General features: G+C 34.4%; 41 protein-coding genes, 2 long non-coding RNA genes, 1 other non-coding gene and 3 pseudogenes across 67 annotated transcripts in view; 35 read left to right on the top strand and 12 right to left on the bottom strand.

Moving 5' to 3' along the window:
• The window catches only part of LOC108223691 (probable protein phosphatase 2C 55), a 4836-nt gene extending 2405 nt beyond the window's left edge, over positions 1-2431 (top strand). For both annotated transcript variants that reach the window (XM_017398068.2, XM_017398069.2), the window contains exons 2-5: positions 1-279; positions 522-846; positions 967-1116; positions 1853-2431. The exon at positions 1-279 is cut by the window's left edge. In XM_017398068.2, coding sequence (XP_017253557.1) covers positions 1-279; positions 522-846; positions 967-1116; positions 1853-2149 — 1051 coding nt within the window. In that variant the 3' untranslated portion in view covers positions 2150-2431. The remainder of the gene's footprint in view (positions 280-521; positions 847-966; positions 1117-1852) is intronic.
• A 2041-nt stretch (positions 2432-4472) lies between these two features.
• LOC108222915 (J domain-containing protein required for chloroplast accumulation response 1) lies at positions 4473-12445 on the top strand. 5 transcript variants are annotated; one of them, XM_064093223.1, is made up of 12 exons: positions 4473-4606; positions 4794-4964; positions 5216-6463; positions 6755-7251; positions 7327-7736; positions 7878-7986; positions 8150-8217; positions 8432-8497; positions 8571-8648; positions 8733-8909; positions 11591-11648; positions 12304-12445. In XM_064093223.1, exons 3-12 carry the CDS (start codon positions 6078-6080, stop codon positions 12309-12311), a joined length of 1857 nt encoding a protein of 618 aa, XP_063949293.1. In that variant the 5' UTR covers positions 4473-4606; positions 4794-4964; positions 5216-6077; the 3' UTR covers positions 12312-12445. The 5 variants fall into 5 exon arrangements, with proteins under 5 accessions (XP_063949293.1, XP_063949292.1, XP_063949291.1 ...); XM_064093222.1 differs by having other exon boundaries at positions 4540-4663; XM_064093221.1 differs by lacking the exon at positions 4473-4606 and having other exon boundaries at positions 4670-4964.
• LOC108222918 (deSI-like protein At4g17486) lies at positions 12413-13725 on the top strand. The gene is made up of 3 exons (XM_017396893.2): positions 12413-12587; positions 12673-12960; positions 13053-13725. The coding sequence occupies exons 1-3, from the start codon at positions 12413-12415 to the stop codon at positions 13292-13294; spliced, it is 705 nt and encodes a 234-aa protein (XP_017252382.1). The 3' UTR covers positions 13295-13725.
• Positions 13700-16851, bottom strand: LOC108222916 (lysophospholipid acyltransferase LPEAT1). Of its 2 annotated transcripts, XM_017396890.2 has the most exons (9): positions 16144-16851; positions 15519-15638; positions 15363-15400; positions 15191-15255; positions 14996-15064; positions 14761-14894; positions 14354-14494; positions 14205-14268; positions 13700-13897 (listed from the first exon to the last, which is right to left on the bottom strand). In XM_017396890.2, the coding sequence occupies exons 1-9, from the start codon at positions 16642-16644 to the stop codon at positions 13878-13880; spliced, it is 1152 nt and encodes a 383-aa protein (XP_017252379.1). In that variant the 5' UTR covers positions 16645-16851; the 3' UTR covers positions 13700-13877. The 2 variants fall into 2 exon arrangements, with proteins under 2 accessions (XP_017252379.1, XP_017252378.1); XM_017396889.2 differs by lacking the exon at positions 13700-13897 and having other exon boundaries at positions 13997-14268; positions 16144-16850.
• A 2079-nt stretch (positions 16852-18930) lies between these two features.
• Positions 18931-20936, bottom strand: LOC108222917 (peroxisomal membrane protein 11A). Of its 4 annotated transcripts, none has more exons than XM_017396892.2 (2): positions 19943-20936; positions 18931-19239 (listed from the first exon to the last, which is right to left on the bottom strand). In XM_017396892.2, the coding sequence occupies exon 1, from the start codon at positions 20706-20708 to the stop codon at positions 19965-19967; it is 744 nt and encodes a 247-aa protein (XP_017252381.1). In that variant the 5' UTR covers positions 20709-20936; the 3' UTR covers positions 18931-19239; positions 19943-19964. The 4 variants fall into 4 exon arrangements, with proteins under 4 accessions (XP_017252381.1, XP_063950500.1, XP_063950501.1 ...); XM_064094430.1 differs by having other exon boundaries at positions 18931-19219; XM_064094431.1 differs by having other exon boundaries at positions 18931-19182.
• A 1447-nt stretch (positions 20937-22383) lies between these two features.
• Positions 22384-24092, top strand: LOC108223870 (uncharacterized). The gene is made up of 3 exons (XM_017398322.2): positions 22384-22962; positions 23067-23208; positions 23388-24092. The coding sequence occupies exons 1-3, from the start codon at positions 22584-22586 to the stop codon at positions 23833-23835; spliced, it is 969 nt and encodes a 322-aa protein (XP_017253811.1). The 5' UTR covers positions 22384-22583; the 3' UTR covers positions 23836-24092.
• A 142-nt stretch (positions 24093-24234) lies between these two features.
• Positions 24235-26188, bottom strand: LOC108223871 (protein BRASSINAZOLE-RESISTANT 1). The gene is made up of 2 exons (XM_017398323.2): positions 25705-26188; positions 24235-25196 (listed from the first exon to the last, which is right to left on the bottom strand). The coding sequence occupies exons 1-2, from the start codon at positions 25942-25944 to the stop codon at positions 24498-24500; spliced, it is 939 nt and encodes a 312-aa protein (XP_017253812.1). The 5' UTR covers positions 25945-26188; the 3' UTR covers positions 24235-24497.
• Positions 26189-43191: 17003 nt separating this feature from the next.
• On the bottom strand, positions 43192-47037 carry LOC108222307 (NEDD8-conjugating enzyme Ubc12). 2 transcript variants are annotated; one of them, XM_017396227.2, is made up of 7 exons: positions 46994-47015; positions 45808-45870; positions 45316-45431; positions 44168-44276; positions 43945-44023; positions 43744-43860; positions 43192-43668 (listed from the first exon to the last, which is right to left on the bottom strand). In XM_017396227.2, exons 3-7 carry the CDS (start codon positions 45419-45421, stop codon positions 43531-43533), a joined length of 549 nt encoding a protein of 182 aa, XP_017251716.1. In that variant the 5' UTR covers positions 45422-45431; positions 45808-45870; positions 46994-47015; the 3' UTR covers positions 43192-43530. The 2 variants fall into 2 exon arrangements, with proteins under 2 accessions (XP_017251716.1, XP_017251715.1); XM_017396226.2 differs by lacking the exon at positions 45808-45870 and having other exon boundaries at positions 46994-47037.
• Positions 47038-50833: 3796 nt separating this feature from the next.
• Positions 50834-54387, top strand: LOC108220859 (uncharacterized). Its single transcript, XM_017394738.2, has 7 exons — positions 50834-51131; positions 52292-52427; positions 52822-52965; positions 53073-53224; positions 53360-53419; positions 53531-53599; positions 54017-54387. The coding sequence occupies exons 1-7, from the start codon at positions 50970-50972 to the stop codon at positions 54098-54100; spliced, it is 807 nt and encodes a 268-aa protein (XP_017250227.1). The 5' UTR covers positions 50834-50969; the 3' UTR covers positions 54101-54387.
• Positions 54388-56514: 2127 nt separating this feature from the next.
• LOC108222583 (calcium uniporter protein 4, mitochondrial) lies at positions 56515-58028 on the top strand. The gene is made up of 2 exons (XM_017396485.2): positions 56515-57019; positions 57393-58028. Exons 1-2 carry the CDS (start codon positions 56750-56752, stop codon positions 57825-57827), a joined length of 705 nt encoding a protein of 234 aa, XP_017251974.1. The 5' UTR covers positions 56515-56749; the 3' UTR covers positions 57828-58028.
• An 8312-nt stretch (positions 58029-66340) lies between these two features.
• LOC108223757 (uncharacterized) lies at positions 66341-75976 on the top strand. Its single transcript, XM_017398164.2, has 17 exons — positions 66341-66885; positions 67494-67850; positions 67946-68086; positions 68402-68534; positions 68702-68815; positions 68894-68967; positions 69053-69127; positions 70111-70203; positions 70588-70648; positions 70855-71187; positions 72005-72131; positions 72213-72312; positions 73074-73143; positions 73247-73399; positions 73501-73596; positions 74259-74578; positions 75331-75976. Exons 1-17 carry the CDS (start codon positions 66799-66801, stop codon positions 75520-75522), a joined length of 2526 nt encoding a protein of 841 aa, XP_017253653.2. The 5' UTR covers positions 66341-66798; the 3' UTR covers positions 75523-75976.
• A 474-nt stretch (positions 75977-76450) lies between these two features.
• Positions 76451-79907, bottom strand: LOC108220288 (probable 1-acyl-sn-glycerol-3-phosphate acyltransferase 4). 2 transcript variants are annotated; one of them, XM_017394018.2, is made up of 5 exons: positions 79694-79907; positions 78966-79012; positions 78259-78879; positions 78020-78150; positions 76451-77111 (listed from the first exon to the last, which is right to left on the bottom strand). In XM_017394018.2, exons 1-5 carry the CDS (start codon positions 79769-79771, stop codon positions 76669-76671), a joined length of 1320 nt encoding a protein of 439 aa, XP_017249507.1. In that variant the 5' UTR covers positions 79772-79907; the 3' UTR covers positions 76451-76668. The 2 variants fall into 2 exon arrangements, with proteins under 2 accessions (XP_017249507.1, XP_017249508.1); XM_017394019.2 differs by lacking the exon at positions 78966-79012 and having other exon boundaries at positions 79694-79893.
• A 1673-nt stretch (positions 79908-81580) lies between these two features.
• Positions 81581-89843, bottom strand: LOC108223818 (protein DA1). 3 transcript variants are annotated; one of them, XM_017398244.2, is made up of 13 exons: positions 89675-89843; positions 88806-88969; positions 87990-88139; positions 87750-87834; positions 87104-87434; positions 86066-86186; positions 85169-85252; positions 84149-84268; positions 83800-84012; positions 83616-83678; positions 83410-83528; positions 82210-82268; positions 81581-82032 (listed from the first exon to the last, which is right to left on the bottom strand). In XM_017398244.2, the coding sequence occupies exons 3-13, from the start codon at positions 88098-88100 to the stop codon at positions 81758-81760; spliced, it is 1581 nt and encodes a 526-aa protein (XP_017253733.1). In that variant the 5' UTR covers positions 88101-88139; positions 88806-88969; positions 89675-89843; the 3' UTR covers positions 81581-81757. The 3 variants fall into 3 exon arrangements, with proteins under 3 accessions (XP_017253733.1, XP_017253735.1, XP_017253734.1); XM_017398246.2 differs by having other exon boundaries at positions 87104-87431; positions 89675-89834; XM_017398245.2 differs by lacking the exon at positions 88806-88969 and having other exon boundaries at positions 89675-89832.
• A 2953-nt stretch (positions 89844-92796) lies between these two features.
• On the top strand, positions 92797-97287 carry LOC108219685 (F-box/FBD/LRR-repeat protein At1g13570). Its single transcript, XM_017393183.2, has 5 exons — positions 92797-92955; positions 93429-93518; positions 95276-96121; positions 96514-96669; positions 96807-97287. Exons 2-5 carry the CDS (start codon positions 93516-93518, stop codon positions 97086-97088), a joined length of 1287 nt encoding a protein of 428 aa, XP_017248672.1. The 5' UTR covers positions 92797-92955; positions 93429-93515; the 3' UTR covers positions 97089-97287.
• A 1578-nt stretch (positions 97288-98865) lies between these two features.
• On the top strand, positions 98866-102005 carry LOC108223661 (small ribosomal subunit protein uS9c). Its single transcript, XM_017398024.2, has 3 exons — positions 98866-99309; positions 100693-100981; positions 101787-102005. The coding sequence occupies exons 1-2, from the start codon at positions 98980-98982 to the stop codon at positions 100978-100980; spliced, it is 618 nt and encodes a 205-aa protein (XP_017253513.1). The 5' UTR covers positions 98866-98979; the 3' UTR covers position 100981; positions 101787-102005.
• A 426-nt stretch (positions 102006-102431) lies between these two features.
• LOC108223662 (exocyst complex component SEC3A) lies at positions 102432-107159 on the top strand. 2 transcript variants are annotated; one of them, XM_017398026.2, is made up of 7 exons: positions 102432-103194; positions 104100-104180; positions 104304-104371; positions 104480-104582; positions 105003-105157; positions 105867-105984; positions 106966-107159. In XM_017398026.2, exons 3-7 carry the CDS (start codon positions 104352-104354, stop codon positions 107119-107121), a joined length of 552 nt encoding a protein of 183 aa, XP_017253515.1. In that variant the 5' UTR covers positions 102432-103194; positions 104100-104180; positions 104304-104351; the 3' UTR covers positions 107122-107159. The 2 variants fall into 2 exon arrangements, with proteins under 2 accessions (XP_017253515.1, XP_017253516.1); XM_017398027.2 differs by lacking the exon at positions 106966-107159 and adding an exon at positions 106108-106305 and having other exon boundaries at positions 103054-103194.
• A 3859-nt stretch (positions 107160-111018) lies between these two features.
• On the top strand, positions 111019-116721 carry LOC108223397 (uncharacterized). 3 transcript variants are annotated; one of them, XM_017397641.2, is made up of 13 exons: positions 111019-111366; positions 111452-111532; positions 111627-111779; positions 111864-111944; positions 112512-112728; positions 112826-113028; positions 113116-113361; positions 113666-113764; positions 113865-113942; positions 114030-114251; positions 115485-115553; positions 115647-115839; positions 116266-116721. In XM_017397641.2, the coding sequence occupies exons 1-12, from the start codon at positions 111214-111216 to the stop codon at positions 115812-115814; spliced, it is 1770 nt and encodes a 589-aa protein (XP_017253130.1). In that variant the 5' UTR covers positions 111019-111213; the 3' UTR covers positions 115815-115839; positions 116266-116721. The 3 variants fall into 3 exon arrangements, with proteins under 3 accessions (XP_017253130.1, XP_017253132.1, XP_017253131.1); XM_017397643.2 differs by having other exon boundaries at positions 111061-111366; positions 112521-112728; XM_017397642.2 differs by having other exon boundaries at positions 111061-111366; positions 115647-115816.
• A 512-nt stretch (positions 116722-117233) lies between these two features.
• On the top strand, positions 117234-121202 carry LOC108221832 (U-box domain-containing protein 30-like; annotated as a pseudogene).
• Positions 121203-121379: 177 nt separating this feature from the next.
• On the bottom strand, positions 121380-129640 carry LOC108222210 (probable ATP-dependent DNA helicase CHR719). Of its 3 annotated transcripts, XM_064093206.1 has the most exons (8): positions 129320-129640; positions 129079-129209; positions 125640-126408; positions 122567-122826; positions 122267-122482; positions 121858-122065; positions 121572-121780; positions 121380-121517 (listed from the first exon to the last, which is right to left on the bottom strand). In XM_064093206.1, exons 3-8 carry the CDS (start codon positions 126399-126401, stop codon positions 121460-121462), a joined length of 1713 nt encoding a protein of 570 aa, XP_063949276.1. In that variant the 5' UTR covers positions 126402-126408; positions 129079-129209; positions 129320-129640; the 3' UTR covers positions 121380-121459. The 3 variants fall into 3 exon arrangements, with proteins under 3 accessions (XP_063949276.1, XP_063949275.1, XP_017251605.1); XM_064093205.1 differs by having other exon boundaries at positions 121380-121780; XM_017396116.2 differs by having other exon boundaries at positions 121380-121780; positions 129079-129640.
• A 3125-nt stretch (positions 129641-132765) lies between these two features.
• LOC108221831 (small ribosomal subunit protein uS9c) lies at positions 132766-133842 on the top strand. The gene is made up of 2 exons (XM_017395684.1): positions 132766-132894; positions 133555-133842. The coding sequence occupies exons 1-2, from the start codon at positions 132766-132768 to the stop codon at positions 133840-133842; spliced, it is 417 nt and encodes a 138-aa protein (XP_017251173.1).
• A 2961-nt stretch (positions 133843-136803) lies between these two features.
• Positions 136804-140300, top strand: LOC108222885 (probable hexosyltransferase MUCI70). Of its 4 annotated transcripts, none has more exons than XR_010292260.1 (7): positions 136804-137230; positions 137580-137779; positions 137988-138164; positions 138242-138397; positions 138669-138945; positions 139031-139447; positions 139926-140300. XR_010292260.1 is itself a non-coding variant. In XM_017396845.2 (6 exons), the coding sequence occupies exons 1-6, from the start codon at positions 136900-136902 to the stop codon at positions 139261-139263; spliced, it is 1374 nt and encodes a 457-aa protein (XP_017252334.1). In that variant the 5' UTR covers positions 136804-136899; the 3' UTR covers positions 139264-139786. The 4 variants fall into 4 exon arrangements, 1 of the variants encoding a protein (XP_017252334.1); XR_001807088.2 differs by having other exon boundaries at positions 139031-139705; XR_010292259.1 differs by lacking the exon at positions 139926-140300 and adding an exon at positions 139561-139786.
• Positions 140301-140814: 514 nt separating this feature from the next.
• LOC108222884 (exocyst complex component SEC3A) lies at positions 140815-156154 on the top strand. The gene is made up of 25 exons (XM_017396844.2): positions 140815-141093; positions 142194-142264; positions 143416-143496; positions 143620-143687; positions 143798-143900; positions 144306-144460; positions 145169-145286; positions 146267-146371; positions 146875-146976; positions 147074-147211; positions 148205-148333; positions 148425-148505; positions 148590-148664; positions 149456-149629; positions 149722-149869; positions 149941-150005; positions 150639-150809; positions 150898-150977; positions 151751-151832; positions 152466-152563; positions 152705-152813; positions 152907-152975; positions 153433-153498; positions 153668-153757; positions 155709-156154. The coding sequence occupies exons 1-25, from the start codon at positions 140910-140912 to the stop codon at positions 155817-155819; spliced, it is 2673 nt and encodes an 890-aa protein (XP_017252333.1). The 5' UTR covers positions 140815-140909; the 3' UTR covers positions 155820-156154.
• Positions 156155-156454: 300 nt separating this feature from the next.
• Positions 156455-158216, bottom strand: LOC108222886 (uncharacterized). Its single transcript, XM_017396846.2, has 5 exons — positions 157757-158216; positions 157524-157601; positions 157330-157438; positions 157104-157240; positions 156455-156931 (listed from the first exon to the last, which is right to left on the bottom strand). The coding sequence occupies exons 1-5, from the start codon at positions 158111-158113 to the stop codon at positions 156674-156676; spliced, it is 939 nt and encodes a 312-aa protein (XP_017252335.1). The 5' UTR covers positions 158114-158216; the 3' UTR covers positions 156455-156673.
• Positions 158217-159601: 1385 nt separating this feature from the next.
• Positions 159602-159696, bottom strand: LOC135146894 (small nucleolar RNA SNOR75). Its single transcript, XR_010283988.1, has one exon. It is a non-coding gene; the product is annotated as a small nucleolar RNA SNOR75 (small nucleolar RNA).
• A 114-nt stretch (positions 159697-159810) lies between these two features.
• LOC108220652 (octanoyltransferase LIP2p, chloroplastic) lies at positions 159811-163555 on the top strand. Its single transcript, XM_017394475.2, has 4 exons — positions 159811-160981; positions 161174-161423; positions 161752-161902; positions 162575-163555. Exons 1-4 carry the CDS (start codon positions 160839-160841, stop codon positions 162907-162909), a joined length of 879 nt encoding a protein of 292 aa, XP_017249964.1. The 5' UTR covers positions 159811-160838; the 3' UTR covers positions 162910-163555.
• A 1461-nt stretch (positions 163556-165016) lies between these two features.
• LOC108223756 (allene oxide synthase 1, chloroplastic) lies at positions 165017-167044 on the top strand. Its single transcript, XM_017398162.2, has one exon. The coding sequence runs from the start codon at positions 165231-165233 to the stop codon at positions 166788-166790; it is 1560 nt and encodes a 519-aa protein (XP_017253651.1). The 5' UTR covers positions 165017-165230; the 3' UTR covers positions 166791-167044.
• A 615-nt stretch (positions 167045-167659) lies between these two features.
• LOC108219806 (wall-associated receptor kinase-like 14) lies at positions 167660-173253 on the bottom strand. Of its 2 annotated transcripts, XM_064094372.1 has the most exons (3): positions 172232-173253; positions 168181-169337; positions 167660-168102 (listed from the first exon to the last, which is right to left on the bottom strand). In XM_064094372.1, the coding sequence occupies exons 1-3, from the start codon at positions 172965-172967 to the stop codon at positions 168037-168039; spliced, it is 1959 nt and encodes a 652-aa protein (XP_063950442.1). In that variant the 5' UTR covers positions 172968-173253; the 3' UTR covers positions 167660-168036. The 2 variants fall into 2 exon arrangements, with proteins under 2 accessions (XP_063950442.1, XP_063950441.1); XM_064094371.1 differs by having other exon boundaries at positions 167660-169337; positions 172232-173248.
• Positions 173254-178625: 5372 nt separating this feature from the next.
• On the top strand, positions 178626-180245 carry LOC108221829 (protein JINGUBANG-like). The gene has a single exon (XM_017395683.1). It carries the CDS (start codon positions 178860-178862, stop codon positions 180243-180245), a length of 1386 nt encoding a protein of 461 aa, XP_017251172.1. The 5' UTR covers positions 178626-178859.
• Positions 180246-180381: 136 nt separating this feature from the next.
• Positions 180382-185097, bottom strand: LOC108221828 (ent-copalyl diphosphate synthase 1-like; annotated as a pseudogene).
• Positions 185098-188643: 3546 nt separating this feature from the next.
• Positions 188644-191173, top strand: LOC108221827 (ent-kaurene oxidase). The gene is made up of 8 exons (XM_064094600.1): positions 188644-188885; positions 189076-189236; positions 189319-189480; positions 189583-189723; positions 189797-190051; positions 190137-190298; positions 190368-190562; positions 190655-191173. The coding sequence occupies exons 1-8, from the start codon at positions 188732-188734 to the stop codon at positions 190976-190978; spliced, it is 1554 nt and encodes a 517-aa protein (XP_063950670.1). The 5' UTR covers positions 188644-188731; the 3' UTR covers positions 190979-191173.
• A 5148-nt stretch (positions 191174-196321) lies between these two features.
• Positions 196322-199485, top strand: LOC108222415 (ent-kaurene oxidase). The gene is made up of 8 exons (XM_017396335.2): positions 196322-196572; positions 196803-196963; positions 197560-197721; positions 197826-197966; positions 198074-198328; positions 198416-198568; positions 198637-198831; positions 198917-199485. The coding sequence occupies exons 1-8, from the start codon at positions 196419-196421 to the stop codon at positions 199238-199240; spliced, it is 1545 nt and encodes a 514-aa protein (XP_017251824.1). The 5' UTR covers positions 196322-196418; the 3' UTR covers positions 199241-199485.
• Positions 199486-200114: 629 nt separating this feature from the next.
• LOC108223735 (ent-kaurene oxidase) lies at positions 200115-203909 on the top strand. Of its 2 annotated transcripts, XM_017398129.2 has the most exons (9): positions 200115-200341; positions 200563-200720; positions 200853-201013; positions 201893-202054; positions 202152-202292; positions 202382-202636; positions 202717-202878; positions 202947-203141; positions 203240-203909. In XM_017398129.2, exons 2-9 carry the CDS (start codon positions 200573-200575, stop codon positions 203549-203551), a joined length of 1536 nt encoding a protein of 511 aa, XP_017253618.1. In that variant the 5' UTR covers positions 200115-200341; positions 200563-200572; the 3' UTR covers positions 203552-203909. The 2 variants fall into 2 exon arrangements, with proteins under 2 accessions (XP_017253618.1, XP_017253619.1); XM_017398130.2 differs by lacking the exon at positions 200115-200341 and having other exon boundaries at positions 200382-200720.
• Positions 203910-208851: 4942 nt separating this feature from the next.
• LOC108222156 (dof zinc finger protein DOF3.4) lies at positions 208852-209481 on the top strand. The gene has a single exon (XM_017396062.2). The coding sequence runs from the start codon at positions 208852-208854 to the stop codon at positions 209479-209481; it is 630 nt and encodes a 209-aa protein (XP_017251551.2).
• Positions 209482-211120: 1639 nt separating this feature from the next.
• On the bottom strand, positions 211121-215374 carry LOC108224082 (lysine histidine transporter-like 8). Its single transcript, XM_017398632.2, has 5 exons — positions 214971-215374; positions 213049-213182; positions 212389-212816; positions 212133-212264; positions 211121-211735 (listed from the first exon to the last, which is right to left on the bottom strand). The coding sequence occupies exons 1-5, from the start codon at positions 215372-215374 to the stop codon at positions 211247-211249; spliced, it is 1587 nt and encodes a 528-aa protein (XP_017254121.1). The 3' UTR covers positions 211121-211246.
• On the top strand, positions 215276-215736 carry LOC135152930 (uncharacterized). Its single transcript, XR_010292268.1, has 2 exons — positions 215276-215413; positions 215666-215736. It is a non-coding gene; the product is annotated as an uncharacterized LOC135152930 (long non-coding RNA).
• A 4935-nt stretch (positions 215737-220671) lies between these two features.
• Positions 220672-224465, top strand: LOC108222586 (serpin-ZX-like). Its single transcript, XM_017396487.1, has 2 exons — positions 220672-221430; positions 223680-224465. The coding sequence occupies exons 1-2, from the start codon at positions 220993-220995 to the stop codon at positions 224457-224459; spliced, it is 1218 nt and encodes a 405-aa protein (XP_017251976.1). The 5' UTR covers positions 220672-220992; the 3' UTR covers positions 224460-224465.
• Positions 224466-225485: 1020 nt separating this feature from the next.
• Positions 225486-229075, top strand: LOC108221826 (serpin-ZX-like). The gene is made up of 2 exons (XM_017395681.1): positions 225486-225923; positions 228308-229075. Exons 1-2 carry the CDS (start codon positions 225486-225488, stop codon positions 229073-229075), a joined length of 1206 nt encoding a protein of 401 aa, XP_017251170.1.
• Positions 229076-231849: 2774 nt separating this feature from the next.
• Positions 231850-233592, top strand: LOC135146769 (serpin-ZX-like). Its single transcript, XM_064094538.1, has 2 exons — positions 231850-232264; positions 232519-233592. Exons 1-2 carry the CDS (start codon positions 231887-231889, stop codon positions 233296-233298), a joined length of 1158 nt encoding a protein of 385 aa, XP_063950608.1. The 5' UTR covers positions 231850-231886; the 3' UTR covers positions 233299-233592.
• A 2446-nt stretch (positions 233593-236038) lies between these two features.
• Positions 236039-237943, top strand: LOC108224023 (serpin-ZX). The gene is made up of 2 exons (XM_017398543.2): positions 236039-236446; positions 237010-237943. The coding sequence occupies exons 1-2, from the start codon at positions 236069-236071 to the stop codon at positions 237784-237786; spliced, it is 1155 nt and encodes a 384-aa protein (XP_017254032.2). The 5' UTR covers positions 236039-236068; the 3' UTR covers positions 237787-237943.
• Positions 237944-240467: 2524 nt separating this feature from the next.
• LOC108224022 (serpin-ZX-like) lies at positions 240468-243678 on the top strand (annotated as a pseudogene).
• A 5336-nt stretch (positions 243679-249014) lies between these two features.
• LOC108221824 (serpin-ZX-like) lies at positions 249015-251852 on the top strand. The gene is made up of 2 exons (XM_017395679.2): positions 249015-249452; positions 251079-251852. The coding sequence occupies exons 1-2, from the start codon at positions 249015-249017 to the stop codon at positions 251850-251852; spliced, it is 1212 nt and encodes a 403-aa protein (XP_017251168.1).
• Positions 251853-254339: 2487 nt separating this feature from the next.
• On the top strand, positions 254340-256081 carry LOC108222379 (serpin-ZX). The gene is made up of 2 exons (XM_017396296.2): positions 254340-254745; positions 254982-256081. Exons 1-2 carry the CDS (start codon positions 254362-254364, stop codon positions 255762-255764), a joined length of 1167 nt encoding a protein of 388 aa, XP_017251785.1. The 5' UTR covers positions 254340-254361; the 3' UTR covers positions 255765-256081.
• A 2765-nt stretch (positions 256082-258846) lies between these two features.
• LOC108221823 (serpin-Z10-like) lies at positions 258847-260617 on the top strand. Its single transcript, XM_064094072.1, has 5 exons — positions 258847-259182; positions 259227-259280; positions 259471-259570; positions 259659-259717; positions 259847-260617. The coding sequence occupies exons 1-5, from the start codon at positions 258847-258849 to the stop codon at positions 260615-260617; spliced, it is 1320 nt and encodes a 439-aa protein (XP_063950142.1).
• A 2493-nt stretch (positions 260618-263110) lies between these two features.
• On the top strand, positions 263111-264834 carry LOC108221979 (serpin-ZX). Its single transcript, XM_064094547.1, has 2 exons — positions 263111-263516; positions 263753-264834. Exons 1-2 carry the CDS (start codon positions 263133-263135, stop codon positions 264530-264532), a joined length of 1164 nt encoding a protein of 387 aa, XP_063950617.1. The 5' UTR covers positions 263111-263132; the 3' UTR covers positions 264533-264834.
• A 2818-nt stretch (positions 264835-267652) lies between these two features.
• LOC108221981 (uncharacterized) lies at positions 267653-269784 on the top strand. Its single transcript, XR_001806898.2, has 3 exons — positions 267653-268040; positions 268922-269075; positions 269537-269784. It is a non-coding gene; the product is annotated as an uncharacterized LOC108221981 (long non-coding RNA).
• Positions 269785-272828: 3044 nt separating this feature from the next.
• Positions 272829-275016, top strand: LOC108221980 (serpin-ZX). Its single transcript, XM_017395852.2, has 2 exons — positions 272829-273236; positions 274047-275016. The coding sequence occupies exons 1-2, from the start codon at positions 272859-272861 to the stop codon at positions 274812-274814; spliced, it is 1146 nt and encodes a 381-aa protein (XP_017251341.2). The 5' UTR covers positions 272829-272858; the 3' UTR covers positions 274815-275016.
• Positions 275017-276594: 1578 nt separating this feature from the next.
• The window catches only part of LOC108222997 (uncharacterized), a 3438-nt gene continuing 1465 nt past the window's right edge, over positions 276595-278567 (top strand). Inside the window, exon 1 of the mRNA XM_017397021.2 lies at positions 276595-278567. This exon is cut by the window's right edge and continues 1465 nt beyond it. Coding sequence (XP_017252510.2) covers positions 276619-278567 — 1949 coding nt within the window. The 5' untranslated portion in view covers positions 276595-276618.

Genomic DNA, 278567 nt, shown 5'->3' with positions numbered 1-278567 from the left:
CAGTTCTGCTTACAGGAATCTAAGTTTTGACAATTGCAGAAAAGCCTGCATGAAATTGAGCAATAATGAGCAACCTAATAATAATAGTTCTCTATACGGATTCTTCTCATATCATGTGGTGAAGAGCAGTGGAAATTCCTATCCAGCATTGGGGTTTGGCCTGAGAAGTTTCCACATCTCGGCACCTGCTTCGTTCTCTGCAGGGACTGCTCCAGATGTGTCCTTTGAGAACCCTGTTAGAGAGGAACAGGTTGCTAATGCTGCTGATTCTTCAGAACAGTATGTTTTCTTTCCTTGTCCAATTATTTCATCATTTTTTTTTTAATAATCCTTGATATTAAGAGCTTTTTGGATTGTGAATTGTAATTATAAGTGAATGATTTGGACTCCAGTGACCCTATTGGTGTACTGTATTATAGCCTTATAGGGAATTAGGGCTGATTATGCGATTAATATGTACAGCAGTTAATAATAAATAATAACAGAAGTAAGTTTATCTTGTTATCTGTGTTTGACTGCAGGAAAATCATAGCAGACAGATCTTTGAAACTAAATTCAGGATCATGTTATCTCCCCCATCCCGATAAAGAAGAAACTGGTGGGGAGGATGCTCACTTTATCTGCTCAGATGAACAAGCCATTGGCGTGGCGGATGGCGTTGGTGGCTGGGCTGATCTTGGTGTTAATGCAGGGCTTTATGCACGAGAACTTATGTCAAATTCGGTAGCTGCAATTCAGGATGAACCTAAGGGTTCTATTGACCCATCTCGGGTGCTGGAGAAAGCATACTCAAGCACCAAAGCCAGAGGGTCTTCAACTGCTTGCATCATTGCTCTCACAGAACAGGTACTCGGATCCTGTCATCTTTAAGTTTTGGACTTTTGCCTAAGTTAAGATTTCGACCAATTGCAAATAATAGATTTGAATTCTACCGGTAAATTTGGATTCACTTTGCTCTATGTGCAGGGTATCCATGCTATTAACTTAGGTGATAGTGGGTTTATGGTGGTAAGAGATGGATGCACCATTTTTCGGTCCACTGCGCAACAGCATGATTTTAATTTCACATATCAGCTGGAGAATGGTAGTGATGGTGATTTGCCTAGCTCTGGTGAGGTTAGTTGTTGCGAGCTCATGGTTGTCATGTCGATAAGTCGAGTCGAGTCGATAGAGGTCTAGCTTGTGGACTAGTAGACTAGTCAACTAGTCGCTAATTAGTCGAAAAAGTTAATTAATAATTAATTAAATAATATATGTTAATAACTATTATATATGTGGTTTCCTATAACTAATCATATGTATATCAATCACAAAACAGATGTGTCAATTACAAAATATATCTTTTTTCCTCTTTCATGTACACACATCAACACACTGATTGTATCAATATATAAACAGATTATATTACATGTATATTCAGTTTTCATCAACTTGTGCATACATACACACACACACACACAAAGATCTATAAACTTAGATTAACATGTTGATTATTGCTGTTTTTGAGCAAGTTCATAGAATTTATTTATTTTTCATTATAAGTTTTGATTGAATTTTGCACTTGTCGACCGACTAGTCGACCGACTAGTTGAGCAAGTCGACCGACTAGTGGAGCAAGTCGATCCATTAGTCGACCGACTAGTCGACAATTCGCAAGTCGACCTCTCCAGTCAATTTTCTCAACCCGACTAGTCGATTAGTCGTGACTAGTCGAGCGCTGTGACAACAATGCTAGAACTTGTATATGACGGAAGAATGTCTCATAATTTTGCAGTACTGCACATACCACACTCTTACTGATTTTATATCCTTCATGTATAACTCAACCTAACAGGAGTTACATTTGGTGCAGGTGATTACAGTCCCTGTAGCTGCCGGGGATGTAATAATTGCTGGGACAGATGGGCTATTTGATAACTTGTACAACAATGATATTACTGCTGTGGTAGTTCATGCTGTCAGAGCTGGTTTTGGCCCTCAAGTAACAGCTCAGAAGATAGCTGCCTTGGCACGCCAAAGGGCACAGGATAAAAATCGACAGACACCATTTTCCTCTGCAGCCCAAGAAGCCGGATTTCGCTACTATGGCGGAAAGCTTGATGACATTACTGTCGTTGTTTCATACATAACCAATGCTGATGCCAAGTAACGCGTGTCTGCTCATTCTTTCCTGTGCTCACACATTCACATACATGCCTATCCGAAAATGAGATTTGTACGATTAGCTTGAATAAACTTGTCAGCTATCTGATTTGCCGAAAACGTTTTGCGAACAATGTCATCGGCTACACATCCTCCTACAATGGAGATTAGCTCATAAAAAAGAGTTTGTTAGCTTTCTGTACAGTTTCATGGTAATATAGGTTGGACTCAATTATTTGATGGATTATTCTTTAGTGTTCATGGTAACGAAGGTTGTGGATTATTCTTCGCAGCAATTCACCAAAGAATCAGTTTTCTTTTTAGGTGGCTTGATAGGTATTTTGATTTGAAATTTAAGGTGTATATAAAATATAATTTTATAAATAAAAAAAATTAAATATTGTTCATTTGTTCAAACAAAAAATACATATTAATTTAATATATAAAACTATATTTTATAAGATTTTTAAAATGTGTTTCAAATATAAAAAATTATTGGGACAAAAGGAGTATATATTAATTTTCGACAAATAACTATTTTAAAAGCCTTGATTAGTAATCGTTTTCTTTTTGTTATGTTTAGAAAGGCTTGTTTATAATGAGTGATTGATTCAAAATATAAATGCAAAATGCTAGAAAAATGGGTGACATAAAATTTGTTGAATTGTTAAGTTTATTTATTGGAACAAATATTTAATCAAACTAGTCATTAAGGGGGTGGTATTGTATCACGATTTTTAATGACTTTTATTGACTTTTAAAATCTAGGTGTATTGAATTGAGATTTTTAAATACTCTTTAAAAGTAAGGAGGTATTGTATTAGGATTTTTAAAAAGTCTTTTAAAGTTTGAGGTATTGAATTATAACTTTTAAAGAGTTATCAAAAGTCGGTTGTTATTCGATATATCAATGACTTCGGTGGAAAAATATAATTGACAGACTTTTAATGACATTCTATGAAAAAGTGCATATATTTTTTCAGAAAATTGTCAGGCCAATATTGAAAAGATTTGACATGACTTTGCTCGACTTTGCTCATAAACATGGGGTTCTCACCGGGAACGAAACTGTAACCCTGCATCTCATGTGCTCAACTAATCCACACCTCAGGAAAACACCATGCACTTCTCCTTCTAGAACCTCACCAGCAGGGCCTGACCAAGTCCAACTCTCCCCTCCAACGCATGCATTTGTAAAGGGATCCGGCGCACGCTCTCCAACGCATCACTCGGGCTCGCGTTGGAGATGGTCTAACAAACAATAATAGTAATTAAAATAATATACAAGTAAAAGCATTTGGCAAGTTGACAGGAGAACCTAGATAGTAATGCCAACTAGATCCTTCACCGGACATTATTATATCATTTAGTACCAGCATGGAGGATTTACTGTAGAACCACTGTACGCCATACTAAGGGGAATTTTGTAGCCATCATATGATCACATTTGTGTGTAAAAGAATACAAAAAAATGCCCAACACTATATGATAACTCTAGTGCTTGCTTCGGCTTAGCGCTTACAATATAGCTGATGTTAACAATCACGAGCACAATCGAAAAGTGTTTAAAGTATTTGAAAGTCATGAATTTATAATAAAAAGTCTGTTAAAGTTTTTAAAAGTCATTGTCTTAAGAGTCATGAATACTTTTTTGAAATCATAAGAAGTCAACAAGAGTCATCAAAAGTCTATAAAATCTATTAAAATCATCTTCTCAAAATTTGTCATTAAAAATCATGATACAATACCACCCCCTAAATTCTTGTTTATGACTTTACAAACTTGATTGAATTGTAAATTCTCTTCATCAAAATAAACATGTAATTATACTTTAACTTCATCAAAAAGACGGCAACGAGTGCTTGATATATTCTATTTAGTTAAGATACTCCCTCCGTCCCTCTGATTTCTATACACTTTCCTTTTCGGGATGTCCCATTCAATTCTATGCATTTCAAAACTTTCCTAAAATAGTAAATTTTTATAATATAAAAATCCCACTCATCCACTAACTTCATCTACTTTTCTAAATCTATCACTTAAATATTAATGGGTCCCACCACTTTACCTACTTTTCTTTCTCTTTCTTATTACTTTACATTACTTTATACACTTTTCTTAGTCTCCGTGCCCGATACAAATGTATACTTCTAAATGGGACGGAGGGAGTATTGTTTATGAAAATTATGTACAAATCAAACGGAATCTGTCGACCGGTAGTTGTTTACTAGTCTTTTTGAAATTTTTATATTTTTTTAACATTAAAAATCGGGAAGAAAGGCCAAAAAAGTATTCCTTTTTTAATGTTTAAAATTATCTGGAGCGGCTAATACGGTATTAATTATTACCTCATATCCCTATATTTTCGCCAAATATAATTCTACCGTTAAGCTTCCAATTACTTGTCCCAGGGGAAACGAAACGCCAAATACGACACCGTTCGCCTCCCTTTTCCCACGAGTAGGTATTTGCAATTAGTATTTTACAGCTCCTCTGCTTGATCACACTGCTAAAAATTTCAGTAATTTTCTCGATTCCCGTGTTTTCGATTTAATTTTCCCGTTCTCGTTGTCGTTAAATCTCTCCGAGATTTATTCATCGACATTGCATTGTTAACCTAATTGTTTCATCGAATTTGTTTGTGTTTTTAGGAAAATTTGACGATGGCGACGAAAACGCCTGAAGCACCAGCTTCTGGTTCATGTTACAAGAAGAAACACGAAGCATCAAATATGCTCGAGAATTTTGTGGATTGTTTCGATGATTTTGTCCAAGCTTCGGTGGATCAACACAAGGCTCGCTTTATAAACACCATCCGAAAGGTGAGCGATCTCATAATATAGTATTAGAATCGAGAAGACGAGTATCTGCTAGACTAATCGAATAAATTATCATAATTGTTTATTTGTGATCGGAGATGTAATTATAAACCAAACTGAACGGATCCTCTTGTATTATTCCTGCCTGTAAAATTTATGGAAGCTTATTGCACTTTCTTATCTTACTTGTCCTGTTAACTGTTTGCGACTTTGCGTAGACATTTGGCTGACTCTAGATTTCGATGTCTGTGTAGGTTACCGAGATTCCAAAAGCGATTAAAGATAGATTTCTTCATCCCAAGGAGCTGTCCTGCAACCAGTGCAGTCTCTTCGGAAAATCCTAATTGAATTTTAATTACTAGTTTAGTACTTGATTATGGATATGCTTGTTTTGTTACTACTGCAATTGCGGGATTATAAAGCTTTTGTTTAGCGAATGATGATTTCAATTGACAAAGGTCGTTTTTGAAAATTTAAGTATCGTATTGTTATGCTGATGCGATAGTATTGTGCATGCTGTCGTTACCTGATTATACAACTTTATTCTGATAATATGTTCTGCAATTTGAATTTAAAACTAGATAGCATACTGATGAATTTTGCTTATCTGTTCTTTCTGATAGACATCAAGAAATATTCAGCTACTGAGTTTTGTTAAATAATGCAATCGATTCCAGGTGAGCACCTTTAAGAATCGATGAATTTTTCTGACATGACCTGAGTAGTTTTTAGAAATGACATAGACTATTATCACTAGGAATCAAAATAACTGGAGCCAAGAGAAAATAGAAATTAGTTGTTAGGACATGCTAATCTCAGTGACTCTTCTTTTGTTTTCTACTGGGAATAATAGTACTCTTATCCTAACTTCAGATTCTCCTGGTCCCTCCTACCATTATGTGGCTTCAAATTTTCCTCTCTAGCCCTTAATTTCTTTAATGAATCCATAATCCGATTAGCAAAATCTGCGAATATTGAGACTTCTGACATATTTTTAGTTCGTACAGACCAAGATTTTACTATTGATCATGGCACTCTGATGTATTTTCATGATTTGCCTAGAACTGCAATAACTTCCCGCCATATTTGTTTTTTGAACTCCTGGTAAATATCTCGATGAAAAAGGAGAATAGCAGAGACAATATACTGCTGAGCTACTCAGCGCGAAGGACAGTGGAAGGTCGTAGCGCTTTACCAGTTGTAAGCTCAGATGATATTGACTTTGAAGATGTCTTTGGAGGTCCTCCAAGGAGGTTTTCATATCATGAGACAACAAGATACAGTTCAGATGGAACAATGGATGGTATAGAAACTGCGAGGTCTCGTAGTTTGAGTAGCGGAACACCAGTGTTTGGGGAAAGAAGTGGTGTGAACAGGAGGACTCAGCAGAGCAATAAGTTTTTTGATGACATATTCCAGGGTGTCAAATCTAGGTCCGGCTCTGGCTCAGCCATTATGGGGCTGTCTGAGCCGTTTGGGACTTCACTTCCTGCCCAATTCAGGTACCTTTGATGGTGTAGGCCAGACTATTTATTTGCGCTGCTATCTAAGTTTGTTATGGTTTTTGCGCTGCTATCTAAGTTTGTTATGGTTTTCTAGTACAAGTAGCAAAATATATGCAGCTTTCGAGTCCACTTCCTTATATTATCTATGATCATATCGTTAATAATCCTCTCTGCTCTTGTTATTTGATAAAATCTTCTTATTTGCAGCATCAATACTGTATTCTCTTCTATTTGATGATATGCAGCTTTTTGTTCATATATACCTTGAACTGTTTTTGGCCTTTCCAGCCTTCCTTCTGCAACATTGAACAAAGATGTTGACAACACGACATTAGCATCGACTGGGAATTTTAGAAAGAAAGAAGATACTTCAAATGGAATCAGTTCCTCCAAATATTCTCTATCCAGATTCTCAAGCCAAGCTGAGCCAGGACATGATTTAACACAATCTAATCGTCCAAGACCAACTTCAGATTCTGTATCTCCAAGAAATAAGGAATCATCATATGTGACCAAGTCTGATGATGTAGGCTTAAAGAGGAGTGCAAAAAGAGATTCAGATATCACGGAAGCTCCAAATGGTATTGAACATTCTCACTTCTCCATATACAATTGGGCAGGTGGAGAAGCACCTCTAGTGAGGCCTTCTGCTGTTGGAATCGGTTTAGAAGTCGATGAGAATCCTAGCTATCTGCCTGAGATAAACATATCCGAGAAAATCAAAAAGGAGGTCCCTGTGGTCACTGATAAAACCCCCAAACCAGTACCTAAGACTTTAGCACAAGGTAATGCATGTCTTCAGCAGGAATTTTCATACTACTGAAGTATGTATATCACTTTTCTTCCCATTTATTGTGCAGATGATGAAGAAATCACTACGAAGACAGGAGGAAAAGTATATGAGGCGAAAGCAACCAAAAAGTCCGGTTCAAATGTTGGCACCAGTAATAATGTAAAGAAATATGACGAGAAAAAAATTGATTTAAACAGTACTGAAGTGAACAAGGGAAGCACTCAGAGATCATCAAAAATTCCCGAAGGAAATGTCAAGAGAAGCGGAGTTAGGGGAAAGGTGAAAAACTTTGTTAAAAAGTTCAATCAAGAAACTAGTTCAAAGCCAAAGAGTAACCTTGGTTCTGGAAGTCAGAGTTTTAGATCCGAGAGAAAAGCTAATTACATAGAAGTTGATAGCTCAAATCTTGGTACATCCAATATCGATGCAGTGATGCAATTATCCAACTTAAACGCAATGCTAGATGCTCTCTTTGAGGTAACCAGGCTACAGTTTAAATCCATCAGCCTGTTCCCCTAAAAAATTCAACATAAACTTGTCTTAATAATTTAATAAAATACTCTACTAAATTAATAATTTTTGATGATTCGGCTTGATCCAACTCTTCTGTATTTTTAGCTGGATGAAAATGTTGAACAGCCAGAAAAACATCATTCTCCAATGAAGTCCACAGTGTTTACAACTATCAAAACTTCTCTTCTTCAAAATGATACTTCACCAAGTTCTGGTAAGTCAATAGAAGAATTAATTTAAATACGTCAGTTTACTCATGATGACAAGATTTAAATTTATCCAACATTCATTTCTTTTCCGGTTGTCTGAGTGTTCTAGTAATGCCTATATACTGATGAAAAAGGTTTTATTTGTTTATCTTGGTGCTTTCTTATTAGAGTCGATCCCTGATGATTCAGAAGTTAGAAGTGACAAATTAGACGACCACTTCCAAGCGAAAAACATGGTATAACATCCTTTTACATAGTAGTTGTGCAGTTTTTGGTATGAGCATGTCTACACTCTACACTGCTTATACATAGCAATATGTGATTTCTGTCTACATACAGTATCTCACAGAGTCACAGACAATACTTGTACTAATTGTTCTGCATTTTCTTATTATGAAACCGAAGTGCACTCTTCCTCTTCTGATGAGCTAATCTATATATGATAATCAGGTGCAAGATTTATCTGATAATCAGGTCGAGTTTCAGCCAATTAGCAAGGATCAGGAGGCTAATAAGGTATTCCCTTCATTTTTCGAGTGCGTTCATAGCCCAACAATACACTTACAAATGCAAAATATTTATAATGCAGACTTTAGATGCTGAAATTCTCAAGTGGTCAACGGGAAAGGAAGGAAACATTCGTTCTTTAATCTCAACTCTACAATATGTAAGATTGTGATCTTCGATTTCTATTATTCCCCGGTGAAAGGATTATGTTAAATGCTAAATGGACATAACTTTTCGTACTCAGATTCTTTGGGCAGAGAGTGGATGGAAGCCGGTGTCTCTGGTGGATATAATTGAGTTAAATGCAGTAAAGAAATCGTATCAGAAAGTTTTACTCTGCCTACACCCTGATAAACTACAGCAGAAGGGAGCTGATCCTCATCAAAGATACATTGCAGAAAAAGTTTTCGATATTTTACAGGTATTTCAATTACATACCACACTAGCAAGTAACACGAAATCATTGTGTACAGCTTTCACAAATTGCCTTCTGGAGAACCGTATCATGCACACAGATTTCTACTCAAAATTGTCTTTTAACCAGGAGCGAATCTAGTAAGAGGCATGGCAGGGACACGTGTCCCCCCTAAAAATTTTTTTGACATTTTTTCTCCATTCTAAATCTTACAAAATTATAGAAGTGCCTCCACAAAATTTAAAAATATATAGGTGTTTTATGTAAATTTGCTTAGTGCCTCTTCAAGATTTGGATCCCAAATCCACCCCTGCTTTTAACCTTCATTGTGTTATCGACGGATCAGTGAACAACTGATTATCAGAGCTTATCGAATGGTAGCTGCACCCTTCTTGCTGTCATGTTAGTAAAAGATATTACACTGTACATACCGAAAACTTTTACGAAAACTATCGGTACAAGTTACTTATAAGCTAAGCCAAACACGTCCTGAAAACCTCCGTCATTTCATAACAAGAGATTGTTCTACTTTTTACAGGAGGCATGGGATCACTTCAACTCACTTGATCCACTGTGACTCCTCCCAGACTGGACACACACACACAAAAAAAAAGTTTCATTCTTAAACATGCATTTCAGCATGCAGCACATTTTGTTTATACATCACTTTACTTATGTATACTCCATAATAGTAATTGTTGCTGGTCTTCTGGTTGAGAAACAGCTCACTACATCTTGCATTTCTTTTTGTTGGTTTTACTTAATAATTTGATGAGGCATTAAATTTAAAGCTAAACAGTTGAGGCCTCATTTATTAAAGGCAATGCCGCCAGGTACAGCAGCAAGCTGTATCTCTCCATGGCACCCTGTCAATTCAACCAATCTGCACCTTTTTTCATTAAGTTAATGATTGAGATAATGAAGCTGCTTAGTTTTTTTTTTTTTTTTTGATAAGCATGAAGCTGTTTAGTTGTCTTGCGACTTATTTCGAGAATTTTTTATGTTTATATATTATATTTTTAAAATTAAAAATTTTAAGAATGATTTAGTATTGTTTTATGTTTTATTCTCAAAAATAACAACTTATTTTATAAAAAATAGGTAAGTTTTTTTTTATGACAAACAAGATATGATCCAAATTGCGTCAATATTGTTACGTTTCATATTAATTGTCTCCTAAATTTTTGATTTTCGAGACAGTAAATTAAAGATATATTTTAAGATTTTTAGTTAAACCTTTTTATAACAAATCATATATATTTTTGCCAAGTAATAAATTATATATTTATTTTTTTGAAAATAAATTATATATTTATTACTCATTTTTCTTGTAAGTTTTTTTTTCAGAATTACCTGATTTGGAAATATAGAGTACTTTTACATTTTACATTATAATTGAGATAATTATATATTATTCTCCTTTTATTCTGTTTCATTTAGTAGATCATCAACTAATTATGCATTAAGCATTGAAATATCGTGGGCTGCTAGAAAAATATTAATTTTCTTATGAGAAAACAAAAAAAAGCGTTTTTTTAATTATTCAGTTATTTAATATACAGGTGTTAATGGATAAGTCAAAATCAAAACCCTAAAGATTCAAGTTTCAATAATTGATTTCTCTCGACATCCTTGAAGGCCGCCATTAGCCAATTACAAACTCAGATCAGCAAGAAATTCTTTAGATAATGATATTTTTGTTCTGCTAATAAAAATTATTAATTTTTTTTACATAAATATTTATGTAAAATAATATTCAAGTACTCGATCGAAATTCAAAATAATTTATTTTTGATAAAACTGTTTCATTATTAAACGATTTATAAGATATAAAACGAGTGCTCGACCGATTCGAATGATCATTCACAATAATTAAAACTTTATTTCCATCCTTCTCAATTAGTTTAAGTATTTGTTGAGACTTTGTTAGACTGGTGTCTAGGAATATTATATTTGTTTATTTTCCATAGCTTTTTCTTCAAGGACAAATAAATTATTCTCTTTGTTTGCTTGCTTAACGTTTACGCTCCGCTGTCTATGCAACTAACTGCCAAAGGAACCCCGACCGCATCCAGATTTTCTAAAGACTAAAGCAATAGTTAAATTAAATCTTCATATGTTTCAAAAAAAATTATAAAAAAAGTCAGCAACTCAGTATCTGATTAATTTAAATCTTATCTTCAGACATAAAAATGCATAGTGTACATCGGAAGATAAAAATTATAAAGACATGTTAGACTGTTAGAAACTCAGGCAAATTGGTTTCCGAACTTGTGGGGCACCGGAGTTCGACTCTAACTCATCCCAAAATTATTATAACAGATACTCATTTTTAAAGCATTTCGTCTAAATTGTTAAAAAAAAGATATCGTTAATTAAAACAAATTCTAGATATGAATCGAAATCTGGACTAAAAACATGCAAAGAATAAAATTTAAAATTAAAGGGACCAGAGTGTTTATATATAAAGAAACAGGACACAAGGACAGATAGAGAGCTTCGGGGTGGTAGGGAACTGATGTCACTTCACCTTAATATAACTTCTACAATTTGCAGGGCCAGAGCCCCCTCCTTTCTTTACTCTCTTTCAAGCTCCTGATTTTATTTTCTGTGTTTCAAGAAAATTTATATTGGCCCGTTATACCTACACTAAACACGCTTTAGATTGCATGGTTTTGCTGTACCAGGTGTTTCTTTTCTTGCTGAGGGATCTGGGATTTTCTTACAATGCATCAAACTATATCTGTAAGTGTCTTGTTCTGTTTGTCTTTAGATTTTCATTTGTCTTGAGGCCTAGTGTTCTACTAGCTATAGTTGTTTCTATTTTTGTTTTTTCGAAAGAAAAAAAAACGAATTGTATGTATTTCTATATTTGGTTCATTTTAATCTGAAGGGTGCAGATTACTCGTCATGGATTTGCAATGCTACTACATTTGGTCTTGAATTTTGATGCTCAGGCTGTGTTCTTGATTGTACTTATTGAATTTGTTAAAAAATTGTGAAATTGTAGCTGATGTGTTTTGGTAAATCTCATAGTAGGTTCTGGCAGACTTATCATCACTTTCTTGTGCAGAGTCTCAAAATTTTTTCTGTCTGGTATGAGTGTAATCTATGAAAGTGGCATGAAACTCGTAAAAGGGAAGGGGTGGATGATCGAACCTAAGTTCATTTCAGCACACATTTAGGGCTTGAAATTACCACCTGAGTCAGTCTTGATGTGAAGCTTTGTAATATGATGTCATAGTTGTCTTGTTTCTGGTTTGATGTTACATGGCTACTAAAAGCCTTTGAGTCTTGCTAGTTCCTTCTTAATCTATAACACTCGAGGCCCGGCTTGCTTTTCTTGGGAGTTAATGAATTTTGTTAATTTTCTTCTTCTGATCTTCTTTAATTGGTGTAGACTTGTAGTTAAGGTCTTAAGGAAGGAGATCGCATCCTGGCATAGTTCTGCTGTGAGCAGACTGCAATGATTACAGACTGAATTCTTCTTGTTCATCGCTGAAAGCACCATGAGAATAATGAAAGGATGGAAGGTAGTAGTACCAATGTGTTTGAAAGGGAAAGTAAAGTTAACCAGTCATTGTTCAAGAAGTACACCAGTTTATCTCAATGTATATGACTTGACGCCCATGAATGGCTATGCATATTGGGCTGGCTTCGGTATCTTTCATTCTGGTGTGGAAGGTAGGCCGGGAACTCTATAGCTCTCTGAATCAGAATATTCATTTCTATTTTCCCTTGCAGTGTTAATCTTACATGCCTCTGACAGTTCATGGTGTAGAGTATGCATTTGGCGCGCATGACTATCCTACCAGCGGTGTCTTTGAGGTTCAGCCCCGGGAATGCCCAGGTTTCAGTTTCAGGAAGACGATCTTCATTGGGACTACATGTTTGAGTCCTGATCAGGTCAGGGAATTCACAGAGCATCACTCAGCAAGCTATAATGGCGATACATATCACCTGATTGCCAAGAACTGCAATCATTTCTGCGAAGATATCTGTTACAAGTTGACAGGAAAACATATTCCTAAATGGGTCAATCGACTTGCAAAAATAGGTAACCTCGCAAATTTCTTGGCACAATAGTAGTATTTAAGCCCTACTCAGCGTTCTTTAGTACTAGTTGTAATTGTAATTTTTTTTCCCCAGGTTCAATCTTTAACTGCGTACTACCTGAAGCCCTCAGAATATCTCCAGTGCAACACGACCCCGATTACCAAGTATATGACAGTGACAAGAAGAGGCTTAGAAGTAACTTCAGTAATTGCCTCACTTCTGTCTCTACAAGGCAGAAACAGTTATCATCGTCGTCGTTGTTTATACTGTCCCCTTCAAAAGGCTGCTTACCACCATCGGATTTAAGTAGGTCTGTTGAGAACCAGTCCATCTAAAAGCATAAGGTGTTAGAGGAAGCCCCCAAATGGATCTTATGCTATATTTCAACACTTCCCCTCACTCGAAATCTTGAGCTCTGTTGAGAACCAATTCATCTAAAACCTTAAAGTGTTAGAGGAAGGCCCAAAATGGATCTTATGTTATATTTCAACAAGGTACGATAAGGTTTTGCTGAAATAAAGGTAGAATTCTGCTGAAACAAAGGTAAGATGGATAGATGTTTGATCAAAGTCGTGTTTGACAAATGTCGTGCTACTAGAAATACAGAAATACTGGAATAGACATCAGGCCTTTAACATCGGTTAGAGTTGCCACTGATCGGTCCAAATAGGGTAACTGATTCGTTAGCCTTCAACTAGGGATATATTTGTAACATTTGAATTCTGTATAATGTTAAGAGGTTGAATGCTCAATTTTGCTTTCTTTATATTACAAAGAAAAATATTAACTTACATTACTTATCTACAAAAAAAGACCTAGAATTCAGGGATTACAGATTCAAAAACTAAGAGAATTACAGTGATTCTACTTCTTTAAACAACATAATCATACAAGGAATATACAGATGGCGTATCCGAATTAGCTTTGAGAATACGAACCTGCAGGAACACGAAACAGATGCTTCAGATCTACAAATCATGGTTCCTTTCATTATTTCCCCAGGACTCAAAGGGCATTAATCGACTGAGAGACAGATGGGAAGAAAAACAGCTCTGGGACTTTCATTGTCAACTATAAAATTTTATTTCATAAAAATATTACAATTCTATAGTCGCGCACAATGCTTATTACTGGTTGATAAAAGCTTAAACAATGTTTCCAGAGTCGATCCTAACAAGAACTAGGTAACCCAAGCCATAAAATATCATTCGTCTTTCTGATGCAATTCATTAGGCAGACTATTACCATTGAGAGCAGCATGATATTCGCGTTTCTCTGCCAGGCCGATATCTACCATTTTCAAGTTACCCTGCAAGAACAGCAAGAGAAAGTAGAATTAGTTGATGAAAAATTCTAATAATATACAATGTAGGGCAGGTAGAGAAATAATATACCTCATGAGCCATCAGCTTGCGAACATTATTAGCATATAGCTTTGGATCGTCCTTTTCTTGTTGTGAAGGGCAGTATACTGGAAGTCTAATCACTTCTAAATGATTTACAAACTGACATAAGAGAAGAATCACATGGCGTACCTGCAAATGAACTCTCTCAGAATAAATATAACTTGCTCGCTTATGTTACCCTGACGCTTTATATCACTGGGAGTATCCGTGTCAATCACTTGACACTGGGACATTTTTAACACTCCACACATTCATTTGGGCCATAAACATGAATATTCTGGAATATTGTTGAGCCCGTCACTTGAATATGTGTCTGTGTTGGATACTTCCAGCATGGTCCGGATAACATAGCTTGTTTGTACTGTTAACCATGGAAGTTACCAAATTAAACTCACTCCTGATATGGAGTCCCAAGCAGGACTAAACCTCTGGTGTGGATACTTTAAGATTACTGGAAGAACTGGAGCTTTTGGTAAAAAGGCGCCAGACTTAAATGGAAGTAGGTAGTCTCCGTTTGTAGTCGTGCCTTCTGAAAATACAGATAAACATGTTTATCTGTAAAAGACTTAAGACCAGTGTGCAGTACTTATGATCACAAGGATGTTAGATTTTAGCAAAACGAACTCTAACCTGGAAAAAGCATTATAATGGGAGCAGACTTGTTCTGATGAGCTTCCTGGACTCTTTCAAGAATGACGCCTACAAGTAACCAGGGATAGCAAATATCAGGAAATGCATCACCAAATGTAACTGTGTAGTTACGCCTATGATGTTTTGACAACTCATCTCTAAATACCATGATCTATATTTTACTGATCTATATACCTGAAACACCCTTAAAGTCTGATGATTTTGATTCCCGCTGGACATAGATACAACCAAGGCATTTGCTGTAAAAACAATAAAACAACAATCCAGTAGCATGAATGCCTGTTTCCCAATTCTCCTAACTAGCAATAAAAGAACGCGAAATATAAAGGGAGGGATTGCCAGCAACCTGATAAGACCGAGCAGAGGAAGTTTACCCACTGATCTCTTCATCAATAACATTCCAAAATATTAGAAGTACAATTAGTACAGATGTATGATGCTTTATGACCAAAATTTCATATAGAAACCTGAAAGAAAAATGATTGAGAGAAGGTTGCCAAACCTTGGCAACAAAGCTCGGATAAGAAGCAGACATATGGTATAAGATATCTACATAAGAGACATGATTAGATACGATCACCCCAGGTCTTTCAGGCTCAGAAGATTGATCATTGTGCTCTGCCTGATAAAAGTAGAACACACATGAGACAGGAACAGAATCACCAGAAACTAAAGCTCAAAGTATCATTTTAAAGTACTAATCTTTGGAAAGAAGCCTTCATAATTCTAGATCCCAAAAAATCCTTACAGAAGTATAATATACCTTCCAAATTAGTATATGTTCCAGAAATCCGGGGTCATGATCTGGGACGACAGGGGATAAGACACACTTCATTATCAATAAGCATTCAACCAAATTCATTTTCCTTTCGAGGAAAAACTCAAATTTATAATGCAGACCCCTTTACTAACTGCATTTGCATTCTAAACTCCTATTCTAATTCAAGGCAGATCTCAACAGTACCTAATTAAAATTTCACATTACTTACATTCAAGTTAGATGAGAACTTAATTACCCAAATATGCAATCATGTACTAAATAATCACAAATTATTCTTAATTATCCAAGTTAAAGATCATTAACAAATCAACAATTACTACTACATTTCATAATTCAGACAAGTTACCTCATCAGATTTCTCATCTTTCTCCTCACCACCGCTCCTCACCTCGTTAAAAGTCTCCCGAATCCAATAAAACCCGAAAAGAAACAACAAAACCCTGGCCAAAAAGCACCCACTCCTCACCACCACCGCCTGCCTCCACCCTCCCATATGCGCAAAATCCTGCTGCTCACAATCCTTCCCATTCGGCCTAGAAAACAACGTGCAAACCCGACACACAACGTAATAAAAAACCAATATGACCATCGAAAGCACCACCCTAAAAGGCAAAATTGTGATCATGGCCAACCCTAGCATGACCTTCTCTCCGAAAGGCACATGCTCACGTCCCAATGTGCCATACACATCGTGTCGAACGTAGGCCGCACATTTCTTTTCGATGTCCTTGAGGTTGATGAGCTGGTGGTCCTGAGATGCAGGGGAGTCTTCGTGTTTGAGGAGAGGCAGGGTGGTGATGGAGGGATCAGAGTCGTGGGAGTTTAGGGATTTGAGCTCTGACTCCATGCTTATTGTGTTGCATGCTCTTGAGGTTCAGGCAGTTTCGGAGGATTGGTGAAGATGGATCATGGAAATGAATGTGCAGAGATGTGTAAGAAATTTGGAGATTGTGTAAGAAACAGGGGAGACAGGGGAGTTGGATCTGGAATGTAAGATCGGAAATCAAAAGTGATGGTCTGTCCTGGTGGAAACTATTTTTTTATTTTGCTGGCATACAATCATTTTCTTCGTTTTTGACTTTTGTAAATACATTCATTTTAATTCGAATGGAATTGCGAACTCATTTTTGGTTCGAACTTTAACAAATTGTTTTATGAAGAATTTGAATCTAGGTATGACTGTGTATAAAGTTGTGATATTATAGTTTAGATTCTAATTAAAGTTATTTGAAAATTGAAAATTATATTTTAAATTATGTCATACATACCATGAATAAAAATCGAGAATCGAAACTAATAGGTCGACCTACCGATTCATTAGAGATTTTAAACTAAATTAGGGATTTTTGGGCAAATCAGCGTCTAATTAATAAATCGGTGAATCTTTTTTAAAAAATTAATCAGAAATTTTACTCTACTCCAGAATTTTTAGAACTATTTAATAATGTATTTTTCTAATTTTAATTATAACTTTAGCCAAAAATTAAATAATTCAACCAAAAACTTTGAATATGAGTACACAAACTAACATTTTTCACTTAAATGGATGATTTTTATTAGTAAAACTTTTGCACATAGGATCCATCATTATTAATCAGATTTGAGCCAAAAAAAAAAAAAATCATCATCTAGCCAGAAAAATGGTCGTTAGTGTGTCATAAACACACACTAAAATATCCGTTCCAAAAAGTATATAACTGGAAAACAGTTTCAAGAATATAAAAAAGTTAACATAGAAAATATTATTTCCTGAAAACAGAAAACAGGACTCAAAATCAAACCAAACAGTACCTAATACACAGTAATCAAATAGAGTCCTATACTGTGTCTTAATACTCCTGCACTAGTTCCTTTCTTCTTTTCCAAATTAAATTTTGCATCATTTTTTATTTCAAGACCAATTCCTATTGCCAGCAATTAGTTAAAGGACTAAATCCAGTTGATCTAGTAACAGGGTGTTCCACATTTAGGTCCTGGCAGGTAAGAACATGCCCAACAATCAAATGACACAAATCTAGGGGTGGCAGTTTCGGGTAACGGGTCGTGTTCGTGTCAGCAATCGGGTCAATTTCGAGTCGATTTCGGGTCAAGCTAAAATCACTTAAAATTGAATAAAACTGAAAATTGAAGTTATTAGAAACGAAATTAGAATTTCGGGTCATGTCGGGTCCATTTCGTGTCAAAACGGGTGATTTTCGGGTCACTTTCGGGTTTTGTCTCAGTAAATCGGGTTACGGGTTTGGGTCGGGTTCGGGTCGGGTTCGGGTCGGGTCTGATATTGCCAGCCCTACACAAATCATTTACCCAACAAACCAATCACAGCAAACATTTAGGTAGAGGCTTATGTAGAGGCTGGCCGCTAGTAAGAACTAAGAACATGCCAAACAATCAAATGACAGCATTCTTACAAGAGCCATATAAATTGTATAAGAAACTTTAACGCCCAAAAGTGAAGAATATATCTTCTACACATCTATAAACATCATTCAAGCACATTTCTGCTTCTAAACAAGTTAAAATGTCCTAGAAAAGACGACATGAATGGGTCATGGTAAGAGCCTCAGATGCAAGCATACTGCGACATAATGCTATGCATAAGCATCAAAGTGCAACGGGAAGATGGGTTACCAATCCCAATCATTGTTCTTGTTATCCATCCTCTTTGTGCCTTGCTAAATTCAATATCAAACTTTAATAATTATTGTATATGAACCAAATAGGAACTTTAATTCTTAACTTTCACATTAAGTTAGCCATGTAGAATCCAAAAGCAAAATTAACAAGCCATATGCTTCGTATATATTTGTATAAGAATTCACAAAGTTATAACAACGATTTCTATACAAGTGTTCATTATTAGAGTATATACCTATTAGCAAGCCGATATATGTACTGCAGGCTCGGAGTACTTAATTACATTTTCAAAGAGGATTGAATAAGAAAAAGTCATAAGCCAAGTACACATACTCTACTAGTTCATAAACTACTACCTTTTTCATCTATTTATATTGTTGAGCTTCCTATACTACTCGACCAGGTTATGAATAAATTTAAGTACTGAACAGACTGTTCACTGTTCTACTTTGTTTATATCCCCACATGGCATAAAAGAAAAAATCGGTCCAGGGAATACTGCAGAAAATTATAAGAATGTGGATTAGGGATTTAGATGGGGGCGGATCATATTCTTTGTTCATGCCCTTGAGGATCCCCGGAAGGTCTCGAAGAGTACTTCCTACAATATGCTAATATAGTAACTACAATACATGAGGGTTCTATTAAGCTGGGCTCTCATGGCAGACAGAGATGTTTCTTTTCAACAAAGCAGAAAACAATGAACAATTTGAGCAGGACATGAGAATCTGCAAACAGTCTGAGGCAGTGCCTGTTAGAAAGCTGGAGTCGGTTACAATCCACTGATCCTAGACATGAAGAGTACAATCTGAAAATTATCTACAAGTATATGAGAGTTTATTACTCGAGATCCCTAGATTATCAGGTTTTCTGAAATCCTGTCAACTAAACACAGGGGAATAAAGGGAGTAAAAAGATGAACGAAAGTAATTGTGAAATGTAGTTCTTGACACCAGTTATTGACAAATATGCTTTACTTTCTTGTAGAAGTGTAGAACAAAACTGCAATGTAATACTGTCAACAGGCACACATATATCATTGAGTTATATATTCCTAAACGAGTTTTTCGATGATGTATCTTACCCAATAGGCCAACAATATAAGAACCAGAAATTTCTATGCAGACAACAAGATTTTCACTAAACAGATTTCAATTGTCAAGTAAAGATCACTAGGCATATATTAGTTCCAACAACTGGAACTCTAACAATAATTACCTATCTGAAGGTGCGTTAAAAATCAACCAACTGTAGTTTTTTCCTTCTTATTTCCAGAGAGGATTGCGGCAGTTGAATAACTCCAATCCTTTAGAAAAAATTACATCATCGACTTAAAAGTTATTAAGACTTAAAACTTATTAAACCATAATCGTAAAACTATAACACCCCAAAGTTTCATGGGTTCTCATCAAAGTTTTGGGAAAATCTCTCCTTCACATTTTATGGCACAAATCATATCAAACTAATTCTACATTTCAAAAACAACAATGTAGCTACAAACGGTATCTGACCTGACCAAACATTCGACCTCCATCAGCAAGACAACCAATTCTTATGAGTACTAATAACAGCAGACAATAGCCCAGCAGACGACAACACCAACGGACCCGTAAACCTCCCTTTCCCATCTCTTATATCAGCCAATGCCATTAATCCATCAGCCAAATCTTGCACAACAGAAAGCCTCTTCAACAACTTCTTCTCCCTCAATTTCCTCAATCTCTCCCGATCATCAGCAACACTAATCTCTCTCAAATCCGCAATCCGAATACTTGAAACCAAACAACTCTCCTCATCCCTAATCCTCCTCAACTCCCTAATTTTCAGCCCAACACTCCCGAAATACCCAAGAAACTCAGCCCAAGCACTAATCTTTTGCAAGAAGATCAAATTTTTTCCATCAATTAGCCCTGATTTCACCAACCAAACATACTGCTCGATGAAATAATACACCCCTTCACCTCCATAAGCAAGAAGAGTCAAAAACAAGTCTTGGTTTGACTCGGGGACTGAGTTGCGCAGAGAGTTGACATCTTGGATGAATTTGCCGAGTCGGAAGGCTTTTCGACTCAGACCCACGCTGGATTCGAAGGATTTGAGGTGGGTTTTCTGGGTTGAGCTTAATGGGAGGGAAGACGAGGAGAGGATCACTTTGGTGGCGTATCGTGAGATTTTGAGGAGCTTGTCAACGCCGTCTCGTTTGGCGAGATACGCTTCCAGATGGGTCAAGAAATCTCGTTGAGTTGGTTTTGATGATGGAGGTTTCTTAGGTTCCATGGTCTCTCTCTTACTTCCCTCTCTCCCTCTCCCTCTCCCTCTCTATCTCTCTGTATATCTCTATCTCTCCTCTCCCTTTCCCCTCTCTCTATCTCTCTTCCCTTCCTCTCTTTCTCTATATCTCTCTCTCTCCCCCCTCTCCTCTCCGTATGGAAGAAGATGAATTGAAGAGTGTATGTAAGTATAGTTTGAGCGTAACGAATGTTTACACAATCTCCTTTGTTATGTGTGCCGGCTATCGATTTTAGACTTTGAGGTTCATCATTCTGCTACAAATTATTTAAATATTAATGGTTTTTTGGTACCACATAAAAAAAAATCTCTAATAATTTTTTGTCACGACAAAAATTACTAATATTAATTTTTATATTTTTCCTGAGCATGAAATTTAAACACTCGGCTCACAAAATTGATGCAAGTTACCCCTAATTTTTCCTTTTCATCAATTGTGTCTTCTTCTACCAAAAAAAACACAATTGATGTTATATTTGGGGTGTTCGGTAGTCAGACCCACATTCTACAAAAAAATTAATTATTTATAAGATCAAAAATAAGGAAGTATTTGTTGACATATTTTTTAGAGTAAAATAGATACTTAAAAGCAAACTTATCTTATTTAAAAATATATACTCCCTCCGTCCCTATTTACTTGTCACTTTGACTTTTTGCACGTAACTTAAGATGATTAAAAAACATAGTTCCGCTCATTATTTTTAAAATTTTCTTTTTATGAATAAAAATATAAACTATAAATTTCTGAAAAGGTTGGGACGTTGGGTCAGAGTCTGCGTATAGTTTGGACCTAGTCACTTGACTTTTGGGCCTGATTAAGTTCTATCAAGTTGCATATACAGAGCAGACGCCACAAAAGCCCGACATAAGATAAAAAGAAAAGAATTAAAAAGAATACACAAGGGCCCAATACTAAAAGTCCTTTGACCATTTAGCCCGAGACCGAAGAATTTTTTTTTTTCTTTTTGACAGAAGCCCAAGACCGAAGATTTTTTTTTTTTCTTTTTGACAGAAGCCCAAGACCGAAGTTGTAACGTAAACAATATCAAATGAGTCAGATAGAGCCGTTGGTTAGCCGGTATTGTGTAGTGGGGGCTTTGGATTCCTTGGGGCAACGGTAAGGTAAAGTGTGGTAAGGTAACACGTTTTTGTAATCTAACCACAACTGACTGCGACTCCTCGCCTAAAACAAGTTTCAAAACTCCTCATCCAACCCCTTTCCCGACTTGGTTGAACTCGGCTCGATTATTTTCGTGATTAAAATAATTATACGAAGTAAATAGATAACTAATTTAAATATAGTTTAGTTGTTAAAATTTTTACCGAACTCAACTCGTTTAATTTTACGAGACGAGTTGAGTCAAGCCGGCTTGTTTAACTGAACGAGTCGGTCGAATCGTCTCGTTTAATTTTATATTAATCGAATCTAAATTTAAATTTCTACCCGAACTTTACTTGTTTCACGAGTCAAGTCGAGTCAACTTATTAATTAAATGAATATGAAATTTTATTGGAGCTCGCAAGCTCGAGCCAGATCAGATCGTATTAAACGAGTTCGAGCTCGAGTTACTCCGGATTCGAATTACAGGCCTACTCCGGATCTAATGACCAAGGACAAAATCGAGATTTCCCATTAAAGTAAATTATCGTAACTGACACCTGGACAGTATCGCCGGCAAGAACAAGTCAAACACTTCATCCAGTCCTCCTTAAAAATCTTGTACCATGACATTGTTCTTTCAACTTAAAACCAGAACATTCTACTTCCTGTTATAAACCCACACACTTAGCAAAAACTACCTAGGTAGCCAAGGGTGTATTTACGTTTACTCCCTCCGTTTCAAAATAATAGTAATTCGTCAAATGTCTGCAGCTCACGAGCTCGCGGCTCCAGAAACACGGACAATACTTGGTCCTGCAGGGAACAGGGTCAGTGTTTCTGAACATGAGACTAATAACAAGAAGGAGAAGACACCGGAGAAGCCGAAGAAGCTGAGTTCTGTTAAGCCAGAGCCTGTTAGAGATCATGCTATTCGGAGTAAAAGTACTGTCAAAATTTCAAGTGCTGCTGGTGTTACTGTCCTGTCATCAGCCTCTTGTGTCAAGAAAAATGGGAAGAAAGATAAGAAGAGTGATTGCCAGAGTACTCTGTCGAATGTCAAGGCGAGATCGAAAACTGAGAAGCTACCATCAGTGCCTTCTGTGCCGTTGAAGCAGTGTGATTGGATCACTCCATTCTCTGGTACGTCGAACTGAGCTCTGATATCATGTTAAAGAAAGCTCGGAATATTTATACCTTAGTTTCATGTTCTAACTTGTTGTTGTCATTCTCTTGATTGCATGCAGACCCCATTTATGTATCTTTTCATGATCAAGAATGGGGAGTTCCGGTCCGCGATGATCGGAAACTCTTTGAATTATTTGTTCTGTCAATAGCTTTGGCAGAAATGACTTGGCCTGCAATTCTTTATAAGAGAGATTCATTCAGGTCTGTTTACTTATTTGATTAGTCTTTGCAATCTTGGAAGGCCTGATACATATATCATACTCTTTTTTGATAATTAAACACACTCACACACCCGTCTTATTTTTGAGAAGATTCGAATCTAACACCTTGTAAAGGGAGCGAGAGAGATAGCATCATAGTGAATACGTGCTTTTTTACAGGAAGCATTTTGATAATTTCGATCCATCCTCCGTGGCCAAATTCACAGAGGAGAAGTTGCTGTCGATGAAAGCCAACTGCAGTACTTTGTTATCTGAACCAAAAATTCGAGCAGTTGTTGAGAATGCTAACCAACTACTTAAGCTTCAAGAGGAATTTGGTTCATTTAGCAACTATTGTTGGAAATTTGTAAACCACAAGCCGATTCAGAATGGAATCCGCTATGCACGTACAATACCAGTGAAAACCCCGAAATCAGAAGCTATAAGCAAGGATTTGATGCGAAGGGGGTTTCGTTGTGTTGGACCTACTGTAGTGTACTCATTTATGCAAGTTTCTGGGATGACTAATGATCATCTTATTACCTGCTTCAGATACCAAGAGTGCAAAGATATCGCAGAGCTAGGTTTAAAGCCCGAGATTACAGAGAACAAGGTATCAGCTGGCTAAGCTTTACATGAATGATGCAAGTAGCTGAAATTCGACTCGTCTTCATACACTAATTAGAGCTGTGCACAAGTGTAGTGACTTGTCAGGAGTTCTTGTTAGAGCTGGTAGTTGTGTTCCTGGTATGGTGTTGTATCGTGTACTAACCGCATACTGTACAAAAATGTCGATAATTTGGATGATAGTGTGACTTTGTAATATGATCTGTGTGATTCTGATTTTATAGTAAAATTAATGTACTATTATGATCGGCTCAACAAGATCTATGCAGAATGGATTGATCAAGTCCAAATATAAAATAGTTACGGTTTGGATGTGCCCTTGAACCAAGATTATCAGAAACAAAGTGTTGTTCCGATTTGTGATCCTGGATCAACAATGAAGTCTGCAAACAATCCGTGATAGAACGAAAAAAACTCTTTTAAACACTGAGCAACTTTAAAATATTTAAGGCATAAATGCCATTACACATTTGAAGACATCGAAAAAGCACATAGTTGCATATATAGCATCACTTAATCGGCCACATTTGAGCATTTGAGAAAATGTGTGCCTGACTAGTGAAAAGCAGAACTTACTAGCTACAAATCACACTTGTGATAAGAGTAAGACTTATGAAGAAAACCTGCACTCTTGTTGTTCCCGACTTGAGATTTTAATTGAGTCTAAATCTTTGTACTTCCCAATCCCAGTGTGAGCTCCAAATCATCTAATCCGACTTCGTGAATCCTCTCTCCTTCCCATGCCTTCACTGATATGCTCTCAAACTCGAAATCTTTTCCTTTCCGTTTCTCCAAGATTGTATTTTTGAAAGAGACGTTCGGAGCCACAGGTTTCACAAGATTAAAAGTTGGAGAGGTTGGACCGATAGTAGGTGCATAAGCTTGGAAGTTGATCCATTGGCCTGAATCGATAGTCGAGTCAGACTCATCACATTCAGGGATAGTGACAGGAGTGAAGCGCTGGCCACGAGTAGGACTTGCTGGGCAAGATGCAGCTAAGAAGGGGAACTTCAAGGAAGCGGACTGTTTGGCTATCGATTCCCAGTTGAAATTCTGCATAGAAATATTGGTGATTGGTGGTGAGAGTGGTGGGGTTACAGGTGCACTGTTTGAGATCCTCAGAGGACGGAGAGATGAATTGTAAGACTGATGCATGAACGAAAAGGGGTTTGAAGATGTGTTGGCATCGAGTCTTGATGGACTGGGGTAGGAAGAGGACGATGGAGTAGGTTGATAGGAGGGAACAGGGCTAGGAAAGGATGAAGATGGGGGACTTGGCCTGCGAGAAGAGCATGGAGTCGTGTTGGTTGAATTGGCCTCAAGGTCAATTGCTCCGATATCAATGTGAAGTGGTCTTGATCCCTGAATCACACAAGTCAGTTAACATACTAATCAGGCATAAGTTCAGATACATAAACGGAAACTATACAACTACCAAAGAGCTATTGCACTACCAGCATTGTGCTCACTCTCTTCTCAAGGGTTCTCGAGAGTAAGAATTGTCGAAGACAAAATGAGTGCGCGAGTATATTCAATTAGAACCAAAATAAAAGGACATGAAAACTAGCAGATGTAAAGACCTTGTTGATAGTTAGGTTACTAAAATTCCCGGTTAATACTCTATTTCATCACTGCTCGACCACAACAATCCATTATACTCCTCCTCATTCCCCATTATTTAATTAAAAAAAAATTTCACTCGGTAAGCTATGGTCGAGTACAGTGATGAAATAAAGCATTAACCCCTTAAATTCTCCCATTGAGGCCAAAGATCATAAATTAAGTCCGCAATATACTCAAATGCACCAAGAATTATGTAACAAAATCATCTTAATTCAACAGAACTGACATAAGAGAAAAGAGATTAGACCTTGCGATAGGTGGTGCCATCAGGTTCAACAACCCAACCAGCTTGAGCACACAGAGCTTTCAGCACCTCATTGTTGTCACAATGTTTAGGCAGATCAAAATTGGCCTGAGCTCGTAACCCCCCGTATATCTTAGCAGCAATCGCTCTCCTTCGCCTCTCTCTCCTCCTATTGTTCTCCCTCTCTCTCCATGACGGCTTCCTCCTCCCTCCTCCACACGATGTTCCCTCTTCCCAGTTCATCTCTCTCTCTCTCTTCCTCTCTCTCTCTCTCTCTCTCTCCCCCTCTCCCTCTCCTCTCTCTTGCTCTCTCTCCCTCTCCAGGGCCTATCTCTCCCTGGGCTAATGAAGAATCTCTCAGTTGTTATACACTCTAAAAAGCTACGTAAACAGACATGATGCTGCACCGTTAAGAGCTGCTGCTTTAACAACTTATCAGCACCACCTCTTTTTCTTTACTTGTTTTCAACGGCACAGATTTAGTTCCAACTGTGTACTAAGACTGATCACACCACTTTTAATAAAAATACATGCGAGTACTATTACTATATTTGGCAGTGCATGAAAATGAACTCACAGTGTGAGGAATATAATGCAATTTACAAGCAACATCTCTGTACTTACTAGTCTCTTAATCACTTCTCATCAGGCACATAAGGAGGTTGTGACGGAATTATGGCGGAACTATTAATATTATCAAGTATCGGAAAATATTTCTCAAACATATAATTTTATTATTTTAAAAATTTCTGATTAATTCTCAAATTTATTTTACAAATTTATTATATTTCAATTTGACTAAAATTCTCGGGTTTATAAAGAATCTTTGATCAAGCCTGAGTGTATATATCTATCGATTAATTTCAATTTCCAATTTTTACAATTACACAGTACATTTTATTTTGTAAAAAGCTGAAAAACGAGGCACATATTTTCTGACATGTATTATTGAAATAGGAGAGGGGCTAAACTGTAATGAGGTTGCGTGTATGTAATAGACCAACTTTGACAGAGCCTGACGTACTACCACATCTTTCTTTTCCTCCTGTCTTTAACTTTTTCGCTATTTTTTTCTATATTTTTTTCTTTTTAATTATTTTTTGGTCAAAAAATTTCACTCTTTCTTTTCTTCGCAGATCCATGACCACCTCAAAGTGCTAAAGCCTAAAAAGACGGAAAGGGCCTCTCATATTTCCTTTTCCCATTCTCCAAAAGATTCCCGAGCAAATAAAATCAAAAATAATATTGCTGTTTTGAACATATTCCGGCAGTACTCTGACTACCTGAAAGGGGTGATTCGAACTGAGCTGACTCAAGCTCGACTCACTTAAAATCTATTAGACTCGTGTCATTCTAAATTGGGTCCTGGTTCCCGAAATGTTTATCCCACCTTTAGTTTTATAGTCGTTGGATAATGTATTCACTGATCGGGATTATAACAAATTATTATCATATCCGGTGTTTTTTTCTGCTATACAAGTAAAATAGTCAATTCGATCATCTACTTACAAAAACCAATGAACAAACAAATAACCATATTAGTCGTCCAACGAAAAAAAAAACGAACTTAACATAAATTTGTTATAATCCCAGTCATCTGATGATGAGCGGTTATAAAATTGTAGGTTGGATAAGTTTTCCCCAGCACATACCAGTATCCTTATAATTTTGAACTCTAATTTACTAGAAGTAAATAACTAAGAAGTAAATTCTTTAGAATTTAACAAATGAACTAAAAAATCCAACCAACACAAACTGAATGCACTACCTCTAGATCCCTCATTCATAATCTTTTTGCTAAGTAAACTCGCAGAATGGTGTAAACAAAGATAATAGCAATATGCAGAAACAATAACTTTAAACACAGAGAGGAGAAAGCTTGATATATTCCATAAACTGCCACAAACAATGTGTGCACTCAGTCTGCCTCATAACGGCAATACTACAACCCTTTTAATGACTCCAGTAACAACCCAACAAAAGACTAACAAAAGACTGCAGTGCCCTTAACAGGTCCTTAACATTAGCAGTAGTACTAGGGGACCAGCAGGGATAAGACTGACTTAAACAAAAAGAGACATAGACAAACAACTACTGCAGGTAAGACAATGAACTGAAAAGGAAAGAGACAAGAACTACAACTGTAAATTTTTGTGACACTGATATTCATTCTCCATTACTCCCCCTCAAGTGGAGAGGAGTGCTTTGCTGAGGCTCCAAACTTGCTGTGTAGATGATGATGCTGCTTGACTGATAGTTGTTTAGTGAGAAGATCTGCAATTTGTGCATGTGAAGGAACATACTGAGTGACAATTTCACCTGAAGCAATCTTATCCCGGACATAGTGGCAGTCGATCTCAATGTGTTTTGTCCTTTCATGGAGAACCGGATTTGCAGCAATAGATAAGGCTGCCTGATTGTCACACTTGAGTAGAGTAGGTGGTAGATCAGTAATTCCCATGTCTTTGAGTAATGTAGCCAGCCAGGTAATCTCACAAGAAGTCAGGGCCATAGCCCTATATTCAGCTTCAGCTGATGATCTGGACACCACAGACTGCTTCTTTGTTTTCCAGGAAATAGGCGAATTACCAAGAAAAATGCAAAAACCAGTGGTAGATTTTCGTGTGGTTGGGCAGCTTGCCCAATCACTATCACAGTAGGCTGTTAATTGAGCAGCAGAGGATGAAGCGAACAGAATGCCTTGATCAGAATTGCCTTTCAGATACCTCAAGATTCTCTTGGCAGCCTGCATGTGTACTGTGGTGGGAGAGTGCATGAATTGCGCCAAATTTTGTACTGGAAAGGCAAGGTCTGGCCTTGTGATTGTCAAATAAATAAGTTTCCCCATGAGCCTTTGAAAGATGTGAGGATTAGGTAGAAGATCTCCCTTATCCGCTGTGAGTTTAATATGAGTATCCATGGGCAACTTTAATGGTGCAGCCTTTGTCATGCCATAGCTCTTAAGCAAATCCTGAATATATTTCCTCTGAGAAACAAATAGCCCATCTGCAGTTTTAGCAATTTCTAATCCCAAGAAATAACTTGCAGGACCAATATCTTTCATGTGAAATTGTTCACATAAGAGTGATTTCAGTTGACCAATCTGAACTTCACAGCTCCCAGTTATCAACAAGTCATCGACATAGACGAGAATTAATGTGATAGAGTCTTTCACAGTAAGAGTGAAGAGGCTGTAGTCTGCCTTCGACTGCTGATACCCTCCATTTTTCAGAGCCAACTTGAGCTTATCAAACCACAATCGAGGGGCCTGTTTTAGACCATACAAAGCCTTCTTAAGTTTACATACCAAATTATGGCCATGTTGTTTCAATTCCCCCTCAGAAGCACTGATTCTGCTGCCAAAACCATGATACCCTGCAGGCAATTTCATGTAGACTTCATCTTCTAATTCTCCATGTAAGAATGCATTAGTTACATCCATTTGATAAGCATTCCACCCTTGCATTGCTGTCACTGCCAGAAGAGACCTCACTGTTGACATTTTTGCTACAGGAGCAAATGTCTCCAAGTAATCTATACCATATACTTGTCTGCAACCTAAAATCACCAGCCTGGCTTTGTGTCTTTCAACACTTCCATCCGGGTTGTATTTGGTTTTAAGCACCCACTTACACCCTATGGCCTTCTTGTCAGGTGGAAGTGTGGTGATTTCTGATAAGTGGTATTTATACACACTTATAGGCCTTCATTTCCACTTAAATTGGTTGATTGTACTTAAGTGTTTAGTGTCTTTTGATATGTTTTTATTGTTTTTCTGTGCAGGTCACGAGTTGAGGTGATGAAGTGATTTTCTATCATTTTAGGTTGGTTTTGGTGCATTATTTGCAAGAATAGAGAATTGTGGATTCCTCACGACTTGGGATTTTGTGGGTACATCTTCTACAAACCCTCACGAGAACACACTCGTCCACTAGAGCTATCTAGGGGTTTAAAGGGCTTGTTGCATGTGCTAAATGCAACCGTGATCACCTACGGAAGTGGTACTAGAAGCGAGGAAGGACATACACGCGAGAACGAGCGAGAAACGAAGAAACGGAGCTGCCAGTGCAGTCACTAGCGCGCCCGCGCTAAGTGATAGCGCGCCCGCGCTACTAACTGCATCTCTAGCGCGCCCGCGCTAGAGTAGCGCGGTGGCGCCCCACTGAAGCTTCCCGGGCCGATTTTTACAGCTTCTCTGATGGATTTTCGCAGCGGCCGAGGCCCGGTTGACTTAGTCAATGCATTTTATTTCTCGTGTGTAAAAAAACCCTAGCATAATAGTAGTTAGAATATCGGAACAATATCATAGCTAGTTTTCTTTTGTAATCAAGCACATTATCAGTTGTATTGGATCGTTCTTTGCGAGGAAGTGACAGTTTCGAGCAAGATCGTGAACATCAAATCTGTAACGTGTGATCCTTATTATTATTAATACAAGCATTTTTATTCCAATTACTTATTGTTTTTATCTATCATGTTTTCATTAGAACCCATGATGTCGATTAGTTCGATTATGAACTAACCGCCTTCATGGGATTCTAATGGATTTATCGATGTAGTCTAGTAACGATTATAATTACGTGATTTTGTGACATATGTTGATTGCTTTGCATGAGCCGTGCTTATTCTTCTTAGGAGCGTAGCTAACTTCTAAGTTGTTTGTTAATTCTTTCTGAAGCGAGAGTGGATGATTGAATTTAGAACTATGCCATGTAAACATAGGATTATGTGAATGAAACATAATTTGTGGTAGACTTGAACTATTTTTATCACCCTGTGTAATCACGATAGACGACTTGTTATTAAACCTCTCTGCTTACACTACCGCTATAGAGATATAGGGTCTGAGCTTTGTTGGTGTCCATGAGATTTCTATCTTAACTGTGGATTTTGATTGGTATGATATGTGTGCAACGAGAGTTGGCATGTATTACTTTCGTGTTGTCTGATTAGGGTCAACAGTCGCATGTTAATCAGTAGTTTCAATTCTAGATGAATTCGATAATGAAGTTAGAATCCCATGTGTTTTCCTATTCTGAATTTGATTAGTAAATTTTAGTTATTAGTATAAAAGAAACCAATCCTTGTTAATTGTCTTAGCAGTGATAATTGATCATACATTGTTGCATAGGTGCGTATTCTTAATTCACCAGTCTCTGTGGGAACGAACAAATATATTACTTATGATCACGTGCGCTTGCGTGTAGATTCAATCGAACAAGTTTTTGGCGCCGCTGCCGGGGACTCGGTGTTAATTAATTAGTTTACGTACTTGTCATCAGTGTGCATTAAAATTCACTGACTAGGATTCTATTCTCTTCTCACTTTTCTTCTTTTCTTTATCTCAGGTGCTTGGATCGCGTTTATGCAAACACATTCTCAAACCAGTAAGGAAGCAATGGATTCATCTTCTTTCTCTGATTCTGAAACAATGAATTATGCAAGGACAGCAGTTGGTGAGGCGTCACGTGAATTTTCTCGTTTGAACATCAATGATAATAAGGCTGACACAATTGAACCAGCAATATCAGCCAGTGGCATTCGCATCAAACCATCAATCATTCTCAAGCTGCAAGATACCATTCAATTTGGGGGTTCTGTTCTTGAGGACCCAAACCTACATCTAAAGAATTTCGAGAAATTCATTACTGCATTGGATTTCAATATCGGACCTAAAGATCTAGTGAAGCTGAGACTCTTTCCATTCACGCTACGTGATGTAGCACGATCGTGGTTTATCTCTCTCTCGGCAAGCACTACTAATAGCTGGAACAAGTTGGAGAAAATATTTTGTACAAGGTTTTATCCTCTAATCAAGGTATCAGCTATCAGAAACACTGAAGGCAAATTCTCTCAATTCTCGGGAGAATATCTTTGCCTAGCGTGGGACCGATTCAAGAAGATTCTCGAAAATCTCAAGGAAGATGACATGCCTCCGGGAATGGCAATTAATTACTTCTACAGGGGTCTTAACAGTCAATGTAGAGCAGAGTTAGACGTGGCAGCTGGAGGAAGTTTGTGGAACAAAAGCTTCGATGATGCTTACGAACTGATAGAGAACCTAGCCGCTGCTGAGCACAAAGATCTAAAGTGGAAGATTCCAAAAGAGGAAGAATCGGAGGAGGATGAAGCGGTCGAAGTCACTCAGGAAAATCAGATGAATAATTGGCACAGAATCAGAGCTCACTCAGACTCAAACTTCAATGCATGTGGAGACACTTGTCCTCTATTCTCTGCCAGTGCGAGTAACCAATCTACAATTCGATCACCTACAGATTCAACATTGAATGAAGCACAGTATCGAAGGATAATCAGGCGTATTGACGCGTTGGAAGAACGAATTGGTTGCTTTGCTGATATACTAACGGATTCTCTTGCTGAAGCATTCTTGGCACTAGACGTCAATGTTACTTGGGATTCGTTTGGTTATGGAACGAGGTATCCTCCACAGGATACTTCGTCGGAATCAGATTAACTCTGGACTTCACGTCGAGCTAACGACGTTAAAAAAGCGCTTCGTGGGAGGCAACCCACGCATTGGAACCACATTGTACCATTGTAAACCTCAAAAACACAAAAATCGAAAAATTTCAGCCTCCGGTGTCAGACACTAGCGCGCCCGCGCTAGTGTCAGGCGCGACCGCGCTAAGTTGCACGGCGCGCCCGCGCTATACTTAGCGCGGCCGCGCTACTTACTGCCGGACCAGCGGATTTTTCCCCAAAAATAGTTTTTTTTCGTTTTTAAAGCCCACAATCCTAATTTTGCATGCCTAGCCCGAAATACATCCCATAAAACCCTAACTCAACTCTCCAATCCTTATATAAACACAAAACCCATATCCAAATCCCATTATAATTCTCTAAACCCTAACTATATATACACATCCATACACACAACCTCTACCAAATCTCTCAAACCCATTACACATAAACCTCTTGCAACTCTAAATCTCTATCAATGGCACCCAAAAGAGCCCGTAGATCACAAGGAACTAGCTCACAAGCCCCCGCATCTAGCGATTCTTCCTCGATGGGTGAGGTGGAGTTCACCTCTGATGGTGCGCGTACCGAGTTTCAACGGCTTATGAATAAGTCATTAGTTAAGGAGAGGGGATTCTTACCCACGGCGGAGGATGGTGAGCTTTTGAACATGGTTCAAGAGCGGGGTTGGGAGTCTTTTTGCGAGGCTCCAGAGGCGGTTCCCTTGGCTATTATTCGGGAGTTTTATGCTAATGCCAAAGAGAATCGAGACGGATTCACTGTGGTACGGGGGATCCGAGTTGATTATAGCGCGGATGCGATCCGCCGAGTTATTGGGGGGCGTGCCAGGCGCCGTAATGAAGAAGATTGGGTGGTTGAGAGGATTGGGCGTGCCAAACGCCGTTTTGATGACGATCCGGTGGATCTTGAGAGGTTGGTTTATGACATGTGTGTACCGGACACGCATTGGAAGATGACTGCACCTCCTCTGCCTGCACATGTATCTTTTCCTGCAGCCGCATTGAACCGGTATGCGAAGGCGTGGAACGCCTTCATCTGTGCTAATATCATGCCATCTTCACATGGGCATGAGGTGACAGTAGAGAGAGCTATTCTGCTCTTTGGGATTGTCTCGGGCAAGTACATTGATCTGGGACATGTCATTCATCAGGGGATGCTGAGGTTCTTGAAGGGAGGAACCACTGGTGCCATTCCATATGGCACAATTGTGACAAAGCTCTGTCGATCGAGCGGTGTTCGTTGGCCATCCAACGAGCAATTGCAGTTGCCAGGGACACCTATTGATCATTCGGCGATCAGTCGGATGACGGAGTGGGATGGAGGAGTTCCCCACCCTCGAGGCCTCGGGTACATATATGATGAGGTGCCAGGGGGACGTCCAGAGTTTGTTAGGAGGGAGCAGCCTAGAGCTTCTGGAGCTGGTACTTCACAGACGGAGAGGAGCTCCGAACCGATGGGAGATGCTCATTATCGCCGCCTGGCTAGACGGATGGATACCATGCACGACATCCACCAGAGGTTTGCTTTTGATTTGACACAGGCTCTAGGCAGTGCTTTCCAGGCACAGGGGGTCACAGTTCAGTGGCCAGTATTCGGAGCAGGGATGCAGTATCCTCCGCCTGATTCACCTCCAGCAGAGGAAGGCGAGGACTCGGACTCCGAGTAGGTATGTGGGCGCTCTAGCCTTTTTATCACTTTCAATGGGGACATTGAAAATTTTAAGTTTGGGGGTGGTAATCTAAGGAAGAGCATATTATTAGATAGTTTTTTTTTTTTTTATTTGCATGTGTAGTTAGTTCATGTAGTTCACGTTTTTTTTTTTTATTTATTTTGCTTTGATTATTTCTCACGTTTTCTTTTTAAATTTTCTTTATTTTACATGTTTCGTGGTAATTGTAGTAGTTAGTATCACGAGCATGTGCATGAATTATGAAGTTAAGCCAAGTTAATTGCCTATGATGAGTTATGTGCGTAGTTCTTGATTAGTAGTTTCAATTGCAATGCTAGGTTAGTACTTGGAAATTGCTTGTGTTGGAAATTGTAATTCACATATGTTCTTGAGATAGGATTTAGACGAAATTCCATGAATTCTAGGATTGAATTGAGCATCCTTCAGCTTAGGTCTGTAAATCTTAAGTTTGGGGGAACTGAGGAGTAGATATGCCTTTCTAAAAAAAAAAAAAAAAAGAAAAAGAAAAAAGAAAGAAAAAAATAGTAGTAAATAAATTCACTAAAAAAATAAGTGGTAGAATTAACTAGGTTGAGCTCATTAGTACTCGAGTAATTAAGTCTGAGGGGACTTTGTGCCTAACAACCTAAAGCCCTTCGTGGTTTGGGATTGTTGACCCAACGCTCGCTACATGGGTACTAGTGCATAAATCTTTAGGGATCTCAACCATTGCACGGTTAAATAAACCACTAGAATAAAGTGAATAATTGGTGTGTGAAGTCTTGTGGTGTTCGTAACGCATTTACACTGCGAAGCGCTCTGACCTTAGACCGAGCAATTAATCACCAATAAAAAGAAAAAAAAAAAAAATAGTGAATAAAATAGAAGGGTGTGGACATTCTTTGGGACCTTGGCTTTTAGTGGGACTTGAGTGACGGGGTGTTAGTTCTAAACTTTTACGATTCTTGATTGGGATTCTGTGGGAGTAGTAGTTTTTGTCTTGTCTCAATAAAAGAGCATGCTTGCACACACTGGCACTCCACACTTGTAAATAGAAGAGTAATTGACTTGGTAGCGAGAGAATGAAATTCGAGAACATTAGCACAATCTGAGGTATTATAATTGGCAAGGCAATTACTTCATAGTTCACTCATTCATCACGTAGTTGCATTCATGCATTGCATTGTATTATTGTTAGTGTCGTTGACGCTTGAGGACAAGCATCAGTTTAAGTTTGGGGGTGTGATAAGTGGTATTTATACACACTTATAGGCCTTCATTTCCACTTAAATTGGTTGATTGTACTTAAGTGTTTAGTGTCTTTTGATATGTTTTTATTGTTTTTCTGTGCAGGTCACGAGTTGAGGTGATGAAGTGATTTTCTATCATTTTAGGTTGGTTTTGGTGCATTATTTGCAAGAATAGAGAATTGTGGATTCCTCACGACTTGGGATTTTGTGGGTACATCTTCTACAAACCCTCACGAGAACACACTCGTCCACTAGAGCTATCTAGGGGTTTAAAGGGCTTGTTGCATGTGCTAAATGCAACCGTGATCACCTACGGAAGTGGTACTAGAAGCGAGGAAGGACATACACGCGAGAACGAGCGAGAAACGAAGAAACGGAGCTGCCAGTGCAGTCACTAGCGCGCCCGCGCTAAGTGATAGCGCGCCCGCGCTACTAACTGCATCTCTAGCGCGCCCGCGCTAGAGTAGCGCGGTGGCGCCCCACTGAAGCTTCCCGGGCCGATTTTTACAGCTTCTCTGATGGATTTTCGCAGCGGCCGAGGCCCGGTTGACTTAGTCAATGCATTTTATTTCTCGTGTGTAAAAAAACCCTAGCATAATAGTAGTTAGAATATCGGAACAATATCATAGCTAGTTTTCTTTTGTAATCAAGCACATTATCAGTTGTATTGGATCGTTCTTTGCGAGGAAGTGACAGTTTCGAGCAAGATCGTGAACATCAAATCTGTAACGTGTGATCCTTATTATTATTAATACAAGCATTTTTATTCCAATTACTTATTGTTTTTATCTATCATGTTTTCATTAGAACCCATGATGTCGATTAGTTCGATTATGAACTAACCGCCTTCATGGGATTCTAATGGATTTATCGATGTAGTCTAGTAACGATTATAATTACGTGATTTTGTGACATATGTTGATTGCTTTGCATGAGCCGTGCTTATTCTTCTTAGGAGCGTAGCTAACTTCTAAGTTGTTTGTTAATTCTTTCTGAAGCGAGAGTGGATGATTGAATTTAGAACTATGCCATGTAAACATAGGATTATGTGAATGAAACATAATTTGTGGTAGACTTGAACTATTTTTATCACCCTGTGTAATCACGATAGACGACTTGTTATTAAACCTCTCTGCTTACACTACCGCTATAGAGATATAGGGTCTGAGCTTTGTTGGTGTCCATGAGATTTCTATCTTAACTGTGGATTTTGATTGGTATGATATGTGTGCAACGAGAGTTGGCATGTATTACTTTCGTGTTGTCTGATTAGGGTCAACAGTCGCATGTTAATCAGTAGTTTCAATTCTAGATGAATTCGATAATGAAGTTAGAATCCCATGTGTTTTCCTATTCTGAATTTGATTAGTAAATTTTAGTTATTAGTATAAAAGAAACCAATCCTTGTTAATTGTCTTAGCAGTGATAATTGATCATACATTGTTGCATAGGTGCGTATTCTTAATTCACCAGTCTCTGTGGGAACGAACAAATATATTACTTATGATCACGTGCGCTTGCGTGTAGATTCAATCGAACAATTTCCCAAGTATCATTCATCTCTAAGGCTGCCAGCTCCTTGTTCATGGCTGCAATCCAGTGGTCATGTTTGACTGCTTCAGAAAATGTGAGAGGATCAGTAGTACCAGTGAGTGCTGCTTGAAAGCAAGTGAATTCCTCTCCAATGGGTTGACACACAGTAGAGACTATAACAGCAGCATTACTAGAGGACTGGTGAACAAAGTCTTGTAACCAGCCTGGGGGTTTTGACTGTCTTGAAGATTTTCTGAGAACAGGTGCTGCAGGAGGACTTTCATGTTCTTCTTCATCCAAGTGCACATCTGAGTCATCAACTCTGTGTCCTTGATCTTCAGCCAAATCAGGATTGTTTTCAACCACGAACTCTTCATCAGCAGTGCAAGGTGAATTAGAAGGCATGGTGACTGGCAAAGGTGTGAGATATTTAGGAGAAGCAGTTTTGTTGAAGGGAAAAATTGATTCTTCAAAGACAACATCCCTGGACACAAAGGTTGACATGTTTGTAAGATTGAGAAGCCTGAAACCCTTTTGACTCGGTGGATGGCCAAGAAAAACACATGGGACTCCCCTTGCTTCAAACTTATCTGTAGAATGTGTCGGATTCGAGGCAAATGCAAGACATCCAAAAGTTTTCATTTCATCATAATCTGGGCATTCTTCAAATAACAGCTCAAAGGGAGTTTTGTACTGTAAAGCTACAGTTGGCAGCCTATTAATGATGTAGACTGCCATTAGGACGCAATCTCCCCAAAAACTCAGTGACAAACCTGCCTGAAATCTTAAACATCGGGCCTGTGGCGCCCTCCAAACCCGGGTCAGAAGTTTGGGGTCCACAACATAACATAACCCTGTAATTAATATAATATATGCAGTGACCCTTAGCTGTCCATGGATCGCAACAGGTTAAAGTATAAAACAAGCCACAGCATAACTTTAATTATTACAAACCCAGTCCCAAAATATAAACTTAAATCTTACAAGCTTACACATCATTTGTGTCTCGTTATTCAAACTAGTACATATATATAAAAAGCCAGTTGCCGCTGATAGCTCTCTTCCTCTCCTAGCCTGGAATCCTGGCCTTACCACTAGCCTGAGGGTCATCGTTACCAACTTTCTCTGCCTTCACTGGAAAGAACATAAAATACCGCAAGAGTGAGCTAACCAGCTCAGCAAGTATAACAATATCAATTTAAAATATTAATCATAAGCTGAAGGAAACCAGTGTCTAAGGGAATCAATCTCAATACCAAGATTTGTTTTTAAAGTACGATTAGAATTGGATATTAAATTTATTTTTAAAAATCAAAGGTTAGGCTGCTGATCAGTCAGACACTAACCCCGAGCAGGTCCCACCATGCTCGTTTACTGGATCCAAGGCACACATTGGCCTAAAGTGACCACTCATCTGGTCTGACCATTCATTTGGTCCAAGTTTAGAAAACTATCCAATTCTATCACAATCAAGATGATCAACAATATTATTCAATAAAATAGAAACATCAACATCATAAATAAAGTTTGAAGCAGAAGCAGACTACTATTCAAAGTGTCTCAGATGGATCTCAAAGGAGGAATGAGAAATAGCTTCATGGTTTAGACAAGAATTAAACATTGTCTCATAAGATAGCAAAGCATATCAAAGTGTAGCGTTTATATGAAGAAGGGTTCTAGGTTCACAAAAAGAATCCAAATATAAATGAATGCTGTTAAGATCAAGAAACTGGAGTTTATGGAAAGAATCAATCAACTGTAAGGTATATGTCATAACAGATGTTATTTGGGGTTGATCAACTGGTTACGGTCTGAAAGAAGAGTGATTGATAACTGGTTGAGGTATCGAGGGTATATTTTTGAAATGAAATTAGGTTCTTATGGTAATCATTTAGAAGTTTTAAAGATAGAAGGTTTACAATTGAAATAAGTTTCGTAGCAGGTATCAAAGAATCGGTCAAAGGTTCAAGAATCAATAAGGTAAGTAATCCATAATATAGTTTCAAGAAATCTGGTTGAAGGTTCAAGAATCAATAGGATAAATAGTCCATGCTATAATTCAATAGGTCACAGGACTTCATCAGAAAGTTCACTAAATAATCACAACAGATACAACATATAATTGAAGGAAAGTCTGAGGGAACTTGCCTTATATAGCTGATCTCAAGTTTCAATTACGCTTGCTCGCTATACTATTCTATTACCACTTGCTTTCCCTTTTTACGTCTCGCTTCTCTGCTAATCACAACAATCATCTATCAATATATGATTTCATACTATTCTTATTAGCACACCTTCGCAACGAGTTCCTAACTACCCTTCGTTTCATTTAAATCCGACTTACGGATCAAAAGATATGTCAAAACAATCCTATAATGTTCATGTAGACACGTAACACATCAATTAGATAGCACACAACACATATCATATAAGATATTCAATGAAATTTATCTTTCAAAGAAGGTTTGAAGTAAAAAGGAGTTTTCTGGCATTTAATATGGGTTTTAAAACATTTTTCGGAATTAAAACGGGTCAAAGAATCATTTTATAAATAAATAATCAATTCTGGATACTCGAAATCAAGTCCGAAATCATTTGAAATCAATTAACGAGCTTCAAACATATTTTAGAATAATATTTCAAAGCTCGAAACTATTTTTCGGAATTTTAAAATCATTTAAAATAATTAAATCTAATTAATAAATCAATTAAAATTAATTAATAATTAATTAAAACAATTAATCAATTAATATTTAAATTAATTGACTAATTATAATAATTAATTATTAATTAAAAATAATTAATAAATTAAATCAGATTTATTTTGTTAAATAAATAATAAAAAAAACCAATTTTGAAATTAAATAAATGATTTTCGAAATAAAAATTAAATAAATAAAACTTTTTAAAGATTTTAAAACGTCAAGGTTTAAACTGTAAAGTTGGGAAACTTCAGGGGTCTGTTTGTGTCGTTTCCAGTAGTTCAGGGGTCAAATTGTAATTTGACCCCTCCGGTCACCGTCCCCGGCGATCTTCACCGGATTTCCGCCGGAAAATCACTACGGAGCTCCAAACTCAACACCAAGGTGCAGATTTGAAGCTCCCTACACGAGAAACACGTTGGTGGCTTCAGTTTTTATGGTGGATGCGTGTGGTGGCCGGAAAATCCTTCCGAAGTTCGCCGGTGGCGAATACTTTGATTCTCCGATTAGCTCGATTTCGAGCTCCAACACACGTTTTAAAGACATGACTAGCTTCCTCTTCACATGCTCTTCCTAATGGTACTATCCACATCAACCCAGATTTAATGGATCGAAAAATCCGGCCAAAAATTCAAACTTTTCCGGCAACAATCTCAAGAACACCAAGAACACAATTTCAATAATTAAACTGACTTTTCTACATGTTATTGAACTCCAAATCAAGCATATGATATACCAAAATGATCAGGAGAACATTATCTACAACATACAATCATCAAAACACCTAAACAACTTCAAAATCAAAAATCTCTAATTTAAATTAAATGGCTTCGAATTTAAAACCTTAAATCTCTCCTCACCTGCGAATTTCTTGATGTTTTTGATGACAAAATCAGATTCTACTCCTCAAAACCTTCGATTTGAGTACTTGAACGCCAAAATCCGAGTCCAATAACACTTCCAAATCCTTGTTTGAATCTCAAGAACACGAAGAACACTCTCTCGATAAACTCGTGTTTAACTGAGATTATGATTTCCCCGATGAATTAAAGTGCGGTTAAGGTTATTTATAGTTATGAAAAATTAATACCCCTTTGGATCATATATGACACGAAAATACAATGTTTAATAGCTTTATATAATAAAACAGGTCCAATCGGTACCGGTTTTCGAGATAACTATCAAAACGAGGCTTTTTAATCAGTCATTAGTATGCGGGTCCCACCGCAATTATTACAAGATAAGGATGAGTTAAAAATATCTAGTTTCACGTTTATCGAGACAAACAGATAATTATCGAATACCGAAAAACTCCGCCGGACCGGCTCCGGAACAAACCGTACTCCGGATCGAAAAAGTCAAAACATGAAAAGTGTCCGGAATACTCAAATTAGGCTAAAGGTGAATTTTGTTGAAATTTTCGGGAAGAAAAATCTCGGTACCGTTACAGGTTGACGGTTTTCGAAAAATTAAAATAATTAATAATTAAATATAATATACGTAATTAAATCCATAAATCAAATATAAAATCATACGACAACACATAAATCGATATGAAAATATCTAAATAAACTATATTTCGTACTGAACATATAAAAATTGATGTTCCTCAAATTTAACCAAAAATGCATAACTAAATTAATAAAACAGGAACCAATTAATTCACAGAAATTTATATAATATTCATATAATATTCATTAATCATTCAAATAATTACACGGATAATCCCAGATGTTACAGGGCCATTTCAAGAATGTTTCTGTGCTTCCTCTCTACTCGGCCGTTTTGTTGAGGTCGATAAGCACAAGAAGTTTCATGATGAATTCCTTTTTCAGCAAAATATCTTTTGCACTCCATATCTTGGAACTCTAAAGCATTGTCCGACCTTATCCTGTCTACAGTTTTCTTGAACTGTTTGTAAGCATACGCAACAAAAAGCTTCAGAGTACACAGATAGTCATTCTTTTTCTTAATCAGATAAACCCATGTCATCCTGGTATGATCATCTACTATTGTTAGAAAATACCTGAATTTGCCTCTGGTTTCCACCTTGTAAGGTCCCCAGATGTCTGTGTGAATCAGTTGGAAAGGCAAAGTTGCATAAGATTTACTCGCAGAGAAGGGCTGATTTGTGAGTTTTCCCATAGGACATGTGATACAAACACTGTCTTGTGCTTTTACCACAGTCTTCAGAAATGGAATGTGTGACATAGTTGAGTTTGAGGTATGCCCCAACCTTCTATGCCAGAGATTGTACAGGCTTGACTCCACTTGCCCTTGAGAGCTTTGTCCAACAGTGAAACACACTGGTGCTTTTTCTTTGCCTTTACCAAGCTCACCAGATGTCTTCCTGTTTTCAACAAGATAGTACAACCCTTGTTGTACCAGCCCAACACCCTTCACCATCTTTGTTACTGAATCGACAATCTCACATTTGTTTGGATAAAACATAACATCACAATGGTTATCTTTGGCTAACTTGTGAATTGATAATAGGTTATGAGCAAACTGAGGTACATACAGTACATTAAGCATTTTTAAACCACCTTCCAATTCTATATCTCCTATGTGTGTGATTTGTGTTTTTTGTCCAGTCGGCAATTTAATAGTGAAGTTTGGAGGAGCTACCTTCACATTAGATAGGAGATTGATAGAAGCTGTCATATGATCGGAAGCTCCGGAGTCCATAATCCAAGTTGAATCTTTGACAGCAGAGGTTTCGCCAAGATTGGCCATTCCTGAGAATGCTACGTCCAGTTCTTCATCTGTTTCCGAACCTTTTACAGCTTGCAGTGTGCTTTCTGGGACTAGTTTCAACAATTCTTCCAGCTGTTGTGGAGAGAGTCCAGCACTATTTTCATATCCACCCTGAACAGCATTAGCCATCTTAGGATATTTTGGTTTGCCCCCTGTCGCTGCTTTGTTCGAATTCCACCTGTTGGGATTTGGTTTGACAAATGGTTTCTTGCCATATTTGTAGTGCCATTTTGGGAAGCCTTTGACACTCCAACAGTGTTCTTGAGTGTGCCCCTTACTTCCACAAGCAGTGCATTGGAAATCTCTTTCTGCTTGACCACTGGCTCCTTTACTGAACATAGCAGACATTTCCATTTCTTGACCAACATTAAGGACATCTCTTTGGTTTTCTTCCTGTTGTATGACTGAGCATGCTCTTTCTACTGAGGGCAAAGGTGAAAACATCAAGATTTGACTTCTTTGAGGAGCATAACAATCATCTAATCCATTTAGAAATTGGAAAAGCTTTGATTCCTCCCTCATAGACTCAATGGCCTTCAAAAACTTTGTCATCTCCTCAGTCACATTAGAGATAGTAGGAAGAGTATGCATTGACTCAATCTCTTCCCACAGTGCACTCAGTGCAGTGAAATACTCAGTGACAGTGGAACCATTTTGTTTCAAAGAGAACAAGTCCTTTGTAAGCTTGTACTTTCTTGAACCATCAATCAAAGAAAACCTTTTCTCTAGCTGTCTCCATATCTCAGCAGCATTATTGATAAACAGAACAGATTTCTTGATAGTATCTGAGATGTTGTTGTGTAACCAAGAGATCACCATATTGTTGCAAGTGTCCCATTGAGAGGCTTCAACCGCATCTTCAGTACTTCTTTTTATGGTGCCATCTACAAATCCCAACTTTCTTTTGGCACAAAGCTGAATCTCAATAGACCTCTTCCAAGATCTGAAATCTCCTGCTCCCTGAAGTTTTGTGCTCTGATACCATGTAAACAAAGATAATAGCAATATGCAGAAACAATAACTTTAAACACAGAGAGGAGAAAGCTTGATATATTCCATAAACTGTCACAAACAATGTGTGCACTCAGTCTGCCTCATAACGGCAATACTACAACCCTTTTAATGACTCCAGTAACAACCCAACAAAAGACTAACAAAAGACTGCAGTGCCCTTAACAGGTCCTTAACATTAGCAGTAGTACTAGGGGACCAGCAGGGATAAGACTGACTTAAACAAAAAGAGACATAGACAAACAACTACTGCAGGTAAGACAATGAACTGAAAAGGAAAGAGACAAGAACTACAACTGTAAATTTTTGTGACACTGATATTCATTCTCCATTAAATGGTATATAATGTCTTCCAGCTACAACTTCCCCAAACTATCTTAGCTAAACCCTATGCAGCAAAATATTTCTACAAGCATTTGCTAAAGTGAGTATTTCCCACATAACCGCCAGTCATTGCCTTTCTTACATTGGTCTCGAATAACTTCGGGTTATCCCTCAGAACTGCAGCAGCATCAGCATTGAGGGGATCCTCGTGGTTTGGTTCCTACGTAAACACGAACTTGTTTAGCAATGTGCAAGGCAGACCAACAAAAATTCATATTTGGTGACTAAAACTTACGGTGAACAGATGATACAGGCCATAGATGATGGTGTTTATGTTGAGAACAGGTTTCCAGTCTTCCCGAAGAATGTTAAGGCATACGTTTCCTTCCAAGTCGATATTCGGGTGGTAAACCTTTAAACATACTGTTTTGTTAGCGATACCTCCAAATTTTGTACTCAAATTGAAGGCCACATTAAGGACCAAATTTTGATTTACCTTTGTCCTGCATTTGACCTTCGGTGCTTCATGAGGATATATTGCAGATATTTGGAAAGTAAATGTAAATTTCCCACTTCTGAGATGAGACATTATCATGTATAAAATTCGCACAAAGTTACAGAATGACAAAAGGAGAAAACACATATGTACATAAATACAAGGCAACTCATATTACTATTAAAATAGTACTACTATCATATATATGAGAAGGAATATATACTTGTAGTATCCTTCATCAGGCTTAACTGTGACTTCAAAATTCATCAGATCATCCTTCCCGTTAGGAAATGACATTTTGCATGCCTTTGGAAGGTTTAGTTCACTGATATCTGCAGAAAAACGATACATAACTGAAATTGTGGCAGGCACAGATGTACATGAGCTAATATAGGAAACCAAATATCGCTGTGAGATATAGCAGGATGGCAATTCGTGACTAAGTTATCAAGAAACACAATTCAAAGAACAACGATAGTGAATTAACTATGGAGCAACCATTACTCTCAGGCTCTCTCATCATGTATAGCAGTACAAGAGATAATATCAATACTTGCAACCGATACAACTTATATCGAATAACAAATAGCCTAGTGTAAACAACAATAGACACCCACAAATGAGTGTAAACAAAAATTTGGACACCCCGTGAGTTTATGACAATGCATAGTCACTAACACAAAAGCTAACTAAGACGAACAATAAGAAAGTTCATGAATATACAGCAACAGTAATGAAATCTATCTTTGTTATGCGGTTAACAAGCAAATCTCCAATCTATCTTTTGACACTGTAAGAGATCGGATTCATCAAGTCCTGGTTTTTACTATACTTCATTGAACAAACGCATATCAACAACACACCCTGATGCTACAAATTAGACAAGATATCTACGCAAAACTCATCTACTGAACTCTTTTCTTCTTCTGGATCAAACACATATACACATAGCCTAGAAAATTGTGTTAAAGAACTTGATTGTGGCGTACACCCAATGATAATTCAAAATCATACACTTTTCCAAATCTTGAATATTAAAAAAATATCATGACAGCTCACTCTTTACCAAAAAATAGTAAAAAATTAAAATTAAAATTTACTGTGAAGGAATCTGAGACACTAATCGCCCAAACGCTTATAAAGAATAAAAGACTAGCACTTCCGGGGACTTGAGATATAATGTATTATTAGGGCTAGGTTCCGAATACTGTCTGACCTATCAAAGCTACAAGTCCACAAGGCAAAGGTCAGAAAAATATATTGTGGAATATTATACAGTGGCTTTGCCTTAATATAATGTTTTTTGTACATTTGAACTTCATAGAACTCGAAAAAAAATATCAAAAAGAAAATATTGTCACAATTAATTACCTTTGTGGAGTCGTAATTCCCCAGCACTTTGCTTCTTCACTGAAGGCTTACCATCAGAACCGGCAGCTTCTTTTTGTTGCTCCTTCACCTTGAACAGTCTAATCATGTTTTTTCTCCTGAAATAATAGTAAACACTAGTGCCTTTTCAAGATTATATACAAAAAAATTCAAAAAGAACAGTAACATAATAAAGCTATTTAAGGACACAACTCAGCATCCAAATATAATTGTGCAATTAACTCAGAAAAATATTGTCAAAATTCTTTGAAGAAATTCACGAGTAGACTTTAAAGATGCAGATACTCAAAAAATAAATTCTAATAATGATCTGGAAATTGCATTCTTTCTCTTCCTGTAACAGACCCTTCGGTGCTGAGATTGGTTCTTAAAAATAATTTAACACTATGCACAAAATTCTAATCAATACATCTTATTTCCAATTACATATACTAAACCAGAGTACTGATAGCACAAAGAAGGTATCGTAACGACCTCTTAATTCCTATCACAGAAAGGTTCCAGACTTCAGTCGCCCAAATTTCCCAAATCTAACATCTACACAGAAAAATATCAATTTTTATGCAACAAAATTTTACATATATGCTAGATTAGTTGAGCATATTGAACTGAATGAAAAAATAATATGCATTTTGCGTACTATATTTTATTTTTGTAATTCCCATGTAGATCAAACCTCTACAAGAATCAGAGTTCTGTTAATTTATTAACAAGATCACATATCTAATTATCTGGCTGCTAATTCTACAATGCTCAGATTATTATGGATAACAAGTTACTAATAAACTCCCATCTCCATTAGTGCATATGGATTAATACATATTATCCATAATGGATAGTAATGTGCATTTAAAATTCATCGATATCATAGTAGTAACTGGCACTATTCTTCCCTACATGGTCAAGGCTGTGGTCTATTATTAACTCATATCCTCCCATTAACAAGTTCGAGACATGTATGCGTGATTATTTAAATTTCTGTTCGTTTGAACCAAAAATCCTGACAACAAATAACTAGCTAGGGATAAAAACTCTCTCTTCACAACCCTAAAGCCGCCTCTGCCATTCATCCGAGGGGCTTCCATCGGCTTTCATCGGTGGAAAGCCCCAATCTTGCCTTCTTATATTATTATTATTAATTAATCTCTTGTTTTCTTGAATAAGTTCCCAATTTATTTGGGTTTTGTTTGGTCTCTCCTGGTGAGAGTTAGGTTTTTATTTGGATTTTGTGTGTTCATCATGTCCGGGATTACAGATCTGCAGGATTTTCATGGTGCTGATTTAGTGATAAAAGTTTGTATGGTGATACATTTATGGTCGATTGCTCAAAACAACATTGGGAGTATTACAGCATGTACATATCTCTTCAAAAAATCGCTTGGTTGCCTACCGAAGAAGGAAGGATTCAACAGCGATATGATTATGCGTTTGTTCAATTTCGATTATATCTGTAGATGCCGTATGGCTTTTCATTATTGAATTATTTTCCTTTTTCAAAAAAAAAAAAAAATCCTGACAACAGCTGCTTCACAAACACAAATTCACACAAAAATCCAAGACTATCTGGACACACAAAATATAAAGTACGCAAAATTATTAGATTAATTCGAAAACAGAAACAAAATAAATCAAAAATTGATCTGATTAAATTAAAGCGGACCTGTTAGGATTTCAGAGCAGAGGGGCTGACGGAATAATTAATCTCTTGCGTGTATAAAACCTGCTGACGCGGATATTTATACCTATTTTTTACAGTTGGGCCTTCTGAGTACTTGAGTCCAATGATAATTGGGCTTCTTTTACACTATCACTTGGTTCTTCCTTTATAAGCTCAGCAACTGTAGGCCCAAATCTTTTTCTTTCTTTATTGGTTAAAACTTAAAACAGGGACTTTTTTAACCCTCCTTTTTCTACGTGGTACTTAGCGACCCAATAAACTAGATTGAATGTTATCAGTGACACATTAAATGAGATTGACTGCTGATGAATAACGTACTCCGTATATTTGGATAAAAACACGTACTCCTCTGTACTCCCTCCGTCCCCTTTTATTTGTCCCTTTTGAAAAAATAACGCATCTTAAGAAAATGTTAGTCCCTAATAAATGTGATGAATTAGATAGAGTTGTGTGTATATATATGCTAGTCAAACATTGGAAGTTGTTACATTTTGAAAAAACATACAAAAAGTTGCTTTGAAAAGAGAAGTGGACAAGTAATTTGGGACAAATTTTTTTTTCAAAAGGGACATGTAAAAAGGGACGGAGGGAGTATAATTTATTTTCATGATTGCCATCTCTGTATATAAGGAGCTATAAATGCTTATTTATATTATTTATTTTACTTTTCATCAATAATTAAAAGTATATATTTATACAATCAAATTATTGACATACACAAGTTCATTTTTTTAATAAGCTTCTCTATTTTATTTTTTTATTTAATTCTTGGTTGATAATAATAACTAATTTTGTTTTGAATTAGTTATTAATTGTATGTATATCTACAATAAAAATACGAATCACTACGTAATCTTTTCTATATCTTATCTGTTACGCGATAAATATCTCTTTTCATACGTAGGAGGATATACGAAATACAGAAAATCTGATTTAAAATTAATTGAATAATAAATTATCACATATTAATAATAGAAAAATATTTATAAATAGATACTAAATTGTAAAAACTAAATTTTCGTGCGAAAATATAATCATTTGGTTAATATAATTTAATTCAAATTTAATTCATTAACATTAAAATACTAATAAATAATATTAAAATTTTAATTATAATATACCCGCCCCGTGCTTCGTTGGTGAATTTAATCTTTGTAAAATATATTGATGAAAACAAGATAAGAGTAATTTTGAGCATGTACGAGTATAAATAGTTTCAGTTCAATTTGATCTATGACGTAGTTACTTGACATTTTACGTATATTTATGATTCAATATTCGTATTATTAATTTTTAAAATTGTTTTAATAAACAAATATATTATTCTTTTCCTGGAAAATTGAAAATATTTTGTGTAACAACTGAGTCAATTTTCTTTTTTGCGTTAATGGAAAAGGCTAAAAAGTGAACCTGACCCGACTATATTCGCTATTCTGATATTAAAATTCGATAGAGGGAAAATTGGAACAAGTTAACTTGTTTTTTTGTTTTTTTTCCGTTTTTTGGAGCTCCGCAAGAATTTGTATAATTTACAGCAAGCAAGAACCCATATATTTGTTTCTTTTTTACTTTTTTTGACATTATTTTATATTAAATTTTCATGTCTCATGTATAAATAAACAAAATTAAGTTTCTAAATAAAAGTTTAAAGAATAGATGAGAATATAATATATATTATATACATATATATTTATAATTTTGTTAAGGACGAGTAAAAGTAAAAATGTTATGAATTTTATAAAATATATACAAAATTTATAATAAATTAAATATACATATCTATAAATTATTAGTAGAAAAATATTTTATCAATTGATTGAGATCTATAACTTATCAAATTATAAATTTTATACTTTTATTATGTTTATTAAGAAAATATTTTTCTTCGTTCAAAAAAAAAAAATATTTCTCAAACATTAATTTATAACAAATATTATTTTATCGATTATCAATACATTAAGTGATTATAGGATTTATCAGGTGGTGTGCTGCTGTGATTGGTCTGATGCTGAAAATCATCCGCAAGAAGCATTAACTAACATTAAACAGGAAGAGGAAAGTTACTGAACACAAAATACAAAGCTAAGGATATTACAGTAATTTGTGGTTACTGCACAAAGTAAATCTTTACTGCATTTAGCAATTATGTAACTTTTTCATAGTCCCATTTAAAATTAATCTTAAACCTTTTTACACTAATATATTCTGTAAACTAATAAAAATATTCTATCGAGTTTATTATTTAAGCAGTTGTAAACATATAATGACTCAAATACATAAGGACCATGAAAAATATTATTTTTGATAAAATTATTATTTCATCAATTATTAATTATCAGAGATTCGAATTGAAAACGAGGCATAACTGACTGATTGTCCCATTTTAATTTCTTGCAAATAATATTATTTTATTTATCTGGTTTTAATATAACATATTAAAACAAGTTAAAAGCAGATTTTCGCTCCTTCCGTTCTGGTTTTCATTTCCCTATTTTTTTCCCCCAAAAATTTTTTTCATATCAAGAAAACTGAATGTTGAATCTTAAAAAAATTTCATAGAATAATTTCGACTTTGATAACATATAACGATGAACTGAAATTCTGATCACTTACCCAATCACAAGTTAACGCCTATTTTAAAAAGTTAAATAGTTTCAAAAAAAAAGAGTTAAATATTATATTTTTTTATTCAGAAAAAAAGTTGACATAAAATTTTTGACAGACGTTACACAAGAATAATCTGTATACCGTAAAATTAGTAACGGACGAGTGATGTCAGATAAAGACAAAACGAGGGTGTGATCTCTTGTAAACTTGTACAGCTGTTTTCTCATGCTCACGCAGAAACTAGAAAGAAGACGTTTCGGTTTTGAACTTGTCAACAGTGAACACGTCTTTGGCACTACCTTGTCTGGGTATATCGGTATATTTTTGCAGGGCAATAGGGTTTGTCTGGTGCATACTAAGTGCGGAATTTGAAATGTTTGGGAGATTTTGATGAGTGTGGTTGTTGTATTTGCAGGCAGTCCATCTATGAGAGCCAATTAAAATCTCCCAAACTTCTAAAATTCCGAGCTTAGCATGTGTCCGCGGGCACACACAAGAAAAATCGTATTTTTTAACTCTAATATTATAAAGTAGGATTAATATTAAATATTTATAGTTTCAAAAAAAAATATTAAATATTTATAAAAATTGGTTGATAATCAATAAATCAGCCAATTTGATTTAAATTACAATATGTACAATATGAAATTTAATCATTTCTAATTAATGATATAATTTATACTTGTAATTAAGTTTTAATTATTGACTGGTCCCTCGATCATATGTTCAACCATTAACTTCTCCTTTTTCTTACACAAACTTTACAAGTAATTGTTATACTCCAGGAGAAGTTAAAATCAATAATATTACTCGTTAAAGAATTATTTTCGGAAAAATTAAAATATAATTCAAAAAATAGATTTAAAAACAATAATCACAATTTTCAAAGACACATCACAAAATTAAGCGACGATTATCATACGAAAATAGGTATTATAATATTCGAAAATAAAAAATATATTTCTCATATATTTGTAATAAAAATCACACTCAAGCGAGTCAAAGGATCGTCAAATTACTTGCACCACCCCATGTAATTAAGCCACTACAGTAACATAGAAAAAACACACACATCACAAACATCATTAACCGTAAACCAAGCTTAAAACGCATGATTAACCTCCCACTAATCCTACGTGTCATCAACTCATTGGCCCATTCCCTCTCCTCGGGATTCGTACAAAACCAAACACAAACAGTACACACACTGTCACTTGAAGAATGTGTGTTTTTTCTCTTCACTTTCTTACACTGGCCCCACTCAACTCTCACTTTCCTGACTCTCCTTTGATCATTCTTTCTTTTCTTCTTTGATTTTCTTTCTGTAATTCTTGAATTTTGCTTAGCAAAAATGCATGAAGCAGTGGAAAATTACAGCAGTGAAGAAGAGCTTTCTGTGCTGCCTCCTCATACTAAAGTTGTGGTTACTGGGAATAATCGAACGAAATCTGTTCTTGTTGGGCTTCATGGTGTGGTGAAAAAGCCTCTTGGGCTTGGTGGCTGGCACTGGCTGGTAAATCATGCCTCTTTTGCTTGAAAAAGCCCATTTCTTGGGTGATTTATCATGGGGTTTTGATTTTTTTTGGTTTGTTTTGTTTATGTAATGCAGCAGATATTATTTTTGGAATTGGATTGTTTTAAGTGGTTTTGTTTTTTAATTTTGATGCCTGATGTTTTTTAATGGGGGGTTTTAGTTTGGTTCTTGATTTTGTGTTAATTTGTTGTAAGGTGCATTACTGCATTGCATATAAAATTATTATTGTTGTTGATTATGAAGTTGCAGCAATTTCTTTTGATTGTTGTAAAATGGAAGATCATGGTTTTCTTTGGCAAATAAATGAGGAATCTTGAGTATTGATCTTGATTGTTATGGAAATTGGTTGTTCTGCATCTTAGTTTGAGTTTATGGAACTAGGGTCTTAAACTTTGGGGGAATTTGATTGAGATTGTTTAGTGTGTTAGAGGAATTGAGATAATTTGAAGCTTTTTCTGGTTCTAAGTAACTCCGCTTCGTTGTTGTTGGCATGCAAGTATGCAATGCGAAATTCACAGTTGTGAAATTTATATGTAGCACTATATATATGTTTGTTCAAAAGTCATTGTTAACATTAGTGCTGAGCATATATGGGTCACTGAAGTCCTCGATTGAACACCTTTGGTTGTGAGAGAGGCGATAACTTGGAATGGTATAGTATAATATTTACGAAAAAAGTAATGTGGGTATTGAGGTTAGTATTGCTCCGAAGGGTAGGCTCTTTGTGGTAAACTCAACTCTTCAATTCCAAATTCACTGCCAAAACATCACTAGTAGAGTAAATTTGACTTATGGCATTCTAGAAATCTTTGGGTGAGTGGAGCCTTCTTGCTTTTCTTCATATTAACTCAAACCCCATGGGTTGAATTTATAGATCACAGTTCCGCGAAAGCTCCTCGTTTTCTTTTCTGTACTTGTCAAAACTGGGATTTTAGGCTTCTGGTGTTATGATTTTGATTTAACATTTCATACTTGTTGATAACTCATAAGTGGACACTTTTGTGTTGGTTCGTGCGTTATGTTTCTGATTTAATACTATATCTGTGAATGTCAAAGTACCTGGGTATAGAATGTTACAATTTACATATTTCAGTTCAGTATTTTATAATGAGTCCCACTAATCATGTTCAGAAATTCAGGTGCTTACCAATGGTATAGATGTAAAGTTGCAGAGGAATGCTCTTAGCGTGGTTGAACCACCTTCTGGCAACGAGGAGGATGATGACCTTGAATTTGAAAATGTGCAATGGAATGGCTCAGATTTGGGTGAACTTGGTTAGTGTTCTCTTTGCTGCAACTTCTATGTGCTATTATAGTTCCTAAGAATTCTTTACCTGAACACCATGTGTTATGAAATAAGTCTGCTATTGTTCAACATATATTTGCTTAAAGACCCTGACCTTCTATTCTACAGAAAATGGACTGGCAATGCTTTTTATACCTTAGGAGCCTAATCCTAATGATTACAGTTATGAGATTGCTGTAATGTATTTGCTATAATCATTGTGAGGTGTTAGTATAACTGAATCTGGAGAGTAATTAGAGAGTTGGTAGAGGTGGTTGCATAGGATTCAGTATGTCGCGCAAAACTCTTCATCTCATGTGTGCTGCATATCTGTTTACGGCTCACCGTTGAATCTGACATGATTTGTTTTCTATAATTTTACAGCATCTGATGATACACAGAAGTCACATAGATCAAATCATCGCATACGTACATCAACTGGATCATCCCACAAGAACGAACATAAGAATGTGCACAAGTCTCTCTCATGTGATGCGCAGTCTAAAAGACTAACTACATCTCCATCAGGTATGTTCCGCAATACTCTTTCTCATGTGACATGTCTTCTGCCTATTCTTTTAGCCGGTTGGTCTCACCATCCAATATTGACTTACATGCTTACTCCAATTTTACAGCACACAATGACACACAAAAGTCACACAGGTCAAGTCATCAAGCACATAAATCAACTAGATCATCCCACAAGAATGGCTGTAAGAGTGCCAGCAAACCTCTCTCCCGTGATGTGCAGTCCAAGGTACTAAAAACTACCCCACCGCTGTCCATGGTGAGTATGCTCTATACATTATCTAATTCTGTAATTTGATTATTCTCTTTCACTTGCTCTGTTTATTTCATGGTATGATTTGTGATTATTGTCACATCTTCACTGTTTTTTGATTTGATATGTCATGTGTATCAGGTTGACCTCAGTAAGCTAGATAGAGCTGCTTTGTGGAAATATTATCGACACTTCAACCTTGTGAGTTGTTTAATATTCGAAAGTTTAAAGTATTACTATAGTAATACATTTCTAACCTATTGGTGTTCCAGCTATTCATAAAACATACACTTTTCATTTCGTCCTTTTCAGATGGATGTCATGCCTAACCCCTCTCAAGAGCAGCTACTTGATATAGTTGAGACACATTTTATGTCGCAGGTACTTTTGCAGTTTTTTGAAACTCTTTTAAGATTATAAGAGTCTCAAGTCTTTATTACTATAATACTAATATGTTCAAAAATATGAATGCATCGACTAGAACTTTTCTCAGACAAATATAATACTGTTTCAACACACTAATCACACAAACACAAACCTTGACCACACTTCAAATTCTGATAATATAATGTCACGCCTGGGGATTGGGAAATGTTTCATACTGCATAATGTTTTAAAGTACAAGGGGAGAGGGAAAAGAACCAGGATTGCACAAGTCTTGTCATCACACTATCAATGTATACTTGATCATGTCATTTCTTTTTTTTTTTTGAAATATTGATCATGTCATTTTTATAGCTGGTACGATGCACATAGTATATTTTTAATAACTAACTTCGTTGTATGCTGTTGGTGAAGAAATTGGATGAGGTGCAAGTCATTACTGGGTTTGTCAAGTCTGCTAAAAGGTTGAAGACTCAAACCATCGGCAGACGATACTGATGGGATCAGCATATCATGCAGTTCGCAGCATTACACCCATATGGTAACTAAAATTCCTAGTAAACGCAGCTTGGCTCTGTTTCAGTCAGGAATTTTTCCAGTAACTTGTATAGCTGCCTTTGATTTAGTTGTAGTTATGGAGATATAGTCGTATATGTATATTGGCAAATAGTCCTCGAAGGATTTTATCGAGGAAAATAACATAGTCGCAGATGCATTTCTTCGAATGACCTATAACAGTTTGTGCCCCGGAGATGTATAGCCTTCGTATGCAAATTATTTTCATATTTGTGCTCCTGGTTTGCATTACATACCAGGTTTTGGTGCTCGTTGTCATTTAGGTTACTTGAAAGAGGGGAAGGTGGCCACTGGCCAGTTTCTTTGAAAGTTCTGGAAGTTTAAATTTTTAAAGTTAATTTCTTGTGAGATTTTTTTATAGCATCTATGAATACTTCCGATTTCGGTGTACAAAATGGCCGAATCATTGCTACTAGACTTAACCTATTCTTTAGAATTCTAGATATTTTGAATTGTTTATTCACAATTTCACATCGATAAAATGAGGAAAATTTTCTGAAATTTACTCAATCATGGATTAATCAACGAAAGAGAAGATTAACCGAATTCGTTCTTACCCAACTAAACTGTATTTCCACGTCACATCATCTATGTTGTTTAAATGAATCTGCAAGAACGACATATAATGAAATTTGAACTATGTTATATTAGGTTCTTTATGTTATTTTTGGTACGTATTTTGAGTCTCTTATTTTATTTTAAATCCTGAATAAAAGTTTATTGTTTAACTTTTATTTAAAAAAATAAATTATTGAAACTATACTTGAATCTCAAAATGCGTGTAAATGGTCAACACAAATTATTTAGTGAGACAGAGGGAGTAGCGACACTATTAATTTTTTCATATTCCATTTCCTTCAAAATCTTATTATAACAATTTTTCACTATCAAAAACAATTGTTGCCTCTCCAAGAATGATGGATTCAACAGCGATATTCTTCAGCGTTTGTCCAATTTCGATTATATTTGTAGATGCCGTATGGCTTTTAATTAATGAATTGATTTTTTTTTATCAAAAAAAAAACATGATCATACTCGTTTTTATGATTTTACATTTTTAAAAATATGAGAATGAATCGATTTTACAATTTCTCATATCCCAAGTGAATTAAAATATATATATAATAACGATTATATGATCGCATCAATTTTTTTAAACGGAAATAACTCAAATGTATGTAACCTAATCGTTATTAGAATCATATCTGTCAGAGTCGGATCATATTTCTGGTCCTCATCCCACCGATATGAGTTAAACGTAATGCGGACCCCGATTCTTCGCGTCAATGCGGCCCCAATTCTTCAATTCAGCTTATATTCCTTTTGCTATTCTTATAAAAAAGATGATAAATACTCTGATCTCACCATTTTGACCCCAGTCTTTACTTATACAGGGTAAGGGTACTCTTGTCCATAAAAAAATGCATGGTGTTCAATGGCCGTGTGGCTCGGTGTGCCTGTGGCATTTCTAGTTGCTCCACAACCACAAGCTAGGACTGATACTGTGAATAGACAATTGTGCCCCTCCTGCGGTTCTTGTTCTAGACTAAAAAAGAGCCATTAAGCTTGAGTGTGTGCATGCAGGGGAGTGGCACGGAGGTTAAGAAAACGTGTAATTTAGTGTGGAATAGTAAAAAAAGTTGGTGACGTGTTGGGACTTATTAATATATAATGTGTAAAATTGGTGTACTGTGGGTAAAGTGGTGGGACTTATTAATATTTAATGCATAAAATGAGTGTAATGAAAAAAAAATAAGGAGTGTAATTAAGTTTTTATCTTATAAAAATTTATTAATTTTTAGTATATATACAATCAATGGGACGAGTCAAAAGAAAAATGTATACAAATGAATAGGAGGCGCCGAGTACAAAATTAAGCTATGTTTTGCACGAATTCTATGCTGGCTGTATTCAAGGTTCAAACCCCTCCATGTCCAACGTAAATTCTGAGCTGTAAAATCTATGTTGCGGAGAATGTACCATCTAAAATATAAAATATCTTTTTTTTTTGCCGAGAAAATATAAAATATCTTAGTCGGCCGAGATTTTTCAAATTATATTATTTGAATTTCAAAACTTAAAATAAAATGATGGCCAAGCATTTCTCAAAGAAAAATCTCAAAGAAGCCACATGTTCGACATGCAAAAATACATCACGAAAAAGGAAAAAATAAAGAAAAGAAACAAAGATTCATGATGAATATTACCAAATGTAGCCTCTATATGTTACCTTCACCACAGCCACCCTCCCCAAAAGCACCGGACTAACTAAAATACATACAAAACCTCCTACAAAAGCACATTAACTCCCCCTCCCTCCTCACACACTCCACAATGGCGTTCCGAAGAATCATCTCCAAGCGTTTTTTGTTCACCAAAAAACGAGACCTCATAACTCCCCCCGAGCCCGTCACCGAAGAAGGCTTCGTGACACGCTTCCTCACTCGAAAGTCCATTAATCAGTACTCAGTGCCCAAACCTCCCGAGTTTCTCTACGCGCCTGTCGGGGACAGGCTGCGAGAGAAACTCTGGCCGCTCAATAAATCATCTTCGGATCATTTACGTTTTGATATGGGTAGCGAAACTCTTCGGGCTGACAATCTTGACGGGGTGTCATTGTCAGTGCCTGACGTGAAAAAGATGTGGAAGTGCTGGCAGATGGAGAAACTGAAAGCGAAGCTGGGAGAAATGAATGCGAGCTCGATTTCGTATTCGGAATTTACGAAAATTTGCTGCGAGGTGTGTGAAAATCATGAGCGGGGCTTGGAGTGTGCCAAAATGTTGGATGATGCGGGAAATGTTCTTGTTGCAGGCCATGTCGTGTTTCTCCGTCCCGATCAGGTATAAATTCGAGTTTTAACAAATTAATATCTGTCCGAATAATATTTCTTGAGTGAGTCAGAGTCGGAGATAAATACAAGGACTTAAAAGTTACAACTATCCAATTACTTTCGTTCGTATATTCTTTAATTTTATCTTATTGGGTTATCATTTTCAATCTATCATGGCAAATTGAGATATTAATTTGTCAGTCATTTACGAAATTAAGAAAAATGTAATTTAGATATTTTTTGGCGCGAATGTTAAAATATTTCAAAAAAAAATTAAAAATTCGATAACTGTTAATAGTTAAATTTGGCTTGAACTCGAGAACTCGAATATGATCCAGTATGGTACGATTTGGTCCGACTAATATGTTATCTTGATGATACAGATTGCGAGATCAATGGAGAAGCTACTCTATGAATCCACAGCTCTCCCAAATGATCCAAGAAAACAAGAGCTTGACAAGCTAGAGAAAGAGAAGGCTGAGCTGGACGCCAAAGCTGAGTCACTCGTCCGACGTGAGCTCTATTGTGGGCTGGGCTTTTTGCTGGCCCAGACCATGGGCTTCATGAGGCTCACCTTTTGGGAGCTAAGTTGGGACGTTATGGAGCCCATTTGCTTCTTTGTCACCTCGCTTCACTTTGCGCTTGCGTATGGGTTTTTCATCAGGACTTCTAAAGAGCCCACTTTCGAAGGCTATTTCCGACGTCGTTTCGTGGTCAAACAGGCCAAGCTGATGAGGGATCACAACTTTGACGTCGAGAAATATGAACAGCTTCGCAAGGTGTTTTATCCCGGTTACGGAAAAAGCGAGATTATTTGATTTTCGGTTTTATTATCGTGATCGGGAATAATATTAGTATGGTTTAATTGGGCCTAAAATTAGAAATGTAAATGTATGTTGCGGAATTGTCTTGAATCGTTTAGTTCTATTTAGATGTATCGATCAGCAAATCCACACAGAGAGAACCTGCTGCTTATCTTTAATGCAATTTCTGAATTGTTAGATCTTTTCGTGGCGGATAATTTTAAATTTTTAATGCAGCAATAGTTTTTATCCTTTTTGCTGGGTTTGACTGGCTTTTTTGGTAAAAATAAGGACTCGTTTATTGGAGAAAACTATATCTATGTAAGAGGTTTTATTGTTAATTCACGTGTCAATCTATTTTTAAAAATTATTAGTTTTTGTTAAATAATAAACTATATTAATTTATTGAAACGTAAATAGATTATTTTATCACAGATATAAATATATTTGACTCTTTTGAAATAATATAATATTAAAAAAATAGAATATAAGATTAATCATCTGAATTTTCATTCTCTTTTTGAATTAAACCAAACGGATTAAACAATTCAGCATCAATATTTTCCTTTCCTCTCATTTCCTTCTTTGAGCTTCATTCCGTTTCCCAAGTCTAAACCAAATGCCCCTCATGTATTTTCTTATAAAATTAATTTAGAATTCAAAACCAATTCTATCACACTTACATAATTTTATTTAAGTAAAATCAAATATACATTTTGATAGAATTATTGAGAAAAACTAACTACACGATGGTACTATAAGAATATCCCTATCATTTTCCGTCGTTATTATTTGATTGAAACCTTACGCTCGATAAGTTCGTTTTGACAACTGACAAGAGTATAGTAAATCGATATTACACAAGTACATATTGAAAGCATTTTGGCCACAAGTCTCGAATTTGTCCACTAACAAAGATCCATCAATTCCCGACCGGCCGAACATATTTGCGATGGCGTCTATTAGTTCCAAAGAATAGCCGTCTCGTATATACACTTAGATATTGTAAAATGCGAATTAAATTTATTAATTGGGATTTTTTATTTATCAAAAAGACTGGTAGAATATTAATAAAACAAAATTATTAAAATATTGTTAGCTTGAATTTCACTTTTTATTAACTAAAAAGCCCATAGACTATCTTACCCATATTTTGAACCTCTAATTCCATGGTTCCATCATCCATGCAAGGGCCACCACATGTGGCTCGACACATGATGATTCTGTCCCAGACCACCATGTGCCGTGGTCCGAACTTTTCTATAGTATGGGGTTTGGGTCGATTACGAGATTAAAGCCGAATGAAATCATAAATAATAATTTTATAAATTTGTAACTATAAACAGATTTGGGATAGTGATTAACTACATCACTTTCAAATACTAAATAGCAATATTCATCTTATAATATCATATAATCAATATTGTAAATAAATATTCGTGTGTATAATTTATTTAATTATCTAGTATAAAAATTAGAATTTAGAAATATAAATTATTATATATATATATATATATATTATATTTGCTATATATGGTTGCATTTTGGATTTTATGCTTTTTAAATATTTAACTCATGTTTCTATATTTCCGTAAATGCAGTTCGAATACGAGTAGCCGAGTAGGGCCCTACTCACACTACATAAAGTAGAACAGCTTCCATCAATAGAATTCGGTTGTTGGGCCGACCCAACATTATGGCTCTAACTGGCATGGCCCACTTTATCATTAGTATTGCATATAAATATCAATTAATTAATGTGGATAACATATATAAAAATTATCTCTGCTTCTAATATAATGATATTCTTCATAGACATAATTTTTCTGAAAATACTTAGGTTTGTTTATTTGTGGTATATTTATGTGTGTTTCTAATAAACAGGGTGTGCGACAAAAAATATTATGCGGTCACGTACCAAATATCATCGATATGTTATCTATAAGCATTTTTCTAATAATTAATAATCATCAATTGATTTTATTTTTATGATTCGTCAAATTTATTAAATTTTTAATTATTCAATTAATTAATTGTATAATCTCATATTAATTTCATTAATCCTTATCGAGTAAGTCCGATTGCATGCACGAATATAAAATATCAGAGTAGCTTCAATAATAATGACTATAGATGACTAGTTAGGTAAAATTTGTTGGATTTTGTCTTATATGATTATCGATAATAATGATTAATTTTATTATAAAATAATATTTATTATCATTTTAAATTGTTTTAAATTGAATATCTCATTTATGACTGTAATAGACGCTCTGAACTTCCGTTACAAGTCTAAAAATTCGATAAAAATATCCGATATCTTAGTTAATTATTTTGTTTGCATTATCCGAGAACTTTTTTATGATACCTCTCATTTGATTATAGTGCAAGATTTTAAAGGATGGGAATGGTTATTGAATACGTTACTGATATGGTTGTTAATTCAGTTCGAAAAACTACGATGCAATAAATCAAAAATTGTTCAAAAAATCACAATATAAAAATTAAAACCTCTTTTAAATATGTGGGTAAGCACTTGTTTGGTTTCGTCACATACACATAACGTTTGATTAGATGTCTACCTGCATGGCATTATAAAACAGAGAAGAGTTAAAATAATTATCTGTCATCGAGCATAACTCGCTAATGAAAATATTATAATGAAATTAGGTTATACCTAATATCTGGAGACAGTGATATATTTTATTTGTTTAATCATTACCAGTGGCGGATCTGACTATAAAGTTAAAGGGGTCAATTTTTTTGTAAAATAAAAATAAAAGGGGTCACAAAAAAATTAAGGGGGGTCAATTTCAATTTTACAACCTAAAAATATGTATAATATAAAAAAAATAAAAATTAAGGGGGGTCAGTTGCCCCATCTTACCCCTTCTAAGATCCGCCTCTGATCATTCCGCAGAATATGTGCTCTCATCCAACGGCTCGGTTCGTTCAAACACATTTGTAATCTCCGTTTTCAAAATAATTTATATCACTTTTGGTGATTCTTTTAATTTTTCCAGAATTTTCATGAAATTTGTAAAAAAAATATTTTAACATATTTAGAGAGACCGTGAAGGGTTAGTATTTTTGAAGGAATTTCTTTTCAAGCAAAATTTTATTTTTTCCAATCAATTTTTTTAATATTGGAAAAGTTCTTTCTAGAAAAACCTAAACAAATTTCAGAAAAATATTGTGACGGGAAAAGTCTTATAACGAACAATCAATTTATTTTTTCTATATTTTATGAATATGCGTCGTTTTTTAATTAAAAGCAACCAATCCTTCGGCTTGATATTCTTTATTGTCCGAAAGTCTCATTACATACCAGAAATAATTGTCCTTTCTGAATAATTTAGGAGGGATTCCAAGTGATTTAGGAAAAGATGAACGGGGAGATTCTAAATATATATTGGCTTATATATATAACTTTTAATTCCTTCCAATACCATACGGTTATATTGGGGTAGTTCAGATATTTTACAAAGTGGAGATCGCAGAGTAATAGCCTATTTGTCTGGGGTTTTATAATTTAAGGTATTTTTTAGTCGTAAACTGAATTTTTTATTATCTAACAAACTAAAAATTGAATTGAAATTATAAATGAATCAGAAAATGACATAAAATTAAAATAAACTTTTATGAAGATTTTAAAGTTAAAAAATATATATTTTTTATATGATGTCCGGTTACTTTCAAATGTAAATGAATTAGAATATAATCTGTATATATATACCATTGATGTAATCTATAATTCTGAATATTGGACTACAGATGTCGATGCTTATGTGAAGATCAAGTGCGATATTATTATGTTCGAAGTTGATGTATGTTGAATTGCTCGAGATTTGATCATAATATTTTTCGGATTAATATTTTATGTGTTAAGCGGTCTGAAAACAAAGCAGCTATATGTTTAGCTCGTTTTTTGTTTATTAATTAGGTTGTAATTCATCGTTCGAAATTTTGTCTCAGCTGAGTTTCAGTTATTTATTAAATTTTTCGCTTTTCGTCAAAAAAATAAATAATCTGTATATGAGTTCGAATCAAATATGAATGATGAATTGATATTGAAGTAGAACCATATCAAGAAAAATAAATAATACGAGATCTAATTAGAACCAGTTATGAATGTTCATATCTGAAATCATATTTTATTCGAATTTAGCTTTTATTTGTAACAAATACATATTTTGAAGGCGACTATAAATCATGGGATACTCGGAATCGATTTACGTACGGGTCTAGGCAGAACTTGTTTAAAATTAAACCCTCCGGACGATCATGTAGCAGATTATCCATAGCACTTTATATATAAGATGCTGACTAGACAAGTCAGAACAATGACCAGCGGAAATGCATAGTGGGCGTTTGGGTTAACTTAAAATAAGTGTTTTTTGCTTAAAATAAATAAGTGGAGCAGAAGTTAGAAGTAAATTAAGATTTATAAGTGGTTAGAGTGTTTGGCAAATAAGCAGAAGTCCTGAAACAAAAGCTAGCATTCCTAGCTTTTTATAAGTGCTTCTTGACTTCTTACACAAACGGTACGAATAAGTGCTTATAACTTATAATCCAGAAGCTGGGCTTTTAAGCCCTCCCCAAACACCCCCATAGTCATACATAAATAACTAGGGAAAATTAATTTAAAGATCATTGAACTATTGGTGTTTTATTGTCTGAGTCCCTGAAATAAAGATTCCAATATCCGGGTCACTTACGTTTTCAGTTTTCTTGTTTGAGTCCTTCCGTTAACTGAGATTCTAACGGACGTTAGAATCTCGATGATGTGGCAGAATTGTTGACACATGTATATTAATTTTATTTTAAAGGTCCCTAAACTATTAGTAATTTTCTTATGTGAGTCCTTCCATTGATTTAAACAAAACTAAGCACTTTTTTTCTTTATCATTCGAAATTTATTATGTATTAAGATACTAAGATTTAATCGGTTTAGAAGGTATTCAATTTTTAGTACAACTTAAGTTTTTTAATTCGTAATTATTTTAAACGTCTAATAGATAATATTATGTGCAACACCAATTGGAATTCTTGCAAAATTAATATCGATAGTTATTTGACAAATTAATATTGAATTGTAACATGGCTTTAAAGTTAAATAAATTCAAAATTGATTTGTTATATTAGAGTTTTTGACAATGGCCCTGTTCGGGGATTAGCTGTTAGCGGATTGAATCGGATGTTTTGACTAGAGCTGTTTAACGAACCGAGCTGTTCGCGAACAAGCTCGAGCTCGGCTCGTTAAGAGCTCGTTCGGCTCGGCTCGTTAAGTTAACGAGCTCGAGCTCGAACACAAAAAATTGTTCGTTAAGAAAACGAGCTCGAGCCGAGCTTTTAGTATGTTCGGCTCGAGCTCGGCTCGAGCTCGGCTCGAACTCGTTCGGCTCGAGCTCGGCTCGTTAAAACTCGAAAAAAAAGAATATTTTCATAATAATTTCGTAATATATATATGTTATTGAACGCCGAATTCAACATATAATATATCAAATCGATCATGAGAATATCAACTATAATATGGTACCATCAAAACATACTAAAAATTTTATTTGGCTTGCTATTTTAAGAGTAAAGTAGCGGTTTGGCCTTATTTTTCTCTAGCTCGGCTCGGCTCGACTCGGCTCGTATTTGTTCGTGAACAAGCTCGTGTTCGGCTCGTTAGTTATCGAGCTCGAGCTCGAACACACTTTTTTGTTCGATAAGAAAGCTCGGCTCGGCTCGGTTCGATAAGAAAAAATTTAAAGCTCGGCTCGACTCGGTCAAAACTCGGCTCGGCTCGGTTCGTGAACAGCCCTAGTTTTGACTAGCGGATTGAAATAGATTTTTTGACTAGCGGATTGAATTAGCTGTTTCTCGTAAAACTGTTTGATTAATAGCGGATTGATTAGCTTTTTCTGACACAAACCAAAACCTCTAACCCAAAAAACTTCTCAAAGTAGCTTTTTCAAAATTAGCTTTTTGGGTTCAAACTTCTATTTAAATCCGCTAACTACCAAACACTTATATTAGTGGATTTTAGTGGTCAAACCTCTAAACCACCCTAAACCTCTAATTTTGGCCCAAACCTCTATATTCCAAACATGACCAATATCTTATGAGGTTTTTTTTTTTTTTTTTTACAATAGGACTATAACTTTTGTGTTTGTTATGACAATGTTCTTGGCAAGTCTCTTTTACATGTCATTTATTATATGATAAAAAAACTAATAAACAATAAATTAAGATACATAGAAACACGAGTTAAAACATAATATAACACAGTAAAATAAATAATATTTATTAATTAATTAGTAAACATTAATTTAAATATTGTGTAAAATAAACATTAATATATTTATTGTGTTATATTAATAATATATTAATGTTTATTTTACTGTGTTATATTAATGTTTTATATTATCTATTATTAGACCTTTAAAATAATTACGAATTAAAAAGCTTAAGTTGTACTAAAAATTGAATACCTTCTAAGTCTATTAAATTTTAGTATCTTAATACATAATAAATTTTAAATTAATGAAAGGACTCAGATAAGAAAATTACTAATAGTTCAGGGACCTCTAAAATAAAATTCATATATACGTGTCAACAAGTCTGCCACGTCAGCGAGATTCTAACGTCCGTTAGAATCTTAGTTAACGGAAGGACTCAAATAAGAAAACTGAAAACATAAGTGATCCGGATATTGGAATCTTTATTTCAGGGACCTACACAATAAAACACCAATAGTTCAGAGACCTTTAAATTAATTTTCCCTAAATAACTATAATGGTGACCTGTTGCTTAACATATGCTCCGGAGTATAAGACTGGATAATGATGGATTGTTCAATTAAATAATTCACGCATAATATTTTAGATAAATAAGAGCATCTCCAAGAGCCTCTTTGTTGACTTCTAAATATAATATAAAAAATGTAGTTCTTAGTAATTTAGGACAAAGTTAAGAGTGTAAACTCCAACAATACTCTCTACATCTCTTCTCTATTTCATATTTTATTCATATATTGGGCTCCATTATAACAAAAGAGATGGAAAGATGGAGGTGAATTGGAGGGAAGGATTATTTTATTGTGAAAAAAATAAGTTAGGAGCAATGTAGTGGCTCTTAACTTTGAGGAGAGAGGAGAGAGAAACAAGAGGCTCTTATTGATTTAAGAACCACTTAAGAGTCTCTTGAACTAACATTTTTCTTCTCCCTTCTTAAATCTCAAGTTAGGAGCCTAAATAAAGAGGCTCTTGGATATACTCTAAAATTATTATATAATGTCTCTTGAAAATTGAAAATAATTCGGCGCAAGAGGTCAACTTGGCTGAAGGACAATAATGACAAATGATTTGAATTCCGTGTGAAACAATTGGTGGTGATTAGTAATTTAGCATTAGCGGTTCATGCTATAATAATAATTTTATTATTTAATTACTTATTTTAATTAAGTTAATCGAAAACAAACAAAACGTCGATTCAATATTCTTATCTTTGGCTTGTACCTAAACAAATAACATAATTAGTGAAGTTTCGTGTTGCCCCTTTGGATAAAAGAAGGATAGCATTAGTTCCTAACCAACACTTCAATTCACGTAATCTCTACCGTGTAATTCTGAGAATGTTGCCGAAGCACCAATTTATTTGATTTTTTTTTATAAATAATTTTAGTTTTTTATCCTAATAAACAATTTAAATGACCTATTTTTGAGATCGCTATCTCAGATTCTCAATTATGCCCTATGCCCTTATCTGGGCAAATTCTTTAGCCGAAATAATAAGTGTACGTATTTTAAGAATTAAAATTTAGAATGACATTGAAACCTCCAAATTTATGAAGATGAATTCAATTTTGAAGTATATTTTTTTGAATAAGTAATTTATTTTATAAAACAAGTGAAATAGGTACAAGTACAATATTAACTTATTAAGTTTCTGTCCTAAATTTATATATTATGAATTGAACACAACTTTATATAATAAAACAGTGGCTTTTATAATCCGCCGAATAGTTCGATATGACTGCTTTAAAATATTATAATACCACTGTAGTCAAGATTGTAACAACTATGGTGGTAAGTTTAGCATAATTTCATCATCTTTTTGTGAGGATTAGCGATTACATAAACACCAGTATATAATTTTGGAAAGTTTAGTCGGAAAGCATCAATATTTCTTTTATATTTAATAAATGATTAATTTAAACTTATCATTCAAAATTAGTTATGAGTTTTAACCCACACCTATCGTTCTCATCCACAAAACATGTTTAATTAGTTATTCGACTAAATCCTATTCATTCCTCCCCTCAGACAAGAGTTACATTATAAAAAAAATATATATTAAATCATTTTCTGAAATAAGAATATATACAAGTTCATTTCAGAGCATTTCAAACAATTCTCAATCCGAAATAAAATATGCTAAGTTTGCTCCTCAAAGTCTGAAACCATGCTACATCTGATACAGATTTTCCGCTGAGCCATGTTTATTTGAAAAATATTAACACCCCCCAATTATCATCTTCCGCTAAATAATAATTATTTTACTCACAAATTTCACCAAAACTCCACCCACTCTCTCACCATCTTCTTCTTCTTCTGCTACTTGCATTTTCTTCTCATCTATCCCCAACAAACAAACACACACACACACAGAAAAAACACACACAGACCATTTATATATTTTCTTCATTTCTTGACATTTTTCACAAAACCCATCATTTTTAGCTGCCACTTTGCATTTCCGCCACTCAAAATCTTGTAAAGTTTGCTCCTTTTTAGCATTTCTAGACTCTTTGGTGCAAAAAGATAAACCCCTTTTCATTTCTCTATCTATCTCCATCAAAAATTTACACACATATATAAATAGTTGTGTGTGTAATCATATATAATGTGGGGAAGACTGCATTTTTATTGTGTGATTGGGAATTTGGGCAGGATTTGATGGACCCCATGTTGTTAGTGTCTTCAATCTCTTGCATTTCATGGAGTTTTTAAGGATTTTGAGGGCTAAATGTGTTTATATGACAGCTTTTAAGACTAGAGTGAGATTTAATTTGTTTTTTGTTCAGGTATGTGGGCCCTTTTTTTGTTTTTTGTTTTGATTTGGAGTGTAGTTGTGTAATGTTCACTAGTTCTTGTGATTAGTTGTTGAATTGAGAGATTGGTTTGATGGTATTATTGAGCTGGATTATGGTTTTGGTTGGTGTGATGTTTCTGATAATGGGTGGGTTTTGGAACTGGCACTTGTGTTCTTCATATACTGAATTTCTGTTTTAGCCAATCTTCGAGATTTTGTGCTGATTGATTGTCAACATCCCTGGTTTGGTTTCTATTGTTGGTACATAAGCTAAAATACCCGAGAGAGAAATATTGTTTTGTTTTGATGTAGCTTATGTATATAGACTGGAAGGACAATTTTACTATTGTTGTTCTTTCGACATTTAGGTAGAACAGAATGTGTTTTCATGTTTGGAATTGGTCTGGAGTGGGATATACTCTTTGCTTACTTTGCTTAAGCATTGTAATTAGATTCGCTAATTTGTATTGAGGTCAATAGCATATGTCGTGCTTCTTGTTCGGGCTTGAAGTTTTTCTCTAACACGGGTCTAGTAGATTGTACTCAACTTTTAACAGTAATTTGTTGTATTGGCTTACTTACTGTTTTTGTGTCTTCCAGATTTTATTGATATTGGCGTGGTCTGAATCTAGTTATGTGATATCTCACGTACATGGACTGCAGCGGCAGAGCCCAGAAAAGGAAACAAAGAGCATTATATCCCATTCATGTATTCATGATCAGATTATTGAGCAAAGGAAAAGACCAGGATTCAAGGTTTATTCTGTGACCCCACAGGTTTACGAGAAGCCTGCTGTTTCTAAACCTATTCACAAACGAGGAAGGGAATTGCTTGAAGCTTCCCCCTTTTCAGGTCAGCAAGACGAGGCAAAGCAACCCATCAGAATTTATTTGAATTATGATGCTGTTGGTCATTCACCTGATCGGGACTGCCGTAATGTTGGTGAAGTAGTGAAGGTTTGTATTATCGTGTCATCATCTAGTATAAAATTCTAGTAGGGTCATGGATCATAACAAACATAAGTATGCATTTGTTTTTGAATTTTATCTAGCTTGGAGAACCTCTTGCAACTTCTCATACGGAAACACCTTCGTGCAATCCTCATGGCGATCCTCCTATCTCTGGTGACTGCTGGTATAATTGCACTCTTGCTGATCTAGCCGGGGAAGACAAAAAATATCGTCTTCGTAAGGTACTAAGGTGCATGTTGCTAGTTAATCTATACATCTTCCTTTAAAATCTTTGTGTGGTGCTGAAAAGTATCATACATTAACAACTACAACGTCATACACTGATACTATGAGGTGTTTTGTCATGCCAAAACAAAACGATCAGCGACACGATAGTACAATGTGTAGCTACTCGGCACATGCATAATGTAGTACGTCATTGTCAGCTGTTTAATCCTGGAAGCTTTTATGAATGCTTTGCATGTATGAATGCTATTACAAGTGTGACAGTGCTTTTTGATTACATACTCTAAGTTTTTGGTAAAATAAATGCTCAGGCTTTAGGGCAGACAGCAGAGTGGTTTAGTAAAGCCTTAGCAGTTGAACGTGTTAGAGGGAATTTGTTGCTGAGTGGATATTCTGCATGTGGACAAGATGGTGGTGTACAGCTTCCAAGGGAGTATGTAGAAGGTAATTAAATGCATCAATTTATATTTGTTACTTCCTAAGTTCCTATCACTTTTCCTCTTTTTCCCACCTATATTGTTTAGATCACACTCCCCATAAACACCCATTAATGTCTTTGTCATTATGTCCCAAATTGATCCTTCACTGTTTATTGTGTATGTATTCTCCAGAGGGTGTTGCTGATGCTGACTTAGTTCTTTTGGTAACCACTAGACCTACAACAGGCAACACCTTAGCCTGGGCAGTGGCATGTGAGCGTGATCAATGGGGTCGTGCCATTGCAGGTACCTCTTCATGAATAAAACTAATTTTTGGCATCTTCTCAAGTGCGAAAAAGCTAATTTCTTTAGTTCTGTATTCAGGTCATGTGAATGTTGCTCCTCGCCACTTGACTGCTGAGGCAGAAACCTTACTTTCGGCCACACTTATACATGAAGTGAGTTTGTCTTATGATTAGGGTATAAAATATCTTCTTATACTGACTTTTGCTGGTTAGATTAATAAATGTAGAGCTTACCCAGGTGATGCATGTTCTTGGATTCGATCCTCATGCCTTTGCACATTTTAGGGATGAAAGAAAAAGACGGCGTAGCCAAGTAAGTTCAATTGTGCTCATACATCATAACTCATAATTTGTTTAATCTTATGATTTACTTAGCATTAATCATGTACTGAAATCTAGATTTCTGTATGACATAATGTTTTGCGACAGTGATGGAATATCGAAATGATGTATGAATTTCCTGGATTGTTACCTAGATGAATTATAAAATATGTTTAATCACAAAATTTTTCCATTTAAATCAAACAATAAGGACTGTGTATTGTTTTGTAACACCTGGTATATGTTGATTGTTTCCTACTTGGTATAGACTTTTGTATGAATTAATAAATCCACCCTATAATGTACTCTGATTTGGCAATATTAGAAAATCAAATTAAAAACATCATCAATCTGTGAAATCCCGGCAATGGCTGTTAGTCTTATGTATTTATTTTTAAAATCGACCAGATTAAATCTATCTTTAATGTGCAAAAGAAATTTTACTACAATTCTTTTCCTTAACCATCATGGCTATTTAGGAGTATTCTCGCTCTTTTCTTGCTGTTCCTTCTATGGAAAAAAGAGAAGGCTTCTATCATTCATACTGATTAAAGTATAGAAAAGACGATTGTCCTTTGGTCTTATTATTATTATAACCTAATTGGTAAAAGCCTGTCTAATCAAGCCTGAAAAATGAATAAGGAAAGGGTTACTCTTTAAGAGACCATATGCTGTACAGATGGTCTTTGTTCATTATTTTACTATATTTAAGATTTATATTCTGCTTCATCCCCATCTCTGACTTCTCCAAATATCACATTATATTATGTTGATAAAGTTGCACATACTTCTTAGCATTTGGTTATACTTGTGAAACTGTTTTTTCTGGTATTAGTATTACAAGGCTTTATCTGATCATTATGACAGTCTAATTAGTTCTCTGGCATATCCTTTTGAGTTAAATATACCAAATAATTATGCTCCCTGTACAATTTTGCTAAATGTTAATCTTTGTTTGGTATTTTTGGTTCTTAGGTTACTGAATACGCGATGGATGAGAAACTTGGACGGATGGTAACACGTGTGGTGCTTCCTCGTGTTGTCATGCATTCACGCTATCATTTTGGGGTATATAATTCCTTTTCTCATCCTATTTTCTGTGTATCATGGCACTTTGGATCTCGACAAATACATGATATGTTGACCACTAAGTGCAAAACTTTACAGTTCACAAAAATCAGTGTTTGAGTTTCGCCCAACACCATAACTGAGGAACACGCTGGAGTCCTAGATAATAACATAAACATTACTCAGTAATAAAATATATGTAGCTCCATTAAAAACTTGAGGTCATTCCAGATATTTTTAAAGCTAAGAAAAAAAACACAACACTGAACGTTTTATATATTCTTTAAAGCAGAACCTCTCAGTTCTTCCAAAACTAGACATATTGAGGCTTATTAATTGCTCTGTTGAGGGCATAACATTGCTTCCACTATGTGCTCAATGCAGACCTTTTCTGCGAATTTTACTGGTCTAGAATTAGAAGACGGTGGAGGCCGTGGAACGTCAGGTTGGTTATACACATTGTTTTATTCTTCATATAATCTTTTAGTTACTTGTCAAGATGTTACCATCGTTTATATGAATTTCTGTTTTAGTTTTTATAGATTAATAGAGAATAATGACTTGATTGCAGGTTATTACAAAATATAACATAATCAACATGGTTATATTTGCAATTGCATCTACTAACTGGAAGTTCGTTATGTTCCACAGGATCCCATTGGGAAAAGAGGCTTCTGATGAACGAGATAATGACGGGCTCTGTGGATACAAGGTCGGTTGTTTCAAGAATGACACTGGCTCTGCTAGAGGATAGTGGGTGGTACCAAGCTAATTATAATATGGCTGACCGGCTTGATTGGGGACGCAATCAAGGGACTGACTTTGTTACCTCTCCTTGCAACCTGTGGAAGGGAGCATATCATTGCAACACAACACAATCATCTGGATGTACATATAACAGGGAGGCTGAAGGTTACTGCCCAATTGTATATTACAATGGAGAACTTCCTCACTGGGCTCGTTATTTTCCACAAGCTAACAAAGGTATGTTCTATATTTAAAGTTTTTCCTACAGTTGCTGATTTCCAAATAGGGCAAGGGCTTACATATTTGGTCAGATTCTATTGAACTTAAATACATTAATTGTGATGTTTCATGATTTTTAGTGCAGTATTCTGTTCTGAATCGACTTAAATGATGAATACACAGACATTAATAAATTTTTATGAAAAAAGAGTAAAAGAACACATAATTCACCAACCTACAATATATGACACACTTAATGACTTATCTTTGCCTTTTGGTAGTTTTCAATATGTTTTTAAACTCTTTCCTGTGAAGAAATTAGAAAGATTTTGCATTAAAATTTATTGTATTTTCAATTTGGTAAATTTATTCTTAGCTTTATAAGACAAGTCATATCTTCTGAAGTTACAAGCTTTTCACCCCCTTTATTGAAGACTTTTGAGAGAGAAAAACATCGGGGCAGGCGGATATGATATATCGTCTATTTCTTCTAGTTTAACAGACAATCTTATGCAAATTAATTTGGCAGGACTGAATAATTTGATTGTGGACCATTTTTTCTAGTTTCTAAGGAGTAAGGAGTAGAACTTTTAGACAAATTTTGTGATTACTTCTAGGATATATTTCAAGATCATTCAATATGCATCAGTTATATATTTTACCGAGGATCTTCATAAAAAAAGCCGCTTTATTCTGATTGGGATGAACAGGTTATGTTTGAGTTGCATGTTTCTGGAATGATCGTTATGATTATTTATATATTTTACAACTTGAAGCATGCAATATGTTTGACTAGCTGTTGACTTTAAGACTTTTCAAACTTGTATCATCACAGGTGGACAATCGTCTTTGGCCGATTATTGCACTTATTTTGTAGCATATTCAGATGGTTCATGTACAGATGTTAACAGTGCAAGGCCACCGGATAGGATGTTGGGTGAAGTAAGGGGAAGCAGCTCAAGGTAAGTTTTGCTCTAGGATCTTATATATGGATTAGATTTATATTTTTGTTTTGATAGTTATTATGTTTATGATCTCTGTAGGTGTATGGCCTCATCATTAGTCCGTGCCGGGTTTGTAAGGGGATCTAGTGCTCAAGGGAATGGATGTTATCAGCACAGGTGCAGAAACAACTCATTAGAGGTAATCTCTCTTAACTCCAGTGTGTGATTGTGCACCCGCATGCAGTTTTGTGTTTGTCAATTGTAATATCTAAGGCTCTTATATATTCCATGGCTACTTAGTGAAGGCTCACTAAACCCACAATTTGACAGGGCTCGAGCTTATATTTTAACTGTAGTACTCATCTATGCTGTGAATCGTAACAGTTCTTTAAAAGAAATATCATTCAACTTCATGGTATTGCGGGCTGGATTAAGATGCCATCTTAATTACTCTGCTTTCTCTGTATTTTTCATTAAGAAAATCAAAATAGTAAGAAAAGACGCCCACTTAGAAATACTCAATAGTAGGTAAGCGGGAATGTGGAAAAGGGGAACACACACTCTTTGCCTTGGAAAAGGAAGTTATATTTGTCAAGTATCAAATAAAAAGGGTAAAGGAGTTTCCCAGGTCTTGGAAAGTATATTACCTTACCTTTTGTGCAGTTCCTGCCCTCCATAATCTGAATTCTGATCATTGTCTTTTTAAGGTTTCTTTTGTGTTCCTTAATGACCAGACATCTCTTTTATAATGGTAACTAGTCAATGTGCATTACATCAGTACTTGTATAGTTGAATACATGTCAGTACAGATGATTGAACCCGCCCTAAGCGCCTAAGCCGTAAGATTACAATGTACAGCAACTGAATATGCATGCTGTTTGTTTGCACATGTTCATACAATAAAAGATGTTCTTTTATCCTCTACTCATTCATGTCTTGCTGTAAATGTGCTTGTTTTAGATTGCTGTTGATGGTTTGTGGAAAGTATGCCCAGAGGCAGGTGGACCAATTCAGTTTTCTGGATTCAATGGTAATTCACTAACCAATCATCTTCCCTCGATCCTAGTCAATGTCCCATTCTATGCATTCTCGAGACTTCTTTGTTATTGATCTGTTTCTTTTATGCTTTCCAGGCGATCTGGTCTGCCCAGCTTATCACGAACTGTGTAGCACAGATCCAGTTCCTGTGTCTGGTCAGTGTCCAAATTCTTGCCATTTCAACGGAGACTGTGTTCATGGGAGATGTCGTTGCTTTCTTGGCTTCAGGGGCCACGATTGTGGCAAACGTAAGTTCCTTAGCTTCAATTCGCCTCTCTACCTTGATCAATCTCATATTCTGAATTCCAGTATCCTGCTCTTCAGATTCTTATTAAAATCTTTTCTGCAGGTTCTTGCCCAGGCAATTGTAACGGGCATGGAAAGTGCCTTGTGGATGGCATCTGTGAGTGTGATAATGGTCACACTGGAATTGATTGCTCTACTGGTAACTTTTTTCTCTGCAAGTGTTGCTCTGTGAATTCGTATTTTTCATACAGCAATCAGCATGCCATAATTTGAGTTCTTCAATTGTTCAAACGATTACAAATTTAGATAGTTGTCGGTACTCAGTCAACAAGACAAGTTATAATGATGAAAGCCATATTTACTAATGTGTTACAACAAGTCATAACCATGGAAAAGTAAAGGAAAAAGAAAAGATGAAACTATATTCTCAAGTGGCCAGATGCAGATTAGCTAGTTAGGTGATTAATGGGCATGGGGGTTTCAGGGTTTCTGATATAGGAGCATATTTAGTATTTAAGCATCTAGGCACTTTTAATGTGGATGCTAATGAACATTTTTTAGATGATACATCATGGTATGATATTCGATACTCTCTTTTGGACTTTACATTGCGTGCGGTTCTCTTTAATCTTTATATGTGTATTAATGTTAATGCTACCTACCTTCTGTTAGTTTTTCTAAATTATAAAAATCAACATTTGCCTCACTTTTAAGTAATGTGCTGGATCTGACACAACATTCAAATAGGGAGGCTTTGAAATGCCCTCTTAATGCATCAAAGAGTTCTTTAGGCATGCAGACCTGTTACTCAATTTTCTTGATTATTCAACTTAATTTTGCTCAACATGTATTGGCATGCAGCTGTTTGTGATGAACAATGCAGCCTTCATGGAGGAGTCTGTGATAATGGAGTCTGCGAGTTCCGTTGTTCTGACTATGCTGGTTACACATGCCGGAATAGCTCCACTATTTCCTCCAGTCTGTTAATATGTAAAGATGTGCTAGGGAAAGATGCATCTGTTCAACATTGTGCGCCTGGTGAACTGAGTGTACTTCAGCAACTGGAAGAAGTCGTTGTCAAACCCAACTACCACCGTTTATTTCCCGGTGGTCCTCGGAAGATTTTCAATTACTTCAGAAGCGGGGACTGTGATGGAGCTGCAAGGCGGCTAGCTTGCTGGGTATGTTGCCTTAATTTTGTATACTCCTTGAAGGAAAGCCTGATCTTGATCATATTCCTTTTATGCTTATTTAACTATGCTTTACTTCTTTTTCCTGTGGGACAAAGCCCAACATACTACCCCCAACTCTTAACTGATTGGTGAATGCTATAATAATAGCATACCCAGAGGTTCTCCAACAAAATTGCTGCATAACTAATTATTTATTATCTATTTTGTTTTCTTACCGCCACTTCTTTAACATAACACTTCTGGCGAAAACATTGAACTTAAGGCCTCTTATTGGACATAAATTGTCTCAGTGGAGTACAAAAATCATAATTACTTGCCAAAGGTCAAGTCATACTAAGCCAGGACTTTTGTTCAGATGATGGATGTACTTTGCAACTGTCTTTACATAAATATGACAGCATTTGTTATGCAGATATGTTACTGAAGGTGTTCTGATAAAAAATGCTGCAATTGTTGGTTTGAAAACTCTATTTAGTTGCATAAAGTCTTAATTTTTCCTGGATAGCCAAGTTTAAGAAATAATTGACAATCATAGAGAGCCTGTACTCTTGGCTGAGGAAAGTAAGCTTGAAAAAGCTGCATCTCCACATTAAATTGTTTACGGATTGCATATCCATGACTAAAATGTTCCACAGGCTGCTTCATTTTTGTAGCTGGTGTTTCATTCATTGAAAAGCCATATTGGCTTTTACACATTTAGCCTTGAATTTAATCATATTTCATCGACTTCTTTACTACAGATTTCCATTCAGAAGTGTGACGGGGATGGGGATAATAGGCTGAGGGTGTGTCACTCGGTCTGCCAATCATATAACAAGGCGTGCGGAGCGACACTTGATTGTTCAGATCAAACTCTCTTCAGTAATGAAAATGAGGGTGGCGGTCTGTGCACCGGATATGGTCAAATAGATGATGGCTTTAGTGTCTTCTGAAGCAACATCAGGCTAGCAATAATTCTGAAGGGAATTGCTGTAAATTATAGCCAGAATCAGCCCTTGGCTTATCTATTCTTATTTTGCTCTCTTCGAAGGGGCGGGGGAGGAGGGCTGGGCCAGAAGACAGGTTTGCACAAGTACACGTGCAGGTTGAAATTGAGTAAAGTCCGGGAATCAACTCAAGATTCATATAGGTGGGAAAAATAACAACTAGCCTATCAAAGATAGAAAGTCAAATTGTAGAGAGTGGAATACTATGGAAATAGGGAAAATACAAAACAAGAGGATAGACTTAAGGAGGGGAGTGAAGATGAGGTTTAGGCCGAAGGCCTGAACCAAAAGCAGCAAGCTTCATGTATCGCTGAATGTTAATCTTCACTATGGTGAGCTTTTATATTTTTTGTGGGAGCTCCTTGGGTGATTTATTGCAAATCAAATTGTAGTTCTGGTATTTGTTGAGTTTACATGTGATATCATTTGGTCTGTTATTAACTAAAGAAGGAAATACAAGAAATGTTGGCATTTGATATTTGATAATTGTTTAGTCCAAACGTATACTCCCTCCGTCCTAAAATCTTATAAGTCACAGAGTTATGTTTCACGGAAGCATTAAAGTGTGTGCCGAACATTTAAAAAAAACATATAGAGATAAGTGGGGAGCATTAACATTGAAAAAAAAGCTTATAGAAATGAGTGGGACGGAGAGGATGATTTATTTACGGTCTAAGCACTGCTTGCAGTATTTGCAGTCTTAACTAGAATTGTGGCGAAAATTATTAAACACTGCTTGCAGTATTTGCAGTCTTAACTAGAATTGTGGCGAAAATTATTAAATTCGATGTCAAATTATTTGAAGTACATCGATTCCTCTATGCCTTGAAATGAAGCATGCCGCTAGATTGTTCCGAAAGAAAGAATGCTATAATGAACAAAAGGACAATCATTCATCTCTAAGAAGACATGAAAGTGTAATTACATAATAAGAAATCAAAGTGAAGTTGTGAAAACCAGCAAACTACAGAACAATTAAACACAGCGATATACTGAACAATGTTTTGGGATTTACAAGCAATAGTGGTCCTAGAAACTACAAAAGGCCAGTACCTTTTTTAGCACTTTGGCCATGAATTTTCCTATGCTATGCTATTTGTCTTTCCTTTGAAATACAGCTGCTTTGACATAATCTAGTATTGGTGTTGGTCGAATACTGAAATACGTGGCAGAAGCAAGGGATACGCAAGAGAGAACTATGTATATTTTGAACCAGAAAGATGAAAAAAGGGTCAGATATGTAAATACAACAGTCAGGGCGACAATTACAGTGAGATTTACCAAACTTTTTGATGTTGAAATTTCTTTTTCTGTTATCTGACTAGGGAAGTAACCTCGAGAATTGAAATCTTGGAGCAACTGGTCCTTAAGAACGAAAGCATCCATCAACCAATCAGCAACCTCACTTTCTGAAGAGGGGATCTCGGCAACAGGTATACGTCGAATATGAATGTGAACTTCTGCAGGATCCACACCAAAAACGTTGTCCAGAAAATGGGGGCACTGATATTTGTAGGCGATAGTCACATCGTAAACTGAGACACATTGAGAGCACTTGAGAATCCAAGAACAGGACTAAAAACATCAATTTACACGTGATGCTGCAACTAAACTAACTGGTCTTAGTCTCATTACACATGTGATGCTGTGCAACTTGAACCAAAAATAGGTAGAGAAAATGTTATAGATGCTGTTATTCTTGGAAGAATTATTTCCATCTAATTAAAGCAGCTGCATGTCTTATTTTCTTTGCTACTTATATATGGGAGATTGGGAAGTAAAAATCACTGCTAAGGAACTGTTCAGAATTAACAAAAAAAATTTATAACACACATAAAAAGATATGGAACCATGCAAGGGGTTTTGTCCTCAATGACCTAATCCACACCCAACTTTACCAACACAATCTTATCTCCAAACCCTCTTATACCACCTCTCAGCTCTCTATAAGAATTTTAAACTCTCAACTAGAACCTCGTCAACTAAACTCCTACACACAAGACCCTGTTTATAGAGTATCAACATGAGACTCTTACATGCAATAACTAGTACCATGACTATCCAATATCCATACATGCAAATTATCAACACAATATTCTTATTGAAACAGAGTTTATTGAAACATCAAACTTGGGCAGTTAAATGCCTCAATCTACGCATGGAATTTTTTCTTAGGTAAAGAGACAATATGTTGATCAACCAACAAACATGAACTCGACACTTTGAAAAAAAAATGGAAGGAACACCAAACTTTGGCAGCTAGAAGTCTCAGTTAAGGCATACAAATCCTTTCCTAAAGATGAAAAGATATAACAGTAATGTAGTGATATACAGGTCTGTCAGTATTAGAATACATCAGACACAAGTTCGCCGAGTAAACACCTAATTACAATACTTAATGGTCAATTTATACATCATAATATGCCGAGTAAAGAAATTATACCTGCATCCAAGGAGTTGGCTAAAGTTTCCAAGCAAGCATGAAAACCCTTTGTTTTAGGAAGAAGCACGTTCTTCAGTATAGGTAATCTATTTTCCGCGGAAAACTTTTGACTCTTTTCACACTTCTGTTGTCTGTATGCAGACATCAAATATGGGAGGAGCACATTCTTCAGTAGGTAATCCATTTTGACAAACGTAACATCAAATACTAAAAAGACAGTACAAGGGGTAGTGCCTTACGTAAAATCAGTCCCTTCCGGAAATACAGCAAGCCATAGTGGATCCCTTATATCAGTGAAAGTCGAAAGCCTCTGGTGCATGGTTGATTCATCAATTTCCCACTTCCTCTTGACTGAAATGAACTCAAGCACATGAAACCCCCAACCTAAGATAGGTAATTTCATCAGACTGCTCTTGAGGACATACTTAATGTATCCTAGGGACCCCTTTCGGAAAGCAAGATTCCATAGATACATCCAATCAACCTCAGTTCTATGGTTCGCTATAAGCAAAACACGTTCCCCAGGTGGAACAGTCTCTCCAGAAAAGACAACTTTAGTTTCGTTAATATTTTCAAACAAGAAGGGCCACAAAGCCAACCAATGACCAAAAATGAATGACACTACTTTTCTGCTGTAGTGAATGCTGAAAAGGCGCAACAACAGGAAAGACACAGGTCCAAAATAAACCATAAACATGAATGCCGTAGAAAGAAATATGACTAAACATATCAAACCCCTCAATATCCTGAATGGAGTCAATGGTCTATGCTTTAGTCCAGTTGTGCTGAGGGTCTTTGATGCTTCCATCTTCTTCCAAATGCAGTGGCCTTGACTCTCCCCCAATAAGTCACTGTAGCATCTGTGATTTTTAAAAAAGATCCTTAGAACCATCACAAGAGCATAACAATGTAACCTCTAGATCTCAATAGCAGGGAAGAGATGTACATGGCCAAGATGGGAGAGAATAGTAGAGCCTTATTAGTAGACTTAACCTGCCTCGTTTGAATCAGGAGAATCACAATCAAAAACTTATTTTATATGTTCATTATGACAATTGCTCTATAACTTAAGGTAAAAGTTTCCAGGAAGTTTAAAGGTGTACAACCTAATTAAAAACAATGCCAACGAAAAACTCTCATATTCAAGATGTAGTCCTATCAGATCAATTGAATTTCTCTTCAAAGTTTGTAAGCATACGCACACTAATTTTATCACAGAACCTGTATTATATCCCTATTGCGCAAACATAATCATAATCATAACCAATTCTTGTCTATAGTATCTGTTACATTCTAAATTCCAGTCACAAACAAAAATATATATATAAACACACATCCTCAATTTAGGTCAGATGCATTGTAACAGAATAAAATAAAATACAAAACAATTCTTCATGACACTACCTCCACAATTATTACACACAAAAGACTACAAATTTCACATCTAAATCACACAAAAAAGGATCAGGATCATTCAAAAATCAATGGAACAGTAAAAAAACAAAAACTAGGCACATCATGTTCTTGAAATAGCAAGAACCAAAAAGACACTACAGTTAAAATTGCATGAAGGGTATTTAGTATTGACATATATAAAAGGAAACAAATCCATCTATTCATACAAAGATGTAAGAAAAAAGACAAAGAAACATGGGTAAATCAAGAATTACGTACCAGTAGAGTTATGATAAACAACGGAGGGGTTATGTTTTGTTGTTCATTTATAGAAGTGGAGTTATGTTGTGATAACATAGTACAGAGACATGAGGGTTATGGGGAAGTGGGTTTCTTTTCTTGTGTTGTTTTAGATCTGATCCACTTCTCTCAGAACTCTCTTCTCATCCTATTTGTCTTGTGCTCTGTGTTTGGTCGCTCTATTTCTTTTTTCCACCACCTCTATATATAACCTTTTTTTTTCCAATTTTTCTTGAGTTTCTGATATATATATTTTGATGTCAGATAAGGTTTTTATCTAAACGGGTGATGTCAGATAAGTTTGATCTAGAGCTATCGGGTCTTTTTTAAAAAAAACTTATTAAATTTATCTGAGTTATTTCAAAGAATCGAAACGACTCTGTCAAAAAAAATAAAAATTTAAATATATATATCAATAATCACAATATTTTTAATTTACTTGAATTTTCGATAACATATTTTGAGATCAAATTATTTTGAGTCAGAATTAATAAAACTTATATACCATATCTCATATGTGTATACAATTTTTATTTTTGGTTTAATATTAATGTAATATATCACAAGAAAACATTATCGATAATATATACAGAAATTATGAAATGTACTTGGTAACAATTATTCATCACGGAATATTTATAAGTGATGTGGACTTTGTTTTCGAAAGTGTATGATCCTATTCAGAAGCTCGTTAAACTTTTTAGTAAAATTAAGAGATCTGGTTGAGCTAGATATTTGATCAAAGGAATCACGTGACTTTAATATTGATATCTGATAATTAATTAGATTAATTAGTGATTTAGAAGAAATTATTCATATGAATTATTTAGTTAAAACACCGACCTATATCTACTTAATATATAAAAGGCTAATTCAAATTGAGTCAATATATAAAAAGCTAATTTAATAGTAATTATTTATCAAATAATTTCAAATAAAACAACTAATTCAAACTGTTCGTTAGATGTGCTTAATCAGTTAATTAAAATAATTAATCTACTTTAATAATAATCAATTGCTATTTACTAACCATTAATTTTGTAAGGGGATCATTGTGTTAATTTAATAACACTTTTTATATATATTGATTATTATTATATATTAAGCTTCGACTCTTTCATAATAATACTGTTATATATTAAAATTTTAAAATTCAATATATTTAATATTTTATTTTACCTAAACATATGCCACCAACTTACAATATCACACTCGCACCCTATTGGCACTTATTTTCTAGTAATGCTCATATTTGGCCCACAGGCACCGGATATGCTCTTCTAAATACCTGACCACACAAGAAACGGAAGAAAAGAAATCTTGTTAATCACAAAAGCATAGTTCCGTAATTTATTTTTTAATTTTTTTTCTTTTGAATAAATATTTTATATTTGAATTTTTATACACAAAAAAAATTTTCAAAAATAAATTACAAAATTATGTTTTATAAGAGCCTTAACGTGTCGAGCAGTGAAAAAAACTGTAAATAAATGAGAGAGACAAAGTGAGTATATATTTGTTTACCATAACTTACTTCATTCCGACAAATTTATTGAAATAATACTTTTTAAATCATCAAAATTTCAAAATAATTTGGATGCGTATTTTTCTCATCATCCAATTGAACAAAATCAACCGTCTTTGACGAGTATTCGTGGTTAATACATAAAGAAAGAATAAAAAATAAAGATGGTGCATCATTCACTTAAAACTGTATCTTTATCTTATATTCGAGTTGCAAATATTTTAGATTTTACAATATCAAATTTTGCATTAGGAAGTGAACTTAAGTTACCTTCTGTGGTGCTGTTTGTGTTTGACTAAACGCGGTAGAGATATTGTTGACGAGCTGATTATTTATTTATATTTTTTTAAAACAAGAATAATTTTATTACGTAATCAGCAGTACACAAAAAGAATAAATTTACAAGGAATATATATGTATGTCTCTTCTCCTATCAACAGTATATTTTCTTTAGGCCATCTTAAAATCCTAAGATGAAACCAAATGATACACAACTATCAAAAGGCTGACCCAAAATTTCAATATGGAAAGGTCCCTGTGAACCGAATGTGGTCCAGGGTCCTTTGAAGACCATATTTAAGCACTGCCTGATTCCCGGCTCTAAAGCCATTTCCATAAACCGGTGACGTATCGGATTCAATCTGGTGTTTGAAAAACTCACCGAGCTTTTTATCAAATGGAGAACTAGTCCTCTGGTTTGATTGTTCAGCAGAAGCTCTCTGCGATTCTAACCACATGTGAGCTAGCACCTGACAGATACCTTCTTCAACATCCGGGCTCAGGGTCCGATAACCTTAATGTCAAAGATGCATAAATTCAAGTCATGTGGTTGTTCACCATAAACTTCAAATCATAGTAATTCGCAAACTAGTTGTAAGATTTAGGTGTTCTGATGTTATAATCGTAAAATATAGAGCACTATCATTAATGTTATAATCACTATACATTGAATATGTGTAAAGAAACACACCACTAAGTCGCATCCAAGCATGCATCATCTCATGAGCTAGAATAGATCCAGTCAGCAATCTGTATGAAAGATTATTTGTTGTTAAAGATTTTAAACGAACAGACTGTTCCAACTTAACCACACTGAAAGATAACATACTGTCCACATAAAGTTTTGTGCAAAGTGCAGACCATATATGCATAATGCATTACACTGTTCAGATAGTAAGTGAACCAGAGGAATAGCTCAGCCAGTAAAGTAAGGTGGAGGCGCGTTGCGTCCCATGTTTGAATCTCACAAGAGATGACTAACGCGTCTAATGTTAACTTACCTAGAATTTTTTTTTCAGGGTAAGGGGATTTACAAATTTCTAGGTTTACGCTGCACATGTGTGAGATATCGCGTATACACAAAAGTGCTTAAAAATTAAAGTATTCTTTCCTTGCAAAATTTCTTTTTAACTGCTGCCATTTTAAATACTTGAGAGATCATAATTCTCTTGGGTTTGCATTGCACTTGTGTGAGATATTTTATTTTTTTTTGACGACTGTGTGAGATATTTTTATACTACAAAAAAGTGCTTTCAGAATTTCAATATCCTTCTGCTTCAACCGAAAGATCACAATTAATTTGCAGGTTTGGAGTCACTGTCTTTGACTTTGCAGGTCATTAATTTGCACAGGAATAACAGGGCATCATACTCATTAGTACTTTGGTATTTGGTACTTCATACGTTCCATTTAAAAGAGTTTCGCTTATTAATAAAGAGTGTATATTATTATTATTATTTATCTTGTTTTTATCATTATTAATTGTTATCTTTTCTTCTTCCTTGTTTTTTTTTTTTTTTTTTGGGGGGGGGGGGGGGGGGGGGGGGGGTCCCTTTCAGTGTTCACAGATAAATCAACCACCTCCTGTATCTATATTATCAGACCTTCAGTCAGATTAGGAGCAAAGACCTTGCTTCGATCTATTCAGGGTTTTATAGATTATTCCTTATCCTACAATATTATTTCAGCGGATTCAGAATCAATTACAATAAAATAGAAAACTAGTTTCTTTTTAAATAACTATGTTATATATTATATCTGTTTTACCTTCCATTGGAGGGGTTACATAAAGATACAGGTGCTTGATTCAATACTACTATGTCGTAACAATATGGACTAAATTACTCAATACATATCTACTACATCTGTTGCAGAAAGTGTATAACAATACCTGGGAAGGCCATATAAGATCAGAATTGCTGTCACCTCACAGCGACGTGTCAGCTTATATGGCTCTGTTCTCATGTCCATGGCTCGATTTCCTGCTCCTATTCTAGGTCGCCTTAAAACCTGATGTTTGCGCAATTCGTGGTAATTAAAACTAATTAAGAGATGAGAAGGACAAAGAAAGAAGCAGGAATATTTATAAGTCCTTACAGTGCTGATGGTTTGTTCTTCAGAAAGGCAAAGTCCTCTGGTCTCGGGCATGTGATGATGACCCTGTTAAAGAAGATTTTCATTTTAGAAAAAACAAGCTCATTACCCTTAAATTGACAACCCGTCAAATAAAGGCTACAGAAATATATATTTATGGCAGTGTCAGCCTATTATAATGTCTTACACTCTTCTCCCCATCCATGGCTTCATTAAGAGCTTGTCTCTCAACCAAGAGTAGTGGCACTTGCTGTTCCACCTTCATATTTAAACTTTCATAAAATTCTCGTATATCAAGATATAAAGGTTGACACTGGTCAGTGTCCATAATTGCAGAATCCAGACACTCTAGGCAAAGGCTGCGGCCATCATCAAGGGCAACATATTTGGTGTCTTGTGGCTACATACAAAAGTTAAAAAGCAAAATCAGACTTAAATAAGATATATATATATATATATATATATATATATAGAGAGAGAGAGAGAGAGAGAGAGAGGCCGTCAAGAATGAAAGTTATGTAAGCTATCAAAATAACCTCCATTCGCTCACAGCTACAGCACCGCGAAGTTCTATCATGCTCGTGTTTAGGACAGTATTTTTGGGCCCAAAAAGGATGCGCTCTATATTCAATTAGACCAGCTGCGTTCGTTGGAATCTGCAGAAAAATTAAATGTGTTTAAACAGACGTTACACTATATTTTCAAACTAGTAAAAGAAGAAAAATATTACAGATATGTGAATATGATTACGTAAATGCAGAAAAGTTTAAGAAGGTTCAACAGCATGTAATTTGATGCATTTTTTTTTTTTAGCTTCCAAGGCAATTGTCCGCACAAAGAATAGATAGAGATCTTTGAGAATATCTAGTATTTCCAGTTATTTCTGCATAAGCATTGTGCAACTGTGGAATCCACTAATTTTGCACAGGTCTCTGGCATTGAAGAAGACATTTTAGCTTTTAAATTGTACTGCAAGAGTGGCATATACTTCCTCACAGTACACACAAGATTTTAAATTTTTTTGTGCCAGGTGTAATTCCACAAAAACATCATGTGCCCAAACCAGCTCTTATTCCAATTAATAACTTTTTGTAACAAGGTGGTGTCAAGGACATTACTGTTAACAGGAAGACTATTAGTTGAGACAGCATTTAAGAGACCTGAAACTAACTAATTTTTGCCAGCATTCTTTTAAGTCATACTCAAGACCTCACTTGGTTGAAAGTTGAAACTATTAGGGCACATGCACAGTACTTTAGAACTCATAATGACAGTTAATACTTTGATAACCATCATTGATGTGTAAAAAAACAGTCAGCGTTTACCACTACAAGTTGATACAAACTCAGCTAAGTTGATACGAACTCAGCTATCGCTGGTAGTCATCATGGTCATTTTATACACAGAAAGACACATATATCACTCATTTAGAAATGGGCGTTAGATAGGCCATCACATTAAAGTGAATGCCAAATATGCAGGATTAGCTTGGGAGAAAATATATGCAGAACAACTCTAAACATATATGCTTATATATTATACTAAGAGATACTTACAAAGTGATTGCAAACATCACATTTTGGGTGATAATGTTCTTTGTAGCAAAACTTGTGATAAGGATAATTCCCAGACATAGAAAACTGCAAAAGAAAAAAAAACTATAAAAAGATATAGTAATATACAGACTTGGAAGAAATTATCACAAGAGAAGGTAACATCTATTAATCTAACAAAATAACACCCCCTCTACAGCACTACAACTTGTTTTGCCATTACTCTACCACCACATGCCGGATATGTGTTACACTCAAAAATCATTATTGTACTACTAGGCATCCAACAGCCTGAATATCATTCCAAGAGCATCTTCAATTGGGATGCCAAGAGGGGTGCCAAAATCTGAGGAATGGCACACTTGGGTGCCTCCTTATTGGAGTTACAAGGGTGCCCAGAGAGTGACAAAATAAGTTCCCAACTTTTGGCACCCTCTAGGCACCCCCTCTAATTGGATAATGTACAAATACTTGTCTTGAAAGTATATATCATTTTACATATTTTCTTGTATCTAGTTTCTTTATCATCTGTTCGGGAACCATTTTGGCGCCTTATATTGGGTGCCAACTAATGGAGTTAGAGGTAGCCATATATGACTTGGATAGAGAAGAAATTCAAAAATTATTATTTATGATGAGTTGGGACAAGTCTTGCACCTCTAAAGGGTGACTGTGTTAGAGATGCTCTAAGGGTACAAATGAAGTGTAGATATCTCGAAAAATAAAAGGAGTTGCCAATACAATAATAAATTTATCAAAATCTAAATTGATTCCTTTTTAATCAGAGCCATTTTTTTTTTGGTTTTCATCTGCAAATGGGCTTGCAAAGATAGGATTTTGGTGCGACAGAAATAGTAAAAAAGTGCCGGTGCACAACAAAGTATCAGTTCGAGTGACTACCTCATAATCAGCTATTGGTTGGTGGCAAGCATGGCATCGGAAACATTCTGGGTGCCAAATTGAACCCATGCAACTTAAAAATCGCCCATGGCCAATCTCAACATTGCAACCAGCACATATCCTACCACAGGAGAAGTTGGGATCAACATACTATCTTTGAACTATCTTATGCATAATGATTTAAAAGACCCAAGGTATACACCAGTAACCAAAAATTTGTTAAATCTAATATTTAGAGGTGCAACTCGGACTCTAGAATCGACTAAAGGGTGAAAGAAACTTACCCAGACATCTCTCTAAGAAAAGATATAGTAGCAAATATACAAAGTTCTGAGCAAAAAAGGCCCATGTTTGCATTAAAGCAACATGCAAAGCAGGGGGGTAGGTGTAATTCTCTCCTATGTCCCATCTAGTGTTACAAAAATTGTAACGCATTATGCATGCAGCATGCAAATGGAAACATAAAACAATTTCTATTTAATGACGTACTGGGGTAGGTGTCTGAAAATTTAGTATTAAAAATGCTTGATCATAAGCTCGTTAGGGTAAAATTAAAATTATGACATACGACTTAAAGTGAAAAGTGCAAAGTTAAAGTTGTCAGGGTGATTTTGAATTTATGGAAAACTTATGAGTTATGGAAAATATAATAAGAAAAATAGATTTGATACTATATCCCGTTTGAATGATGATATTAACTCTTATCATATAAAATCACAAAAATATAATAAGTTGTTCAACAAAGTACTTCCTACCAACTCTTGGCATTAAGTGAGTTTCTTACAAGATTTAGTAAATCTGGTTGAAAAACTTTAAAGCATGTTTTTAGTTTCTCAATATCATACAGCTTACAAGATGTTTTGAAAACTTTTAAGCCCAGATTAAAAGTAACGCGAAATATATTACTACACAGTACCTTCAAATATTTGTAGGTGGGTCCTATCAAAAACAGCTCAATAACCAGCAATTTTCTTAGCAAAGTATGTTGACCATAAATGAAGGGACCAAAAACATAATCAAGATAGTGAGTTATGATACCTGAAGCCAGTAGAATAAGGAAAAGGTATAGGCTGATAAAAATTTCCACTGCCCAATCCCATTCCAGAACCATTTCCATATCCCATTGCATTTCCGCTTACATGTCCGTTTCCTATCCCATTCCCATATCCACTTGCATGTCCATTTCCTGTCCCGTTTCCGCTCACATATCCATTTCCTGTCCCGTTTCCGCTAACATGTTCCTTTCTTCTTCCTTTTCCGCCCACATTACCATTTCTGTTTCCATTCTCAGGTAGAGAATCAAAATTTAAGCTTTCTTGTAGAGCTCTAGCAAGTTGCTCATCTTCTTCCAGTTGGGATTCATCAGCTACTGGAAACATAGAGAACTACTTAGTTTGTCATAAACCAGGGTATATGTGATGCAAAAATTGAACTGATTTAATTTCTAACTGAAACCAAAACAAAGATAGCAACAAAGAACTCGCATATTTATAACAGAAAATCTATAATTTAATTCACAAATTTAATTATCTGCGGTTAGTTACTACTAATATCATTAGAAGTCAAGATATCCAGGTTTAGCAAGAAATTATCAACAATTTAGCATCAAGTGTGAACTAACTTCCTACTTAATTGTCACTGAGAAGAGTATTCATTTTGCAGACTAAATGGCTAAATTACACACCAATTACATGTTTTCCTTTCTTATTTTCTTCGGACAAGGATATAGCAATTGCACGATCGATATCTTCTGTGTCTGACCATGCATCCTGCATGTCCAGAATTACAATAAGAAGGTTAAGGCAATATTACTTATAGTGATTAAAGATACCAATGCAACAGCATAGCATAAGAAGGAAGCTAATTAAAAAAACTAAAAAACTGATAATGCAAAGACATCTCCATATATATCAACTGTAGTGACCTGTGATGTAGATGGGTAATTCTCATTAGAGTTTGCACTATATCTCCAATCATATTGGCCTTCTGAGACATTATGACTCGAGCCTTTAAAAATCTTGCTAAGCCAACCCATAATGAGAAATGTTAGTTCATCAAGTACCTCAAGTTCTACCTGCAAGAAAATAAATAAAATGATCACCGGAACTTCAATATGATTTATATGTTAATTTAAATTTTCACGTTTTTATGTCATCCAACTATAAGAGTAGAAGAGTTGTTAGCTCTATAGCCATTCACTATAATCATCAGAAGAGCATTTCCTACTTCATTAACATGCTTTTTTCTCCCTGTACTCGGTTGTGGCACAGTAATTATGGTCGAGAACTTTAATTGGTCGTTTCTCGGTTCTATAAATTGTTAAAATAATCGGCAAAACACGATGATCTAAATTTTAACAAATATTCTAAAGCTGCTTCTACAGTAAAATATTAATTGACGAATTATAAGCCAAGACAATATTTTATCATAATAATTCTAGTGTCAGGAACATTGTGGAAGTTTTATGAGAATTTCAAGAAAAAATAAACAAAAAGGTATTAGCGTAGCTCTAATTGAAGGAGCCGTTATATAGACATTCGAGACTATGCAGTAATTATATACAATCATAATATCATAAATATCTACAATGGTAGTGCAATTATCGGATCAATCCTAATAAGTAATACAAAAATCTTATTAACGATATAAACATTATGTTTCAAAGATGCATACCACACCAATAACATCAAGCCTCAACACCAACCTAATACGTTGGAAAAAATGACAAATAATGGCTCACCTTCAAGTAATTAGAAATCTCTTCGAATGAATTGTGTTGATTAGTGTCACTGAGAATGTTATGCACACAAAGTATATTTATCCAAAATGAATGTTGCTCAAGATAAGAAGCAATCAGCTCTGCCTTCAATATCTTTCAGCCCAGACAAAAATTAGCAACCAGAGCTGTTCAATAATAAGATAATGAGCTGAAACGTATCTACATTATACATGGGAATACTAGATCAAAGAAAATATCAATCAGAGCCATTGTTGTTAATTAGATAGAATATAGATTGCACTTCTTTCATTAACTAACTCATCTTCTTTAAAAAAAATAAAAAACTTTCTTCATTATAACCACAAATGTTGCAAATGCAAGAGCATCTCCAGAAAGCAAAAAAAATGGTCTATCATCAAGAAAACAGCATCAACAAAACAGTAATCTAGTAATCTACACATAAAACATGGCAATGGGTGTACAAATTCATCAACAAAAACAGTAATCTACAGAGCATAAAACTCGAAAAACATGGCAATGGGTGCACAAATTCATCAAGTTATCATCAACTAAACATCATAATGTATCCATAATCAATTGTACTAAACATAATCTATCATCAAGACAAACACATGCTTCCTCAACAATTTACAAGAACCACGATACTTCATACACCAACACGTATCGACAAATTCTAGCACAAACCCATTAATCCTAAGCTAAATTCCAACCATAAAAATCCAATCTTTACAACAAAATCAAGAAAAAAACTCGACCCAATTCGGCGTAAAGCTTAAGCAAATATAAATATACAACACAACAAGAAACATAATACAAGACCACGAATAAATAAATAGAATCAAATTTATTATAAATAAATACAAGCATACCCCTTTGGACTGAAAGAATGGATAAAGAGGGGAGAAGAAATCTGTGAGCAGAGAAGATGGAGAAGATTTGATTAGTTGTGAAAAGTGGGTTTTGAACCCTTTTGATAGCTTATAAATTTGTAATTTGTTGTTGTACAAATATTACAACTGGTCGTGTTATAAAAAGATTGATTATTATTATAATTTAATTTAATTTATTACATGAACAACAAATGTAAAAGTCAATGGTCAAAGAAGTGTAAGAAGTGACAACACGGTTGGCAATGCGGCATTGGTTATATCGGTTGGTCCACTCGGCTTGTTTTTACGATTTCTTTTGCTTGGTGTTGTGTGGAGTTGTTACGTGGTTTGATATGATGTTTCTTGGAAGTGAGATTTTGAATTTGATGGGGGCTTAACTTTGAATCTAGATTAGGTTCATCTCGGCATGGGATCGTGTCATTATCCCCACCATGAGCTAAGTATGTCTTTTATTTATTTAGCATGTTTTTTATTAATTTTTTATGTTATATTTATATTATAAATAATATAAATTTTATATAAATATTATATCTTATAGATATTAAGACTTTTAAATATAGTTCAGGATAGTTATATAATCTTCATCATAATTATAAGTTAATATAACCAACTATATCATCAAGCCCGATTCCTAATTCCAATTAAATTATTAGCCCAATATTCATAAGTACATTTTAGTAGCAATGCTATAATAATGCAACAGTTTTTAATATATATTTAACTGAAAATGACATGCCATTTGGGCATGCTTTTTCGTAAAATACACGTTTATAAGAGTATCTCCAACGATGAGAAACCTTTAACTAGAAGTCTGATTAACATACAAAATTAAAAATTATAGTCAATGCCCAGAAAAACAGCACTCCATCTGTAGTAAACCCTAATCTATAATTATAGTCAACCTCCCGTGGATGATTATATTTGTCGAAACAATGCAGATCTGTAATGAATTTCACGTCATCTCCTGTAGTTTATTTTCCTTCTTCCCGCTGATTACAAATTATTTATTAGCATATTAAACAGATGATATGTTCTATTTATAACAATCCAAACATTAATAACATATTATTCTTAACTTATAACCAACCAACATAGCCAATACTATCGAATGTGTTACAGGTTATAGCCAACCTCATTGGAAATGCTCTAAGCATGTCAATCGAAACTCCCGTGACATGTACCATAATCTAGATGCATCAATCCTACGTACCATAATTTTCCGAAATTTTCTTTTAAGCAGAAGTTCACTTATTCGTTATCCAAGTCAGAACAAATAAATTACTTATGTTTTATAAACTCGACCAAACACTCCATCAGATCATACCATGCTAAATAGGGAATTTTTACTTTGATTTATTTTTGGTGCCATCTCTTAATATATCTTTAATTGATCCATTTTAGACTTTTTATTATAATGAAATTTCATTGTCCAAAATTTCATGGATATCATGCATATTAATTGGTTAGATGATGAATTTTTCCTGGTTAAAGAAAATTCATCCGAGATTTTATTTTTGTGCTTGTATGTTTGTAAAAAAAAAGACGAAACCAATATAGTCTAACAATTTTTTTTAAATTCTTAATAGATATATATATATACACAATAATTTTAATTGTCCAATTTTGAATTTCAATAGTCAATTTGATCAAAATTTAAATGAACTTTAATTTTACAATATAATTGAAATTATTAAAAGAACTACTCCTTCCGTCCAACCGCGTTCTTTACGGGTTTTTTTTTTGACATCTCACTTGTTTCTTTATATTACAAAACTTTTCAAAAACAGCGAAGTTTTATGTTAATATAAAACCCAATCTCACCCATTATTTTTATCTATTTTATCAAATTTATCCATTAAATACATATGTGTCCGACCACTTTCTCCGTTTTCTTTCTCTTCCTTACTTATTTTTATACCCCTTCTGGTTCTCTTTACGTTTCTCCTTTCATATGTCGGAACTGTTCACGACATAGGAAAAATTACTAATTTACACATAATTTATAAGACCAAATATAGTCACGAGTGATCTTGTTAAATTCATATTCATGAGTATTTTAATAGGATGAAATTTCAATATTTAATACTAATACGAAATTAAAGATATTAATGATTAAAAGTATTTATTGACAAACGTGATAAAGGTAAATATGAAAAGTATTGAGACGGTGTCCAATCTTAATGTAAATACTGGGGACGGAGTGAGTATTTTATTACAAAGTACATATAATATATTTTAAGATATAATTTTTAATTTTTCAAAATAAGAAAAAACAATCCTTAATCTTTGAATAAAAAATGATGAATTTGATCATTAAAAACCAAAAGTGATTAATTAAATATTACTCTCTCTGTTTTCAAATATTTGACGTTTGACTTTTGTGCACACACTTTTAAGTGCATTGACTGCATAGCTAGAATTAATATTTTTAAAATTTTCTTTTTATGAATTATAGTATAAGATTAATATTTTTATTAAAAAAAAGAAAATTTTAAAAATAATAATTCTACGTATACAGTCAAAATTCTTAAAATTGTGTGCCAAAAAATCAAATGTCAAATATTTGAAAACATATAGAGTACATCAGAATTCAGAATGAATAGCGTGATAATATTAAATCCCGATAAACTAGCGAAAATTTCGCATATACCGGTTCAGAATATCCACCCGTGAGCCAAACCGGTTAAAAATCCTATTATTAGAGCATCTCCGACCATCGAAAACCCTTGGCTAAAAGATGAGTTGGCATATCTAAAATAGAAAAATTTAGCCAACAGTTCGAAAAACTCAACTCCAACCACGCTCAGCTGTTGTTTATAAATTTAGCCAACCTCCTATGGATGGCTAAATTTGTCGAACCTCTACAGGTCTGTAAGAAAATCTGTAGGAAGATTGCATATCATCTATTACCATATTGAACTGATATATTCTATTTTAACAATTTAAAATATTAATAACATACTATTTTTAAATTATAGCCAACCAATATAGCCAATACAATTGAAGCAAAATGTCTTCCGGGTTCAGCAAATTTTACATAATGTCTTACAGGTCCAATTTAGCCAACGATTATACCCAACGCCGTTGAAGATGCTCTTATCCCCCTCGGACTCGCCATCTGTCACCCAGTGTCTACATACATACAGGCCATCCACATTTCTAAACAGTAAACGCTTTCATCTTTACAATCTCTTTTCACAATTTTTTAATTAGGGTTTCACAATGAAAAGCTCCACAATATTCAATCTCCACCATCCACTGTACGTATCTCTGCTCATATACATACAATCTCAATTATCAATTTTGCCCCCTTATTATCATCTCTCGTAGTTTAATTTTTAATTGATCGTGTTATGTATTGTTGTGAACATCGTTAGTTTACGTTTTTTCTTTGGTACAGATCAATTGTGTATTTCGATTGTAATGTTTTTCAAGGTTTTGTGTTTGTGTTTCTATTGCTGTTATGTTTTGATTAGACTGATATAAGGAATGTAGAGATAAATTTGAATGTGTCGGAATATTGGGATTTGTCGGAAAACTTATTGCAATAGCGCAAAACAGCACTGTATGTGTCTGTTTGGTTTAGATTGTGGTTTACATTGCAAGGCGGAGATTGTTTAGTTAGATAGGGTGATCGGGAGTGTTAATTCTCGTGGCTTTTATACTAGTTAAGTACTTGTGATGTTTTTAGGGTGCTGGGAGGAGTAATGTTTCTTCGTTTTGTTTGAATCAGATTTTGACGGCCGAACTTGTATGGTTTTCAACTTGTGAAGCATCAAGTGGGGGTTCTAATATCATCATCAAACTGTTTAAATATATTATGGTAAGTTTGTCTTTATCTTTTTTACGAAAGAGAAGGTGATAATGTGTATGTGAAAATAGTTTGCTGAAGAATAAACTCGTTGTACCTGATTAGAGTATAATTTATGTGTGAGTACTGTAAAACAAGTTCTTCACAAGTTTTACTCCTAAACAGTTAAGTGTGACCTTAGGCACTGCTTTTTATTTTACCTATGGATGGAATTATAGAACATGAATGATAGGATTTAGACCCATGTTCACACCATGGGGTTTGATACCATGGAGTATGATGGAATATTGAAGTGCCCAAGTGTTAAAAAGACAAACAGAGTTGATATAAAATACTCTAAACTAAACCATATTAACCAACAATACAACTTAACATTGATATTTTGGGTGTACATGACACTGAATGGCTGTTTTAACGAGAGAATGATTCAATATTGTACACACGACATTATGCTATTAAAGTACTCCTAGCCGAGTAAGAGACTTTTTTTAAACTTTATTGTTGTCTTACATGTATTAACAAGTAATGTTACGTCTTTTACTACGGACAAAGAGAAACTTAGTAAGACATGCCTCACTTTCTTTTTTGGCAGGTAGAATTTATATTAAGACAACAAAGCTCCATTAAGTACAAAAATCTATCGTCGGTACCTTCTTTTAACAGCTCATTGTCTTTAACATATAAGAAAAAGGCTAAAAAAACCATAAAGGAAACAAGAATTTCAAAGTTCATTATAAATCAAAACTAGGGGTGAGCATTCGGTTCGGTTAACCGAAAACCGAACCGAATAACCGAAATTTTTTCGGTTCGGTTAACCAAAATATATATTTCGGTTCGGTTTTCGGTAGCGAAAATTTTAAAATTCGGTTTTTCGGTTATTCGGTTTTTAATTTCGGTTAACCGAAAAACCGAACGGTTAACCGAATTTCCAATATTTAATAATATTTATTATTAATAATATATATATATTAATTAAGTACATGTAGTTTTTATATTGTTAATAGCTAGTATCTTTGTTATACTATGAAGCAGTCGGTCAGCGTAACAAAACACAGTTAATTATACGAGCATTTGTTTAGTTATTAGACAAATCAAGTAGCGCTGCATTTGAGAATGTCTAAGCAACCAGTGTTCATGATCTGAGTTGCAACAAAATAGGCGCGGTTGTAACTTGTCACTTCTCGGTGATTAGCTTTAGCTCCCAGATCAGCATCCAGGTAAAGGAGGATTAGACCGGACAGTGAGTTTTACAATCCAGCACCAACCATCATATGCATTAGATATTAGTTTAAAAAAAAATTCGGTTATTAATTTCGGTTTTCGGTAATAACCGAAATAATAATTTCGGTTTCGGTTATAAACCGAAAAAAGTTCGGTTCGGTTTTCGGTAGCTATTTTTTACTAATTTCGATTTCGGTTAACCGAAAAAAATTTCGATTTCGGTTTCGGTTAACCGAATGCTCACCCCTAATCAAAACCACCCTCTTCAGCATTTCTAATAAAATTATATACAGTTTCCTATAGTGTTGACTTCAACTTTAGAACTCAACTCTGAATTTTCATGCTCTAAAACATAAAAAGTATTTCCCATCTCTTGATATTTGACACCCCGAGTCATGTTTGATAGCCTGCACTGATAACAGATAATCAATGGAGTCTATATTAGTCTCTTTGAACTTTGGCATCTGCTCCAAATAACTGTTTAATCTGCAAATTTGGTACATGTATCCTTTGGTTGCTGAGAAATGATTCTTTCTAAATTTTTTTAGAAGCGAAGAGATCCGCCGAAGGTCCCCTGTAAAATGGAAATGGATATAGACTATATCAGCAATCTACCAGAGCATATTACAGACAAAATTTTGTCGTGTTTATCGCTGAGGGATGCCGTGAGGACAAGTATACTTTCAAGAAAATGGAGATACAAGTGGATTAGTCTTCCACAACTTGTATTTGATAACCAGTCTCTCTTGATTTCTTCTCAAGATCAAACACTCATTAGAAATAAACTTATTAACATTGTTGATCATGTCCTATTACTCCACTCTGGTCCCATACAAAAGTTCAAGCTTTCTCACCGAGATCTTCAAGGTGTAAATGACATCGATAGATGGATTCTTTTTCTGTCAAGAGGATCATTGAAGGAATTCATTTTAGAAATATGGAAGGGTCATCGGTACAAGCTACCAGCTTCTTTATACTCCTGCCAGAAGTTGATTCATCTGGAAATTTTCAACTGCATGATAAGACCTCCTACACCATTTAATGGGTTTAAGAACTTGAAGAGCCTTGATCTTCAACACATTACTATGGAACAAGATGTATTTGATAATCTGATATCTAGTTGTACACTACTTGAGCGGCTTACTTTGATGAATTTTGATGGGTTTTCACAACTTAACATACATGCTCCTTATCTCCTGTTCTTCGATATTGGAGGTGTTTTTGAAGACGTCAATTTTAATGCAACTAATAATCTTGCTATTGTTTCCATTGGCTTGTATGCAACTGCTGGATATGACCAAAATCCGGCTCTTGGCAGTACTGGAAATATGATCAAGTTTTTTGCTCCTCTGCCTCGTATTCAAAGGCTTGAGGTGCAGAGTTTCTTTTTAAAGGTAACATATCCGTGACTTTTAGGACAGGGTTTAGATACTTCATTTTGATTGATGTTATATGGTTGCAACTAATTATTAGGATAGCCAGATAGGGTGTATATAGTTCACTTTGAATTTTATATGGTTGCATATGAAAGTAATTCTTGTTTTCATCATAGTTAAGTATTTCCCTGTTACTAAAGGTTTTCTGTCCAAACATTCTACTAAATACAATACGGTTTCTCGGTGAAGATTCACATATTTAGTTTCTCTACATTATCAAATAAGCAAAGTTCCATGTCTTGTAACCGTTGCTGCAATATAGTTTTATATTTTCAGTATCAATACAAGTATTAAACTCTCTTTATATATGTTGCTAATGTCACACATCTTTTTTCTATATTCGTCTGCAGTATTTGGCTGCTGGTAAAGTTCCAGAAAGACTTCCAACTCCTTGCATTGAGCTTAATTACCTATCATTCCGCATCAATTTCTGCGACCGTGCAGAGAGTCTGGGAGCTCTTTGTATACTTCGAAGCTCACCTAACCTGCAAGAACTTGAGATTTTAGTGAGTTGTTGTAACAGTAAATGCATAAATAATAATCATCGAGTTCATATTTAATTTGATTGTAGGCAACAGTTGTCTCTGGAGTCTGGACAATTGTGCCTTGATTTATTCTCTCTTCTTCAATTTACTTGATGCAGGTGCGCCCAGATGACCAGGCTGTAGATGGAAGAGATGCACGCATTTCAGAAGAGTACTTCCATAATTGCCCATTCAATCAACTGCAACTTGTGAAATTGGTTGGCATATCTTATGCTAAGCAGGAACTAAATTTTGTCAACTTTCTGCTCGCAAATTCACCTGTGTTGGAGAAGATGACCATCAAACCTGCTGCAGCTATTGGTGGATGCGAGTTGCTAAAAGAATTGCTGCGTTTCAGAAGAGCTTCAGTGCGAGCCGAAATCATATACCTTGACCCATAAGATTGTTCAGTAACTTGGTATTTGTAATGGAAATGAAAATACATCTGGTGTCAGTACATTGCTTGTGTCTTTCATCATCTTTTGGGTGCTATGAAGACATAGCAACAGTTCTTTTGTTAACTGAACAACTGTCCTGGAACTTGTGATGTTTGATTTGCAAGTCAGCATTCAGCTAATCAATTTTGAATTCTCGTGGGTATTTTTTTTTTGCTGTGGTTGATATTAAACTTTTTTTTTTTTTTTTTGACGGATCAAGAGTTGGAAAACCAACTCAGGAACAAGAAACGGAATCACTCCTCAGCAGAGAGGACAACTGATCAGGGGGATCAAACACCCAGTTGGGAGGCAGATTCTTCAAACAAGCTTGATGAGCAACCCAGTGAGCAACACGATTGCAAGATCGAGGCACAAAAAGGATCCTAATATGAAAAGTAGCCACTATTGATCTGATATCTTCAATAAGAACAGTAGAATCCCATGGCGGTGTTGACTCAGTAGAACAGAAGCTAATCGCTGATTTGCAATCCGATTCAATGCAGGCATTAAAAAGATGATGATGCCTTATGATTAAACAAGCTTCACGAATAGCAATTAGCTCAGATTGTAAAGGTGATGTGGCTGAAACACAACAACCTCTGCCAACTACAAGCTTTCCATCAGACTTTCTGCCAATATTAAACTTGGTGGATGATAATATAGGGTACCTCATGTTTTACATACATATGTTAGAGCAAGTCCAATGCTAGATGCTATATATCTATTGCTATTGCTATAATATAGCACCAAAAAGTGTTTTTTGGTGCTAAAATAAAACTTGCACTCCAATGCTAAGTTCTATAACTTGTTTCAAATTTAACCAACTCATTAATTTTTACCTAACTTCTATATAGAACCAACTCTTTAACTTTTACCTAACTCATCAACTCATTAACTAGTTTCCAATTTCTATTTATTGATGATGTGGCAACATGGATGGATCCATCCTTGGTTTCAAATATAGAACCAAGGATGCATCTATGCATGGATGCATCCAAATATAGCACCCCTTTGGAGTTGAGTTTTTTTACTTTTGATGCTATAATATAGCAATAGAACCAAGTATAGCATTGCATTGGAGTTGCTCTTAGTAGTTAGCGTAAGTTTAGCGGAAAAAAAGAATTGTGCAGTTTAATTCTAATTTTTGATATATATACAGGGGAGGGTTTTCACTTTTTACATTCAAGACTTTTCTTCTCTGGAGGTACACTAATATCATTGGTATTCTGAACCAGCTACTGATAAAATATTGGTGATAAAGTATTATAGTAATGAGAACTCATATTTCTAAGTTTTTTTTGGTAGAAGTCACCTTTGGTTAAAATACAAACTCAAATTTGCATTGAAACCCCCAGTATCCTAATTTCAGATAAAAATGAATTTAGAATTTCATTGGAAAATGAAGACGAACGCTCAATAAAATATAGTACAAGTCAAAATCCAGTACACTGCAGTCCGCGAAGTGTGTTTAAATTAAATCGAAAATTTTATTAATAAATTTATCAAGATAAACAGCATTTCATAAAAGAGAATTGATATCGAATTTCTAAATCTTCTTTAGTTTTCACAAAATGACTTATAACCTTATAAATGAGTATCTGTTCTACAAACTCTCGGAGCGAGCCAAGATCGAAAAAACAAAAAAAATTTAACACTTGATATTCGAACTACGAAACTCTCGGAGCGAGCCAAGATCGAAAAAACAAAAAAGAATTTAACACTTGATATTCGAACTCTAAACTCTAGTAACACAGCCAAACAGTCACTGAACATTATCCACACTCCCTCATCTCATCTTCTTCAAAGCCCCAAAATTTCCACTCAAAATTAAAAAACAAATAGCTCTGCAACAATAATGGCGATTACAATGTCTTCATTAACATCCTCCTTCGCGTCTCTCTCCTTTACTTCTCAAATCTCGCAGAAACCTAACTCAATCTCCCTCGCTTTCGCCAAACCTAACTGCTCAACTCTCGTGAAGAGGCACTCGCCGCTCGTCGTCGCCGCGAACGCCGCTGCCGTCGCCGGAGAGACGGAGGACCTGAAGAAGTTTGTCAAGGCCACGCTTCCCGGCGGATTCGCCGCGCAGACGCTGTGGGGAACTGGCCGCCGGAAATCGGCAATTGCTCGTGTCGTTCTCAAGGAAGGGACCGGAAAAGTTATCATCAATTATCGCGATGCGAAGGTGTGGTGTTTTAGCTTCTTATTTTCTTTGAATTGATTTTGGTGATTTTGTTCGAATTCAGGCGATATATGTTGTGGAATTGATTTCGGTTTAACTGATACTAGTAGGATTGTGAAATGTGGTGTGTACAGGGATGTGATTTTAGTTTTCGTCTAATAGTGTGTATGTAAGTATTGACATTGAAAGGAAGAGAGTCCGTCACGGTGTACATGTTAGTAGTAGTGTTGCGGTATGTAATGTGTATAGAAACTTTGAAGGTTTTTTTGTATTGGTATTGTGTTCCACATAGACTTATGGTTATTCTCAAGGTGCGTGTGAGGTTAAAAGCTTAATGAAGCCTATATGATTATCTTAAGTACAAATTTGGAGAGATAGAAAATTATAGTGGTCCTTAGTCTTACAACCGAACTTTTATATGCTCATCTTTTGTGCTGCACTTTAAGTGATACAAAATTAATGTCTGACCCTTTAGAAAGGAATGACATAGATCAATAGCTGATATTCATTGACATGATTAGCTTGGAGGCTTATTAATTCAGATAAAAAGAAACTAATCGTATTGGATATAACTTTAAAACAGTTCTATAGATGTAATTGTAGAAATGTGCCTGCAATTCAACTGGTACAAGGTTGCACGTCTTCGTGTTCACAATAATGTTGTGTTTGGTTGGAATGAATGAATTTGGAAGGAATAAAATGAGGTTTAAACTGTATCAAGGGTAAATGTTCAAGAATTTGATTCCAATCTCCATTCCCACTTCCATTGTTTTTCTTTATTTTCACTCATTCCATTTTATTCTTCCCAGCCAAAAACGACATAAATATTTCGCCAATATCACTAGATATGCTCTCCTCTGGTATGTTGACACTCTGACAAGCTAATTTTAATACATGATTCACAAACAAGACGTTTCAACCTAAAGTCATAAATGGGTTTGCATTTATTTTCTAGCTGACATAGTCTCTCTTTACGTTGGTGGTAGAAAGTTCCTTCTAATGTGGTGTTATCATCTCTGGCATATAGATTGACACACATATGATCCTATTTTACTCTCTATAGGAAGTGGTTAAGTGTTTAATATGGTTAAATGTCAAATTGTCGTGCTTGGCAATTTTTTTTTTATTTGCTTTTTGCCCAAACCAAGTGTTGTATGTCTGTTATGAGCATTTGAGGTGAAAGAAAGAGCTGCAGTAACCTAGATACTATTTATTGCAAGTTTGGCATTTAGCTCCTGGAGCACCTGATATTTGATAAAGTGAAAGTACCCTAGACTAATTTTTTGTAGGATCATTATAAATGGTTTGCTAAAACATATGATTGTTGAATTGTCGAGTTATTACAACGAATCTAAGCTATTATATCTCCTTTAATGCGTCATGCAGGAATACCTTCAAGGAAATCCACTGTGGATTCAATATGTTAAAGTTCCTTTAGCGACGTTGGGATATGAAAGTAGTTATGATGTATTTGTTAAGGCACACGGTGGCGGTCTTTCTGGCCAGGCTCAAGCAATTTCTCTTGGTATTGCCCGTGCTTTACTTAAGGTCAGTGAGGACCACAGAGTACCCCTGAGGAAGGAGGGTCTTCTCACCAGGGATGCAAGAGTAGTTGAAAGGAAGAAAGTGGGACTCAAAAAAGCCAGAAAAGCCCCACAATTCTCCAAGCGTTAAGGTTAGAATTTTATACTTGATTGTTAGCCCCTGTTGAGCTGTCTGTCTTAGACTCTTAGCTCTAGAATATTTTTTTGTAAGTCAACTTTGTTGTGGATCAGTAGCTTGAAGAGCTACCTGAAGAAACTTGTATTTTGGTTTTCTGCCATTGTTCATAGATGAGTACCTCAATTTGGTCTTCAGAAGTTTGTGCTCTGGTTTGCAATGCTATGCATAGTCCCAGAGACAGTTGACGTGCTTTGTCTTAATTATCTGTTATACTTATACATGTAGTTCCCTTTTACCCTACCGAACTTGCAACATTTTGTTATGGTAATTTTGCAGTATTTGCCAACAAATTGTGAGATGAATCTCAAACAACAGACTTTGACAAATGAAAGTAACATTTATACATAATTGCAACAAGCAGCATCCAGTCAAGTTAGGAGGGGCTTATGTATAGAGTATTGTGGCAAGTTTGATATGGCATTTGGGTATTATATTCTTAAATCTGCAGAGCCTGTAATCTGTATAAAATCCACCAGAATCACGAGTTTTAGTCATATTTCCTTGGTTATATCATATATGCCTCTCTAAGGTCTAGGATTAGAAAAAGGTTTCTTGCCTTCATACTTCCTTGGTTAAATGCCTCTCTAAGGTCTAGAAGTAGAGCAAGGTTTCTTTCTTCATATACTTGTTCCCTGATCATGGACATTAAAACCTGAAAATCGCAATATCTGGGAACTGTTTTCTGTCAATTTGTACTGCTACAGGAAAGGTTATTTTCTTACTTTTGTTTACTTATCCTTTTCTTGGATGATGTTCAGGTTTGTTTTTGTACATCCACCGCAGAACTTTTGCTTGTAAAGGCAGTATTCAGGTAGCAAGATGTGTATCAGTGTATACTGGAAGAGCAGCTGAAAAAAGATGTTATTTGTACTGAGATTAGATATTTTTTGAAACTTGTATTATCATTATGGGTAATGTGTTTAAAAATGAAATCTCTAACATTGGTTGCTAATGCAATTATCATTCCCTAACAAAAACCCATTGTACATTAAAAAAATTGTTAGTGGATATATATTTTTTAAAGTATCACAAATACAGGTAATAAATATTAAAAATCTAATCCAAGGAGTATCATGTTTGGGAAATTAATAGTCAATACTCAATAATAACAATTTTTTTATTTTGCTAAATTACTAAAAAAATATATGTAATTATAGGATTAAGAGTTTTTTTTTAATTTTTGGTCGAATAATCAGACAAATGATGGGGAAAAAATAACCATTTTTTTTAAAAAAAATTAATCTAATAATATGTTCCTCTTAAATGCTGGAAAAAAGTAACCACTTGCTTTTTATATAGAATAACTTTGGATTTTTTTCATTAAATAGTAACAGGTGATGTTATTTTCTTAATAGAAAATCAAGCTTCTATTAAATAAAATTTAAAATCGAAAACTGCTTGTTGTGAATACTGAATCAGACCCGAGTTGAACGACAACTACTCGCCAATATTATCACATTCTCTCGGATCAATGTTCAATAACAGCAGCAGCATCGCAATCAACGTCTCCGACGAAGATTCCGACGACGTTTCCGGCAAACTAAAACTACGACTCCGAAAAAACCGGAAGAAATCTTGGCCCCGCGGAAAATCCGAATCAGCTCGCCGAATCTTCAGGCTGCTCCGTCGATGGTGGCCGGTGTTACTGTTCCTTCCGGCCGCCGGACTCTTATTTTTCGAGGCCTCGAGAATCGGTCGCAAACCGAGTCAATTGAGCAACTCGGAAGTCGCGACTCAGAAGACTCACGAGTTAGCTGTGGCGAAGAAGTCGGGCGGGAATTTGAACCCTTCTCTGTCTTAATGTTATGTTTTTAAAAAATTAGTAAAGTGCCTTTGACCTATGTAGTGAGAATCATCACATCATGAAACATCTCAAAGAATGGAGCATAGGAGGAGGAATTGCCGCCCCCTACTTAAGGATAGATATCAGTCTCACTAGCAAAAATCTTGATCTCGTGGTTCAAATATCATGCAATATTGTAGATGGTGTCTGTTAATTAATTAAATTAGCAAAATTTATTGACACATATTTAAACATGCATGATTGTAGTCTAGTCTCTCTATTTACATTCCCCATTATGATGTGTTTATGCAGCAAAGTCAAAAGGGCAGCGAGTTCAAGCTTTTCTTCGAGTCCTGAAGTATTCAACCGGTGGAGTTCTCGAGGTAATATCCTAGTTTACACCTTCATCGTTGTATGTTTGGTATGATGTCTTTGTGAAGCGAGGAAGCTTTTAGCTTGCTGTAGTGACATTGTTATTGATACATAGCCACATTAAGGGTCTGTTTGGGAGTGCTGTTAAAAATTGCTGTGCTGTCAGAAAAAGTGCTGGTAAAATAAGTGCTGTTGTAGAAATCAGATAACTGTTTGGTAATTTTTTGATATTTGCTTATTTTGAGTTATAATATTAAAAAAATAATGTTTTTGATGAGATTTGATAATGAAATCTGTAACAGCTTTCTGCAAAAGCTGAAAAGCAGCTTTTTCCAAAAGCATGGGAGGACCTGCTTTCTCCAACAGCAGCTTTTCAGCTAAAAGCTGCTATTCGGAAAAGCTGCTTTTAGATTTACCAAACAGTTTTTCACCTGCTTTTCAGCAAAAAGCTGCTGTTGCTGTCTGCAACAGCAACCCCAAACGGTACCTAAATACTTTGGAGCTAGTTTTGTAGAGGAAAAGTTTTGCATTTAGGGGCAGACCTAGGAATTTGGATGAGTGGGGGTTAGAATTTTCGATCTGATTAGATGGATAAATTTAATAAAGTAGATGAGAGTTATAATTAGTAATCAATTAATATTAAGATTAAATAGAAAACAAGCTGACATTTAGAAAAGCTTTTAAATTTTTAATCACAGAATTAAGAGAAAGATAAGAATTTATTTACATATTCGTGCGAGAAAACCTTTTTTATAACAACACCAGTTCAAATGTTTAAAGATTATACACATAAATTTGCACTAACTAAAAATTGAGTTAGGGACATAGCCCTACTTGTCCTTTACTATATCAGCCTCTGATTGTACTAGTTATTCGCATAATATAAGCAGCTTAACTCATGTTCTGCCTTTTTCAGCCTGCAAAAATATACAAGTTGAAACATCTCACAAAGGTGGAGGTTGTGGGTAATGACCCAAGTGGATGTACATTTACTCTGGTATTGCTTTTTCCTCACCTGTGCATTTGAGATGTTTATTATTCTAGTGATATGCAGTGTATAGAAATCTAAGTAGCTATATACTAAGAAAAGTGAGGAAACTGATCGACCAACTCCCTGTAGGGATTTGATAACCTTAGAAGCCAAAGTGTTGCTCCGCCTCATTGGACCATGCGTAATATTGATGACAGGTAATTTTATGTTAACTTCTACTGTTACATTAGATTGTTGATACATACTATTTTGCGTCTATATTTTCTTAATAATACATGGAGTATATTTGAATTTTTGTGGTGCAGAAACCGTCTTGTAATGTGCATCTTTAACATCTGCAAAGATGTATTAGGTCGTCTCCCTAAAGTTGTTGGCATAGACGTTGTGGAGATGGCTCTTTGGGCGAAGGTGAGGAAGTTTTTCTTGTTGTATATCATCTACCTTCTTTTGCGGTATCAATACATTTTATGATGTTTGTCCATGGTTTTACATCATAATATTCGATTTCAGTTATTATTAATACAGTCATTATGTATAATCTCTCATGTATATAATTTAGTGGTCCCACTGCACAGATATGAGCCTATCATACAAGTTATAATAAACATATCAACAGAATATTTTTGGACATATGTAAATGCAGAGACTATTTTTACCCTTTTTATTACAGCTGAATTATGGACTATCAGACTAATATGTTTTTTTCTTCTAAAAGTTACTCCCAATTTCATATTTGAGTCTTGTAGATATATATTAAAACTTTTACTTGATCGTGATTGCTGGTGATATGCTGACTAAACCTGAAATGCCTATTTAAATTTTATACAGGATAATACACCTGCCGTCTCCAATCAGCAGAATGCTCAAAATGGATCCCAGGTAGAGAAAGTTGTGGGGGTGGAAGAAAGCGACAGGAAAGTGACTGTTGAAAGAGAGCTCGTGTCTCAAGCGGAGGAAGATGACATGGAGGCTCTTTTAGGCACGTATGTATTTTCTTTCTCCATATGAAGCTTATGACATGTCACATGTACGTGGAGTATCATGAACTCAAATTAGACTATAATATAATAATGCTATACTTGATGCAGTTCGCAAGTGAGTTCCCAGGGAGAATTGCTGTGTGGGCTTTGATTTTTTCTCCCATCTTCAATTTATTGTCGGGTGTGGAGCAAGATAATAAAAGCTTAACTTTTTATGTATTTCATGAAATTCTAAAGGAATTATTTGTAATGCAATATATTATAAACTTTAATAATATGCGAAAAGTAGACTTTTTAGGAATTTCTAGATTATGGTGGTAGCGTAACAAAATGAGTTGGTGCCTTTACTCAGTTGTGGTGATGGATTAGTATTGGTAAGTTGATATAGATAAAATTTAATTTTCCTTTAATTCAAAATGTACTTCATTCTTAAGTCATAGAAATTCTAAATAGACTATTGTAAAATTGTAATACCTGTAAGTTATGGGATTTGGAATATGAATTGATTTAATAAACCGTGTTCTCTTTGTGAGGAATTGTCTCTTTTGAGAAATTATCCAGGAAGAGATCCCAAATTTTTAACCCCAGCACTCGTCCTACATGATTTCCCTTAAATTCTTAATTGCCTAGTTGCGAAGTGGTTTGCCTATGTTACATATTATTGCAATACTTCAAATAATGATGATGATCCTGTGCATGTCATTGCTTGCAGCTATGTCATGGGTATCGGTGAAGCCGAGGCTTTTTCAGAGCGTTTAAAGCGAGAGCTTCAAGCTTTAGAAGCTGCAAATGTGCATGCAATTTTGGAGAGTGAACCTTTGATAGGCGAGGTAATCACTTAGTCCTTCCTCATTATAAATATATGTATACATGATCTTACTGCCTATGTTTGATGAATGACACTTATTTAAAGGTAGGTAATATTACTGGTCCTTTGAATCTTCTCTATGCAGTTCTTTGGGTACGTGACTGATCAGGTGTTTACCAGTCCGCAGTCATCTCTTAGAAACCTATCTTGTCTATTAAGTTTGTTAGAGTTCAGTTTCTCATTTCAATTTGTGATTGATATGAAGTGGAAGACTAATTGTATTCTGTTGAGTCCTGATTAAGAGTTTATAATCAGTCCGTGAAATTCTGAAATCCAGGATAAATGGATATTCATTTGATTTGAGTGATATAACTGTGATTGACTACTAATCAAGAACATATATAATATTAGAAAATGCCATAAATAATGTCTGTTTCATATTTCAGATTTTAAGAAATCGACTTTAAAAGGCCAGTGTGAGACTTGTTTGTGGAATGAAGTGAATAAAGAATAAGACAGTAGCTTATTGTGTTAGCTTCAATCTGTAGTGCTTTGCGGTTTCTCATGCCTTACTATAAATATGTCGCTGATAAACTGGTGAATCCACACAATTTAAAATTAGTTAACTTAACCCGCTTGTGTCAGTTTAAGTACATGTAAAAAACAAAGTTACTGTCACCGGAATATAAGTGGGGCATGTAGCAGCAAATTATCTATGAAGGGTAGGAGTATGACACTCACACTATATCTCAACTTGCATGCGCGCATCATGATTAATGGAGTTGAAGTGATTGTGCATGGGCACACAATGTCGACTTTAGGCAGCACATTCTTTATATGTCTATAGATCAGCAAATACAACACTAACAAAAAATGCTTTAACCTTGTACTTCTTTCAGAATTTTTATTTTACTCTAGTGAATGATGTTTATTTTTAGACAGCTTATTATTGATTACTATCGTAATTTGTGTTATCCTTCAATATATGTTTATTATCCTGCAGGTACTACAGGGTCTCGAGGCTGCGTCAAACTGTGTGGAGGATATGGATGAATGGCTGGGCATATTCAATGTAAAACTTAGACACATGAGAGAAGACATTGAGCGAAACATTAAAAATTTGGTCGGTTTGAGCCGAATTGTTGGCCTTTTTATGTAATCAATTATCCTTTTTAACTAAAACTATTATCTTTTTTATATTTCCTAAATAAAAAAACTCAATTTTCTAAAAAGAACATCGGATAACATAGCAACTTTTAAATGCTTTGGTTTATTTGATAATAAAAAAGTTTATTTGAACACGTTATATATTAATTAGAATAATACCGATCGGTTGATAAAACTCGAATGACCAATAAAATTATTAATATTTCAATTTCAATAGAGTAATAATAATAATAATAATAATAATAATAATAATAATAATAATAATAATAATAATAATAATAATATATAATATAGTGTAAATAGACAGTATAGATCTATCATATTACTTTTAAAGTGATACCATGAAATAATTAAAAATAACATTAGTATTTAGTTGAAATATATCATCGATTGTATATTAATAATTATATATAATAATATTATCTTTTTTATATGTATGTTACATGTGTCATTTTTAGAAAATAGGTTATTTAGTTAAGAATTTGAAAAATATACTGTGTTTTAGTTAAAAAAATAGCTGCTATGTTGTAGTCCCTCCGTCTCGCCATATAGTTTACGTTCACTGTTTGCACGCATTTTGAGACTCTTGTAAAGTATAGTACCGTAAAGTTTTTAAATTTTTTTTGTTTTGAATAAAAATTTAAACGCCAATTTTTTGTTCAGAGAAAAATAAATTAAAAAAATATTATGAAACTATATTTTATAAGAGTCTCAAAGTGTCAAAAAGTAACGTAAACAACCTGATGGGACAGATGGAGTATAATGTTATTTTTAATGTTTCGGCTTTAATAATACTAGCCTTAAATGCGTGCAAAGATCGGGTGACTATATATATCAAAATTTATTATTTGTAATTTTTTTTAATATTATTTTATTATTGAGTTAATTATCAAGTTGGTCACTGAGGTAGGCTTAATGTATCAAGTTGGTCACTGAACTCAAAACGGTATCAAGATGGTCACTGAAGTGGCCATAAATATCAAACAGATACCTTGAAATAGGAGTTCAAGCAGTAAAAATATTATTTATAAAATTTTACACATTATTTGTAAACGTTACCACAACCAACTAAAAGGTTATGACTTCTAGTATTTAAAATAATATATTTATATTTTATTAAGTTTATTTATTATTTATTTTTAATTAAAACAAAGAAAATAACTATATAATAAAATATAAATAATAAATAAACTTGATAAAATATAAATATATTATTTTAAATACTAGAAGTCATAACCTTTTAGTTGGTTGTGGTAACTTTTAAAAATAATGTGTAAAACTTTATAAATAATATTTTTACTACTTGAACTCGTATTTCAAGGTACTTATTTGATATTTATGGTGACTTTAGTGACCATCTTGATACCGTTTTGAGTTCAGTGACCAACTTGATACATTAAACCTATTTCAATGACCAACTTGATAATTAACCCTTTTATTATTTATTTAATATTATTAGATGTCATAACTTTTTAAAATAGGCAATTCTATGATAATGAATTGAAATTGGGTGAAATCATATGAACCGTTTGATTATATTTGCACTTACAAATTTAGTTATTATAATATATATTTATATTCTAAATCGGCAGTGTAAATAATAAATATTTTAATTATTGTATCTATTTAGAAGATTCACATTTATTTACGTAAAATTTTTATTTGACTTCCAATTTGTCTTTTTAATTATTTTATTATATTAATATATCTTAATGATTATAGGTTACTTTCTTTATTTTTTAAGTAACTATAAATTATATTTTAAAAAATAACGGTGGAATTTTTATTTGTAGTACATCATAAGTGTTTGTAATTTAAACTGTATAATTTGATGATGTAAGAGTGAAAGAACTCTAGGTGTGACAAACTTGTAGGTATGATGGGACATGACTAAACCAAAAAACTAACCAAAATTTTGGATAACAAATTAACCGAGGTTGACTTACAGCCCGTGCCATGCACGAGATTTTTTAATTGTTTTATAAAATTTTATCCTTAATATATTTAAAAAAATTTATTTATCAATAATAAATCATAATTTTAATTAAATAAAAATAGAATATGAAATTATATTGTTTTTTAAGACAAAACTATTTGTGCAATACTATATCTTGTCTGGTCCTTTTGGTCACGTCTTAATTTTGACCTTTGTCTTCGTGTTTGTTTAGTAGCATTGTTATATTGTTCGCAACTTTATTTATTATGATCAGCTCTTTGTTATTCTTCTACGTATCTTTAAAGTTTTTTTCATGAAATCGTATGCTCGTCTTTAATTCCTATGATATATTCATATTTTGATATTAACAAAATTTTACAAAACAATTTTTTCAAAGATGAGAGGAGAAATTAGTGAGCATATGTAGAGTGATTTATGTTTAAGATCTTGGCCAGTTTTATATTTGAAAGATTTTGGTGTTGTCCCGGATGTTATGTATAATATTTTTAGTTAATTTGTATTTGTATGAGAGAATTTTGTATGTAATATCAACTTCTATTACGATAAATTCCCGTCTTTATTTTAATTTTTTAGTTGATATGTATTTGTGTAGCAATGTTCTATATATGTGATGTCAACTTCTATCAGATTATATTTATAAATGTATATTATATTAAAATTATGATACCTAATGTGATTTATTTATTTTTCAAAAAATTTATATGGTTCTAGAATTAAATTGGTAAACATAATTTGTTTTAAATTAAGAAAAGGAATTATAATGTAAGCAAAATGTAGAATTTGTTTTGGATTAAGAAAAGGTTTTTGTGTTCGTTCCTAACATAAACTCGACTTATTAATTTTAATATCGTGCATAATATTATCTTTGTTTAGTATGTTGTTTAAGAAAATATATTAAATAAAAATAATTTTTTGACGGTGTGATTTATATGTTTCTACAATTAAAACTAGTAGGAAATATTTATTTTGGATTAAAAAAAATCATAAACACGTGAAAGATAGAATTTGTTTTGGATTAAGAAAAGAAATTATAAATATGCAAGTAGATATCAGCTGCCTTATAGAATACAACATAATTTTGTTTAAATCTTATGGTATTTATTTGTTCAGGATACGATCGAAGGGATGATAAACTTAGGGTAGTAAGACAATCATGCGACCATGCAACCAAATTATCTCTCTTACGCTTATTATATATAAGTATATAATAGTATAGTTGTGGATTGCTAATCTGTTGTACGAGTTATTCGTACCGAGTTCCGTTTTTGTTGATTACTTTATACTAACCAAAATTTTGAATTACAAATTATACATATGTTGACATACGATTTTTCTAGTGTGTGTCTATACTATATACAATTTTTCTAGTGTGTGTCAATGGACACATGATAAACGCGGAATTTTATAAATTTGACTCAATTTTATTGACTCTCATATCTTAATAATGGTAGACTCCTCCCGCATATACAATCACCACACCAATCAAAATCTTCCAAATATAAAACTCTTATATATTATTATTATGAGTAAAGTTCTATGGAGACCACTTTTATTGGAGACCGTGGAGACCATTTATGTTCTGCAATCAAAACACTATAAAATACATTATTTTGTGAAGTATGTTCAACAAATATCATGTATTCATTAAAATTGTTGAAGATCATCTATGTTTCATAAGTATATAATGTATGTTCTGCAAGTTGAACAATGTCCTGCAAACTAAATATATTTCGTGGAATATAACATTTTGTAATGTTCTACATGCGAAACTTATATGATATTCAAGATTTTAAAGTGAAATAATGATTTTGTAAAACATGATGTGCAAAACTATACGTTTTGCAATGTTTTTATGCAATATTTCACTTGCTGAACATAAGTGGTCTCCACGGTCTCCAATAAAAATGGTCTCCATGGAACTTTACTCTTATTATTATTATTATTATTTTATTAAAACTGAAATATTAATAATTTTATTGGGCACGAGTACCGTAGTCTCTCCCTGACTCTCTCCCGGCTCCCCCGTCTCTCTCTTTCTCTGTATATATCTCCCTATCTATACAATCTCTATCAACGCATCTACACAATCTCTCTCTCTGGTCATTCTCTTTGTATATTTATTAAGTTATGGATGATAAATTAAAGTTAAAGTTGGTGGAAAATCGTCGCCGAGTACAAGAGCAATATTTGAAAAACCGTGTTCCTCGTCGGCCTGATATTTTAAGGCAGAAAGCAGGTCCTGATGGGGATAAATTTACATCTAAACCAGGCGGAAATAAGGTAAATTGTTTAATTTATCCTTTGTTTTTTTGTTATTATTTTGATTGTAATTTAGGGAATTGCTTCATTTTTTTTGTCCATTCAGAGAAAAGCTCATGCTGCTCCTGATTCGGCTCCGCGGAAAAAAGTTAATGTAGATGATGCAGGGACGACCTTTTGCAATAGGGTAAGTGTTTTTGATTTTTTTTCCTATTCAAAATCTTATTTTCAGATATACCAGTCAAACTGTGAATTGAAATTCTTGTGTTTTCCAATCATAGGATTTGGAATTAAAATTAAAATTGATGGAAAATCGTCGCCGTGTTGAAGAGGAATATTCGAAAAATCGTTTTTATAGTCGTCTTGATATTTTAAGGCAGAAATCAGGTCGTGCTGCAGTTGAAGATAAATTTACATCGAAACCGGGTAGTAAGGTAAATTATTTATTTTGTTCTCGTGTTATTGTTTTGTAATTGTAATTTTAGAGAATTGCTTCATTAGCTACTTTGTTCATTTAGAGTAAAGCTCCGGCCCCGGCCCCTGCTCCAGCAGGATTAAGAGTAGATGGTGATGCACCAGAGCCATCCATGTGCAATATGGTAAATTATGTTTTGTTTTTTTTGTTTATTATTCTCAAAGTAATTAGGGGTCGTTTATTTCAAAGAGTGATATAGATTTGTAATGGGACCATCTCTGACCCATAGAGCCGGGACTGAGCATGTGCGCACAGGTCCTTATAATGTATATTTTGAAATTAAAAAAATGTGTGCATAATTTAAATCTTAAGTTCAAAACAAAGGAAAACATATTGTTCTCAAATTTTCAAAAGTAAGTGTTTTGTTGGGATAAAGTAGGATAAATGGGACATGGAGGGATAATTTTTTTTTTTTTTTTTGTTTACAAACACTTGGGCATTGTAGGATTATGAAAGACATGCCAGATTTTGTATAAAATTACTCCAAATGTACTTTTGATACCAAATTTGGTGTCACTATTCTTTTGGTGTAATTTTTACAATATTAAAGTATTGGATTGGACCCATAAATAGGGACCATTTTGGAACTTCTTTCTTTTTCAAAAAAGTTTCACAAACACCCCATAAGCACCAATTAATATACTTACCACTTCTTGCAATGCAACTAACTTGTATTTCTTAATTTATGTAGACAGATCAGGAGGAATTCCAGCATTATGTTTTTCTTTTTGAACTGGCTTTGGGATATGCTCTTTTCGATGCTCGTGGAATGAATAAATATCCTGGAGCTTTGACCAATTTCAAAATAGCTGAGAAGTATCTCAATAACAACCCATTTACGCTTAGAGCTTTTTATCGCTTTCCATCTCCTAGTGACGCTCTCGTTCAAATGAAGGCTATATGCAACTGTAAGTGAATAAATGAAGTGGTTATTGATTTATTTATGTGTTCTTATATTCTATTCCATGTGTGTCTTTTATGTAATATCTCATATATTGTTTGCAGCAACCGTGACAAAGGAGCTGAAACGTTTCGTAGCGGATAATATTCCAGAACCAAGATCTGGTTATGTGCTTGCAGTTTCAAATCCAACGTTGGTACAAACTATAAGTTTTGCAACAAGGAAAAATGTCATAGCCGGTCAAATAATCGATCATGTCATGCGTGGTTTGCGGGTGAAAATTGACAAACTCATCGTCGGCTTGGAGGTTTGCGTTTACTTTCCTTCCAAAAAATATTCTGTAGTAGATTATATATGATCCCTGCTAACTAATTCGGTGATTTCTTTTCGCTAGATTGGGGACTTGAAAATGGCTCAATTTAATTTGGCACGCAGTTTTCGTAGACATAGTTTTGCATGCAAAGGAAGTTCCAAAGTTCAAAGAAGTTTTCACAATGTTGTTGCAGACAAAGTTGTGGTTGAGCCACATAAAATTGAAGGACTTTTCATCACCAAGGGTTTGGGTAAAAAGAATTTTATCTGTACTAAAAATTTAGTACCTGGTAAACTTCTTTACGATGACCAATTGATATCCATTCAGGTGAATTAATTTACCAATTTATGTATGGTTAGTATTTGTCTAAACATGTGTTGATTTGACATTGTGTTAATTTGCAAATAAAGATTGAGCAATTATAACATTTAGCCACTAAAGGGCTAAATTGTAAAATATTGAAGCATTTAGAAGTTTAGAAGTGTAGGTTATGGCCAAATGATCCTTTTTATAGTGTTATCAAATGTTAAACACTCAATAACACAACATTTTTTTGTTGCATTTTGACGAAATGTGTGACCTAGTTTTATTTTTTAGAGATACAATATATATATAAATTGTCTTATTTCAGAATGAGGATGATAGAACTGAAGTTGAGTACAGAGTGTGGAATCCACATGTGTCAAAGTTGGCTGCTGCAGTACTAGGGGGTCTTTCTAATATATGGGTTGTAAGTATTATCATATATCATAAATATACAATAGCAAATGAGTTATGCAATTGATTAATTTATATTTATTGTTTCATTTATTCTGTTTTATGTTTTTCAGAAACCCGGCTCTCACGTTTTATACCTAGGAGATGTTTGTGGAATTACAGTTTTACAATTGTCTGATCTTGTTGGCTTGGTAAGTCATTTGGTGCGTTCATTTATTCATAGCCTAGTTGTTTAAATATGCTTTAGTACTAGTTGTGAACATATGTTTCATTTGCAGGATGGTTTGGTCTATGTAATTGGGTTGTCAGATGCTGTTGCAAACACGGTGGAGGAGAGGTCAAATGTTGTAACACTTCCTGGAAATTATTTCTTTCGTAAGGATTATAGCGTGATTAATGATAGAGATTACCGCATGGATGTTGGTATGGATTACCGCATGGTTGTTGGTATGGTGGATGTGATCCTTGGTGATATCGTTTATCCCGATCCCTCCTGGCAGGTTCTTTCTCACCCATAATATGATGTCCACTATTTTTTTTTAATAAGCAAGCTAATTATAAGCATACGAATCGAATGAGTTTGTACAATGTTGAATTTCGATAAAGTGTTATCATTTGGAAAAGATTTAAATATTCAAAAAATTTGTATTGTTGATACAAATCATCAGTATCGAAGAAATTTTGGAGTGAAAACTGTGGTATCTATATTATACTAAAATAAGCAAAATATGGGATAATTTGCAATTTGGTTAACACTCCATTTTTGGTTTTTCTTTAAATCACAACTATTAGATTTTTAGCCAGATTGACGAGAACCCTTAGATTAAATAGTATAAGTTATGCTATAAAAAGGTCTCAAGTTCGAATCTCGCCAACATCATCTTATATTTAAACGTTTATAATATTAGCTTCTAAGATATAAATAAATAAAGTTAAAATCTAATCTTAAAAAAGTTATCAAAAGAATAAATAAATCAAATATAATTATATAATAATAATAATAATAATAATAATAATAAGATATAATTATATAATAATAATAAAATATATAAAAGTATCCCGTGCTTTGCACGGCTTATAAGTTAGTCTTTTAAAAATATGGATTAAATAGGTATTAGGGTAAATTTAAATTTAATTAATTTAAAATAAAATTAGCAACGTCCCAACTGAAAACTGGTACAAAGTTGAGTGATTAATTAGCCATCAAAATCTGTTTTAGTGTGTCAACATCCATGTCAGTTTTCCGTAACATGACTAATTGTGTAAATTGGTATGAAAGTTTTACACAATACAAGTGTTTATCTGGAAATGTTTTTAAGCTTGTGAGCCAATTGAAAATTAGCAAGTTGCACGGTAATGAACTTGCTCATTTACCTAGATCTTAATGCACAGTTTCGGTTTAAATGCTATGGTTATAAATTGATATTTTGAAATGCTCTATGATCTTCTCCTGTATTGTTCATTATTCCATTTTTGGTTTTGGTTATTTTATCATCCCCGCCAATTTTAGCTTATGGAGTACCGTTTAAGACTTGATGGGTGGTATAGTTTTGTGGTTTTCAAATTTTGGATTATTGGTGATTTTTGAATTTACAATGGGAACTGAAGATTTTATATTTGATGCTTGGTGACTTCTTCATGATTGCATTAGAGATAAAATCATGTACTTTGTTATATTTTTCTTAGATGTAATGTTTCTAAAATATTTGTGATTGTGGTTTTGTGTTGAGCAGGTGAATTATATAGCTAGGTATGCTCTTTTACATCTTAAAACTGGTGGTCATTACTTGATCTCCACACGGGTATATTTTCTTTTATGATATTTGTTGTATTAAGTCTGCAACGTAATAATGTCTTTAGGAGTTGAATCGTGTTGCTACTTGTGTGAATTACAGGCAAGAAACATCAATTTGACTAGCCAAGTTAAAGATCCATTTGCAGACCACGAAAAACTTCCCAACTTCATGAGGATGGAGTTCGAGACATACGAACATGTCATGTTGGAACCTATAGGGAAAGGGCATGCCATGGTTGTTGGCGGTTACCGCAGGGTGAAGTATTAGATGTATGTTCAGTCAGTACACTTAGGTATTTTGTCATCGCTTGAAATCTCTGTTTGTGCTGAACAAGAAATGAGATTCTGTTTACACCTTTTTATAACTTTCACTCTTAGCTTTGACCGCTTAAGAATGTTTATATTCCTTCTAGTTTATTAGGGGTTCACTTGTTATTTTTGTTTCTTGTTATTGTGATTCACAAACAAGGCAATTATTGGAAGTCTGAAATTTATCTGTTATAATTTGATTTTTACTTTTAGTTACGATTCAGCTTGCAATTGATATGCTGTTAAACTGTCGATGTTACCCAACGGTGTATGTACTTGATTTTGTGCAAAGCTGAAATTCTGTCTCCTGTGTTTTTCTTTGTTTGGGATTATGTGCTTTTAGCTTCCTTTTCATAGCTTGGGAAGCCATTGCTTCTTATAAGAGCCTTTACCCTGTCTTTCTGTAACAGGGCTAGATCCTCTTTGAATGCCAGGCTTAACACAAATCCAATACATTTGCGGACTTGGAAATGATGGATGTTTGCAGGGCCAGCATTATCTAATTTATTTATTGCGGACTTGGAAATCCTGGGGCCAACATTATCTAAGTTATTTCTGTTTTATCTTCTACTTCTGAACAATCTCAACTTTTGTCATTTTTATCTTGTACTTTTCAAAACAATCTTTCTACCATTGGTTTGTAATTGTTTCAGAGGGATCAGCCTTTTGTTTGTGGACTACTTTATTTATGGCCAAGTTGTCTAAAGGATGCATTGTTTGTCGTTCTGCATATCTGGATTTGAACCATTCCCAGATATTACTGAGATTGGATTTGTATGGACGTTAAAAAGTCCTTTAATACTGCTATCAGTGAATCTTTGGCATCAGATTAAGCTATATCCTTTACAATGTAAAGTTTATGCTCTTGGACTACCGTTTTTCTATAATCATTACTCACACAATAAAGAATTGATGATGATTATGAGGTGAAAAGATTTGATAGTTGTGTTGACAGTTGATGTCAATAGCAGGGCAATGGTCTGATTATGTCGACATCCTTTTAGTCCTGTAGCGAAACATACCTGTTTTGTTTACTGCAGTTTCTTTTTGGTGGTTGATTTATATTAAATATTTGTTGGGGGAGGGAATCAAATTCTAGAGCTTTACACTGTTTATTTGGGAATAAATTCAAGCTCTTCATAGGTTGCATGGCTTCTCCTCTCTCTCTCTCTCTCTGAACAATAGCAAGAAACAAAAGAGAACCAGGGTTTTTTCTCCCTCTGAAAAACTTCATATTTACACAGTTTTCTCAATCTAACCCCACCAAAATCCCATCTTTTCAACCCCCATCTCTTTAATCTTTCCATTTCTTCGAAGTTCTACACCTAATGATTCATTTTTTGCATAAATATTGATAATTTTTTGAAAAAGATATGTAATGGTTGAAGCAGTGGAGAGTTCTTTTGGATATTCACATCAATTAAAGAGTTGTGGGGACAGCAGTGAAGAAGAACTAACTGTCTTACCAAGACATACAAAGGTTGTTACTGGGAATAATAGGACCATGTCTGTGCTTGTTGGTCTTCATGGTGTTGTCAAGAAAGCTGTTGGTCTTGGTGGCTGGCATTGGCTGGTAAATTTCACGTTTTTATACTATACTAATGTTAAAATATGTTCTTGAAGTTGATATATGAATGTATTAATCTGTTATATGGTAAAATCGGTTGATTTTGATCTTGTGTGTGTATGTGTGTGTAATGCAGATTAATTTTTTGGGGGTTGATTGTTTTGATGTTTTCTTTACAAAGTGAGTTTTTTGGGGAGATGGGGTTTGAAATTCTGGGAGTTTAGTAATTGTATGCTAATTTTGATTGCTAATTGCCTGATATTATATAAATATGATATGATTGGTTGTTTTTTTGCTGCTTTATTGAGAGTATGCAATTTGAGCTGCTCAGCATGGAATATATCTGTGCTACTGCAGCATCTATCATTATGGCAGATTTAAAAATTGTTTCTATTGCATTTGGGTTTTGGTTTAGTGGATCTGGGGTGTGTGATGAATTTTCCAATTTAATTATCTAAATGATTGGTATGAATTCTGATTATATTAATTTCATGATTTATGGTGTGTTTTGGAATTTGCAGTTACTTAGTAGTTAGTAAAGAATCATAAATTTATTCTGTTCTTGTTTGATCGACTGTTTCATATCGATAGTTGTTATGATAATTATTTGTGCTGATTTTAGTATGGGTTCTAGCTTTTAATCTGTTTCCTTAAAATTCCATTATCATACCATTCAGCATTCTGGGCATGAGCTTGGTTTTGGAATGTGGGTTGAATTCACATGTTGTACATATACTACATATATTTTGCATAATTACAATAACTTAGGGGTCATTTGGCAAATTTGAACTGAATGATTAATACATCTGAATGAATCAAATCAATAAGCAGTCTGAATGTTGAATCAAAAATACTGTTTGTTAAGTATTTATGTTTAAATTATCTGAATGATTTTTTTCGACATACAATTTTATATATTTTACATAAAAATAATAAATGTGTAAATAAATTCTAAAATGAATATTTTGTGTTTTTTTAAGGATCTATACTATATCACCTAGTCACATGATATACTTATTTTATAATTTTTAAAGTTTTTTGACAATATTTATAATTATTGTTTTATTTTCAAAATATTTTGAGAAAATTCTGAAATTCATATTATACTTTAATAAATAATATACTCGGTTTAAAATTTAAATCAATTTTGCAAAAAATTATTATTAATTAAAAGAGGGTGAGAAGAACTAAACAAGATGACATGCAATTACATGATTCGCTCAGATAGGATTTTGAAGCTGCGCGAGTCAGTTAATTCTGATCCATTCTCTGTGATAAAAATTGGCCTCAAATGAGCTGAATCATATGACCGAGTCAGAGTCAGATCATTCATCTCCCATCAGCTCAAAACAAATGGGTATAAATTGATAAGTGTTTTTTAGGGAAGCAACAATCTCCTGGGTATGCAATAAATTAATTCCAGTCTTAGTGGTCTGCAGTGCCAACTTGGCATTTAGGTAATCGTAATTCAGTTGAATATCTTATAATATACTAGTATGTATTAATACCCAAACTGTATGCATGACCAGTAAACCTGACAAAGCATCAGCGAATGTTGTGCTGCTCTCTTGCTCTTGTGTTTTGCCTCCCTCTGACTATTGTTTATATCAATGTATAAGATGTTCAACAAATAATACATAACTAAAACCCTAAACCCTACATAAACCCTAAAACCCTTTTCTATCTACCAAATACACATCTTTGTTGCTACTGTTTTTTCATGTCCGTATAAAATACTTTTTTTTGCTTTCATAACTTCATCCTCTTCTATTTTTAAATATTTCTTCCTTTTATTGTTGCAGAAATAGACAAGCTTCCAAAAGGTTTTGGCCTTTGTGGTTCCAAGCAGAAAAAGCCCAAAACAAAGGACGCGCCTTTGAGGAAGGTTCCAGCCCCAGTACTCATTCCGCATCAAACCCAGAAGGATCCTAGAAAGAGGAAACTCCATAGACAAAGAGGGTAATGGTGGTGGGGGGCAGGTGATATATCTTGGAACTGCAGGGAAAGATGGGATCTTGGGAGGTGGGTTGGTTGTGAATGGTGGTGGGGCTGGAGAAAAGTTGGATCTTGGTAAGATGATTGAAGAGTTGGATTCAATTGAGACTCCACCTGTGTTTATTTTTCCTATTTCTTTGGAGCCAATGCAAGATCCTGTGACCCTTTGTACAGGTCAGACTTATGAAAGGTCTAATATTTTGAAATGGTTCTCTTTAGGCCATTTTACTTGTCCTACTATAATGCAGGTGCTTTGGGATGATTCTGTTACTCCTAGTAGTACTTTGTATCAGTTGAGTTATAGTTGGTTTTCGCAGAAGTATGAGGCTATCAAGAAGAGGTCAGAGGATGTGCAAGGGAGGGTTTAGAGATTTTGGAAACATTGAAGAAGGTTAAGGTGAAGCTAGGGTTCATTCTTTGAGGGAGCTGAAGCAAGTTGTAATCACGCATGATTTTGCAAAGAAGACAGTTGTGGAGAATGGTGGGGTAAGCTTTTTATCTGGTTTATTGGGTAATTTTACTACTCATGCTGTTGGGTCTGATGTAATTGGGATATTGGTAAATTTGGAACTCAATTCGGATGCAATTAGTAATTTGATTCAACCCACTAAGATATCTTTGATTGTGGATATATTGAATGAGGGGTCGATTGATACGAAGATGAATTGCACAAAATTGATTGAAATGTTGATTGAGGGTAAGGATTCTAAGGCAGAAGTTGTTTCAAGTCTGAGTATTTTGGTAGGGTTGTTGAGGCTAGTGAAGGATAAGAGATACCCGAATGGTGTATTATCTGGACTCCGGTTATTGAAGAAGATTTGTTCAGATGAAGGTTTGAGAAGCTCGGTGGTGAGTATTGGGGTTGTTCCTCAACCGGTTGAGATGTTGCCCACTTTGAATGCTGAATCTTTAGAGTTAGCATTGCACATCCTTGAAGTCTTGTTCATCCTTTCCAAAGGGTAGGCTGGCTTTGAAGGAATGTCCCAACACCATTCCAATAGTTGTCAAGTTGTTGATGAAGATTTCGAAGAATTGTACTCATCTAGCGTTATCAATTTTGTGGGCAATATTTGAGCACTGGCTGTTGATGCAGGCCTAGCGGCGAAGCTGCTTCTTGTTATTCAGAGCGGGTGCAATCCGTTACTAAAGCAACGGTCAGCAGAGTTGTTGAAACTGTGTAGTTTAAATTGCACAGATACAATATTCAATTCCAAGTGTAAGCTTACCATAGCAATAAGATGAATGACATTGAAGAATTGTTCGTATACCAAGTTACTCTATGCATTGGAGGAGAATGATACCATAAAGCTAATCGAATCAGCACCAGTAAAGGGTTTGGATAGGGATGCATTCCTCCACCAGCGGCATACTTTCTTCTGTCAGCATCTGAATCAAATTAGCACAAGTTAAGGGTTGGGATAGGTATACATTCCTCCACCATGTACATCCAATTTTATGATTTGCTCACATGAACAACAGCAGCATAATGTGAATATATATGCTAATGGTCACTGTTATGCACTGCCTGTGAGCTATAGTCAGTTCTACATTGCTGTTTCGATAAAATTTAGCAACGGTGAATTGATGTGGGGAAAAAGGATTCAAGTGGAAACTTGTTTTTTCAACCACAACTGTGAATTGTTTTAATTTTCTTAAGTTCTTTGCCCCATTGATCGCCATATGTTATCCCCCCATCCATTTGTAGCTCAATTTGTTCATTAAAATTTTGTTTTTGAAGCAAAAAATTTTGTTTTACTTGTTCAACTTTATTAATAATTTTGTAGATCTGCGGTGTAGTTCCTTCAATATACAATGGTTATCAATATTTTGGTCTTGCTATTGGTTGCATATGTGGTTCTCAGTATAAGCTGAAGTAGCTATGATATTTACCATGCTTATGGCAAGATCTGCTTCTAATAAGCATACAAGGCATATTAATATTGATAGTATTAAGCAGGGGTGAGCAAGAAACCGAATTGAAACCGAAACCGTAACCGAAACCGGTGAAAACAGTTAGCATCTCCAAATGATAATCAAGATCACTAGACAACATTTGCTGAACCTAGAACTGCATGAGGAGGCATATAAATGCAGCTGGACCTCTTTCTTTTGTGAATATTCCATGTCACCGGAGGCATATAAATGCAGCTGGACCTCTTTCTTTTGTGAATATTCCATGTCACCGGCTCCCAGCATCTCTTTCCACTGACATTGGCACTTTTATAATCCCCGGTGTTATTTAGGTCAGGCTGAGGATATGCCCATTCTGGTACCTCGTTTTCTTCCATGAGTCGAGGTCTGTTGTTCTCTTTTGGCCTTTCATTATCCATTTTCTTCCTACTCAACATGAATGGCCTTAAAACCTGACATTCAACAAATAATTATCATGTCAGATTTGTAACATGATATATAGAATGATACACTATTACGTAACACTCACATGTTGCAAACGACAAATGACCCTTAACTTCTCTTGATCTGTACGAGAAACATCACATCCCTCTGCAAAGGGATCATTAAACCACAGCTCGAAATTCTCAGCTGAATTGAAGATGTTTGGTAGGACAAAGTTAAGCAGTGGCCATAACTCCTGTGAACTATTTGGAACTGGGTTTCCACTCAGCAAAATTTTCCTTCGTATTTTAAAACTGCATATGACACGAATCTTAAACAAGTTAAATAGTTATATATCTATTTCTATCTATCTCTTTATACACTTTAACTAACAATAACTTGTTTCCACCTTCAGAAGCATATCCTTAATAAACAAACATATTTATGCACAAGCACCAGGTATGAAATAAATAAGAAGTAAATAAGAGACTAAGTTGTGATGCAGTCAGAATTACCCCGAGTTGACAGCCCTTGCAAAAGATTCGTAAGTGATTAGCCTATGTCCTTCGTCAACAAACATGTACTGCCACTGAACTTTTTTAAGATATGCTCTATCTCTCATAACCATGTCAAAGTCAGTGATCAATACATTAAATTTCTCCTTTCCTGAATATGCATCCCTCAGTACCTTTCTCTCCTCCACACGGCCATCATAATGAACAACAATAATGCTGGAACATGAAACTAAGTTATACAAAAAGCAATTTACATACAGTTTGACAAAAAAGCATAACATTATTTATCTATAAGCATACCTAGGAACCCAAGTACTGAATCCAATCATCCAATATGATAGTACAGCCTTTGAGACCACAATCAAGTGCGGTCCAGCCACATTCTTGTTCTCCATTAGATAAGCAATCAGGGAGATGGTCTGGATTGTCTTATCCAACCCCATCTCATTAGCCAATATTCCACTCAAATTCTTATTGAACAAATTAAGCATCCACTCAAGTCCTTCCAGGTGATATGCACTGAGTTCTCCACCCAGAAGCATAGAAGGCTGCTCAGTCACCTGTGCAAGTTTAAAAGCTGATAAGAATTTATATTCAGCAAACCACGAAGTTGTAAAACTATAAATTCTTTCTTTAGTTGGTTCGAGACTGATTAAGTATTTTGGTGTGCATTTTTTATTGTTGTATGTAGTCTTAAATATACATATGAACTATGCTATTTGTCAGTCCATGTGCCATACTCGTTAGATTCTCATATCAGCAATATAAATATGTGTGTGTGTATATATATGTATATATCTCATATACATATGTCCTTGCTGTGGTCATCATTCTTTCATCAAGCAACAGATTATATAAAGCAACAGTATCTGCCTTCCCACTATTTTCATAAATCTCAACTTGATAATATCTATTATAACTGTGGTCTTCAATCCCGAGCAGGCTTCTCCTCGCTGTTACTTTCTAGCACTTGTCTAGTACTTTTTGATTCAATTACTATTTACTAGTTAGTATTACCATTGCTGTAATATTTTACTGACCTTCCAGTTTTTGTTTTATTTTATATTTGATTATATAGGTTCGGCATTCATCTTTTACATCCTAAACAAGCTCTTTTAAAAGCAAAGCAGCTCTTTTTTCTGGAGAACTTACTACGAAAGAAAGGAAATTTGGGTATGTGTTCAGTTGTTGGGTTTGTTTCTGCAATTAGCCTGTCAGTTACAGGACATGTAACCTTCTCCTGACACAGTATTGCTCATGAAATTTTAATAAATATATTGGCAATATTGGGTATTGGTACTTATGCCAGTATCAGAATAATTTTTATAATGAAAAATAATGTGCAATATTCTATTTTAGGATTACTGATGCCAATATTGAGAACTGTGGTTAATGGTTGTGTTCTGTTGTAATGTGCTACATTAGGTTGGGAACAGCATATAATTACATTATCATCTCATTGTTAGATTGCAGGATAATCCCAAATCCCCAGAATATTGGACTTTATTTTTCTGAAGTTGATCCATGGTCTACAATTTATCACCACATGGTTCATTTAATTGGACTAATAATACTGATTGAGAGGGTGGTATCAAATAAATAAGTAATCCTCCTCAAATGAATGAAAAAGTAATAAAAGATAGCCGGTGGACTTCTAAGGTTTGAGTATGGTAAAGTGAGAGAAATTAGTAATTAGTCCCGTATTGGAAACAACTGCATCCCTTGATTTTAGATGAATCTGGAAGGCCATGGTGGGACTAGACTGCAACAGTTTATTGTGGTACATAAAAGTGTTAAAACGTATGAAAATTGAGAACATGATCAGTGGATTAAAAATGAACTAAATGGAATTTTGTGTTGCTGCCTTTTCATTTACAGTATATGATCAGTGGATTAAAAATGAATTAAATGCAATAAAAGTGTTAAAACGTATTAAAAACGTTGATGACCTTATTTAAATGAAAACTAATGATCAAATGGTGGAAGAGTTTAAGGAGGCTATGATGAAAGAAAACGAGATGACTGATCTTGGAATCATGAAATATTTTCTTGGCATACAAGTGAAACAATCGAAAGAGAGATTTTTATATCTCAAGAGAAGTATATTCTGGACTTGTTAAAAAGATTTCGCATGGAGAATTGCAAATCAGTTTCGACGCCTATGGCAGTTAATGAGAAATTGCAGCAGGACGATGGAGCACCAAAATTTGATCAAAAAATATATCGAAGTCTTGTTGAATCTCTGATTTATTTGACAAACACGAGACCAGATATTATACATTCTGTTAACCTGGTTTCAAGATACATGAATGAACCAAGCACACTTCATTTCGCTGCAGCAAAAAGAATTTTAAGGTATCTACAAGGTACTAAAATTTTTGGGATTAAGTACGTAAAGGAGGATAACTCTAAGCTCATTGGATACACAGACAGTGACTGGGCAGGAAGTCTCAATGATAGAAAAAGCACATCCGGCTATATATTTTGTTTAGGATCAAATCCAATTTCATGGAGTTCAAGAAAACAAAGAAGTGTGGCATTATCTTCATCAGAGGCAGAATATGTTGCATCAAGTGAAGCAACTTGTGAAGCTATATGGCTGAGACGTATTCTTTCAGACATGTTACAAGATATCTCAAAGCCAACTATGATTTTGTGCGATAACATGTCAGCTATTGCTATGACTAAAAATCCAGTGTTCCACGCAAGGTCTAAACACATAGAGATACGTCACCATTTCATTAGGGAAATGGTTAGCAGGGATTGAAATTCTTCTAGAGTACATTCATACTCAAGATCAGCCAGCTGATGTTCTTACAAAAGCAGTCACATCTGACAAGCTGAATCAGTTCAAAAGTTTTCTGAAAATTACAAATTAAGAGGGGGTGTTGAGAAGTGAATTTAATTTGTAATTTTAAAAGATTCAGTGTATTTGGGAGGAGTCCTGGAAACGAAGCAGATTAGCATTTATGATTACATATGTTCTAAGAGTCTCTAGAACTACAAGAGTTCCAGGAATATTGAAAGTCTTAGAATTATCAAGATCTCTAGAATAATCTTTTCAAGTGTAAATTCATGTTCTATGTAATCCTGAATGATTATCAGAAATATTAAAAGCATAAATAAAATATTTGCAAGAGCGGCAGCTTTGCATATTATATCAGTAAGTTAGTTTCAGTTCTTATATAAGTTTTAGTTCTTATATAAGTTTCAGTTCTTATAAAAGTCTTATAATTTAAATGTTAAAATTCGTTGTGTTTTATTTCTTTCATTGCTAAGTGTCATAGCAATGAAAAACACTTTAAATTTTCACTTTAATAAGCAAAAGCACGACTATAAAAATATACAAAGAAGAATTATTTTAACTATATACCTTTTCATGTTGTTGGTCTTCGAGTGAATCATCGAGCTCGGGTTCCACATCCGCATCAGGTTCATCATCAGCATGCCATTCAAGAGCTAATACTTCATCATGACCTTCAAAAACTGGGACTTGCTCTTCATGCCCTCCTAGCTCTCCAACATCGACCCCATTCCAGGGGAAACGAACAACTCTATACTCGTAACAATGAAAATCCTCTGGAGTCCAAAGCTGTATAACTCTAGTGACCCGAACAAGTCCCACGTAGTAGTACTGCTCATCTGGCAAAGGCACGTGCGCATATAACCGGACGGGAAGTCCACTAAAAATAGATCGATGGAGAGCAGTGTTGTAGACGGTCATCTCCTGATCTGACAGAAGGCGTTGTCCTCGTCTATTGGCCTCCTTGATACGTCCTCCAGATCCTCCAATACGAATCCGGCCAGCTCCATCACCAAAATTATGGTTTCGATACTTAGCAACCACGCAAGTAGCACACCCGGTGCGTCCGATGGATACCCCATTCTGAGAAGTCCTGTGATGGCCTTTAAACATGATCTCGTATCTCCAATGGGACATATCAGTAGGCACACGGAACTGATGTCCATGTCTAAGAGCTCTCTCCATAACGATCCTGAACTCCAAGGGATGAGTATCTCTAGCATATCTATATGACCGGTCTATATCATTTCCTGCTCTCCTGTGATCATGAAAAGCTCTCAACAAGACAATGGATGCATCAGGATGTGGGGCACCAACTATAATGTCTCCCATTTTCAACCTGTTAAACAACAAATATAGCATAACACATTAACAATTCTAACATGTACATGAAATATTTACAATTAACACGAAAATCAATTAATCGAGCTTTAGGTACACATTAAAAACAATCCTAAATACCAAAAGCAAGTTTAGTTGAATGTGTGGTGTCATGTATATTTGCTATAATTGTAATGATATGTTTTAGTAGGGAAATGGCTGGTATAAGAATAAAGTATCTACCTTAGTTTATTTTTGTAATGATGTATCAATCAATGAAAAAAATTAACAGAGAAATTACACCTAACTTAACTATTTTTATATCATTCCAAAATTTTGGCTCACACCACAACATTTCACGACTTACATATTAAATTGAAACAATTTCTAACTCACACATGACCTTTGGAATTATGATATCTAATTCAAACAATTCCCGCTAATGTCCCTATATTAAATAATAGTCATAACAGATCACAATAAATCATTTAAAAAATGCACGGATCCTACATGATTACAAAGTATTTTACTTAAGTATGCTAATATACGTGAGATACTAAAAGGTTGATCCTTAAAAGAATAGTTGACGAACATTTCATAAAATTATAATAACCGACAGGTTAAGACGTAACAAGAGTAAAAAAATACAACATAGATCTTAAATTGTAAACAAAAATTAAAAGTGTTATGTATTTGCCAAAGATTTGTTAATTATAAAAATAAAATTTAAAAGATTTACTTTGCCTTATCCATTTGGGTTTTTGTTTTTGTCGACAAATATTTATTTGCAAAGATTAGTTAATATTTATTTATTTATTTTTTCCTCCCGTTACCTTTTCCTCCCATTGCTTTGTATGTTACTGGTTTTACATTAAGATCATATATTCTCTTTAAATATAGAGCTTATTGCACTTTGTAACCCCACACTTTGGCTGATTAGCAAATCAGACCCCACACTTTGAAACGTGACAGTTTGTAACCCTAAGTTTCATTTTGTTTTCGGTTTGTAACCTTCCGTTAAAAACAGCCGTTAACTTTAACTGTTTGAGAGGTAACAGTGTGTATATTAGTTTCTAACAGGTACTTTACCCTCCGTGACCTCTCAAAATTTATGTATTATATTTTAAAATTATTTCTGAACACACACAACAATATATATTAAATTACAAATAATTTTTAAAATATGTATTTATTTTAAAATTTTAAAATAAGTTATGCTTGCATGACTTTCGGTTAGATGATAAACTTTCTTGAAAGAAAGAAATCCCTGATGCGGTTTATTGTATTTCGATACAATTCATCTACGTGTATGTAGACTTTACAAAAAAAAAAAATAAGTTACATCATTTAAGTAAAAATAAATAAATTTTCAGATTCTAAATCTAAATACTTATTTTAAAAATTATTTTAAATTGTTTTACATCGTCGTGTGTGTTCAGAATTAATTTCAAAATATAATACATAAATTTTGAGGGGTCACATGGGGTAAAATAGCCGTTAGGAACTAATATACACACTGTAACCTCTCAAACAGTTAAAGTTAACGGCTGTTTTTAACGGAAGGTTACAAACCGAAAGCAAAATGAAACTTAGGGTTACAAACTGTCACGTTTCAAAGTGTGAGGTCTGATTTGCTAATCAGCCAAAGTGTGGGGTTACAAAGTGCAATAAGCTCTTAAATATATACTAAAAAATAGTTTGCTTCCGTTATTTCTAGTTCCTATATAACCAGGCTTGACAATCAGAAGAATACACAAGCATCAATTCATACACACAGCAATTCTCTGCAACAGCAACACTCCCCCTCCTCTATATTTATACATCCAGTTACATACACATATCAATTGGCTATACAATTTTATAACTAGTATTTTGTGGGTGTTATTTGGAGCATCGGAAAAACTTTGTTGACATCTTGATCCTTCGTGCATGGAAAAGAAAATTAAATTGGGTGTTGTACAGCTAAGGAGTTGCCACAAAAACCTTGCACGAGAAGGAGTGTTTTCACACGCCTCATCAGACCACTGTCACCACTCTCTAAACCCTGTTAACTCAATTTATATTTCTTATTTTTTATCTCTGAATTGCTTGTTTACCTTGTTAATTTATTCTGCAAAATTATTGTGCTGGTGTTCTGTTCTTTCCATCTGTTTTCATTATATTAATTTGCTCCTCGAGATCATTGCATTACTGTTAAGAATTTAGGTTTAAGGCTTTGGCTAGATGAATATGCTGGCTAACCAATTCTGCAGGAACTTACAACAATCTAAGGAATAGAGGTTTTTGCCAATTGTTTACTCTGCTTAACATCTTGGTGCATGTGTTTAGTTAGTACATAATAAACTGGTCCGCTTTGTTTCCTGCCTGCTGTAGTGCAATATTTTATTTTATTTTTTTCTTCAACCTATGTGTTAATTATTTTTGATAACTGTCCACACATTATTTTTACTGATTTTCGTTTCTATTGTTCATTCAATCTACCACATTATTTGACGTGTATTAAATTATTAATTACAGTTAATATAAAACATGGCGGATACCAGAGACGACGTTCGTTCTGCTAAGCCCGAGAAGTTTAGCGGATCACAAGTATCAACTCTAAACTTATGTCTTTAGAAAATATAGCTACTAGTCTTGGTCAAAACTATATGAATGCTGGATGACGTAATGTAATTGAAAAGGACCATACCTGAAAAAGAAGAGACCGTTGCTTTGTCTCTAGATCAAACACATCCTAATTCGACCGGGGCGAAGAGAGCGAGTCACCTACTGAAAATCGCACTGAGTTGACTGATGTTAATCAAACCGAGTTCACCAATCCTAATTCACCAATCACCATCAATTCAACACACTAACATCACCAATTAAACTCAAATCTCGAAAAAAATGAACTTTAACAGCGAAATCGAGGAAGAAACAATCTCCATTACCAGCGTCAGCTTCGAGGAGAACACATCGTTTCACTTATTCGATCGGGGCGAAGAGAGCGAGTCACCTACTGAAAATCGCACTGAGTTGACTGATGTTAATCAAACCGAGTTAGGGCTTTTTAATAACGAGTTAGAGTTTCGTCGGAACTCAATTGATGCCAAGGACCGTGAAATGAGGAGGAGGATTGTGATGATGATGCTGTTATAGGACGTAATTATACAGCACAGTAACAATGATGGAGAGAATTCTAGAGAGAGATAGGGATGAGAAGAGCAATCGAAGACAGAGATGAGAAAATGAATCTGTTAATTTCTTGATCGAACATGGAAGTCTTTCCCGCGCGCTTTCTAAAAGTTTCATAAAATATTTGTGTGTTTTTTTTTAAAAAATTTAGAAATTTTAAGTGATGAACAAATATTATTTATAATTAAAATTAAATTAATATTCTTCATATTTATAAATAAAAAATAAAAGTGTATTTTATTATTGTCATGCCATCTACTTTGTTCAGAGTCTCGGCAATTCTAGATGGTTTGAAAGGAATGATGAATTTTTTCCTAAAAATTTATTAATTCAAAAGAAAAATTGGTTAATGCAAATAAAATAACATAAATATTTGAATAAATTATTTTTATAAGCAAAAAATAAGAATGTTGATTAGGACATGTTCAATATTTTATACATACATGAATATATTTCTAAATATTCATATCAAAACTCGTAAACACATCTATTTTGTATGTTTTGACTAAATAATGGATAGACAACTTTTTTTCACTTAATATTTTTAAATATTAACTAATATGAAATAAATTTTTACTTTTATTAACTATAAATAACAATGTTTAAAAAAAATATTTACTATTTTTATTGAAAACATTCCTCTAATGAATTCTCTGGGGACTTCTATAGTTAATGGAATATATAGCATTGTGATCAATCAAATATATACACACGTCTAAAATTTGATGAGAAAATAGATTTGTAGAGGGCTAAGAAGGTTTTTTGCACACCATTAATTGACAAGAGGTCAACATTACGTGAATTGCTTAAACAATCCCTCCAAAATGTAATTATCCTTATTAATGCTAATCAATGTCATAATGTGATTACTTGTAACTTACCCACATTAAAACACATTATTGATATCATCAAATATATTAATTTAATTCTATTATATTATATTTGATAAATAAATTCAAATTCAACACTCTTGGCATATGAAACAAATGGAAGTCTGAAGAAATAATTTACAAAATCGAACAACAATATCATTCGAAGTCATGGATGTCGTCCATAAAACAAAAGAAACTAGGACTTGCATAAAACATACGAGAAAGAAAACTTATTTCTGAACTTTCTCAGACTTATTCAAATGCTAAGAAACAAGAACAATTTTATCAAATTACAACTAACATTGACTTGGTAAACAACTTATACAGAAAATAAAATCCATGACAAAATAAATAAAAATGAATTGCATTAGTTATTTCTAAACCTTTCACTAGTACACACTTATGATCAACAACTCCAAGTGAACTTATGTGAAACTCGAACTTAGGCTTTTCCAGAGTCTTTGTGAAGATATCTGTCCCCTGTTTATTCGTCTGACACATTTTCTAATTCAATATCATGACTAAGCACTGTTCGGAGAATGTAATGATAGCGAATTTCGATGTGTTTTGTTCGTCCATGAAACACTTCGTCCATGAAACACTGGATTTGCAGTAAGTTTGATAGCACTTTCAATATGACATTTAAAGCACAATATAATTAAACTCATCAAACATGCTTCTTATCGGTCTTTTAGCCAAACACACTCATACACAAAAAAATGAGAAATGTAATAAATTATAAGCAAAAACATTTTTTTAATAGAAATCTACAATAACAACGAATTTAAATTTGAGAATTTCATAAATAATAAGATTTTTTGTATAAATTATAAATGAATAATTGTTAAGAAAGGATACATATTCATATGGTTAATAATCAAGTGAGTCATCAAAGTAGGCTCGATATATCAAGTTGGTCACCGAACTCAAAATGGTCAAATCGGCCACTTAAGTTAATTACAGGTACCTCTAGACATGAGATCAAGGAGTAAAAATATTATTTATAAAGGTTTACATATTATTCTTAAATGTTCTCACTGTTAAGTATAAGTTTATGATGTTTAGTATTTTATGATAATATATTTAGATTTTATCAAATTTATTTATCATATATTTTCATTAAAACAAAGAAAATAACTATATAATAAAAAAATGAGAAATAATAAATTATAAGAAATTTTGTTTTTTAAATGAAAATCTACAGTAACAACGAAACTAATATTGAAAAGTTTATAAATAGTAAGTTTTTTTGATAAATTATGAATGAATAATTGTTAAAAAAGGATATATATTCATATGTATAAACGAATTCCCCTTTTCTAGTACCGGGGGACGAGTATGTTAGAGTATCTCCAACCGGATACATCAGTTGGCTATAATATCTAACTGATATGTTTAATTTTAAACTATACCTAATAGCTCCAAAAAACAAATTACTTTAAAAACACGCACACTACATATGTTGAGTTGAAGTCCATCATGTATCTATGTCATCTTTTTCTGAAACTTATACTCTCCGGCTACATTTGTACATATATTCGCCAAATTTAATAATTATATTATATATATTACTAGTTTAGTTTAATATTTAAATTTTTATTATTGAATTTAGAAAAAAAATTATGAATTTTATTTACAATTGATAACTGCCGTTAAAATTTGAAAATAGTAAAATGACAAATTTTTCAATAATTAAATTATTTTTATTAATTAGAATAACATATATATATATATATATATATATATATTTGTATAAAAAATTAGGGTAAAATTTATTCTCATTTTTATACACTTGTTGATTCCTAATTTTTAGATTCATTAAATAGTGTTTTTATCTTATTTTTAAAACATTTAAATAAATTCGGGAATGAAATTAATTTTAAAAAACTATATCATTTGCATTATAAAATAAAATTTAACTTATATGTAATGTGTAAAGAAGTTTTAAAGGTTTTACTTGTACTGGTATTGTGTTCCAGATAGACTTATGGTTATTCTCAAGTTGTGTGTGAGATTAATAGCTTAATGTTTTTTGAATTGAACCACTTAAATAGAACTTGAAAGCCTATATGATTATCTTAAGTACGAATTTGGGGGGAGAGAAAATTATAGAGGTCCTTATAGTCCTTACAACCGAACTTTTATATGCTCATCTTTTGTCTGCACAATAATTGATTCAAAATTAATGTCTGACCCTTTAGAAAGGAATGACAGAGATCAATAGTTGATATTCATTGACATGATCAGCTTGGCGATTTGGAAATTCAAATAAAAGAAACTAATCGTATTGGATATAACTTTAATACAGTTCTATAAAAGTAATTGGAGAAATGTGCCTGCAATTCTACTGGTACAAGGTTGCACTTTCAGTTTTCATGTCTAACGTGTGCACAATAATGTTGTGTTTGGTTGGAATGAGTGAATTTGGAAGGAATGAAATGAGATTTGAACTGTTAAGGGTAAGTGTTCAAGAACTTCCTGCCAATCTCCTCTCCCAGTGCTCCCACTTCCATTGTTTTTCTTTCTTTTCACTCATTCCATTTCATTCTTCCCAACCAAACACGACATAAATGTTCAGCCAATATCACTAGGCATGCTCTCCTCTGGTATGTTGATACTCTAACAAGCTAGTTCCAATACATGATTCATAAATAAGACGGTACAACTGAAAGTCATAAATGGGTTTGCATTTGTTTGCTGACATAGTCTCTCTTTATTATTGGTGGTAGAAAGTTCCTTTTAATGTGGCGTCATCATCTCTGGCATATAGATCGACACACATATGATCCTATTTTACTCTCAACAGGAAGTGTTTAATATGGTTAAATTTCAAATTGTCGGACTCGGCATTTTTTTTTAAATTGTCTTTTGCCCAAACCAAGTGTCAAATGTCTGTTATGAGTATTTGAGTTGAAAGAAAGAGCTGCAGTAACCTAGATACTATTTATAGGAAGTTTGGCATTCAGCTCCCGGAGCACTTGATATTTGATAATGTGAAAGTACCCTAGACTACTCTTTTGGAGGATCATTATAAATGGTTTGCTAAAATATATGAGTGTTAACTTGTCAAGTTATTACAACGAATCTAAGCATCATTTCTCCTTTAATGCGTCATGCAGGAATACCTTCAAGGAAATCCACTGTGGATTCAATATGTTAAAGTTCCTTTAGCGACGTTGGGATATGAAAGTAGTTATGATGTATTTGTTAAGGCACATGGTGGCGGTCTCTCTGGCCAGGCTCAAGCAATTTCTCTTGGTATTGCCCGTGCTTTACTTAAGGTCAGTGAGGACCACAGAGTACCCCTGAGGAAGGAGGGTCTTCTCACCAGGGATGCAAGAGTAGTTGAAAGGAAGAAAGTGGGTCTCAAGAAAGCCAGAAAAGCCCCACAATTCTCCAAGCGTTAAGGTTAGAATTTTGTACTTGATTGTCAGCCCCTATTGAGCTGTCCGTCTTAGCTCTATAATATGCTTTTTTAAGTCAGCTTTGTTGGTTGTTGCCGACGAGTAGCTTGCAGAGCTACCTAAAGAAATTTATATGTTGGTTTTCTGCTATAGTTCAAAGATGAGTACCTCAATTTGGTCTTCAGAAGTTTGTGCTCTGGTTTGTAATGCTATACATCGTCCCAGACAGTTGACGTGCTTTATTTTAAATTTTAATTATCTGTTATACATGTAGTTCCGTTTTACCCTACCAAACTTGCAAAATTTTGTTATGGTAATTTTGCAGTGCCAACAAATTGTGAGACGAATCTTAAACAACAGACTTTAGAAAATGAAAGTAAAATTTATTATTTATATTATAATATGCAAGAAGCATCTTCCAGTCAGGTTAGCAGGGGCTTATGCATAGAGTATTTTGGCAAGTTTAATATGGCATTTGGGTATTATATTCTTAAATCTGCAGAGCCTGTATAAAAACCACCAGAATCATGAGTTTTAGTCATATTTCCTTGCTCATATGCCTGTCCAAAGTCTAGGAGTAGAGAAAGGTTTCTTTCTTTATATACTTGTTCTCATGGACATTAAGACCTGAAACTCGCCGATATCTGGGAACTGTTTTCTGTCAACTTGTCCTTACTGCTACAGGAGAGGTTATTATTTTTAATTTTGTTTTTTTTTACTTTCGTTTACTTATATATCCTTATCTTGGATGATGTTCGGGTTTGTTTTTGTACATCCACCGGCAGAACTTTTGCTTGTAAAGGCAGTTTTCAGGTAGCAAGATGTGTATCAGTGTATGCAGTGGCGGATGTATAGTTGCTAATGGGAGGTCATGTGACCTACCATTTTTTTAATTTTTTTTTTTCAAAATTTTCTTTTTATTCATATGTCACTTGGTTCAGCCTACAGGGCACTTACACAATAATCTTGGCATCTTTTATTTACACAAACACAGTGACACACGCAGCCTTTTTTCCACCCTGCTTCAAATACCATGCTTCTCGTCGACTGATTTCTGAATTTTATCTACATATGTTAAATTTGTGACACACCATTGTTTATATCCTGTATCCGCCACTGAGTGTATGTAATACTGAAAGAGCAGCTGAAACAAGATTGATTGTGTTATTTGTACTGGCATTAGATAATTTTTAAAACTTGTATTATCATTATCGGTAACGTGTTCAAAAGTGAAATCTCTAACATTGGTAGCTAATGCAATTATCATTGCAGAGCATCTCCAACCATGAGAAACCCTTAGCTAAAAGTCTAGGTGGCTTTCCCAAATTAAAAAATTTAGCCAACGCTCACAAAAAACACCACTCCAACCATAGCAAGCCATTGGTTATAATTATAGCCATCCCCTGTGGATGGCTATATTTGTCGAACCACTACAGATCTGCAGTGAATTCCATGTCATCTCCCGCAATTTATTTTCCTCCTTTCCGCTGATTACATATAAATTATTACCATATTAAACTGATATATTCTAATTATAGTGATCTAAATATTAATAACATACTATTTTTAAATTATAGCCAACCAATATAGCCAAGGGAAATCTACAAAACTACCTACCTTTTCTTTTATTGTTTTCAAAAATACTACCTTCCAGAATTATTTTTAAAAATACCTTTTCATAAAATTTTTTTTTCAAAAATACTGTTTGCAACTTTTGCAACCTCATTTGCAACTACAGGCGGCGCCAGCCGTGTTGCAACCTGATTTCAAGTTCCAGTTTTCAAATGTCATTTTCGACCTCATTTTCGGAATCGATATATATATATATATATCGATTCCGAAAATGAGGTCGAAAATGACATTTGAAAACTGGAACTTGAAATCAGGATTTGTAATTGCATATATGGTTGCATATGGTTGTATTCAGTTGCATATGGTTGCATTCAGTTGATTCTATTGTAATCTAATGGCCCCGCCAGGGGCACACCATACATCTGTTGTTACTTACAGTTTTCAGTTGCATTTAGTTGCAACTGAGGTTGCAAAAGTTGCAACTGCAGTTGCAAAAGTTGCAACTGCAGTTGCAACTTCATTTGCAACTTTTGCAACCTCATTTGCAACTTACAGTTTTCAGTTGAACTAGTTGCAATTGCAGTTGCAACAGTTGCAACTTTCCATTTTTATTTGCAACTTTTGCAACCTCATTTGCAACTTTTACGGCTGCGCCAGGTTGCAACAGTTGCAACAGTTGCAACTTTCCATTTTTATTTGCAACTTTTGCAACCTCATTTGCAACTTTTGCAACCTCATTTGCAACTTTTACGGCTGCGCCGCCCAAGGTTGCAAATGAGGTTGCAAAAGTTGCAAATCGTATTTTTGAAAAAAAAATTTTATGAAAAGGTATTTTTAAAAACAATGAAAAAGATGGTAGTATTTTTAAAAAACTAATTTTACAGATGGGTATTTTTAAAAATATCCCTATAGCCAATACTCTTACAGGTTCAGCAAATTTTACATAATGTTTTACAGGTCCAATTTAGCCAACGATTATAGCCAACGTCGTTGGAGATGCTCTAACAAAAACCCATTGTACGTTAAAAAATAATTGCAAGTGGATTTTTTTTTATCAAAATTATCTCAAATACAGGTGATAAATATTTAAAATCTAAATCGAAGGAGTAACACGTCCAGGAAATTAAAAGTCAATATTAACAAAATGTGTTCAAAAAAAACAAAATGTGTTCCTATAGGATTTGGAGTTTTTATTTTTGATTTAATTAACGGACAAATGATATGTCCCTGAGATAGAAAAAATAAATTAACCATTTACTTTTTGTGTAGAATAATTTGGATTCTTTTTATTAAATAGTAACAGTTGATATTAATATTTTGTAATGTAAATTTAGAAAATTAAGTTTCTATTAAAATATTTAAATAAAATTTGAAATCGAAAACTGCTGGCTGTGAATCAGACACGAGTTATACGACAACCACGTCTACTACTAGCCAATATTATTCAAACCGTGTGAATCACTGAATTTATTACACTCTCTCCGATCGATGTTCAATAACAGCAGCAGCATCGCAATCAACGTCTCCGACGAAGATTCCGACGACATTTCCGGCAAATTAAAACTACGACTCCGGAAAAAACGGAAGAAATCTGGGCCCCGCGGGAAATCCGAATCAGCTCGCCGAATCTTTAGACTGCTCCGTCGATGGTGGCCGGTGTTGCTGTTCCTTCCGGCCGCCGGACTCTTATTTTTCGAGGCCTCGAGAATAGGGCGCAAACCGAGTCAATTGATAAACTCGGAGGTCGTGACTCAGAAGACTCGCGAGTTAGCTGGGGAGAAGAAGTCGAGCGGGAATTTGAACCGGTTAGATCCGACTCGTAAGTGTAATTTTGTACTACTACTATTTTGATTAAAACCCAATTTGATCGAGAAATATGTGTAAAAAGTCAAATCGAAACGAAAAATAAAGTTAAGTATGATGAGTTAAAAAATAAATTATCTACTGTTTGTGAATTGTGACATTGTGAATATTGCTAAAATACGTTTAAAAAGTGAAACCAAAATAAGTAGATGCAGGAGTAGGACTATGTTTATAATAGATACGTTATACGTAGTATTATTTACTTCCTTGGGAAAAATAATAATATTGTGATTTTTAGTTTACTTGTGAAAATCATGAGGATGAATGCTAAGGTTGGGATATTGAACTCTAATTGATGATATCAGGTTGTTTGAAGCTACTTCCTCCTGAAGAACTTCAGCATTTGGATATACCAATTAGAAAGGAGCCTGTTGGTCCTATTAAAGAATTGGTTTACGTGTCAGAGACTGACGGAGTTCAATCCCGTCCGCAGATGGATATCACACGATCTAATCTTTTTACCGGAAACCAATCTTTAGAGCAGAGGGAGCAATCTTTTAACAGTGTATGTCTTTAATGAAGTTAGAATTCCTCTAATATTTGATATTGAAAACAAATATTTTGCTGGACTTGCTCGGTTTGATCATCATTTATGTTATCATCTATTAGTGCCATCACAAGTTTGTCTACAACTTTTCAGTATGTACTACTTATCTCTGTATTCGTTGCGAAGTGGTTTTATACTATTGTTTCTTATTATGTAACTACCACAGGTGAATGAAATTTCAAGGGCGCATTGTGGTTTCTATAGTAAGGATGGCGGGTTCATTGTCTCTGATGATGACAAAAGTTTCATGCAAACATGCAAAGTTGTGGTATCTACTTGTACTTTTGGTGGTGGAGATGATCTTTATCAACCTATCGGGATGTCAGAGACATCACTTCAGAAGGTATTAATATTGTAATGGCGCTTTCTCTTTCTAATGCTTGTTGTACTTGTTAGTTTGCTGAACTAGAGATAATACAGGTCTGCTATGTGGCGTTTTGGGATGAAATCACTCTTGCTGCACAGGCTGCTGCAGGGCACAAAGTTGGCGAGGACCAGTATATTGGAGTGTGGCGCATCGTGTTAGTTACAAATCTTCCTTTTAATGATCAGAGGTTGAATGGTAAAATTCCAAAGGTGTGTAGAAATCTGTTTAGGAATTCTGGTTTGTTCATTTTCAAAGCTCTTCTGTTAGTATATGATTTCTAAAATGTAAATTTTCTATCAAACATACAAAAAACTGACATTTATCGTTCGGTTACCTAGAAAATATATGTATGCGGATCTTGATAGTGAGATATTTGGATAAGAAAAGTAGTCTTACAGCACAATGTTTATGACCAAAATGCTTGTAGTACTGCTTCATTCTCTATCTAAGTTGAGCAATACCTCATGTTTGTTTGACCAGATGTTAGCCCATCGTCTCTTTCCACACGCAAGCTATTCGATCTGGGTAGACTCAAAATCTCAATTCAGGAGAGACCCTCTTGGTGTGCTGGAAGCCCTTCTTTGGCAGTCAGATTCTGTACTTGCAATATCTGAACACGGAGCTAGAAGTAGCGTTTATGATGAGGCAAATGCTGTTGTCAAGAAACACAAAGCCAGCCCAGAAGAAGTGGAAATACAATTATCTCAATACCGCCAAGACGGCCTCCCAGAAGATAAGAGGTTTAATGGGAAAAAAGGTATCCTTCTTGCTGCAATTCTCTCCAAAGGAACATGTTAACAGTCATGATCTTATGGCATATATTTATACGTTTATCTGTGCAGCTCTCTCTGAGGCCTCTGTAATTGTAAGAGAACACACACCAACGACTAATCTGTTCATGTGCCTTTGGTTCAATGAAGTGGTTCGTTTCACTTCTCGTGATCAACTGAGTTTTCCATATGTTCTCTGGCGTTTGAAAGTGTTGAAGAATATCAACATGTTCCCTGTTTGCACTCGAAAGGATCTTGTTAATAGCATGGGCCATATCCGGAAGGCCAAGCCTCTTGTAATATAGTTAGCTGCTGTTTGGTCATGCGCAATTGCAAATTCATATCGTCAGGAGATTTGGATTATACACGGTGTTGATACAATGATATGTGACAACAGTCATTTTCCGGGAGGGGAGATTAAAAGCGACAGCGAACAACCCCTATTCCACTAACAACTGATAAAGAAAACAGAATAGATGTTATTACAAGGTAAGTGCTTTACTTAATAGTATCTTTCACAGTATATAGTGCACTCTTTCTCATCTAGCACGCCAAAAATTTATCACAAATGTCATTCATGAGCTGCACTGTGACCAATACAGACAATGGAGATCTAAATGTCTTATGTAAAAGCTATTGCTTGTGCATTAAAAGGAGATGCGCGTTTATGATGATTTGACCCAAAGCTCCGTACTTGATGTCCAAAATGTAAAAGAGCGAACCATGTATCCATTCCACGGCTGCGATGTAAAAACTCCATATAAGCTATTCACTATTCAGTATGGATGTTTGTAACAGATATATAAGATGTGATTCATTTTTAGTTTCCTTTGATCCAGTTATATTTTTTAAAAATTCCCAATTGGCTATACTTTAGTGCTAAATGTTCATAAGAATCTTTATGGATCATCACTCAATCTATTGATGTTCTCGCTTTCTTCTTTTTTCCCTTTGATTCCGTTTTCAGGTATTTTGTGCAATGCAGTTTCAAAGTTCCAACTCTCATCATGTTATCACCATGAGAAAGGCAGTTCACAGTTGCCTTGGTAGATGCAACACAGAGTACTCTTTTCTAGTGAAAGATCAATTATGCAGAGTTAAATATAGCTCTTGCAGTATATGCACCGGAAAATACATACGAAGCAGTACGATTCATGTGTGCTTAGGTAAAGGAACAAGGGAGAATGAATGGAATGGAACAACTGAGAATGTAATAAAATTTGTGTCTTTCTGTAGATAAATTTTATTCTTTCAATAATTTCATTCCAAATTATTTGAACTAAAAATTTAATCCCTATAAACATATTTGAAAGAATATTCATTATGCTTCTTCTTCGTTATACTTACAATCTTCGTAATAAAAATTTTGGACTCACTCTGTAGACTGTAATCATTATTTTCTTGTAATAATTTTTTTAAATATTTTTTCATCTCATTCCTTTCATCCTGTTCAGATCTTAGTATTTAGGAATCATAATTCGGGAAGTAACAATTAAAAATGATTAAGAAATGTTTTAATTTGTAATTGATTAGAAAAATGTAAAATATTAATAAGATCTTGAACTTTGTAAATTAAAATCAAAACTTTACTCAGCAAAAAATGTCTTTTGAATTTTCAAAGATAGACGTTGAAAACTAAATAGTCTAAATTACTGAAAAAATCCTTTACTCAACGCGTGATATCTTCTGTAAAAAAAAACGCGTAATATCAGTTTTTTCCCGTTACATATTCCCACAATCAAAAATTACTTATATTTATTTGTTAATTTGACACACCAGAAAACGGGTGAGAAAAGTGTTTGAAGGTACTTGAAAAAGTTACAGCAGTCAAAAGACTCAAAACGGAGGGGTAAAAACAAATGACAGCTGGTAATAAAACACTGCTCTGGTGGTAATAATACGTACAGAGTGATTACAGTTGGACCAGATAGAGAAAACAATAGTGGAGAAGATGGCGAAATCAAGCGCCGATGACGGAGAGCTCCGGCGAGCCTGCGAGGCTGCAATTGAAGGCACTAAACAGAAGATCGTTATGTCGATCCGTGTCTCTAAGAGCCAAGGCGTTTGGGGCAAATCTGCTGCCAAGTTAGGTCGCGGTGGCGCTATGGCCAAACCTAGAGTTCTCGCTATCTCCAGTACTCTCTCCTCTCTCTCTCTCTCTTTCTCTCTCTCTCTCTCTCTCTCTCTCTCCCTCACGCTCTCTCTCTCTCTCTCTCCCTCTCTCTCTCTCTCTCTCCCCCTCTCTCTCCCTCCCTCTCTCTAATATGTATTAATGTGTTCACATTTAAAATTGCCTTGGTTATATCCATGTATATGAAATAAGTGTAATTTGAAAAGTTGATCTGACTGAATTTTGATGTGATCCAACAAGATAGCTCGAGTAATTACCGAATTTTGTAATCTTGTTGAATCAGGATTTGATGGACCTTCTTAAAATTTTCTAATAGTTGAATCTACTAGTATGCTACAGGCCTACGATATGATCAAATAAATGTGACTTGCAACAATTTGTTTTTTCAAATGGCCGATTGTGGAATTGAAGTCGCACACTTACTTGCGTTGATCTGGAACTCTCTATCTCTTGTTAAAATGTCCAACTAGGCTTTGATATAAGTTACCTTATTTGTGGTGTTGATGCTAATTGTGCATCTTTATTGTGCACCTGTGTTGAGTGATAACATGTGTTTGCCTTGGATTAGGTATGAGGCTAGAATAACTGTCATTCTAATATGGGTGGTTTGAGATTTAGCTACCAGAGAATTGTGGAGTTATGGTTTGGTAAGGATAAAGAACAAAATGAAACAATGCTGAATGTTTTGGGAGTTGGGATTGTTTTGATTATTAGTAGAACGAGTGAAGTGTTGTGTTGATTTGTTTAACGGAATAAAGGTGTTCGAAGCAAGAGTAGAATTTATATTTATGACTTGATCATGCTAGTGAGATGCATATTTAATATTTTTACCAATTTGCAAGCCAAATTATAGTATTAAAAATTAGTAAGAAATTAGAAACATCTCAAAGAATGGAGCATAGGAGGAATTGCCACCCCCTGCATAAGGATAGATATCAATCTCACTAGCAAAAATCTTGATCTCGTGGTTCAAATATTATGCAATATTGTAGATGGTGTCTGTTAGTTAATTAAATTGGCAAAATTTATTGACACATATTTCAACATGCATGATTGTAGTCTAGTCGCTCTATTTACATTCCCCATTATGATGTGTTTATGCAGCAAAGTCAAAAGGGCAGCGAGTTCAAGCTTTTCTTCGAGTCCTTAAGTATTCTACCGGTGGAGTTCTTGAGGTAATATCCCAGTTTACACCTTCATCGTTGTATGTTTGTATGATGTCTTTGTGAACTGAGGAAGCTTTTAGCTTGCTATAGTGACATTGTTGTTGATACATGGCTCATTCAGTGGTTAGGGATCATGTATGTTTTCAGTGTCGGGTTAAGTATCAAATTGGTCTCTGAAGTGGAAACCAGATATCACAACTGGGTATCATTTTATCACTTAGGTGGATATATATGTCACTTGATCAGTTTCAAATTAGAAAAATAAGTAGAAGTACACCTAAAAATTATTAGAATCTGAAAAAATTATGAACAATCAAATTCTAGATAAGTTTTGTTCCGAGGTGTTATCGTGGAAAAAAAAGAAGAGCTTTGCTAGTTTTGTTATTTCTTAAAATTAAATCAAGAAAAATAATTATAAAATTAAAAATTAAACAGTATATATTTTTTTAATACACATTATCTGAGATACTGGAATTTACAACTTTTCATTTGGTTGTGATAGCATGTAAAAAAATATGGATTATTCAATAAAAGACTATTTTTACTTCCCAAAAACATATTTGAATCTACGCGTTTGATATTTTTTGTGACTCTAATGTTTAAATAATATGCTGTTGAGATCGGTGAACAAATTGATATCTCGTCACCACTTCAGCGACCAATTTGATATTACCCTTTTAGTGTCATATGTACAGAAGAAACAGTTGAGTTCACCTGAAAAGTTTTACTGGTAAGCAGTTTTGTAGAGGAAAAGTTTTGTATTCAGGGGCAGACCTAGGAATTTGGGTGATTGGGGGTTAGAATTTCCGATCTGATTAGATGGATAAATTTAATAAAGTAGATGAGAGTTATAATTAGCAATTAATTAATATTAAAATTAAATAGAAAACAAGCTGACATATGTAGAAAAACTTTAAAATTTAAATTACAGAATTGAGAGAAAGATAAGAAATTATTTATATATTTGTGCGAGAAAACCTTTTTTGAAACTTATATATCATAACACTAGTTCAAATGTTTAAAGATTATACACATAAATTCGTACTAACTAAAAATTGAGTTAGGGACCTAGCTCTACTTGTCCTTTACTATATCAGCCTCTGATTGTATTAGTTATTCAAATAATATAAGCAGCTTGACTCATGTTCTGCCTTTTTCAGCCTGCAAAAATATACAAGTTGAAACATCTCACAAAGGTGGAGGTTGTGGGTAATGACCCAAGTGGATGTACATTTACGCTGGTATTGATTTTTCCTCACCCGTGCATTTGAGATGTTTATTATTCTAGTGTTATGCAGTGTATAGAAATCTAAGTAGCTATATACTAAGAAAAGTGAGGAAACTGATCGACCAAGTCCCTGTAGGGATTTGATAACCTTAGAAGCCAAAGTGTTGCTCCGCCTCATTGGACCATGCGTAATATCGATGACAGGTAATTTTACGTTAACTTCTACTGTTATATGTTAGAGTGTTGATACATATTATTTTGCATCTATGTTTTCTTAATAATACATGGTGTATATTTGAATTTTTGTGGTGCAGAAACCGTCTTGTAATGTGCATCTTTAACATCTGCAAAGATGTATTAGGTCGTCTCCCTAAAGTTGTTGGCATAGACGTTGTGGAGATGGCTCTTTGGGCGAAGGTGACGAAGTTTTTCTTGTTGTATATTGTCTACCTTCTTTTGCGGTATCAATACATTCTATGATGTTTGTCCATGGTTTTACATCATAATATTCTATTTCAGTAATTATCATTATTATTATTATCATCCTTATGTATAATCTCTCATGTAAATAATTTAATGGTCCCACTGTACAGATATGAGCCTATCATACAAGTTACAATAAACACGTCAACAGAATATTTTTGGACATGTGTAAATATAGAGACTATATTTACCCTTTTTATTACAGCTGAATTATGGACTATCGGACTAATATGTTTTTACTTTTAAAATCTTGTAGATATATATTAAAACTTTTACTTGATCATAATTGCTGGTGATATGCTGACTAATCCTGAAATTACCTATTTAAAATTTATACAGGATAATACACCTTCCGTTTCCAATCAGCAGAATGCTCAAAATGGATCCCAGGTAGAGAAAGTTGTGGGGGTGGAAGAAAGCGACATGAAAGTGACTGTTGAAAGAGAGCTCGTGTCTCAAGCAGAGGAAGATGACATGGAGGCTCTTTTAGGCACGTATGTATTTTTTTTCTCCGTATGAAGCTTATGACTTATCACATGTATGTGGACTGTGGAGTATCGTGAACTCAAATTAGACTACAATATTAATATGTTATACTCGATGCAGTTCGCAAGTATTTCCCAGGGAGAAACATTGATTTCTTCTCTCATCTTTAATTTATTGTCGGGTGTGGAGCAAGATGATAAAAGCTCAACTTTTCATTTATTTCATGAAATTTTAAAGGAATTATGTGTAATGCAATTTATTATAAACTTTAATAATATGCGATCAGTAGGCTTTTTAGGAATTTCTAGATTATGGTGGCAGATTAACAAAATGAGTTGGTGCCTTTACTCAGTTGTGGTGGTGGATTAGTATTGGTAAGTTGATATAGATAAAAGTAAATTTTCCCTTAATTCGAAATGTACTTCATTCTTTAAGCATAGAAATTCTAAATAGACCATTGTAAAATTGTAATACCTGTAAGTGATCGGATTTGGAATATGAATTAATTTAATAAATCGTGTTCTCTTTGTGAGATATTTTCTCTTTTGAGAAATTTGTCCAGTGAGAGATCCCAAATTTCTAACCCCAGCACTCGTCCTACATTTTCCCCTTAAATTCTTAATTGCCTAGTTGCGAAGTGGTTTGCCTACGTTAACTTACATTTATTGCAACACTTTAGATAATGATGATGATCCTGTGCATGTCATTGCTTGCAGCTATGTCATGGGTATCGGTGAAGCCGAGGCTTTCTCAGAGCGTTTAAAGCGAGAGCTTCAAGCTTTAGAAGCTGCAAATGTGCATGCCCTTTTGGAGAGTGAACCTTTGATAGGCGAGGTAATCACTTAGTCCTTCCTCATTATAAATATATGTATACATGATTTTACCGCCTATGTTTGTTGAATGACACTTATTTAAAGGTAGGTAATATTACTGGTCCTTTGAATCTTCTCTATGCGGGTCTTTGGGTATGTGACTGATCAGGTGTTTACCAGTCCGCAGTCATCTCTTAGAATCCTATCTTGTCTATTAAGTTTGTTAGAGTTCAGTTTCTCATTTCAGTTTGTGATTGATACAAAGTGGAAGACTAATTGTATTCTGTTGAGTCTTGATTAAGAGTTTATAATCAGTCCGTGAAATTCTGTAATCCAGGATAAATGGGGATTCATTTGATTTGAGTGATATAACTGTGATTGACTACTAATCAGGAACATATATAATATTAGAAAATGCCCTAAATAATGTCTGTTTCATATTTCATTTTTTAAGAAATTGACTTTAAAAGGTCAGAGTGAGACTTGTTTGTGGAATGAAGTGAATAAAGAATAAGACAGTTGCTTATTGTGTCAGCTTCAGACTGTAGTGCATTTACGGTTTCTCATGCTTTACTATAGATGTGTCGCTGATAAATTGGTGAATCCACACAAAATGGAGTTAGTTAACTAAACCCACTTGTGTCAGTTCAAGGACATGAAAAAAACAAAGTTACTGTCACTGGAATACAAGTTGTGCATGTATCAGCAAATAATCTATGAAGGGTAAGAGTATGACACTCACGCTATATCCCAATTTGTGTGTGCGTATCATGATTAATGGAGTTGAAGTGATTGTGCCTGGGCACACAATGTTGACTAGGCAGCACATTCTTTATATGTCTGTAGACCTGCAAATATAACACTAATAAAAAATGCTTCAACCTTGTACTTCTTTCAGAATTTTTATTTTACTCCAGTGAATTATGTTTATTTTTAGACAGCTTATTGTTGATTACTATCATAATTTGTGTTATCCTTCAATATATGTTTATTATCCTGCAGGTACTACAGGGTCTCGAGGCTGCGTCAAACTGTGTGGAGGATATGGATGAATGGCTAGGTATATTCAATGTAAAACTTAGACACATGAGAGAAGACATTGAGTCGGTAAGTTCTTTACTCACAGTATTGTGTGTTCAGAAGTCATAATTGTTTTTTGATTTCATGTTCAACGCTGGACTAAGTTGGGCCTGACTATATACCTTGGAAAAAAAATTATACTGGTGCACCTTTCATGGGTTATTATAGTTGTAATCTGTTGTTTCGTTCCTTGGATGTTATTAGTTGGTTTCTTCCGCTGCTTTTCGTTGCTCACCTGTTGCGGCAGGGTTTTGTTTAGATGATTGTTGATGTTCTATTCATTAGCAGATCTTCTGAGTGTTTGGTGTTCAGAACTAAAAATTATTTCAATATCAAGTGCGTAATAAAGAGAGAATAAAAATATTTGATGATTATGTAGATTTTTTTGCAGTAGTGAACTTTGTTGAGTATTAATCTATCCTTCCAAAGGTAGATCAGGATCGCATCTACCTACTTGCAGCTCTTTTAGTTCTTCTTTGTCACTCTTAAGCTACTTCTTCTGATATACAATATATACTTTGATATTGCAGATAGAAACCCGCAATAACAAGTTGGAAATGCAGTCTGTAAATAACAAATCTTTGATTGATGAACTTGACAAGCTTCTTGAGAGATTACGCATTCCTCCCGAGGTCTTGCTTCTTATAGTCACCTTTCAAAAATAATAATGAGATCTTATTTTTTCTCGAGCCAACTAATGCTTTCTTTTCTTCTATTTTAATGTTGCAGTATGCAGCCTGTCTTACAGGAGGTTCATTTGACGAGGCACGGATGCTCCAAAATATTGAGGCATGTGAGTGGTTAACTAGTGCCATACGTGGTCTTGAAGCACCTAACTTGGATCCCTGCTACCAAAATACTCTAGCTGTACGTTCGCTGCTCATTTTGTTGCTTTCATAAGCATACGTGACATGATTTTCAATGTCTGATATGTATATTTATCAATGTCAGTGTGAAAGTTGACTATAAATGTGGTAGGGCTTCACATGGCCAAGGCGATAAGTCTATGCTATAATTTGAAACTTTTATGTTTATATATTTTGTATGTTCTTGTTCATTCCATCCACGTGCTTAATATAGGTTTTTAATACAGAAATATATATACTTATATCTAGAAAATACTTCATTGAAAATATATTAATGGCAGGATAGATGGCGTAGGGCCTGAGGAATTAGATCTTGGTCCGTGGTTCAGAATTTTAATACTAATACTTGAGGAATTCTATGTGGTTCAGAATTTTAATACTAATACTTGAGGAATTCTATGTATTGTAATTATTTGATTAATTTTAATAGCCTATGACATGTTTGCTTATTAAGATTATCATTTAATGACTGTATTATTTCCAATCATATTTCCATACTTAATCAACTAAGTAAAATATAATTTTAATACTCATACTTGAGACAAATCTATTTACTGTTGTTATTTTTTAAAATAATAGCCTATGGTATATTTGCTTTATTAGGATTATCATTTGATGAATATATTAATTGCATTCATTTTTCAATTCTTAATTAACCGAAATAATCATGTTGATTCTTGCCCTACATATTTTGATTCCTTTGGGGGGGGGGGGGGGGACTACTTAATCACACCAGCTACCTAGGCATGATTATTCCTATAGAAAAGAAAGAAATGGTGATCAATTTAGTCCAGGAAAACTTCAGATCAGAATAAGAACAATATACATGGACTATAATCTTTGTAAACAAACTCAACCTATAAGCATGTAAATGTTGCATATGTTACATTCCTTTTATTCTATTTTCCCCCTAAACATGTGTTTCACCATGGATTTAAATAGGTCTATGACAATGGAATTATATAATTTTAATACAAATCCTGTTGTTTAACAGGTAAAAGAGAAGCGCGCAGAACTCGAAAAATTGAAAAGTACTTTTGTTCGGAGAGCATCTGAATTTTTGAGAAACTACTTTGCTAGCTTGGTTGATTTCATGATAAGTGACAAAAGTTATTTCTCTCAGGTATTTATGGGTTTTTTTTTCTTTTTAAATGATTTTTGATTTAAATTGACAATCTGAGCTCTAGTTTCACTTAGATCTCTTGGTTTTATAGCGGGGACAACTAAAGAGACCGGATCATGCTGATCTAAGATATAAATGCAGAACCTATGCTCGCCTTCTGCAGCACCTAAAGGTCAGGTTTGATAAACTTCTATGATATTGACAATGATTTTACATATACTACTTTTTTAACTATCATTATATCTTTTAACTGCAGAGCCTTGATAAGAACTGCCTGGGCCCTTTAAGAAAGGCTTACTGTAGCTCCCTTAATTTGCTTCTACGTCGCGAGGTCAGGGCACATTATTCTTTTGAGCAAATGCTTCCTATTATTATCTTTCTTTTGAGCAAATGCTTCCTATAATTATCTTTGATTTCTTATGTGTCATTCTCAGTACCTTTTTGTGGAGTCAAAGTTATGTGAATCATTTGTGCACCTTCCTACTTCCTAGTCTAATACAAAAGCTTTTTGATAGAAAGGTATGTTAGAAGTCTAGTTGCATAGGTTTCTCATGTATATGACAGGCAGGTGAAGCTACAATGCAAGACATTATTAGATGGCAATTTGTCTGGAGGCCGCCACTGAATAAATCTGGTGCTTGATGTGTATTCAAGCAAATTGCACAATCATTTTATCTCTTATATACTTGGTATTTTTTAAATAGTCATTACAGTCTTTTAGAATTTTAATATTAGCTTTTTTAGGCCATTTAATTCTGATTTCTGACCTTTATGCATTGTTGGTAGATATATCTAGTCATTAGTATTGCCAAATGCTGATGTGTTTATAGCGAAGCGGAAACCCAAATTATTAAGCTGAATCTATTTTTCCCCAACAGTTTCATAATTGAGTATGGAAGCCGAAAGCCTTATTAATGATATATGGTTAGGACTATGATGGTTCCTTCATAATACTATGTTACATATAATTTTAGTTTTACAATTTGTAGCTATCAGTTACCTGCTAATATCTTGACTTGCTTACTTAAAGTTTTTTCAGCTACTTCTTACTTTGCATGGCAATATGTAGTGTTTTAGGGTGTTCTTATATTAAGCTGTAGGCAATATTCTTGATTCTTACAGGCCCGTGAATTTGCGAATGAACTTCGTGCTAGTACTAAAGCATCAAGAAATCCAACTGTCTGGCTTGAAGGTTCCACTGGTTCCGGTCAAAGTGTGAATAATGCCGATACTTCTAATGTTTCAGAAGCTTATGCTAAAATGCTCACGATATTTATCCCGCTCTTGGTGGATGAGGTTATAACCAATCCACTTCTGTACCTCGAGTTCAAACTTTCAGTTATAGTCTTTTCCTAGTCATATTAACTTTTCAACTGTAAAATCTGCAGAGTTCTTTTTTTGCACACTTTATGTGTTTTGAAGTTCCTGCACTTGCACCACCAGGGGGTCCTAATCTCAAAAATGGATCTAATGACGATGATGCGAATGATGATGATTTAGGAATATTGGACATTGATGACAATGACAGCAAAAATGGTATTCTCCTGTTATGCTTTACCTCTTCTTTAACATGGTGATAATTTCTGCCCTATTTCTGTAATTTGTAGGTAAAAGAACTTCGGAGCTGGCAGCACTTAATGAGTCACTTCGTGATTTGCTTGACGGAATACAAGTACTAAAATGATTCTACCTATTATTACTATTTTGATTCAAAATATCTATCTAGATAGACCTCAATATGTGTATTGAGGTCATGTAACTTAATTAGGCCCCGTTATGTAACCATCTGCATGTTACAAGTTTTATTCTACATGAGACTTTCATACAGAATTTCTAATCTTTTTTCTTATAAAACTTGCTTTCGCCCCTCTATTGATCTCCTTTCCTTTTTAAAGTTTGAAATTAGTTACACCTATTTCGGAACCCTATTGTACCAGCATTTTGAAATAGAGATCTTCTTGAAAGTAACTTGTGTACCAGTTAAGACCTATATTGTTTAATTGACAGCTAGCCTTAAACTTAGCACCATATTATTGCCTATTAGATCAATTAAACAGCTGATGAATATAGTATGTGTTATTGGAGTTATTTCAGTTTTATTTTTACATGCATACCACTTCAATCTTCTTGCATTCAAATTGCTAACATTTCTGAAGTTATGAAATTGCTGCATGCGGTTGCCTGGTTACAAGCTATTTCTTATATAGAACTAAAAGGATTTTTTTTAAAATTAAATAGGGAACATCCTCTCTTTGTTGTCTTTCTGACCACCCCCTCCCCCCCAATATCCCCCTGGATCTTTTAGGAAGACTTCCATGCTGTGGTAGATTGGGCATATAAGATTGATCCTCTGCGCTGCATATCTATGCATGGAATTACAGAACGGTATATATCTGGTCAGAAAGCCGATGCTGCAGGATTTGTGCGACTCTTGCTTGATGCCCTTGAAGATAGAATTTCTACACAGTTTGCTCGTGTAAGTCATATTTCTCTGTTAAGAATTTGTTACAAATATCTTTCGCATCTGGTGAATGCTCAATGTGATTTTTTATTTTGCCTCGCAGTTTGTAGATGAAGCTTGTCACCAGATAGAAAGAAATGAGAGAAATGTCCGCCAGCTGGGTGTCTTGTCATACATACCAAGGTGATTTCATCTATTTAGAGTGTGTTTTTGTAGACATAAAAGTGAATTCAAAGAATATAAGAATATAAGAATATGGGAACTATACTTTTCACGACTAAGCAACTGTTAAGATAAGTCTGGTTAGCTGTATGAAGGGGCGTAGCCAGGTTCTAAACATTTCTAGGAGGTCAAGGTACCCTCTAGCGATTAGTCTAATGTATGTTAGTCTTATTTATGTTATTTGTATTATTGTATATAATTTATTTATTAATTATCAGTCATAATTATAATCTTCCTTTTGCTTTCTTTTGAAAGTTTCTAATCCCCCTCCCCCCTCGTGATGTTCTGCCGTATTTGCTAATATACCTGTTTTGTTTTCTTCCTGATCTCCCTATAAAACGCCTGGTGGATTCTAGGACACGTGTGTAAAGTCACGACTTGGCCTTGTATTTCTAAATCGCACCTCTTCATGCATGGGGTCCTAATTAAAAAGAACAATATATAAGCCTCATTATAGTTTAGCACTTCTTATTCATAGGTGTACTAGTAAGTAATGATGTCGCATGGCTTTGTGCAGTGTGCTCGGAGAACACCAGTGACTCTTAAGTTGATTTTGAAAATTTACACTCAACTCATCCTGTATAATCACTTGACAGTGTCTTGTTCCCCAAACTTAATGGTCTATGATCAGCTCTCCCCGTCTACTTCTCATATAGTAGTGTGTTATTAACATTAATATCTTACAATTAATATTGAATTGTGGATTTCAATGGTCACGTCTCCCTTCTGCATAGGTTTGCAACTCTTGCAACCCGGATGGAGCAGTACATCCAGGGACAATCCAGGGATCTGGTTGATCAGGCTTATACTAAATTTGTAAGTGCCATGTTTTATGAACATACTTCCTCGGTTATGAATTCATAAGCATGTACAGGGTGTCGAACATTTTTTAGGTATATTATGTACTCCCTCCGTCCCACCCATTTCTTTACACTTTCCTTTTTGGGGTGTCCCACCCAATTCTTTACATTTCAAAACTTACCAAAAATAGTCAATGGGTCCCACCACTTCTCCACTTTTCTTTCCATTTCACACTACTTTTACTCCACTATCTTCTTTTTATACATTAAAAATCAATGGGTCCCACCACTTTACCCACTTTTCTTCCTCTTTTCCACTTCTTTATACATATTTCTTAACCTCCGTGCCCAACCCATTCGATAAGAAATGGATGGGACGGAGGGAGTATTATATTTTAAAGCTTCATTTAATGAATTCAGAGTAAAGCTTGTTGAAGTGTGGTGTCCATGGACATCCTTCTTGTTGTATAACTAGGAAATTTGAATTGTTGCGCTACGCCAACATGTCCACGTAAACAGTCATACTATTGTGCATGTTACCTTCCTAGTGTTTTCGCTGATTCTATTATATATATAACAGCTTTTCCTCTGCTTGTAGAATATATGATATATATGATAGAGCTTAACTGTCACAAAATCTGTTTGACAGGTTAGCATAATGTTTGCGACTTTGGACAAAATTGCTCAGGCAGATCCCAAGTATGCTGATATATTGCTTCTAGAAAATTATGCTGCATTTCAGAATAGGTGACCCGATCTGCTTCAACTCTCCATATATAATTTTTTTAATTTGGATAGTTTTTTGGACAGTTGCCATAATATAACCGTCGTTATAGGATTTGATTTTTTATTCAATTCAACATGCTGATCAGAAATTGTTGCATGCAGTTTGTATGACCTGGCTAATGTTGTACCGACTTTAGCCAAATTCTATCACCAAGCAAGTGAATCTTATGAACAAGCTTGCACTCGTCATATAAGTGTGATCATATATTATGTAAGGATCCCAGTTCCATGTCATTCTCACAATAAAAACGTACTTAAGTTGCATATGATATAATTAGTAGTTTTTATGTTGTTTTTTTTGTAGAATTTTGAACGCCTGTTCCAATTTGCCCGGAAGATTGAGGATTTAATGTACACGATAACACCAGAAGAGGTTAGTGTGTGGACTTCCTTTTGAGCACAGAACTAATAGTCAGAATTTGGTATAGTTCTCATTTTACCTGTACAAATCATTGTATCTCCAATTGTAAAATGCATTTCATCTGAGTCACCTCTGCTTTCAGAAGTGCAAACACTTGCAAGTTTTTAAATATACCCAAAGTACAGTTCCTGCTTTTCTAGATTTTGTTTCACTGTTGTTTTGAAGTATAAATATTAGTGTATCCATTCCCTGTCCTTTGCTTAACCACATACCAATTATGAGTAGAACACTTTCTGGACTTAAAGTCTTAAAGTGCCGATGGGAAACATGGGGAAAGCAGTAGATAACCTACAGTTATTGAACTGTTTTAATTTCTTAGGCCTAGACCATGAAGGCTTTACTTTTGCTTTTCAATTTTTTTTATATGTGTTATGTACAAGCTTGTTGGGTGCTAACTATAGAATTTCAGATTCCATTCCAACTTGGATTGTCTAAAATGGATCTGCGGAAAGTTGTGAAGTCCAGTTTAACTGGGGTGAGTAATTTAATATCTTCTAATTTCCACTCATGTTCTTTGACTTTATAATCTTAAAAGTGACTTGAAGAATTTACAGTCAATGAAAATGGTTTGCCAATACCGATATACATCTTTTAATCTCTAGCCACCCATATATTTTTTGCTAAAATATTATATGTTTGTACAGGTTGATAAGTCCATCATGGCAATGTATAAAAAGTTACAGAAGAACTTGACCTCGGAGGAACTGCTTCCTTCTTTATGGGACAAGTGCAAGGTACTGTGTTAACATGATATCTTCTTTTTATTTCATATGATAATCTTGTTGTTTTAGTACTGGAGCTTCTCTTTCACTGACGACATCCCTCTTTTACTCACTTCATTTAGTACATACTAAATTAGCGGCCAGGCAGATGCACGTTATAATATATATATATATATTTATTTATGTATAATAATATAGTTTAAAATTTATATTAATGAAGTGTGTTATGTATATTATATAATATATTTGTTTTAATATGTATATTATTATAATATATCAAATTTATAACTTGCCTTTTTTTTTAAAAAAAAAAGAGTCAAATTTATAACTTCAATTACTATTACTTGAATAACATAATTTAGTTTTACATAATTAATTAATTTGATTTATATATTTCATACTAATTTTGATTATGTTAAATAAATATATAGAACATACAAATCAACATAAGATATAAATACAATAGTATACCATAAAATTTAAATAATATAAATAAAAAGGTATTACTTTTATAAATTTTGAATAAATTAATGAGTACTTGTATGTAAATTTATTGATAAATGATAACAAAATGAAAAATGAATTCAAGAGAGTTAGTGGAGCTTAAAAAAAAGAGAGGGGATTAGAGGAGTTTATATAAAAGAAAGAGAGATTTAGTTGAATATATAATACAGTATGGATGTGGGAGAATTATTAGAAAGAGAGAACAAATGAATTAATTAAGTACTCATAAACAATGGCCCTGTTTGGGAATTAGCGGTTAGCTGTTAGCGGATCGAATTAGATGTTTTGACTAGCTGATTGAAAATGATGTTTTTACTAGCGGATTGAATTAGCGGTTTGTTGTAAAACTGTTTGGTAAATAGCTGTTTGATGAGCTTTTTGTGACACATACCCAAACCGCACCAAAAAGCTCCTCAAAGTAGCTTTTTCAAAATTAGCTTTTTGGATCCAAACCTCTGTTTCAATCCGCCAACTACCAAACACCAATTTTAGCGGATTCTATTGGTCAAAAATCTAAACCACCTCAAACCTCTAATTTTGCCCCAAACCTCTAACTTCCAAACATGGCCGATAACTTTACAGGAGGAGATGACACGTGTATATTAAACATTGAGAGGATGACATGTGTCAAATTAAATGTGACAGTGAGAGTGACACATGTAAAGTTTGTTCTTTGTTTTAGTTATAGGTAAGATTTAGAGTGGTTGAGGTAGGTCAAAACAAGCACGGATAGAAGAGGCTGTCTGTACGATAGTACTTAATAGTGTCAGTGTGCAAGTAGCTCAATTAGTTTGAGTGATATTTTAGAATTTGAGTGATATTTTAGAATCTAATTTAGGGTAGGCAGGGTAAAAGTTTAACACACCTATGTATGGAATTCATACATACATGTATAATATAGTGTGTACTGGATAACATGGACTGGTTGAAGCTACTTAGCTGTGGTATTGACCATTCATCACATGGAAATGTCTTTCTCTTGATACTATCATGGATCCTTTGTAGCTAAACATGTTTTAATTTGTCGTAGAGAGTTCACTTGTGTCCTGTCATGTTACCTCATGAATCTTTGGATAGCACAATCTGATATTAGGAAATCATAGGGAACTTCGTATAGAATATTCTCAAGAACCACAAAAAAATGCATAGAAAGAGGGTCAGACGCACACACACAGAGAGATGGAAGCATGTGAATAAAAGTAATTCTTATTTGGTTTCTCACTACAGAGTTGTATTCCAGATGTTTGCTTAGTTATCTGGCTGTTTTTGTTGCAACTGGGCTAAAACTTGCATCTTAGTAATAAAAATCGAGGGCCAGAGTACAATATACCTGTTAATTCCAGTTTTCCTGTAGAACTGCTGAGTTGACAAGTACACAGATTGTTTCAAATTTAGTATTGATAGGGAGTTGCATACTATTTAATTGTACATTATCTAACTAAAGTTTAATTTTTTACAGAAGGAATTTCTGGACAAGTATGATAGCTTTGCTCAGCTTGTTGCCAAGATTTACCCCAGCGAGAACATACCATCTGTATCAGAAATGAGAGACCTCTTGGCATCCATGTAGAGAGAAACTACCCTGTACATTAGATGAGTGTAAAGTTGATAAGCAATCAGTTTATCTAGTTTTGTTGTTTGATCTATTTTCATCTACCTAATAACAGGTTGACTGTCTGCATGTTTGTCAATTTATTGGTATTTGTATGATAATTTATCTCATATTTCTGTCAAACAAACCCGCCCAGTCGACGGAGCTGCAAAGTTGATTAACTTTCCTCACTTTCCAACATAGCATAGATGACTTGAGAAGCTAGACTTGTTACAATGGCATGGATTTGGCCTTTGTTTGGACCATAAAATAGTATATATTCTCTATAATATTTACCAGATTTTTCCTTTTAATCATTAGGTTAAATTGATTTGTCTTTTGTCGCTTATAATTTTTTTTATATAGGCACTTTATCGGTTTTGGTTAGACGGAATGGTTGTGATATGATTTATGAATGTGAAACTTAAATTTATTTATTGTCTTTTTGTATCATATTCTAATTTCTAGAGTATAAACTTTGCCTGAATACCGGACGAAATTAGTTTACATTCGTTAAATTGAATACATAAATTTTAATTCCATGTATATAATTCACTTTATTGGCTTCTCTTCTAGATAATAAAACATATCAACAGTAATGTGCACTAAATGCAAATAGGAAATAAAATGATTAACACAACAAGATTCATCATATACTTTAACTACATTTTACCGATGAGGGGCTCAAGTCCTTTACAAAACTCTTCTCTAATGCTATATACATGCTGATACTGTGGCAAAGAATATATTGAAAGAATGTGGTAACAATAAATTAACTATACATTTGTTTTTAGTAACTATATTGTGGTGATTAATCCATCTTTTCCTATAGTTTAAATAGATTCCTGGGCTACTTGTTGATTTGATGCAGCAGCAGAAGCAATAGCCGAAGAAGTCAGTCTTGCAAGAAGAAAGATGGAAGCAGAGGAAATGAAAAGAGCTCCTGCGAAACAGGCTAGATCCAGTCCAGTTGCCAGAGGTATGCTCTCGAACTTCTCCATCACTCCGACTTGTAGTATCATCATCAGTGCATGTCCTATTTTTGTCTTCGCTTGCCCTATCGAGTTCATGCCAGCCCACGAAGGTAGTTTCTGATGAAAATTAACAATGTTGTGTTAGTTTAGTTAGAACTGTGCTCTGTTCGTAGTAGAACCCCTCAGAAGTGCTATCTTTGGGACCAGAAAAAATTATTACTTTAAAGAGCTTATCACATAAAGAGGTTTTACTGTATTTGCATGTTTAGCAAAGTAATGTTATATGTACCTGGAGTTCGAAAAGGCCAAAGAAGTTTGATCTTGGAAGAACAGAGGCTCCTTTTGCTTTTAAATTTGGTGTTCCTGCAAACATTACATGCAATCCTGTCCCGAATATTAGCACTGCTGTTCCCACTAGATACATATCTGCAGCATCCACACAATATATGCAATGTTAATTATTTTGATGTATAAAAATATTGTTCGACTAGGCTTGAGAAAATTGATATACTTACCCATGGCTTCAATTAGTAGATGCATTATATGATGACCATGTTCTGATGCTGACCCGTGTGACAGAGCTTGAAGATACTGTAAATACGACTCTATGATAATGAATGAACCCTGCAATGAATCGAGGAAATTAGTATAAGGTTCCTGCAGAGTTGTTTAAGTGAATGAGAGTACTCGTAGATAATTAGTAATTTACCTCCAAAAAACATAATACTGAACCAAGCAAACTCCCTGCTACAGCTAACATTGCAAAGAATCGGGTGTCGATGACAACCTGCATAGTTGCAGATCAGAGACTATGCATGAGTGTGCTAATTCTAACATACGTTACATCCCTTTAGAGCGGATCTAGGAATCCATAGGAGAACATCTTATGATGAGTCACCAGCAGCGATTGAAAGAGTACAAGAACTATAAAGATTAACGTACCCTTTCAATTAACATCTGAATATGCGATCTCCAAGGCCTTGGTTCAGTAACCATCTTCAGACCATGTAAAACCAAAGCACTAACGTTGGCCAATATAAAAGATAAATGTACAACATCACTCGTCTGCGTTTTGGAGGTGGCAATTCTCTCCACTAGCCCAACACACGCCTTCACTGCCATTATCGGCTTCTTTTCTCCACCTCCAGCCACCGCAACCTTCTCCCCTTGAAACCCCATCTTGCTTACCAAGCTAAAAGTAGCAGATTCTGTTCCTCTATTCTTGGAACTCAACGCATAAGATGTACCGAGACCAAGAGGTCTATTGTTCCCCAACAATCTAGTAATACTCGTAGCCATCTTTAGAAAATGCTGGAATTAGCCTTCTGAAGGAAGAATAGTTTAGCTTGGTTTGGTGGAGAGGAGAATGGGGATGTGATGGTATTTATATGTGCATGACACTTGCATGATTAGAGGAAGATTCGCAGCATATTTTATAAGCTGGCAATGACCCACACATAAAATCAAGACGGTCTCCCCTCCCGACTATAGACAGACAAGAGTTTCGTTTTTTGGACGGTTTACGTATATTTATACGAAACACACAAATATACATAATATTACGGTTCTTAAAACTGATTTTGACTAGAATCTCGTAAATTTGCATGTACCAAACACACTGTCTTGTAGTGAGGAGGGCTTTGAAATTCAGTATACATTCTTGTGGTTTTGCTTGGAGAGGTTGGTAAGGCTAGGTGAGTAAAATGGACACATGGGCTGTTGAGTAATGGTCAAGGAGTAATGTGAGCCAAACGTTTGTACTCGTTACATTTTAGCGGCCCAGGATTGGTTAGCTAGGAACCGTTTGTGAAAAGTGTATTTCATTTTGTATACCCCGTTTTTGTTGTGTAGAAATGTACAACGTGTTTCTTTGAATTGTGGAGAAGCTGAAAAAAAGCGTAGAGTTTCAAGGAACGAGAGTTGATGATAGAAAGTCAATAACGGTTGTTTATTGGTGCTACACATCAAGCCAAAGCATGAGATGGGTTCTACACCGCGTAGTTTTCTTGTCAAAGGCACCGTTTCTAGGAGCTCACTGCGTTACAAAGTAGCTGAGCTCGGCGCTTCTCTCTTCTTTTTTGGAGTTATTACATTTCTCATCCGTAACAATTTAGCGGTGTTTTAATTTTTTTTTGATTTATTAGAAAAAATTGATTAATTTTAAAATATATATTATTAAAATCGATTGCACTGATTTAAGTAAAATTTCTCGACATAACAAAAAAGAAGTTTCATAAATTTGAACGGGTTTTAAACGATTACTTCCAATTCTCGATAGTCTAAATTGTACACAATTTCTATTGTTCTAAAAATATCATCCAACTTTCGTACACAAAATAGATATCATTTTAGTCGCCTTGCCTAAATCATGATTTTTGAAATATATTGATAAGAACTTTTTTTTGTGGAGGTAATTATTGGTTACGAGAGAGTTATGAATTTTCATATTTTTAGGGATATTCAAAATTTGTTATTCATTAAAATAAATTATTTATGTCTAAAGATTCCACCAAAATCTTTTGTTCGTCTTCATCATGGTTAATATTTCGGATTCATATCTGAATTATTCGTTTGACAGCCCTAATTAGCAAAATGTCAAGTACCATCTGAATTCCAGAGACATTGAAAAATCAAAAATTCAGGTAAATTACAAAATGTAACTGAAAAAACAACCGAAATCAAAGAAGCCCATTTTTCTAGTGAAGAAAAGATAAAACTTAAATATAAGAAACACACAAATATTAGTACCGAAAACAATCAATTACTACTATGGGGAGATTATTTTTTTTCTCTCACACAAATGCGGAATGCCTCGACTGTCAGTCACGATTGAATGTAATGGATTAGATCGGACTCGTCATCATCATTTATCATCATCGAAAAAATTAAAAAAGATAATCGAATTTTCTAGTATACAAATATATTTAGACGAAGAAAACGAGAAAAACAAAAACAAAATAAAAGAATGAGCCGCTCATCTCTCGCAGCTATAAGGTGTATTTACAGGCTGCAATTTCCCTTCAGGGTTTAGGGTATTTCTTTGTTCATAATTACATATTTACCCCTCTAGGTTTTTGTAAAGACGTCATTTTCTCATTTGCCAAACACACCCTTCTACCATTTTGTCAATTCTTTGCTCTTCAATTGATCAAGAATCTCGAGTTCTTTGCTCTAAAGTCCAAATCTTTTACCATATATTTACCCAAAAGTTTCGAACTTTGATCACTCCCCTTGCTCTGCCCTGTTAAGAATTGAATCTTATTCAATTTCAAGATTCAATCAGTTTGTTTTTTTTTTTTTTGGTCAGGCAATCAGTTTGCTTTTTGATTGTAAAGATATAGGAGCTATGAAGCATGAGTGCGGGTGCGGGTGCGGGGATACGTGGTGCGGGGATACGGGAATTCGGCAAAAAAAAATAAATGGGGATTCGGGTGCGGGGGGATACGGCAAAAAAAAAAATTAAAAAATATATTTTATATATTTAGATATATAGCTAATTAACAAAACAGTGGAATAACATTCAAATCCAACCAAATAGTCATTAAATAAGTAATATATTACATAACTAAATCATAACACAAATCACAGCATAGTGCCTACTGCTTACCCATTATATAAGCCAGCAACATCTCAGAAGCCACACAAAAACCCATCTTTATACATATATACAATAGATACAAGCTGAGGCCACAAAAACTTAAACAAATTCGCAGCAACTAAACACAACAACGAAATCACATATATACATACAAATATCATGTATGTATTTATATCACGGAAGATGATAGAAAGAGGATGAGATAGAGGAAGATGATAGATAGAAATAGGAGTGAAAAATTACTGAATCTGCCCTTCCCGCACCCCCGTGTATCCCCAGAGCAAGTGCAGCGGGATACGCCACGCGGCGCACCCAGTGCGCACCCAGGCGCACCGCCGCACCCGCACCGCACCCGGTGCGCAGTGCAGCACCTGGGTGCCGCACCCATGCTTCATAGTATAGGAGTAATATACAGTATTATACACTATGATCACTGTAACAATCCCCAATTTTGGGCTAACCCCATTTCAATTAACTTCAGTTTCTTTAAAAAGATCAAGCCCATGTAATCAAGTTTCAATTTTTAGGTGCCCACTAGCACTCTTGATGACAGATGATCAAAAAAGAAGGTACATTATATTTTTAAAAAAATAATCAGACTTATTTGGCTTGAGAATTAGTATGCTTCGTAGATTCAGGGGCGAGTGAGAATCGAATTTAGGACGTGGGAATGGATAAGCCCTTGCAACTACATTTTTATTTATTTCACAAAAGTTGTCATTTCATTTTTATGTGTGTTTAGTTTGATTGAATTGTTGTAGGTGTGATGTATTTGATATGCACAATGAGCTAGTTCCGTATGCTGACGCATGGTCTTGGCAGAAATCAATTGTGGAAGAAAGAAAGAAGTTGATTGATAGTGATGAAGATTTATGTGATAGTCTTGTTATTTTGCAACATCCTCCTGTTTATACATTGGGCGCCGGTAGTTCTGAGGATCACTTGAAAGGGATCAAGAATTATTATCGAACCGAACGCGGTGGGGAAGTTACTTATCATGGTCCTGGACAGGTAATCTTCTAAACTTGCTATGTTTGACTGATATTACTGCCATTTGTTATTTATTTGTGTCTAAAGCTTCTCAATTTCTGTTTGGAAAGCAAGCATTTTGACAAGAGTCCTTATAGTGATACTCACACACATAGATCGAACCCTGAACCTCTTGTTATGATAAGAAGATGGATATCTGTAGGCCAAGAAGTTATGGTTTTATATTTTTGTTTTTGCTAGCATTTCCCGTTTTAATAATCCTACATTGTGTAGCTATTAGAGTTCCTTGGATAGAATTTTCTGTTGTTTATTTGTTACCCAATATTCTGATCTTAGTTTATTTTTGTAGCTAGTTATGTACCCGATTCTAAATCTCCGGTATCACACCATGGATCTGCATTGGTACCTCAGAGCTCTAGAAGAGGTGGTTATGCGAGTACTGTCCTCAACCTTTTGCATCAAGGCTTCTAGGCACAAGGGTTTGACTGGTGTTTGGGTTGGTATGTGGAGTATCTAGTTAAAATTTATCATGCTTTTAGATATCTACATTTCTAAGGAGCTTGAATGGTTCATGCATGAGTTTTACATCACTTAAGCATTGTTGGCCTCAGAAAATTATCAATGCAGTGCCTTTACTTCTAACTTTTGATAGATCTTGTCTGAATTCAAGCAGTTGAATCATGGCAGACAGTCACCAAAGAAATTAGGCACTTGTGTCGTCCCAAAAAATTGAACTTGCATTCAATAGAAATGACTAAAGTATAAGACCGGATTTGCCTAACATACCTCTACTTTGATTTTTAGTTATGGATATATGATACTTAAGTTGAATAGGTCAATTTTTGATTATTGAGTAGGAACCTGAATTTTTGTTTCTCATGTGATCATTCTTGAAATGGCTCTTGATTGGCTGATTGCCCACCCAACCCCGACATTAATTATAATTTTGGAACATAATTTTTCACATGGATGAGATATAAAGAATCTGGATCATATAGTCTCATATTGTATGCATATTAAGGTGAAATGGTTTCTTATAGTTAATGTTTTTAAAAAAAAAATTCTTAGTTGGATGGTAAATCTGATTGGTCACCTAGTAGCACATTAAATATTACTGATAATAATATTGTATGATTTATTACAATTTTACAATTATCACTTGAACACTGCAGGAGATCAGAAAGTTGCAGCCATTGGCGTCCGTGCATCAAAATGGATAACTTTTCATGGAATAGCTGTAAATGTCACAGCTGATCTTACACCCTTTAAACAAATCGTGCCATGTGGGATACAAGGTGGTCAAGTTGGTAGCATAAAGGAGTTGCTACGTGAATCTCTGTCATCTGAAGAATGTGGAGAAATACATTACACTGATTATGAACTAGTTAATACCACTTACGAATCACTGATCAAGGAGTTTTCTAAAGTCTTCCAGGTTGAACTCTGCATTAAACCTATTTCCTTGGCAAATTTTCTAGAGAAGAAAACATCACCAGTGACTGTGTAGAACTAAGTTTTGCTGTGAGATCATTTTAAAGTATCTAGTTTCTTGGTACTCTGCTGTTGTCTTTTGATCTACAGCTCTCAATACAAAGGCTGTACATGAGATTAATGATCTCATGTGGTGGTTCCAGAGTAAACATACATGGAGCATACCTAACGTGAGATTATAAGAATGCTGAAGTGCTAACTTCTGGAGTTTTGAACTGTTAGCTCCTTAGGTTCTGGATGAAATTCAGGTAGACTTGAACCTTGATCAACGACTTCGAGTCTTGGTCTTGGACAGAGCACGTATTTTGACTTAACTGAGTCGAGCTCCGTGACAATCACACTGCAGAACTCCTTACAGTTCTGGCAAATCCCTTCATTGCAGACATCGGCTTTTCAAGGAGTTGAGCAGCATTGATCCATGGACCATGATCCAATGTAAAAATGCCCCATGCAGACTATGCAGTCATGGAAACATTCAATGTTGAATACTCTGTATTTTCTACAGGAAAATGTTAGGTATCCTAAATTATTTTTTTCCCACGTCCAAGTGGTAATGTATGATTGGTGCCTTTCATACTAACAATAATGGGATTCTCTGTATGCACATCAATCATTCAATTGAAAAATAGTCATAATAGCCATCTGTTACACGTTATTTGGTACTCCTCCTGTCTATCTCATTTCTTTACGGTTACTATTTTGGGATGTCCCTCTCATTTCTTTACGTTACTATAAATCGTAAGTTTTTTCCATCATTACACCCACTATCTTCCTCTACTATCTCATATTTAACAATAAAAATTACTATTACACCCACTACTTTCCTCCACTATCTTAAATCTGTTATCAAATATTGATAGGTCCCACCACTTTACCCACTTTTCATCTAACTTTACTCATTTTTCATACATTGTCTTGGTCTCCGTATCCCCCTCCAATATAAACAATTGAGGGAGACGGAGGGAGTAAAATGTTTTAGGAACAAATTTTGAGGTACTTTTTACGGGACCGAAAATAATGGGAGTGACCAATTAGTAATTGCTAGCTTTGACTCTTCTATTTACCGTCCATACTTGCGTAATAAAGACACGATATTATTGGTAGACGGCGTTAGCGGCGCACGTTTGCATTCGATATAAAGATGCAGTAACCAAAAAAGAGGTCAAGGGTGAGTGCTTTTGACTGGTTTTGCCTTTCATACCTCAGAGTATTCAATCTTTCTCTATTTGACAAAGACCTGATCATCAACTTCACTTTAATAAATTTGGATTTTTGGTTACATTTGTAGTATGTATAAATAAATTTAGTAAATATTAATCCGTGTCGTCATCCACGATAAGCCAGCAACTTAATTAAAAATCGGGAAATAGAGTAATCTATCATAAAGTAAATGCGGTCGGTTAGAAACCCACGTGCTTCCATTTTTAATATACACGGAGAAGTGAGGATTGAAAACATCCAAAAACGTCTATATTAAAATAAAAATATCTCAATAATCAATTTGTTTATCAATAATCAATAATTTATTTATAATTTATAATCAATTTGTTTATCAATAATTTATTTATGTCCGAGAGATACTTCAAATTATTCTCAAGTGAGCATGAATTATTAGGATCACGTGTCATTTTTTTTATTATCAATAATTGAATAATCATTACAAATTATTGATTAGATATAAACAAATTGATTATTGAGATATTTTTGTTTTTTTATCATGGATTTTAATAATTGTATGTGATTTTAATTTTGTGTGGATTCTTGATAAAATATCGTAGAGTTGATATAGATTATTTAGGATTTATGCACGATACTTCAGAATCACATTGATTTTGATGAGATTTCAAAAAAATTTAAAATACACTCTCAAGGAATTCATCGTTTTATGAAATCTAAAAAATAATAATCATTTAAATATTATTGAATTTTAATTAATTTTATACAATCTATATTGAATAACATCCGATTTTAAAATCTGATTGAATACCATCACATTTTATAGAATAATTTAAAATTCCAATTAAATATTTCAGATTTTAATAAATTTTTAAGATTTTCCAATCGAATACCTTCCATGTATTACTAAGAGCAACATTTTTAGCTGTATGCAGTCTCAGAAATCAAATAAAAAACGTGGTCGGAGGAACAAAATAGCTCGTGTTTTTAATTTTCCGACGGGAAGCCCACTACAGCAAAGTGGACTATATTCTCTTGCTTTTCTCCTCTGCTAAAAGTCTTCGCAACCTCATTTCATTAATTATATATATATCTCATTCAATCCTCCCCCATTAACACAAACTCAAACACCTCCAATTGGTGTCCAAATCTCGTACCAAGATGGCATCAATCTCTTACACTACCTCATTCACTTCTCCCCAACTCCCATACCACACACCTTCCAAACCACACACTTTTCGTACTCTCCGTGTCTCCGCATCCGTATCTGAATCCGAAAAACCTCCGCTCTATGCAGCAGCCAAACCCGAGTCCGTGACCCTCCCGGTCAAAAAAGTCCCGGGAGGGTACGGGCTCCCGATAATCGGCCCAATTACCGACCGACTGGATTATTTTTACAACCAAGGCAAGGAGGAGTATTTTAAGTCCCGAGTCCAAAAATACCAGTCAACTGTTTTTAGAACCAACATGCCACCCGGACCTTTCATTGCGAAGAATCCTAACGTCGTCGTCTTGCTCGACGGCAAGAGCTTCCCGGTGCTTTTCGACGTCTCGAAAGTCGAAAAGAAAAATCTCTTCACCGGGACGTTCATGCCGTCCACTGAGCTAACAGGCGGATATCGAATACTTTCGTATCTGGATCCGTCAGAACCGAGCCACGAGAAGCTCAAGAACCTTCTGTTCTTTCAGCTGCGATCACGAGCTAGTAAAGTGATCCCTGAATTTCAATCCAGTTATGGAGAATTATTCGAGAAACTCGAAGCTGAGATAGAAAAAACGGGGAAATCTAGCTTCTCTGAGGCCAATGATCAGGCCGCGTTTAATTTTTTAGCGAGATCATTGCACGGTGTTGACCCGACTTCCGCCAAACTAGGCTCTGATGGTCCGAAACTCGTAAGCAAATGGGTTTTGTTCAATCTTCACCCGTTGTTAGTACTCGGGCTCCCGAAATTATTGGAAGAATTATTGATTCACACATTTTCGCTTCCACCTGCGCTGGTGAAAAAGGATTATGCTAGGCTCTACGAGTTTTTTTACGAGTCTTCGGGTTTTTTACTCGACGAGGCGGAAAAAAATGGGATTTCGAGGGAGGAGGCGTGTCATAATTTTGTGTTTTCGACGTGTTTTAATTCTTTCGGGGGAATGAAGTTTTTGTTTCCTAATATGATGAAGTCAATTGGCCGTGCGGGTGCGAAGATCCACACGAAGCTGGCCACCGAGATCCGATCTGTGATCAGATCTAACGGTGGGAAAATAATGATGGGAGCAATGGAACAGATGCCGTTGATGAAGTCGGTTGTGTATGAATGTCTTAGGATTGACCCGCCCGTGGCCTCGCAGTACGGGCGGGCCAAGCGTGATCTGATCATCGAGTCTCATGACGCGGCCTTTGAGGTGAAAGAAGGGGAAATGATCTTCGGGTACCAGCCTTTCGCGACTAGGGACCCGAAGATCTTTGACAGGCCTGATGAATTTGTGCCTGATCGGTTTGTTGGGGAAGGGGAACAACTGCTCAAACATGTTTTATGGTCTAATGGACCGGAGAATGAGAGTCCTACAGTTGCGAATAAGCAATGTGCTGGTAAAGATTTCGTGGTCTTGGCCGCGAGGTTATTGGTTGTGGAGCTGTTTATGAGGTACGATTCGTTCGAGATCGATGTGGCTAAAGTTCCCATTGGAGTTTCTGTTACTGTGACTTCTCTGAAGAGGGCTAGTTTCTGAATGCAGAACACTGGTGATCTTGATTTCCCGGTGAGCCGGAAAGGTTAGCGGGTCGGGTCGGATTGGGTGGGTTATAGTGCAAATGTGCATTATTTTTAGTGGGATGTGATATTTTGGCAAATGTGCATTATTCTTTAGCTTTTTCAGTCACTGATATAACTTGGAAAGAGATATTATTGTCATGTTGATTTTGGATCTTTATGATAAAAAATGTGCTAGTGAAAGTACCAATCTCTCTTTTCTTCTTTTTATCACATGCTTGTCGATGATGTCTGCACTTGTAAAACAAAACGTGACCATAATTCAGGAAATTAGTGAAATAATGAGATTCAATTATTAATCATGCATATACAGTTGTATATTCCCGATTGCACGGTTTAGGCTGCTCCCATTTGCTGTTGTTACAGAAATTATCTTTGCCGGGTTGTCTCTTGCCTTCCCATAGATTCCGAAGCAGTTCTAGATGTTCGCCTGTTCCGGAATCTCCAGATTTATGTTTATTTTCAACTCTCCTGAGCATTTCGGTGTTTACATAGACTGCATAACAATGGTTTCAGTTGATCTGTTCTGTTACCTGATCAAATGAATCTGTCATGTTCACCTTTCTGATGAAAACGTGTTAATTATGGAAGTTGTTTTAATCTTTTTTCTCCGCTTTATTCAAATGGCTGTGAAACTAGAAAAGCCATAAGCAAGCTCTAAGTTCCACAGATGCAGTGTCAGGGTAAAACATTAGCTGGGATACATTTCAGTTTAATTCTTACATTGTCAGAAGTGTATGTTACAGGTTTGTCTCCAGTATGATCGAAAACATACTTATCATCAATAGTATTCCAGTTTGCCCGTCTCTCTGAATAAACACTGGTGAGTAGTGACAGTAGTGACTGAGATTCTTGAAACATTTATTTTACATTTTGAAGATGATTTTGCTATGATAATTTTACACATCTAAATCCTTTTGGCAAGATAGCAGACTATTTATACACAATAAATACTTGGAGTAACACCAAAAATTCTTTAAGATCTCACAAAAAAAGCCATCCACCTGAGAAAGATAATACTTATTGATCACCAAGTTGTATGAGATAGAGAACTATTTGAGGATGAGGAGCTCCCATTAGTATTCCACGAGTCCTGCACAGAACTGGGGGAAAATCCTCGCTGTACTGAATTGAACTCTCAGACAAACCTTTGTTATCGAATGCAGGTCACTTGGTAGCCATGCATACAGATGATAGATTATTGATCACTGAGTTGTATGAGATAGCAGACCATTTGATGAAGGGGAGCTTCTGTCAGTTGTCCATGAGTCCTGCACAGAATTAGGCGAAAAGTTTTTTTCACTGTCTACTGAATTCAAACTTGCAGACAGAACTTTGTTGTTCAATACCGATATCTTGGTGACAACTCTCAGAGGACTCTGGCCTCCTGATGAAGACATGTTTATCTCTTCTGTGGTTACACGTTGATTTAGCCTGATTTGCTCTAGTTCAGCCGCTACTTCTGTCATCGAAGGCCTTGTTTCACTATGAAATGCTATGCATCTAAATGCCAGTTCTGCCACTTTGTGCATTGATGAGAAGGTCGCTTCGTCTAGAGTTGACACAATAAAGGGATCAACAATTTCATTCAGTAGACCCTTCCCAATCCTATCTATAGCAAAAGAAGCTAAATTTACTTCATTCTTCTGGCGCGTGAAGTCTATCACTTTTAATGCGGTTATAATCTCAAGAAGCACCACCCCGAAGCTATAGACATCACTTTTATCCGAGAGATGATAGTTTTGGTGATACTGAGGGTCCAGATACCCTGGTGTACCCTGAGGGGCAGTGGAAATATGCGACGATTCAGTCATTCCAATTCTAGAAAGTCCAAAATCTGCAAGCTTTGTCTTGTAATTGTAATCCAATAAAATGTTGCTGGACTTGATATCTCTGTGGTATATCGGAGGGTTTATGCTAGAGTGGAGATGGGCGATGGCTTGTGCAGTTTCAGCTGCAATAGTGAGACGAACCGACCATGCAAGCCCATTGCCTCTCTCTCTATGCAAATGCTGGCAGAGAGTTCCATTAGGCATAAACTCATACACAAGAATCTGTTCATTTCTTTCAATTGAACAGCCCAATAGGCGGACAAGATTCGGATGATTGACAGAAGAGAGGAGCTTGATCTCATTCATGACATTCTCAATGCTTTCTCTATCTGCCCCCCGTTTGATTCTCTTAATCGCAACCCACTGATCATCACTACGGAGTTTTCCACAGTACACAGTTCCGTAGGCTCCAGTCCCCAGTCGACGTTTATCAGAGAAGTTATGAGTGGCCTTTTCTATTTCTTTGTAGGGAAATACAGGTATGCTAAGGCCTTTAGTATCATAAAGTCTGCCAATTCTTCTTTTTTCAGTCTTGGAGGTGAATCGACGACGAAGAACCAGTCCGATACAGCCCATCAACAGAACACCAGCAGCAGTACCTCCGATTAACATGACTATTTTATCGCTTCCCCCGCAATGGCCTCTAAAGAACCTCCCTATGTTGCACCCCAAATCTATTAACAAGTCAGCGGTAAAATGTTATTAAGGTATCTAACAGCAACTTCAATACCAAAATATTTCTGGTGCAATGTATGTTGTACAAGTAGATGCAGGAACATATTATCTTTAATATGAGATCAATTTTTGTAGTTGTTAAGAAACCGTTCATTTAAAATTTTAAAATGTTAGATGGAAATTGTGAAGATATCGGAGGTGAGAGAAAGTCAAACTTCAGAGCTCTGTCGAATGAGTTGTGATACGAGAATCACTTCATCTTAAAATTTAAATTATTGAAAGAAAACCTAATTATATTTTAAACTCTAATCAAATTTACTATTATCATCAATACCATGCATTACAAACACTTATTATATATCACAATATAAATCTAACATAAACCTATAATCGATGATGACTGTATATCAAATCCAATAATCCACCAGAAACCACTTATTATATATCACAACATAAATCTAACATAAACATATAATCGATGAGTGTATATCAAACCCAACAATCCACCCGAAACCAGAGTCATGCGCTATGCACAAGTGAGTAGGTTTCATTTTTCATACCTCTACTGATTACTCCCTCCGTCCCAAAAAGAGTGAGCTGGTTTGACTTTCACGGAGATTAAGAAAAATGTAGTAAGTTTAGTTGAAAAGTGGGTAAAGTGGTGGGACCTACCAATATTTAATAGTAATAGATTTGAGATAGTGGAGGAAGATAGTGGGTGTAATAGTGTTTATATTATTATAGAAAAGAGATAGTGGAAGAAAGTAGTGGGTGTAATAGTGAAAAGTAGTGTTCAAAAATAGTAAGTATTGTAGGTTCATTCTTTTTGGGACGTCCCAAAAAGGAATAAGGGTCACATGAAATGGGACGGAGGGAGTACATTATTGACTAAAGTCAATTTTGCCAGCTAAGGTATAACCAAACGGCCATAAATTGAGACCGTTGCATATAACATTTGTTAATTTAGCTTACGTGGTTTACCAAAATCCTAAACCGTCGAAAACTTGTACACACATGCATCACATATTCTCAACTGAGACGCAAGTATCCAAGTTCAGATCCGTTGCATTGAAATACAAACAAATATGCATCTGTACATATATAGTTTTTCCTATTTTCATACTTTAATCGATTGCAAATATTTAAATATGCATTTCAGCGTTTACTATATGCTCCTTGGTGATGAATGGGCTCGCTAAAGTCAATTTTGTTGAACTTTGTTTTGTTGCGTGTGTGAAAAGATTATGATTTCTGTATCGACTTGATAATCATGTTTAGCATTTTCTGATAATTTTGATTAGTGGACCTTATAAGTCATTATCAGGGGACAGCAGCCCTAATCAAAATATTATAAACGAACCAACAATTTGTTCCTGCGTCAAGTGTTATTAAAGTAATGACACACTAACAAACTTTAGTATAATCACAACGACATGTTTTTGTCACGGATACTGTATTATCTGCTATGTTCTTCTCCTAACATCACGCTTCAAGAGATGGGTAACCAGGGCCGGCTCAATCAAATTTGGGGCCCTAAGCAAAATCTGAAAATGAGGCCCATACATATTTATATATAATTTTTTTGGTGTAATATAAATTTATTATTATAAAATCCTTACCTCAATGTTGGATGTTGAATGATGAAGATGAGAAAGGTACCAAAAAGGATTACAACTGTTTAGTATCTTACATATGAACTGATGCACACAGTGAAAGCTAAAAAGACAAATTGAAAGAGTAATTTTTTATTCTTAATATTTTATCATTTATATAAACAAAGAAAAAAAAACTAAGTAATTTTAATATTGATAATTAACATTTACTTTAATAAACTTGATATTACATTTAACTAGCAAAATTATTTATGACACATACTTGTCTTTAGACTTCTTTTACATCTGTTACTATTATTTTTTGTATTTGATTCTATACATTTTGTACATGAAATATATTGATAAATGGTATAATATTTTCATCACAATTATCCGTGATATATATTTTAATTTTTTTGAACAAATATTTATATAAATATGATAAATTTTATTTATAGAAACATGATAAAATAATTTATATTTCAAAAATATTTCAATTAAATGATAAATAATTTAATTATTCTAATTTTTAAATAATAAGTCATTTTATATTATTAATTAAATGTATTAAAGAAATTAGAATTGTTTGATAAAATTTTGTTTTCAATAAATTTTTTATTAAAACAAATATTAATATTTGTGTATACATATATATAAAGGGATTTTAAATTTTTCGGGCCCTTTTTGGTTTGGGGGCCCTAAGCAACTGCTTAGTTTGCTTTAAGGTAGAGCCGGCCCTGTGGGTAACTATTCTCCTCGTCTCAAAATAAAAGCTGCTTTGATTTTTGCACGTAATTTGAGATGTAAAAAAAATATATTTATATATATTATTTTTCAAATTCCTTTTCTAATAAAATATAGTTATTAAATTTTTATTTGAAAAAAAAATGAAAAATAATATGTAGAAAATATTTTTTTTATATAACAAATTACGTGTAAAAAATTAAAACGACTCTTATTATGGATCAAAGCGAGTAATATTAACAGAAATTAATATCTCGTATTTGATTTTCAACCACTCTCAGTATTCTCATAATTTGTGACGGATAGAACTCAGAGAATATGCTATTAAGCTAGGAGATTGTTTTGAGACTTGCAGGGATAAGAAGAATTCCTAATTTTTGCTAATCATAAAAATTTGAAAACTTAATAGTGAAAACATTTTGGTGCAAGTTAAATAATTTTTTTATCAAATTCTATTTTGCAAGTAATTTAATGATTAATCTAGCATAAATATTCCTCGCTAAATTTATATGATTTGGAATTTAGTACTAGGAATTTTCTCAGGGACAGAGAAATACCTTTCCGGCAGCCGATGCCAGCACTGAACCCGTCGCCGTGAAATCCATCACGGCAGCTACACCGGTGCCCCGGCTGGCCGTTAATCGGAGACGTAACATTAGTGCATGTGGCATCACTAGAACACGAACAAGGCCCTTGTAGCCACCACCCTAGCTGCACAACCTGAACTTCCAAAGACACTGCAGAGCTATTACTAAAAGTCTGTGTAGACACCGCGGAGATCAGGTAGTCACACTTAGTGTTCGTAACATTTGCATAATCGATGAATAAAGTCTCGTTATTTTGTACCGAATAACAACTTATTTTATCTTTATTTTTCGACGATCCACAATCCAGGAATTCCAGGTTTGTTTGGACCAGAGTACTAGGAATCAGACATCCTGTCACGGGAGTTGTGCAGTTCTGTAACAGAATCCCGTTGTCTCGTGTTGGCGCGTAATTCAGGTTGAAGAATTGCTGCAGGGTTTTCATAGGCCGGCCACATTTGGCAGGAATATTCACTAGTATTTTGTCAGAAGTGATTTTCTGAACGGGGAAGTCTCCGATTAGAACGGTGTCGTTGACGCAGCTGAGCTGGATTTCGCAGCCTGAGGAGAATCCGAACGGGAAGGGAACGTGTTTGGCTGATCCGCATGATTGCTGACACTTTGTTGAGACATGTGCTTGCGCTAAAACTGACACAAGGAGTACAAGTACTGCAATGATATTGAGCAATTTGATCGCGTTTATATTCATGGCATACTATAAAGTTGTTGATCAGAAATTGATCCGAAATCTTCTCTGTTTCGTAGTAGTTGGAAAATGGTGGAGGCAGATTATATAAGAGTTAGTTAGAGTGGTAACAAGTCAGGGGTAGAGATGAGAGGATGACTATGTTAGAATTTAGATGATAAAAAGGATTCTTTAATATTATCTTGTGTTAAATTTCTCGAAACAGGTCAGTCACAAAAACTTTAAATAATTACATCCCCATTTACCTCTATAGTGACTCGGATTCTGTTAGAAACTGATATCCGCTAAATTAAGCCTGATAGAAATATTGGAAGAAAATTAATAAAAATGGTTTGGAACCAGAATCTCGTCGAGATTTGGACCTTTATAGGAATGCAACTACTGGGAGTTCGATTTTTCGTAAGATACTTGTATGTTTCAACAAATCAACATCAATCTGGTTCTATATTCATACCTACATACGTACAGTGTACTATATAATTTTAATTTCGGTGTGAATGCTAATTTCTTCAATTGCAGCTACCTGCCAGATATGCATTGGCCCAACTGGGCATCCAGCGATAAATTGATTGAAATCTTAATCCGTCTTACATCTATAATTAAGGAAGAATCGAGTTCTGGACTTAGAGTTTACACTTACGTACTATCTGCTGATGGCTGATCGCTATAGCAGGGCGAAAATGACTAAACACGGGTATTTATACATCTGATCTGAGTATGAAATAAACGGATCACAAATCAGAGACTTTTATACCAGCGAAACTACGAAACTACATTTACAAATGAAAATTAATGATGATATAAAAGCGATCTTTAAAATGGCCACTTATGCTGAAATGACAAATGAAGTTAAAATTGAGTACATAAAAGTATTATGTTAAGGTCACTATTGAAACTGCTCTGATGCTGAAATATGAACTGAAATTGAAGACAGAGTGAAAAGTTAGATATATTAAACCAAAGGTTCCAAGAGGCTGGTATTCAGCGGTCCCAGCAGGAATATTAAGTTATCATTATTGCTCTTTGGTAATCCTTTATGTTATCCCATTTTTGATTTTGCTTTGAGTACTCACACAGGCGGATGTAGAAGGTGGGTTCAGGGGCTTCAACCCACCCTGAGTCCATAACATCTGTATTTATAAAAAAAAAATTTGTCTATTCATAATATGAGCCCATCGTACTAGAAAGCGCAGTCCATTAACTAAACTAATCTATATTATACATAAAAGACTTGGATTTGGAGTGAAAAGATTTAAAAAATTACTCTGCTCTTCGACTTTCGACTACTCCTGACCTCATTGTTTCCCCTTCAACAAGATAACTTCCCCAATATTAATGAAGTCCCTTCCTTGATAAAATTTTGGATCCACGGCCGAGTATCCATGTCGGACATACATGAGTACTCTGACACTAATTATAGACCAATAACTAGTTAAATTTTAAAAATATTATAAAATCCGACACTTAAACACGTAACATAGGCAATATTCAATCAAAGAGACCATTAATCGCTAATTGTTTACTTAAAGAAATCTATAGCTTAGTGAATTACAAGTCTTCTGCCGATGGTTGATACAAGTCTTTTGAACCACTTCCCCACTACATATAAGTTATGATACTGTCTCATCGTAGTGGAGGGTTATGATCAAACATGAGGATTTTCTATCAGCACTCAGCAGAGTACCTGTGTATCAGAACATCAGAATGTTTTTGGCGGACTTACTTGTCTATGGAGACACAGTAGATTTTAATGCAATCGAACTCAAGATGACGAAAGATGACCACTATATTATGTCATCGTGCTCTTGCACTAAATATTAATACCTGCTATTATTATCTTACCAAAATATATTGCTTTCGTACTCCGATCAGTACTCTCTCTATCTTATATTGTATGTTTCTAGGTAGTCAATTTATCAAAATTTGACCTTTAGTTAAAGAAAAATTTATAAATTATTTTAAAAATCTAAAAACTAGATTTTGAAGGGAATTAGATCTATTTTATAATAAAATAAATTTTTTTAATTTTTTTAAGTTGGATAATATGTGTAAATTTGTGGTCAGAATTCATAAGTTGACTCTTCAATAACTAAAACAAGACATATAATATGTGATGGATGGAATATTAATCACGGATTAAGATTAACTTAACTTTTGCATGTTAACATTTCCATTCATGAACACTGTAATTCATATTCATATTAAAAATAATATTTACAAATATAATTATGATATGAATAGTTTTAAAAAAACACACGATATTTGATGGTGCCACACTCTCTATTTAGCACAAGTTTTTATCATTTTAGTGGGAGATATACTGTTGGGCCGAAGTTGCTTTGGATTAAGATTTTCACAATTACATGAGTTTCTCTTCTGAGCAAATGAAAAGGTAGCTTTTGATTACACATGTCACTTTTGATTTAGGCACAGTGTGGGTTGACCAGTTAGTAAAAAATGTTATTTTCAATTAATTTTTTTTTTATGAATTAAAATTTTGATTACATATTTTATTCAGGAAAAAAAATTAAAAATAATATTTTTAACTATTCAATCAAAGCACTTAAAATGTGTGCCAAAAAATCAAACACCATATATTAAAAAACAGAGAGATGAACAATTATAACGCGAATACGGGTTGAACAACAGTGCCAGATCCCACCATCATCATCGTTTTGGATTATTATTCGGAATAAATTTGCGATTTTTCGAGAAAAGAAAAACATATCTGAATACAGATATATCGCACTCAGGCAGACGATTACATTGAGTTCAACCAGTCCCGATGCTAAATTTTACTGTATCTTGCAAATATATCCCAATAAAAATAAAAATATATTTATGTAAATCTGGAGTTGCACTGAAATATTATTTATGAACTTACAAAATGTCACAGTACAAGCAAACTCAAACCGAGACTGTACATTACATTACTAAGCGACAATAAATAGAAACTACTAGTGGTTCTTGATCGTGTGGGTAACAAGACGGGTGCGTGAGCGTGTGTAATTATCAAACGAAGAAAACTAAGGATCTGTGAAAGGATTGTCAGCAAATTTGGCAGTGCTCTGGCTGAGCACCTGCACTGGACTCCCAACGCCGCTTTCAGTCTCATCTTTCTCATGCTCTTGCTCGCCACCTGCACCAGGACTCTTGGCCGAAGGGAAGAAAGATCCGACGAAAGATCTCAATTTATTGACCCTCTTACGCTGTCGAATCCTCCTAAGAACAACTTCCTTGTCCAGCGTACCTGTTTTATTATTCGGATCGCACTTGAGCTGCAAATGACTGGTAACAACCACATTTTCCTCCGGCTTTTTCGAGATTAGCCAAGACATTGTAGCTTAATGCTGAATAGAGATGTAATTTGTGGAGAGTTTAGCAAGTGATGTGAAGCAGAGTGGAGTGGTTTAGTATTATAGAGGAGAAGAGAGTGTGCATGAAGCTAGAGATCTGGTATTTTGCTTTAAGTGGATTCACGTATGATATTCAAGGCTGGTCGGTTGAAAGATTCTTTAAGTCGGGCATATGTGTAACATTTTCTTGGATTTAGTAACCTTGGATTGCGTGATATGTCTCTTTTATTTCACTCAGGCCCCATTTGTTACCTAGCTTACTTTCGGTCTGTTTAACGAGGGTGGACAGATTGCAGTCTGCGCATATGACATTAAATACCCTCCCGTTTCATCTAAGTAGAGTGAGCGAATGAGATATCATTGAACCAAAAAATGGTCGGATAGTTCTTACACTGTATTTGGGGGTAAACAATCTACAATTGTATCAGGGGTAAGAGTTATAATTATTTGTCAGAAAATTGAAATTTTGGTGTCTTTGAGTAGTATACTAAAGGAGCCGGTTACAATTATTTGTCAAAAAAATCGAAGTTTTGATGTCTTTGCCAATTACAATTATTTGTCAGAAAATTAAAATTGTAATGTCTTTTGAGTAGTATACCAAATTAGTATGCAGTTCCACCTGTATATAACACTGTGTTCAACTTTTTGATGGTAAATCTATGGGCTATGGTAGTAGTATATTCACCCATGCATGTGATATTATTCTCTTTTGAATACATGTCAAGAAATTACGTGACTCAGCTACGTGGCGACATCCCGACACTGGTCCTCCCGTATCGGTTACCTGTGTGCACAGAGTAGAAGAAGATAACAAAGACCAGGAACCAGTAAGTTACAGATAGTGGACAATTTCAATCTAATAAGTGGTGACCTGACAGGGCATCTCGACGCTTGTGTCACTTTGCTCGTCGATACGTGATGATTTCTTGAGGCATATTTATAATTTTGTAAAATTTAGAACGATGAAAAAAAATAATTTTATCAAGTTAAGACACGTGTTTCTCGTGTCTATTACCCAATCCACACCCATTAGGGTACAGGAAAATTCGATGGATTCCAGCTCTTTGTGGTGGTTGAGATCAGATATAATCCAAACTGGTCACACTTGTAATTAAACTGCAAACCTTGAGGCAACGGTGAGCGACCTAGCCAACGGGGCACTGGTTTTGCGACATTTGAGGCCCCAAATTTATTTTCGACATTTCAATTCGGTTCCAATGTGGATCCAGTCAACGTATGCATTTATCCATATATTTTGCGTACTCATGCTACACAGATGCGCGATTGCCCTGCGATCTCAGCAATCTGATGATAAAAGTTTTGTAACAATTACTCTCTCAGTTCAATTCAATTGTATACGTTATTTTTTAACACGTTTTTTAATACTCCCTCCATCCCAAATTAAATGAGCTAGTTGACTTTGGGCACGTAACTTAAGGTGCATTGACCATATAGTTTTGAAATTTATTTTTAAAATTTTCCTTTTGTAAATGAAAATTTTATATTTAAATATTTATTTGCAAAAATAAAATTTTAAAAATAAGTAATATAACTATGCGGTCAATGGACTTTAAATACGTGCCCGAAGTCAACGAGCTCATCTAATTTGGGATGGAGGGAGTATTTCTTTAAAATATAATTTCATAATAGTTTTTAAAATTCGTATAAACAGTATACGTATACTATTCACGGGGACGGAAGGAGTAACATTATTATCATTTTATAGCTGATAATCTTGTTTTAACAACAACCATTACTCTGCAAAAACCAATTTTAATGGAGAAATAAACCAATGAATGCCGTGAAAATCCAATTCCATTAGAGGAACATTGGCATACGCATTTGACACATAAGTTTCTATATAGTCGAGACATCAACCATATCAGGATAAATCTCTCAAGGTTGTAAACACTCTGCCTTTGGAAAAATAATAATTTGATCGTGACAATTACGTCAACCTACAGATGCATAAAATTACAAACACCTATTGATTCCCATATTCTATAAGTAGAATCTTCTTAGGCCAGTGATTTAACAAAAAAATTCCCAAAATCAGATGAAAACTGGTGTTCTAACTCGATCAAAATTTTCTGTTTGAGAATTGATATTGAATTATGACATTCGATATGTTACGATTTCCAAAAAAATCGTATATTGTTAAATGTAATTTTCAGCAATAGAAAATTAATGTCGATTTTAAATTTCGAATTGATCTCGGGGTCTTGTCCCAGTCCGGACATATCTCTCAACCATCTATTTAACAGAAAAAACTGCCACACACACTTGTCGTAGCCATAATCTTGAACCCGATAATCCCTCTGCACCAGGCCATTACTTCTTCTCCTTCAACTCCATCTTCATTTCTGCATTTTCGCAATTTACATCCCAGCATTACATATATTTCTCAACAAAATCTCGGAGATTTACTCTCTCTGCACTTCTCTCTTGAGACATACTTAAAATTTCTTAAAGCCCATTTTTGTTGCGCCAAAAAATATATTGTTGTGGAGAAGAACATAGACAATTTTGATTGTATAAGATGAGAGAAGAGGAAGCCAGGCCAGCAAGTGCTTCGTTGCGAGACATAACTCGCAAGCATCCGAAAAAAGGCCACATGATGCATTCTGATCCAGAGCTTTCTATGGCCTCCTCAATGAGGGATGATCTTAGCATTGAAGTCTCCCACCGAAAGAGCTGCTTCTCTGCGTATGACACGACTCGTTTAAGCGGAGAAGGCTCCCCCATGACGATGTCCCCTTGGTGTCAAAACAGCTATTTCAATCAGTCGTATCCGTGGGAAAATTATGAAACTGAGAATTCAAACGTCTCTGTTAAAAGGCTTCCTCAAAATGCCCTCGTCGGGTGTATAGTACGCGAAGAGGGCCATATTTACTCTCTTGCTGCCTGTCGTGATCTCTTGTACACGGGCTCGGAGAGCAAGAACATAAGGGTTTGGAAGAATTTGCATGAATTTTCGGCTTTTAAGTCCAACAGTGGACTTGTTAAGGCCATTATAATTTGCGGTGACAAGATCTTCACGGGGCATCAAGATGGCAAAGTGCGAATTTGGAAAGCTCAGGCCAAGAATCCAGATATCCACAAGCGTTCTGGTACATTACCAACATTTATTGACATCTTTAAATGCTCTATCAAGCCCAAGAACTACGTGGAAGTGAAGCGTAACAAGACCTCTGTCTGGATCAAACACGGTGATGCCATTTCTTCGTTAAGCATGAACCAGGAGAAAGGCCTTCTTTACTCTGCTTCGTGGGACAAAACATTTAAGGTCTGGAAAGTGGAGAATTCCAAGTGTCTCGAATCCGTTATAGCCCACGAAGATGCTGTGAATTCAATTGTTGCTGGAGCCAATGACATGATCTTTACAGGCTCCGCGGATGGGAGTGTTAAGGTATGGAGAAGGGAAGTGCATAATAAAGGTACCAAACACAGTCTTGAACAGACGCTTTTAAGTCAGGAGTGCGCTGTAACGTCTCTAGTTATAGACGGATCACACTCGATACTGTATTGTGGATCCTCGGATGGGCTGGTTAACTTTTGGGAATGTGAGAAGGAATTGAAGCATGGGGGAGTCCTTAAGGGACATAAGCTAGCAATTTTGTGTCTAGCTGCTTCGGGGAATTTATTGTTTAGTGGATCAGCGGATAGGAATATTTGTGTGTGGAAGAGGGTGGAGGGTTCAGCTCACTCGTGCCTCTCTGTCTTGACAGGTCACACTGGACCTGTTAAGTGCTTGGCAGTGGAGAAGGATCTACAAACATCAAATGCTGATGATCAGCGGTGGCTTTTGTACAGTGGGAGTCTAGATAAGTCTGTCAAAGTATGGAGTGTATCGGAACAATCTCCTGATTTTAGTGAATTTCAGCAAGGAGATGACAACGGGGACTTCATCCTACCTGCAAGATAATAAATCCGCGGTCTGAGCTCCACTTGGCAAGCTCACATTTAATAAAAGTTTGTCATTGAGTAATTTATTATGAAAAATTGATCACATAAGAGAAGAAGTGAGATTTCAAGATACGAGTCCTGTAAGAACGTAGAGCTGAGACACATCACTGATCTTTTAACTGAATCGCTTAGTAAACCACTTTTACAATATTGGCCATACAGAGAATTGATAGCAAAAGCAAACTTCGTGTTTTTTTTGTTCCCTATTACATATAGCTATGAATATGTTTGTTTTACATCCTGGTGCCAAATAGTACTTTGCCAATGTGGTCATTGATAATGTTAGGATCACAATAAGCAGTGTAGTAGAAAGTCCTTGCAACCATGAAAAATATCTGCTTGAACTCTGGATCCAGACTGTCAGGTGAGTTGCAGAACACTGACTGAACTAGTTCTTGCATGTCGGATTCTATTTCCGCGGTGGTGATGGCTCCTGTGTTTCCATTGCAATTGTTTTGATTTTGTACCTGTTCAAAAATGCGGTGACCAGCAGACATTTGAGGTTGAGGTTCGGTATGCTTTATATGTACTTTTATAAAATTAGGAGAATATCGCACATCTTTACTTGTAGTTACCTTCTGGAAAACCCTAAGCTGATGGCAAATACGATTGGTGATGGTAGAAAGAGTTTTATATTGCGGATGTGATAATATCTCCTCTGATATTAAACGGCCTGCACAGATATTAATTATCTCTTCCAATAACTGTGCTCTAGCTTTGTCCACATTACCATCTTCTTGCCATACCAGCAACCACGCAAGCCACTGTAACAAAAGAACATTTCATTAACGATCATATACCATGTTAAGTAACCAAGTCTCCAAACGTCTTAAGGTTTAGAGACTCACTGCCTGATGGAGTTGGGGGTAGATGTCAATTCCATGTGCACTCTTTGCATTCAGAGTAAGCTGCTTTATGGTTCCTACTAATGTCCCTACAAGCTTCTGCCCTGCCGGATTAGCATAGTAAAAAATTTCAGAAGTGTTCTTGAATTCCTGGACAAAGGCTTTCCTCTGCTCGACCGAGTTCTCCATGTTTTCAAAGAATGATCCAATTGTCTCAACCAGAGCTTCTGTTTTAGCCCAAGCAAATCTCTGGTGTGACAGTTCCGGCTCAAATAAACTCGATGCTGCCAGATAATACGACAGCAGAAGGCTGTTTTCATTCATTCCAAACTGCTCCAATTTGCTATGTGCAAACCACCTATCGAAAATAATCTCACTTTATTATAAATACAAATAGATCAAAATAGTGTAAAATCAAAAGGACAAAGAAAGAAGCATTACTCTTTCATATGGTACCATTCTTGCTGATGAATTGTCTGGCATTTAGCATAATCCAGTTTCGCAAGCTCCAGATAGATGTTATTATTTACATGAGGCATCCTGAAAGAAACAGATAATAGTTGATGGCATTAGTTTAATCAGAATGGTATCTCTCTGTTTACCGCAGGTTGAGAGTTCGAATCTTGTCAAAAACGAGAAGAGTACCTGTATAAAGTCTTTCCGATCCAAACATCATCTTCACCACCGTAATGATCCAAGTAGAAGCATGTTTCTAACCGAGGTAAACTGGCATACCATGGTATATCTAGCCCATATTCAACCTATTCATTTGATGTGAAATATCCGAAAAATAAATAAGCAAATAAATTATAACGAACCCTGAATTCGAATTCAAGAATCACATACCTCGCCCTGTAAATCCTTGGTTATTATCCATTTATCTAGGAGCTGCCCGTCAGCTCGTTTGCTTCTTAAAAAATCAGTCGAAAATTTTTTGGCAGCCGAAAGTAAAGATTCTTCTGGGAACGAAACCTGAGAAACTCTCAGCAGATTCAGCATCCCCGTGACAGCCTGGTTCGACTCTCCAGCCAAGGCGAAAAATTTGCCATTGCTCTCGAAGTTCCTAAACACATCTGACCGACAAAAAAAGTGCATGTACATAAAAAAAAAAATATTAAGTTCTAAGATCGAAATTAAATTTTTGAGAGAGTGCTCAGCTCACCTGGAGAAACACTATAACCATGCAGTCTTAGAAGGCGAAAAGCCATAGCAGTGTCGTCGATATCAGTAATATTTAATGTTCTTCCCCAGCAGATTCCTTTCTTTGTCCAATATCTGTTTTTTATTTACATTTCTTTTTCTTCAGAACTCACATTCGCGTGCATAAATTATACAGAAATACAATATCCATAAAACGGAGTTCATTCGTTCAAGAAAGTTTACCATCTATTCTGTAAAATTACAAATACCTGTAAACATAATCCATGCACTCTTTAATCTCAGGCTTAAAGTGGCGCGAAATTCCCAGGCGCTCCAGTCGGTCCACAACCCAATTATGCTCGAACATATCAACAGGGTACGTATTCGGAACTGAATTAGTATAGAATAGAAATAATTTAGTAAAATTTTCGAGAAACAGTAGAATTTACAGTCCTATAGGTGTTTGTAGTTACCTCCACCATTGAATTTCTGGATGGCTTTGCTAAGATAATCGAAGCATTTCGCATCTTTGGTCTGCATGAGTGCGTAAGCTGTGGAGGAAGGTGAAGATAGAAAAGAGCCATCTTCACATCGTAATTTTAGTAATTTTTCCCACTTCAAATCGACCATTCCTTCTAAGCTATAGAGCAGTGTCGTGGGCACCTCATGCATTTTGTCCTTGGGTATTCTGGTACACAGAGGAAACTCCAATTATAAGTACCTTAAAAAGGATGAACAAATGTATACGAGAATAAGGAAAATAGAAGAAGTCATTAATAATCATCGAAAAATATGAGTACTTGAAAGTCGAAGGTAGTAGAATGTACTTTTTTTTGATTAACTTATTATATTTTTATATTTTTTAGCAAAATATCAATTTCATCATTCGAATGAATAAGTTGACAAATATGTTTTTGTTTTATAGTTTTGATAATTATAAGAGTAAATGACAAAGTGGTGGCTGTAGTTTCCCGATTTTTAGAAGATAGTGGCTGGACTTTAAAAATTACATAATGGTGGCCGGAGTTTACTTCCGTCTTTTAATATGGTGGCGGCCGTGAACTTCTGTTAATTTTCTTCCGTTAACTCCAAAAAATAAAAGAATAAATGACAAAATGTTGGAAATCCAGCCAACATTTTGTAAAATTTGGAAAATTACAACCACTATTTTGTCATTTACTCTTTTATTTTTTGGAGTTAACGGAGAAAAATTAACGGAGGTTCACGGCGGCCACTTTTTTAAAAGGCGGAAGTAAACTCCGGCCACCATTATGTAGTTTTTAAAGTTCAACCACCATCTTGTAAAATTTGGAAAACTACGGCCACCATTTTGTCATTTACTCTAATTATAATGAAATCATCTATAATATAAAATTAATTCAAATAAACAATTTAAGCTGTATATTTAAGACATAAGTGACTTAAGAGCTTATCCTCTGTCATCCCAGGTCCTGGCTCACCTCAAAAAATTATTAGAACAGATACTCAATTGTAAATTCTTGTAAGGTTATAAGCCAAGAATACCTTGAGCGCTTCAAATCTCTTTGCGCATAAATCTCTTTCATTATTGGCAAGTTCTTTGGAATTTCAATATTTAAAGACTCCGCAACCTCGACAAGTGAAGGGAATACTATTTCAAACCCCATTGTCGTATGCTCAATCTTAACATCCGCAAGCTTATTTATGTTTTCTCTGATAAACAATAACCCTGCAAACAAAACAATAAGCCAACTAAATAACTACTTAAAAAAATATATATATCTATGCAGATGAAGAAACTGCACTTATAAATCCTGGTACCTCTTTCCATCTTCTGCGGATGAACAGTCCATGTTTTTAGTGCAACAACACATGCCAGTGTATTGAGAATTCGATCATGAGCCAAGAACAATTTGTCGTCGCCCCACGAACCATCAGACAGCTGATTGTCTGCAATCCACTCAAGGCTTGAAGGGAACATAGGTAGTCCAGTTTTGTCCGAGTCCTCCACAAGAGCAACCCATGCGGTGTCATAAGCAGAAATAGTTGTTACTAGCTCCGTCGTCCATGGACTGAAACATCTCTTGGATTGATTTGATACATTCTGAGACCTTAGATGATGATGAAGAAATTTTGAATTAAGTACGCGGATAACAATTATAGAACCAAGAATCATCAAGAGTACGCACAACTTCATACGATTTAATGTTAATTGACCAATTATTCTAAAACCCCGAGGTGTTGGGTCCTGGGAGGAGGGTTTACCAGGTTCATATTATATATTAACAAATTTGCTTTCGTGGAGTACCTTATCGGTTTTTCTTATCTTATGAGGTTCCAGAATCTTTTGCCAGTTTACCAGTGCAGGTAACTTGTTTTGAACAGCCAAGTCTGCAAATTCACATTCAAAATCTCAAATATATACATAACCATTAATGAAAACTTCGTTATCAGACACGTATTTTAATGTTCTCATGTAGGAAATAAACTAGATATATAAAAGCTTTTACCTGTAGTATTAAATCTTGAATCTGCACTGCATTGAACACTGAATCTAATAAGCTTCACACCTTTGTCTCTAACTTTAAAAGCATCGAATCCTGCAGACAAAAGTAAAACTTATCTACGACAGACAACGAAAACTACTAAATTTATTCTAGCTACATAGAAAACGACTGTTGAGAAACGATGATGTAAATTTTCTTGTAATACCTGTGTAATTATTGTCGACAGAAATGATCTTGGCCGGAACAAATAAGACGGATGGCATTTTGGAATTACAAATACTCATGATTTAATTTTTTTTGTTTCTGTTCGTATGCCAAGTAAGTGTGAAGAATTGTCAAGGGAGTGGGCTTTAAATAAGCATGCATGGTAGGAAAAAAATAGGAAGACGGCAATAATTTTATTACTAGATTCCTCTGCCAGAATTCCGGCTAGAGAAAATGCAGACCGGGTACTTCAATCAGAATTTGGGATTTTTTAGTTTACTAGTAAAATAATAAAATAATATACTTGTTATTTATATATTTTAAATTTATTAGGTTAAAATTTTATTTGTGAATTTTTAGTTATTTCATTAGCAATAGATGTAGTTAATAGTTAATAAAAATAAATTTTGTAATAAAACTTACAATGATCATAAATTTTGTTGTAATTGAATAAATTAATTAATTGTGTTTTGTCCAAAATAATTAAAATATGGTTTAAAACATATTGTTTTGAGATTTTTTATCTTCATTTTCATTTACGCGATTTTGAGGTGTTGGTCTCTGATATTTTGAGTCATTGATAGAAAGAATATCTTTGTGATTTACTAAGTATTTAATTTATGTCTTTGATTTAAGTATTCAATTAATCTATTGAATATATCAAACATCATATTTAAGATTACATAATTTAATATAATATTATACAAAGAGTATGATATAAAAATATTAATCTAGAGCAAAATTTAAATTGTTGTGCGGATTAAAAATTTATCTAAAGCAAATTTTAATTCTTGGATCACATTTATCCAATTTTCTCTTATACTTAAATTTTTTTAGTGTTCTAAAGTTGAGTCTATTTTTAGAAATCTTTTACTGCAAATATGGGCACACAAAATTTTTCGAGACATATAACAAAATTATATTTTTTCACACCTGAAATACTTATAAAAACTATATATATAAATAGTGTCACCACATCCTTTATTTTAAAATTAAACATTAATTTTACATATATTTATAAAAATAGCATAGATATATTTCATATAAATTTTTAGACATACACTCATTTTTATTAAATATATATAAAAATGTATTTGTTTTAAACTAAGATTTAAAATAAGATAAGTCAAAATACTTAAATTTTATTTTTTAACATGAGACATCATTAGAGTGCACGAGAATACACTTCTCACATACATATCAAAATATTATGAAAATAATAATATTAAGATAATGATATACTAGATTTTAGCAAAATAAATTGTTTCAGAAAATGAATCTTACAGACTTCTTGCTCTTGCTTTAACTTTAACGGTCTTTCTAATGTGTGCCCAAGGGCACACAATAATCACTAAATTCTATAAAAATGGCCTATTTTGATTGGTGGAGTTGATGTGAATGCAGAGGGCCATTCTCATTTATTATTCATCCACCAAAAAGAGCTATTTTTATTGGAGTTAGGGACTATTGTGTGCCCTTGGGCACACCATAGAAAATCCCTAACACGTAAAATTGTTTTTTCACTTTAAAATCTTGAGAAAAACAGCCATATTGTATTAGTGTGTTGGCTAAGTCAAAATTTTGAGAATGAAAATCTTGTTTCTAGAAATTACGGTCCCTCTCAGCCTCTCTAGTTAAAGTTCCACGCATGCCGAGACACAGATTACAATACAAACGATTACAATACAAACGTGCGGGGTTGAGCAGGGAAATGTGGATGGAGATGAGTAGGCCAGTTTGGACTATATTTTATTTGTTTTTATTCTTTTTCTTGTCTCATTAGTTTTTGATCTAGTTTAATAATATGAAAAAAAAAATCATTACTATTCATGTTCTTCAGATTTGGTTTTTTTTAGCATGTCTAGTCATGTTTTTCCTATACCTCTCTGTTTTATTTGTATCAAAAATTATTATTTATAATTTAATCAGTGTTATATTTGATAAATTTAAATGTAAATAATAGTTAAACATAACACAATATTGAATTCAACCTCAGATTAGAGATTTCTAATATCAAATATTACAATCCTGTACAGTAATGAGTAACCAGAATAGATTATTACTATCGTGCGGCGTCGTCGTCGTTCTTGTTCTTCTTCTTCTTATTATTATTATTATTATTATTATTATTATTATTATTATTATTATTATTATTATTATATATTCATGTATTTATCATAATTTTTATGAAAATTTTGTATTCGCTCAATGCTTTTGCCATATGGGTACACGAAGACGTAAAGTGTCGACCAACAATTTTGTAGCAACGGCCAACGAGCATAAAATATTCAAAAAATTAAAATATACAGTGCGAAAATGCATCAGGAATGAGGAAAACCAACAATATAATCGAACCATAAATATTTGCAAATCTGTATTAATGAATTTTCTTATTACATTAAATATAATAGCAACTCTTTGAACAAGAAAACATGGTCTAGTTAAGCTCTGATTCACAAGGGTAGACACAGTTGCATATATACGATTGACCACCGGATTTAGCGATGCACATTCCGTGCCCGTTGTATTTTGTCAAGCACATTTGCCTACATTTTGCGAGATCGCAACCATTAGGATCCATCGTAATTAGGCACGTACCCGCATCAACATTCGACATCGTCCCTTCATTTTTTAAGAAAATAATAACATTAGCTCATTAGCAAAATAATAAAAAATTTGAATTATATTATAAAAATTAATAGAATTACCTGAGAAAGTGAGAAGAGCGAGAATTAGATAAAAATACAAAAATTTATCCATGGGAGCGATGCGAAGGAAGCAAGAGTTTGTGATGATGAAATTGGATATCAACGTAAACTCAAGTTTTAGCTTTTAACCACTTCGTAAAATAACTTGCTTTGCGGTAAATATTTATAGGTGAGAGTGAGTACCAACAGTGATATTATTACGATTGCTGTAATTAGTAACTATCATGTTTTTTTTGGGTGAATATCTAAACAATTAATAGCCTTATAGTTTTTTTGTTCGAAAATCTATTAAAATTAATCAGTATTTGATTGTAAATTAAATGCAAGAAAATTTTGATAAGAGAGACTTAAAATTATCTAAATAAGATAATAATGATGCGATTCCCCGACATAGTTGTTCATTCATTTTACTCTTTTTATTTTGGAATATTAAATCTTTCATACTTGCATTACATGTTGGTTTTGGTTGAGGTCTGGTGCAGAAGGCTGAAATATTTGATTTTTTTGTTATTAAACTTTCTTTGACCGGGGTGTATTTAATTGAATTTTTATAATTCATGAAATCCAAATATATTCGGTTTCGATTTTAGAGAATATCAAAATTTTGATATTTTTATAAAAAATATAAAAAAATCTAATATTTTTGTAAAAATTATTTTAGACTTAGATATTTATGCAAAAAACCTTTTTTTTAAAAGATTGTGTTTCTCTACCTCACTATAAGGAAAAAAAAACTCTGTTTCTGTATGTTTTGTTTTTCAATAAATTGATGCATGTAAAAGTGAATTATGACAAAAAATCACGTTTTGACATCAAAAGACATATCTGTCTGTCTTAATGTTCTGTCGGATTCTTAAACGGTTCATTTCTCCAACTAATCTGTGCCGTGCCGCCGTGCCGGCACCGTTGCACCCTGGTCAACTCGATCCTTTTTCTATTCCCATGTCTGTATATTACAGTCCATTTAAATACACGTGGTGTTTAAAATTTAAATGCATGCCTTAGTTAGTCTCTAAATTGATTTCTGGAACATACAAGTGGTTAAGCAGGTGATCATATCAGATGGACTTGGTTGTGAACATGCAATCAACACCTATGGTTAATGCACTTGCGATAGGTGGTCCTGCTGTTGCTGTTGGTGGTCTTTCACTTTTGTTGATCAAAAAATTTGTCGATCATCACTGGAAATCCGCTCCGGATCTCCCTCGTTTACCAGGTGAGTACTCTGATACCATGTTAAGTAACCAATTCTCCCAAAACCTCAAGATATTGGGACTTGGGAGGAGGGCTTACCAAGATCATGTTATATTTTAATGAGTAATTATATTGTTAACGTATGATTTTGGGAGAACTGGTCACTCGACGTATATGATAGTGACCTCATGTGTCTGTCTGTATTGATGCAGAGGTACCAGGGTTGCCAATAATCGGAAATCTGCTGCAGTTGAAAGAGAAGAAACCGCACAAGACATTTGCGAAGTGGGCTGTCACATATGGCCCTGTTTACTCTATTAGAACTGGATCCACCACTTTAGTTGTACTCAATTCTGCTGAAGTGGCCAAAGAGGTAGCCTCTTCTCTTTTCTAATAGTAATGAAATACTATGCTAATTAGAATTTTTGTACTAAATCTGTATGGTTTCATTATAGGCCATGGTGACAAGATTTCCTGCCATCTCTACTAGAAAGCTTTCAAAGGCAGTAGATATCCTTGCTTGTGATAAATCACTGGTTGCTATAAGTGATTACGACGAGTTCCACAAGACTACAAAGAGGCATTTACTAACACATATTTTGGGGCCAAGTGCTCAGGTTTGTGTTGTGCAGCGAAATAAGTATTCAATTTTTTGTTTTACCCCCAGTCTTTAATTGATACTGATCAATTATCATCTGCTGATTATTGGACTTATGCAGAAGGGGCAACGTTTCCACAGAGATAGTTTGATTGAGAACGTATCGAACCAGTTGCATGCCTTGTCAAAGAATTGTCCTCTTGAGAGTATAAACTTCAGAGAACTGTTTGAACTTGGACTCTTTGGATTAGCATTGAAACAAGTGAGTTTAATTAATTATGGTCAATGTACTTTAAGTTGTAATTTCACTAATGGAAGCCACTTGGGATTTGCAGACTTTGGGAGAGGATGTGGAGTCCATTTATGTGGATGAACTTGGAACAACAATGTCAAGGCATGAGATGTTAAAGTGTCTAGTTCATGATCCAATGGTGGGTGGAATTGATGTAGATTGGCGAGACTTCTTCCCATATCTAAAATGGATTCCAAATAGAGGGTTTGAAAACAGAATCAGACAGATGGATATCCGAAGGATGGCAGTTATGAAATCCCTTGTTCAGAGAGCTAGAAAACAAATTGCTTCAAGAGAGGTTGTTTTACACCTTTGAGTTATTATTTGATCTTTTAAATTTTTAATAATTTTACACCACACTAAATCGACTCGGATTAAAATAGGGCGTGCAGTGTTATCTTAATTACTTGGATTCTGAGGGGAAAACGCTATCAGAAAAACAGATTCTTGTCTTACTTTGGGAGGTGATCATTGAAACATCAGATACTACCGTGGTTGCAACTGAATGGGCTTTATATGAACTTGCTAAAGACTTAAAGCGGCAGGTTTGAACATTTCACCACACCCCCTTAAGTAAATATGATGCATGGAACTGATCTTTTTTTATACCTTAGGAGAGGCTTTATGAGGAGATCAGTAGGGTCTGCGGGTCTGACAGAATCACAGAGGAGAAGTTACCGCAGCTTCCTTATCTTTATGCTATCTTCCAAGAGACTCTGAGAGTTCACAGTCCTGTTCCAATAATTCCTCTGCGTTATGTGCATGAAGATACTCAAATTGGAGGTTACTTTGTTCCTTCTGGAAGCGAGGTTACTATAATACTTATCAAACCTCATGAAGATACTCAAATAGGAGGTTCCTTTGTCATAATCTTATTTATAGCATTATCATTGTTTTGCAGATTGCCATAAATATTTACGGATGTAACATGGACAAGAATGTGTGGGAGAATCCTGAACAGTGGAACCCTGAGAGATTCTTGGATGAAACATCTGACACCATGGAATTGCAAAGGACAATGGCCTTTGGAGGGGGTAAGAGAGTGTGTGCAGGAGCTCTCGAGGCAATGACAATCTCCCGTATGGCAATTGGCAGACTAATACAAGAGTTTCAGTGGAGTTTGACGGATGATCAGGCAGATGATGTTGATATTGTAGGCCTTACAGCTCGCAAACTCCAACCACTGCTCGCGATCTTGAAGCCAAGGGGCAGATTGTTTGAATAAACAATTTCCTTTTGCACCTGAATCGTGTGCATTATGTCCATTTATTTCAATCTTAATTTTCCTAATGCATGTTATATCTACAAAATTCAGTAATTGTAATTTAGTACAGATTCTACTGCACTGCACAATGTTAAAGACTTTATTATTGAAATTTCATATTTATTACATTACACAAAATAATTTTCATAACATAATTTACAATGGTGAAAGCTCTTCTCCGCAGTTATAGACACAATCACATCTGTACGATTGGCCACCTGATTTGGCAATGCAGACTCCATTTCCTTTATATTGTGTGAAACAAGTTTGTTTACAGCTCGAGAGCACACAATTATTAGGATCCAACGTTTTTATGCATCTTTTCTGGGCATTAACATCAGACATTGTACCTGATAAAACCAGATATAAGAAATGAGAAATGTGCTGACAATAAATAATTAATAGTATATTTTTTTTTGAAAATTAGAATTACCTGAAAAATAAAGGAGAGCAACAATTAGATAAAAGTACAGTGATTTTGCCATTAGAGCAGAACAAAGTAAGCACAAGCTCAGAGATCGTAATATCTTGCAGAATGATGATGTTTAACACTATGTAGATTTACTTGCAATGTAGTCTGATACATATTTTGATTCATATTTATAGGTGCAGAAGGTTGGGGAGTGATAACATAATTGTATTTAATGGGTTTTAAAGTTTGAATTTATTGTAAGAAAAAAGTAACAGATGTATAGTTCAAATTTATCGTAAAATTATTTGATATCCTAATTGATCTCACAGTAAAAGATGTTATCAAATTTATTCTTGCAATACATGTATTGATGAAATTCTAATAAAAAACTGGAAATTTGAATTGCTAGTAGGATTTTGAGAAATGAATAATTTTGGTTAACTTAGTTAGGATTATAGTATTAATCATCAGATTGAAATTCAGAAATATAGAGATACTGATCATCCGGTAGTTTCATATTCGTCGGATTTTTCTTTTACTAAGTAGGGATCCCTGTCGACAGGGAAGAATTGAATTTTCTTTTAGGGATCCCTGTGTCTACGGGGAAGAATAGAATTTCGCAAATCAAGCATTGCAAACACAATATAATCACAATTTAGTATGGCACCAAAAAGTTTAGTATGAAGATCCAGATGTCCATTGGAAGCCTTATAAAATTGCTCTGAATATTTAGTATGGCACTTCTTCATTTACAGTCTTGCTGCATTTATATATTTACTGAGAGCCTTGACTTGTAACTCTGCATGTAGCGCTAATTCATTCATCGCCCTGAAATGATATCAAAACCAGCAGCTTTGGGCCCTTGGAGACTCAAAGTGGCTTTGCAGTTTCAATTTCAAGCCCTCCATTTTCGCAGGCCTCTCCTTTCATTCATCCTTTTGTTTTCTCCTATTTCTCCTCTTCTTGCACTCTATCTAACGCTTAAGACTAGACTATGAGCCTGTTTGTCCCGGCTTAAAGCCGGGACTTTAGGCTGGAAAACGTCTATTTGTGTAATAAGTCAGAAGACGACTTAAAGTCAGAAATAAACAAGAAACTGACTTAAAGTCAGAAGTTAGTTTGAGGTATTTTTTTTCAGTGAATTAATTTTTTAAAACTTTTTTTGATAAAAATTACCTATAAATCATTTTTATTTTTATTATTATATTTTAATAACTCATAAGTCATTAATAACTCAAAATTATCCAAACATATATTTTTAACTCCCGGATTATCACATAAGTCATGTCAAGTCATAAGTCAATTTAAGTCATAAGTCATAAGTTCGGCCAAACGGGCTTTGTATGTTGCCGCCTTTTATCACTTGACTAGATTAATGACTTTATATTGGTTGCAGTTAGATTTAATTGTCTTCTTGCTTATCTGTTTATATTGCAGCTATCTATCAGGATAGCATTTTACGGAGTTTGTAGGCTTGGAAACAGTCACCTTCTTACAGATGGTCTGCAGCAGCTGGCAACTTTTCTCTGCTCTCCAGAGACAGTCCCCTTCAAACTCGAGATCATGTTAATCTAAATATGAATCTTAATTTTCTTAATTAATGTTATTTGTTCGCATAATTGTGATTTAGTAAAGATTCTACATTCTTCTGCACTGCACATTGTTATTAGTCTTGCCTACTATATATTGCAAAACATCAACGCAACATACTGTAGAACTCCATTTAAGGGTACTGCACTGAACTTTTGCCGTCATTTGAATAAATGAACAGGAACACTTTATTATTGAAATTTCATCCTTATTACATTACACAAATAATTTTCAGAACATAATTTACAATGGTGAAAGCTCTTCTCCGCAGTTGTAGACACAATCGCATCTGTATGATTGGCCACCTGATTTGGCAATGCAGACTCCATTTCCTTTATATTGTGTGAAACAAGTTTGTTTACAGCTTGAGAGCACACAATTATTAGGATCCAACGTTTTTATGCATCTTTTCTGGGCATCAACTTCAGACATGGTACCTGCTTATACAAGTAATAGTTCATAAAACCGGAGATCAGAATTGTGCTGACAACAAATAATTAATAGTATATATTTTTCCGAAAATTACGATCACCTGAAAAATAAAGGAGAGCAACAATCAGATAAAAGTACAATGACTTGGCCATTAGAGCAAACAAAGGAAGCACAGAATTCAAAGATTGTAATATGTTGCAGGATGATGTTTACTATGTAGATTAACTTGCATTGTAGTGTTCATATTTTGATACATATTTATAGGTGTAAAAGTTTGCAGTGGTAACAGAATTGTATTTAGTAGGTGTTAAGTTTAAATTAATTGCCAGAAAAACGTAATAGATGTTATCAAATTTCTTTCTGGGATAATATTGATCAGATTTTTAAAACTGTGCGGATATTGGAATCAATTAAGTAGAAATTTGATAAATTAATAAATTTGATTTAATTAGTCTGGATTATATATCTGAAGATTTTATTAATTTGAAGACATAAAATTTATAATCTCAAGATTATTAATTTATTCCTCTGTATCTGTCCCGTGGTCATTGTCTTTAGGCCTGACATTATCAGACACGGTCTGACGATCCAATCCGTAACCCGATTTATAAAGACAAAACCGAAAGTGACCCGAAAATCACCCGATTGACCCGAAATGGACCCGAAATTAGAATTTCATTTCTAAAAACTTCAGTTTTCAGTTTTATTAATCGACCCGATTGCTGACACAAACACGACTTGTTACCCGAAATTGCCACCCCTAATTTTCCTTTTATTAATTCCTGGGTGCATATTATACTGACAGATCCATTGGCATGGATGAAACATCTGACATCATGGATTTGCAGAAGACAAATGGCCATTGGAGGGGGTAAGAGAGTGTGTGCAGGAGCTCTCCAGGCAATGACAATCTCCCTTATGGCAATCGTAGACTAATACAAGAATTTGAGTGGAGTCTACATGCTGAGGAAGCTTTTGTAGAAGAACAAACTTGCATTTGTATTCTTTTCCTTGAGCTAGACTAAATAGTACACCCTTTGTTATATGTTTTGATTACTTGTATATTTGGTTTAGCATGTCCAGTAACTAGATCATATCGAAATTCAGAAGTATAAAAGATACCAATCATACCATAGTTTAAAATTCGTTGGATTTTCCTTTCCTAAATAAAGATCTGATATCTACAGGGAAGAATTAAATTTCACAAATAAGCATTATAATACACTATCAAACACGATACAATCACAATCTAATATGACTTTGTAGTACTGTTACTATGAATATTTAGATGTTCATACAAAGTCTTGAAATTTTTGTCTAAATAGCTCTTCTTCATTTATAGTCCTGGATTGATATATTAACTCAGACACTCAAAATTGAACACTGAATGTAGCGCTTATCATTCATAAGCCTGCAATGGTATCTAAACCAGCAGCTTTAAGCCAATGGGGAACTCAAAAGTGGCTTCTCTGCTTGCCGGAGACTGTCGGCTTGAAACACAAGATAATGTTGATTAAAATTTCAATCCTAATTTTCTTCATTCATGTTATTTGTAGATGATTCAGCAAATTCTACTGCATTGTACAATGTTAAAAGCATTCATGTAAAGAAAAAAAATATTAGCTAGTCATTTTAAGGGTTCAGCGCTCTTAAATGGAGTATTATACGTTCTGCCTACTAAAGTCGCAAAATATAGACAGAACATATTGCAGAATATTAGTCTCGGATTAATACTCGGGTACAACTTTTGCCGTCATAAATAAATGAATTGCAACACTTTATTATTGAAATTCCGTCCGTAATATATTACACAAAAAATTTATCAGAACATAATTTACAATGGTGAAAGCTCTTCTCCGCAGTTATAGACACAATCGCATCTGTAAGACTGGCCACCTGATTTGGCAATGCAGACCCCATTTCCTTTATATTGCGTAAAACACGTTTGTTTACAGCTTGAGAGCACACAGTTATTAGGATCCAACGTTTTTATGCATCTTTTCTGGGCATCAACATCAGACATGCTACCTGCTTACACAAACAATAAATCATAAATCAGAGATCGAAAATGTGTGACAACAGATTAATAATTTTGCAAATATTTTTTCGGAAATTACAAGTACCTGAAAAATAAAGGAGAGCAACAATAAGATAAAAGTAGAATGATTTAGCCATTAGAGCAAAACAAAGTAAGCAGGAGCTCAGAGATTGTAATGTGTTGCAGGATGATGTTTAACACTATGTAGATTAACTTGTATTGTTGTCTGATACATATTTTGATACATATTTATAGGTGCAGAAGTTTACAGAGTGATAACATAAATGTATTTAATAGATGTAAGGTTAAATCAAATTAATTGCGAGAAGAACGTAACAAGAGATCGAGAGTTTAAGTCATAACTGATCTCATGATGATGTTATCGAATTTATTTCTGGAATTATGTATTACATATTGAAATTGAGTCACTGTAATAGAATTTTGAATAATAAATTTGGATAAATTGGTTTGGGTTATATACAGTAAAGATTTTTTTAATTTGAACTATGTTTTAAAAATACATTTATTTAAAAAAAATCGATTATCTTGTATTATATTTTAAGATGTATCGATTTGATTCTGATTTTACTAACTATTTCTGATTTATCGGGAAAAGCATCTTACAAATCGTTAATCGGTAGCTGAATTCATTAGTTCCGATTTTCGATTTATGATTCGAAGACAATGATCTGGAGACTATTTATTTATAGAAGTTTAACCAGTTACTACAAGACAAATCTATCTGCCTTGAACTTCTGTTCGAATCTTAAAGGTATCATTTCTACACACTAATCCGTGTCTGTCCCCTAGTCAACTTCCTTTTATTACTCCTTGCCTGTATATTATACTCTCCTTTAAATACATGTTTGTCTGTCTAATCTTAAAGTATTTTGTTCAATGCACAATTGGTGAGGAACTGATCATATCAAATGGATGTAGTTGTGAAAATGCAATCGACGCCTATGGTTAATGCACTTGCAGTTGGCGGCCCTGCTGTTGCTGTTGGTGGTCTTTCACTTCTGTTGCTTAAAACATTTGTGGATCATAGCTTGAAATTACCCCCAGGTCTCCCGCCTTTACCAGGTACGACAAATTTTACATAATGGTAATATCCGCAAAAGTATATAAATGCCCGTATGAGTTCTGGGATTCCAACCTGGTTAACGGGAATGTGAATGAGATATTTGAACAAAAATGTGTTATGTCTCGTTCCTATGAGCGGAGTGGAAATCCCATGATCCAGACGGCCCCAAGTTCATCCGAGTGCTAAGTAATTAAATGTTACCTTGTGCATGTGGATCAACTGGATGCAGAGGTACCAGGGTTGCCAATAATCGGGAATCTGCTGCAGTTGAAGGAGAAGAAACCACACAAGACGTTTACCAAGTGGGCTGCCACGTATGGCCCTGTTTACTCTATTAAAACTGGCTCTACCAGTTTGGTTGTACTCAATTCTAATGATGTGGCCAGAGAGGTAGCCTCTTTTCTCTTCCTGATTAGTGAACTAGTTATATAAACTCATATTCATTCGTATCAACTGGTAAACCGTACTTATCACTCTGCAGAATGTGATTGTAATTGTCGCTTAAGACTTTCATGTTTTAGAAATCAAATTCAGCCTAATAAAGCATATACAAGGCCAAACCGTTGTGCCTGTTAGTTTATTGTTCGCCAAGTACTAAAATTACTCGCCATCATAGTCGATTGTATGGACCCTGAGGTCCTGACAGTTTTCTGTAATTGTTACTAGAAATCAAATATACTAGAAATTACTAACACTTTTCTGTAAATACAATGTTAGGATCATCTGAAGTTTGACAACATGTGTGGAACAACCTTATTATATTCTTTTTTTTTTCTTGGGCAATTGAATTGTTAACGTTTTAAAGAAATGTAGCAAAAAAAAAAGTGAAGCTATCGTTTTTATCCATCTTCATCTGTTTGCTTAAGGTTGATAACGACATAATCAAGCCTATTTTTACAGAAAGCACAAACTATCTCCTTTTTGCTTAAGAATGAACTCCTATAGCAATAGAGTTTTTGTATTAAATCTGTATGGCTTCATTTTAGGCCATGGTGACAAGATTCCCTGCCATCTCTACTAGAAAGCTTTCGAAAGCATTGGATATCCTTGCTTCTGATAAATCACTGGTTGCGATGAGTGATTATGATGAGTTTCACAAGACAGCAAAGAAACATTTGCTAACACATATTTTGGGGCCAAATGCTCAGGTTAGTGTTGTGCAGCGAATTAAATTTCAATCTTTGTTTGTATTCATCTGTTTCTCATTGATACTAGATTTAATTGTCATCTCTTGATTATTGCACTTTAGCAGAAGGGGCAGCGTTTCCACAGAGATAGTTTGATTGAGAACGTATCTGACCAGTTGCATGCCTTGTCAAAAAATTGTCCTCTTGAGAGTATAAACTTCAGAGAACTGTTCGAGCTTGGACTTTTTGGATTAGCATTAAAACAAGTGAGTTTAATTATGAAAGGATTATGTAATTCTAGAATTTTGTTGTAATCTTACTAGGAAGCAAGGTGAAATGAATTTTGAAAATCATATCTACTTGGGATATGCAGACTTTAGGAGACGACGTGGAGTCCATTTACGTGGATGAACTTGGAACAACAATGTCCAGGCATGAGATGTTCAATTGTCTAGTTCATGATCCAATGGTGGGTGGAATTGATGTAGATTGGCGAGACTTCTTCCCATATCTAAAATGGATTCCGAATAGAGGGTTTGAAAACAGGATCGGGCAAATGGATATGCGCAGGTCTGCAGTTATGAAATCCCTTATTCAGGGAGCTAGAAAACAAAATGGTTTACCAGAGGTTTTTTTTACATTGCCTTTAAGTTATTTCTTGATTTTCTAATAACTCTTAAACACATTTACCTGACTATCAAAACACGGTGTGCAGTGTTATCTTGGTTACTTGGAATCTGTGGGGAAAATGCTATCCGAGAAGCAAATTCAGATGTTACTTTGGGAGGTGATTATTGAAACAGCTGATACTACCGTGGTTGCAACTGAATGGGCTCTATATGAACTTGCTAAAGATCCAAAGCGGCAGGTTGGATCATTTATTCATGCTTCTTAAGTAAATTTTTATGCAGGAACTTATTTGCTTCTATATTTTAGGAGAGGCTCTACGAGGAGATCAGTAGGGTGTGCGGGTCTGACAGAATCACAGAGCAGGACTTACCACAGCTTCCTTATCTATATGCTATTTTCCAAGAGACACTGAGAGTGCACAGTCCTGTTCCAATAATCCCTTTGCGTTACGTGCATGAAGATACTCAATTAGGAGGCTACTTTGTTCCTTCAGGAAGCGAGGTTACTTCATTCCTTCTAAAGCCTCATAATATTTCCCTCCCACATTGCCTTAATCATAAATATAACATTATCATTGTTTTTGTAGGTTGCCATAAATATTTACGGATGTAACATGGACAAGGATGTGTGGGAGAATCCTGATCAGTGGAATCCGGAGAGATTCATGGATGATGATTCTGACACCATGGAATTGCAGAAGACGATGGCCTTTGGAGGGGGGAAGAGAGTGTGTGCAGGAGCTCTGGAGGCAATGACAATCTCTCGTATGGCAATTGGCAGACTAGTACAAGAGTTTGAGTGGAGTTTGACGGATGGTCAGGCAGAAGATGTTGATATTGTTGGCCTTACAGCCCGTAAACTCCAACCAATGCTCGCCATCTTAAAGCCAAGGAGCAGATTGGTTGAATAAGGAATTCCCTTACCCTTAAGTCGCGTCTGTCAGTTATTTTGCCACTTTATGCTTTAGTATGTAAGTGTGCATCCCGGCACATTAGTTCTACATCTTTATCTTACAACGAAGTTTTATACATAGTTTCTCTATTCTAAGCCCTGTTGTGATAATGTGTGACTAGTTTCCACAACTAGAGATGTAAAAAAACAGATTTCGGAGATATAAAACTGTATGTCCTGAGGAGGCTGTTGGAGAAGAACAAACTAGCATCTGTATTCGTTATATACTTTGGGGGTTTAGTTTGTGCACTATCTTAATCAGGTTAAAGTTAAAAAAAAAATCAAAGATTACCAGTCATGCAGTAGTTTTTACTTGGTTAGATTTCTTATCGCGAGGGAGAGAGTATCATTTGGGGGATGCATTCAATTATAATTCTTTTTTAAAAAAAATTATTTGAGGATATTCACTTGGAATTTCAAAAAATATTAGAATTAAATTATACCACAAAATCTGGTATAATTCAACGAGGATTTTATATTATCCTTAAAAACTTAATGATAGTAATTGAGATTATTTAAAATCCATTATAATCTGATGGTATTCAAATACTTAGGGTTTTTTTATTTTCATAAAATAATAAATTTTAGGGATTGTTCAATTATCTTATAAAATATTTCAAATCTCATCAAAATCCACGAGATTTTGAGACATTATCTTTAACTCCTAAAATTCAACGTCAATTCTGCAATATTTTATAAATTTGTATAAAATCAAAATCAAATATGATTCCTTAAAATTCATAAGCCATATAAAATTTTCAATTTTGAATCCCTTTCTAATGGTTACTATCAGCAGCAAAAGCAAAAGTAGCTGTTGTACAGAATTTTCCAGTTAGGCACGATCTTCACAATAATTGCACCCAAAAAGAGGGTGAGTATCTTTTTCTTACAGATAACGATACCGTCATATATGTGATTATTAACGACAAAACCGGAATGTTGAAAACAGCAAACTTCTTCAACTCATGTCCGAATCTTATTTCTTCGTATCTTGTTCATCCTATATTTGACAATACAAGACAAAATTCATCTGCCCTTCTGTTCTGTCCAATTCTTGAAGGTATCATTTCTCCATACTTGCTTTGGATCTTTCCTTAGTCACCCTCATTTTCTGTGTCACCCTTCGATAAATAAATATTCTCGACCTGGAATATTTTATTCCTCGAGAATATTTATCTGATTAATAATACACTGTTTTTATCATGTGACGTGGGATTATAAATCCAATAATTCGGCTGCGTTGAGTTTGTGTTCTTGAATTTACACATCTTGTTGTTGCAGTTGAGAGAAAATGGATGCAGTTGTGAATTTGCAGTCAACTCCTGTGGGTACTGCACTTGCCCCGGCTGTAATTATTGGTGGTATTTCTTTGTTTCTGATCAAGAAATTTGTGGTGGATCATAAAGTGAAATCACCCTCGAATCTCCCTTGTTTACCAGGTATGTTTGTGAATTTGTTTGATCAGACGAATCGTTGATTTTTGGGAGGAGTCCGAGAACAAATCCGTGCTGATAAGTATATAGTGTAGTTTTGGGGTGAGGTTTATTATTGTGTTTATGTATTGGATGCAGAGGTACCTGGGCTACCGTTGATCGGGAATCTGCTGCAACTGAAAGAGAAGAAACCCCACAAGACGTTTACCAAGTGGGCGGAGACGTATGGCCCTGTTTACTCCATTAAGACCGGCTCCAGCACTATGGTGGTTCTCAATTCGAATGATGTGGTCAAGGAGGTAGTCTCTTTGCTCTTCCTGACTATTTGGGAATGAATTTGCAATTTCGTGTTAAAATTCGCAAAGGGGTGTTTTTGTAGTATAAGTACCATGAATTGTATGTAATTTCGTGATTCTAATTTTTTAGCCTCATATACGTTAATACAGACATGTGTAGAAACCATTTCAAACTAATAATACTTTCTATATCAGCTTAAACTGTTGGGTGCTTTTGTTTGAGGGTGTTATCAGTTTATTTTATGATTTAGTTTACTACTCAAATCACTCCTGCAAACCACCATAATCAACTTAATGAACACTTTTGCAATAGTTACTTAAACCCCTCTCGAGAATACTACTAATACTGTTTGACAGATAGTGAGGACAACCTCATATATCTTCCCTTACATTGCCCAAGTTATTAAGAAATAGAGCAAACTAGAAGTGCTGATGCTATCTATCTGATCCATCTTCTACCATTTAATTGATCATTTCTTATGAGTATTTCAAGTATAAAGTACACGGGTTGAATGAGCTATCTATTTATCCATCTGTTGCCATTTGATTGACTGATTCTTATGACTAATTTATGTATCAAGTATCTGATGTAAACTTTTCATTTATGACCTCAGTTTATGTTATTGATGTTCTACGTGCCAAAACTTTTCGTTTTACAAGACTCTGTATCAGAGTTGTGCCTTTGAGTCCTCTTTATTGAAACATTACTGTTTGGCATATTAAGACTAGCATGTGGTTTAAATCATAGCATAATTGTGCATTATGCTTTTTTGTAAACTTATGAAGCATTGTTGAGGTTCATATATATGATGCACAAACTATCTCCGTTCTAATTGGGAATAGACTGTGATAGCAATAGTGTTTGTCTGGTTTTCATTTTAGGCCATGGTGACAAGATTCCCCGCCATCTCTACTAGAAAGCTTTCAAAAGCACTAAAGATCCTTACTGCTGATAAAACAATGGTCGCAACAAGTGATTATGATGAGTTTCACAAGACAGTAAAGAGACATTTATTAACACATATTTTGGGACCAAATGCTCAGGTTTGTGATCCAGCAAAAAACTTCAAATTTAATTTTGTTTTACAATTAAATCATAGAGTATTTGATATTATTAACTTTTGATCGATACCTTGAGCAGAAGCGACATCGTAATAACAGAGATACTTTGATTGAAAACACATCAAACCAGTTGCATACCCTGTTAAAGAATCATCCTCTAGAGTCTATAAATTTCAGAGATTTGTTTGAGTTTGGACTTTTTGGATTCGCAATGAAACAGGTGAGTTAATTTATTAGTACTCTGGTTTATGTACTTGTAGCTTTAATTTTACATAAAAGGATTCCTGAATATCTACTTGGAATTTGCAGACTTTGGGAGAGGATGTGGAGTCCATTTATGTGGATGAACTTGGAACAAAAATGTCAAGACATGACATATTTAATTGTCTTGTTCATGATCCCATGGTAGGTGCAATTGATGTAGATTGGCGAGACTTCTTCCCATATCTGAAATGGATTCCCAATAAAAGTTTCGAAAACAAAATAGAGCGGATGGATATCCGCAGGATGGCAGTTATGAAATCCCTTGTTCGGAGAGCTAGAGAACTAAGTGCTTCAAGAGAGGTTTTTTTTTAACACTTTTGAGTTATCATTTGATCTTTCAATATTTGTACACCACAATGAACTGACTGGGATTATAATAGGGTGTCCAGTGTTATCTTGATTACTTGGAATCTGAGGGGAAAACTCTATCAGAAAGTCAAATTCTTATGTTACTTTGGGAGGTGATCATTGAAACATCAGATACTACCGTGGTTGCAACTGAATGGGCCATATATGAACTTGCTAAAGATTCAAAGCGACAGGTTGGTTATATATTCAACCCTCTAATGTAAGAATTTATGAATCAAACTAATTTCTTTTCAAACTTCAGGAAAGGCTTTACGAGGAGATCAATAGGGTGTGTGGGTCTGAGAAAATCACGGAAGAGAAGTTGCCTCAGCTTCCTTATCTTTATGCTATTTTCCAAGAGACCCTAAGAATGCACAGTCCTGTTCCAATCATTCCGTTGCGTTATGTGCATGAAGATACTCAGTTGGGAGGCTACTTTGTTCCTTCCGGTAGCGAGGTTCTTTTCTTCCCTAGTTCTCTATATGCCTTCATGTTTTTTCTCTCCAACATTCAAATAATCTTAATTATAACAATTATCATAATAATGTTCTTTAGATTGCCATAAATATCTATGGATGTAACATGGACAAGGATGTGTGGGAGAATCCTGAACAGTGGAATCCCGAGAGATTCATGGATGAAAAATCCGACTCCATGGATTTGCACAAGTCAATGGCATTTGGAGGGGGTAAGAGAGTGTGTGCAGGAGCCCTCGAGGCAATGACAATCTCTCGTATGGCAATCGGTAGACTAATACAAGAGTTCGAATGGAGAGTGACGGATGGTCAGATAGAAGACGTTGATACCGTGGGACTTACATCCCGCAAACTCCATCCAATGATGGCAATCATAAAACCAAGGAGCTGACTGGTTGAAAAATATGAATAAAAGCACCATGTGGCTCTGGATGTCTATCAGTTCCTTGTTACTTTTACGCTTTGGTATGTACGGGAGCCTCCCTGCACTCTTAGTTCTCTATCAACGTTTTCTCTGCAGTTCTTATATTGCTCATCTGTGCCAGTTTATATGTGTGATGTTATATCTCTAGTTTGCCTGTTATGCATTAACGTATGGGAAACAAATGGCTTCCTTTTGTGATCCATAACTTGCAAATTGTGAGGTTCACGGTGTACCTCCTCTGTGCTCTTTTGTTAACTCTTGAGGATCTCTTTGTTCTACACATTCCCTATTTCGAGTATTACAAAGTTTTATGCTGATTGGCCAACGTAGTGAAACGAGTCTGTCTCGAGTAACTCCCAGGTTTCATATGAATGAAATGGTCAAGGTAACAAGAAGAGAACTATATAAATGGTAACCCCTGTAAATTTCATCTCTCTCCGTGGTTTCAGATATATATGGGGAATGCCTTCGCAGAGATCTTACTTTGGTAGACCTGAATTCGTAGGAAACACTATATACATGATAGCAGTAAATTTCAATGTAAAACATGCATTAGATATGAGCGTGTTTATTATAAGCCCAGACTTTAAGTTATTTTCGACTTTAAGCTTAAAATTTTGTCTAACAAGTCACAAGTTGACTTAAATCTAGAAATAAATTAGAAACTCACAGTCGTAAATTAGTAGAATTAATTTTATGTGCAAATGCAACCTTGGAGATGAGTGCAAATGTTTCCCCAGGGAAGAAAGAACCTTGTGCAACAGCTGATGTTCAGCACCATTCGGAGAGGGGACCTGGGGAATTAATTGGTAGGGTAAATTGTAATGGAATAGAAAAAGTGGTGAAGTTCAGGATATTGGAAATTAAAGTGAGTTCTCTGTTTTTTCGTATTTATACCCATGCTTCTTTAAAGTATAGTTTTATAATTCTTTTTAAAGATTTTAATTTTCTGAATAAAAACTTAAATATAAATTTTTTTTATTTAAAAAAATCTTGAAAATTAATTATATAACTCTATTTAGTATTTTGTAGTAAAAAAATGTTAAAATACTACTCCCTCCGTCCCAGCCATTTGTATACAAATAGTTGGGACACGAAGACAAAAAATTATGTAAGAAATGAGTAAAGTTAGATGAAAAGTAGGTATAGTGGTGAGAAGGTGTAATAGTGTTTATATTGGAGATAGTGGAAGAAAATAGTTTGTGTAATGATGTTTTATATTATAAAAATTTACTCTCTCCGTCCCTTCCATTTCTTTACACTTTCCTTTTTGGGGTGTCCCGTCCAATTCTTTACATTTAAAACTTACCACATATGGTCAATGGATCCCACCACTTCTCCACTTTTCTTTCCTTTTCACACTACTTTTACTCCACTATCTCCATTTTAAACATTAAAAATGAGTGGGTCCCACCATTTCACCCACTTTTTTTTCTCTTTTCAACTACTTTATTCATATTTTTTAACCTCCGTGAATGGGAGGGACGGAGGGAGTACTATTTTTGAAATGTATACAATTGGTGGGACGTTCTAAAAAAAAAACTGTATATAATTGATTGGACGGAGAGAGTAGTGAACGTATTGAATTAAATGAACCAAAAAATGGGAAAAGGATTCCAGAAGGACCAAAACGTACGCACGGCTCTGGTAGTGATATGCCGATATGTCGGTACGGTGGCAGGGTTACAGAAATGCTCATGTTTGAGTTGGGCATGTGAACTGAACGGTGACCTGAAAACGGACGGAGCCTGTGGAGTGTTCTGGCAACATGTTGATGTTGGGAAGTGTGAACTCCTTGCTCAACAAGCGACATGAGCGATAAATTGAGAGAGAATTTAACAATTAACGCAACCTGTAAACACTCCGAACCAAGCGAGAATGATACTCTCTTCATCCCAATCAATTTTATACATTTTTTTTTTTATATCTCATCATTTTTATACATTCCCAAAATAGCAATTTTTTATACTATAAAACATTACTATACACACTACATTCTCCCACTATCTCAATTTTATAATAATAAAAATATTATTACACCCGCTATTTTACTCCACTATCTCATACTCCCTCCGTCCCACCAGGTTCTTTACAGTTTCCTTTTTGGGATGTCCCATCCAATTCTTTACATTCCAAAACTTACCAAAAATAGTCAATGGGTCCCACCACTTCCCAACTTTTCCTCCCTTTTCACACTACTTTTACTCCCTTTTCACACTACTTTTACTCCACTATCTCTCTTTTATTCATTAAAAATTGACGGGTCCCACCACTTCACCCACTTTTCTTTCTCTTTTCTACTACTTTATACATATTTCTTAACCTCCGTGCCCAAACCAAACGTAAAGAATTGGCTGGGACGGAGGGAGTATCTATTATTAAAAAATATATGGATTCCACCACTTTACCCACTTTTCATCTAACTTTACTCATTTCTTACACTTTTTCTTGTTCTCCATATCCAATCTCTGTGTCCGATATATATATTTCATTAGGACGGAGAGAGTATTTCTATGTTTTTAACTTATAAATCCAGTCGGGCTTTTAAGCCCGCCCAAACATCCCCTAAACGTGTGTAATTAAACAGAAACGGGAACATGCATAATCTACAATCTAGTGAGAGAGGGTAGACCGGTAGAGAGAAAAAATCGAATGTAGCACACTGCTCTCTTATGGCACTCTGAACAAGCTAGCATGAACAGGACTGAGCTCGCGTGTCTTATTCCACGTGTTCTACATTATGATAGTCTTGACCTGAGAGCATATCGGCCAGAGTTTCTTTAAATATAAATAAATAATTTAATTTTTAAAGAAAAAATTTTCTATTACCCGTAAATAACAATTTCAATTATAATTATTCCAATTTTAACCGACAACGAGTAATTATTTTTAAATGATTTCTAAAAATCAGAAATAGCATCTTTTTTTTTTTGAAATCATCAGAAATAACATCTTAAAATAGAATAAATGTGAATTTTAGTAATATATTTCTCTATATATATAATAGAATAGATGTTTATTTAAAATATATATACACACACACACATGTTTTTAAGAAATAAATAACTTAATTCTAAAAATTAAGATAAGTCAAACAGACTTACTTGTCATATACTCCCTTCGTCCCAACTGGTTGTATACAAATGGTTGGGACACGGAGACCAAGAAGAAGTGTAAAAAATAAGTAAAGTTAGATGAAATGGTGAGGGAAGGAAAACAGTGAGTATAATAGTGTTTTTATTATTATAAAATATAGATAGTGGAAAAAAGTAGTTGATGTAATAGTGTTTTATATTATAAAAAGTTACTATTTTAAGAATGTATACAAATGATGGAACATCCAAAAAAGAAACGGTATACAATTGATCGGGAAGGAGGGAGTATATCTGTCGGTGTATAAAATTAATTACACCATATTTCATGAACTGAGAAAAGTGTTCATATATATTCTTAAATATTTAATTAATTAATAAATACCGCTTGACAGAAAAACAGTACTCGTAGGAAACTTGCAAACCAGTGACAGTGTGAAGATAAGAGAGAATCGCATAGGAAACAAGCAAGAGGGAAGCAAAGAGTATTATGATATCCTTTTACCTAACCAGTTGCCTGCATAGGGTGCAAGACTAGACTATGACATGGATGCTTATTTCTTATACCACGCTTCCCGACATTCATCATTTTTTCCACCGACTTTTCAAATATAAGTGGTCATTTCATTTCTACAGTCAACTGGTCAAATTCAAGATGTGATAAAATACAAAGAGTGACACTATTAGTATGTTCTGTTCATTGCTTTACCTTATTCTTTAGTTGAACTCATAACATTGAGTTATTTGTATTTTGTAACTTGTGTAAGCTCTGTCTTGCATCTTTAGACTAACCATTTGGCTCCTTGCTTTTCTAACCACCCAAAACAATCTGTTTACCAATCGGACCACCCATTTTTTTCAGTTTGCATGTAAGGATGACAATTTCGGATAACGGGTCGTATTCGTGTTAGCAATCAGGTCGATTTTGGATCAAATTAAAATCAGTTAAAATTGAATATAACTGAAAATTGAAGTTATTAGAAAATTGATTTCTGATTTATTACAAAAATAAATCTTTTGCTTACTAAATACATATGCTTATTTACATTACTTAACTTTAAGATTATATATCATAATAGCTGAAAATCTATAGCCTCGGTGACAAAAATATTTTCCAAAGTATTCTTGTATTTCATTATCTCTCCTATACTTCCACGTTCCACCTTATTGTCACGAAAATATTTCAAGATTTTCCATTGTTTCATTAAATTACATTAAATTACACTTGCACTTATCTCAGTTATTTTTTCACTTTGAAACTTAACGTCTAAGCGTATTCGAGAGGCCCAAATGCTTTGGTTGAGCAGATTGCAACTTTGCGGTGTGAAAGATTTGACCAGTATATTATGATTGATTCTATAGCCTTTGCCCCTCTGCACATAGTACCAACAGTCCCTCCACGTCTCTGACATACAGCAGCATCTAAGAATACATTTATATACCCAATATAATTTTTTTGTAAATTTTTTTGCAACGATGCCCGATATATAATATTTAAGGATACAGGTTCATAGAAAAACAATTTAATTACATACTCCTTCCATCCCAAATTAGATGGCCCCGTTGATTTTGGGCACACAATTTAAGGCTCATTGACCGCATAGATACGGGACTTATTTTTAAAATTTTATTTTTGCAAATAAAAATTAAAATATGAAATTTTCATTTATAAAAGAAAAAATAAAAAAATAAATTTCGGAAGTAGACGGTCAATGCACCTAAAGTTACGTGCCCAAAGTCAACGGGGACATCTAATTTGGGATGGAGGTAGTATAATTATATATTATATAATTTAAATATGTTTAATTTCGAGTTCGTATATCACGGATTCAGATACTGATAATATCCGTTTTTTTAAGATATGAATGCGAATTTTTCGGACAAATATAATATTTTTCGAAATTTTTTGATAACCTATTTGATCAAAAAATAAATCAATTTAATATAAAAAAAATTAACAGAAAATCGTCATTTATTTCTTATATTCAACACCATTCTTTCAATTTCTAGTTCCACTGCGCCTGTGTTATATATTAGTCCTGATATTTATACTACTACCACATGATACACTGCCCACTTCGAAACATCTCCCACTCTGTCTTCCTCTCCACACTTGATTTCCAACTTTCCAGAGCAACACAAACCAGTCCCAGAAAACCAGAAACACCACAAACTATGTCCTCTGATTCTGCCGAAAAAACCGCAGCATCAAAGAGATTCTCTTTTCAGACAGGAGCAAAGCCACAAGACACCGAGGCTTTACCATGCCCCCGTTGCGACTCCATTAACACAAAGTTCTGTTACTACAACAACTACAACCTCGCTCAGCCGCGTCACTTCTGCAAGGCCTGCCGTCGTTACTGGACTCGCGGCGGCACTCTCCGCAACGTCCCCGTCGGCGGCGGCACCCGCAAGTCCTCTTCTGTTAAACGATCGCGCAATGGCTCAACTCCCGTCGTGTCAGCCCCTCAGGAGGTGGTGCAAGAGATGGCTGTGATGAATCCTTGTGAGCTGAACTTGAATCAGGCTGTTTGTGTGGATGATCCGATGGGTGGGCTTAACTGTGAGTTTGGGCTTGGTGGTGGTGGGCTCGGGTTCGATGTGGCTCCCTGGGAGTGGTCCATTGGAGGGGAAGTCGGTGGAGAAATTGATCAAAGTGTGTGCGCTAGTACTACTAGTGGTGGTGAATTGGTGGGTCCGGGTGGTGGGTGCAACACGTGGCAAGTTGAGGGGGGGTTGGGTGAGGGGGAGTACTATTGCTGGTCTGATCTTGCTATGTCTACTCCTGGAAATGGTGTCAAATAGTTGTTGATTTTCATGGTTCTTAGTTCTTATGTTTAACATTAATTAGTAGCTCTTGTATGAATATATGAAAGATACTAATATCTATGAGGAATGTGTGTTGTGAACTTGCTTGTATGTTCATAAATTTTACAAAATGTTACTATGATTTTAGCGTTGATCGTGAAAATCGAGAATCAAAACTAAAAACTAATCAATTGATGTACTGTTTCACGATTTATAGCGGATTTATTGAATTTTTTTTGGATGAATATGAGATTTTCAGTTAAATCAAGTGTAATTGATAATCAAAGATTTTTTTTTAAAACTTAATCAGAAAATTTTCATTTTTAAAATAAAACGCTAATTTCAATAAACTATATTATTAGGACTTGAATAGAGGTCGGAGAAACAAGTGTCGAATGTCGAATTGGAACCTGAGTAAGAGGACATGCTCTTAATATATGACAAGTCTCCTTAAACGGACGTAAGTAAAGAAAGAGGACATGCTCTTAATATATGGCAAGTCTCCTTAAACGGACGTAAAGATTACAAGTTCAAGTAGCTTGGTTGCATGGGCTCCGTTTATTCACATAAAAAACCAGTGTTACTCTTCAACGTTGATGGCAGGCACAATAAGAGATCAAATTTTGTGTGTCCGCATAATGGGAATGATGATTGATAGCTATCCATGGTTGAATGCTTCAACTTTTCTGAATCTGGCCACACTGAGCACAAAATCAAGAAAATTTAGGGTGGGACTGTTTCATGGTTTTGGTATTTGGTATGGAATGCGAGTGGCGTGAATGAGCATGGTTGTTAAGAGTGGGGTACCCAAACATCACATACCCCTATGAGCTATGAGCTATGGCCTTCTTACTGTTTACTAGTAGGAGAGTGTCACTGACATTAGCTAAGTTTGAAATTTTTGGTTCAATGGAACACTAGCAAGCATAAGATCCTGCTACTGTTCTTGTTACTGTATGTTTCATATCAGTGTGAAATATCAATAATGAAGGATGATGGTCGCAGAAATCGAGAATTAGAAATAATTGGTCGAGATTTGTCGAAATTAGTTGGAGAATTTTTTAATAAATCGAGGAATTTTTAGTAAATGAGAATATAATCAGTAAATTGGTATAATATTTTTTTGAGAATTAATCAAAAATAATTTTAAAAAAAACGAATCACCGATGATGATGCATAAAATAAAATGGAACATGTCCCGTCCAAATGCTCTGAAGCGAAAACTAAGATGTACGCAGATTTTACGTTTGTGTGAGTAAGAAAGGAGAGAGTAATTTAGCAAAAAAAAAAGAAGAAGAAGAAGAAGAAAGGAGAGAGTATGGGGCCGTTTGGCCAAGCTTAAAAAAAGTGACTTCTTGCTTAAAGTGAAGAAGTGGAGTAGAAGTGAGAAGTAAATAAGTTAATAAAGTGTTTGGAAAAGAAGCAGAAGCTGTGAGAGAGAAGCTAGCATTCTCAGCTTCTTAAAAGTGCTTCTACTTCTTTACACAAACAGGTCAAAAAAAGCAGAAGCCAGAAGCAGAAGATACTTCCTGCTCCCAAACAGGCCCTATATGTTTTCTTAAAAAACCATGCTAAATGGCTATACAAGGATGAGCCCAGAGTACTGAAGAGATATTAGTGCATCAACACAAGCAAATACACCAGGAGACTATGTAATTTTGATGAAAATTATAGGCACAAGAGTACAGTTTTCATACTTATGCTAATAAACTTAAGACTAAAACCACGGTAAAAGAAATTACATACACATATTCTATGCGTTTTAGTTGGGGGGCTTGAAAAACTTGAGCTTAAGACCGCTATTAACCATGCTCCAAATCCCCCCCATGGAAAAGGCCAGGCTGAATGCAATGCCTAACCAACCAAGGATCCAGTTAAAATACCAGTTGAAACTGTATTTGGTTGGCTTTTTAATAAGAACCCACATGAAACAAGGGTAAGCGAATGTGACGGGTAATGTGAGTCCTCCCAGCAGGCCTGCAAGACTGGAGAGGAAAGGCAATGCAACCCCGATGAAGAATGAGATGAATCCGTAGAAGACTCTGAAGCCGGACCTGACCCAAATTGAGCAGGGGCGATTTGTTCGACTAGTGTAGCCAGCTTCAAAACTGTCAAAAACAGGCATTGAGTAAATCTGGAAACTACTTAAGCAGTTGAACACAACTAGAAGAAATGTCACTGCAAGGAGTGCTCTTGAGATGTCGTGACTGTGAAATGCAAATATTGCGTTGAGCATCCCGCCAGAAGGCATCTACAAAAAAACACATTTACAAACACAACCATAAGAAATAGTGATTAAACCAACAGGAATGATATTATAACTTATTTGATTGATCCAGTTGCTGAAACGTGAGGTTAAGGGGTGGATGAAGTGGCTTATGACCGAATGCAAGCCACTGCTGTCAATTTCGTAGTAATTTCTGGCATGATAACAATCTAATAACTTAGAACCTTTGTTCACATTTTGATTTGGATCAGCAACATTTTTAAGCATCTGTCATGTCAATTGTGCTCTAAAGAGATTTTAACTGGAGTGGAGTTCAGCCAAGTTCTTAGTGGCGAGTTTCTACTATTACTGCCTATTAATGTAGTAGAAAGCATGTAAAAGGACTTGTAGTTTGAGTTTAATCCTAAGTCAGAATACTCACAAGGTTTCCGTACGCCCAGAAACCTCCAATAGCAACGGGAAACAAGCACGCGGCAATAAAGAAATATGCAACTTTGGCTCCTCTCCACATTGGCACATGAGCAGGGTGCTTGAAGGTTGACGGCATTGTTGACTGAAGGATTCACAGATAAATATATAAGCGACGATTAGATGTTACTTATTCTGAAAAAATGTATTTAAGATAGAATTGGATTGAAAAGATACATGGACAATCATTCCTAGGTACAAAAACTCACCTGAATCTCCAGGGCTAAATTATGGCCTCTGAAAGCAAATGCCACTATACCTAGAGCATTTAAAACAGAAAAGAGAGAAGCAGAGACCGTAGGAAATGAAAGCGGTTCATAAGAAATTGATGGTGGCCTTGGTTGGCTGACAGAGAGAACCCACACCATAGTCGAGTAAGTGATGGCTGTAATAGCCCCAATGAGAGAAAGTCCTGCAATCGAGTTGAGATTTGGAAGCTGGGATAAAACAATGCACAGTGAAGTAAACACCAGATACCATTCAACTGTTGTTAATGGATTAGATGAACAAAGAGGCCCGCAAACAATCTGGAAGAATAACTTCATGGTCTCCCCGCCTATAAGAATCAAAGCTGTTGCAGTCCCTGCTGATAAGTACACAGTTGGAAAGAGGGCAAGCCAAACACCTAATCTTTCTCCTGAAAAAGAAGAGTTAACCTATGAATATACCATATACAAATTGACAGATCGCCGGTAAAGAATTTCACTCAACAAGATTGGTATCCATGCTATTCTCTATCTTTCTATATTTCTGATCATTTCATGTTAGGTAGGTTGAGATGTATGAATGAGCAGGAGACTGCATTAAGTAACTATAGATCACCATTAAACTGTTTTTTAAACGAGATTTTATCTACTTATTACTCTCACCAAATGCTGCTTGTGCAAGCTCGACATATCTGTTGTATCTTTTCCCAGGAACTGCTTCATGTAGCTGAACAAGAATCCAAAGTGTGTACAGTTGCCATATGTAGGCTATGGTTAATGAAATTATTCCCCAGCTCCTGAGCACATAGAATTACAACCAAACTATAAGTTTATTGGATGAGATAGGAAGCTAGAATGACTAAATGTATAATCGTGTTCTCTGAAGCTCTTGCAATAATGGAAATTGCTTTCGTTCTTAGAAAGCTAGCTAGATAGTAGATACAAGATTCAGGTAATACTATTAGTCATGATGCCATTTTCTATCTCTGAAACAAGTCCACACCATTCAACTATATCAGGAACTGAAAATATCTACTTCAGAATTCATCTGTGTGCAAATTTGGCTCCTGGTAGTTCCTCATCACTTCTGTCAGATGGCAAGTGCCACAATGAAAGAGTACACAATCAATCGATCCCTATAAGAAATAGTTTTAACATACCGTAACCAGTGACAATATAGATAGAAGCAGCATTATCATTGCTACAATTAGAAGAAACTACTACAATTAGCAGAAACATATAATTGAAGCCTCATTTACTATAATTTTTATTTTCAATACTCCAGCTCACTGGGTAGAGATATCAGAGCTACTTTTAAAAATTCCATTTTTTCTTCACACATAAAACATTATTGTCTACGAAAGTCATTCTTCTCTCTTCCCTCTCGACCATTCTCATGATACTACTATTTTTGAAGAACACAACCAAGTTCAGAATTGATTTAGGTTGTTTTTTTAACACTGATATACAAAAAAAGAAAGACAAGTTCTGCATGATAATTTATACTCCTATAACCAAAATTTCCTATTTAAGCATTGGATTCTTACTCTGCCACATAAAATGATAAATCTGACTTCCTGTCCCAATACCAGTTATAATTGATCAAAACAATCAATCATAAAGCAATTACCAACTATCCTATTTTCCGAAATTATTCATTAATGAACATCAGGCCCCAATCTGAAACAAAACCTGATGCATTTCACCCAGCATAATTTAAATAGTCTGTAAAAGCAAAAGCTAAATAAAGAAACTAGAACAATATTCTAAAGTAAAATCCAGTGATATTCTTCAAGATCTGTTCTTTTCCCCATTCAGTCAAAAGCATGATAAATTCCCAAAAGCAAACAGCCCAGTATTACAGTATTCCACATTGATTGGCAGACCCACATTACTTATCTCTTCCATCAAAATGAAAAGAGACGCACCAATATTAATTTAATTAAAAAGATATCATGGCCATGATTATATTAATACACAAAGGTGACTTAATTAGTTTAAGCTAAAATTTTCAGTTTGGCAGCAGCATTTTTCAATGCTCACATCTCTCAACGTTCAGTTGATTAACACAAAAACCAGCTGTATCTACACTACTCCAAAATCCAAACACTAGTCTAATTCAGGTTCATTGAATATAAAATATCGTAATAATTAAACCTCAAAAGTATAGCTCGAACTCAAAACCCTCTTGCGTAATTTCAGATACCATGTTAAGTAACAAACTAAGACATTAAGCCGAGCACTTATCAACATACTTACCGAATTATGCATTGATATGTTTTTATACTTCCACTCTGAACTCTGAACTTAATACGTACTGTATCACTCTGAACTCGTTAGAATAACGATATAATCCTGTTAAACCCTCTTTTCAACGATTTTAAGAAAATTGGTCATTAACATGATATCAGAGTTTAGACTTATTGGAGACTCAGGTTCGACTCCCTATCTCAAAATTTTGACATGAAGATAAAATTGTGCCCCAAAGAATGACGACGGTTGTCATTTAACATACTGTCGAGCTAAGTTTCTTATTTAACACTAGAAGGGAAAACGAAAGTGCATGGATAGGAGTAAGTATTTACCAGCCAAGAAAAGAGAAAGCAACAGGAATGACCAGAGCCTGAAACCCCACACCAGCATTAAGATTATGAAACGCAGCATAATGCGCATTCCCATTCCGCGACTCCGTGATGGGAAGCCAAGCATCCTGAGGATTCAGCTTCGTGAGATGCCCCATTTCCTCCAAATACCCTTTCATATTCACAAGCACTCGTTTCATTGGAGTCCCAATGGGACTCAAAAACCGAGGGGAAATAAACGACGTCGGCGTCCACGCCGACGACGATTTCCCCTCCTTCGAAGTCCCCATCCTAGGAGACCGCTGGCCCGACGGCGTCAGTATCTCCGGCGTGGACGCGCGCGGCGTTGCCGGGATGGAAATGAGCTCGGTCTCGGGCCGCTCTTCCATGCTCGTGTTCATGTTCATGGTACAAATAGTTGTGTAATAAAATAAGTGAGTACTAGTGTACTACTCCCTCCGTTTCAAATTAGATGTCCACTTTAAAAAAATCACACAGTTTAAGAAAAACGGATGTTCATAAATTAATTGCATTAAATGATCAAAATATGTGGAGTGAGATTGATCTAGGAAATATAAACAAGAGATATGTGGAGTAAAATTGACTTTGGAAATATGATTTTGCATTGAAAGTTGAAGTGGACAAGTAATATGAAACAATTTTTTTTTTTAAATGTGGACATGTAAATTGAAACGGAGGGAGTACGTAGGAGTGTTATTTTTGGTGGTTTGTTATGTGTTTTTTAGTTGGTGGGGGATTTGAAACGCATCTCGAGGGGGCGTTTTAACGGTGGTGATAGAGATTGAAGTTTGAGAGAGTTTGTGAAGGGCTACTCGAGTCTCGAAGTGCGACAAGTGACTGACTGAATTTAAGAGAGTGTGAATTTGATATAGGGTTGGGTTGGGGTGGAGTGGGGTGGGGGACATGGGAGCTTATGGTGCGGAGTGTGGGATGCTTTTATGATTGGTTTAAGGAGCGGTATGATTTGATCATTTTGATGGCTCTCCTTTGTGTGGCCCTGGAGATCCTGTATTCCTGTTGATTAAAAGACCGGAAAGCTTTTCATCAGGTATCTTTAAAAAATACGAATTTTCTAATTCGTTCGTATTAATAATAATAAGTTTTTACCGATTTTAATTTCAATTCTATTGATAATAATAATAATCCTTGCATGCACATAAATTTTTATTAATCAGTATCTTTCACTTAAATAAGAAGTATAATTGTTACATAAATACAGTTGAAATATCTTTAATAAATATAAGAGTGTGTTGGTGTATGTTCTAATAAATGTAAATTCGGGAATTAAAATGATCTAATAATGAAATTATGATATATTAATTATTTAAAATCAACCCGGATTTAAATAAAAAGTTTATTAGATTTTTGGAAAAACATTTTATAAATATATGGAAATTATTAATTTTACGACTCAACCGAGATGGAATGAATAACCTCCATGATTCTAGTATTCATCCCGCTGACAGGGGTTTTGGTAGTCTGGTGGTGTGAGAAGGAGAAGTAGGTGATTGCTTGCGCGTGTGAGGTTTTAAGGTGAATTAACATGGGGAGCAGAAACCTTGCAGTGTTGACTGAATAGTGATTAGGACTCCCTGGCCCATTCATTGCTCTCATGCTGTGGCAAAAAACTCTGCATCCTGTCGCACTAATTAATAATTATGTGTTCCAATATTCTTACACTCGAGACTCGAGAGGAATTGAGTTTGAGCTGCTGTTTAAAGTTTCGGAATCGACAAAATATTTGAAAAGAATGTGAACATTTTTATATCGAGTATCGAATTCAATGTTTGTTTATTGACATATATCGTATATTTTTCAAAATTTGAATATAATTCGGTTGAATTTATGAGTGTGGGAGAGACTGAAGAGCAATGATTAATAGAGTGAAGGAGAGTTTGAAGGAAACAATCTTACCCGCGTGCAAAGTTAAGGTGGCGTCTACAATGCTGCTCATGGGAAGCACAATGAACATATATGTAATAATCGCACATGATCATTTATCATTACACTACCATTCCCGGTCACGCCAATAGTCTTGTTTTCTCCTGGTTTTATTACTCACTCAGTCTCATGAATGACTTATCATTCAAATTCGTATTAACTGAGCAGTAAAGTCATGTCAAACTTTAGGTGTATATTTAATTTAAAATTTAATATATACTTTTAGTAAATAATTTACATATTTTAACCAGTGATATTAAGTGTGTGTTTGTTTAGGACTTTTAAGTCCAGCTTCTGTATTATAAGTTAGCAGTACTTATTCGTACCGTTTGTGTAATAAGTCAAGAAGCACTTATGAAAAGTTAGGAATGCTAACTTTTGTTTCAGGGCTTCTACTTATTTCCCAAACACTTTAATCACTTATAAGTCTCATCTTGGTTCTAACTTCTACTCCACTTATTTATTTTAAGCAAGAAGCACTCATTTTAAGTTCACCCAAACGGCGCCTAAAATTTGATTCTGCACAGAATTAAAATAAAATCTCATAAAAATTCATTAAAGTATTATTTTATGAGAGAATTTTTTTAAATATGATATGAAATGAATGAATTATTTAGGTATTTGTTTTTCATAAAGGTGACTTAGCTCACTAAAATATTTCAGAAAAGAAAGGGAATAATGATCTGAGTGGGCGAGTGATTTCGAATTAAACCCGTTTATTGTTCACATTGATGCATCCCTATTTATTCATTCATAGTTCCTCTAACATGGTTCATAACTAGAATTGTCTGACAGTCTGAGTCTGAGCCCAGTCCAATGATTCAACATGCGATAAAAAGCCCAAAACTCAAATTTTGGGTTGTAATCTGCTAGTGCAACAAGATCGAAAGCCCATTGGGGATCATCACACCAGCCCAAATTCCATGTTTTAGATTTTCATCAGGGTTTGTTTTACGATATTATGGTACCGAGACTAGAGATGGGCATTAATCCCGACCCGCCCGATCCCGACCCGATCCCCGCACCATTCAACCGAGACTAGAGATGGGCATTAATCCCGACCCGCCCGATCCCGACCCGATCCCCGCACCGAATGGTGCGGGGATTCGGGTATTTTTTCGGGTACGGGCCGGGGAACGGGGACGATTTTAAAAAAATATCGGGGATCGGGTCGGGTATGGTTTTTCACATTTCCCCGGCCCGATCCCCAATCCCCGACCCGATTTCCCCGATTGTCGGCCCGATCCCCGACCCGATTATTATATTATATTATATTATATACATATATATATATATATATATATTATAATTATTTATTAATATGTTTATATACCTTTTTAGGTGCAACTTTAGTCATCACTTGTTTATATATTATATATACTAGCTTATAGCCCGTGCAAGGCACGGGAGCTTTTTAATTATTTATAAACTTTTTAAATATATTTTAAATGGTGTGAAAAAATTTAATTATAAATAATAAATTAAAACATTCAAAAAAAATAATAATAAATTAAAATTTTATGTATCATGCCAATGTATTAAATTCTTTCTATCAAATTTTAAATTATTTTAAGTAGAATATTTGACTCCAACTCCTATTAGATTATATTTATAAATTTATTTTATATTAGAATTATTATAATGTGATTTAAATATTTTTCTAAAATTTTTTATGGATCGAGATTAAAATTGATAAACACAATTTGTTTTGAATTAAGAAGATGAATCATAAACATGCAATAAGATGGTAGAATTTGCTTTGGATTAAGAAAAAGTTTTTGTATTCGTTCCTCACATAAATCGGGCTTATTAATTTTGAAATATATTAGATAAATATAATTTTGTGACGGTGCGATTTATATGATTTTACAAATAAAATTGGTAGAAAATATTTATTTTGGATTAAAAAAATCATAAACACGTGAAATACAGAATTTGTTTTGGATTTAGAAAAGGAATTATAAACATGTAAGTAGATATCAGTTGTCTTATGGAACACAAGTTAATTTTGTTATAATCTAACGGTGCTTATTTGTTCAATATAGGATCCGATGGATAAAAATAATTTTTTGACGGTGTGATTTATACGATTCTATAATTAAAATTTGTAGGAAATATTTATTTTGGATTAAAAAAACCAAAAACACATGAAAGACAGAATTTGTTTTGGATTCGGAAAAAGAATTATAAACATGCAAGTAGATGTCAGTTTCCTTATAGAACAGAATTTAATTTTGTTCTAATCTAACGGTGCTTATTTGTTCAATATACGATCCAACGGATGATAAGCTTTTGGACCATAGGACCATGCGACCAAATTATCTCCCTTACGCTTATTATATATAAGTATATAATTATAATTATCTATTTAATATAATCAAATTTATTGAAATAAATGTTAATATTTAATTTTATTAAAATAAGTCTTAAAATTAAAAAGGTCATAATTAAATCATTGAAGATAAATTAAAATAATGAGGTAAGACATATTAAAAACTAATCATAATTATGAATTTAAGTATTTAATTAGAAATTTTGGTTTAAATTAAAAATCCCCGAATCCCGATCGGGCCCGGGATGGGGATCGAAAAATAATCCCCGATGAGGATCGGGCCGGGGATGGGGATTGGGTTAGGATTCGGGGATCGGGGCCGGTTATAGCGATCCCCAACCCGAAGTGACCCTATGACCGACTGAATCACAAAAATAATTTTTTAATATTTCATACACATTTTTATTAATTGAAATTAGAGTTGCCCATTCAGAGTTTCAGACAGGATCGAACAACCTCGTACACCCCAAACAGATTTCAACTCCAAACCTGAGACTAGTTAGTAGTACACGCTCGTTTCAAAAGAGCCGCAGTTCAGTGCTGCTGATTGCTAACTGCTGAGTATTGTCATGGTCGATGATCTGGGGTGCTCAAATTTTCAGTATTTATCGTAGTATGCGCGTGTGTCTATATATTTATTTTGAAGTATTTCCCGGTGGTTTAGATTTTAAATATTTATTATGGTATACTGGTGTTTATAATTTTGAAATATTTTTATTTTTACTCTTAAATATAAATTATATTTGAAAGTAAGAAGACATATTCATTTTTTGAGATAATCTTTTTATTGATAAATGTTAAAGTATCTATATTTATTTATTCTAATAATTATATTTTATGATTTAAATATATACATATATATTATATGTAAAAAATGTACCTGAAAATTTTACAGTTCTAAATTTTTATTTCATAAAGATTAAAGATGAGTTTTTTTTTCCGGACATTATAATTACTTCGATCATAAATTGAAAAGCTTAAGAGGAGAAAAAATTATTGACCGAATGAGTTTAATAATTTATTAAACAAATATATTATTTTAAATTTTATGTAGAATATATGTTATTTTAGAGTATTTTAAATTTTATGTAGAATATATATAATTTTGAGTTAAAAGTAGAATTTAAAATTTTATAATTTTCTGGAGTTTTATCATGAGCACATTTTTTATAAATGTAATCTTTAATTTTTTATATGTGTATGGTAAAAATATCGTTTTTAAGTTTTTGTTTTCAAATTTTAGTTTGCTACTTCTAAAAATTAAAATATAATTCTAGATTATATAAAGATGAAATTCAATTTTATTTTTGTTTGATATTAAATTTGTGTTATTTAAAAGTAAAACAAGAAATATAACTGTTTTGCAATATGAAATCAAATTTAGAAGAAATCTTAAAGAAAACTGAAATTAATAAATTTTGGATGCTAAATGTTAACAATTGAATTTTCAAAAAAGAATTCATTAAAGAAGTTTTTATTTGGAATTTTAGCAAATCATATCTTTGAAAATTATTAAAAAAATATGCTGTAAAATAACTTTTAATCTCAGACATACCCATCTCTAACATATGAATATCCAAGGGCTGGTAAGTTGCCAACGAGGATAATCTGAACCCTTAATTCAGCTCAACACTGCATTGATTTTTGGCACTCACTACTGAGTGCTGTCCAGTACTATCTACAAATCCCCCGGTCGAGTTAGGGTTCCACATTTCTCATCGACTTTCAAAAATGGAGCAGTCTTTTTGGAAGAGGCAAAGAAAATCAACTAATCCAATAAAATTCACACCAATTTACGATGTAGAGAAGATCATCACGAACCAAACAGATGTTGCACTGGTCCTCGCAAAGCACATCCTGCGAAAGGGCAGCCATTCTAACGTTGTATTTTCTCCCATTTCGGTGCAACTTGTTCTTGCTTTAATTGCGGCTGGTTCGGAAGGGCACGCATTAAATTACCAGCTTTTGTCCTTCCTCAAAGTTGACAGCACGCAGGAGCTTAATGCACTTGCATCTCACGTTGTTCAGAATGTTTTTGAGGGGCCGGCTAGCTTGTCATTAGCAAATGGGGTCTGGACTGATAGATCTGTATCGTTTAAGCCTTTTTTCCGAGAGGTGGCGGATTCGGTGTACAAGGTTGTGTCTCATGTTGTTGATTTTCGGAACCAGGTCAGTGTTTGATTGTTTTTATTGGTTCTAGATCTGCTATTTCATATCATAAATTCCGCAATTGTGAAGTTGATTTGGTCATTTCCAGATGTTTTTGTAAATAGAACTTATGACTAATATGTACCAGGCTTGCTAGATCTAAGGATGGCGGCCATTAGATTTATTTGCTTGAATTGGGTCTTTGATGTTTAGTATAGAGACAATAATGAGGGATTATCGTAGTTGCTATCATATCTATGCCAATTCTGTGATCTAATAGCTTATATTGTAGTGCAAATTCAGGCTAAATACATGTGGTCTTACCTGATGAATTTCAATTGGATTGAAAATGTAACAGTTCAACATGAATTGTTCATTCCACGTCCGCCAACTTAGGTTGCAAGATGTATCGTCATACCTTATCAAGGATGACAAAATTTTCCGAACTGACGGATATCCGACCGAATTGATTCATATGATTTTTACCAAACCCGATTTTTATGGTACGGTTATGGGTTTGGCTTTTATTTTTAAAAATAGATTGATCAGTTTTGGTTCGGGTTTGATTTTTAGGCCAGCCGAACCAAAACCCGACCCGATTTGAATCCGAACCAAACCGAAACCCAACCGAACATGATATTATAAATATATAGTATGCCTATATAATATTCATATAACATTATACAAAAATGGTCATCATCTTTGAGATTATAAGATATGTAACGAAAGAATAATTGTATTGCAATCTTTTTTCATCACACATTATTTTAAATCAGTCATATAGAACAAATTAATTAATTGCTAGGATTTTCAGTATTATAATTTTCTGTTTTTAAAAAAAATGAAATTTCTATATTTTGACTTTCAAAATATTGTTTTATTCAATTTTATAATTTACATGTAATTTTTAAGTGAATCAGAGAAGAGATATATACAAATGTTTAAGGATATAGTTTTTATTTTTTTATATAATTTTCGGTTTTCGGTTTAAACCGAACCCAACCGAAAACCGGTGGTTCGGATATGGATTTTGAACTTCGGATTTTAATTCGGTTTGGTTCGGGTTTGGTTTTGAATAATACTATTCGGTTTTCGTCACAACCGAACCGCACCGATCGACCGATTGCCATCCCTACTTATCATGTTACTGATCTTATTTATTTTTATCTTTTTTTGCTAAATGTTACTGATCTTATTTAATTTGAAAGAAAAGATTAGAAAGAGAAAGGTGTTGTTTCTTGAACCGGTTCAGAGTTAATTCTTAGAAGGAAAGAAAAAGAAAACTAATTTCAAAGAGAATAACTACTTTTCCACTTTTTTCTTTTCTGAACTCGGGAGCACATAGTCTATATGTATTGGGGAAAATATATAGTGAAATTTTCTTTACTTCCAACGAGTATTTAAAGTTCTAACAAAGAATAATTTTTTGGGAAACAAATGATATTCTTTAGCCTCCAACTTTTTTTTATCAAACTAGAGCTCTTGCAAACAGATATTTCATTGTGCAGGATCTGTTTCTAGGATCCTGTCCCTGTTCTTAAGCAGCTTGCTCTTCCTAGAATCCATGATCTAGATCGAGTTTAAAACCTCTCCAGTTCAATGCTATGGTGTTAGGATTGCTGATCTAGCTAGGTATTTCTGATCTAGAGTTCAAAACCTGTCCAGTTCAATGCTAGGGTGTCAGGTTTGCTGATTTGGCTAGGTATTTCTTTCATCCTATCTCCTCTATCCTCAGCTGACAACAATTTTCAGATCGAAAATTAGGGTTTTAGAAAATCCGGGCAAGTCAGCACAAATTACTAGGTCATATAAAAAAGATTGCGCGAGGAGTCCTGTGACAACTGTGAGTTTTGTTCACATTAAAAAGATGGGTTTGAGTCTGGATTCAGGAGAAAATTAGATTTGGAAAGTCAGGTTTTGGAGAGTTCACAAAAGTGACTGAGTATGGGGATGGTTTTGAATGGATTGCCATGTTAATCCTCATGAATGGTAATTATCTTTGGGAATTTATCTTTGGTAAAATTTATTGTCCGTCCATTCTACTGTCATTGAAATGCTATCAGCTCTTATATTAAGGTATAAAATATTCATGAAATCAGGCTGGATTTCTCTTTGTCTTTGCCCACTATATCGCAAGTTACTCCTTAATTAGGTTGTATTTTTTTTTGTTCTTTTAATGTGTATACATCTATATCTTGTTCAGGTAAATGTGTTACCATCTTTGCTTAAAATCATAGTACGTAATTGCGTTACCTGTTCTTTGTGCACAGGCAAGCGACGTGACCAGTAATGTGAACTCCTGGATCCAGAACAAAACGAATGGCCTTGTTAAGGACACTGTTCCTCCTGATCAATTCGACGAGCAAAGTAAGATTGTGTTTGCCAATGCAATCTATTTCAAAGGATCATGGGCTGTTCCTTTCAGTGACTGGATGACAGACACTTTGGACTTCCACCTGCTGAATGATGAGAAGGTTCAAGTTTCCTTCATGTCCTACTACATGAAGCAAGCATTCATTAATGTCTGTGACGGGTTTAAGGTTTTGAAACTTCCCTACGATACATGCCAGCTGATATCCATGTACATCCTTCTTCCAGATGCTAAAGACGGGCTGCCATCATTGGTCGATAAACTTGCCACGGGGACAGGATTCCTTGAGCACCTGGACATTCCAGACCTCTCTGAGGTACGTGGCAAGTACCGGGTTCCCAAATTTAAAGTGTCATTTGGATTCGATGCAACTGAGGCTTTAAAGGAATTTGGATTGAGGGAACCTTTTATTCCGGGAGGACTTAATACGTATACGATGATGGACTCTAAGAGGAATGAGCTGCTATATGTTTCAAACATACTTCAGAAATCATCCATTCAGATTGATGAAGAAGGCACAGAAGCTTCCCCTTGTACCAGTGTTGCAATGCCTCCAGCCAATGTTCCTCCTCTTTCAATTGACTTTGTTGCGGACCACCCTTTTCTCTTTATCATCCGAGAAGACAGTACTGGAGTTGTGCTGTTTGTTGGACAAGTTCTTAATCCTCTAGCCATCTGACCTGCTGTGCACACAGCATTATGATAATTCTCTAGCTAGTTTGTTGTTTCTAAAATATATGTAGTGAAATAGATGCTATGTGTATCTTGTATTGTTGTACTTTAAAGATTGCATATTGTATTGCTCCTTGGAAACTCAATCCCTTTTGATAATCCATTTGCTGTGTCTTGCATATGGTTATTCTTGTGACTGATTGGTTATTTTCGAAGCTATTATTTATCTTGTTTATATAATTTTGAGTTGAAAGTGGAATTTTCAATTTTATGTAGAGTGTATATATTTAAATAATTATTTTATTTGAAATGAAATATGTCTATTAAAAGTGGAATTTATAATTTATATCATTTTCAGTTATGTGAAATCCATATTACTTTGAGTTAAAGGTGGAATTCAAAATTTTATAATTTTGTGGAGTTCTATCACGAACACATTTTTCAAAAATATAATTTTCATGCATGTATGGTAAAAATTCTGTTTTTAAGTTTTTGTTTTCAAATTTTAGTTTCCTACTTCTAAACATTAAAAAAAATTCCAGATTATATATGGTGAAATTCATTTTTATATTTTTTAATATTAATTTTGTGTTAACTAAAAAGTACAACAAGAAATACAACGGTCCCAATATGAAATCAAATTTAGAAGAAATCTTAAGGAAAACTGAAATTAATAAAATTTTGGGTGGTAAACGTTAACAATTGAATTTTTCAAAAATAATTCGTTAAAGAATTTTTTATTTGAAATTTAAATTAATCATATCTTTGAAAATAATTAAGAAATATATTATAAAATATCTTTTATTATTCTTCTAAGTCAACAATCTAGATCTATTTCGTCAGACATACCGTTTACAACAATCTCTAGCAAATGAAAATATCCAAGGGCTCATAAGTTGCCAACTAGGATAATCTGAACCCTTAATTCAGCTCAACACTGCATTAATGTTTGGCACTCACTACTGAGTGCTGTCCAGTACTATCTACAAATCCCGATCGAGTTAGGGTTCCACATTTCTCATCGATAATTACAATGGAGCAGTCTTTTAGGAAGAGGCAAAGAAAATCAAGTAATCCAACAAAATTCACACCAATTTACGATGTAGAGAAGATCATCAGGAACCAAACAGATGTTGCACTGGTCCTCGCAAAGCACATCCTGCGAAAGGGCAGCCATTCTAACGTTGTATTTTCTCCCATTTCGGTGCAACTTGTTCTTGCTTTAATTGCGGCTGGTTCAGAAGGGCACGCATTAAATTACCAGCTTTTGTCCTTCCTCAAAGTTGACAGCACGCAGGAGCTTAATGCACTTGCATCTCACGTTGTTCAGAATGTTTTTGAGGGGCCGGCTAGCTTGTCATTAGCCAATGGGGTCTGGACTGATAGATCTGTGTCGTTTAAGCCTTTTTTTCGAGAGGTGGCGGATTCGGTGTACAAGGCTGTGTCTCATGTTGTTGATTTTCAGAACCAGGTGAGTTTAATTTGTTTGTTTTATTGCTTCTTGATCTGCTATTTATATCATAAATTTCGCAATTGTGAAGTTGATTTGTTCATTTCCAAATGTTTTTGTAAATAGAACTTATGAATAATATGTATCAGACTTGCTAGATCTAAGGATGACGGCCATTAGATTTATTTGCTTGAATTGGGTCTTTGATGTTTAGTATAGACACAATAATGAGGGATTATCGTAATTGCTATCATATCTATGCCAATTCTGTGATCTAATAGCTTATATTGTAGTGAAAATTCAGGCTAAATACATGTGGTCTTACCTGATGAACTTCAATTGGATTGAAAATGTAACAGTTCAACATGAATTGTTCATTCCACGTCCGCCAACTTAGATTGCAAGATGTATCATACCTTATCAAGGATGATGGCAAAATTTTCCGAACCGACGGATATCCAACCGAATTGATTCATATGATTTTTACAAAACCCGATTTTTATGGTACGGTTATGGGTTTGATTTTTATTTTTATAAACAGATTGATTTTGATTCAGGTTTGATTTTTAGAACAGCCGAACCAAAACCCCCGACCCGATTAACCAAACCCGATTCGAATCCGAATCAAACCGAAACCCGACCGAACATGATATAATAAATATATCGTATGCCTATATAATATTCATATAATATTATACAAAAATGGTCATTATCTTTGAGATTATAAGATATGTAATGAAAGAATAATTGTATTGCAATCTTTTTTCATCACACCTTATTTTAAATCAGTCATATAGAAGAAATTAATTAAATGCTAGTGTTTTCAGTATTATAATTTTCTGTCCTTTTTTTTTATAAAATGAAATTTTTATATTTTGACTTTCAAAATATTATTTTATTCAATTTTATAATTTACATGTAATTTTTAAGTGAATCGGAGAAGAGATAGATACAAATATTTAAGGATATAGTTTTTATTTTTTTATATAATTTTCGATTTTCAGTTTAAACGGGTTAATAGGCAAAAAGATCACTAAACTCATGGCCAACTTGCAGTTGGGTCGTCACTGAACTCAAAAAGTTTGCAAACGGATCACAGAACTCGATTTAACTTGCAGTCAACTGAACTAATAAAAACTTGCATTTAGATCACTGCGCCGTTTAGTGATCTTTTTGCCTATTAACCCGGTTTAAACCGAACCCAACCGAAAACCGGTGGTTCGAATTTGGTTTTTGAACTTTGGGTTTCAATTCGGTTCGATTCGGGTTTGGTTTTAAAAAAATACTATTCGGTTTTCGTCAAAACCGAACCGTACCGATCGACCGATTGTTGTCCCTACTTATCATGTTCCTGATCTTATTTAATTTGAAATTAAAGATTAGAAAGAGAAAGGTGTTGTTTCTTGAACGGGTTCTTGAGTTAATTCTTAGAAGGAAAGAAAAAGAAAACTAATTTTAAAGAGAATAACTACTTTTCCACTCTTTTCTTTTCTAAACTCGGGAGCACATAGTCTATATGTATTGGGGAAAATATATAGTGAAATTTTCTTTACTTCCAACGAGTATTCAAAGTTCTGACAAAGAATAATTTTTTGGGAAACAAATGATATTCTTTAGCCTCCAACTTTTTTTTTATCAAACTAGAGCTCTTGCAAACAAATATTTCATTGTGCAGGATCTGTTTCTAGGATCCTGTCCCTGTCCGTAAGCAGCTTGCTCTTCCTAGAATCCATGATCTAGAGTTTAAAACCTCTGTCCAGTTCAATGCTATGGTGTTAGGATTGCTGATCTAGCTAGGTATTTCTGATCTAGAGTTCAAAACCTGTCCAGTTCAATGCTAGGGTGTTAGGGTTGATCATTTGGCTAGGTATTTCTTTCATCCTATCTCCTCTATCCTCAGCTGACAACAATTTTCAGATCAAAAATTAGGGTTTTAGAAAATCCGGGCAAGTCAGCACAAATTACTAGGTCATCCAAAAAAGATTGCGCGACGAGCCCTGTGACAACTGTGAGTTTTGTTCACATTAAAAAGATGGGTTTGAGTCTGGATTCAGGAGAAAATTAGATTTGGAAAGTTAGGTTTTGGAGAGTTCACAGAAGTGACTGAGTATGGGGATGGTTTTGAATGGATTGCCATGTTAATCCTCATGAATGGTAAAATTTATTGTCCGTTCATTCTACTGTCATTGAAATCAGCTCTTATATTAAGGGAAAAAATATTCATGAAATCAGGCTGGAATTCTCTTTGTCTTTGCCAACTATATCGCAAGTTACTCCTTAATTAGGTTGTATTTTTTTTTGTTCTTTTAATGTGTATACATCTATATATATATCTTGTTTAGGTAAATGTGTTACCATCTTTGATTAAAATCATAATAATTGTGTTACCTGTTCTTTGTGCACAGGCAAGCGACGCGACCAATAATGTGAACTCCTGGATCCAGAACGAAACGAATGGCCTTGTTAAGGACACTGTTCCTCCTGATCAATTCGACGAGCAAAGTAAGATTGTGTTTGCCAACGCAATCTATTTCAAAGCATCATGGGCTGTTCCTTTCAGTGACTGGATGACAGACACTTTTGACTTCCACCTGCTGAATGATGAGAAGGTTCAAGTTTCCTTCATGTCCTACTACATGAACCAAGCATTCATTAATGTCTGTGACGGGTTTAAGGTTTTGAAACCTCCCTACGATACATGCCAGCTGATATCCATGTACATCCTTCTTCCAGATGCTAAAGATGGGCTGCCATCATTGGTCGATAAACTTGCCACGGGGACAGGATTCCTTGAGCACCTGGACATTCCAGACCTCTCTGAGGTACTTGGCAAGTACCGGGTTCCCAAATTTAAAGTGTCATTTGGATTCGATGCAACTGAGGCTTTAAAAGAATTTGGATTGAGGGAACCTTTTATTCCCGGAGGACTTAATACCATGATGGACTCTAAGAGGAATGAGCTGCTAAATGTTTCAAACATACTTCAGAAATCATCCATTCAGATTGATGAAGAAGGCACAGAAGCTTCCCCTTGTACCAGTGTTGCAATGCCTCCAGCCAAAGTTCCTCCTCTTTCAATTGACTTTGTTGCGGACCACCCTTTTCTGTTTATTATCCGAGAAGACAGTATACTGGAGTTGTGCTGTTTGTTGGACAAGTTCTTAATCCTCTAGCCATCTGACCTGCTGTGCGCAGTGGCGGACCTACAGTCAATGTAGTGGGGGCATGGGCCCCCAGTGAACTTCTGGCCCAAACTTATATTTGAGATAACTTAGCTACTGCCCTTGCAAGTTTATGCTAATGGATAACTGTATAAGCATGAATGAAAGAAAAGTAGCCAAGCTCTCTCGACTTTATAACTTGTTTTATGTCTACAACGTATATGCACATCTTTTACTCAAATTATTTCAAGCCATTTAATATATCTTTTATTTTATTATATCTTGTTTTAAAAAAAATTGTTGTGCCCCCAATGACATTTATTCCTGGGTCCGCCACTGGCTGTGCACACAGCATTATGATAATTCTCTAGCTAGTTTGTTGATTTTTCTAAAGAAAGATCAGCTTGTTGTTTCTAGATATATATATATAATATATGTATATCTTGTATTGCTGTACCTTAAAGATTGCATCCTGTATTGTTGTACTGTATCTTGCATATGGTTATTCTTGTGACTGATTGGTTATTTTCGAAGCTATTATATATCTATTTTCAACACTCTTATTTAACTATTTTCTACAATTTGGTTAACTTCGACTGATCAATTAATTTTGATGCCCTTTTAAAAAATAGCTAAATTCGACATTATGTTGAAATTAGCTAATAAATTTATTATTACAGATAATAATATTCGTTTTAATTTTTGAAAATCAATTAATTTAATTTATAAAACAACTCTAATTCGTTTATCTTCATATAATTTTTTATTTAATAAAAATTATTATACTATTTATGACAAGACTATTATGACAAGACTTTTTCATGATCACGAGTCACGACGTCCCGGTTCCCCACCAACATAATTACATTTTTAACAAAATTATTTCTTTTAAATTTCATAACACATATAATTTAATTTTAAAACAGCTCTATAAATTTTCTATTATATTTCAGAATTGCAGTAAATAAGTAGTCCACATTGATACCAAAATACCAAAATTTGGTTATCAAACATATAATTTTTTTTATAATTATTACTATATTACTAAGAAAAGACTTTCATGTAGATCAGGATTTGTTAATGTAAATTATTATCACACAAACATTACTATTACATTGCCAATAAAACTATTCGGTTTAATATTTAAAATTCAAACAATCTAATACAAGAAACGAATTTAATTTGGTTATCATTACATATCTTTTTGTTAATAATAACTATTACACTACTATGAAAAGACATTCTTATTGATTAGGAATTTGTGATGTAACGGTTATCCCACCAATAAAATTATATTGCCAATAAAATTACTCATTTTAACTTTTAAATCTCAGATAATTTAATTTACGAAGCAAAATATTTTAATTTATGAAGCAATTCTATAAGATACCTACCATGTTTCAGGATTCAAATAAATAAAAAGTTTATATTAATATTATTAGTCAAATTCATATTAATATTTAATTCAACATCTACCTTCACAAGAGTGCGAAATTTAACCGATAAAGGTTAGTAATCTATAGTCCAATCACATTGTATCGTTCACCCCTAAAATTTTCAAACTGCCCGCATCCCAAAATTTATTATTACAAACTTATTTGTTAAAAAAAGTAATAAATAAATATAGCTAAAATGAAAAAGAGGTAAAGAAATCCAACTTATTTTGTATGCGTTTTTTAGATTAGCTCATTTTTCATTGATTTTCCTATGAAATAGTGGGATTATGTATTTATCTTTGTATGCTTCCTTCCATCCATATCATTTTCTATCTTTTCATGGGAGATAATGGGTCCAACTTAGTACTTATCCGTTTTCAAAAATCGTGGGATCCAGCACATTCTCGGTATTTTCCTGAAAGGTGGTGGGATCCATATCATTCTCTATCGGTTTTAGAGGTTGTGAAATCCAACTCATATTATAACCATATTCTAATCATTTTGTATTCTTATGTGGATCCCGCACATATTGATATTATTGGCCAAATTCATATTAATATTTAATTCAACATCTACCTCACAAGATTGCGAAATCTAACTAATAAGAGTTAATACTCTATTGTCTAATGACATTGCTTGAATATAGTTCACCTCTAAATTTCTAAATTAATTTTTAACTCTCGCTCATCCCAAATTTGTTATTATAGACTTATTTGTTATAGGAATAATAAGTAGATATGAAAAAAGGTAAAGAAATCCAACTGTATCCATCGATCGGTTTTTCTATGGAATGAAATAGTGGGATTTGGTATTGTATACTTCACTCAATCCAGCTCATTTTCTATCTTTTTTTAGGATGTAACGCATCCAGATCAATCTTTATCCGTTTTTGGAGGTAGTGGAATCTAGCACACTCTGAGAGGTAGTGGGATCCAACTCAGTCTCTATCTATTTTAGAGGAGCACGTTCTTTGTATTTTTCTGAGAGGTAGTGGGATCTAACTCAGTCTTTATCTATTTTAGAGGAGCACGTTCTTTGTATGTTTTTGAGAGATAGTGGGATCCAACCCAGTCTCTATCCGTTAGTGGAATCAGCCCATTCTCTGTACTTTTGCGGGAGGTAGTGGGATCCAGCTCAGTCTCTATCCATTTAGAGGCAGTGAAATCCAGCTCATCTTATATCGGTTTAGAGGCAGTGAAATCCAGCACATTCTATATATCTTTCTAGATGGTAGTGGGATCCAGTTCGATCTCTATCCTTTTAGAGGTAGTAAAATCTAGCTTATCTTATAACCGTTTTTGTATTCTTATATGGATCTGGCTCATTTTATTCTAAATAAATAGGGATAGAAGGGAGATGATCATTTCTATTATTCTATGACCTGTCAATGGCTCAACAAAAACAAGTTGATGTTTCACTGACCCTGTCAAAGCACATTCTTTTAAACTATGGCAAAGATTCAAACCTCGTCTTCTCTCCAATTTCCATACAAGTTATTCTTGGCTTGGTTGCAGCTGGTTCGAGTGGCCAAACCCTTGATCAACTTCTCTCGTTTCTTAAAGCCAGAACTATAGATGAGCTTAACTATCTCTATTCAAGTATCGTTGATCGGGTTTCCGCCAAAGATTCCTCCTCCAGTGGTCCTTGTTTGTCCTTAGCCAATGGTGTTTGGCTTCAGAAGTCACTCACTCTCAAGCCTTCTTTCAAAGAGGTTGTTGAAACTGTGTACAAAGCGGCATGTGGTCAGGTTGATTTTAAAAGCAAGGTCAGGCACTTCGTAAAGATAGATTAACTTTAGTCCTGGAATGATAGTATTGTTTCTCTGCAGTATATATGCTGCATTTCAGAATTATACTTGGTTTGGAATTGTATTAAGCTACACAATCATTACGAAATTCTGCATACCTCTGTTTCCTGTCTTTGCTTTTTTGCTAATAACATACTCTTTTTTCAATTTATGATAAATACATACTATATTTCAAGGTCATATATGGTTTAATTGTTCCGCTCTTTTTCCAGGAGGAAGAGGCGAGAAATGTAGTGAATTCCTGGGCTGAAAAGGAGACCAAGGGCCTTATCAAAGAGCTATTTCCTGCTGGATCATTTGATAGCTTAACTAGGCTTGTTTTTGCCAACACCCTCTACTTCAAAGGAGCATGGAGTTGCGAGTTTGATGCATCCAAAACAAAACACTTTGATTTTCACCTCCTTAACGGTGACAGGGTTCAGGTTCCTTTTATGTCCAGGAATGAGGAGCGATATATCAGTGAATTCGATGGATTCAAAGTGTTGAAGCTTCCTTATCGTAATGGTGGGATCCAAAGTTCGGACAAGCATTCCTTTTCGATGTACATATATCTCCCAGATGCGAATGATGGGCTGCCAGCACTGATAGAGAAAGTTGGGTCAGAATCTGGATTCCTTGACAAATATATTCCATGGATGGCAGCCAATGGTGGAAACTTCTGGATTCCAAAATTTAAATTTGAATATGCAATTGAAGCATCAGATGCTTTACAGAGTCTTGGGCTGGTCTTGCCCTTTAAGCCACAAGATGGTTGCACCGAGATGGTGTATGATCCTAGGCCTCTCCATGTCTCAAAGATATTCCAGAAATCTTTCATTGAAATTGATGAAAGAGGCACCGAAGCTGCTGTTGCAACTGGTTCTGTTATTCAGTTATATTGTTTATTTGAGGTTGACTTCGTTGCAGATCACCCATTCTTGTTCGTCATCAGAGAGAATAATTCTGGAATTGTGCAGTTTATTGGACAAGTGCTAAATCCCTCAATTACTTGAACTGCTTGCTAGTCTCTTCTTGCTCGTGAACCTCCTTTCAGCGATCTAGATTAACTGGTGCATGCATGGTTAGCTGCTGCAGGAGTCTATAGTAGTACTCTCAGTTAGCCTGCTTTCCTATAAGTATTATAATGTTTGTGTAAGCTTTTGTTGTCCTGGTTTAGTCTCTTTGTATAGCCTGGAGTTAACCTCTTTTCAAGGGCTTAGTTTTCTCCTGGCTCCCTTCTGCTGTATCCGAATGTTAGAACTATTTCTTTTAAATTTTAAACTTAAATAATTTAATTCTTGAAACAACTCTATAAATTTTCAATAATTTTCAAAATTCAAATAAATAAGGAGTTATTGATACCAAAATACCAAAATTTGGTTATCAACATATGATTTTCTTATAATTATTATTATTATACTACAAAGAAAAAGACTTTCATATTAATCAAGATTTTGTAATACATAATCATTATCCCACCTACGCTTTAATTTTTAGAACTCAAACAATTTAGTCTAAGAAGCAACTCTAATTTGGTTATTATATAATTTTTTTTGCTTAATAATTATTATACTACTATAATAAGACATTCATACTGATTAAAATTTTGTGATATATAAATATTATCCCACCAAATGTTGCCAACAAAACTATTTATTTTAACTTTTAAAACTCAAACAATTTAATTTACGAAACAAAACAATTTAATTTACAAAATGATTTTATAAAATTCATACCATGTCTCAGGATTCAAATAAATAAAAAGTTCATGATGATATTTTTAGCCAAATTTATATTAATATTTAATTCGATATATACCTATACAAGATTGCGAAATCTAACTATGGTTAATACTCTATCGTCCATTGACATTGCTTAAATATTGTTCACTCCTAAAATTTTCAAACTGATGTTTTAACTCTCGGTCATCCCAAAATTTATTATTATAAACTTATTTGTTAGAAAAATAATAAGTAGATATAGCTAACGAAAAAAGGAGGTAAAAAATCAAACTCATTTTATATCGGTTTTTTAGATTAGATCATTCTTCATTGATTATTGTATGACATAGTGTGATTTGGTATTTATTTTTGTATGCTTCCCTCAATTCAGCTCATTTTTGTATATTATTCTAGGAGGTAATGGATCCAGCTCGGTCTCCATACATTGTTATAGTGGGACTAAGTCTCTATCCATCTTAGAGGTAGTGAAGTCCAACTCATATTAAAACCGTTATTGTATCTTTTTGTGAATTTAGCTCATATTGATATTATTAGCAAAATCCATATTAATATTTAATTCAACATCTACCTTCACAAGATCGGGGAATCTACCTGATAAGGGTTAAACTCTATTGTCCAATGACATTACTTGAATATCGATCACCCCTAAAATTTCAAACTGATGTTTTAGATCACCCCTAAAATTTCAAACTGATGTTTTAACTCTCGCTTATCCCAAAATTTGTTATTAGACTTATCCGTTAAAAGAAAATAAGTTGATATAGCTATAAAAAAAAGAGGTAAAGGAATCCAACTCATTTTGTATCCATTTTTGAGGTTTGCACATTCTTCATCGGTTTTCCTATGAAAATAGTGGGATTTGGTATTTGTTTTTGTATGCTTCCCCTTAGGGGTGAGCATCGGACGGTTTGGAGGGTCTAAACCAAACCAAATCGAAATAATCGGTTTTTCAAAATCTCAATCCAAAACCAAACCATTATGTTTAAAATCCAAACCAAACCAATCCGTTTTAGCTCGGTTTGGTTTCGGTTTAAACTGTTTTTTAATGTAAAACAAAGTTAGCAACAAAATTAAATTTTAACTTGAAAAATAAAGAATGAAAAATTCAATTTATATTTTCTATTTAATCATATTTAAAGAGGATACAACAATATATTAGCTTGATAAATAAAAAGAGATGAAAGAAAATAAAAAAAAATGTTATTCGTATACTTTTATAAAAATATATATAAAAAGAATAGAAACATAATACATACATCAAAATTAATATCATAAAATAGAATAAATAATATTTTTAAAGAAATTCTTTACTAGGATACCTTTTATATGTTTAAGATTTTACATTTCTTTGTAGATTATAATTTTATTTTTAGTATTACATTATTAGCACATGTATATTAATATTTAAATCTACACATTCGGTTCGGTTCGGATCGGATTTATCGGTCGGTTTGGAGGTAAAAACCGAAACCAAACCGAAATAAGTCGGTTTTTAAAATTTGAAACCATAACCAAACCAAACCATTATTTAACCGTTAAATTCGGTTTGGATGGATTGGATCGGCCGGTTTTGGTCGGTTTGGAGAATTTTTGCTCACCCCTGCTTCCCTCAATCAAACTCATTTTTTTTATCTCTTTCTTGAAAGTAATGCATCAAGATCATTGCCTATCCGTTTTTTGAAATAGTGGAATCCAACACATTCTATGTACTCTAGGTGGTAGTGGGATCCAACTCGTCTCTATTTGTTTTTGAGGTAATGGAATCCAACACATTTTTTATATTTTTCTAGGAGGTAGTGGGATCCAGCTTAGTCTCTATCAGCCCGTCTCTATCTATTTCTAAAGATAGTGGAATCCAGCACATTCTATGTATCTTTTTAGACGGTATTGTGATCCAGCTCAGTCTCTATCCTTTCAGAAGTAGTGAAATCCAGCTCATTTTATAACCGTTTTTGTATTTTTATATGGATTTGGCTCATTTTATTCTAAATAAATAGGGATAGAAGGGAGATGATCATTTCTATTATTCTATAACTTGTCAATGGCTCAACAAGAACAAGTTGATGTTTCACTAAACCTGTCAAAGCACATTCTTTTAAACTATGGCAAAGATTCAAACCTTGTCTTCTCTCCAATTTCCATACAAGTTATTCTTGGCTTGGTTGCAGCTGGTTCGAGTGGCCAAACCCTTGATCAACTTCTCTCTTTTCTTAAAGCCAGAACTATAGATGAGCTTAACTATCTTTATTCAAGTATCGTCGATCGGGTTTTCGCCAAAGATTCCTCCTCCAGTGGTCCTTGTTTGTCCTTAGCCAATGGTGTTTGGCTTCAGAAGTCACTCACTCTCAAGCCTTCTTTCAAAGAGGTTGTTGAAACTGTGTACAAAGCGGCATGTCGTCAGGTTGATTTTGAAAGCAAGGTGAGGGCCACTTCATACAGTATTTTTTATATTTTTTTTTTTTGACAATGCATGTTTATATACCTTACAAATTAGTATCTGTTCTAATACTTTTCGGATGAGTCAGAGTCGAACCCGGGTCTCCCGGGACAACCATTGTAAAGTGTTATTTATACGCGGCACTGGTGATGAATTTCAGGCATTTTGAATCAGGGAAATCAATATTTGGGTATTATGTGCTAAAATTCAATTGAAGAGAATAATGTGTTGAACTGAGAATTTCAGAGAACTATAAAATTAGTTTTTACCATTTTGGACAAATTCTTCTTTGGTAAGATAGATTTACTTCAGTATATATGCAGCATTTCAGAATTCTACTTGGTTTGGAATTGTATTAAGCTACACAATCTATACGAAATTCTGCATACCTCTGTTTCCTGTCTTTGTTTTTTTGCTAATAACATACTCTTGTTTCAATTTATGATAAATACAGAGTACTATTTTTCAAGGTCATATGTGGTTCGTCATTATATTTGTCATATGAATGTAGGTGATGTGATTTAATTTTTCCGCTCTTTTTCCAGGAGGAAGACGCAAGAAATGTAGTGAATTCCTGGGCCGAAAAGGAGACTAAGGGCCTTATCAAAGAGATTCTTCCTTCAGGATCAGTTGACAGCTCAACTAAGCTTGTTTTTGCCAACGCCCTCTATTTCAAAGGAGCATGGAGTTGCGAGTTTGATGCATCCAGGACAAAAGACAATGAGTTCCACCTCCTCGATGGCAGCTCAATTCAGGTCCCCTTCATGACCAGCAACAAGAAAAAGCAATTGATCAGGGTTTTCGACGGTTTCAAAGTGTTGGGGCTTCCTTATAAACAAGGTGACAAACGCCAATTTTCAATGTACATCTTTCTTCCGGATGCAAAAAATGGGTTGCCGAGATTAGTAGAGAAATTTGGTTCCGTACCTGGATTCCTGGAGCGCCATATTCCATACAAGGAAGTAGAAGTTGGCGCCTTCCGCGTTCCAAAATTTAAATTCTCATTTGAGTTTGAAGCATCTGATGTTTTAAAGGAACTAGGCCTGGTCTTGCCCTTCACCAGGAATGATGATCTTACCGAGATGGCGGATTCTCCTGTGGGTCCAAAGCTCTGTGTTTCTCGCATATTTCACAAATCCTTCATTGAAGTTAATGAACAAGGCACTGAAGCTGCTGCTGTTGCATCTGTTTCTATAGTTCTATTATGTAGAAAGTTTTATATTGACTTTGTCGCAGACCACCCATTCTTGTTCGTCATCAGAGAAAACAATACTGGAAGTGTGCAATTTATTGGACAGGTGCTTAATCCTTCAAGTACTTGAACATATGATTTTCGCAGATTCTTGAGCCTTTAGTTGTGAGTATGCAACTTTTTTCATCAGAAGCATTGTTATTGTTTTAAGTTTATCATATATTTATCATCTGAATTTTGAGATTTGAATTATGTTCTATTTATCAAAGTGTCATGATTTGGGTTGATTGTGCCTGGTTATATATATGTTTCTAAATTTTATGATATCTCTTTCAGGTTAACTATAATATGCCTGAAATATTATAATTAATGATATTGATGTGAATATGACGGGATTTGATATTTTTTGTTAAATCAAAATAAATATAAAAAATAAGTTTGTAGTTGTCAAATTCTAAAATTTTAGTTTTTGAAGAGCCTATAATCAATTTATAATTCTTAAAAATAATTATAATGGATCAAAACATAATTAAATTAATTAATAATTTATAAACAAAATTTAACTAAACGTAGTTAATTCGATTTTCAATAATCCAATTCTTTAATCTAATTGAAATCGATATCAGTCTAGATCGAAATCAAAATAAAATTTTGTTGAACCGGAAACTAAGATATTCGGTTCGATTGTTAATAATCCGACGACGATCCCATGCTCATAGATATAAAATACATTCAATTGATTCAAAGAATGATCTTTTGGAGCAAATTTTGACCCCTTTTTTTTCACAATTTAAACTATGTGGTCCACATAGATAAGCTCTTGCCTCGCAAACATTCCTCCTTTATCAGTAGCATTGTTTTCTCACTGATACTCAATTGTAAGGTTACAAGTCATATTTATCAAAAAAAAAAAAATCAAAATACTGTCATGTACGAGTGGGGAACCACAGGGGCCTCGATACCCGATTTCGAAAAATAATATATATTTTTTATTTAATCCCCATTGAATTATAAATATCACAGAAAAGAACTTATTTTGTAAAAATAATAATAAAACATATAAAAACATATTTAATAAAAATAAAATAAAAAATAATGATTTTACAAATGAAAACAAAAATTATAAAATTAAATTTAAATTTAAATAATTTAACAAAAAAAGAAAAAGAAAGAGAGAAGGACATTTAATTTAAAGAAAGTCTGATTAATAAATACATCCAGAGACACGTGCACTTACAAGTCATAATCGTAGTTCTTTTTATCTCAATATACAATCATGTACTCCCTCCGTCCCACTCAATTCTATACGGTTTTTTTTCTATACTAGCTTGCTTATAGCCCGTGCAAGGCACGGGAGCTTTTTAATTATTTATGAATTTTTTAAATATATTTTAAATGGTGTGAAAAAAATTAATTTATAAATAATAAATTAAAATTATATGTATCATGCTAAAGTATTAAATTATTTCTATCAAATTTTAAATTATTTTAAGTAGAATATGTGACGCCAACTCCTATTAGATTATATTTATAAATGTATTTTATATTAGAATTATTATAATGTGATTTAAATATTTTTCTAAAAATTTTTATGGTTCGAGATTAAAATTGATAAACACAATTTGTTTTGAATTAAGGAGATGAATCATAAACATGCAATAAGATGGTAGAATTTGTTTTGGATTAAGAAATTTTTTTTGTATTCGTTACTCACATAAATCGGATTTATTAATTTTAAAATATATTATATAAAAATAATTTTGTGACAGTGCGATTTATATGATTCTACAAATAAAATTGGTAGAACATATTTTTTTTTGAATTAAAAAAATCATAAACACGTGAAATACAGAATTTGTTTTGGATTCAGAAAAGGAATTATAAACATGCAAGTAGATATCAGTTGTCTTATGGAACAGAAGTTAATTTTGTTCTAATCTAACAGTGCTTATTTGTTCAATATACGATTCGATGGATAAAAATAATTTTGTGACGGTGCGATTTATATGGATTAAAAAAACCAAAAACACATGAAAGACATAATTTGTTTTGGATTCAGAAAAAGAATTATAAACATGCAAGTAGATGTCAGTTTCCTTATAGGACAGAATTTAATTTTGTTCTAATCTAACCGTACTTATTTGTTCAATATACGATCCAACGGATGATAAGCTTTTGGATCACAAGACCATGCGACCAAATTATCCCCTTACGCTTATTATATATAAGTATATAATGTCCCATCATTTCAATACATTCCCAAACTAGTAATTTTTTATAATATAAAACACTGCACCACTACATTCTCCCACTATCTCCATTTTATAATAATAAAAACATTATTTTCACTACTTTCCTCTATTATTTCAAATTTATTATTAAAATATATATGAGTCTCACCACTTTACCTACTTCCTATCTAACTTTACTAGTTTCTTACTTTTTTATTGGTTTCCGTGCCCGATATATAATTTATCGGTTTTTCTATGGTGTGCCCATGGGCACATGCTAAGCGCGGAAAATTTTGTGCTTGGATCATTTTGATTGGTTCCTATCTCATGATAATGGTGGATCCTCCTGCAAATACACCAACCACACCAATCAAAATCTCCCAAATACAAAAATTTCCGCGTTTAGCATGTGCCCATGGGCACACACACTAGCGAAACCGATAATTTATTGGGACAGAGGGACTAGAAAATTAAAATGAGAGGCGGAATCCTCTGTAAAAGGTTAATTTTCACGGTCAACCACAAATCTAGAAGTCAGATTTATCAAATCAGACGTGCCAAGCCGAATCTAATATCTTAGCAACCAAGTCTAGCACAACTCAACCGTGTCTCCAAACGCGTGGCGCTGTCTTATTTTATGTTAACTGCAACACACACACACACAAACTTCTCACACATTTTCTTGAAACCCCAGTTGCCAATCTCCCCTGAACTCCCTAAAAAATGGACTTAAGACAATCAATCAAGAACCAAACTGATGTCTCCCTCACACTTGCAAAACACATACTACTCAACAACAATAACAGCCACTCAAACACTGTCTTCTCCCCACTTTCTGTTCATGTAGTTCTTGGTCTGATCACAGCTGGATCATCTGCACAGACCCAAAAGCAGCTTCTGTCTTTTCTTAAAGCTGAGTCCAGTGATGATCTTAATTCTTTGTCTGGGCAGTTGGTTGATCTTGTGTTTGCTGATGGGTCTGGTTCTGGTGGGCCTTGTGTGAGTTTTGCTAATGGGGTCTGGATTGATGAGTCTCTTGCTCTTAAGCCCTTGTTTAAACAGGTGGTGAAGGGGTGTATAAGGCTGCTTCTCTTCATGTTGATTTTCAGACCAAGGTTGGTTTGGTTTTTTTCTTATACTAATTTTTCGATTTTATTTGTGTTTGCAATCATGTTTATTTATGTTGCTTGTTTGTGTTGGTTTTGATGGTGTTAGATATTTAGATTTGTATGAATTGGATGATGCTGATATTACTAATTTTTGGTAGTTGCTGTATCTTGTTTCGAGTATAAGTATAGATGGGAGGGGGACTTGGGGAGATCTGATTCTTGAACTCTTATAGCACTAGGATGCTTTTGCCCACATGGCGGATACTTCTTAATTTTCGATTAGTACATTTGAGAAATGTGTGAAAAAATTATAATTGAAGAGAGGTTGCTTTGTGGAATTAGAAATTACATGATTGGCTGATTATTCTGACTCCTATGAAGGATAAACAGACTTCAGATATGCTAACAATTGATCGGGATAAAATATTAAGCATCAGCCTATCACGACTAATGATCATGTTTTGTTTTACAGTTTTTCGATATTCAATTTAGAGATATAATATAACTAGTCAGAATGATGGAGTAAACCCAAGGTTTAATTTATTACGAGGTAGGAATGATACTGCTATATGCGTGAAGAAGTGATAATGCTGTTTACCTGATGAGATTAATGGCAACCCCTTGAAAAATATTTATTATGATATGCTGACTTGTAATAGAATTGGTTTTTATATCAAAAGTTAACTGTTGAGTGGTTGTGTGATGTGGGAGACTCTCCAGAACTGCGTCCGCCTTAGGCCTTATTGCTTCTGAATATGAGATGTTGCATCACTGAATACAGATTTCTGTACAAAGGAATTAAATGTTCTTAAATTTTACTCTTTTACTGAAAAATTGAACAATATCTACATTCATGTACCAATGTTTGTTTTTGTATTGTTTGCATCTTAACATTAATCGTCTCCCTTATGTAAAAAGAAGTTAATAATACTGTATGTAACTAACCAATATGATCCTTTGTGTGTTTGTCCCTGCTTCTTTGTAGTTTGTGTCTGTCGTTCTTTTCTTCTTTTGCAATTATAGTACTACTTAGTTTACGATGCGAAAGCTACTTGATTATTCTTTAATGACATTATTTTCCAGGGCTCTTATGGAAAATGTTATGGAGTCTGTTCTTGATTGTTATCTTTGTAGGGTAATGTTGTATGCTAGCCATTTATGTTATCCTTTAGTTGTTACTTGTTACTTTTTAATTTGTCTTATAATAAAATTATTGTTATATGACACCACAAATGGACCCCAAATTACTTTCCGTTATTCATAGATTAATGTGGAGGGCCTATTCTTTTACATGATGGTGCTGTGCTGTAGCTACTTTCTCTACGTATGCACTCTATGTGCAATCTCTTGTCTGCTTTTAATATTTATTAATAACATAGTAATAACCGTCTATAATCAGGAATCTATAATAATGGACATAAAATGACTTGTTCGATGTACAAGTTATGCTTATGTGAATCTTTCTTTGTCAAATACAATTATGCTGAAAGAGTTCCTTAAGGTCATTATTTGAATAATTTGCATTTGGTTCTAGTTGATTCTCCCCAAGATCCTCTGTTTTTGGTCCTCTATGTTTGTATCATTGTATTCATGTTCCTGTGGTGTATAGGTCGTACTGTTTATTTTAACTATGTGTATATATCTGCATACAGGCTACTGAAGTGACCAATTCAGTGAACTCGTGGGCTGAAAAGAAGACCAATGGCCTTATCAAAGAGATTCTTCCTTCTGGATCAGTTGACAGCTCAACTAGGCTTGTTTTTGCCAACGCCCTCTATTTTAAAGGAGCATGGACTGACAAGTTTGATGCATCCACTACTAAAGAGGATGAGTTTCACCTCCTCGATGGTAGCTCAATTCAAGTTCCCTTCATGACCAGCAAGAAAAAGCAATTGATCAGCGCATTTGATGGTTTCAAAGTGTTGGGGCTTCCTTATAAACAAGGAGGTGACAAACGCCAATTTTCCATGTACTTCTTTCTTCCAGATGCAAAAGATGGGTTGCCGAAATTAGTGGAGGAAGTTGGTTCAGTAGCTGGATTCCTCGAGCGCCATATTCCATACCAGAAAGTAGAAGTTGGCGACTTCCGCATTCCCAAATTCAAAATCTCATTTGGCTTCGAAGCATCGGAAGTCTTAAAGGAACTAGGGCTGGTTTTGCCCTTCTCCGGTGACGGTCTTACCAAGATGGTGGATTCTCCTATGGGTCAAAAGCTGTATGTTTCAAGCATATTCCACAAATCCTTCATCGAAGTCAACGAAGAAGGCACAGAAGCTGCTGCTGCATCAGCTGGTGTCATAAAACTGAGGTCTTTACAAATGTTCGATAAGATCGACTTTGTTGCAGACCGCCCGTTTCTCTTCCTTATCAGAGAAGACATGACCGGAGTTGTGCAGTTCATCGGACAAGTCCATAATCCTCTCACTACCTAGACATGCGTTGTAAACCTTTCTTCGAGTCATAATAATACTTGATCAACTGCTGACATTACATTTAGCCCTCTTGATGAACTTTACAGTCTTCCCAGTTATGTTTTTCTGCACCTGTCAATTCTCAACACTCTTGAGTTAGTTCAAAAGCAGCAGTTAGGATCCAGCAATAAGTCTGTTTGATACTGTATGTTTAACTACCTACCATTTGGAGTCCACATGTATTGCTTTATGTTATTCTTGTTTTTTTTTTTAAGGGAAAATAGATTTTTTTGCCACCCAACTTATTATTTGTTTAGAAACCTACCACTGAATTATAATTTTTTTCTTTTTTGCCACTAATGTTAGGTTCGGATTTTTTTTTGTCACTAATATTAGGTTCGGATTTGATTATTAACACTATGTTATTCTTTTTAGAGTTAATTGCATTTGGCACCCCTTTGATTTAAGCATGTTGCACATTGCACCTAATAGTTTTGGAATAAACACTATGCAGCCTCTTACTTTTAACCCGTAGACACTTTGCACCCTTTCCGTTATCTTCTGCCGTTACCGTTAACTTTTGCAGGGGCATTTTGGGAAATTTTATTATATTTAATTAAAATCAGACCTTTATTTAAATTTTCCAACCATCTAAACGATATTTTTCGTAAATCTATTTTTCGGTAGTCTGCAATATAATGGTGATCCGTGTCTAAATCTTTATATGTAGTACTCCATATGTGTCTTAGGTAGTTTATCTTGGAGGACGAGAGTACGGATTTTTTTACTCAGAAAAGAAATCTCAAAATTAACTTATGGAACTATATTTATAAAAAGTGGGAACCTTAAAATACGTGACAAGAGTGGTAAAGAACTATAAAGTCAAGTGATACTATATTTTTGTGGAGTCTTAAAATAATTTATAAAACTAAAATTTTTTAGGTTCTTAAAATGCCTGTTAAACTCTCGTACTTCAAGGTAAACTAGTTAGGGGACATATAGACGACTGTATATAATGTTATAGACACATATCATATCACCATAATATTGCAGACTACAATTATGTTTTTATAATGCTAAAAAAAAATTACATATTGTTAATAATCAAATCAAAACATAACGTTAGCGACAAAAAAAAAATCCAACGTTTTTTTAAGGGGAAAAAAAACCAACAATAAATTTTATTCAGAAAAAATAAAATAAAATAATTTTTGAAATTTTTTGGAGTCTCAAAATGCGTGTCCAACTCTCGTCCTCCAAGGTAAACTATCTAGGACACTACATATAAAGTTATAGACACATATCAGATCGCCATTATATTGCAGACTAACACTATATTTTAATAATGCTAAAAAAATAGTATAGTGTTAATAATCAAATCCGAACCTAACGTTAGTGTCAAAAAAAAGTCCGAACCTAACATTAGTGATAAAAAAGAAAAAATTTATAGTTCAGTGGTAGGTTTCTAAACAAATAATAAGTTGGGTGGCAAAAAAATCTATTTTCCCTTTTTTTAATATAAAGTTTATCTTACAGGTTCTATTATCTATGATCTATAGTAAATTAGGAGTATTATATACAGTGACTACTAATTTTAGGTGATTAGTCTATTTTTGTGATCAGAGTATTGACTTATTTAGGAGGGTAATAATTTAATTAAGAAACAGTTATTTGTTTAAGGCTTTAAGCCACCTACTCAGTTTTAAATCTCAACACCTGTCCTTTGTCTTCAATATTAGCGTCACTCCTCAGTCCTCACTCCTTCCGGAAAATAAAAATAATGCCTCGTGGTTCATTCGTATCTTTAACAATAGCTTTTGGAATTTGGATGATTTCCTGATTTCCTTATATAATAAAATTCCGTGTACCAAATTTAATACACAAATTTCTGTGTACCAAATTTTAAAAATTTGACTAATGATTTTATTCAAAATAATTATAAATTTTATTTTCAAAAATATGGTAAAAAATATTGCATAAATTATTTATGTAATCTCAATTGCAACTAGATTTCAACCAACGTTGAAGCCTTATATGCAGTTCTGACGGTATTTTTGAAAATATAAACATTTTTATAAATTTCTCTATTTTAACCGAGTCAAGTTGAAACAAAATTAAGATTTGACTAGTGTGTGTCCATGAGTACAGGCTAAGCGCTAAATTTGATCTATTTAACTTGTTTTAATTGATGGAAATTTTATATTTGTAGAGATCCATCATTATTAATAAATATTTTCTCTGTCCCAACCAATTCTTTACATTTCAAAACTTACCAAAAATAGTCAACGGGTCGCACCAGTTTTCCACTTTTCTTCCATTTTCACACTAATTTTACTCCATTATCTCCCTTTTATACATTAAAAATTAATGGGTCCCACCACTTCACCCAGTTTTCTTTCTCGTTTCCACTACTTTATCCATATTTTTTAACCTTCGTGCCCAAACCAAACGTAAGGAATCGGCCGGGATGGAGGGACTAGTAGACAAATTAACAGAGAGAGGGGAGACAGGAGAGAGCCGGAGAGGGAGAGAGAGATAGAGATAGAAAGATATTTATAAGATCCAGAAGGAAGAAAATAGCTTGTGAGACTCTATATTATAGAAACATTAAAATACGTCCGTCTAAATTTTTGCTCCAAACGTTATTTTATGTGTATTTAGACTACATATTGAGTCGAACTCACTTAGATGGTTCATGTAAATTACGTTTTTCAATCTGAACCTTTCAAGAGGGCTGCAGTTTAGTGCCGTTGATTGCTGAGTATTGTCGTAGTCCACGACCAGGGGTGAGGGTGCTCAAATTTTCAGTATCTATGGCAGTATGCGCGACTGCGCGTGTGTATTAATTTTGAAGCATTTTCCGGTGGTTAAGATTTCAATATTTATTATAGTGAGTTGGGCTCTTTAGAGTCTTTGTTATTTGGAGTACTGTACTTGGAGACCCTCCTTAGAACCATCAAATCTAAACAAAATTGTACGGCAGAGATGGGTGACAGATTGATTTTTTTTTTTAAAATTTAAAACTACCGTATACAGTAGTAAGCATACGGTCCCGTATACAAGCGTGTGTGTATCAAAGTGTAGTCCCGCATAAATAGCAATTCAAGTGACAGTTACATGTACTCTGTTCCCTTAAATAATCGCCTCTAAATCAAAACCGAAGATTACAAAAGAAAAGTATTGAAGAGAAGAACGATTCTCTCCAATACTTATCATGTTTGTTTAGTTTGAAATTCATGCCAAGTTCAACATGATTATTTTAAACTGTGATATTGGTCAATTGTTGTTGTGCCTTGGTATTTAAATTACAATGGCAGATGAAATAAATTATGCATAGCTGTAATTGTTGTTTGGCAGTTGCTTGGAAAAAAATTTTGGTGGCCAAATCTGGTATTGTTGATGTTTGATATGATTTTTTGTTAAAAGGGTACTGTGTAGTTTGGCATGGTAGATACCATCACAAAATTCCCTTGCTGAATTAGGTATAACTTTGATCAGGCTGCAAAATTTTGATGGTTTAAAAGAAGGAGCAGGGGATACCTCACCTACATACGAATCCATTAGATTAGCTACTTTTTGCACTTGAATCAGGTGGACATGACGAAATCCAGTCCCTAAAAATGATCTTGTAAACCTCAATATAAAATTAACATCATATATATGATCCATCGCTACTGGAGATGAAAAGCAGATTGTCTAGTATTGCTTGATCCAATTGCAAAACAATCATATTTTCCAGGATAGCCCTGCAACATTTCTTAATGTTTAAAGCAGAGTTCAGTATAGAAACAATTAGCCAAATATGTACCCAACATAAAAAATAAAAACTCAACAGCTTATCTTCTATATGCAGAGTATTGAACACCATAAAAAAGAATAATCTACTTCTAACTGGAAAATTCAGAGTATAATCGAAATAAACAAAATCTTTTCACTTGTAATTAGAGATTATGAGAACAATGGACTAAAAGGGAAACAAAATTTGGAAGAAACTAAACAAAAACTAACATCTTCGAATTGAAGAACAAGACATAAACTCATATGCCTGAATTCTTTTCTCGAACAACATTTGAACATCAGAGGAAAGATGAAAATCAGAGGGAAGATGAAAGCCTGGAAGTGAATTAACGGTACTCTAAATCGAAAGTATGTAAAATCACAACTACAGGAAACAACAGAATAAGGGGACATTAGTTCGATAAACATATAGCTGGATTTGATTAACCGGAGAAATCGCTCCCTGAATTGACGCTACAGTTAAAGATTACCAGTTACACAAGAGGTTACACATCGTACACACATACTGCTGTATAATTTTTTTTAATTATAAATGTTAATTATGATAGCCACTAGATTATAACAAAACCGAAGATCAGGATTAGGGTCTCCAATACTCCAAAGAATGTGTGTCTCCACAGAACCCATGCCTACTATTGCTTGTGTATATAATTTTGATCTTTGTTTTACTCTTAAATATAAAATTATATTGGAAAGTAAGAAGATATATACATTTTTCGAGATAATCCTTTTATTGATAAATGTGTATATATTAATGTTTTTATATTTATTTATTCTAATAATATATTTTATGACTTATATAAATATATATTGAATGTGTATATAAATTGTACATATAATTTTTAAGAAAAATTTAAAGTTCTACGATTTATTTTATAATGCTTGAAGGTGAGTTTATTTTCTTTCCAGATAATGACTTCCATCATAAGTTGAAAAAGTTAAGGGAAGAAAAGTTTATTGATTAAATGAGTATAATCATTTATTAAACAAATTTTTATGAAGATTTTATTAGAAGGCCTTTCTTTTTATATTTGTGAAAAAACCTCTAAAATAAATTATTCAAATCTATATACTATTTTGAGTTAAAAGTGGAATTTTCAATTTTATGTAGTGTGTATATGTTTAAATAATTATTTTATTTGACATGAAATAAGTCTAAATTTTGTTTAAAAGTGGAATTTAATTTTGAGTTAAAAGCAAACTTTAAATTTAATGTATAATTCTCTAGAGTTTTATCACGAATACAATTTTCAAAAATATATTTTCATGCATGTACGGTAAAAAGTACTGGTTTAAGTTTTTGTTTTCAAATTTTAGTTTCCTACTTCTAGAAATTAAAATATAGTTCTAAGATTATATAGAGGTGAAATTCATTCTTATATTTTGTTTAATTATAATTTTGTGTTAATTAAAAGTACAACAAGAAATACAACGGTTGCAATATGAAATCAAATTTAGAAGAAATCTTAAAGAAAACTGAAATTAATAAATTTTGGATGGTAAATGTTAACAATTGAATTTTCAAAAAAGAATTCTTTAAAGAAGTTTTTATCGGAATTTTAGCAAATCATATCTTTGAAAATAAATAAAAAATATACTGTAAAATAACTTTTAATCTCAGACCCCGTTAGAACAATCTCTAACATATGAATATCCAAGGGCTGTTAAGTTGCCAACTAGGATAATCTGAACCCTTAATTCAGCTCAACACTGCATTGATTTTTGGCACTCACTACCGAGTGCTGTCCAGTACTATCGACAAATCCCCCGATCGAGTTACGGTTCCACATTTCTCATCGACTTTCAAAAATGGAGCAGTCTTTTAGGAAGAGGCAAAGAAAATCAAGTAATCCAACAAAATTCACACCAATTTACGATGTAGAGAAGATCATCAGGAACCAAACAGATGTTGCACTGGTCCTCGCAAAGCACATCCTGCGAAAGGGCAGCCATTCTAACGTTGTATTTTCTCCCATTTCGGTGCAACTTGTACTTGCTTTAATTGCGGCTGGTTCGGAAGGGCACACATTAAATTACCAGCTTTTGTCCTTCCTCAAAGTTGACAGCACGCAGGAGCTTAATGCACTTGCATCTCACGTTGTTCAGAATGTTTTTGAGGGGCCGGCTAGCTTGTCATTAGCCAATGGGGTCTGGACTGATAGATCTGTGTCATTTAAGCCTTTTTTTCGAGAGGTGGCGGATTCGGTGTACAAGGCTGTGTCTCATGTTGTTGATTTTCGGAACCGGGTCAGTTTTTGATTGTTTTTGTTGCTTCTTGATCTGCTATATTATATCATGAATTCTGCAATTGTAAAGTTGATTTGGTCATTTCCAAATGTTTTTGTAAATAGAACTTATGAATAATATGTATCAGACTTGCTAGATCTGAGGATGGCGGCCATTAGATTTATTTGCTTGAATTGGGTCTTTGATGTTTAGTATAGAGACAATAATGAGGGATTATCGTAATTGCTATTGTATCTATGCCAATTCTGTGATCTAATAGCTTATATTGTAGTGCAAATTCAGGCTAAATACATGTGGTCTTACCTGATGAACTTCAATTGGATTGAAAATGTAACAGTTCAACATGAATTGTTCATTCCAATCGATGGATATTCGACCGAACCGACGGATATTCAACATGAATTGGATTGAAAATGTAACAGTCCGCCAACTTAGGTTGCAAGATGTATCATAACTTATCGATGACAAAATTTTCCGAACCGACGGATATTCGACCGAACCGTACCAATCGACCGATTGTCGTCCCTACTTATTATCATGTTACTGATCTTATTTAATTTGAAAGAAAAGATTAGAAAGAGAAAGGTGTTGTTTCTTGAACTGGTTCCTGAGTTTATTTTTAGGAGGAAAGAAAAAGAAAACTAATTTCAAAGAGAATAACTATTTTTCCACTCTTTTCTTTTCTGAACTGGGGAGCACATAGTCTATATGTATTGGGGAAAATATATAGTGAAATTTTCTTTACTTCCAACGAGTATTTAAAGTTCTAACAAAGAATAATTTTTTGGGAAACAAATGATATTATTCTTTAGCCTCCAACTTTTTTTTATCAAACTAGAGCTCTTGCTAACAAATATTTCATTGTGCAGGATCTGTTTCTAGGATCCTGTCCCTGTTCTTAAGCAGCTTGCTCTTCCTAGAATCCATGATCTAGAGTTTAAAACCTCTGTCCAGTTCAATGCTATGGTGTTAGGATTGCTGATCTAGCTAGGTATTTCTGATCTAGAGTTCAAAACCTGTCCAGTTCAATGCTAGGGTGTGTCAGGTTTGCTGATTTGGCTAGGTATTTCTTTCATATTATCTCCTCTATCCTCAGCTGACAACAATTTTCAGATCGAAAATTAGGGTTTTAGAAAATCCGGGCAAGTCAGCACAAATTACTAGGTCATATAAGAAAGATTGCGCGACGAGTCCTGTGACAACTGTGAGTTTTGTTCACATTAAAGAGATGGGTTTGAGTCTGGATTCAGGAGAAAATTAGATTTGGAAAGTTAGGTTTTGGAGAGTTCACAGAAGTGACTGAGTATGGGGATGGTTTTGAATGGATTGCCATGTTAATCCTCATGAATGGTAATTATCTTTGGGAATTTATCTTTGGTAAAATTTATTGTCCGTCCATTCTACTGTCATTGAAATGCTATCCGCTCTTATATTAAGGGAAAAAACATTCATGAAATCAGGCTGGATTTCTCTTTGTCTTTGCCCACTATATCGCAAGTTACTCCTTAATTAGGTTGTATTTTTTTTTGTTCTTTTAATGTGTATACATCTATATCTTGTTTAGGTAAATGTGTTACCATCTTTAATTAAAATGAAAGTAATTGCTTTACCTTTCTTTGTGCACAGGCAAGCGAGGCGACCAGTAATGTGAACTCGTGGATCGAGAGGGAAACGAATGGCCTTGTTAAGGGCACGGTTCCTCCTCATAAATTCGATGAGAAAAGTAAGATTGTGTTTGCTAACGCAATCTATTTCAAAGCATCATGGGCTGTTCCTTTCAGTGACTGGATGACAGACACTTTCGACTTCCACCTGCTGAATGACGAGAAGGTTCAAGTTTCCTTCATGTCCTACTACATGAAGCAAGCATTCATTAATGTCTGTGATGGGTTCAAGGTTTTAAAACTTCCCTACCATACATGCCAGCTGATATCCATGTACATCCTTCTTCCAGATGCTAAAGACGGCCTGCCATCGTTGGTCGATAAACTTGCCACTGGGACAGGATTCCTTGAGCACCTGGACATTCCAGACCTCTCTGAGGTACGTGGCAAATACCGGGTTCCCAAATTTAAAGTGTCATTTGGATTCGATGCAACTGAGGCTTTGAAGGAATTTGGATTGAGGGAACCTTTTATTCCGGGTGGACTTAATACTATGATGGACTCTGAGAGGAATGAGCTGCTATATGTTTCAAACATACTTCAGAAATCATCCATTCAGATTGATGAAGAAGGCACAGAAGCTTCCCCTTGTACCAGTATTGCAATGCCTCCACCCGAAGTTCCTCCTCTTTCCATTGACTTTGTTGCGGACCACCCTTTTCTCTTTATCATCCGAGAAGACAGTACTGGAGTTGTGCTGTTTGTTGGACAAGTTCTTAATCCTCTAGCCATCTGACCTGCTGTGCACACAGCATTATGATAATTCTCTAGCTAGTTTGTTGTTTTTTCTAAAGAAAAAGATCAGCTTGTTGTTTCTAGATATATATGTATATCTTGTACTGCTGTACTTTAAAGATTGCATCCTGTATTGTTGTACTGTTGCCCTAGAAACTCAACTCCTTTTCGATATTCCATTTACTGTGTCTTGCATATGGTTATTCTTGTGACTAATTGGTTATTTTCGAAGCTATTATATATCTATTTTCAACACTCTTATTTAACTATTTTCTACAATTTGGTTAACTTCGATTAATTAATTAATTTTGATGCCCTTATTTTCGATGGCGCTGAATTATATCAAAAATAGCTAAATTCGACATTATGTTGAAATTAGCTAATAAATTTATTATTACAGATAATAATATTCGTTTTAATTTTTGAAAATCAATTAATTTAATTTATAAAACAACTCTAATTCGTTTATCTTCATATAATTTTTTATTTAATAAAAATTATAATACTATTATGACAAGACTTTTTCATGATCACGAGTCACGACGTCCCGGCTCTCCACCAACATAATTAATACATTTTTAACAAAATTATTTCTTTTAAATTTCAAAACACATATAATTTAATTTTAAAACAGCTCTATAAATTTTCTATTAAATTTCAGAATTGCAATAAATAAGTAGTCCACATTGATACCAAAATTTGGTTATCAACATATAATTTTTTTTATAATTATTATTATATTACTAAGAAAAGACTCTCATGTAGATCAGGATTTGTTAATGTAAATGATTATCTCACCAACAGTACTATTACATTGCTAATAAAACTATTCGGTTTAATTTTTAAAATTCAAACAATCTAATACAAGAAACGACTTTAATTATATTATCATTCTATATATTTTTTGTTAATAATAACTATTACACTACTATGAAAAGACATTCTTATCCCACCAACAAAATTATATTGCCAATAAAATTACTCATTTTAACTTTTAAATCTCAGATAATTTAATTTACGAAGCAAAATATTTTAATTTATGAAGCAATTCTATAAGATACCTACCATGTTTCAGGATTCAAATAAATAAAAAATTCATATTAATATTATTAGTCAAATTTCTATTAATATTTAATTCAACATCTACCTTCACAAGATTGCGAAATTTAACCGATAAAGGTTAGTAATCTATAGTCCAATCACATTGTATCGTTCACCCCTAAAATTTTCAAACTGCCCGCATCCCAAAATTTATTTTACAAACTTATTTGTTAAAAAAAGTAATAAGTAAATATAGCTAAAATGAAAAAGAGGTAAAGAAATCCAACTTATTTTGTATGCGTTTTTTAGATTAGCTCATTTTTTATTGATTTTCCTATGAAATAGTGGGATTATGTATTTGTCTTTGTATGCTTCCTTCCATCCATATCATTTTTTATCTTTTCATGGGAGGTAATGGGTCCAACTTAGTTTTTATCCGTTTTCAAAAATCGTGAGATCCAGCACATTCTCCGTATTTTCCTGAAAGGTGGTGGGATCCATCTCATTCTTTATCGGTTTTAGAGGTTGTGAAATTCAACTCATATTATAATCGTATTCTAATCATTTTGTATTCTTATGTGGATCCCGCACATATTGATATTATTGGCCAATTTCATATTAATATTTAATTCAACATCTACCTCATAAGATTGCGAAATCTAACTAATAAGAGTTAATGCGAAATCTAACTAATAAGAGTTAATACTCTATTGTCTAATGACATTGCTTGAATATCGTTCACCTCTAAAATTTTCAAACTAATTTTTAACTCTCGCTCATCCCAAATTTGTTATTATAGACTTATTTGTTATAGAAATAATAAGTAGATATGAAAAAAGTAAAGAAATCCAATTGTATCCATCGATCGGTTTTTCTATGAAATGAAATAGTGGGATTTGGTATTGTATACTTCACCCAATCGAGCTCATTTTCTATCTTTTTCTAGGATGTAACAAATCCAGATCAATCTCTATCTGTTTTTGGAGATAGTGGAATCTAGCACATTCTGAAGTGGGATCCAACTCAGTCTCTATCTATTTTAGAGGAGCACGTTCTTTGTATTTTTCTGAGAGGTAGTGGGATCCAACTCAGTCTCTATCTGTTTTAGAGGAGCACATTCTTTGTATGTTTTTTAGAGGTAGTGGGATCCAACTCAATCTCTATCGTTAGTGGAATCAGCCCATTCTCTGTATTTTTGCGGGAGGTAGTGAGATCCAGCTCAGTCTCTATCCGTTTAGAGGCAGTGAAATCCAGCTGATCATCTTATATCCGTTTAGAAGCAGTGAAATCCAGCACATTCTATGTATCTTTCTAGACCGTAGTGGGATCCAGCTCGGTCTCTATCTTTTTAGAAGTAGTGAAATCTAGCTCATCTTATAACCGTTTTTGTATTCTTATATGGATCTGGCTCATTTTATTCTAAATAAATAGGGATAGAAAGGAGATGATCATTTCTATTATTCTATGACATGTCAATGGCTCAACAAGAACAAGTTGATGTTTCACTGACCCTGTCAAAGCACATTCTTTTAAACTATGGCAAAGATTCAAACCTCGTCTTCTCTCCAATTTCCATACAAGTTATTCTTGGCTTGGTTGCAGCTGGTTCGAGCGGCCAAACCCTTGATCAACTTCTCTCTTTTCTTAAAGCCAGAACTATAGATGAGCTTAACTATCTTTATTCAAGTATCGTCGATCGGGTTTTCGCCAAAGATTCCTCCTCCAGTGGTCCTTGTTTGTCCTTAGCCAATGGTGTTTGGCTTCAGAAGTCACTCACTCTCAAGCCTTCTTTCAAAGAGGTTGTTGAAACTGTGTACAAAGCGGCATGTGGTCAGGTTGATTTTCAAAGCAAGGTCAGGGCACTTAGTAAAGATAGATTAACTTTATCTCTGCAGTATATATGCTGCATTTCAGAATTATACTTGGTTTGGAATTGTATTAAGCTACACAATCATTACGAAATTCTGCATACCTCTGTTTCCTGTTTTTGTTTTTTTGCTAATAACATACTCTTTTTTCAATTTATGATAAATACATAGTACTATTTTTCAAGGTCATATATGGTTTAATTGTTCCGCTCTTTTTCCAGGAGGAAGAGGCGAGAAATGTAGTGAATTCCTGGGCTGAAAAGGAGACCAAGGGCCTTATCAAAGAGCTATTTCCTGCTGGATCATTTGATAGCTTAACTAGGCTTGTTTTTGCCAACACCCTCTACTTCAAAGGAGCATGGAGTTGCGAGTTTGATGCATCCAAAACAAAACACTTTGATTTTCACCTCCTTAACGGTGACAGGGTTCAGGTTCCTTTTATGTCCAGGAATGAGGAGCGATATATCAGTAAATTCGATGGATTCAAAGTGTTGAAGCTTCCTTATGGTAATGGTGGGATCCAAAGTTCGGACAAGCATTCCTTTTCCATGTACATATATCTCCCAGATGCGAATGATGGGCTGCCAGCACTGATAGAGAAAGTTGGGTCAGAATCTGGATTCCTCGACAAATATATTCCATGGATGGCAGCCAATGGTGGGAACTTCTGGATTCCAAAATTTAAATTTGAATATGCAATTGAAGCGTCAGCGGCTTTACAGAGTCTTGGGCTGGTCTTGCCCTTTAAACCACGAGTTGGTTGCACCGAGATGGTGTATGATCCTAGGCCTCTCCATGTCTCAAAGATATTCCAGAAATCCTTCATTGAAGTTGATGAAAGAGGCACCGAAGCTGCGGTTGCAACTGGTTCTGGTTTCAGGAGGTTATGTTATTATGTTGTTGACTTTGTTGCAGACCACCCATTCTTGTTCGTCATCAGAGAGAATAATACTGGAATTGTGCAGTTTATTGGACAAGTGCTAAATCCCTCAATTAGTACTTGAACTGCTTGCTAGTCTCTTCTTGCTCGTGAACCTCCTTTCAGCGATCTAGATTAACTGGTGCATGCATGGTTAGCTGCTGCAGGAGTCTATAGTAGTACTCTCAGTTGGCCTGCTTTCCTATAAGTATTATTATAATGTTTGTGTCTAGCTTTTGTTGTCCTGGTTTAGTCTCTTTGTATAGCCTGGAGTTAACCTCTTTTCAAGGGCTTAGTTTTCTCCTGGCTCCCTTCTGCTGTATCCTAATGTTAGAACTATTTCTTTTAAATTTTAAACTTAACTAATTTAATTTTTGAATCAACTCTATAAATTTTCAATAATTTTCAAAATTCAAATAAATAAGGAGTTCATATTGATACCAAAATATCAAAATTTGGTTGTCAACATATAATTTTCTTATAATTATTATTATTATACTATAAAGAAAAGACTTTTATATTGATCAGGATTAATTTGTAATACATAACAATTATCCCACCTACAGAATTATATTGTCAACAAAACTATTCGCTTTAATTTTTAATTATTTATAAACTTTTTAAATATATTTAAATGATGTGAAAAAATTTAATTTATAAATAATAATTTTTAACTTTCAATAAAATAAAATTTGAAATTATGATTCGTTTGTAAGTTAGAACTATTGTAAGTACACCATCACAGCCATTAATGGCTTCAAATAAACTGTTGTAATCAAGCCATTCCGTTTCCCATATGTATCATGCCATCCAAAGTATTAAATTTTTTCTATCAAATTTTAATATATTTTGAGTATAATATGTGATGCCAACTTCCATTAGATTATATTTATAAATGTATTTTATATTAAAATTATTATAATGTGATTTAAATATTTTTTAAAAAAATTTATATAGTTCTAGATTAAAATTGATAAACATAATTTGTTTTGGATTAAGAAAAAGAATCATAAACATGCAAAAAGAAGGTAGAATCTGTTTTGGATTAAGAAATTTTTTTTGTATTCGGATCTTACATAAATTTGGCTTATTAATTTTAAAATATATTATATAAAAATTGTGACGGTGCGATTTATATGATTCTATAGATAAAACTGGTAGGAAATATTTATTTTAGATTAAAAAAAATCATATACACGTGAAGACACAATTTATTTTGGATTCAGAAAAGAAATTATAAACATGTAAATAGATATTAGTTGTTTTATTGAACAGAAGTTAATTTTGTTCTGATCTAAAAGGTGCTTATTTGTTCACTATACGATCCAACTTTGGACCATACAACGACCAAATTATCTTCCTTACCCTTATTATATATAAGTATATAATAACTCAAACAATTTAGTCTAAGAAGCAACTCTAATTTGGTTATTATATAATTTTTTTACTAATAATAATTATTATACTACTGTAATAAGTCATTCATACTGATTAAGATTTTGTGATATATAAATATTATCCTACCAAATGTTGCCAACAAAACTATTTATTTTAACTTTTAAAACTCAAACAATTTAATTTACGAAACAAAACAATTTAATTTACAAAATTATTTTATAAAATTCATACCATGTCTCTAGGCCTGTAAACGGATCGGATTTGGATCGGATCTAGCTAAATTCATATCCTAATCCATTTAAATTTATCGGATTCGGATCGGATCGGATCAGGAGTCGGATATTTTACAAGTCAATCCATATCCGGTCCACTCGGATCATGGATAATCGGATCGGAGCCCCGATCTACTAAAAATTATGAAATATATTTTTTCACCGTGAACAATGTTTTAACTTCCATACAAAAAAAAATGATATTTATAGCTATATTAATTCATAAATTTTAGCGTAATAGGTAAAAAAAACTAATAAAACAGTATTTAATAAAAAATTTGTTGGTTGTTCCTATAAAAACTTCACACAGAATTTATCAAGTAAATAGAAAAATAATAAATAAGTTGCTTAATACTTTTGGAGGAAGCAAATTATGATTTGCTCCTCTGTTAATAAAGATAAAATCGATAAATATGTCTTAAATACGGAACCAGGTGATTGAGGAGGTTTTAAGTGAAAGAGTTAGCTCCAGTATTTATACTCACTCTACATAAAAAAGAGTGATTATTAAATTAACCGGATAACAAGAGTGAGAGCCATGTCAAGAATTAAGAGCGGCTGACCGATTATAAGAAAATATGATTTAGGGTTTTGTCTTGTATCTTTAGAAATTATTATTTTGTCTTGTATCTTTAGAAATTATTATTTTGTATGTAATATATTAATAATAATATATTATATTATAATACAATATAATATAAAATATATAATATAGTTAAGCATGAATCGGATCGGATCGTTAACAGATCGGATTTGACCATATTCATATCCATTCTTTATCGGACCGGATTATTATCGGATCGGATTATTAGCAGATCGGATTTTTTAATAAGGATCCATATCCATTTATTTAACCACGGATCGGGTCGGGTCGGATCGGATATCCGATCCATTTACATGCCTACATGTCTCAGGATTCAAATAAATAAAAAATCCATAATGATATTTTTAGCCAATTTCATATAAATATTTAATTCGACATATACCTATACAAGATAGCGGAATCTAACTAACATGGTTAATACTCTATCAACCAATGACATTGCTTAAATATTGTTCACTCTTAAAATTTTCAAACTGATGTTTTAACTCTCGGCCATCCCAAAATTTATTATTATAGACTTATTTGTTAGAAAAATAATAAGTAGATATAGCAAACAAAAAAAGAGATAAATAATCCAACTCATTTTATATCCGTTTTTGAGATTAGATCATTCTTCATCGATTATTCTATGAAATAGTGTGATTTAAATAACTTTTAAATTTTTGTAGGTCAGCAGTCTAGATCCATTTCGTCAGACATACCCGTTACAACAATCTTTAGCATATGATTATCCAAGGGCTCTTAAGTTGCCAACTAGCTAGCTAGGATAATCTGAACCCTTAATTCAGCTCAACACTGCATTGATTTTTGGCACTAACTGCTGAGTGCTGTCCACTACTATCTACAAATATCCCGATCGAGTTAGGGTGTCACATTTCTCATCGATAATAACAATGGAGCAGTCTTTAAGGAAGAGGCAAAGAAAATCAAGTAATCCAATGAAATTCACACCAATTTACGATGTAGAGAAGATCATCAGGAACCAAACAGATGTTGTACTGGCCCTCGCAAAACACATCCTGCCAAAGGGCAGCAATTCTAACGTTGTATTTTCTCCCATTTCGGTGCAACTCGTACTTGGTTTAATTGCGGCTGGTTCTGAAGGGCACGCATTAAACCAGCTTTTGTCCTTCCTCAAAGTTGACAGCACGCAGGAGCTTAATGCACTTGCATCTCACGTTGTTCAGAATGTTTTTGAGGGGCCGGCTAGCTTGTCATTAGCCAATGGGGTCTGGACTGATAGATCTGTGTCGTTTAAGCCTTTTTTCGAGAGGTGGCGGATTCGGTGTATAAGGCTGTGCCTCATGTTGTTGATTTTCGGAACCAGGTGAGTTTTTGATTGTTTTTATTGCTTCTCGATCTGCTATATTATATTATAAATTTCGCAATTGTGAAGTTGATTTGGTCATTTCCTGATGCTTTTGTAAATAGAACTTATGACTAATATGTACCAGGCTTGCTAGATCTAAGGATGGCGGCCATTAGATTTATTTGCTTGAATTGGGTCTTGGATTCAGGAGAAAATTAGATTTGGAAAGTTAGGTTTTGGAGAGTTCACAGAAGTGACTGAGTATGGGGATGGTTTTGGATGGATTGCCATGTCAATCCTCATGAATGGTAATTATCTTTGGGAGTTTATCTTTGGTAAAATTTATTGTCCGTCCATTCTACTGTCATTGAAATGCTATCAGCTCTTATATTAAAGGAAAAAATATTCATGAAATCAGGCTGGATTTCTCTTTGTCTTTGCCAACTATATCGCAAGTTACTCCTTAATTAGGTTGTGTTTTCTTTTGCTCTTTTAATGTGTATACATCTATATCTTGTTTAGGTAAATGTGTTACCATCTTTGATTAAAATCATAGTAATTGCGTACCTGTTCTTTGTGCACAGGCAAGCGAGGCGACCAATAATGTGAACTCCTGGATCCAGAACAAAACGAATGGCCTTGTTAAGAACACTGTTCCTCCTGATCAATTCGACGAGCAAAGTAAGATTGTGTTTGCCAATGCAATCTATTTCAAAGGATCATGGGCTGTTCCTTTCAGTGACTGGATGACAGACACTTTTGACTTCCACCTGCTGAATGATGAGAAGGTTCAAGTTTCCTTCATGTCCTACTACATGCAGCAGGCATTCATTAACGTCTGTGACAGGTTTAAGGTTTTAAAACTTCCCTACGCTACATGCCAGATATCCATGTACATCCTTCTTCCAGATGCTAAAGATGCGCTAGCACCATTGGTCGATAAACTTGCCACTGGGACAGGATTCCTTGAGCACCTGGACATTCCAGACCTCTCTGAGGTACGTGGCAAGTACCGGGTTCCCAAATTTAAAGTGTCATTTGGATTCGATGCAACTGAGGCTTTAAAGGAATTTGGATTGAGGGAACCTTTTATTCCGGGTGGACTCAATACTATGATGGACTCTGAGAGGAATGAGCTGCTATATGTTTCAAACATACTTCAGAAATCATCCATTCAGATTGATGAAGAAGGCACAGAAGCTTCCCCTTGTACCAGTATTGCAATGCCTCCACCCGAAGTTCCTCCTCTTTCCATTGACTTTGTTGCGGACCACCCTTTTCTCTTTATCATCCGAGAAGACAGTACTGGAGTTGTGCTGTTTGTTGGACAAGTTCTTAATCCTCTAGCCATCTGACCTGCTGTGCACACAGCATTATGATAATTCTCTAGCTAGTTTGTTGTTTTTTCTAAAGAAAAAGATCAGCTTGTTGTTTCTAGATATATATGTATATCTTGTACTGCTGTACTTTAAAGATTGCATCCTGTATTGTTGTACATGTACTGTTGCCCTAGAAACTCAACTCCTTTTCGATATTCCATTTACTGTGTCTTGCATATGGTTATTCTTGTGACTAATTGGTTATTTTCGAAGCTATTATATATCTATTTTCAACACTATTATTTAACTATTTTCTACAATTTGGTTAACTTCGATTAATTAATTAATTTTGATGCCCTTATTTTCGATGGCGCTGAATTATATCAAAAATAGCTAAATTCGACATTATGTTGAAATTAGCTAATAAATTTATTATTACAGATAATAATATTCGTTTTAATTTTTGAAAATCAATTAATTTAATTTATAAAAAAACTCTAATTCGTTTATCTTCATATAATTTTTTATTTAATAAAAATTATAATACTATTATGACAAGACTTTTTCATGATCACGAGTCACGACGTCCCGGCTCTCCACCAACATAATTAATACATTTTTAACAAAATTATTTCTTTTAAATTTCAAAACACATATAATTTAATTTTAAAACAGCTCTATAAATTTTCTATTATATTTCAGAATTGCAATAAATAAGTAGTCCACATTGATACCAAAATTTGTTTATCAACATATAATTTTTTTTATAATTATTATTATATTACTAAGAAAAGACTCTCATGTAGATCAGGATTTGTTAATGTAAATGATTATCTTACCAACAGTACTATTACATTGCCAATAAAACTATTCGGTTTAATTTTTAAAATTCAAACAGTCTAATACAAGAAACGACTTTAATTATATTATCATTATATATCTTTTTTGTTAATAATAACTATTACACTGCTATGAAAAGACATTCTTATCCCACCAACAAAATTATATTGCCAATAAAATTACTCATTTTAACTTTTAAATCTCAAATAATTTAATTTACGAAGCAAAATATTTTAATTTATGAAGCAATTCTATAAGATACCTACCATGTTTCAGGATTCAAATAAATAAAAAATTCATATTAATATTATTAGTCAAATTTCTATTAATATTTAATTCAACATCTACCTTCACAAGATTGCGAAATTTAACCGATAAAGGTTAGTAATCTATAGTCCAATCACATTGTATCGTTCACCCCTAAAATTTTCAAACTGCCCGCATCCCAAAATTTATTTTACAAACTTATTTGTTAAAAAAAGTAATAAGTAAATATAGCTAAAATGAAAAAGAGGTAAAAAAATCCAACTTATTTTGTATGCGTTTTTTAGATTAGCTCATTTTTTATTGATTTTCCTATGAAATAGTGGGATTATGTATTTGTCTTTGTATGCTTCCTTCCATCCATATCATTTTTTATCTTTTCATGGGAGGTAATGGGTCCAACTTAGTCTTTATCCGTTTTCAAAAATCGTGAGATCCAGCACATTCTCCGTATTTTCCTGAAAAGTGGTGGGATCCATCTCATTCTTTATCGGTTTTAGAGGTTGTGAAATTCAACTCATATTATAACCATATTCTAATCATTTTGTATTCTTATGTGGATCCCGCACATATTGATATTATTGGCCAATTTCATATTAATATTTAATTCAACATCTACCTCATAAGATTGCGAAATCTAACTAATAAGAGTTAATGCGAAATCTAACTAATAAGAGTTAATACTCTATTGTCTAATGACATTGCTTGAATATCGTTCACCTCTAAAATTTTCAAACTAATTTTTAACTCTCGCTCATCCCAAATTTGTTATTATAGACTTATTTGTTATAGGAATAATAAGTAGATATGAAAAAAGTAAAGAAATCCAATTGTATCCATCGATCGGTTTTTCTATGAAATGAAATAGTGGGATTTGGTATTGTATACTTCACCCAATCGAGCTCATTTTCTATCTTTTTCTAGGATGTAACAAATCTAGATCAATCTCTATCTGTTTTTGGAGATAGTGGAATCTAGCACATTCTGAAGTGGGATCCAACTCAGTCTCTATCTATTTTAGAGGAGCACGTTCTTTGTATTTTTCTGAGAGGTAGTGGGATCCAACTCAGTCTCTATCTGTTTTAGAGGAGCACATTCTTTGTATGTTTTTTAGAGGTAGTGGGATCCAACTCAATCTCTATCGTTAGTGGAATCAGCCCATTCTCTGTATTTTTGCGGGAGGTAGTGAGATCCAGCTCAGTCTCTATCCGTTTAGAGGCAGTGAAATCCAGCTGATCATCTTATATCCGTTTAGAAGCAGTGAAATCCAGCACATTCTATGTATCTTTCTAGACCGTAGTGGGATCCAGCTCGGTCTCTATCTTTTTAGAAGTAGTGAAATCTAGCTCATCTTATAACCGTTTTTGTATTCTTATATGGATCTGGCTCATTTTATTCTAAATAAATAAGGATAGAAAGGAGATGATCATTTCTATTATTCTATGACATGTCAATGGCTCAACAAGAACAAGTTGATGTTTCACTGACCCTGTCAAAGCACATTCTTTTAAACTATGGCAAAGATTCAAACCTCGTCTTCTCTCCAATTTCCATACAAGTTATTCTTGGCTTGGTTGCAGCTGGTTCGAGCGGCCAAACCCTTGATCAACTTCTCTCTTTTCTTAAAGCCAGAACTATAGATGAGCTTAACTATCTTTATTCAAGTATCGTCGATCGGGTTTTCGCCAAAGATTCCTCCTCCAGTGGTCCTTGTTTGTCCTTAGCCAATGGTGTTTGGCTTCAGAAGTCACTCACTCTCAAGCCTTCTTTCAAAGAGGTTGTTGAAACTGTGTACAAAGCGGCATGTGGTCAGGTTGATTTTCAAAGCAAGGTCAGGGCACTTAGTAAAGATAGATTAACTTTATCTCTGCAGTATATATGCTGCATTTCAGAATTATACTTGGTTTGGAATTGTATTAAGCTACACAATCATTACGAAATTCTGCATACCTCTGTTTCCTGTTTTTGTTTTTTTGCTAATAACATACTCTTTTTTCAATTTATGATAAATACATAGTACTATTTTTCAAGGTCATATATGGTTTAATTGTTCCGCTCTTTTTCCAGGAGGAAGAGGCGAGAAATGTAGTGAATTCCTGGGCTGAAAAGGAGACCAAGGGCCTTATCAAAGAGCTATTTCCTGCTGGATCATTTGATAGCTTAACTAGGCTTGTTTTTGCCAACACCCTCTACTTCAAAGGAGCATGGAGTTGCGAGTTTGATGCATCCAAAACAAAACACTTTGATTTTCACCTCCTTAACGGTGACAGGGTTCAGGTTCCTTTTATGTCCAGGAATGAGGAGCGATATATCAGTAGATTTGATGGATTCAAAGTGTTGAAGCTTCCTTATGGTAATGGTGGGATCCAAAGCTCGGACAAGCATTCCTTTTCCATGTACATATATCTCCCAGATGCGAATGATGGGCTGCCAGCACTGATAGAGAAAGTTGGGTCAGAATCTGGATTCCTCGACAAATATATTCCATGGATGGCAGCCAATGGTGGGAACTTCTGGATTCCAAAATTTAAATTTGAATATGCAATTGAAGCATCAGATGCTTTACAGAGTCTTGGGCTGGTCTTGCCCTTTAAGCCACAAGATGGTTGCACCGAGATGGTGTATGATCCTAGGCCTCTCCATGTCTCAAAGATATTCCAGAAATCCTTCATTGAAGTTGATGAAAGAGGCACCGAAGCTGCTGTTGCAACTGGTCCTGTTTTTCAGTTATGTTGTTTATTTAAGGTTGACTTCGTTGCAGATCACCCATTCTTGTTCGTCATCAGAGAGAATAATTCTGGAATTGTGCAGTTTATTGGACAAGTGCTAAATCCCTCAATTACTTGAACTGCTTGCTAGTCTCTTCTTGCTCGTGAACCTCCTTTCAGCGATCTAGATTAACTGGTGCATGCATGGTTAGCTGCTGCAGGAGTCTATAGTAGTACTCTCAGTTGGCCTGCTTTCCTATAAGTATTATAATGTTTGTGTCAAGCTTTTGTTGTCCTGGTTTAGTCTCTTTGTATAGCCTGGAGTTAACCCCTTTTCAAGGGCTTAGTTTTCTCCTGGCTCCCTAGTCCCTTCTGCTGTATCCGCATGTTAGAACTATTTCTTTTAAATTTTAAACTTAAATAATTTAATTTTTGAAACAACTCTATAAATTTTCAATAATTTTCAAAATTCAAATATATAAGGAGTACATATTGATACCAAAATACCAAAATTTGGTTATCAAAATATGATTTTCTTATTATTATTATTATTACACTACAAAGAAAAGACTTTCATATTGATCAGGATTTAGTAATACATAACCATTATCCCACCTACGCTTTAATTTTTAGAACTCAAACAATTTAGTCTAAGAAGCAACTCTAATTTCACTACAACAAAAACACCATTAGACAACACTGATCAGACAACGCACGGTGAAAAAAGCGTTGTTTGGAAAAAAGACACAACACTTTCTTTTCGTCTTCGAAAAACTATTGTCTAACACCTACGACCTACAACGGTTAAAAAAACTGTTGTCTCTTAAATTCAAGCAGACAACGGTTTCTTAACTGTAGTATTGTGTAATGATGCATGTTAGACAACTGTTTTGAGAGCCGATGTGGGAAGAAACTTGAGACAATAGTTCAAGAAACCGTTGTTGTAATTAGACAAGTGTTTTATTTGTTGTGTTGTTTACGAGCAGTTCAAACAAAGGTTTCAAATAGTGTTGTGTGACTGGGAAGCTAACATACAAGTGTTTTTGTTAGCATTGTATGATGGCCTTATAGACAAGCCTTTACTAACTAATAAAACCATTGTTTGTTAGACACTATAGGACAAAAAATACCTTTTTATAATAAGACAAAATTTACATTTGACCAGGATTGTTAAAAAAACATACAAAATAAAATTAAAAAAATTGATTTTTTTTATACATGACTACTATTGTTAGTTCTCGACATCGGTAAGGTTAGATGATGGAAAAAAATGTTTATAAATTAATATAGAGCTAATCTTATACATAATAATGATTCCATCCAGTACTTTCTGAATTGTAGACATAAAACACATACTAATACTCACATCCGAACTACAAGATTGTCTTGGTATTACAAATCAACAATACATATTTTTCATATATGCATAATATAAATATATTTCATAAGAAAAATAGTATAGAAACAAGAATTGATCAAGGAAATGCGAATTTTTAACTCATAAAAATGAAAAGTTATTATACAACGGTTTTCTTCTCATAAACCGTTGTCTACATTACTTTTATACAACGGAATTTCCCTGAAGCGTTGTTTGAGCCTAATTTAGGCAATGGATTATCTTACAACGGTATACCTTTCGTAACGGTTGTGTCATTTTCAATGATACAACATAAGTGCGTATAAAAACCGTTGTCTATTAGACATTACAGGACAAAATTTACCTTTATATAATAAGACAAAATTTACGTTTAACTAGTCTTGTTAAAAAAACATACAAAATAAACATAAAAAATTTTTATTTTTTTTATACATGACTAATATTGTTAGTTCTCGACATCCGTACGGTTAGATGATCGAAAAAAATATTTATAAATTAATATATAGCTAATCTTATACATAACGAAGATTCTATCCAGTACTTTCTAAATTGTAGACATAAAACACATACTAATACTCACATCCGAACTACAAAATTGTCTTCGTATTACAAATCAACAATACATATTTGCATATATGCATAATATAAATATATTTATTAAGAAAAATAGTACAAAAATAAGGATTGATCAAGGAAATGCGAATTTTTAATTCATAAAATGAAAAGTTATTATACAACGGTTTTCTTCTCATAAACCGTTGTCTACATTACTTTTATACAACGGATTTTGCCTGAAGCGTTGTTTGAGCCTAATTTAGACAATAGATTATCTTACAACGGTATACATTTCGTAATGGTTGTGTCATTTTCAATGATACAACATAAGTGCGTATGAAAACCGTTGTCTGTAGATACTAAAGGACAAAATTTACCTTTATATAATAAGACAAAATTTACGTTTAACTAGTATTGTTAAACAAACATACAAAATAAACATTAAAAAAATTGATTTTTTTATACATGACTAATATTGTTAGTTCTCGACATCCGTACGGTTAGATGATCGAAAAAAATATTTATAAATATATATAGAGCTAATCTTATACATAACAATGATTCTATCTAGTATTTTCTAAATTGTAAACATAAAACACATACTAATACTCATATCTGAACTACAAAATTGTCTTGGTATTACAAATCAACAATACATATTTGCATATATGCATAATATAAATATATTTATTAAGACAAAAAGTACAAAAATATATTATATATGCATAATATAAATATACAACGGTCCCTTCCCCACCATAAATGTTAGCTAATATGTTAGCTTAGTTAGTTTAGTTATGCTACTTCTTTTTTTCCCCGAAGCTTAGTTATGCTACTTATGACCTAGTTGTAAAAGCGTTAGCTTAGAATATTAAAATATTAATATAATTTTTTTTAAATAAAATATTAATTTAAATTAGTTTTACAAGAATTGAAAGTGATATACAAATGAAATAAATAAGATAATGATGATATACAGAGTTTGTCCATAATAAATTTTATAAAAAGTAAAATATGAATTTTTAGAGTAATAAAAATTTTAAAATAAAAACAATTTTTTTATTAAGTGAAAAACAAAAAAATATTATTTCCCTTTGTTTTGATATGAAAAACCAATATATAATAGGTAATAAAATAAAAAAAGAAAATTTAAAAATGTCAATATACGAACTTATAAATATTATAAAATACATATAAGTAATTAAATTTTTATATAATAAATATTTAAATTTTATTCATTAAGATATAAATATATGCGAATATTTGGACTCTATCAAATGGGCAAATATTGGACTCAAGCGGGTAAATTTCAGACATACAGTCCGCCCAAATTTTCAAACAACTTTGAAATTTTTACTCAAACTCACAGCCTCAATCTCTCTCTCAATACCCCCGCTCACTCTCTCTCGAAATACCCTCTCTCGCTAATCTAGGGCTAATCTCTCTCATTAATGTCTCTCTGGCCACTATTTTCTCAGTTACGCCACCACTTTCCATGGATTTATATTTCTAATTGGGGACAATCGAACTGAGGGTCGAGGCTTCGATTCTTCAATTAGGGCGTGGCTGCTTCAATCATGCTTTGATTCTTCATTAAACTTCAATTAAAGTTCAAGTACTTACATATAATCCCTTAAACTTCATCTAACCTCCCTATCTCTCTTTGATTTCAGGTGTTCTTCATCTAGGTTAGCACTTCGAGACTTGTTTTAAGGTATTTATGAATTTAGGATTTCTGTGTTTTTGGGTTTATTACATTTGTATTATGTATTATTTGTTTTTATGTTTATGTGGTTTGATTTGCTTTGGTTTGTTTTTTTATTTCTGTGTGAAAATGCAATACTCTATTTTTGTGTGTAATGTGTAATTTGAACCCATGCCATGTTTTAGTTTTTTTATATGTGCAGGATGCAGGACAAGTCTGAAATGGTAAAAGATGAATTAGTAATGTTTGGGGATATGGTTTTCTGCTAATTTTTTTTGTCGAAATAACTATGACTTGTTAAGTCTTCTTCTCTTTGGCAATTTATAACCTTGACAATTTTACGTCTGGAATCAAAGTTGAGAAGTGTGTTATAGTTTGACCAATAAAATGTGGTATTTGAAGTGTTTGCTCATTTGGGTTTATGTTTACTGTGGTTTTGAAAGGCTGAGTTGAAGCAGAATTTTGCTGAGTTTAGTTCCTGCCAGTTCACTCCTTCCACACTTATACTATTAACCTGTTGTTAAAGTTTTAATGTCTCTTTCTTGTAGGCCTTGTTGTTAGTAAGAGACGTACCTATATGTTCTTTGCGGGTGATGACAAATAAGTTAAATGCTGGGATCTTGAATAAAATAAGGTTTTATAAAAACCTTTTTTATGGACTATGGCTATGCTAGTGTTTCTAATAAACTTAATTATTGATATTTCTCCACCTTCTAAAGGTTATCAGGTCTTACCATGATCACCTAAGTGGAGTTTATTGCTTGACTATGCATCCCAATATTGACATTCTACTTACAGGGGTCGTGATTTGTGTCGGGTATGATTGTATTAATCTAAAATATTATGCTACCTGTGATTTGACATTCTTTTGTCACATGTTTCAATCTCAGGGAAACTTCAGATTCTGTCACTATAAAGCCAAGGTCGTGGTTTTGTATATAAGGGAACTGCCTTGCCCAAGTTGCAGGGGAACAGGTTACACTCTTATGTACAGAATGCGGAATAGAAAAATCTAAAAAAGATTGTTCCCAGTGTGATGGCAAGGTAAATATTGAATCGTTTACTAGTTATGAATTGCTTTAATATACATGTTGACCAGTACTAAACTTGGTAGAGAGACCAAGAGATATGTGCATTCTTCAATTTTATTTTCTAGCTTCTATTTCTACATGTATTTTTGCCCTGTTCTTATTTATGTATCTTATTTGATATGAAAATGGAATACACGGTCTTGACTATAGACAGTATTGTTTTTCTGCATATAAATAGTGCAAAATATAAAATGCAAAGATATTATAGTACTTCAAATATTTTTTAGTGACCTAATGCTACATAAATGCCTTTAGCCTATTTCTGTTGGAGAATCCGTGTTACAAGTTCTGTATTTCTGTTAGGTATAAAGTTCATAGTCCATATTGATTGTCGATATAAATATATAGAAAGCTATCTATTTTCCGTTATGTATCTTATTAAGAGCTTTAATTGTAAGTGTTTATCAATTACAGGGAATGAATACTTGCGAACAGTGCAAGGGAGATCGTGTAATATGGGAAGAGTCAATCAATGAACGACCATGGGAAAAGGCACGATCAATGTATAAAGATGAGTTAGAAGCAGGGTATAAATCCGTATGTTTGTTGGATGGAATTGTTGGTTGAAAGGTGAATATTAGTTGGTAAATATAATTAGTTGGTGGATATTTAGTTGGTGGATATTGGTAATTGATATTTTGTTTGTACTTGGTTGGTTGTTATGATGGTAATGAAAACTTTTGTTTACCAATTTTTGGCATTGTTAATTATATTGTCTAGTCTAGTTTATTTGATTCATGGTTTTACTTTTAGCTAATGGGACAATGAAATGGCCATTGTTACAAGTTACATAATACAATGGTCACTGTGGTAAAACCATTGTCTATGATATTTTTAACTAATGAGACATGTAAATGACAATTGTTATAAACAACATTATACAATGGTTACTGTGATAAAAAGTATTGTCTCAGGCCCCACAAACAACACAATTTTAAGAATAAAATCGTTGTCTAAGACATATACAAATAAGTATATAGTAGTAACAAACCATTGTCTAAATCAATATTATTCGAGCATTCGGGACAAAAACCGTTGTAGAAGAGCTTTCACACAATTGTTTCATTATATAAACTATTGTTATAAGGAGCTTTACACAAGTGACCAGTACTCTAAACCAGTTGTGCAAGGTACTAAAACACAAGCCTCTATAACGCAAACAATCTTGTCTGATACTCTTATTAACAAGTAAATATATCCAAAAACTGTTGTGGATATCCTCTCTAACAACATCATTTTTGAAAACAACTATTGTAATGAAGAGTTTCTAACAACACCACGTTTAAGAGAAAAGGTTGTTGGTTCTGGGTGTTGCACAATAATTTTTTTAACGTAAACCATCGTGTTCAGCACTATCACACAACGGTGCGCACCGTTGTCTGATACGCATATCGGACGGCGTCTCGATAGACCACGGTTTTCCGTGGTCTCAGACAACGGGCAAAAACCGTTGTGTGATGCTGAATCTGTTGTAGTGTTTGGTTATTATATAATTTTTTTGCTGATAATAATTATTATACTACTATAATAAGACATTCATACTGATTAAAATTTTGTGATATATAAATATTATCCCACCAAATGTTGCCAACAAAACTATTTATTTTAACTTTTAAAACTCAAACAATTTAATTTACGAAACAAAACAATTTAATATACAAAATGATTTTATAAAATTCATACCATGTCTCAGGATTCAAATAAATAAAAAGTTCTTAATGATATTTTTAGCCAAATTCATATTAATATTTAATTCGACATATACCTATATAAGATTGTGAAATCTAATTATGGTTAATACTCTATCGTCCAATGACATTGCTTAAATATTGTTCACTCCTAAAATTTTCAAACTGATGTTTTAACTCTCGGTCATCCCAAAATTTATTATTATAGACTTATTTGTTAGAAAAATAATAAGTATAGATATAGCTAACGAAAAAAGGAGGTAAAAAAATCAAACTCATTTTATATCCGTTTTTTAGATTAGATCATTCTTCATTGATTATTCTATGACATAGTGTGATTTGGTATTTATTTTTGTATGCTTCCCTCAGCTCATTTTTGTATATTATTCTAGGAGGTAATGGTTCCAGCTCGGTCTCCATACATTGTTAGAGGTAGTGGAATCCAACACATTCTCACTATTTTTCGGAGAGATAGTGGGACTAAGTCTCTATCCATCTTAGAGGTAGTGAAGTCCAACTCATATTATAACCGTTATTGTATCTTTTTGTGAATCTGGCTCATATTGATATTATTAGCAAAATCCATATTAATATTTAATTCAACATCTACCTTCACAAGATCGGGGAATCTACCTGATAAGGGTTAAACTCTATTGTCCAATGACATTACTTGAATATCGATCACCCCTAAAATTTCAAACTGATGTTTTAACTTTCAAAATTTGTTATTAGACTTATCCGTTGAAAGAAAATAAGTTGATATAGCTATAAAAAAAAAGAGATAAAGGAATCCAACTCATTTTGTATCCATTTTTGAGGTTTGCACATTCTTCATCGGTTTTCCTATGAAAATAGTGGGATTTGGTATTTGTTTTTGTATGCTTCCCTCTAGGAGTGAGCATCGGCAGGTTTGGACGGTTTGGAGGGTCTAAACCAAACCAAACCGAAATAATCGGTTTTTCAAAATCTCAATCCAAAACCAAACCATTATGTTTAAAATCCAAACCAAACCAATCCGTTTTAGCTCGGTTTGGTTTCGGTTTAAACCGTTTTTTAAATGTAAAACAAAGTTAGCAACAAAATTAAATTTTAACTTGAAAAATAAGGAATGAAAAATTCAATTTATATTTTCTATTTAATCATATTTAAAGAGGATACAACAATATATTAGCTTGATAAATAAAAAGAGACGGAAGAAAATAAAAAAAATGTTATTCGTATAATTTTATAAAAATATATATAAAAAGAATAAAATCATAATACATACATCAAAATTAATATCATAAAATAGAATAAATAATATTTTTAAAGAAAATCTTTACTAGGATACCTTTTATATGTTTAAGATTTTACATTTTTTTGTAGATTATAAATTTATTTTTAGTATTACATTATTAGCACATGTATATTAATGTTTAAATCTACACATTCGGTTCGGTTCGGATTTATCGATCGGTTTGGAGGTAAAAACCGAAACCAAACCGAAATAATTCGGTATTTAAAATTTGAAACCATAACCAAACCAAACCATTATTAAACCGTTAAATTCGGTTTGGACGGATTGGATCGGCCGGTTTCGGTCGGTTCGGAGAATTTTTGCTCACCCCTGCTTCCCTCAATCAAACTCATTTTTTTTTATCTCTTTCTTGAAAGTAATGCATCAAGATCATTGCCTATCCGTTTTTTGAAATAGTGGAATCCAACACATTCTATGTACTCTAGGTGGTAGTGGGATCCAACTCGTCTCTATTTGTTTTTGAGGTAGTGGAATCCAACACATTTTTTATATTTTTCTAGGAGGTAGTGGGATCCAACTTAGTCTCTATCCGCCCGTCTCTATCTATTTCTAAAGATAGTGGAATCCAGTACATTCTATGTATCTTTTTAGACGGTATTGGGATCCAGCTCAGTCTCTATCCTTTTAGAAGTAGTGAAATCCAGCTCATTTTGTAACCGTTTTTGTATTTTTATATGGATTTGGCTCATTTTATTCTAAATAAATAGGGATAGAAGGGAGATGATCATTTCTATTATTCTATAACTTGTCAATGGCTCAACAAGAACAAGTTGATGTTTCACTAAACCTGTCAAAGCACATTCTTTTAAACTATGGCAAAGATTCAAACCTTGTCTTCTCTCCAATTTCCATACAAGTTATTCTTGGCTTGGTTGCAGCTGGTTCGAGTGGCCAAACCCTTGATCAACTTCTCTCTTTTCTTAATGCCAGAACTATAGATGAGCTTAACTATCTTTATTCAAGTATCGTCGATCGGGTTTTCGCCAAAGATTCCTCCTCCAGTGGTCCTTGTTTGTCCTTAGCCAATGGTGTTTGGCTTCAGAAGTCACTCACTCTCAAGCCTTCTTTCAAAGAGGTTGTTGAAACTGTGTACAAAGCCGCATGTCGTCAGGTTGATTTTGAAAGCAAGGTGAGGGCCACTTCATACAGTATTTTTTATATACTCCCTCCGTCCCTTTTTACTTGTCCCTTTTGAAAAAATAACGCATCTTAAGAAAATGTTAGGTGGATATCTTGTTTTCATACATATCCCTAATAAATGTAATGAATTAGATAGAGTTGTGTATATATATATGCTAGTCAAACATTGGAAGTTGTTACATTTTGAAAAAACATACAAAAAGTTGCTTTGAAAAGAGAAGTGGACAAGTAATTTGGGACAAAAAAAAATTTCAAAAGGGACATGTAAAAAGGGACGGAGGGAGTATTTTTTTTTTTGACAATGCAGGCTTATATGCGTTACAAATGTTCTAATACTTTTCGGATGAGTCGAACCCGGGCCCGGGACAACCTTTGTAAAGTGTTATTTATACGCGGCAGTGGTGATGAATTTCAGGCATTTTGAATCAGGGAAATCAATATTTGGGTATTATGCGCTAAAATTCAATTGAAGAGAACAATGTGTTGAACTGAGAATTTCAGAGAACTATAAAATTAGTTTTTCCCATTTTGGACAAATTTTTCTGCAGTAAGATAGATTTACTTTAGTACTATATATGCAGCATTTCAGAATTCTACTTGGTTTGGAATTGTATTAAGCTACACAATCTATACGAAATTCTGCATACCTCTGTTTCCTGTCTTTGTTTTTTTTGCTAATAACATACTCTTGTTTCAATTTATGATAAATACATACTATTTTTTAAGGTCATATGTGGTTCGTCATTATATTTGTCATATGAATGTAGGTGATGTGATTTAATTTTTCCGCTCTTTTCAGGAGGAAGACGCAAGAAATGTAGTGAATTCCTGGGCCGAAAAGGAGACTAAGGGCCTTATCAAAGAGATTCTTCCTTCAGGATCAGTTGACAGCTCAACTAAGCTTGTTTTTGCCAACGCCCTCTATTTTAAAGGAGCATGGAGTTGCGAGTTTGATGCATCCAGGACAAAAGACAATGAGTTCCACCTCCTCGATGGCAGCTCAATTCAGGTCCCCTTCATGACCAGCAACAAGAAAAAGCAATTGATCAGGGTTTTCAACGGTTTCAAAGTGTTGGGGCTTCCTTATAAACAAGGTGACAAACGCCAATTTTCAATGTACATCTTTCTTCCGGATGCAAAAGATGGGTTGCCCAGATTAGTAGAGAAATTTGGTTCCGTACCTGGATTCCTGGAGCGCCATATTCCATATCAGGAAGTAGAAGTTGGCGCCTTCCACGTTCCAAAATTTAAGTTCTCATTTGAGTTTGAAGCATCTGATGTTTTAAAGGAACTAGGCCTGGTCTTGCCCTTTACCAGGAATGATGGCCTTACCGAGATGGCGGATTCTCCTGTGGGTCCAAAGCTCTGTGTTTCTCGCATATTTCATAAATCCTTCATTGAAGTTGATGAACAAGGCACTGAAGCTGCTGCTGCATCTGTTTCTAAAGTTCGATTATGTCTAATAGCTTATATTGACTTTGTCGCAGACCACCCATTCTTGTTCGTCATCAGAGAAAACAATACCGGAAGTGTGCAATTTATTGGACAGGTGCTTAATCCTACTTGAACACATGATTTTCGCAGATTCTTGAGCCTTTAGTGTGAGTATGCAACTTTTTTCATCAGAAGCATTGTTATTGTTTTAAGTTTATCATATATTTATCATCTGAATTTTGAGATTTGAATTATGTTCTATTTATCAAAGTGTCTATGTCATGATTTGGGTTGATTGTCCCTGGATTTAAATCTAAATACATGTTTTTTTTTCATATTTTTTCATTGTTGTGTGTATTCAAAAATAATTTAAATATAATATATAGATATTGACATTTTTTTGCATGTGAAGTTCTGCTGCAGAACCCTAGCTAAGGGTTATTTAGGTAGGGTTCTATGGTTATCACTCTGATGGTTCTCTTCTGAACATAACCCATATATATATATTTTTCTAAATTTTATGATATCTCTTTCAGGTTAATTATAATATGCATGAAATATTATAATTAATGATATTGATGTGAATATGATGGGATTCGATTTTTTTTGTTAAATCAAAATAAATATAAAAAATAAGTTTGTAATTGTCAAATTCTAAAATTTTAGTTTTTGAAGAGCCTATAATCAATTTATAATTCTTAAAAATAATTATAATGGATCAAAACATAATTAAATTAATTAATAATTTATAAACAAAATTTAACTAAACGTAGCTAATTCGAGTTTCGATAATCCAATTCTTTAATCTAATTGAAATGGATATCGGACTAGATCGAAATCAAAATGAAATTTTGTTGATCTGGAAAATAAGATATTCGGTTTGATTGTTACTAATCTGACGATCCCATGCTCATAGATAGGAGTGTACACGGGTTGTCCAAACCGTTTAACCTGACCCAAACCGATCTTATTTTCAGTCGAATCAAACCGAAAATTTTAAACCGTTACTTAATTGGGTTGAATCGGCTCCAACCCGACTTTAATGTGTTGGGTATGGTTTTAGATTTTACTGGGCCGACCCAACCCAACCCGAGGGTATTTCAATAAAAATATATAATATATACTTTATATAATAAGGTTAGTTTTTGTTGTGTTTTTTGCATGCTCATACTTATCAATTTAGTAGTTGAGTGAGTGACTAGTACCTGATGATATACATGTTCTGATAATATATAACCATTTGTTTTTCTACTTTTATTCTAATGTAACATGAACAAAGATTAAGTTGGAAGTTAGTGTTCTCATCAACCATAATAAACATTTTGGTCACATCAGTACAGAAAAATACAAGTAATATCAGAATTTCCTATGCTGTAAAAATAAGAATTACAAAGAGGGACCACAATCCCTCCACATGCACAGCTATTAATCTGTATTGTTTTACCTCCACCAAATTCTAAACATTTTTTTGACTCTGTTTGTTTCTTTTTTTTATATCGTAGAGTTTTTATTTTCAGAATTTAATAGTTAGTAACCCGTACAAACCAGTCCAACCCAACCCAACCCGTTATACGACAAATTGGGTTGGGTTAAAAAATTATTTTAATGGGTTGGGTTCGAAAATTGGCAAACCAAATTTAATGGGTTGGATCGATAAAAAGTTTAAACCGGCCCAACCCGACCCGCGTACACCCCAACTCATAGACAGAGGCGTAGCTATGGCCATGATATAGGGGTCACTTGAACCCATAAAAATTTTAATTTTATGTATATAATTATTATTATAATAAATTTTGAACCCTTATTAAAAATTGGGTTGACCCCTCTGTATAAACAAAAAATAAAGCAGTAAAGACTAAAGTAACAAAACCCACTCCCCTCTACTTTTCACCTACCACTTTACAATATTCACCCACCCACTAAAGCACAAAACAAGAATGGATAAGTTTGTAACAAGAAGCAGAGCTCCCGTTGAAGAACAAGAAGTTGAATTGGGCAACCTTCCTGCAGATCCCGGGTTGCGAATTCCAATTTCAGATTATCATCCCAATCTCAAAGATAAGGTAAGAAGAGCTTATTTACAGAAAGGAGCATGTCAACCATCTCATAATTTTAAGAAACGTAAAATTGAGAATTTGTTACGACGTTTCAATCTTAATTGGTTCAATGAATATAAATTGTGGTTGGAGTATAGTGTAGAAAAAGAAGCTGCGTTTTGCCTGTATTGTTATCTTTTTAAGTCTGATAATAAACAAAGTGGGGATGCTTTTGTTAAAGAGGGTTTTGATGCTTGGAACAAAAAAGAGAGATTAGATTTGCACGTAGGAGGTCCTAACAGTGGACATAATCAAGCCCGGAGAAAATGTGAAGATTTGATGAAACAAAATCAGCATATAGATGTGACATTAAATAGGCATTCAGAGCAGATTAAAAATGAATATCGAATTCGTTTGGGTGCTTCAGTTGATTGTCTCCGTTTTCTTTTAAGACAAGGTATTGCTTTACGTGGTCATGATGAATCTGATGGATCAATAAATCAAGGAAATTTTCTTGAAATATTAAAATTTCTGGCTGCACATAATAAGGAAATTGATGGAGTTGTTGGGAAAAATGCTCCTGGCAATCTTAAGATATCGTCTCCAGACATTCAACATGACATTGTCAATGCTTCTGCGGTAGAAACTCTTAATTATATTATTCATGATTTAGGAGATGATTTGTTTGCTATTTTGATTGATGAATCACGTGATATATCAGTGAAAGAACAAATGATTGTTATCTTGAGGTATGTTGATAAAAGAGGTCATGTAATTGAGAGATTTATTGGTATTGCACATGTTCCCAATACAAATGCTGCGTCACTTAAAGTATGCATTGATTCATTGTTTGCCAAGCATGGATTGAGTATATCCAGGATAAGGGGACAAGGCTACGATGGGGCGAGTAACATGAGGGGGGAGTTTAATGGCTTAAAAAGTTTAATTATGAGAGAAAATGAATCAGCTCATTACATCCATTGTTTTGCTCACCAACTCCAACTCACATTAGTTGCTATTGCTAAAAATAATGTTCATGTTGGGAGCCTCTTTAACATGATTGCAAATTTAGTGAATGTTGTTGGAGCTTCTTGTAAGCGTCGAGATATACTTCGAGATCGTCAAGCTATTCATATATATGAAGCATTAGCAATTGGAGAACTTGCAAGTGGACATGGATTAAATCAGGAAACAACTCTGAAAAGAGCCGGAGATACACGATGGGGCTCACATTATGGTACACTTCTATCTCTTATTAATATGTTTGAATCTGTTATTGATGTTCTTGATACTATTGTTGATGATGGCCCGAGTTCTGAACAAAGAGCTGAAGCCTCTGCTTTGTTGGAGTTTGTACAATCTTTTGATTTTGTTTATAGTTTGCACTTAATGAAGAATGTTTTGGGCATTACAAATGAATTATCGATTTCGTTGCAAAGAAAAGACCAGGATATTGTGAATGCAATGAAATTAGTGAAATTATCAAAGTTAAGGATACAAATGCTAAGGGATGATGGCTGGGATGATTTATTAGCAGAAGTTTCTATGTTCTGTGAGAAATTTAATATCATTTGCCCAAACATGGAAGATAATTTTCAAATGAAAGGACGTTCTCGACGTAAAGTGCACCAGGTTACAAATATACATTATTATAAGGTGGAATTCTTTTATGGTGTTTTGGATATGCAACTTCAAGAGCTCAACACTCGTTTTAATGAATCTAACATGGAACTACTGCTTTGTATGTCCTGTTTGAGTCCAAATGATGCATTTGCTGCTTTTGACAAGAAAAAATTAATTCGGCTGGCTCAATTTTATCCAAACGACTTCTCCTCAGTAGAGCTTATGAT

This window comes from Daucus carota, chromosome 5, assembly GCF_001625215.2.
Source record: "Daucus carota subsp. sativus chromosome 5, DH1 v3.0, whole genome shotgun sequence".
NCBI classification, from domain to species: Eukaryota; Viridiplantae; Streptophyta; class Magnoliopsida; order Apiales; family Apiaceae; genus Daucus; species Daucus carota.
The sequence above is the reverse complement of the archived record's forward strand: the minus strand, read 5'-3'. Positions and strand labels throughout refer to the sequence as shown.

Bases quoted from the DNA above. Each gene is read 5' to 3' on its own strand.
- LOC108222915 (XM_064093223.1), top strand. From the start codon at position 6,078: ATGAAAAAGGAGAATAGCAGAGACAATATACTGCTGAGCTACTCAGCG. The intron at 7,987-8,149 runs GTAAGTCAATAG...CTTTCTTATTAG, and splicing joins TGATACTTCACCAAGTTCTG to AGTCGATCCCTGATGATTCA. The intron at 8,498-8,570 runs GTATTCCCTTCA...TTTATAATGCAG, and splicing joins AGGATCAGGAGGCTAATAAG to ACTTTAGATGCTGAAATTCT.
- LOC108222918 (XM_017396893.2), top strand. From the start codon at position 12,413: ATGAGAATAATGAAAGGATGGAAGGTAGTAGTACCAATGTGTTTGAAA. The intron at 12,588-12,672 runs GTAGGCCGGGAA...TGCCTCTGACAG, and splicing joins CTTTCATTCTGGTGTGGAAG to TTCATGGTGTAGAGTATGCA. The intron at 12,961-13,052 runs GTAACCTCGCAA...TTTTTTCCCCAG, and splicing joins CAATCGACTTGCAAAAATAG to GTTCAATCTTTAACTGCGTA.
- LOC108222916 (XM_017396889.2), bottom strand. From the start codon at position 16,644: ATGGAGTCAGAGCTCAAATCCCTAAACTCCCACGACTCTGATCCCTCC. The intron at 15,065-15,190 runs GTATATAGATCA...GGTTACTTGTAG, and splicing joins AGACTTTAAGGGTGTTTCAG to GCGTCATTCTTGAAAGAGTC. The intron at 14,269-14,353 runs GTATATTATTTC...CTGTTCTTGCAG, and splicing joins GCAAGCTGATGGCTCATGAG to GGTAACTTGAAAATGGTAGA.
- LOC108222917 (XM_017396892.2), bottom strand. From the start codon at position 20,708: ATGGAACCTAAGAAACCTCCATCATCAAAACCAACTCAACGAGATTTC.
- LOC108223870 (XM_017398322.2), top strand. From the start codon at position 22,584: ATGTCTGCAGCTCACGAGCTCGCGGCTCCAGAAACACGGACAATACTT. The intron at 22,963-23,066 runs GTACGTCGAACT...GATTGCATGCAG, and splicing joins TTGGATCACTCCATTCTCTG to ACCCCATTTATGTATCTTTT. The intron at 23,209-23,387 runs GTCTGTTTACTT...GCTTTTTTACAG, and splicing joins TATAAGAGAGATTCATTCAG to GAAGCATTTTGATAATTTCG.
- LOC108223871 (XM_017398323.2), bottom strand. From the start codon at position 25,944: ATGAACTGGGAAGAGGGAACATCGTGTGGAGGAGGGAGGAGGAAGCCG. The intron at 25,197-25,704 runs GTCTAATCTCTT...TGTGTGATTCAG, and splicing joins ATGGCACCACCTATCGCAAG to GGATCAAGACCACTTCACAT.
- LOC108222307 (XM_017396226.2), bottom strand. From the start codon at position 45,421: ATGATTAGACTGTTCAAGGTGAAGGAGCAACAAAAAGAAGCTGCCGGT. The intron at 44,277-45,315 runs GTAATTAATTGT...GTTTTTCTGCAG, and splicing joins GGAATTACGACTCCACAAAG to ATATCAGTGAACTAAACCTT. The intron at 43,861-43,944 runs GTAAATCAAAAT...GTATGTTTAAAG, and splicing joins AGGTCAAATGCAGGACAAAG to GTTTACCACCCGAATATCGA.
- LOC108220859 (XM_017394738.2), top strand. From the start codon at position 50,970: ATGCATGAAGCAGTGGAAAATTACAGCAGTGAAGAAGAGCTTTCTGTG. The intron at 52,966-53,072 runs GTATGTTCCGCA...CCAATTTTACAG, and splicing joins ACTAACTACATCTCCATCAG to CACACAATGACACACAAAAG. The intron at 53,225-53,359 runs GTGAGTATGCTC...CATGTGTATCAG, and splicing joins CTACCCCACCGCTGTCCATG to GTTGACCTCAGTAAGCTAGA.
- LOC108222583 (XM_017396485.2), top strand. From the start codon at position 56,750: ATGGGTAGCGAAACTCTTCGGGCTGACAATCTTGACGGGGTGTCATTG. The intron at 57,020-57,392 runs GTATAAATTCGA...TTGATGATACAG, and splicing joins TGTTTCTCCGTCCCGATCAG to ATTGCGAGATCAATGGAGAA.
- LOC108223757 (XM_017398164.2), top strand. From the start codon at position 66,799: ATGGAGTTTTTAAGGATTTTGAGGGCTAAATGTGTTTATATGACAGCT. The intron at 70,204-70,587 runs GTATATAATTCC...TGCTCAATGCAG, and splicing joins ATTCACGCTATCATTTTGGG to ACCTTTTCTGCGAATTTTAC. The intron at 72,132-72,212 runs GTAAGTTTTGCT...TGATCTCTGTAG, and splicing joins GTAAGGGGAAGCAGCTCAAG to GTGTATGGCCTCATCATTAG.
- LOC108220288 (XM_017394018.2), bottom strand. From the start codon at position 79,771: ATGTTATCACAACATAACTCCACTTCTATAAATGAACAACAAAACATA. The intron at 79,013-79,693 runs GTACGTAATTCT...CAAACGAGGCAG, and splicing joins TGTTTATCATAACTCTACTG to GTTAAGTCTACTAATAAGGC. The intron at 78,880-78,965 runs GTACATCTCTTC...TAAAAATCACAG, and splicing joins TTCTCTCCCATCTTGGCCAT to ATGCTACAGTGACTTATTGG.
- LOC108223818 (XM_017398244.2), bottom strand. From the start codon at position 88,100: ATGGGTTGGCTTAGCAAGATTTTTAAAGGCTCGAGTCATAATGTCTCA. The intron at 83,679-83,799 runs GTAAGACATTAT...CTTCTTTAACAG, and splicing joins CCATGGATGGGGAGAAGAGT to GGTCATCATCACATGCCCGA. The intron at 82,033-82,209 runs GTGTGTTTCTTT...TTTGACATTAAG, and splicing joins TGCTTGGATGCGACTTAGTG to GTTATCGGACCCTGAGCCCG.
- LOC108219685 (XM_017393183.2), top strand. The intron at 96,122-96,513 runs GTAACATATCCG...ATTCGTCTGCAG, and splicing joins TGCAGAGTTTCTTTTTAAAG to TATTTGGCTGCTGGTAAAGT. The intron at 96,670-96,806 runs GTGAGTTGTTGT...TACTTGATGCAG, and splicing joins TGCAAGAACTTGAGATTTTA to GTGCGCCCAGATGACCAGGC.
- LOC108223661 (XM_017398024.2), top strand. From the start codon at position 98,980: ATGGCGATTACAATGTCTTCATTAACATCCTCCTTCGCGTCTCTCTCC. The intron at 99,310-100,692 runs GTGTGGTGTTTT...TGCGTCATGCAG, and splicing joins TCAATTATCGCGATGCGAAG to GAATACCTTCAAGGAAATCC.
- LOC108223662 (XM_017398026.2), top strand. From the start codon at position 104,352: ATGCGTAATATTGATGACAG. The intron at 105,158-105,866 runs GTATGTATTTTC...CATTGCTTGCAG, and splicing joins ATGGAGGCTCTTTTAGGCAC to CTATGTCATGGGTATCGGTG. The intron at 105,985-106,965 runs GTAATCACTTAG...ATTATCCTGCAG, and splicing joins GTGAACCTTTGATAGGCGAG to GTACTACAGGGTCTCGAGGC.
- LOC108223397 (XM_017397641.2), top strand. From the start codon at position 111,214: ATGGATGATAAATTAAAGTTAAAGTTGGTGGAAAATCGTCGCCGAGTA. The intron at 111,945-112,511 runs GTAAATTATGTT...TAATTTATGTAG, and splicing joins AGCCATCCATGTGCAATATG to ACAGATCAGGAGGAATTCCA. The intron at 113,029-113,115 runs GTTTGCGTTTAC...TCTTTTCGCTAG, and splicing joins AACTCATCGTCGGCTTGGAG to ATTGGGGACTTGAAAATGGC.
- LOC108222210 (XM_017396116.2), bottom strand. From the start codon at position 126,401: ATGGGAGACATTATAGTTGGTGCCCCACATCCTGATGCATCCATTGTC. The intron at 122,483-122,566 runs GTATGCTTATAG...TTCATGTTCCAG, and splicing joins TTCAGTACTTGGGTTCCTAG to CATTATTGTTGTTCATTATG. The intron at 121,781-121,857 runs GTGAGTGTTACG...GTTGAATGTCAG, and splicing joins TCATTTGTCGTTTGCAACAT to GTTTTAAGGCCATTCATGTT.
- LOC108221831 (XM_017395684.1), top strand. From the start codon at position 132,766: ATGTGCCTGCAATTCTACTGGTACAAGGTTGCACTTTCAGTTTTCATG. The intron at 132,895-133,554 runs GTAAGTGTTCAA...TGCGTCATGCAG, and splicing joins TGAGATTTGAACTGTTAAGG to GAATACCTTCAAGGAAATCC.
- LOC108222885 (XM_017396845.2), top strand. From the start codon at position 136,900: ATGTTCAATAACAGCAGCAGCATCGCAATCAACGTCTCCGACGAAGAT. The intron at 138,398-138,668 runs GTGTGTAGAAAT...TTGTTTGACCAG, and splicing joins TGAATGGTAAAATTCCAAAG to ATGTTAGCCCATCGTCTCTT. The intron at 138,946-139,030 runs GTATCCTTCTTG...TTATCTGTGCAG, and splicing joins GAGGTTTAATGGGAAAAAAG to CTCTCTCTGAGGCCTCTGTA.
- LOC108222884 (XM_017396844.2), top strand. From the start codon at position 140,910: ATGGCGAAATCAAGCGCCGATGACGGAGAGCTCCGGCGAGCCTGCGAG. The intron at 143,688-143,797 runs GTAATTTTACGT...TTTGTGGTGCAG, and splicing joins ATGCGTAATATCGATGACAG to AAACCGTCTTGTAATGTGCA. The intron at 152,564-152,704 runs GTGACCCGATCT...TGTTGCATGCAG, and splicing joins TATGCTGCATTTCAGAATAG to TTTGTATGACCTGGCTAATG.
- LOC108222886 (XM_017396846.2), bottom strand. From the start codon at position 158,113: ATGGCTACGAGTATTACTAGATTGTTGGGGAACAATAGACCTCTTGGT. The intron at 157,602-157,756 runs GTACGTTAATCT...GCAACTATGCAG, and splicing joins TTCAGATGTTAATTGAAAGG to GTTGTCATCGACACCCGATT. The intron at 157,439-157,523 runs GTAAATTACTAA...GATTCATTGCAG, and splicing joins CAGTATTATGTTTTTTGGAG to GGTTCATTCATTATCATAGA.
- LOC108220652 (XM_017394475.2), top strand. From the start codon at position 160,839: ATGATCACTGTAACAATCCCCAATTTTGGGCTAACCCCATTTCAATTA. The intron at 161,424-161,751 runs GTAATCTTCTAA...TTATTTTTGTAG, and splicing joins CTTATCATGGTCCTGGACAG to CTAGTTATGTACCCGATTCT. The intron at 161,903-162,574 runs GTATGTGGAGTA...TGAACACTGCAG, and splicing joins TTTGACTGGTGTTTGGGTTG to GAGATCAGAAAGTTGCAGCC.
- LOC108223756 (XM_017398162.2), top strand. From the start codon at position 165,231: ATGGCATCAATCTCTTACACTACCTCATTCACTTCTCCCCAACTCCCA.
- LOC108219806 (XM_064094371.1), bottom strand. From the start codon at position 172,967: ATGAATATAAACGCGATCAAATTGCTCAATATCATTGCAGTACTTGTA. The intron at 169,338-172,231 runs GTATTTCTCTGT...ACTTGTTAATAG, and splicing joins TGGCATCGGCTGCCGGAAAG to ATTTGGGGTGCAACATAGGG.
- LOC108221829 (XM_017395683.1), top strand. From the start codon at position 178,860: ATGAGAGAAGAGGAAGCCAGGCCAGCAAGTGCTTCGTTGCGAGACATA.
- LOC108221827 (XM_064094600.1), top strand. From the start codon at position 188,732: ATGGACTTGGTTGTGAACATGCAATCAACACCTATGGTTAATGCACTT. The intron at 190,299-190,367 runs GTTTGAACATTT...TTTATACCTTAG, and splicing joins CTAAAGACTTAAAGCGGCAG to GAGAGGCTTTATGAGGAGAT. The intron at 190,563-190,654 runs GTTACTATAATA...ATTGTTTTGCAG, and splicing joins TTGTTCCTTCTGGAAGCGAG to ATTGCCATAAATATTTACGG.
- LOC108222415 (XM_017396335.2), top strand. From the start codon at position 196,419: ATGGATGTAGTTGTGAAAATGCAATCGACGCCTATGGTTAATGCACTT. The intron at 197,722-197,825 runs GTTAGTGTTGTG...GCACTTTAGCAG, and splicing joins TTTTGGGGCCAAATGCTCAG to AAGGGGCAGCGTTTCCACAG. The intron at 197,967-198,073 runs GTGAGTTTAATT...TGGGATATGCAG, and splicing joins TTGGATTAGCATTAAAACAA to ACTTTAGGAGACGACGTGGA.
- LOC108223735 (XM_017398129.2), top strand. From the start codon at position 200,573: ATGGATGCAGTTGTGAATTTGCAGTCAACTCCTGTGGGTACTGCACTT. The intron at 202,055-202,151 runs GTTTGTGATCCA...TACCTTGAGCAG, and splicing joins TTTTGGGACCAAATGCTCAG to AAGCGACATCGTAATAACAG. The intron at 202,637-202,716 runs GTTTTTTTTTAA...GGATTATAATAG, and splicing joins AACTAAGTGCTTCAAGAGAG to GGTGTCCAGTGTTATCTTGA.
- LOC108222156 (XM_017396062.2), top strand. From the start codon at position 208,852: ATGTCCTCTGATTCTGCCGAAAAAACCGCAGCATCAAAGAGATTCTCT.
- LOC108224082 (XM_017398632.2), bottom strand. From the start codon at position 215,374: ATGAACATGAACACGAGCATGGAAGAGCGGCCCGAGACCGAGCTCATT. The intron at 213,183-214,970 runs GTAAATACTTAC...CTATGTGCTCAG, and splicing joins GCTTTCTCTTTTCTTGGCTG to GAGCTGGGGAATAATTTCAT. The intron at 212,817-213,048 runs GTGAGAGTAATA...CTTCTTTTTCAG, and splicing joins GCTTGCACAAGCAGCATTTG to GAGAAAGATTAGGTGTTTGG.
- LOC108222586 (XM_017396487.1), top strand. From the start codon at position 220,993: ATGGAGCAGTCTTTTTGGAAGAGGCAAAGAAAATCAACTAATCCAATA. The intron at 221,431-223,679 runs GTCAGTGTTTGA...CTTTGTGCACAG, and splicing joins TTGTTGATTTTCGGAACCAG to GCAAGCGACGTGACCAGTAA.
- LOC108221826 (XM_017395681.1), top strand. From the start codon at position 225,486: ATGGAGCAGTCTTTTAGGAAGAGGCAAAGAAAATCAAGTAATCCAACA. The intron at 225,924-228,307 runs GTGAGTTTAATT...CTTTGTGCACAG, and splicing joins TTGTTGATTTTCAGAACCAG to GCAAGCGACGCGACCAATAA.
- LOC135146769 (XM_064094538.1), top strand. From the start codon at position 231,887: ATGGCTCAACAAAAACAAGTTGATGTTTCACTGACCCTGTCAAAGCAC. The intron at 232,265-232,518 runs GTCAGGCACTTC...CTCTTTTTCCAG, and splicing joins AGGTTGATTTTAAAAGCAAG to GAGGAAGAGGCGAGAAATGT.
- LOC108224023 (XM_017398543.2), top strand. From the start codon at position 236,069: ATGGCTCAACAAGAACAAGTTGATGTTTCACTAAACCTGTCAAAGCAC. The intron at 236,447-237,009 runs GTGAGGGCCACT...CTCTTTTTCCAG, and splicing joins AGGTTGATTTTGAAAGCAAG to GAGGAAGACGCAAGAAATGT.
- LOC108221824 (XM_017395679.2), top strand. From the start codon at position 249,015: ATGGAGCAGTCTTTTAGGAAGAGGCAAAGAAAATCAAGTAATCCAACA. The intron at 249,453-251,078 runs GTCAGTTTTTGA...CTTTGTGCACAG, and splicing joins TTGTTGATTTTCGGAACCGG to GCAAGCGAGGCGACCAGTAA.
- LOC108222379 (XM_017396296.2), top strand. From the start codon at position 254,362: ATGTCAATGGCTCAACAAGAACAAGTTGATGTTTCACTGACCCTGTCA. The intron at 254,746-254,981 runs GTCAGGGCACTT...CTCTTTTTCCAG, and splicing joins AGGTTGATTTTCAAAGCAAG to GAGGAAGAGGCGAGAAATGT.
- LOC108221823 (XM_064094072.1), top strand. From the start codon at position 258,847: ATGGAGCAGTCTTTAAGGAAGAGGCAAAGAAAATCAAGTAATCCAATG. The intron at 259,281-259,470 runs GTGAGTTTTTGA...TCTTGGATTCAG, and splicing joins TTGTTGATTTTCGGAACCAG to GAGAAAATTAGATTTGGAAA. The intron at 259,571-259,658 runs GTAATTATCTTT...CTTATATTAAAG, and splicing joins CATGTCAATCCTCATGAATG to GAAAAAATATTCATGAAATC.
- LOC108221979 (XM_064094547.1), top strand. From the start codon at position 263,133: ATGTCAATGGCTCAACAAGAACAAGTTGATGTTTCACTGACCCTGTCA. The intron at 263,517-263,752 runs GTCAGGGCACTT...CTCTTTTTCCAG, and splicing joins AGGTTGATTTTCAAAGCAAG to GAGGAAGAGGCGAGAAATGT.
- LOC108221980 (XM_017395852.2), top strand. From the start codon at position 272,859: ATGGCTCAACAAGAACAAGTTGATGTTTCACTAAACCTGTCAAAGCAC. The intron at 273,237-274,046 runs GTGAGGGCCACT...CGCTCTTTTCAG, and splicing joins AGGTTGATTTTGAAAGCAAG to GAGGAAGACGCAAGAAATGT.